This window comes from Rhopilema esculentum, chromosome 10 (genome assembly GCF_057945365.1).
Source record: "Rhopilema esculentum isolate cy_ngs chromosome 10, ASM5794536v1, whole genome shotgun sequence".
Classification (NCBI taxonomy): Eukaryota; Metazoa; Cnidaria; class Scyphozoa; order Rhizostomeae; family Rhizostomatidae; genus Rhopilema; species Rhopilema esculentum.
The window spans coordinates 9,306,583-9,590,756 of record NC_142824.1 but is presented as its reverse complement, the minus strand read 5'-3'; the positions used below and the strand labels follow the sequence as shown (position 1 = coordinate 9,590,756).

Sequence of the window (284,174 nt, the reverse complement as noted above, 5' to 3'; positions counted from 1 at the left end):
GATGCCTATACCCCCATCTTTTTCATCAGGGACAGACTTACCGGGTATGTGGGGATACGACATTCAAACCTCCCAGATAACTCGAAAACTCGCTATTTCGAACTATTCAATTTGGTCCCTTGGATTTTCGATTTATCCGGAGTTTACTGTACTATTTTTAACATGACAATGCAAAAAAGGAGATAACTATTGCGTTAACAACTTTGTATAGCTGATAAGCGTAAGGAAAGAAGGGTTATCGAGTCATGTATCCAGGCAGCGCGTATCACGTTACAAGAAATTCGGCTTAATTACCCAGCAAAAGAGAAGGTTTTTTTGAAACAGTAACAGATTAAAGGCAAAAGTAATAATGATAACAATTGAGGAGAGTTTGTTTGCCAATAGCAAGTTTGATGCATTTGTTAGTTCTGAAATAAGACAGCACTACTGCACTATCAAGTAGAATTTCTTAATAATTGGCATTTCATTGCCTTTGGTTTTCTGAATACAGCCATAAAAATAAAAAATATCAAAATAGATTTCAAAACCCTCTTGCTTTCTAATATGAGCATGTTCGCAAAACTGCTTTGCACTGTAAGATTTAGGCATTAACTTTTAATAATTTATATATTTGAATTATGAAACGCATTTTTTATCGATAGTTATATATGCATTTTACTTAGCATCTGTCTCTAAAAATATCTATAATTGAACACAAGCTACGAATTTCTAGAAAAGTTTTGAAAGAATATAGTTGCCAGGAGAGATCAAGACTAGACGAAGAATGGTTGACAACTTTCCATTCTCAGGAGACAAAGGGCCTCTTTTTCGCATTCGGATCTCGAGCTGGGTTCCACTGGCAGCGCTTGTGGCAAAGGGTGTATTGTATTATTTATCGGCAGCAAGGATGTTGCGGAGATCTGTGCAAAAGCTTTTGCTGCCTGGTAGAAGCATTTCCAAAATGCTGAACAACTGTCGACCAATCGCAACTTCTGCTACTATGCTTCAAAAACATCCTGAAGGTAACATGTTGCGCGATTAATCGATGTAATGACGCTTCTTGTTAGACACGTGATGATGTTATGATTTTTTCGATTCTCTCTCTTACCCCGACTAAATAATGGAATATCATACAACAAGGTAGCAAAGTATTCAAGCCTTGATGTCGATAGGGCTAGCAAATTTTAAAAGAAGACTAAAACTTAATCTTAATTAAATAAACAATATTAGTTATCTAAATTGGTAACTTATTTTGATCCAAATCGAACCCAACACCTTTAAAATTCAAGCTGCTTCCAGAGCTATGCTGTCATTCCAGCAAATGTTTGGCTATTTGATGCTTGTCACTGCAAGGTTTAATATCTACGTGCTGGAGACCATTGCTCTAATTCATTGTTTCTTCTGCTCTTGTTGTTTATTTTTAATGTTTTATCGCTTATGAATGTTGCTGAGTCTGAAATAATTTTCGATATTTGGAGGCTCTGGGGCAAAATTGAAAGGGGAAGTTCCTCTGCCAGCAAAGTAAATTTCAAAACAGGTCTTCCAGTCATTTTCTTGCAATCCTTCGAAACGTTTTACTATTTTCAAGGAATTCATTATTTTATGAGGCTCCCTAGACCACAAAGCACTCGGTCCATTTCCACCCCCTGCCCCCCTTGTTGGTCCTGTCTGGTTTTTTTTTCAGAGCTGTTTTTATTTGTTTGAAATCATTTATAAAGAATCACATGATTATGTTAGAACTGTGTAACAGTAAAATCAATTAAATATCACATCCCTAAACTGATTCTTCTCACACAAAGTGCTATCCAAAAAAGACTGTTACATTGATGAGCTGTCCCATAAAAGGGGCAATACATTAACAATGCTGTGATGTAGGGAGAGAGGGTGGACAGAATTAAAGACTTTTAAGACAGATGCCCCATAAAATACAAATTTCTCTACAGTACTCTAAGCCTCTCTTGAATGAGTGCCCTACTTGAAAGCACCCATCCTATCAGGAACAGTATTAAATATTCGCTTAAACTCAAGGATTTACAATTTATGTAGTATAGATTTAGGGATATATGTGTCAGGATAGCTTAATTTATTTGTAGTAGTTTAACTAAAGAATAGATATTTTGTTAAAACAGTTCACAAAGTGCCTAGAAGAGAATAGGGCAAAAGTGCCACTATTTTTAGAAGGGCCAAGTCACAATGGGAGCTAACAGAAAAAACTTTTAAGAATCTTTTTTATTTATAATTTGATTTGTTAAGATCAAGAAATAGGTTAATTTAAGCCTACATGAGGATCATCCAAGTATCCTAGCCATAATTCAAGACCCTGAACAAACTTTTTCTCTCAATGAAGTTAGGGCTAGAGATTTATGGCTCCAATGATATTGCCTTGTGGTAGTAAATCAACAACCATGACTCTTATTTAACTAAAACTCTCTCTAGTAATCAGCTAATGTCTCTTTGGCAAGTGAGGAATTAGCTTTAACTAATTCCATCAATGATAGCATTTGAAATTTAATATTCCTCGAGAATGGAAAATTAGGGCTTATTGTAACCAGCAAGACTAAACCAAACAAAATAAAACAAAACATAGCAAAACAAAATGGAATGATATATAGCAAAATACCCAAAATACACAGTTAAAAACAATAAGTCCAACATACTTAAAACCTATCGAAGGTGTCCATATCCAATGATCCTGTACTACCAAATTTCAACATTATTTCTGGAGCGCTGTACTGGTCAATCTGGAGCACTGTACAGGTCAATATGGAGCACTGTACCAATGTTACTGGTGAAAAATAAAAAGTACTCTTGTGCTCTTGTGACCCTTTTAAGGAACACCGAAAAAGAAGATTTAGTGGCCTTAGACCTTTGGCAACAGAACAAATAAGAAAATACCAAAGTCTGGTGAAGCTCTGGGATAAATTGTGCACCAGTTGCGGCAAAAAGGTTAATCAGCAACTGCAAGAGACATCAGTATTTGAGATACAAGAAGCGGGTTGCAACAATGGAAGTGCAAACTAAGCACTTATCATATGGTAAAGGTGTAATGGCAACTACTGAACCAAAATGGTTACCAATCAATAGTATCACTTGTTAAACAAATTTTTAGAGATGATACAGTCAGTAGAGTAATGCCAAGAAAAAGGGTAGCATTGGCTTTATCAAAAAAGGGTAGTAATTATTATAATCTTCAAGAAAGATTAGTTTAAGGAAATGTTGCACCTAAAAGAGTTTTTGTACTTGCGGGAGCAAGTGGCATTCATTCTCCATGTGTGTGAATTGCTCATAACAATGGAAAATTGCAAGATTCACTAATGGGGAAAATTGTAGCTCATGACAATCCCCTTACCCTCTTATTCATTATAGCAATGTATTTGCCAAAAATAATGTGCAGCCCACCCTTGCCACAATGATGTTTTCCGCAAAGTGGGTGAGCTGCTCTGGTATAGGGCTTCTTATATAAATACTCATTTAGTATTACAATGACAACATGAGCATTGATAAGATACTGTTTAAGCAGTGGCTCTCAACAGACAGGTCAACTCAGAAACAATCACACTTAAAGAGGATTTCTTTGATAAGTTAAAGGTAAACAGGACCATCTTGAATAGCATGACTTTATCGCAAGCATCAATCAGATATTTGGAAAACAGAATGGAGGCTCTTCAAGAAGGACAATTTATTGTGATTGGTGAATCTGAAAATTATCAATTTGTCGTTCAAGATGATGCTCAGTTCTTTTACTGGAATAATTCAATGGATACACTATACCCTATTGTGTATTATTATAAAAAGGAGGAGAAACTTCAGCAAAGCAATTTTGTCACAATATCTGGTTGCACCACACATGGCACAACTGCAGTCCATTTATTTTGGAGGCACTTAATAAAGCACTTAAAAAGATGATTTTTACCCAATCTCGAAAATCTTCTACTTCTCTGATGTTCTTGCAGGGAGGTATAAAAACCTTAAAAATTTGCCTTTGCCTGCATGAAAAAGTTTTAGAGTCTCTGCAGAATTGCATTTTTTTCCACTTGTCATGACAAGGGTCAATCTGATGGAATTGGAGGAGCAATTAAACATGAAGCATCTCATTCAAGCCTTCAACCCCCTACTGATAATCAAATCCCAACAAATTTGCAGCTGTTCAAATTTGTTAATGAGAATCTGAATAGAGTTAATGTAAAATTATTAACAAATGTTGATTGGAAGGTGGAGAATAAACTTTTGCAGGAGAGGTATGAAAAGGACAAGAACAATAGGAGGAACTCTAAAGTAAACAGCTTTATGCATGTTTCAACATCTTTGATACCCGTATCTACATATGACCTTTGTGATGAATCACAAGAAGTATGTGTTGGGAAGTCAGGTCAGAAAACCCTAGATTTTCTAGATTTGCTCACATTTTCTATATTTTATTTCATGATTGAAAAGGAAAAACCGAAACGAAATCCCTTATTTATCTACAGTATACTTGATACAATTAAGCCAATTTAGAGAGTCGTTCATCAAATATTAAGCGTTTTCTCTCTAATGAGCACCCTCTCTCAAATAAGCACCCCATTTCAACAAGGGTCCCCTTTTTGAGCAGAAATTTGAATGACTATGGTATTGCCAATTTAGACATTCAAGATGCCACAACAGTATTTATGCAAATTGATTAGGGTTCTGAAATTGGAAGAATTTGAATTGTGAAGGCTTTGCCTATAAAAAGGGTGATTTCTAAGCTGGGTTATTTTATTGATGGATTTTTATTTTTTTTCAATTAATGCCCCTTTCTAATGAGCACTCCCCTCAAATGTGTACCTCCTCTCTGAGGCCAAGAATTAAATGAGCGCCCTCAGTGCTAATTAGACTGACTATAGTAAACCTTTTCAACTCTTTAAAAGTAAGCTTTTTAAAATTGCAAATATGATTATTGGAACCTGATTCTTATGAAAATGTTTACCAAAATTTTTACCTGGTTGCTACTTAACTTAGATAATATCTTGTTTTCAGCTCCACAGAAGAAGTTGTTTACACCTGGCCCACTTGGTGTGAGCTATGAAACAAAGGCAGCTATGCTTCAAGATCTTGGATCAAGAGATGTCCAGTTCATGAATACTGTGAAGTTTATCAGAAGTAGACTTCTAGAACTTGCTTGTGTAAGCCCAGATACATTTGCTACAATACCAGTACAAGGAAGTGGAACATATGCAGTGGAAGCTGTTCTTAGCACAGTTGTTCCTAGAAAGAATGGTAAAGTGCTAATTCTTGTTAATGGTGCATATGGCAGAAGAATGATCCAGATAGTAGACTATATGCAGTGTGACAAGGTGTGTTGTAATTTCTGCTATGGTTAAGGGCAATGAATATCAAGCTAGCAGTTTCCATGCTTCTCTTGAAAGAGATCAATCAAGCATTTCATGGGTTGTGATTAAAGGTCCATGTGTCATAAATTTATATGATATTTTTTTTCATTTTTAGCCATATTTGTTTGTTTATGACCACATTTTTGTATTACTTGAGTAATGAGGTAATTTTAAACTTTCTTATGTTTTGTTTATTTTCCTATTTGAATTTGTCCATACTCTCTATCAAGAATTTTTCTGGCAGTTTTTCATAACTTTCTTTGCTTTTAGATTATACTTGAAGGGGCTGAACATAACAAGGCAGATGTAAATGAGGTTCGTAAAATTCTTCAGGAGAATCCAGACATAACAACTGTTAGCATGGTTCATTGCGAAACAAGTTCTGGTGTCATCCATCCAGTTGAAGAAGTGGGCAAGGCCATTTCTGAAATAAATCCTAATGCCACCTTTTTTGTTGATGCCATGAGTAGTTTTGGCGGCATTCCATTAGATCTCAATGAAGCCAAAATTGATTTCATGGTGAGTTCTGCAAATAAATGCATTGAGGGCGTTCCTGGCTTTTCATATGCAATTGGAAACATTGAAAAATTGATGAAGTGTAAAGGATTCGCCCGAAGCCTAAGTCTCGATCTTGTTGAGCAGTATGACAGTTTAGAAAAAACCGGTCAGTTTAGATTCACACCACCTACCCATGCAATGCTTGCATTCAAGAAAGCTCTTCAAGAGTTGGAAGAGGAGGGTCAAATTCCTGGTCGCTCTGCAAGGTAAGCTGTTTGTCAATATCTAACATTGTCGATATCGAGATCTCTATGGCCATTTTCATAAAAATAGCGAAGGACAATCAGTCAATTTTTGCGAAAGTTTTTAAGTATATAGCAAAAGTAGAATAGATATGCGACTTTTTATGTATTAATTGTCTTTGGAGTGACTGGAGAGCAAAAATTGAGATCTGTGATTACTGGGATCTGTGATTACTATTTTTTCAACATAAACCTTTTTTTACGTCCAATTGCTTTTTAAAAGAAAGGAAACAACTCCCCAAAAATCTTTAAAATCATATCTTTTAGCATAAATAGATATCAGGGAAAAGTTTTTAAATCAAATATGAAATTTTGTTACCGTTCGCTCATCTTTACATCTTGATATCCAGCTATGTTATTCTCAACTAATGGAAAATTTGCTCAATAGATGTTAACTTAAAAACTTCTAAAGTTACATTCGATTTGATAAATTTACATCGGATCATAAATCCGTTATCTTTTACTTCTTTCACTTCTTTCTGAAAATATAGGGCTAAAATGTTTTTTTATGAAATCGCCACAATATTTTCCTTAAGCAGAAGTAAGTTATACAGGAGTATGTTGGCTGTATTGACGCCAAATTGCAATATTTTGAGAAATATTACGTTATACATTTCGGCTAGATAAAAGCTAGTGGATAAAGTGAAATTTTATAGTGCCGTTAAACATTTATACTTTTTGAAAGGATAGATATGATTTCATCTTTCTTTCTCCTGAAGCTGTGGTTTTAAAATCGATATCAAGTTGTTTCTTCATAAGACTGATTCGTTTTTGGATATCTTTACGTTTGATATGAAGCCAGTAGATACTGTTTGCTATTCATTATTATCCATTTTTTGACAAAGCTCGATTCACAGCATGTTTTGTTTTATTTATTTGTCCAGTTTGTGATTCAATGAGCTACTACTTAACTTTTCATATACTTGCATTGGTTTGCTCTCTTAAATTTCTGTTTTAAAAGCGATTCCAATTTTCGAACGTCGCCATAGCTTTCTATCATGTTTTATCATATCATGATTATATGAAAATTCTTTTTTAGATATCAGAAAAATCGCGAAGTTCTTCGCCACGGTATGAGAGAAATGGGGTTCAAAGAGTTTCTTGATGATAGCCACAAAGGGTATATCATAACGTCTTATTTCTTCCCAGAAGATAAGAGCTTTGATTTTAAACAGTTCTATCAGAAACTAAGTGACAAAGGACAAGTAATATACCCAGGAAAAGTCACCAAAGCAGACTGTTTTAGAATTGGCAACATTGGGCATCTGTTTCCATCTGATATGGAGTATTTGCTGACTTGCATAAAGGAGGTATGCGCGGAAATGAATGTAAAGTTGCCAATTCAGTCATAACTTATCGGCTGTTTTTTGTTTAATAAAGTGAATGCAAGTATATGAAAGAGAATATTTTCATAATAGTAAGAACATGACAGACATATAAAATATAATACGTCTTTGGATTATAATATTTTTGCATCAAGTATCAAGACTGGTATGTCTTGAAATATTATCTAAAAAATTGATGTTGGGGATTACTTGTAGAGAGATGTCATTGTCTAATTATTGGACTGTATTTTTTAGCCCATGTTTTAACCTATTGACAAGTTCTCCTTATCTCTATACCTGTTTTAGATATATTGATTATATGTAGATGAGAATAATCAGATACACATTTAGTACCACAAAGTTTGAAAATTTCTAGATAATCGAAACCATATCATCCCGGTATGATTTTCTCCGCTTTTCTGTGCTATTTTAAGTTATATGAGAATTTGGAGAATTTGCTTAGAATCAAGTTTGGTATACTGTTGTGTTGTATTAAGTTAATTTGGATGACAAGGTAGCATTGTATTTTAATAAAAAAATTTTTCAAAATTTTAAAAAACTTATCTGTATTCAGCAATCTCTAGTACGAGAAGGCGGAAATAATTCAAGGCGACTGATTCATTGTGAGTTGTATCGACAGTGATACTCAACCTTCTACTGACTTATTATAGCAATTGCCTTTCACAAAGTTCAGCAACCTGATTTTTATTGGTCAAGAAAAAAGTGTCAAAGCTTCCAGTAAAGATGACCTTTTAAAAAACACAATGCCGCCAATCAAACCAATATGTTTTAGTGTTGTTGGAAGTAGGCCTAGGTTATGGTCGATGTTTACAAAATGCTAGATCGATGCGACTGAAAGTATTCAACTGCGAAAAACTGTTGATTTTACCTGAATTATATGAGATTTTTCGATTTTGGTGGACAAGAGAGCTTCCATTTTTTGGTGGATGACTCAATTCAGAAAAAAATTCATTTTTAAGGGTATCAGGCAATCTTTAAGAAATTGTCTCGCGCAAGGTAGCTTTGAATGGCATCAAGTGATGCACAATTATCTTGAATGGATGCCAAGTGGATATCTGTATACCATTTTGCAAATTAAATGTATCTTATCTGCATTGAGGACCAATTTACAAAGATTGTGCTCTGTGAGAAAGCTTTGAGGAATTCAACCAACAAGCTGCTAGTTTTCTCAGAAATATTGAATTCCGCTGCTGACCTGGTTTCCTTTACATCCTCTTCCAAACTTTTTACATTCATTTCTCCATCGAGTCATTAAACCCTTAATATTTGATGAACGACTCTCTAAATTGGCTTAATTGTGTCAAGTATACTGTTAATAAGAGAATTTGTTTCGGTTTTTTCTTTCCAAGCATGAAATAACATATAGAAAAATAAATATAAATGCATTGAAAATAACCCGGTGATCCTGTAAACATTGGAGAAAAACCTTTGGAAATCCGTGCTTCAAAATACGTAAAACATATCAGACCATTAAGACAATTTAGCGTAATCATACGGATTTTGAGCATCATTATAATCTTGTTTAACATTTCTAAGTTTAAAATAAAGAGCTGCCTTAGGGCTGTTACGTCTGTATATGATTACGGCATATAACGTCATTAAGATCAAACGGAAAATTAAAACAAGTTAATTTAGATTAGTTGAAGTCTGTGATCTAGTATTTCAATGTTTTCATACAAGAATTATTTTTTTGACAGTTGTTAATTGTAAGCTCGATAAGATTAGAGGAAGTGCTAGCCCCACCCTTGTTAACGCTAAAAATAGTAGCCAATTTATACTTTTGCTATTGCTTTTTGCAACATTTTCCGCAAAGGGTTCCCTTGGAGACACCAAGTTACCCGATTGACAAAGGGAATTTGGAAGGCGATTGCAAATTTTTTAAGCATGTAGTTCTCAGCCAGTGTAAAAGCAAGCAATCGGAAACGTGTGAGAGTTTTTTCTGAAAAATTATGAAGTAGCTTCTCGAATTATAGTGTACAGAATCCACAGAATCGCACTGGTGTATAGTTATTCTTGAGCAAGGGCTTGATGTCTTTTTGTCCATGACGTACATTGACTCACCAAGAAGGCGACGTAGCACACACCTTTTCGTCAGTGTGCTTTGGTTCACAGTTTCTTTGAAAAAATGTTATGGTTAATGTGTTCTGTTCTTGACTGATAGCTTTGTGTTAGCTTGATATGTTCCAAATAAACGCGTCATTCGCTGTTTTGAATTTCTTTCTTGTTTTAAAGCCTGCCCCTCGACGTATGATTCTTGCTCGAGTTTGCCCACCAAAGCCGATATCCACAGCTACGTGGCTGCTATTTGCTCAATAATGTTTAAAACAAAAATTCGGTGAATAAAATGCAGTAACCCCCCAGGAAGATGTGCGGCAGCGCTTGACCACGACAGATGTTCTGACAATTCTTTGATTCGTTTGGCCAGGTTACAAAACATCGTCCAACAATGATGGATAATGTTATACCAAGATAACATAAGAGAAATATGCTAGTTCTCTTTTTTTATCTCGGTTTTACGGATGTTTTATTCGTCTGGCGAGGCCATTTACAAATATTCAGTGAACAAATGTTGCTTTAAATTTGCACCATCTCGCATATTGGTCACAACATGTGTTTCAAAATTCTCTCAAAATAATCTCACGATTATGAGAATAGAGGCGATTTTTATTACAAGTGAGACAGAGCTAGTCATTCTATGAGATCTCCTTTTTTGTAATGACTTTTCTAGGTTTTAGACATTGTATTAGTTTTAATTGACATGAACAATACTAACCATAAACGGTTAGAGATGATTCAATAAAGCGATAATAAAGCGACGTAAATAGTTGTATTCATAAACAAAACGTTTAGTTAGGAACGCATTTCACGATTCATTCTATTGCTTCAATAAGCCGCAAATTTATCTTTTCAAGGCTCTCTTTAAGGTTATATTTTCTCAAAGTGACGTCACGGACCACAAATCCTTTATTAGTCCCTGTGCATAAGAGCGCGGTACGCTAGGATCCAAGGAAGCACGAGGTGTAGTCACATTGACATGGCAGAAAAGATTGACTTTCATACTGTTTCCATTCTGTTTACACGACCACGCTCACCTATTCACTATGCAGCATACTTCTTTTGTTTCAATTCCTCTGCGTAGTCAAGTATTTGTTTGGAAAACTAAAATTCTTGCGATTTCGTAAGCCTACTTGGGAGAAAAAGCTTTCGGGAAAAAATAGGTAGTGATAGGATCCATGTAAAGAGCCTACAAAATCTGATGATAGAAATATTTAAACGTCTGTCATATGAAAATCCATCCTTCATGTGTAAAATATTTTCGAGCGTAAGGAACTAATTTATAATCTAATATCAGGTTCACTATTAAAACTGCCAAAAGCCAAAACCACAACCTACGGCACCAGTTCGTTTGCTTTCAGGGGCAGCATCCTCTGGAACAGCCTGCCTGATACTATAAAAGACTCACCATCTGTTGATAAATGCAAAATATTGATAAAGAAATGGAAGGGTGATAACTGTAAATGTAAAAATTGACGGTAGAACGACTTCAATGGAAACCCTCTTCGAAGTTTTATTTATGTAAATTTTTAATTTTAGCATTAGTATCATTATGTAAATTGTTCTTTTGTGGATAGTTGGTTTAAATTAGCTGTTGTATTTAGCTATTGCGAATACCAACTTTAAATAAAGTAATAATAATAATAATAATGATTGTTACTTTGATGTAGACTTTGTGTGATGGCATAAAAAGAAAAACTGTAAACAGAAGGAGGAAGCTGAAGTTGAATTGCAGCTTGAATCGATTAAGGCATCTGCATGCCTTTTCTAGGGAAGCGATAGGAAAGATGTAAAGTCCAATGAGGATAAGATGAAATTACTTTTGTCGAGGGTTAGCCGAAAGATAAAGATGTAGAATACGTTGATGAGGACTTTTCTTGATATTTAGAACGAGATTCCAGTGTGAAGGCGTATCGGCTTCGCCCGTTTACTCGGGGTGGAATGTCGTACAAGACGTATCGGATCACATTTCATACCACTTTTTCGAGAGAAAATTTGGGATGTGAATCTGTCCGAATCCAGGAAATTTTAGCAGGATTCTACCTGTATTATCCAATTCCATACAAACGTAATCCAAAGTTCAGTTTTATGGCATCATGTCAATCCTTTTCATCTGCTTTGCGTGTAAAACTTTTCAAGAGAAAATTTGAGATGTGAATCTATGCGAATCCAGGAAATTTTAGCAGGATTCTACGTGCATTATCCAATTCCATACAAACGTACTCCAAAGTTCAGTTTTTGGCATCATGTCAATTCTTTTCATCTGCTTTACGTGCAAAAATTTTAAAAGAAAATTTGGGATGTAAATCTGTCCGAATCCAGGAAATTTTAGCAGGATTCTACCTGTATTATCCAATTCCATACAAACGTAATCCAAAGTTCAGTTTTATGGCATCATGTCAATCCTTTTCATCTGCTTTGCGTGTAAAACTTTTCAAGAGAAAATTTGAGATGTGAATCTATGCGAATCCAGGAAATTTTAGCAGGATTCTACCTGTATTATCCAATTCCATACAAACGTACTCCAAAGTTCAGTTTTATGGCATCATGTCAATCCTTTTCATCTGCTTTACGTGCAAAAATTTTTAAGAGAAAATTTGAAATGTGAATCTATGCGAATCCAGGAAATTTTAGCAGGATTCTACGTGCATTATCCAATTCCATACAAACGTACTCCAAAGTTCAGTTTTATGGCATCATGTCAATCCTTTTCATCTGCTTTACGTGCAAAATTTTTAAGAGGAAATTTGGGATGTGAATCTGTGCGAATCCAGGAAATTTTAGCAGGATTCTACCTGCATTATTCAATTCCATGCAAACGTACTCCAAAGTTCAGCTTTTGGTATCATGTCAATCCTTTCATCTGCTTTACGTGCAAATTTTTGAAGAGAAAATTTGGGATGTGAATCTATGTGAATCCAGGAAATTTTAGCAGGATTCTACCTGTATTATCCAATTCCATACAAACGTATAACACAAGACGTTTAAAACGCATCGCGTGCCTCAAATTTGTCGTGCAGAGACAGAACTGGTGTCATTTGAATGCTTCTGCCAGGTATCTTGTTGATGATTTTATTTAATTAAATGACAAGCGTGGTTTTGCAATGTTGAAGACTAAACTTGCTCATTTAAATCGTTGCTGGAGTTTTTTCTCAGGAAAATAAAAGATCGTCAGATGCCATAAATTGCAGCCATGATGGCGATGTATTTATTTCCAGCAAGTGGTAGTATTTGCGATCACTAAAGGACAAGCAACATCAAGTAAATTAGATTAACTATTTTGTTTTTTTGTTGGAAATCCAGCATTCAGAAAACACGATTACTTTCTTTCGAAGTTTTTGATTGAATACGTATTTTTCAATCAAAAATAGAGAAACAGCTGCAACTATGCTTGTAAAAGTTATCGGAAGCATCATAAGCACATATTTTTGTATGAATACTCTTGAGAAGATTATTATTTGACATGAAAATACATGCTTCGGAAAATTTTGAAACTATTTGACAGGATTGAGTTATTTACGTAATGTGAATGTTAGATATTAAGTATTCTTTCTTCAAGAAAGTATCATAGGCACGTTTCAAGAAACTATTTTTGCCAGTAAATCAAAAATTAAAAGCTTTACAGCATCTTTACACAAACTCGCTTTTGATAAAATTATAGCTTTTAATGAAAATAGAATATCATAAAAATTTTGCACAGCCAGAGGCGGACTATTTTTGTCAATGAATCACAAATTTACAGCTTTACAGCATCTTTACACAAACTCGCTTTGAATAAAAATATCGCTGTTAATAAAATTAGAATATCATAAAAATTTTGCACAGCCAGAGGCGGACTATTTTTGTCAATGAATCACAAATTTACAGCTTTACAGCATCTTTACATATTATATTCTTAAAAATTGGATATTTATGAGCCTGAATATTCTCATTCAAAAGCGAGTGTATGTAAAGATGCTGTAAAGCTGTAAATTCGTGATTTATTGACAAAAATAGTCCGCCTCTGGCTGTGCAAAATTTTTAGGATATTCTTTTTTCATTAAAAGCGATACTTTTATTAAAAGCGAGTGTGTGTAAAGATGCTGTAAAGCTGTAAATTTTTTGATTTATTGACAAAAATAGTTTGCCTCTGGCTGTGCAAAATTTTTATGATATTCTATTTTCATTAAAAGCGATATTTTTATTAAAAGCGAGTGTATGTAAAGATGCTGTAAAGCTGTAAATTTGTGATTTATTGACAAAAATAGTCCACCTCTGGCTGTGCAAAATTTTTATAATATTATATTTTTATTAAAAGCGATATTTTTAATAAAAGCGAGTGTATGTAAAGATGCTGTAAAGCTGTAAATTTGTGATTTATTGACAAAAATAGTCCACCTCTGGCTGTGCAAAATTTTTATAATATTATATTTTTATTAAAAGCGATATTTTTAATAAAAGCGAGTGTATGTAAAGATGCTGTAAAGCTGTAAATTTGTGATTTATTGACAAAAATAGTCCACCTCTGGCTGTGCAACATTTTTATGATATTCTATTTTCATTAAAAGCGATATTTTTAATAAAAGCGAGTGTATGTAAAGATGCTGTAAATTTGTGATTTATTGACAAAAATAGTCCACCTCTGGCTGTGCAACATTTTCATAATATTCTATTTTTATTAAAAGCGATATTTTTATTAAAAGTGAGTGTGTGTAAAGATGCTGTAAAGCTGTAAATTTGTGATTTATTGACAAAAATAGTCCGCCTCTGTCTGTGCAAAATTTTCATAATATTTTATCTTTATTAAAAGCGATATTTTTATTAAAAGCGAGTGTGTGTAAAGATGCTGTAAAGCTGTAAATTTGTGATTTATTGACAAAAATAATTTCTTGAAACGTGCTTATGATACTTTCTTGAAGAAAGAATACCTAATACCTAACATTCACATTACGTAAATAACTCTATTCTGTCAAATCGCTGGGGTTGCTATATTCAGAAAAGCGGCCCGTACTATTCGAGCTACAAACCTAGAAGTTATGTTACTAACCATACCTCAAAACAATTCATTGGAATTAATTATTATCAGCACAAACAACTCATTCTGCTAGAAACTTGAATTGAACGAGTGAAAGCTCAGTTCAGGTTTAAAGCAATTTTGGGCGCATAGGCTAAGCGACATTGTGGATAGCCATACTATAGCAATGCAACAGTCAATCAGTGTTATGAGTTTGTCATATGAGATCAGTTTGTTTTGCAGTCCTACCTACATTCTAAAGACTCGTAACTGATTTAACAATACTTCAACAAAACAAAATGAAAAGTTCTTGCTCTAAATAAAATCCATTAAACGATCAGTTTTCTTAGAAGCGCCGGCGAAGAGCACGAGTACTGATTTATTATGTGTTCATAGTCTAACGGGAAGTTGTTTTCTTCACTTGAAAGAATCATCAGTGATTCAAGGTGTGGCTGACCAATGGTTGCTCTAAGTCTACTCTTTATAAGCTTTAATTTGCTGAACATTCGTTTACATAAAACTTGCGTGCAGCTCAGCGTCATAACAACTTTATAAGCAACGTAGAGAGCAGGATACGACGAGACATGCATGTTATACACATGCAAAGTCTTGAATGCACAGGCGATGCAGACTTTACAAGGGTCATTTCTTTTAAGGCATGGGACAACTGTGTCTGTGCTAACAAGAGCTGTGGTGCCAGGTGGAACTTCTGTAATGAATCTTCCTCTTTTAACTGAACCAAGATCTCCATGAATTCCTCAAAACTTTCCTCTTTGGGGATGCTTTTTGCCATTTTGATCATTGCCATTGAGCTTATTTTTTTGTAAACTTGAGGGAAAGACTGCAATTCTTCCCGCAGCTGCTCTAAGCTTATTTCAGACATCTTTGCAATCTTGGTTAACAGCGTCGCGTCGTTCTCAGTTGCTCATGCACTTTCGAGAATCGCCGTGGTTCAAGGAAAGCCAAATCTTTGTAAAGATCTGCGTTTTTTGAAAATCAGCGATCAATCTTGGCAACTGCTAGGTCCAGCGTGGTCTTGTAAGGATCAATTTCATAGCGGTTTGTTGCTGTGCCCATTGATTCAACTTCATCTGGACCTTCATCGATGGTTAGCCTCTTTCTCTTTCTTACTCTTGGTTCCTTGAGCTCTAATGCAATACCAAATCCTTCTTCAATAAGACTTTTTGCAAATTCCTTGGCGCTTTTATGCGTTTCACAGAAAGTCAAACGCCTCTTTGTTATAGCCTCCCTTGACGGACAATATTTTTTGCGCAAAATAGTCAATTTGGCTTTTTTCTTTCCAATTAGCGGACAGTTCAAAAAAGGTAAGAACCAGCGAACAAAAAAAATGGGACGAATGAATATTTGTTCAAATATTTATTTCAAACACTTTGACACTTGATAATCTAGTTGGCTTTCTACAGCTTTAAGCTTCTTTACAGCCCAGTTTACTAAGTTTTCTTGTCCATGAAAGTGGTAAATTACTGGAATCTCCAGACCATAGCAACCTTCACGATTCAACCTCTTTCCAATGTTGTAATGTGTTATGTTCAATTTGGTTAATTTTTTTAGTGTCTAAGATAAACCCATTAGCAACTGATTACCCAGATCACACCATCTTCTTCTGACAGAAGGGTTTGAGCTTCCGACAGGGAGGGCTAAAATGACTAAAATATGCAGTTTTCGTATGTTATTTTGTCAAATTTGCTCTGACAATAACCTAAAATTTCCTCCGATTAGGGGCTCTATGCTTCCGACGGAGGGGCTGTAACCCCTCCCCCCATCCCTCCCCTGGCGCCAGCACTGATTACACATTTTAAATACAAAATTCGGGTCTGTTTTCAAATTTGGGACTTACATTGCAAAACCTTCCAAAAGGCGGACACTTCTAATTAGCGGACAACTTGCTCTTGCCCCGATGGTGTCCGCTAATTGGAGAGAATACTCTACATAATTGACAAATAACTCAATTGTTTTGCGGCATTCATAAACGCATCCACGTTTTATTCTCCTCAACAGCAAAAAGGATGTTTCTGAAGTTAATGAGGTAGATAAATTGATTGTTATATGAAAAAATGGCACGACTTTTCCGATTAGCAAACGTTTTTCTAGAGAGATTAACTAAAACGTTTTGACCGCATCTATAGATACATTTAGAAAAAGAATTAACATGGTTCTAAAAATTTCATATCTTAGCAGAAAGCCAAGACCCCCGTCCATCCATCGCTGCGATCCCTGACCCAAAATCTTATATGAACGCACTGCTATGAGCTAGATCCATAGGAATATCGAATACAACGATATCTGGCAAGTCAATCATAAAGTAAAGTAGTCACTGTGAAAATGAACCGAAGACAGATACACGAAGACTCACTGCAAATGTCTGATTTGAGCAACTTTGAATACGAATTCTAGGCTATACTTTGAATACTATGTTACAGGTAGAAAACATTCAGAGAAACACATTCAGAGAAACACGTTTAGTAATGGATTGAAAAGAAACGCAAGTTTAAAATTTTTTGAATCCGTAGTACTTCTCAAAAGTTAAATAATGTATCTATGTTATGTTAATTACTCCTCTTTCCAGCTATTTCTCCTTGTAATTGACTATGGTTATTATGCACAAATTCAGATAAACAAAAAAATTGGTGTTTAATGAGCGGAGCTGAATAAACAACAAACGTTCCTAGTTCCGAAGGGGAGAGGGGGAAATACCAAAACAGGGTAAAATTAGAAGAGGTGCTCCAAGGATATTTGGCAGGCACTGGCACTTTAGTTTCAAAGAAAATATCTTTGTTCTATAAGCTCCATCCTCGTTTTAGAGGCCCGATCCATGATGCATATCAATTACAAATGGGCCCTAAATTTTTTTATTTATAATAATCGGTGTTTGTCTAGACTAGTAGAGCTCTGGGAGCTGATAATGTAAGCAATATTGAAATGTTTTCTTTCTAAGGATTTCATTTTCATTTCTGTGACTTGTTTTCTCTTGAACATATATATTTTTGAAATTAATATTAGAGTTATTTTCTCGTATTTATTTACGGAGGGCCCGGTTATTATGAAGTTGAGCGTGACCGGGTTGCGATCGCAACCTAGCATCCCTGCCAGTCCGCCGCTGCCTCCTACTCTTTTCGAATTCAAATCAAAAGGAGAAAGGGGCAGATCTACGGATGATACTGCCTCTAAAACAAAGACGAAAACATCGAGTTATGCGGTTGCATAATAGCTCAAACATTTAAAGGCAGTCGCGATTAATTTCAATTAAACTGTCAATTAAGATATTGAAACAAACAAGCAAACAAACAAACAATTAAACAATTTAATTTTGTGGCTGGATTATATCGTAGGCATATAAAAAGGTGCGTGTGAGGCAGGGTATTAATTCAGGTGCCGTTTTGTATAGAAGCACTTGTTCTTTAAGAAAATCTTTGGTATATTTCAAGCCAGCTTTATCACTTTAATCTGCTGATTATAACAGGCATTTTGAAAGTGTGCTACCTTTATGAAATTGGCTAATATCATTCTTCGGGCGTATATTAGCTGAAATCAAAGCATGAATCAACCGAATATTTTATTTTCAGTAAGGAAACCGCCTCATTTGAAAAGCAGATCTGCCCTCATCCCTACTGTATCCTTTGTTTGTTACTAAAAGGTTTGCTAGCAAACTTTGCATTAATCGATTTTCCTGCTGCCTAAATCGGTAAAGGGAAAGATCGACCAAACATCGACAATTGGTAAAGTATTTTCAAGGCTAGTCTTGATTGGTGGGAGTAACAACGAATAATGGAAAAAGGCACCAAGTAAAAGTTCGTAAATAGTGGTAATTCGTTAAACCGAGGTTTCGTTATACACGAAGTAATCAAGGAGGAACAGGCGTTTAGTTTGTAATAGCAAAACGACCCTTACAAGCGGGGATCATTATAACGGGCATCCACCGCATTGCATTGAGGGTGCAATTTTGCGCTACAACATTTTACACAGGTGCAAATCAGTATAGTACGTTTATAGTTGGCTACCTCATGTTTCTTGCTTCAATATTCAGGAACATTGGATCCTCAAACAGATTGAAAATGACATGTATGTGAAATTCAAGTTTCATCTCATAGTTGCTAGTGGCAGTAAAATGATTGCGAGGGGTATTTCACTGTTTTATGAGATATTAGAGATTTCTAAGATGACAGAAAACAAATGCGAGATAGGGATGTGTTGCAAAACTGAAAGGTTTAATCTATGAGCATGCATATTATAAGGTACACCGCTCCAGCATGAAGAGCATTTAAGCAATCAATGACACAGTTAATCTTCTAACTCAGTGTATGGTGGTCACAAATGTGCTTTCATCGTTCTTTCTGTTTCTCCATTTATATCAGATCAAAATGAGCATATCCAAGCATTCAAGTCTAAAGAAGAGTTGAGAGTTTTCTGCAATTTGACAATCTTCAATACATACCAAAGCTTAAGGGCCTTCTATCCTTACTTACAACTCGGATTGTAGGACTTGCAATCGTCTAACAATTGCCTGTTGTCCCGTAGCTGTCACATTTGTCGAAAATTTAGGGTTTCTTTAGTTCTATTTTATATTCCTGTAAGCTATACTTTATCTTATTATTAACGTGTACTTTGGTTGTGGTTGACATTAATTAGCATTAGCTAAATAATAAATGAAACCGTCCCTAAATAAAGAAGTCGTTTATGTTATTTATTGTATTCGTCGAATATCTAAAGGCTGATACATGTATGTATGGAAACCGTTCATAATCCTTGTTTTCTTTATTATAATGCGATCGTATCACACCTTTTATAAGAGATAGAATCGATTTTATTAAAGGTAATTTTGAGCATAATAAAGCTTTCTCTATAATCATTTACTGCTAAAGGGTTCGCAAAGAGGTTCGCATAGCAACCAGAAAGAAAATGTTCGGCTCGTGTTTTTACCTTACTCAAATTATTAAGCATTAATTGAAAAAACTATGTTTATACTTTTTATTTTTTAAAGGAACATCAGGCCTGAAATGAAGGGAGAGGCCGAGTCAGGCTATGCTTACTTTTATAGCTTATATTGCAATTTTTATGGAGCAAATCTCTACTCCAAGCTGTTCTCGACAACATATGACTTCTCCATATGAAGAGGCGCCGTGTAGTTGTTTTCATTGATGATCGAGCTTGTAGATGAAGCAAAACTCATTTCCAGTGAGGGATTACTTGGCAATGGAATATTATACAGAGAGAGAGGGGCGTTTCAACAATACTGTCCGAAAACTAAGTTTTGAAGATACTCTTTCTTTCAAACGTTGTTCAACGGGACGAAGATTTACGTTGAATTGTTACTTTTTAGAACATATTAACCCTAGATCCTCCCGAAATAAACTTCAGCTATTGAGGAAAAAGATATTTATTGTGGCGTGTAGAGATTAGTTTCTCTTAGATACAAACAGAGCCTGGCCATTTAAATTAGAAGAAAGTATCTTTTTTCAATTGAAAAGCTTTCAATTACCGATGTTTTAGTTTATTCAGAAACTATGAATGTCTAGACACTACTTTGACGTCATGAAACTGTAAAAATGGAATTTTTAGCTACCTGTTACACGCTGTAAACAATACGCATTGTCGTGTGAATGTCGCTTTCGGACGAGCCCGAAGGAGCACATAACCTAACACCTGTTGGCACGGGCTCTCCTTTTTCATACTACTGTCACCCCATCACCAGTAGGGTTTTAAACGGTGTGATGTGGTGACAAGAGAGACAATGTGGGTACCCGTGTTTAAACTACATATATTCAACATCTCACTGTAAGGGAAATCACTGCGTTTGAAGCTCAAACAAATAAACTTCATCTTGGTAAACATATGTCAAACATATCTCCAAACAAATTTCTCTGTAATGGAGAGCTCGATTTCACAAATGAGATTTTTCACTAATGCTTGCGTTTCTGAATCATTAGAGCGGGACTCGAGTGCACAATTTTTTGGCGAAGATACAAATGGTACATCAACGAAAGGAGATTGGGCAAAAAAGGGTCATAGCAAATCTTGCCCGTATCCGTCCTACATCGAAATGATTGCAACTGTATTGCTTTCGGAGAGGCCAGCAAGCAAAACTTTGCAAGAGATATACAAACATTTAGAAAAAAGATATCCGTTCTTGGAACAAAGAGGAAGATCTTGGAAAAATAGCGTGCGACATACACTTTCTCTAAACGAATGCTTCATCAAGGTACCGAGACAAGACAGCGGGAAGTGCTGTGACTGGACGGTCAACCAAAGCTACCTTAATCGCTTTTCTGTAGGCGACTTCAGAAGACAGAAGCGGCGTCCAAGAACGCTTGCACTTTCACATACAAATAGCTGTTGCAGATACCGTTATCCTCAATTCATCAATGACTGTCATCAGTGGAACAGCAACATCCAATTGCCTAACAATATGATGCCCGACATGCAGCAGATGGGGCTTTCGCAGCAGTATATGTTCAGTGATATTCAATTAGCGAGAAATCAAGCGGAGAGACTTTTGAATTCAGATCATGAACCATACAGTATCAGCTGTGGTGGACAACAGTCAGCAGAACAATCCTTTTACAGACTGAGACATTATCCAGCTTCGAATAACATTGAAACTAATACGGACAAAACTGATTTCTCGATTGTAGATGACTGGCTGTTTAAAGGTTCTGTAGACTTTTCAAAATTGTTGACGGATATAATGTTTTAGAATCATAATCTCATTTGTTATATAAAGTCATGAATTTCTAAAAAACGAAAAATGGAATTTTTCTCATTTCGATCATAATTATTCTTTTGTTTCTCGTCTTTCTACGGGCAACCAAGGGCGTCTTTGCGAAAGCATTTTGACCACACGTGGTGATGTCTTCATTTATCACCCGACAATTTATGAAAAGTATCAGGATACATATTGCAAAAGGAGTAGATTACATAAAGAAAGAATATAACATTTATGGCAATGCTAAAAAGTCAAAACACAGCTTCCAGAAATGGAAAATTTCTAAATACAATGCAAAAGCCGTTACAAAAATTGAAAAGTTTGTTGTATGATTTCAGAATAAATACCCGTGGTACTATACTGGTGTCATTCCTGGCAATACATTGTTTATTTTACAGTAAATGCTAAGAAACGGAGATTTGGCAAAGAATAAATAGTCGCCTAGAAAGTTTGTTTTTCAAAGATATAAATAATTAGGGTTTCCAAAAAACAGAGGACTAGGGTTTTGATTGGATCTCGTATTCTATTATTCGTATTGTATTCACGAATACCAAGATAACTCGCGCGGTTAAGATACCAAGATAACCTTGCTTTCAAAAGTAGTTTTTTGGAAGTTATTCTTATGGAGCACTGTCCTTGTCATTCCTCTCTATTGGACCACTCCTCGTGATTCCTATGACCTGGATAACAGAGAGCTGGCGACTCTCCTCAGTTCTCCCTCAAGGGACGTTTGTTCATGTCGGTGACTCCAACCCCAGATCTTTGGATCTGTATACTGCAGCTCTATCCACCGAGTCAGACAAACATATTAAGTTTGAAAAGGGCTTGGTTAAAAAGAGGAGACTGAAGATTAGATTAAGCCTAAAATGTCTGATTAAAAAGCTACTTGCGAAGGAAAAAACGAAAAAACGAAAGTGTGACGAAGCATTTGAACATATATAGCAATGTCAAGAATTCGCTATGAGATTGCCTTAAAAAGAAAACTAAAACAAACAGATCCAGCAAACTTCTGAAAGTAAAAAATTTGTTGATATATTCTTATACTGAGAAAAATATGTCACCTGTGTTACGTTGATTAAGTAGCAGTCCCTCCGAAATCGATAACATGGTGAATTGTTATTATGATTTTAAATCAGTTTTTTTCATGACAGTGCCACTCAAAACGCGTAAACAATTTCATTGTGCCAGAAATTAGCCCATTTTTGAAATGGCAATAGCAGATTGAACCTGAAAGTACCAGTTCTGGTCTGGAAGAATTTGTAGAATACGTTTGTACTGTGGACTGTTTTTTCTAGAATCATTGGAATAAATGGCCACAGACTTATATATGGAACAAAGAATCACAACTCGGAACGTTTAGCAACCATCATAACTTTTTGATATTATATATTGAAAGGTATCATAGACAAGTGACTGATATTGCTGATGTAAGTTCGTTCGCGCAGATAAGAATGATTAGAACTGTACATGTGAGAAAAAGTAGAGAGAGGTTGCAAGTTCTTCCAAAGAAAATGATTGTTATAGAATAAAATCTATTGGCGTACGCTCTAATTCACACGTTATCATAACCAGAGATTGAAAGTCAAATTCCTACCAAATTTGCATTAGAGGCTCTAGGTCCGTCAAACTATTGCCCCTATTGGTGAAATGGGCGATCTTGACACTAGAAAAAATGTATCTAGTATCGTTAGTTAAAACTTTGAGTTAATTTATACTTTGTTTTTAGACCTTTCTTTGTTATTCTCATTTTGTAAATCAGTATATAAACAGTGATGAAATTATTTACAATTATAGCCTCTTTATCAATTCCTACCTAATGAGCTTTTTGTATCTGTTAACAAAGAAACTTTCTAACACAGCTCCTTCTAACCGATCTTGACTTAAAACATAGTGGAAATTTATTTAAAGATAATTGTTTATGCTAGAGCAGACCAGCTGCCAAAACAACATATGGATATACGCTTCCCAAGGCAATCGCTTTGTTTTAGTCGTAATGATGTCAAGGTGGGCTTTGGGACATTTAAACCTTTTATGGACAGTTGGAAAAATTCAGTTTGAAACAAAGCAGCCTGTATGAAAAGAGATTTCAGAGCGCAAACCAGGAAACGTTGTCATGTGTCATTCATTATGTTTCACGAATGTTCGATCCGCGGATCGTTTCAGATTGGAATGCACGTTGACATTTATCTCCATGGGGTCTTTGCCTCATGACGCAATTGCTCTATCGTTAAAAAAGTTCTAATCGATTTTGATCGAAAGAAAGAAAATGATTTCAACTTTTTTGTCGATCCGTTTCGATCCGTCGCGGATCAGTCATGTGACCAATTTTGCATCCAAAGCGCTTACGCAACTTGCGTAAGCGTTTTGTATGCAAAAATGATCCGCGGATCGGATCAGATTTTGTGCTGCGTGGAGTGGGTTTTCGGCTTAAAGTGCAGTGTTCCTTAAAACTACTCGTACCTCAAATCTCGTTATTTACATGTTAGCCTGCATGTCTGCAATAGCAATTTCCTTTAACTAAATTAAATAAACCCAACTATTCCCTCTTTCGTAGCCATGGTTTAATCGTAGGATATGAAATAGGCAGTTGCCCAATTCGACATAGTTTGCTTCGTCAATTTTTTCATCTTGATTGAGCAAAAAAGTTGCACCCTGCTAATTTTGACATGACTCGGTAAATTTAATACAAAAATCGGAGAGTCGTTTGCGTAGGTTTAATAGGCCGCTCCAGTAAGAAAATTCATAGCACTTACCTCTCCACTAAAAAAGCCTAATATTTGACAATACGCCGCGACTTTGGGAATTTTGCAAAAATATAGCAGGAATATTTGCAACCCTCCTTAGGGAAATTCGTCCGATATGAAGGTACGAGCTTTGAATGACAGGATACGCAAATCCTTCATGTAAGAATGGCTTGACAGAGCAAAAAGGGTGGGCCAATCATCTCTGAAGTATCAAAAGGCCATTACTGGTTCTCAGTGGGAAAGGAAAAAGATGAGCTACTTTGCTTATTGAGGTGCAATCGATTTATTTATTGTCTTATAATATCGCGTTGTTGCGAAAGGTTTGAGGATTGATTAAATATTTTTTCATCTCAATTCTTTCACTATTTCAAGAAGGTAGTTACTTCTCATTGGCTGAAATGCAGCTTTATAGATGATTCTGTTTTCAAGTTTTAATTAATTGCGATATCTTTCAGTTAAAATTTAATTAGTGCTCGTGGTAAATTAAATTACTTCATGAGTGGAATCACACTTACTGATTGGTCAATTTTTTATCAAAAGCTGGCTAAAGCCCTTTTATTATCTGTCGAATGCCTTTAAAGTCCATTCTCATAAGCACTAGCCTCATAACCACTAGATAAATAACACAAGCCTGCATATAGAAAGGTTATGCTTTCGCTTTAGACCATTACCACAATTCATTTATAAACAATATACAGTCATCCAAATCTCCCGTCAAAAAAGAGAGTATATTTCTCTTTGTATATTAGAGTATATTAACCATGGCAAGAAGAAAAGCCTGCAGAGAGGAACGAAAAACATCGAGACAGGAATGAAACTGCTTTAATTCGACTGCCTATTGCATCATTTCATTCTGCGGGGTTTGAAAAACATTGCAATTCATTCAGGGCTCGTGACTAAAGGGTATTGTAAAAATTTCACGTTTTCTGCAAAAGCAAATCAAAGTAGCAGTCTCACATGTACAATTTTTCATGAATCTCTTGATTCCTCGAATAAAAAATGATTTACTTCCACGACGTTCTCAACGTGGGAAAGTGTATACAGAGAATACTAACTCTCACATCATATTCCTTTTACCACTTTAATAGAGACATTTGTTTACAAGAATCTTGAATGTTTAGCCAGCATAGATATCGTTTCGTCAAAACTGCTGCAAAAGCTGTTCCGATGCTGTCTTTCTATTGCCCGATCCGCTATCCTATTTTCTACTAAAATAGTTAAAAAAATGTCTGTTTCGATTTATCTTTTGGATTACTATATATTACATCAGGGATTTTGTCTCTTCGTTATATTTCTTATCGAAGGATATGTGTCGACGATGCTTTCATTTAAGAGCTTCTTTTACATTTGGTGTCAGGTGTGGGATATAAACGATGCTGTATTTCCCCTACTGAACGCTCGCCCTTTGATAAACGCTGCCCACCATTAAATGTCACACTTTCAGCCAGCGATCTGTAATAAACGCTGCCCTCTGATAATTGCAACTTGAAAAGCTGCGTTCATTAGAAAACACACCAAAAAAGAAATAACGAACAGTTTATCTGCTTACTTTTGGAAAGGTATGAAAGTTTTCATGTCACAGACGAGAAGGCTGACGGAGACAGTATGACATTGGCATTCCTAGACACTTCCATAACGTAAACACAACTTTTGTGAACTTTAAAACATTTTTCACATGATCTTTATTACGTGTTTTTGGGGAAAAAACAATTTGTTGAAGTCTGTTTTATCTTTTTTATGGCACTTTTCTTGTCGTTCTTTAATTGTCACACTTAATTTTGTATCAGATGCCGTCCTCAGACAAACGCTACCCTCTATTAAACACCGAAATAAAAAAGTTGGATTTTGTAATAAACATTCTTTAGAGGAAATACGGTATACGACATACAGTATTCGAAGTTAATGGAAAAAGACTTAAACCTAACACTTTTAGACTCGGACAAGCATTCACTTTTTTTCATTGCTAAAGGCGACGTCTTTAAGTCATGGGGCGACCTTTATGTCATGATACCATCATTCCATTAATATGACGGACAGAACATATCATCGGCAAGTCGTTTTTTTTATATTATCTGAATAAAGAATGCAGGTCGATTCCTTTTTCAAGATGGGGAGGCATGTAATAGTGCTAGTTACAAACATTGTTTGTTTTCTTGTTTATAACTGTAGCAATTTCTTAATTTTTGCAGAGTTTACTTCCTTTTGTTATCTAATTGCACATTTAGATTAATTAGGGGATCTCCCTAGGGTTTTTCTTGTATCTTCGTTCGGTTTATGTAATTATTCTTGGGAGTAATGTTCTTTTTGTATACACAATTATTTGTAAGTACGTAGCTATGTAGCATATCAATTAGTTCTTCCATATGTTAAATTTTGGGCGTGTTACTTTTAAAATCAGGTCAGTTATGGATAAGTACAATGAGGTTAACATATAGCGTTATATATGTTTTAGGCTCTCAATGATTTATTGATGTTGTGAGATGCTTGTGCAATATAATGTCAACATGGAGTATAGTTTAATGAATGTATTGGATATAGGGATATATGAGTTTGATTAGATTATGATTTTGTACGGTTGCGCTGTGAGAGGACATTTCGAAGTTACAGGACAACCGTAAAGATCCTGGATCAGTTTGATTAGCCGTTTAATCGGAAGTTTCATATTGAAACATTATGGATTTTGTCCCTTTGCTACATTTCTTATTGAAGGACATGTCTCGACGGTGTATGTATATCCATTTAAGCAACTCAATATTGCATTACGCTCCTCCTTTCACCGAGCCCCCGACTTCCCAACACGGTCTCACGTCTCTGCCCAATGACAAAGGAAAATATTGCTGGTTAATTTTGCCACCCAGTAAGATAATCAAAGACTTATAGTATGTTTGATAAAATTTTCTTTGTCACAACATAAGATAAATATTTATTTAAAGAAAAGCTAATGCTTTTTTTAGACGAGGCTACAACGATATCAAATTGGTTTTTTACAACCACGCGTACCTTCATTATCCTGCAACCTATCCCTTTTGTTCTCTAACTTATTCCCTTCATTCTCTCGCCTATCGATTTCGTCAACCAGCATGCACCAGTGCACGACTTTCCATCCCACTTCTTGCATCGCCATACAAAACACCGATTAAAAAGTACAAAGTTTGTTTTCTTTACTAATAGACCAGATTTCTGAGCAGATAAGCGAGTTACTGATCAATAGGTCTCACTTATGTATTTGATTCGTATAACTATAATTTTATCTTTCTCTCCGCCTATTTGATTCCATTTTGAATACCTCTACACGTGTTGCAATCTCATGACGTCAAAATAAATTTAATAGAGCTTCTATTTCGACATTCTAGCAGTATCGAAATGCTTTTATGGTATCCCCATTTCTGGTAATGGTAGGTTTTTGTGTTAATAACCTGAACTACCTACGTGGGTACACAGAAACTTTTTTATACACATGTTCCACAATGAACATCAATGGCTTGCAAAACGAGCTGCTTTTTAAATGAATTGATTGTCCTTTCCCAAGAAAATGAGAATGACGATAACAGCAAAATATTTTGTACTTAGCTGTAATCAATATATAACTAGCTGCAATCATTGTAATCAATTACGAAATGGCTCTTGATTTATTACAACAATGCAACATAACGACTGTAGTCAGGGGCGTAGCTAGTGGGGGTCTAAGGAGGTCTGGCACCCCCCAATTTTTCATGAGTTTGTCGGTAATTTTTAGGTGGTGCAAAAATTCACTGGTTTGTCGTTAAAATCGTCTATTGGTTGGTGAAATAGCACCAAAATTTATCTTTATCTATGTCTTGGTAAATTTTACTACTCATGGCCCTCCACTCCCCTAATCTGGAATGTCAAGCAACGCCACTGACTATAGTATGCCCGAAGGGACAACTAAAAGCTCCTTTATCTTGGTGAAAAGCCAATTGTTTATATCTAGAAATCCCTAAATATTTTTATTCATGGAATTCCCGTACACTAATTACAAGGTTGAACTGCCCCTCGGTATACCCTACCTTTATCGATTTGAATTCCAAGCTAAAATATGTTCGTTGAAACTTTATTATTTACATGTTAAATGATTAAATGATAATAATCATTAAGTCAAAGATCGAATGTCTCAAAAGCAAATGCAAAATACATTGGTTTAATTAAACTTGAAAAACACTGGTTTATTTAAACTTGAAAAAAACTAAAAAAAATTGTGTTTGTTTGGTTGTGGTAATGTGGCACGATTGATCTTTCCGTTCTATATAGGTTTGACTGCACCAACTATAAAAATGGAAATAATTCTGCAAACAAAATAAATCTACATATGTAATTGAGGTTTACGCGTTGGTGTTCAGAACAACTGGGAATATCACGCTTAATTAGCTCATAAGGCAACTAGCCGGAATTCAAATCATTTAGCAACTAAAATTCTTAATAGTTGCAGCAAAGAGAATTTTTCTACTTTTTTTGGTTCTCATGACGTAATTTTGTAGGCTCTTCCCCGTCAGCTTCAAAGCTTCTCCATTTCACTTCTTAATATGCAACTCTGTCAAATCACATTCCCAACCACCATCATAGTAATTTAATATTATTACGTCATAACCTCGTATTAGAAAGTTGCTTGTATATTTTCAATTGAGATATATAATTCAAATTGTATCACATTGCTTTTAGTGGTGATCAGATATCTGTAGACATAGAAAAGGCCACGAGCAGATGCAGTAAAGCATTAAGTGGATATGACCATAGAATTTCTCTTTGCCTTTTTCCCTTGACATTTCGGAAATATTCTCTACATACTATAAATAAGATGGCAGAACAATTTTTGAAACAACGTTTGTAGGATTTAAAATCAATCTTGCTTTTTAACGAGCTTGTTCGGCCCGCAAAATGTCTTTCCAGTATTACGGCATGTCGCACATAAACATTTAGCAGAACTAAAGTAAATCGACAAAGAAGGATACAATTTATATAAAGAGTAAGAAAGGAAGAGTACTCCTGGGAAGCAAATACTTGAAAAATAGCTGTTTATTTGACGAAAATTGAAAAACTCAGCTGGCGTTTTGCTAGCAAATCTCTCTCGCGGTTTAAAGACTTGTTTTGGGCGTTCAAGATGCACTTATTGTTGTGTGCTTTGACTTTTGCTTTGCTCCAGCCGTTGTTGCTGTCTTTCCATGGACCTGATTAGGAGCGTCCTCGATGCACTCGCAGCAGTACGCCCCAAATACTGGAGATGTTACCATTAACACCTTATGCTTTCAAAGTTTTCATTGAGTTTTATGTTTTGGGCTATTTCTTTAAATGCAGGTATTGCCATACTCTGGAGCATTATAATCTGGATTCATCATTCTAGATATGTAATGTGAGCGTAGGCACCTCCTTCTTCCACCATATTGCAATTTACAGATCTTATTCAAATTTTACTCCATATCCCATTGCAGCAAATACGAAAATCATGAGCAACAACACACCAGAGTTAAAATGTTAAAGTTGGCCTCGCTCTTCCCAGTTGCTTTTCAGCCTTCATTCAATGGTACTGACTGTCTCGCCAAATGACACGTGTTTATAAATCCTTCAGAAGAAGTTTGCTGTTATTGTTTTTTTAAGAGCAATATGGCTTAAAATCATTTCAAAAGACTTTTTCGCATTTCTCTTCCAATCTTTAAGGAGCTTTTTTGTGTGCACTTAGATTACATGCTTTTTGGCAACCCTTTGTTTTTAGCTGCATTCTGCATCAACGAATGCAACCTTTCCATTCGTTGAAAAGACCACTTTGAACTGAAGTGTTTTGATACATAATGCAGAATGCAGAATCCTAATTCACATGATAACGTAACTACTGAAAGCTGTTAAACCATGAGGGCTGGTAAGATCATTAAAAAATTTTCTTTACAAAAGCCAAACAAAGTATCTTGAAGTCATGGTCGATTTGGTTCTGTCAAAGGCATGATACTTTGTTCAGCTTTTAATCGAAACAGGCTAAACATTTTTCATATAATCCAGTAACCAAATGTAAATAAGTAGTGAATCTGCGTTGAACGAAACTTAAGATAAGGAAGGCTTGTCAATATATAAAGAGACTAAAAATGTTATTGAGGGGATATTCAATTCTATTGGCAACTTATTTCATCAAAAGATTTTGAAATAAGCATGACGGTACAGAAGAAACTATTTTTAAAACGTTTATCAAGGACAAGGCTCTTCAGTTTGTTTTTGCGCTTATCAATAGCTTCTTGCTCAGTATTTTCCTGCTTTTAGTACTTTATTAAAATCCTCTCTACAGAAAAATGGCAAAATCATTCAATATTCAGAACTTTTCTGCATTTAAAGCCGTCCGTTATCGTCATATCTTATGCAATATTCTCATTTTTCAATGGCAGGAGGATACATCGTCAGAACCTTCTAATTTGATGATCGACGACGCTACTGGAAACTACGCCAAGGCTACACTGCAGTTACCCTTTATTTCGGTCAAGTTCGAAATGATTTTTTTTAATATTTCAATACACAACGACAAGAAGCTCGATGCCAATTTTTGATGCGGATTTTACGTGGATAGACAACTTCAATGTAATATGATTGAAAAATTTGCTTTGTTGAAAATAAAGGAATTAATTTTGGCATAAAAACTTTGTTCATTACATATTCATGGCTACTTATGGTTTCATCCAGTCAATGAAATCATTTAGCAAGCCCCCCACACGCAAAAAAGCAATGACGTGTAAAATTTTACAATACATGGTTTTAGTCCATGATGGATAACATACTCAATTAAAACCAAGACAAAAGAAGCATTTTCACAATTTTCTTGATGTTAACAGTGACTTGAAAACTGTTACATCTTCAAATATAAACTAGAATAATTTGATAATTTTTAAAAACAAAAAATTCACACCCTTCTTAGGCCCCCGTCCAAAAATTTCTCAAATTATTGAAGATTTTAAATTATCAACTTATCAAGAGTCAACATTGTACTTCACTTCCTTAATTTCAATATTCATTTCTTCTTCAGATTTCCTTAATTTTGAATTTATCAATTTTGAAATTTAAAGTGCATTGGGCATTGAACATTTGATATATAATTTTCTGCAGAAATTTGTTGCTGAGGGTTTTCGCAGTAGTGATCTGTCAGATTCGTCAACATCATTAGCATAAAAGCACCACTCCCCATTAGATACTTAAGTAACACGCTTGCCGAGGAACTGCCATCACAAATTGCTTTTATCTAAAACATCTGCCAATAATTTGTGAAATATTATATCACATTGTTTCTGAAAGTAAGTCTCACTAGAGGCATAGCGGATCTGCTTGGTTTCTTCTTTGTCTTTCAAGGTATTTTCATTTTTACCTTTTGTACTTAGGCTTCATCCGCCAGATTAGGTTAAATTGGATAAGGTTACAGGCACGATGTTGTTCCGATTTGAGATGTTAGCTCTCTCTACCCCCTTTGTATTAACTAGTGTTTTCCAAAGCAACTTGAAAGCTATTCAAGATACATTGTTTGCAATAATTTTGATCAAATATGAGAAACTCCTCTTCAAGTTTTAGAATAAAATTGTTTATAAAGTATAAGTATAGTGCGAGAAAGCAGGCATGGAAAGTTTCTTTGTCCGACTAAAACTGCTGTTCCCAATATCCAACACCGGTAAATTATCCTAATGGCATTTGAAGCTCTTGGGATGAGTTTGGATGAAACAGGCAACATGAATTTACACAATTTTCATCTATTCGGGGTTGCGCCTAGGCCAGTATTTTTGACAAAGAAAGGGGATTTGCACAACCTAAAGTAAGCATTGCATTGGCGTGACAATATTGACCACTTAAATGCTACGTCAAGCCACAACTAATAAATCCCTGGAAGCCTTTTCCCTGATATTTATAAAGATAACATCCTTTGGTGCTTGTTCTGTGAACTGGATAGGGTGTAAAAGTGATACATATTGTAAAACCCGATCAAGTGTACACCGATCGACTTTCTTTTCCAGTCAGTTTTACTTAAAATGCGAATTTTCAGAACTTTTTCTGAGCACCTAATCAAGTTGCATATCTTCCTCTTAAAAGAAAGTGGAACTTCGACTTGAATAAATCAACACACGTATTTTTCAAAATAATCCTGTTTATAAAACCTCTGCAGTTAAGGTTCTAAACGATTAGGAAACTTTACTGATATATTGCTGCTACCCTATGAAAAATTTTTGTAAAGGTTTTGGGATTTTTCTTCCGTGTATGATCACAAAAACTATAATGGGGGTCTCCAAGGGGGTCTTGTTCCCGTGTTCCCTTTGAAAAAACAACAAATGTTCCCGTGTTCCTGTTCTTGACAAAAAGTCACTTATAAAAAGCTACATCATTCAACAATTCAAAAATGATCTTGCTTTTGGCTCTAAGACCGAGCCCGCCCCTAGTTTGCCCATTCTAGCAGGCACCGTGGAGCAGGGGGCCTTGGGAGGCTTTAGCCCCACACCTTTTGCGAAAAATGCCAAATATCAAGTAATAAACTACCATTAAAGCCTCTTTTTATACGCTTTTAGCCCCCCTTTCTTTATAGACGACACGCTTTTTACAACGCTCCGCAGTGCCTGCCTAGCCGACATCTACAGCTACGTGGTTGTGAAGGGATTTTGAGATTTTTCAGTAGATTTCGAGATTATTTAAAATCTGCTATTTCATTGTTAAAAGCAAGGTCTTAAAGATTTTGGGCTTTTAAATGAAAATTCTGCGCTTAAGGAAGTTGATTATGATAAATATGATTTTAAGATGACAGTCAGTCTGACCAGAACGAGAATGGGGCGCACTAGACCAGACTCTCTATTCTATTTTATATAAAATGAGTCTGGTACCCAGGGTAGATGTACACCAAACAAAACGAATTTCTAGCAAAGATGAAACTGGTACTTCAAAGTGGTTACCGTCATAATTCGAATTTGATGTTGGTGTTGAAATTGTGATGCTGACATCAAAAATCTATTTTAAGAGTTTCTTAATTTGCACCACATAATCGGAAAGAACGGCATAAAATACTTCTCAACATGCAAAGTTATTTAGATTATTTAGACAGATCGGGCGAGATATGGTCAATGAAAGATTTCAAGTTTGCTAACGGATTACTGCTATTTTGTCCTGGTTCATAAAGTTATGAACCAAGACCAAATGATATGTAATGATGCTCTTTTCGGAGTTATCGTCAAAATCGAAAATTTTTCAAACAGATTTTGTGACGTCATCATTTTAGCACTCTTTTCTTGGTTTCGAAATGTCCGAAAAAAGGATCTAAAACCCGAAACACAAAATCAAAGGAACAAACTTTTTTGCCTAAAATGGTTCGATTTCGAGTTTGAAGAACCGAAAACACATGCTTAGAATATTCCGTGTTTTCCCGCAAATTTGCATCCTCGATTCTAAAACTAGTCGGATCGAGGCTGGCTATTTTTGGGCATATGCGCAGGAGCATGCTGTGGACGCAGTTCTTATGATAAAAGATTTCGATTCACAAAATGCAAAGATTAGTATGCCTACTTCATGTGAACTAACTTTGAGTTAACTAGCCACTTTGTGTTGCAGACCTGCGAAATGGTAGTGAAGCCCGTGAAGTGCCAGCCTCCATTACAGTTACCTACGGTAAAACCCTCTAATTGATATCAATTTTCTCTTAATTTCAAGAGAATGGCAAGGGAATGTATAATCAAGCATTTTAAGAGAACAATTTAATGAATAATTGAAAAACAAAGTTTTTGTAGTTTTGGCGTTGGCACCATTTGGCAGTAGTGATTTTAATTGGGAGATCATTTTAACAGTTCATCACCGTTCTTGTTCTAACAGCTGCAAGTGTGAATGGTCTCTACGTAATTAATTCAAAAATTTTCTAAAGCTGTTGGTCAAATATGCTACATAATCGTCCCTAGTAGGTATTCTGAGCAACATCTTACGTATTTAAGGACTGTCATAAAGACAACAATCAAAAACCAACAAAAAAGCAGAATAATTAGATTTGCGATGCAGCTGCTTCTGTAGCAGATTTTCGTGAAATGCCAAAGCACATGTCACAGACACCGATTTCACTAGAAAGTTTCATTGTTCCACGAAGTTGTAAAACCCACTTCGTTGAGAACTGCATTTTTTTTCTGCTAATGAGCCCATAATGTCATAATAACCTTAATGTCATAATATGTCATTAAAAACACAGGTGGCTTATTGTTGTTGTTGCTACTAGTCGAATTGATTCCTTCACATTTAATCCACTACGCATTTTATGGATGTTTTTTAACTGCATCAGTACTCAATATACAATGTATGAACAAATCGATTTGCCGTATGTGTTGTTCTGTCTATCTGTGTAAAAAAGCTTGCAGAAAAGAGTGCCGGAGATACCAGTGCGGTTTTGTGAAATGCCGGCAAAATTTCACCTCTATAGAGCTAGCTAAAACGCACCTCGAGATAACTGGCAACAAAAGGTTGGCACTTAAGAGTGAAGAGCGTTACAGAGAGAAACAGCAAATGAGGAAGATGAAGTAGCAGTGAGCGACAAAGCTCCTCTTGTGGATATTGCCACCTTTTTGAAGCAGCCATTCACAGAAACTGACTACTTAAACGAAGAGTAAAACACGGCTTTTGCTGCCTATATCTAATGCTTTATTTGAATTTATATTAAAACAAAAAACGTATTAGAATATCAAAAATTTTTCATCAAGTCAGTTTCTGATGGGAACAAAGAACGGCTTTTTACATTCTGGTTACCTATACATGGTTGGATAACTTTCAGTATGATATCGGTGGATGTCCGAAGAAGGGGGAGGGGGCTCTAAGTCTATGGGCTTGGTTCACCGGGCTAGCCCGTTTTACCGGGCTAGAATCAGCTCGCTATCATTTGAAAGTCCTACCCAGCATCTTTGCAGTTCGTTGGTCACGTGATATTCTAAGAATCCGAAATGGCGGGTAAATAAATCAAAATGACGGAGAGGAAGATAATATCTATTGCTTTTGCAGCTACAACAGCTTTGACTTAGTTGCTTTCCTTGTCTCAATCCCTCCAAAGCTTGCTGATTTTCTGGAAATTGGCAGAGTCTCCCATATTTCCTTCAGTTCATCAAAGTGATGAAAGACAATTCTGCCACTGCCAGATCTTGTACCAGCAATCATTGCTTTAGAAAAGCTTTGCCTCATTTCTTTCATTTTTTCAATTATTCGATTTCTACCCTTCGTAATAAGTGCGTTCTCAACCTTAATCTTTGCTTTAGTACGACCAATGTCTTCCTCTGATTCCTTGTCAATGTTCAAAATTGTATTTTCGACGGGGCCAAATAACGTTACGTCTTCTGGCTCGTATATTGTGGCCATATCCTTTCGTACATGTGAGTATAATAAACTTTTATCCCCATCGAAATCCAAACCACGATTGTTCATAATGGTCTTGAACGATTTTAAAGATTTGGTAAGATTGTCAATCATGTCATCTGTCCACCTAAAACCTCTCTTCTCCGCCATTTTGAACAACTGAGTCAAGTGGAGTTTTATTGGACAAGCGCATTGACACTGGATTTACCCCGGCAAACCGGGCTGGAGCTATCACATGGCGAAATCGTAGCCCGCTTTGCCGGGATCTCGGCTGAAGAAAGCAAGATCCCGGTTTACCGGGCTAGCCGCTTGTCATATGACAGCATGCTACTTTTTAACAGCATTTGACTGCAAAGGTGAGATCTCGGTAAAGCGGGCTAGCCCGGTTAACCGAGCCCATATGATTAGGCTTTAAATACGGAAAATGCCGGACAAAAGGGGGAGGGGGGGTCAAAATATTAATCTTTTCGCTGGACGTCCTTTGTGAATGGCCCCGAAGTGCATTGCTTCTCCAGTCTTTGTCCTGGAAGCTTACTGTCAGATCCAGCATACCTTTTTGCAGAGGTTGAAGCGTACATCTCGTCAGTAGATCTTCAGCCTGCTTTGAATAGCCTTGCAAATGCAGCAAAGGAATGCTTTAAAAGGCGCAGTACATTTCCCATGACTTATAGAGCTTACAAATTAGCTTATACTGCTCTTATATTAGTGGCAAAGAATTAAAGGACATTTAGTCGTTTGAAAATTGTCAAGATTTTTCTCCGTTCGAAATCGACCAATGAAAGACTAAATGACCTCATGATTCTTTCTTGCGAGAAAGACATATTGCACAACGTAAGTTTAGATAAGATAGTGGAGCAATGGGCAAGTCGTAGACGGAAAAAGTTAGGATTTGATTTTTGGACTACGTATGTTTTGATGCATTAATTTAACCAACAGTCTTTATGCTCGATCTTCCAAATTTACGAAATCTAGAAACTTTATCATACAGCTGAATAAATATTTTCGAGGCAATTCATAAGGTTTTGTTGGTAAAAAACTGTTAAAGTTTAGGTCCTCATACAAAATTAGAATTGACCTTTGTCAGTCGGAAATTTTGAGCCCTTCACTCCCCCCCCCCCCCCCAAATAATATCTGCCAATTTACCTTATGGCTACCTGAGATTTTGAAGGCTCTTCAGTCCTAAACTTATGTTAACTTGAAGTTAGGAGAACGGCCTTTAAGTTGCAAGTCGTCAATTTACTGCTAAATCTTAGGTTTGCGTGTGATCTCATACCTCTACACTTCTGTTCTGTACTTGCGTAGGGTTGCTTCCTGCTTCAAGTTGCAGTTTCTTTTCCAGCGCAAAAACACTTTCAAAAATATTTCTTTGGAAGAATATGTTATACTTGAGCCTTCTAAAAAATTTGTTGCATTTCCAATGCTGGAGTGATCTCTTTAACAGCTACGATTCGACATCGAATGCATTTGCACTGGCGAGTATGAGACAAACCATTTTAAGTTCCGCAACAGGTGCAAAACATTTTTGCTGCTAATCTGTCTCTTAAAATCTCTATACAATTATGTGTTCTTTCTTTCAACTTTTAAATTTCATTTACTTGCATGGTGGCATTTACTTTCATTAATTTTGCCTCTAGTTGTTAACCAACCCATGCACCTGCCTTGAAAGTAAAATGCACGATCTGAACAGTACATTAGAAAACCCATGCATGATTTCGATTCTCGCTGAAAAAGTCATGCATTAGAATCAGTTTCAATAGGAATCACATTGCATCGTTGTGGTCACTTTTAATGACTTAGTTGACCATGCTTTCGGTTTAGCAATGCTCATTCAGAAGGTCTTGCCACTTATGGGTATCAAAATTCCAGCGACTATAAATGTCATGACAATATAGTGATCCTGTTCTCATTTTCATTTGCAAAAAGACAACATTCACCATATTGTGAGTGTCATTCTCTAGTCTTGATAAAATCTTTCCAGGCACAATAAGTGTGCACATTTTAATAAACAAGGGACTGCTCTTTAACGAACTTCGTAAGCACGTATGGCTCTTATAATTGCGCTACATATAAGCCGTGCTCCTAAAATTTGTTTTAACCAAAGAAGGCTGTGTGTAATATTCAGACAGAAGAGTTCTATGAAAACTCTTATGTGAAAGACAAAAATGAAAATCAGCGCGAAACTTAGAGACATTATGAAAGTCAAGCAAGTTGTACCTCAAGGCTCTATCCTAGGGCCTCTCCTGTATATCATATTTATTAACGATATACTTTTAAAGCTCAACTATTAATGAAACGTACCACTGTTGCCCCCCTCCCCGGTTCAATGTCCTGGCACGATTTTCTGCCTCAATCAATGAAAGGGATATGTAATGCATCGTTTTTTGCCTTTTAAATAAGTAAAGAGATACTCCAGAACAAAATTCGACAATTTTTAATTTTTTTGCATCGATTGTCGTTATTTCGAAGACTACCAATGGATCATCTGTTATTCCGCCATTAAGAAATACCCGCTTTCTTTGTTAATCCTTGTTGTTAAATTACAAAATGAACAACAAGGATTAATGAAACGATGTACCATTTTCAAATACTTAATTTTATCAATAAGTTAATCCAGGAGGACTTTTGCAGGATGACTGGGACGATCGACCGTCTACAATTATTTCCCCGTCTAGGCGGCATCCTTGACCCTACGTCCCAGGTTTTATTCTCACTGCAAGAATTCATTTTAGATTATTTCATGAAGAACTTTAAGATGACGGATTGCAATCAGAGCGGAGTATCTTTCATATCGGATAGAGGTTTGAGTTGCACTACGCCACACCCATCCGATACACAACGTTACTCCGCTCTGGAGGTGATACGAAAATCATTCCTGAGTCACTCCGTAGCGGAGCGTTTAATCGCAGGAATCCGATATGCTCTGCTTCGAAATAAATAATTTCGTTATTGTTTTCTGCTTGAAGCAATGCGATTGTTATTGAACAATGGCGATTTCTGATATTTTGATGCTGGTGGATAATGCCAAACGAAAATCGTTCCAACCTTCTTTGTTTGGATTTCTTCCCTCCCCAAATCTCATTGAGGACGAAACACATACTTAAACACACCAGATGGTAACGCAATCTCGCTATCCGTCCAAGGAACCACATCACTGATCTCTTTTAACGAATTTACGAATCTACCAAACCACATAGCTTCGAAAAATCATTAAATAATTTAATTTGCTGAATTTTACGCACGAGTTTACAAAAGCACGCTGGATTGTGTACCAGAAATTCAGAGGAATGAAGCCGTACAGTAGAAACCCGCATGAAAGAACCTGTTTTTATCAGAACCTTGAGGCTGAAATTTAATCTTTTAAACCCCATAATTAAGAACCCCCTAGAGGCTGAAATTTGGAAAGGTTCATATATATACATGTGTAAGAAAAAAGGGTTTTTAGAAAGGTATTTTTACACCCCATTCACACTGGCAAATTAAACCAGCTTAGAGTAAATCAGGTTATGGTTTGTTCCAAATTCATTTGATCGAAATTTAACATAAAAACAAAGCTGGTTCAAGTGTGTTAGTTGGAATTCTTGCGGTGAAAAACACTTCGGTGTCAATGTGTGCCAGGCCTGTACATATATAAGAATCTTGCAAAGAGCCTTTTAAACTGGAATTTAGAATAGCAGCCTGTTAATTAAGAACCTATTCAGGCTGCCAGAAAAAAACTTAGGTTCTTTTATGCGCGTTTCTACTCTATGAGCAAGCGGGGCGTCGTAGTGTAACTGGAAACTGTTTTTTGGTCTTGTTTTAAAGGTGCATTCGAGCGACTCTGTTTAAGAACCCTTATGTCGCCATGCAAAAAGCTTCAGATATCTTCCAAAAGGAGCTCTTAACTTGTTTTCAAAGGTGGAAGCTGTTATTTAGTGTATTGGAGTTACATTTAAAACTTTTCAATCGAAAACAATGCAAATGTCAGTCTCACACGGCAGCGTAAGTTTAGGAGCAGACATCAATTGTAAACGGAATCTTTGCATGGAATTTTTGTAAACGGGATTAAAATATTAAAAGAGGCGTACGTAATATTTCAAATTAAGTATCAATTTTAAAGTACTTTTAAGGATTACTAGATGGTTAAGCCTCTTCACCCGCTTCACGTTGATCTTCGTGCCATAAGCAAACAGCTCGCCGTTCTTTGTTGTAATTGGTCCATTCAATGTAGCGGGTATTTTCAAATTTCAAACACCACGAGAGATCAAAGCGGAATAGCAATGGAAACATTTCACCGTCTGGTTTTTTTCATTTTAATGAATCAAAAAGTGTTTAAATGGTCATAAAAAAGGCTTTTAGAATAAATAACACGATAGGGCTATAGAATACAATTTCTTCACTGATCTCTAGTTGTGATGCCAAAAGGGAAAACAATGGAGCAAGGTGCATCGGCTCCCCCTGGTCCTTAGTTACCTCATGGAGCAGGCCAATTCAGTGTTTATTTCTGCAAAAAACCCGTCGCATTTCATTGCAAAAAAGACTGAGAAAAGGCAAGCGACCTATCCAATTAGAATATGTTATTATTGTTTTAAAATTCCATCAACATAACTTGAGTGAACAGTGTTGAAATTTTCTGAACAATATTTTTCTCATCTCTTCCTAAATAGAGGCTTCATCATAAGCAATTGGTCTAGGGTCTGGAAAATCTTCCACGTGGCCCTATTAATAGGACGAGGTAAAATTCTTAAAGCGTTGACATTGTACAATGATTGTTATCATTTTCTTGAAATGAAGGATTTTACCTTATGACTCATAGCTTTTACCTTTATGAAAAAAACATACGTGGGTAGGAATTGCACTACAGCTGCTGTCACTTAGTTTCGGTCACTGTGTGCAAGTATAATTCCTCTTTTAATAACTTTGATTGTCCAAATATCTCACATGCTCTATCAACTACACAATTAACCACGCTATGTACCAATTTACAACATCTGTTTTTTTCGGCTATTTCATTAGGCTGTGAAGTGCATCACCTGATGTAGTTGGAGAAGGACAAACAGCATGGCAGTACGCGTGTCCTTATGGATACAAGGTGCTAAACATCTTCCAATAGTTGGCAGGGACCGCTCACCAATCTAAAAGTGAGGGGCCTGAAATATGGGGCTCGGGGATATACCACCGAAGAAACTTTGGAGGCCACGCCTTTCAGAAGGCCAAAAAATGCCCTTTCAGAAGTTGCTTCTTTTCATTCTTATTTATAAACAGTTCGACACGTTATATTCAAAGTTACGTTAGAATAAATTTCCAACACATTTTCTAACCTATTATTTTAAAAAAGTGGAGGGGGGCTATAGCCCCTATTAGCCCAATAACTACACGGTGCCTGATCGTTGACTTTATTGTTTCAAACTTTCTTATATTAACAAAAAATCACCCTGATCTGAGAAATTCATGCGCAATTATATATAGTATCTTAATGCTTGTAGATGCATTCTTTTTAGAATTTTACTAAAAACAATTAAACCCTGCTAAAAATTTTCCAAAGCTTCACCAAATAATGGGATTTTAGCATTTATTGAATAATTTTCATATCACCTCAATAACGCTACAATAAGAAACCTCTCTATCAAACATTTCAACTGTCTAACCTGTTTCTAAAGGGATAACAATGATCGGTGCAAAAGATGAAAGAGATTAAAAAAAATGGCAAGTATAATTAAAAGGATATTATGTTCAATTCTAACATTAGAAGCAAAATATGCAGTACACGGTAGGTAGCTATGTTGGAGATAAGGCTGGAGACTAAATTGGTCATTTTGATTAATGATTTGCAAGAATTGTCGAAGATGCCAAGTGAGCACATAAGGAGCCGTTAGTTTCAGTAAATTGTTGATGAAGAGGTTGAAAGAAGTGGTCCAAGTGTTGCGCCCTGTGACACTCTTTGATCAAATGACACAGATAAGATGAAATACCAACTAAAAAATTTGTTTTCTTTCTGTGAGGTGGCTTCTCTTTTAGAGTGTTGATAAATTTTGCCCTGGATTTATGTAACTAAAACGTCACACTTGATTGAGACTTTAATATCCTGCTGGGTACAAAGGATAGCTTATTGTACTTAAAAGATCATGCAAGATTGGATCAAATAACAAAGTGTTTGTGCCCAATGAGTGACCAATTGTAAAAGTAACTTCCTAACAAACGACGCAGCCATAAAATCAAATAAAAAGTATAGAAACATTTCTCGGGCAACACAGCAGTTGCAAGACAACAACACCCATTAAAATGCGAATGCATAAAACAGTTTTGAATGGTAGCGCCATTTTATATCTTATATCTTATATCTTATATCTTATATCTTATATCTTATATCTTATATCTTATATCTTATATCTTATATCTTATATCTTACATCTTATATCTTATATCTTATATCTTATATCTTATGTTTTCTATATCTTATATCTTATATCTTATATCTTATATCTTATATATATTCGCTAATATATATATAAATATATATATATATATATATATATATATATATATATATATAAATACACTAAATTTCGTCGGAATATTGTCGGAATTTGTCCTGGTTTCGCCCCTTACTAGTGGCGTAGCTACGATTTGGCGGTGAAGGGGCGAAACCCGGACAAATTTCGACAATATTCCGACGAAATTTAGTGATGTTGACAAATTTTCTGACAAACACCTTTGAAGTTTGGTGGTTGCCCCCATTTATACGTCGCATCGAAGGGTCGTTGTTTGTTCATGCTCGCATTTGTATACTACTCTGCTATTACGCATTTTAGAAACCGATATGATAAAATAAGAGCAAAGCTTGAGGGTTGTAATTAAGCTGACAAATCAGCCCGGGTATCAAAGCTAAATAATTAACCATAGAAAATACTCAGCCATAGAGGACTTTATCTTGTTAACTGTCCAAATATAACACTTCTTAAGGGCATATATATGTGGAAGCATGTGAAAAAAATATAGCTAAAATATGAAAAATATGAAAAAAAATAAGAAAAAAGTACAGCGTTTTACAGAATTACTGTCCAAAAATCTTCCTGCATTTTTCTTGCAAAAAGGTTTTTCAAGATCTCTAATTGTTAATTCTGCAACAACTTCTGTTGATCGATATGACAGCAAAGTCTAAAATCCTTTTTTCAGTCATTGAACTTCGAAAGTATGATTTCAATCGCTTTAAACAACTAAAGCCCTCTCATTGTGTGCAGATGACACAGGCAAAGTGAGAGTTTTAGCAGTGTAGCAATACTCTCAAACTGATCCAGAAGACAGTTCTTGATAAGGAAAGGGAGGAGATCTTCGTGGTTCCTCGAAACAGCTTCACCATCACTTAACTCCCACGCATAGAGGAGAGCGTGTATGTTTTTGAATTCTTTCAAAACAATTTCATTCGAGCCAAAGTCCTTTCGATAGAATTCTGAAAGAACGTTCAGTTGCTCCAAACGTGATTTGCTGGAGGTCTCTCTGTGTTGTCAATTAGAGTAGCTCGAGATAAACACTTAAGAGCATTGATTACACCAACAGTCGTATCACTTAACCTTGCCTTGATATCATTAATTATGATATCCAGAACAGAGTAATAGACCTCAACCTTGAATCTTTGAATTTGGTCAACAATTGGATCATTCATCAGTTGCCATTGCATCATGAAAAGTTTCCTTCTTGAAATTCTTCGCTGTTCACAAGTTGCAGGGATTCCAAGAGATTCACACCGCTCTTTTGCTTTGGCTATTATCGTGTCGAAGTGACCATCGTCGCAACGCATTGCCGTAAACTGACTGATGCATGCTGGAATAAGGTGACAGAACACGCCAATATTAAGAAGAGGGTCTTGAACCCTGTCGGTAGCAGCTTTTGTGATGACTAACACATCAAACCAAAATAGCAACATCACGAAGAACTCAAACTTTACCAGTTGATCCAGTAATCCTTGAGCATCTGCAAGACCATGTGCATCAAGCTGATTGTTTTCTATCGAGGTTGTCTCTTGTATGCTGAACTGCATTGGCACGAGCTGCCCAACGTGTGTCGGAAAGTGCTTTGGGGGTTTCGTGGATTTTCCCTGCATTATCTTGTGCTTTGTGCAACTGGGCTATTCGCCTAGGACTTGCAACAAAAAAACTACACGAGGATTCTAAAATTCCAAAGAAAGACTTCACTTGCACGCTGTTTGTTGCTGCCTTTACAAGAACAAGGTTCAGGCGATGCGCCATAGAATGGACGTAAAGTGCTGTCGGATTGATTTCTCGCGCCAATGTCTGCAATCCACCACGAATACCAGACATTGTTGAACAGCCATCCATTGCTTGTCCTCGTATCAAATCAGAATCAAGGCCATACTTTTTTAAGAGTTCTATCAACTGGTCACGAAAATCCACTGCCTTAGACCCTTTCATCTCATCAAAGCAGAGAAAACGCGTCAGTGGTTTTTCCATTTTTCATGTACCTTATGGCAAAAGCAAGTTGATCTATGTGAGATATGTCAGGGGTAGTATCTAAAATTATGCAGAAGAACTTTTTTTCCTGAATTTCTTATATAATTTGACATTGAATTACTGTAGGTATTGAGCTGATAATTTCATTCTGAATTTGAAGAGAAGTTTATTTTCTCCTCCCCCCTCCCCCCCCGACTTCTTGCTTGAAAGATGAGCAGCCAGAACCGGATCATATTTTGCTACCAGCAATTCCAGGTAGTTACCACTATTCTCAAACGAAGACATTTGTGCTTGGCTTTCAAACCGATGACCTCTGAATGAGATCTCTTGTAATGCCAAAAACAAAGTTAAGGAGAAGATTCAATCAAGGATCAATAATTTCTTCTCCCTATCTGTTTCTAGTTGCCTCTGAAATTCTGCATCAATTGTTTGGCCATGCAGAACTCGCTGCTAAAAAGACTTCCATTGTGCAATACTAATACAGTGAAGCCTTGTATATTCTTGTGCCCTGATCTTCTCGATTCCTTTCTTGAAATTTTCAAGCCCTATCTGGCTCCAATTTTTCTCTAAATATTTTTCTGATATGCAAGGGAAAAGCCAACAGCAGAAACAAAACATTTTTTGCTCTTTTGAAGAATATGTCAACCATTTGCGTTAACTGTTATTTCTTTTATGCCACGATTGTTGAAAGCATCTACCATCGACATTCTTCGAGAAGAAGATGCTGGTTGGTTGGCATGGTCCATGTCGCACAATTTCGACACGTTTTTCGGCTGTTATTCTTGTACCTCGGAAGTTAGCCGGATCCGTTGGAGACTCACCAAATGTATTTTGCCACAAAGTCACCTGAGATTCAGAGTGGAGTGTAGAGGCTACAGCATAGTCACCCATTCGAGCATCAGTATCTGGTTGATGTTGCATGTCACTATGAGTCGAACAGGTTTCATCTGATTTTCCAATCAAGGATTCCTGGACACTTTGTGGTCACAATGTCGATGATGCTCTTTCTCTAGGAAATGTTTCCGGAGTGGCTTGGTTTTCTTTTTTCGCGAGAGAAAATTCTTTTTTCTTTTTTCGCGGAGCCCCAACAATCTTGTATGGAATGTTTCGGTGGGCAGAAATTATTTCACAATGGTATTTTTCATTGTATTTTCTTCGGTAGTCACTATTGAAAGACATACGACAAAGGAAGCATTCGACTTTTTGCCGTTTAACTTTACTTTGACCGACCATTTCCCTTTGCAATTCAAATTCAGCTGTAAAGTTGTTCTGTTGAGTTAAATGAGATGAAACCTAAACCAACGTTTGTATCAGCAAAAAGTATCCAGATTGAGTGGTTTTATGAAATGAATGGATATGCGTGTGAAGCTCTATTAAAAACAGTCCAAAAAATTGAATTTATTTGCTTCTAAGGTTCAAACTTGAAAAATATATTTGTTGACGAAATTTTTCACATGGTAAATTTTCCGACAAATTTTCCGACAAGCAGCTAGAAAAGTTTGGTGGGGGGGCAGCTGCCCCCTGTCTTTTGTCTTATGTCTTATGTCTTATGTCTTATGTCTTATGCCTTATGTCTTATGTCTTATGTCTTATGTCTTATGTCTTATGTCTTATGTCTTATGTCTTATGTCTTATGTTTATTTCTTATACTTTATATCATCGAGCTTATGCTTTATGCTGGATGGAATATTCGACATTTTTGCCTGGATCTTTTAAAGCGCGGTGATGAAAAAAATGCAATCATCAATCATCAGTAACCAGTCTTACACATAAATTTTTGCAAATATTTCTGCCTAACTAAAATGAGATTTTTTCAATTTTTAAACTAGTTTTTTTCGTTAAAATCCAAATGGTAATTCTCTCTGATTTGATCAAGCTATGGCATCCTCTTTAAATTAATTCTGTGCAATGAGAATGGTACTTAAATTGGCCATTCTTATAGCGCTTCAACAGTGGTGTAGTGCTATCAAAATAACAAGGGGGGCTCTTGCACAAAGTGTTGCGAAAAACCGTAGCAGAAGAGGAAATTTGACAATTCTCGGCATAACAAGAGGGGCTCAGCCCTCCTAGCACTGCACCCCTGCGATTTAGTATTCCATCGGGGTTTCCTACCCTATCCGAAAAATGCACACGTTGTTTATACATATATCTACAACATTCGATGCTACACTACGGAGGAGCAGATCAGTATCTCTTTCGGTCTCATTAGTCTCCTTTCCAGTGTCACTTGGCAACCGAACTCTCTTGGCGCGTTTTGCTAAACGACACTAAAATGGCTTTTTGCAGTTTTTAGAAGTGGAAGGGATATCAAAGAGCATAGGATGGATGGCAAAGACATTAACGAGCCCGCATTTTATTGAAAGCATAATCTCACTGGTAAAATGAATGATGCAGATTTAGAAAAATTGCTAGTAAAACCTGGAACTTTGGAACCAAAGTTTAATGGTGACATAACCGAATACTCTTTAACGTTGCCGAGCAAGTCCGTATCCTTAAGCATCAATCCAGTTACGAGAGATTCAGACGCTTCTTGGACTATAATTGTAAGTTTCTTGTAACCTAGTGAATTTTGTCAATCAGATGAGTTGAAATAGATGTAAAAAAAACGCTGTCTTGTCGTATGGAAAGGAGGAAAGTGCCAGCAGTATGGATTCCATTGCAGCCAGGGGCGGACACTGGATCAAATATTGTGGGGGCAAGCCTATTGTTTTAATAAGATGACGTCACATTTCCCATTGTTCTAGAACAAAATACCATTGTCCTTTAAAGTATTGGGGGGGGGGGGGGCGGTGGCCCCCCCTCGCCCCCAAATGTCCGCCACTGATTGCAGCTGCACTCCAGAAAAATTTTTGTAACATTACGAGAGCACTCTTGCACACTCGAATATGGATGTTGTTTGGGCGTGGTTTTGGGTGTGGCTCAAAATAAAAGATTTTTCAAATATGGCAAAATGTCTTTAATTCTAAATTTTTTCACAACTTGGATTGGAAAAAGTGTTTGATCCTTTTGAGATCTGGGCTGCCAAAAAGTTTCAGACCTGTTTTCACTGTCCTGTTTAAAAAGAAAAATGTGACAGTACAAAATTTGTCAGCTTTCATAGCAGGGTCAAAACTGTGTCGGATGGCAGAGCAAAGTTGCCAGGGTTCCACAGTGCTAGTGTAGACGGAAGGGCAAACCACCACAGTTTTGTCATTGTTCCAAAATTTGCACGAAACAGTTTAAATGGGGTCACTGTGGCTGTTAGGAAAACTACAAAAGTCCCTTGCGAGCGAAGCGAGCAGAAAATTTCTCTGACTTTTTTAAGCTACACCTCAAAATATTTTTTTGCAGTCATTCTCTTTTAATTGTTTAAAATTTTCTGTTACTTGGTCAGCCTGAGTTCCAGACCCAAAACTAAAAGTATTGGTTCAAATGTGCACATTTATCACAAATGCACTCTTGCACTCCCTGCTAAAGCTTGTGCACTCCCGAGATCTCGTTGAAAACTGCCATGAAATCCAGACCGGGGAAGTTGCACACGTTGTAACAATCACATCAAATTTTGACCCAAATATGCAAAATTATAAAATTATTTTAGAGCTATGTTTCTCTGTGAATCTTGAATTTTTGACCTAATATTTCAGTTGCAACAAATGCTGCATTTCTCCCTGACTGACTACAGTTCTTCTGTTTACATACTGAATTGAACCCCCACAAGATTCCGACAGAGTTCCCAGCTTCCTAATTCATCTTTTATCCAAAGGTATCCAAGGAATTCAAAATCGAGGAAGTCAGTCGCCACTCAAAGTGACAGTTTGGAATGCTATCTATGCACCAATATTGAAACTGGTGGCAATTGTTTTCTGAAAACATGTGTAAACCGGCCCCACTTTTCCTGACACATGATGTTCTTATTTTTTGGATGATTGTAGCTCGGTTGTTCTTAATGTTATTCTTATTACAAATTTGATTTTTCTACATCTGCAAACTATGAATACTTTCTAAGTCCACTGAATAACAGTTTTATATGACATTTTTGGTAGCACGGTTCATTAGCTGATAATCTGCTCTATTTTGTTGACACGAGAGAAAACGTGTCAATCCAAAATCTTACTGATGGTTCATATTTAATAAATAGAAAGCTTCAGATTATGGCCTAGGGTCTTCCTTGTCAATGTTTTAAATTTTTTAGATGCATTTTCTGGCCATCTTTAGAATGTCATATCCCAAATTTTTCTCACTTCCAACCATGGTGCAGCTTTAACTAAGCTGTTGAGCAATATAAACATGGTTCCAATGTCCAAATCTCAGCTGCCGCTCAACACAGTCAATGTACCTGGCTGCTTAACCAATGATCAGAAATAAACACCTACTCTCCTCATGTTCAAGTTGCAAGATTAAACGACAAGAGCAACTTTAGATATTTCATATAGCCCCCCTTGTTAAATGTTTACCACTACATCCCTGGCTATAAATCCTTGCAGGTGAACAGAAATTTGAATCATGATAAAATATTTTATTGAGAGATAGAACTTATTTATTTGTACAATCTATTTATAAAGGGTCATGGAAACGTTAGATCAATTCCTCTGCATGGTGGTGATGAGTTTGACTTGGACATTGAAGTAACTGCAGAAGATGGCAGCACAAAAAAGTACAAGGTTCATGTGACTGTCCTGTCGGCATCTCTTGCTTCATTAGCTGACATAAAGTTATCCCATGGCTCACTGTCCCCAATTTTTAAAGATGAAATTACAGATTATACCGTGAATCTTCCTTGGCATCTCTCTTCAGTTACCATCTTGCCTGAGGCTAAAGATAAAGATGTTATTGGTGCAAATGAAAATTTGGACGTCTTTCTGAATTATGGAGAAACATTATATCAACTTGAGGTCATGTCACCTGATAAAAGTTTTGTCAAAATTTTCAGAATAAAGTTTGTTAAAGACAAAATCATCAGAATGATAGCAGCCAGCAATCCTTCTGAGTCAATGTATTGTCCAATCTGCCTAGGGTTTCTTCACTGCCCAGTGTCAATAAAGCTAAACCAAGCTACTGATCCGAGCAGATATACATATTGTAGAAAGTGTCTTGATACAGTTACTCGCACAAGAAAAATTGACCCAGTTACTGAAGCCCCATTGCCAATTGATTTTATATGCGAGGAATATGGCACAGAAAAAGAGCTGGCTTGTGCGAAAGTTTTCTGCTGCTATAAGATTCTTGGATGTAATGAAGAGATAGACTTATGCCATCTTGGAAACCATATGAAGGGATGCCCTATGCAGCCAGTGGTAGCACCAATAAATGATGAAGTAGTTTCTGAGAGAGACCTTGAAAAGATAGAAAAAGTAAGTTAGAATTCTTGAAGGATTAAATCATTAGTAAAAATCTTTAATAATTTTCTTATGTTATAACTCATTGCGATACTTTGATTACTCAGATTTGAAAACTCTTCTATTGAAATATGTTTTATTACCAAACATGACATCTTCTGGGTGTAAGCTTTGCAGGTTTGGTCTGTGAATTTTGCAAAATTTGAAACTTATTATTTTCACAAAATTGATTTTTTTATAAAAAATACTTACCTCTTAGCAAACAGTTCTGGATTTATTGGCATCGTTTGAAATCAATTTTGGTCACTGTTTCTGATAATATGAAAGATAAAATGTTCCATTATGATCTTATTTTTGTTAGTTTATATGTCTTTATAGCAATCCTTTCTTTCTATCAACAGCTAAGTGTTTGCAAAATGTGCAGTCATTCTTTGCAGAAGAATGATGTAAGCACACATTTAAAATGGTACTGCCCTGCCAAGCATCCAAATACCAAAGTAAATCATGTGGTGGAGTTAAGAGATTGGGAAAAAAAGTTGCAGGAAAGAGGGTCAAGCCACTCCTCAGATCAGGCAAATGTACTTGCACAGAGTAATAGCAGTAAGTAATTTTATATATTTATACCAATGAAATGACAATTGCAATTTACCAGTGCCCGATAGACCGAGTTGTATTTTCTGCTCTTGGCCGAAATCATACTCAAATCCTGAAACAGGCCAAAAAACGTACTGGTCCCTGGTAAAAAATATACTGAACAAGGCCAAAATACCAGTTATTCCCCCTCTTTTGGAAAACGACGTTTTTGTACTTGATTCTGAGTCGAAAGCACAAATGTTCAATGACTATTTTGTACTCCGATGTACTACAATAGATACTGGAAGCAAAGTACCAGGTCAGTTTTTATCCAAAGCACCTTCATTGACCGATTTCTGCGTCTCAGAGGAGAAAATACTCAATATTATACGTTCCTTAAACCTAAATAAGGCACATGGATGGGATGACATATCTGTTCGTATGATTATAATTTGTGACGACAGCCTAGTCTTTTCTCTAAAGTTAATATTCGAAGCATGCTTGAAAGAAGGCGTTTTCCCCGAAGTATGGAAGAGAGCCAATGTCGTTCCAGTTCACAAAAAGAACAACAAGAACATCCAGCAAAACTATGGTCCCTTTTCCCTCCTTCCTATTCTTGGCAAAGTATTAGAAAAGTTAATGTTTGATTCTTTGTACGAGCACTTTTAAATTAAAACCAATCTGGGTTTCGCCCTGGAGACTCTACTATCAAGTGCATAGAAAGGTACTTCGAGAGATAAAATTTACGAAGAGCTTGGCTGGGAATCTTTAAATGACAGAAGGTGGAGTAGGCGTCTCCTTATTTTCTTTAAGTTTATTAATAACCTTGCTCTGGAATATACATGACATCCTATTCCACAAACACTTTTGTCAACTTACGCACTTAGAAATCATGCTGTCGTTTGGCGAATAAATGCAAGAACAGAGCGCTTTCAGTCAAGCTTCTACCCAAATTGTTTACAAAAATGGAACAGCTTTGCCTCTGAGATCAGAGAATCGCCTACAGTCAGCTTATTCAAAAATAGAATATCTTCTCTTATCTGCCTTGGCCAGAAGCCTCTTTATGGAATTTTATGATCCAAAAGGTGTTGCCATTCTCACTCAGCTACGCGTAGGCCTCAGTAAACTAAATTCACACAAATTCAGTCTTTTGGCGGTACAGAACTTTAAAATAGCTTTGAAAAAGCAAACATTTTACAACATATTGGCTAAAAGCTTTTTTGTCTGACACTCCTTAGAGCATTTGACGTTTTATGCTCTGAGGAGTGACGTTTATTCCCTTATTTCCCCGAAAAAATTTAAAGTATTGTATAATATTGTTGGCTATTAGCCATAATTACCCTTTGGGCTTTTTTCCTCCAGCATAAATTCATTGTAAACATGTAGAGTTTCTAAACATGTTGATCCTAAAAGATTCAGATAATTGTGTCTTTGTGCATATGCAACAAGGAGCAGACAGATAGATTTTCCATTCTAGTTTTTGCATATGCATGCAATTTTTGAAAAGACTGTGAGAATATGATATGATAGTGTTTATTGAATATTATGGAACAGAACAAGAAAAAAATTCATTTTGTCCATGCAAATTGTTTTCTTTTAGGCGACCTGTCTCAGCTCCAAGTCGCTGCTGAAAACTATGCATGTATGATTAAGATGAAACCACGGAATCCCACAAACCATTTTAAACTTGCAGCTGTTCTTGAAGAGATGTATTATGCAGAAGACATCTGGGGATGTAAATCTCAGGTAGGGTTCCAAAAGCAGTTCTGAATTGCTCAGACGATCGCATCTAATGCACAATCGTTATCTTCACGCCTTCTGTTTGCCAGAAATTTATGGCTTAAGGATTTATGTGCGCGTCATTTAAGTTTATACAAGCAAGGCTGTTTATGTTCTTACAAGTGCTTCTTCTTCATGTTTCTATAAGTATATCTGTTTCAGTAGCGATGGCACGGGAGGGGGGACTGGCGTCACGTCCCCCTCCCCCCAGTTCTCGGCAGGATCGATTTTGTATTTCGTCTAAATTCGAAGAGAAAAGGTCAGGGGAAGGGTAATATTTTGGCAATGTATTTTTTGTGATGTAATCCTATGATTCTGAAACTGTTGGCTATGTGCTTTCCTTATTGGCAAAATTAGCGTTCCTAGCGGTAAACGGGCCTTTTCTGACAGTAGAAAAGGCGTGGCGTGGCCTAAGATTTTTGTTTTAAATATGTTTGAAATAGGTTAAGCATGTTTGAAATCGTTTTCTTTTCTCAAAGATTATGACTTCCCCATGAAAAGAAATTAAAGACGTAAAACGTTAAACCAAGTGTAACTAAGCATAGTTAACTATTTACAAATGCAAGGTAAGCTTGCAAAAATTAGATTGCATCAAGGTAGAATATAAAAACCATCTGTAGCACGAATGAAATTGAGGCTTGCCTCAAATAGCTTCTTACTAATGTCAATAGGCAACTTTTCGTCGCCATATTTAAATAAATTTGTGTAAAATGTTTTTTGAAAAAGCTTGAGGTAATAATTTTGCGTTTACACTAGTTAGAAGATCAGATTTAAGCCGGTCTTGAGAATGAAAAGCAGCAGGAAATGCTCCGTGTCCGCTATCCAAGTGTTTACGATACGCAAAGGATTGACTGTATGTTTTTAACATTTAGAGTCATGCTTAGGGAAATGTTTTTGAGCAAGATGTCATCCTAAAGTTGTTTCCGCTTCAACGAGTTATTTTTAATAAGCATGCTTTCTATGGTAAGAGGTAATTCGAAAAAAACTTATGCATTTGGCTTTTGCTGGGTACATTATCATCTTATTTCATTATAACTAACAATTTTGCTTCACAAATTCGATTTAATATCGAATATTCTGAAGAAAGTTATCTAGCTTGTAATATTGTAAACTTGTACTAGCTCCACGTGATTCCCCAACAACGGTTTTTGTATTGCTAAATTTCACACCAGAATTGATTTTGAATTCCTGATTGCCCCACCTCAGTATGTATTTGCATACAGTCGTATTTGCTTTCTCGTCGGTCGTTTTATGCATTTCACAAAGCATTCTTTCACCACATCGGTAAACAAGAGCAAAGTTCTTGCTTGCCAGTGTCTGTGCATGCGGGTAACTTACATCAGATTCTGGATATCGTTCACAAATTTATTCCCTTCTTTTTAAATTCGAAAGTCTTTACTTCTCTACAGGATGTGTTAGAAGAAGAAGAAGATAAAACCTTTGATAATTTGATGGATATAGCTAGCGATTCATCCAAAGAAGAAGAGATCAGAGCGATTTGCAAATCAAGAGGTGTGCATGAAAATTCTCTTTTGCCAGCAGTCCTCAAAGCGCTTGATGAGGAGTACCATTTTTTGCTGGATCAAAGCCAGTCAAGCAAAGCAGACTACGTCCAGAAACTGTACGAGTGGAAATCAGCGCAAGCAAAAGGCAACACTAATCTCGGAAAAACTACAGCTGGGAATTCTTTCTTGACCAAGGCCTTGCTCAAGTTTTTAGATGCAGTTGCTTGTGATCCAAACAGTTCTCGTTATCATATGCATGTTGGGCGGCTTTTGTTGATGCAAGGCAAGTACGAAGATGCTATTAAAAGATTAGAAGCTGCTTTTGGCCTAAAACCTACAAGCATCGAAGCAAGGTATATTTATAATTTTATAGATCTTATCTAACGCATACCATGCTAGATCTTAGAGAATCGTTATTACATTATCAAAGAATGGGAGACAGAAATTATCATTTACCCGTGATTGCCCTTATTTTTTACCAATGGCTTAATCGATTTGCCTAAGGCTGATTTATTTGCGTTTTTGAGCATCGTTTCAGTTTGACATTTGAAGAAACGCCTTCAGTTTTTGTTGCCATTAACCAGACTCACTTTTAATTAAAAATTATGTCCTTGAAGTCAAGCAGGGTTCGACTTTAACGAATCAAGCGTCGATTTCGCTAGAGTCCTTAATTTTTTCCTTGTATGATATTATTTAATTTGTAACCCTACAAGTTGTGGACTTTGTAGACATTTTGCCTACATATATTGGTGGCATATTTGTTTATAGCAACACGAGGTGTGTGTAGCGTCAAGCAAAACTAATGCCTGGCAAAACGACTGCACGTTTTGCTAAATATTTCACTCAACTTTTGTTCAGTTAAATGTTTAATTGTAGAGGGTCATTCTGCCACATTGCTTAGCCTCATTTTTGTTCTTTTGGCGTTGTTTAGGATGCGAACGGGTACGGATCCATTTTCGATCCGTTCTAGTATAAACACTTACAAAAATGGGTACAGATTCAACTCTGTCCGCGTTTAAACTGCCATATATTTGTTCTGTACCCATTTGCAGTGCCGTCGGAACAAAATTTATATGGGGGGAGGGGAATGGCTGCCCATTGTATTCCTTCTCATACACTGTTATAAAGAATATATACTATAGTTTTGATAATTTTTAGGGAGGCTGCAAACCCCTCCCCAGCACGCCCGGCTACGACGTCCCCGATTTAGATTCGTACCAGCCGGTTGGGCTAGACCTCAACTTGAACAGATGCAGCAGGCCCAGTGTGAACGGGAATCCCATCTGTCCTCATTTTGGGTTCGTAACAGTGTAAAAGGGTGTCTCAAAACAAATGCATTTTTTGTTAAATCGTTACTTTATATTGGCTTGACTACAGGTTTTATCTTGGATTGGCTTATGTCAAGCAATATGGAAGGCAGCATAGTCAACACTTGAACCCATTGAAGTATCTGCAAGCTGGGGTAGATTATGCAATTTACAAGCTGTGTGAAGATCCAGATGCACATTTTCCTCAATGCAGTGCTGAGATTTTTGTACGTCATAGCAATGTGCTCATTCTAGAGGGAATGCTTCAACTTGCTCATCTTTTTAGAGACGACGATTGTAATTCCAACGAAGGTGTACAAAAAGTCATTGGTATGTTATTACAATTCATGCTGTTACCGACCTTAATGAGGAACCGAAGCTGTAAGCAGAGTTGATACAGTTTCCTCGCCTCTTTTCTCTTTTTTATGTTGCAAATACCTTCTCCTTATACTTTGCTCTGTTCCGCTTCCGCAATGTTCGCAAAAGTCGACAATGTTACAACATTTTCTCTTCTACTTCTACGTTGTTTTTCTTCTGATTTTCTACAGCCACAATTCATTAGTATGGATACGTACTTGTTTTAGGAAAATGCTCAATGTTTTATGTATATTTTCTCGAGCCCTGTCATCTAGAAACTTTATTCATAATTCGATTCGAGCTCAGCTTTGAACTCGTATTAACAGAAAATAAGTTAAAAGCTGCTAGATTGAAAAAGCGCAAAAAAGAGAGAGGCGTTATCATAATCATCAACAGCATAAAAGATAATTTCATTTTGCTACTTTGCGAATAATTTTACTCTTGATTAATGTAATTATTCCCCTCATCGATTATTTTTATCATTTAATAAAATTTTATGCCAGTCTATGGAAGTAAAAACACGAGTAGCATTTCTTAAACATTACTAGAGATGGTGAATTACGATATTGCAATAATTTTGATAGAATGATTGCGATAGATTGTCACACTTTTTGTATGTCATCTTTTTTTCCAAAACTTTGACTTTTTCAACAGAAATGTACAAACAAACAAGTTCCATTTGCCTTCAGCTGATGAACGGTATTACCCATAGAAACAAAACGTACAAGGATTTTCAGTGGATTGCTTTAAGAGCACAATTTTCTCTCGGTCAATTCACGATGGCTGAATTAAAGAACAAATTGGCTGTGGCATCAGAGGAGAGGAAAAGGATGTACAAATATTGGGAAAGAGTGTCAGCTTTGTCTAGGGCTTTCGAGCACTCCACTTCTGACAACAAGGTTCTAAATATACAAAGAAAGGTAATGTCAAATGTGAGAGAAAATTGACTAGACTTAAGATCGGTACTATCTTGCTTCAATGTATGTTGCTAGCTGACAAGCACATTTTTACTTGTTTTATTTTGATAAACTGCATAATTCACAATTTTCTTTAGAATTCAATATTAAGACACTTGATGGAGACAAAAGTATTTCAGTATATAAAATTATAAATTTGCCTTTATGGCAAGTCACTTCTTCTTATGCTATCAATTCATATTGGGATTAATTCGAAAAAGATTAAACATGGCTGCTTATTTTAGTTGTGCTCTTCAATCTTATTTATGGTACCCTCTGCATTGTCTTACTATGGATTAATGTAATTTATTTATCTTCTCAGTTCAAACTTTTGGATACTGTTTACTAATAATTTGTTACTAATCTTTTTTCATATGCCACCGTCAGATTTCTGAAGAGGCCGTTGTCCTGAACCCTTCCTGTTCTCGATCTTTGTACCGCCTTGGGGATGCGCAGCTTGCACTTTATGACAATGATGCACTTAAAAACGCTGATTACCTTCCGCAAGCCGAATTCAGTTACCGAGCAAGCATGCAGTCTGAGGGTAAAAGTGTGCTTGGCAAAGAAATCTCTTGGATGATTAAGGACTCTATTTGGTGGAAAGAAAGGCAAGAAAAGGAAAGGCAAAATCAGGCTTTATCTCCCGCAAAGACTGCTGCTACATCACAGTCGAAAGCTGCACCGTCTCCTTTGAAAACACTTGCAAAATCGTCACCAGCTGCAAAAGGTGTTTTGTTGTTTCTCTTTCCTATCTTTTTTATCTATGTTTCATTCTATTGGAAGAGAGAACGCACCCAGCAAAGTTTTTATGTTTTTGGTGGTTTATCTCGATATCTTAATTCTGTGCGCCATGCGGCAATGTGGTGACAAGTCATAGAAACTTGGCACCAGGTTTGCTAGAGATTTTATCTTAACTAAGCCTTTTTTATGTATAGCTTATATAGTTTTCAAGTGTTTAGCTGGCAATACAGATAGTGCCAATACAATGAAACTGGATTGATGCCGTGTAGTCGAACTTTTGATATTAATAGTAATAAGGGAAATATTTATACAGAGTAAACCTTTTCATTACTATAAGAAATGTAAGGCACTGTTTAAAATCAAATTAAAAATTAGAGAAAATGTAAGAAAAGTAAAAACATATATATACAGAGTTAAAAGTCCAAAATTCCTTCAATATTTATATTTATAATTTGTTTTACAAAGTATCACTTAATTGCTATGGCTCAAGTCTAACTTTCCTCGCGCAACTCCCAATTAACATTACTTTGTCTAGCTCGAAGCCACAAAAGCTAGCAAAAATTGAAAACAATTAAACTTATCGTGATGCTAAATTTCTTACAAGGTATCTCAAAATCAGGCCAAACGACCACTGCAAAGTCTCCAACGCCCTTGAAAAACAAGGGAACTGTAGCAAAAGGAAAGACAGTTACGCCAAGCAAAGGAAAGGCACCAACGACAACAAATAAAGGTCAGAAGGTATCATCGGCGAAATCTGGTGTTCCTCCTTCGACTAAAAAATCAGGTATTTTCTATTCCCTTGTCACATGCTGGAATTGCCCTGTAAAAGGCAGGATCCAGCTTGTAAACGTAGCTTTAAAAAGATGTCAAGAAAACACCGGTTTGTCATTAGAAAGATTTTGAAACGAAACTTTTTTAATTTGCTATGTCTAAGACAGTATCAACGTAAAGTTATGAAAATTCTTTAGCTTTTATTTCAACTCAAAAATTAAATTAATGTTTGTCTGTTCGCGAGTTGAAGCAGTCCAAACGTGGTCTTTTCTATCGTTACCTTGTTTCTTAGAATTTATAAAAGAAAAATCATCTCAAGATAATTGCTGGTCGTCTGACCTTATGATGAAGTCACTAACCGCAACAGTAACGCCTCCCAGTGTAATTCTTTAGCACACACGTGGCTTTTGTGAAGCAATCTTCCAAACAGCCACGTTATCTGGACCCTTATTGTTCTTCAAAAAACGTCTTATTAGAACCCAGCTTTTCCACCTAACCACGCTGTACAAAAATTTGATTTTGTAAAAAAGTCACATTGTTGAAGCTGATTAGCACATTTGCTTCTCTTTGCTTTGAAAAAAGTCGTTATCGTATATTTTATTTTTAAAAAAATGAGCATGGCACAAAGGAGATAGGTTAGCCCTTGAAAGCTCTGCCAATATCGATAAATTCACACATCATATTCTTGGCCCATACAGTCCTTCGATATACACATTAGGATATTTCTATACTTTCAATTAGTTTCTGAGCGTCCTATTCAAGTGAATTATGCACATTGTAGAAAACATTATCCAACAATTTAATCAGGTTTGAATGTTGCCATGTGAACTGCACCAATGTGAATAACTGCACCAATGTGAATAACTGCACCAATGTTACGTGCTATGACCTGGTCTTCAGGATCTACTGTTTGGTTGTTCGAGTTTTTCCTATCTGATGAACGAGCTATACTTTGCCATGTAAAGTGTGATTGCATACTTTCAACCCTTGCTTAATTTCTAAAACTGATTAGCCTTACCGTCTGTTCCCTTCTCGGGCTTGTCAATCGGACCCAAATAAATTAAAAAATTAGGTGTTCGAATCAAAATCATGTGAACATTGCATTTTTTGATCGTTCCTGACAACATCTAAGGCAGCAGGTGGTGCAGTTGCATTCACATTTTCGAAATCTTTGCGGGAGTTTAAAACTTTTCAAATTCCTTAAGAGACACCATGTAGAAATTCTAAACAGCAACGAAAAGAGACCAAGGTAAAGAGACAAATAAAGGTTTCCAAAAAGCTAAAAAGAGGAAATATGACGAAGGTTATCTAGGCCTTGGCTTTACTGTGGTAATGGTGGGAGACGAGAAGAGAGTGTGTTTACTATGTATGAAAATGTTGGCAGCATATAGCATGAAGCCAAACAAATTAAGACGTGACCTACAGACATTGCATCCTGACTATTCTGACAAGTCACTTAACTTTTTTCAGCGAAAACGTGCGGAGTACGACCAACAATCATCCCGCTTCGTGAACGCTATATCAGCTAATCAGCGAGCAGTGGCGGCTCGTGGGGTAAATTTTTGGTGGGGCTGATGACGTAATATTCGAAATCTGAGCCATAGACACGGAACGCCAAGAATAATAAAAAGCCTTTCCATTTTTTACTACCTCTAATCAACAAGGCTGTCATCATTTTGAAAGTTTCGATTGAAAAATAAACAAGTGCCACTATTAATCATGTATAATTTTTCAATAAGCAAAGTAATAAACTATGTGAAATGTTGGTGTGCTCAACTTTATTTATTCAAGTCCGCTGGACCGTTTCTCTCTTCACAAAAAGGGGAGTTCGTGGGGGATGTCCATAAATACATAGACAACTTGAATATATCCTTTGCATTGCATATCATGGCAATTTAAAAAATTTAAAAAACAAGAAGTTCAAACTGTTAGTTGATTAATTTTCATATGACGTGAAGCTAAAATTGTTCCAGTTGAAAGCCTGCATTGGAAATATGCTTTATGCTATTAGAAGGCCTACGGCCTAGCCTTCCCATTATGAGCTTATTTGAAGATTGGCAAAATTAATTTTGATAAAGATCTAACTTGTATGCTTTATTTCAAAGTTTTAAGGCTGATAATTGGAGTCATTGAATACACGCCACTCTGCTGCTTCAACATCACAACAACAAAAATTCATCTAAAAATTTCAACTAGCCCCAAAGGAATGCAGATTTGAGCAGAATTGGCCAATCAGAAGGCAGTCATCAATTGAATAGTAGAGTCATGAGAGGCACTTGATTGGTGCATTCTCTGCTAGTTTGGGGCTAGCCCCAAAAGCTCGGGAGATGGTTTCTGATACGCGTGTTTGTTCAGTTTTCGAAAGAACCGCGGGCGGTGGGACCTAAACAAACTAGAGAATGGACAAACAGTGAAACTCGAAGCAACGAAATTAATGAACAGTGCTAAATTAATAATGGACGTTGATTTTCTTTACGTTTATAAATCTAGAACTTATTTTTGGAAATCTTTGGTGGGGCTGAGCCCCACTAACCCCAATACACGAGCCGCCACTGTAAGCGAGCACTTTTAGCATCATTTAAAGTATCGTACCAAATTGTGCAGTGAAAAATACCACACAACTTATGCGGAATTGATACTGCCGGTGTACTATGCTTTTCTGTATGGGCATGCGTTTCGGCATGGGCTGAGACGCAAGTGCTGCAAAAATAAAAGCCATCCCACTGTCCAATGACACTGTCGCAAGACGCATTGGTGACATTGCGAGAGATCTCCAGGAACAGTTGGTAGAAAAACTCAAAGACAAACGATCTGCTTTACAATTTGATGAAGCAACTGACAGCAACAAAGACTCTTTATTTATTGCTTCCGTGCGTTTTGACATGGCAGACTCCCTGTGTGAGGATTTGCTTTTCTGCAAATATGTCAAAAAAGAGCCACAGTTGAGGAGCTATTTAAAGTTTTGGACTGGTTCTTAACTGAGAATGAGCTAAAGTGGGAGAACTGCATTGGTGCTTGCAGGGATGGTGCACAAACTATTTCAGGGAAGTTATGGCTTACATTATAGGTGTAGTCAATTTTATAAAGACCAGACCACTAAAATCCAGAATCTTTTCTGCTATCTGTGAGGAGATGGGAGCTGAACACCAGGCTGTGCTCTTTCACAGTAAGGCAAGGTGGCTGTCACGAGGAAAGGTCTTGTCCCGTGTTTTTGAGCTCAGAGAGGAGATTAGAGTGTTTTTGGAGCAGAAACAAAATTTAATGAGCTTCCTGGCAAGACTGGTGTACCTGAGTGACATGTTTGGAAAGCTGAATGAACTAAATTTACAGCTCCAAGGGAAAAACAAACACATACCTCATCAAGTAACAGACAAGATAAGCTCTTTCATTCGAAAGCTTGCAATGTGGGACAGGTAACTTGATGAAGGAAGAAGTGATGCATTTGCAAATTTGCATGAATTTATTGACACCACTGACTATGACGCCACCTCAGTGTTTCCAGTTATTAAGCAGCATATTGCATCATTGATGGGGTTTTTGAAAAGTACTTTCCTGAAAACAGTTCCCAGTATGATTGGGTGAGAGATCCTTTCAATGCACCAGCTCCGGCTTGCTTCACCTCTGCAGAGGAGGAACAGTTCATTGACATGACATCTGTCTAAACTTTGAGACTGAGCTTCACATCACGGATACTAAGTGAATTTTGACTGAGTGAAGAGAGGCAGTATCCGCTGTTAGGACAGAAGGCTAAGAGCATTCTTCTTCCCTTTGCAACTTCATACCTTTGTGAGATAGGCTTCTATGCTGTTGCTGCACTGAAAACCAAGTACAGGTCCCAGCTGAACATTGAGCAGGAGCTGAGAGTTACACTATCATGCTTCAAACCCCGCTTTGAAAAGCTGTGTTCAGCAAAACATGCTCATTGTAGCTATTTATAATTACTTCATTAGTGTGATTTAGAAAAAATCAGTGCAATATTGTACACCATTTTCTTAAGGTTAAAATTTTTAATGCATTATATTGACGCTCCTGTGTTATTGTTCCAGATTCAGCATAAAAATAAATTTAATGTTTGTTTAACGTTGTGTTATACTTCGATTTCCATCTGTTTATAGCAAACACCCATAACGCTACAAACGATTAAAAAACTATTGAACAATATAACAAGGATTCTGTCCCACATCAGATCTCAGGTCGGGGTTTCGATAACTTGGATGATGTTGCAAGCACAACTTAAACGCAGGGAAAGGTGGAATACCCGAAATGTGATGTTAAAAAGAATTTACAAGGAAAAATAACATTGACTTTAAAGGACTTGATGGTTACAAAGGTTGCAAAAGATATTAATCAAACCGACCAGTTTCGTGGATAAAACGTAAAGTCAATTCGAGTATATTTATAGTCAAGTCATTGGAAAGGTCTTGATTATCACAATATCACAAAAGATGGGTCTAAGCAACGTTAGAAAGATCGGTGATTTGTACAAATGGACGTAATAATTCGGCAACTCTAGCGAGAAGATCTTGTCGCTAAACATCAAATGAAGGGCAGAGCAACAAAAAGTGCTCCGTATCCTCAATCCCATCACTTGTTGAGCACATTGGGTTTATAGTATCCCTATAATTATGCTTGAATTGGTGAAAATTCTATTGGCTGAGACCAACCCTGAGTTGAGTGGGATAGGATAATCCTTTTGGATCATGAATTCTAAACACAGATTTTGCAGGGGGACGGATTATCGACAAGAGCTTCTTCTTGAAAACAGCAACAGAAAGTGCATGTCTCAATTCAGGCTCAAGCTCATTCCATTCGGATAAACAATTGGGATAGAAGCTAGACTTGAATTTGTCTGTCCTTGCCTTTATGATAAATAAATAACATCACCATAGGAATCAATCAACTTTATCAGGGCATCTTGTGTACTGTTTTTCTCGCGAAAACCACACGATAAGTCTGATAGAAATTGGCTAATGTGAGGTAATATTTGTTTTTAGAGAAGTCTTTCATAAATTTTCGAGACAGAAGAAAGAACACTGATTGGTCTTTAATTGACGTCAGTCGTGGATTCGCCACTTTTGAAAATAGGCCAGACTTCTGGAAACTTTAAAATATCTGGAAAGACGTTCATGTCTATTGCGTTGTTTATATGATATGCTATTTCCTTATAGCAAATATTTGAAGCTTATTTTAATTTATCAGTAGGTACAGCTCAACTAGTCTTTTTAGATGCATTCATCTTTAGAATTTCACTGAAAACCGTAGAAGGGTCTACGTGTGAAAATACAAACTTTTCTCGCACATTAACCCTACCTTTAATCCTTAATATACTAGAATGGTTTGAGTATGCTTGTATACAGTTGCGGACAGGGTCATCTGTAGTTTGCATAGATTTTTTTGCTATCTTAGCAATCTTTAGCATGTCGGTTATATTTGCAAAGTAGCGATTGAAATGCTCACTAATCGCCTGATCGTCTCGAATTATTTCGTCGTTCTTAATCAACATCAATAGCTTTCTGAATTTCCTCAAGAAAATAGGTTTCCTTTGATACCAAGATTTTTGCCAAAATTAATTGTAAATTCAAATTAATATGGGTGAAATAGGAAAGCTGAGGAAAAACTAGCCTCACAAAGCATAAAGCTGCACTAAAGTCCTTTCAACCGCCGCGAAAAGAAGAAAATTGAGAAAGTGCTTAATCTTTCTTTCTTGAAAGATGTGGAGCCTTCTCGATGAAGAATATCGCATATCGCAAATTCCTCGTGGAGGACTGAAATTTTTCTGAATAAAATTTTCAAGATATCAGACTGAAAGGAAGATATTTCCATCGACTCATGGTTACTGTTTCTATGAACTAAGATTTGGAAATTAAAATAAGCCTTTGGTACCGCAAAATTTGAAAAAAGCACGGAAAGAGACTTGTTTGTTACCATGTGGGTCAATTCCAATTTTTGGGGGGAATTGGGACTTCATCTAAAATGTTGTGCCGAATGGCAGTTTCATCGTCGTTGATGACAAGAAGGTCACAAAAACTGTATCTTCCAGGGGTGCTTCCAGAATCCAATCAACGAATAAATTCTCATTCCATTTGGTATGTGAGGGTCATTCTGCTGCATTATAGAAGTTTATGCTTGTCTCCAAATTCTAGCCACCAGGGCCGCCGGTGGACACAAGGGGTGTGACAACACTCTTGAAGAAAACTCTGTTTCCATCTAAGGGTAAAAAAGACATATTAAGGATAGCTCACCCGTTTTGTCTGCAATGGGACCTTGAAACCCCCCTCAGTGCCGTCGAAACGAATTTCATATTGGAGGGGGGGGGGGTGGCTGCCCATTGTATTGCTTCCCTCTCAGTACACTGTGATGAAGGAAATATTGTACAGTTGGACAATTATTGGGCCCAGCCCCTTGAGCACAATAGCTAGCAACGGCCCTGCTAGCCACCTGGTTGGATTGCTTGATGTGTTTTGAAAGGCTTCTCTGGCATGGCGAATGGAGGAAGGAGTGATAAATCTGTGACCCCCTCATCCTTTGCAAAAATTTTCCAGAAGATTCTCAGCAAGCGTCATCTATAGAGTTGTGTTGTCTTTCACTAAACAAGTGACAGGCAACTTCATCAGTGTTGCAATAACATTCTCTTGGACATCAGCTGACAAACCAAATTCTGCAAATGTAGACAAGAACTCTCGTGTACTCTTTGCTAGTGCCATAATCTATTTCATGTGATTTCTCTAGGGAAGAAAGATCACATGAAACTGATGCTAAGATCTTTTGATTTTCACCAGTGCCACTTTCTATCTGGTTTGAATATTTCAGATAATTTTATGTGTTGTGAGAAGAGTTGCTAAACTACTGAAGCAATTGCTAATTGCACTATAAGTAGGCGGTAACCGGGAAATTGTTTGGCTCGTTACTTTTTTTCATTATACTTTCAAATTAGCAATAGCATATGAAATTTACATTTTTCAATAACACAACTACTGAGAAACAAGAGAGGCACTAATTTATCTGATGTCACATAAACCTTGCTATCCCCGGCCTCATGTCCATCCAGTCACCATCGACACCAGTTTAACCTTTTGCAGCTGCGCACCACATTTTTGAATTGGCTTAGTCCATTGCATAGAAATATGGTCCATTGCTTCCTAAGTGGCCTAGTCAGTTGTTTTCAAAGTAACCTAGATAGCTACTTCCAGAGTGCCCTAGTCAGTTGTCTCTCGATTTTAACTGCATTTGAAGTATTTTCATCTCCTCTTATCTGAATATGGACCAATATTCTGGATTTTTATCCAGTTTTAATCGGATGACACTGGTATTAAACTTTGCTCCTTAGAAATTTATATCAAAATTAACTATAACTTTTGCACTACACCGTTGAGAAAAGTCTTTGCCCTTCCTTTATCACTTAGCAGAACCCTTCTTAAAAAATCAAGAATCTAGGGTATCTCTGTGTTTGGGTACTTAGCAATAGCAACACTCTTTATCCTGTCCAGCCTTTCATTCTCAAACGACTTGTCATTTTTATTCAAGACGTTCTTTTTGTTTGTAGGTCAAAATTTAGAAAAAAAACATTCCAGTACTTGTGCTGGAGCCAAGAAGGTCCCTGTGAAGACAATATCACCAGAGAAAGCAGCAACTGATGTACAGCAAACGCAAACTGACCCTTCTAAAATAGAAAACTCGAAAGAAAATGAGAACAAGAAGGATACAGAAGGTCAGTCGAGTAACGATGTTACGTTAGTGAATGTAGCAAGTTATCACCCTCGCCTTGGCCTAGCAAGGGTTTTGTCGCGCATGGATAAAGATTTCCATTGGGGAGAAATAAAAAAATTATATACTGATGTCATAGAAATGGCACCCAACGTGCATGATGCTTATATCGAGCTAGCTGAGATGCTATTGGAAACTGAACCAAAACAAGCAATTTCAGTCTATTGCAAGTACCCATTTCCAAAGGAGCTAGGTTTTGACGATGCTTTCCTGCACGGTGAAATTATCAGGCTTATTGTGAAAACTGAAGACTGGGACAATCCTCATCTTGAAAAGAGCATGATCCAGTATGGCAAAGTAATGGGCTTTTCGTCGCTAGATAAGACTGTCTCAGTTCTTGAGAACAAGTTCAAATTTGAAACACTCAAAAGGGTTTACTCAAAAATCATCGATAAAGATATCAACGATGAAGAGGTGCAAACATTTTTCAAGATTAAGTGTTGGATCTAACTGGTAAGATATTACCTTGTTGTTTGTAAAATAGAATTTTGGAGTAATTTGTTCTGTATTTTTCTTCAAATTTAAGAAGTAAAAAGAATAACAAGCAATATGTTTACTGTGTGTAGAGATTTATTTTTCGAACAAATGCAAGATATAGACATCTAGCCATTTTACTTGGAGCATATGCTAATCGGCATGTCAGTCTCGCAATTCACAAGGCAAGAATAATTCGAAATAGCTGCCATACCTTTTAGCTAAAATTTCTGTCCAAACTTACGCCAAGGAAAATTTGATATTCTGTCTATATACCCGCTTAGGTCTTCAGTTGTTGAAAATAGAATTCTGTCTGGGCCATATGTTATTTGAGTCAGATTCTTTCTAGACTTTCAATGACTGCAAACTCGCTTCTTACATGGAATTTGGCTTTCTTTCGGAGTCCCTTTTTTGGTTTGCTAGATTGCCTAACTAATATGAATTCATTGTTGTTGTTTTATTGTCAATTCTCCTTTTGTCTTAAAAAGCAAAATTTTAATTATTATCTTTAGACTGTAGACATACTACACTTTCTTGAAATAAAAATGGTTCAGTCGCTAGGTTCGCGGACTATAGTTCAAAGGGTTTGTGATTCAATTCCCTGACTTTCACTTAGAGTAAGGAGAGTTGCCATCTTTTTTGTAATTCCAGGCGTAGGTTCGCGTAATATAAATGTTTTTATTATCAAATCATTAAAATCCTAAAGTGGGGGATCCTAAAAAAGTAGGGAGGGTAAAATCGCATTAAAAGAGGCTTTATTGGTAGTTTATTACTTAATATTTGACATTTTTGCAAGAAGTGGATGGGGGGGGGCTAAAGCCCCCTGCTCCGCGGTGCCTGTTGTTGGTACCGAAAATTGGCAAATTTCTACTTTTGCTATAGTCTCCCACAACCTTTCGCACAAGAGTCCCCCTTTTCACTTCGATAGTACTACACCACTGTAGTGGAGGTCTTCGACAACTAGCACTTTTAGATTTATCTACTATCAAGCTCTGTTCACAATATGACGAATCTATACTGATAGGAGAAGAACTGGTTTTTGCTTGATTTATTAAAAACTTTTTTTTGAAGTAAAACATCAGTAATTGAATAAAGTGGGTAGGGTTCCACCCAGTGGCGCTGCCTCACCCTCATTTTCGGCACCCTCATTTTTGGCACAATCTATACCGGCTATTACTTATTCCATTCTGCACTGCTTATCGACAAGTTTCGCTTTAACGTGATCCACAAAACTAGATTTAGTACAAACCTTTTCAAATAAGTATGAATTTGATCTAAATGCTTTACAAGACTTTTCATCAAGGTTATTGCAAAGAAACCTATCAATCAACTTTCGGATAGTGGTTTCAAAATTACATTTTTTTCTTACTCCAGCCCATCTTTTTAAACATAAATTTATTTTCTAACAGGCGTTTCTTCCATAAGTATAAGTTGCTTATAAATTAACAGAAAGCTATTCCAAATATTTCGCTAAGTATTTCCTTCGAAATTATTTTTATAATTAATAATTTGCAATGCTTAAGCTTTCAATTAACATCTTGATAATGAAAATAAAATAAAATTGAAGCTACAATAACAAACATATATCAATACGAATTTAATGTACATATAAATTGATTATAATTGTCAATTTTATAATAAAAATTGAAATTTTTCAGTAATCAAGAATTGATTTTTAATGTTCAAAAATTTTTCAACAATTATTTACATAATTAGCATGCCATAGCAACTTCTTCTGGTTTTTTTGCCAGGAAAGCATCACCCTATTCCTGTTTAGGTCAAGGAGACATAAATTGATACCATATTTGTCTCCTACTTGAAATTTTCAGGTGGATCCTTTCCATGGTATGGGTCCTTTCCATATTACAATTTTCGTATTTAGATTTTCAAAATGTCAGTTTTTTTGTATCAGTTCAATGACGATTGGAAGATATAGATTTTGTTAGTGGGATTTAAGTTCTTGTGGGGTTTAGTACTTTCCTATCATGATCTATTAATGAGCATAAATTAGCAGAAAAACTACACCAAGACCTTATTTTTGTTTTCGTCTTCAACTCTAGGTCTGGCAATTACATATGAAATTCTTTTTAAAGCTACTATAAAAGTAACAATCTTTATAAATTTATCATCAAATCAACACAAAGTAATAACCCGGTCTACAAAAATAGAAAAAATTGCCCACGTCCACAAATGAACATGATTTTCAAATTAAAATATAGACTCGTCGACTATCTATTTCAATATTTAATATTTTAATTTTAACTATCCAGCTCTAGGCAATCTACCCTCTTGTGCTTATACGATAGGATAGCATGATTCGAAACTTTCTCTTGACTATCCATACCAGAGTGTCATAGCATTAGGTTAGCTGATCTATGTTAGATCTACATTCTCATCGCTGTGATCTGGAACCATGCCACTGTCTGCTTCTGAGGAATCCTTGCCACTGTTATCCATCTGTTTGAGCTCTTGTCTTCTCACTCTTTCCCTTTCTCTGTATCGATCTAGCTTCTTAACACACTTAAGCATCTCCCCTTCTAATCTTCTAACTTGTAACGCGTTCCTCTCCTTCATGTTTCCAACTTTACTCGCCAGTTGCTCCACTCTTTGCTGCTCTCTGCTTAGCTCTTGTGTCAGCTGGATCACGTGGTCTCTCAGTCTTGTGTTTTCTATCTTTTGGCTGTAGTTTTGGCCCTGGTAGTGCTGAACCTCTGACTTCGCTTCTTCATACCTACGCTCCATATCTCTCGCATGTCTTTTCGTCGCTACGTTTTCATCCAAACTGATTGCCAACTCTGATTCTAGCTCTTGTATTCTGTTTCTAGAATTGTTTAAACTTCTTCGTAGCTCTTCATGCTTCTCGCTCAATTTGTCGATATCTCTTGTTCTCAAAAACAGTGAGTCTTCGAACCCTCTAGATTCGTCTCCTGTCACATCCAATTCGAAATTTGTTTCCAAATTAACTGCTCCATTTTTCTTCATTTTCGCCAGCTCGTGATCAAGCACACCACATTCACTCACCAGCATCTCAATTTGGCTCTTTGTTGTTTTCAACTCCTCTTCTACCTTTTCGTTCTTCAAAAGAAGCTCCTTATAACTTTTCTCTATCTTTAGCTTTTCATTCATAAGCTCTTTAATTTTACCTCCGCGAGGAACAATATTGTCGTTGTTTTTGTTTACAACAACTGGTTTTTTTGCACTCTCATTTCGTAAGGATTTTGCTCTTCGCAAGACGCTGGCCTTGGTCTCACCACCTCGACTCTTTTGTTGCAGCTTCTTTTTCATTGTCTTGTTTGTCACATTTCTTGGGTCGACAATAACTACGCTTTCTTTCTTTTTTGCATCTCCATTTCCTTCTTCCTCCTTCTTTTCAGGATCAATCAACTTTGAAAGCTTGACCTTGACTTCATTGATTATGCCTTCGATCCTGATATTATTCTCTATTGCTACAAAGAGCTCTGTTTCGAAGGTTCCTTCATCATCTCCAACTTCGAAACCTTTAGCTTTTCGTGATTCTTCGCTATCCCCTTCTGATAAAGATTTCTCCAATTTCACATACATTGCTTTCAATTCTGTCAGCCGCCCATCTCTGTCTGTTATTAACTCTTTTATCCTAAGATCATCTTCTTTGCATTTACCTTCCAGCTCCTCGATCTTTTTGCTTGAATCTTCCATGTCTGCCTTTGAAGCTGCAAGCTCAGTTTTCAACTCGGCAATCTGCTGTCGTAAGGATTCATTTTCTCCGTCTTTCATCGATATCTGACGCTGTAACCCATGATTTTGTATCTGTATTTGCTTATTCTCTAGTGTAAATCTCTTTGCTTCTTTCTCTGCTCGTTTTTGCTCGTTCTTCATCTCATTGGTACTGCATTCAAGCGCTACTTTATCCGACCTTATCTTGCTTAGCTTGTGTTCAAAGTCCTCAATCTCCCTTGTTGTTTTAAGTTTTTCCACTTGCATTAATCGCAGCTTCTCGTTCACATCTTTGTTTTCTCTCATAATTACATTAAGAGTGCGCATCAGCTTTGAATTCTTCTCTTCGAGCAGATCGCATTTCTCTTCCAGCTTGGTGACATTACTGTCTATTAGTCTTCTGTGTTTCATTTTCTGCTCGTGTGTTATATCCATTTCGTCAGTTCCGCCATCAATGCTATCGAATTCCGATAAATCTGATGCGAGACTAACATTCAGGCATCCTTTGGTCGGCCACATGTTTGGTTCCATGAGACTGCTTCCTCTGCTGTTCATCCTTAAGCTCGAGATTTGATGAAAATGTGACTCTTTTGGCATGAGTTTCGTCATCTTCCCTTTTCCCGCGCAATATAGTTGGTTTTGTATGTTTAGAGGCATGAAATGGCCTCGTTTTGGTGTCGAGGCTTTTGCATATACGTCCTCACCAACACCATAACTGTTGAAGTTATCATAACTTTTGTCAAAGTCATCCAGGGTAGAATCATTATCAATGCTTGTGATGCTCTCGAATGTATCATTCATTATTTGCTGCATTTCACTGTCTTCCTGTTTGTCAACAATTTCATCTATTTTCAAGCCAGATGCATCGGTGCTTGCTTTGGGCAACGAAAGCAGAGCTAAAGCTAGTCTCAGCGCCATGTGTACGCTTATCAGCCAGGCAATGAATTCAATGTCAAACCCAGCAGCTTCATAATTAACAACCTCGGCAATTTCTAAAAGAATGAAACAAATCATTCAGTTAGAAGCTATACTGAAACTTGATTTTTGTTCCAAGTATTACAATTTATCAGAAGAACGTATTATTTTAGGTTTTCTTGTTTTATTCTGTGAGTTTCTTGGATGTTTCATGGAAAAAGTTAACGGTTGTTTGTTTTCCTTACCATTTTACAGTAACATTATCTTGCAAAAACTTGTATCCGTTTCCTTTAGATTTAGCATTGGGTTTGTTTTTATCAGGAGTTATAAATATATTTCCTTATTTTGATGAATAAAAAGTTAGAAATTATAAGAAATACTGGGAGCAATCTAACAGTGTATTGGGAAGTATGAAGTTGAGAGAAAATAAACCTTTATTGCGTGAGTTTTATGTGTGAATATAGGCATTACATTGTGCTCGCTCGATGGTTTTAAGTATCCAAGTGGTGACAAGTGACGAACTTTCAGGAAGATTATAAAATCGTTTGAAGTAATTATTTCTCACTTAATGATTCGTTACTTACCGCCATCCCTGTTGTTGTCCAAAAATTCTAAGAGTTTCTTCATTTTTCTGTGCAAAGTTTCACCTTAAAAATTAAACGTATAAATATTAAATATCAAAGACTAACACATCTCTTTTTATCATGCTTTCAAAATAATAAAAGCCATGCTTTCAATTTTGGGAGCTAGGAGATCTAAACACCTCGAAATGCAGCTAAATTACCAGATTACTTTATTGTGAACGTAGTTTAGCTCAAATGGTTGAAAAATATTTGGTGGTAAAAAGTCAACTGTTTTCAGGTTTTATTCGAAAAGAAAGTAAAAAGGCCATTTTGTATTTCTATATAGTGTTTCAACAAGTTGGAGCCTGATATGTAGCATAAATTTCTTTACTGTTGCTGCATTGAGAAAGTTCGTTTGCTGAGCATTGAGTTTGCATCAGTGTTTGTTGTTAAGCCAAAGAGCAGATACAGAATATATACTCAGACTATCTGGAACCTTCAAAAGAGGAGTTGGGGGATCTTTCGTTTTGCCTAAACGGAGGATCTTTCATTTTGCTTCAATTTCTCCAGCAATAAATCTCCTAAATCTCCTCACCTTCGTCAAATATCACAAGGCCTTGAAATTTCTGGAGGCAGTAGTTCATATCCTCCTCCATCGCTTGACAGCGCTCTTCCAACTGCTTGCAGACGTATTCTGTATATTTCATAGTGTCATTTGCTTGGAAAGATGTGTCACTATCAACGATAATCGATTCCTGAAGCAAATCGAGATCATCCATCGTATCCTTAAGGATATGCTTCAGATCAGCTTCTGCCCAATGGTCCTCAGTTAGGGAATAATTCTCATGCTGCATTGATACAGCATCCATCAGTTCATGCAGAAGTTTTGATATCTTCTCGTAAAGAAGATCTGTGTTCTCGCCTGCAGATACATTTCTTGTGCTGTTGGCAAGGGTAGCCATTATCTCGGAAATGATAAGAATTTCCAATTGAGGGAATTTTGAAGTGCTGATGATAGCATCGTTATTGGATAGTTGCTGTGAATTTTGAAGTTCAGCGAGAGCAATCTCTGTCTAGAATGAGCAGAATTTTCAAGCTGAAAATCTGATTTCAAGGAATTTAATACTATGCATTTACAATTAAGCATTTCTTAGATTGCAATCCATTGATTGGTTGGATTAATTGGAACTTCTTGGATTGATAAGTAAGATGATTAATTTGTAAACGAGGCAAGAACAAGTGGTGTATTGAAACTTTAAAAGAGGTTAATCTTACCTGAGTTTGCACAGAAATTGGAGCTTCTGTTTCTGTTTTGTTGAGTAAAACTGCATGGGAAAATCCAGACTGGTCTAACTGTTCTTCTGTGAAATGAAGATTATTTCAAATGTTTTATTTTCTGAAATATCTATGGCACGTGCCCTGACAATTGTTTGAAAACACCAAAGCATAAAAAGGTTAGCCATCTCCCTTCATTTTGCAAAATATCAAAGGAGGGTAGTAAAAGCCTATTCGGTGTATCTTTGATTATGTAGTTTCATTACTTTCATGAGCAATTCGTAGATACTGGCTATTGGTTATTATTTACAAGGTATTTCTAATAATGTGCTTTATAAGCAACGTAAGAAAAAGGTGCAGATTTTCTATAAGATTTAGGAACATGTGAACACAGGCTGAGGTGCTGCTAAAAGCAGAAAGCGGTTTGACGACTTACCAAGGCATTCAATTCTTCTGGCAAGCCTCTTTGCAAGAATTTTGTAATCAACCTAAAACAAAATCCCCGAGCATAAGATCGTGAAAAAGGCGACTTGCGTAAGAGAAGAATCATTTTGTATTGAATTGGATTCAATGTTGCACTTTGTTGCATATTTTGTAAACCTTTCATTACTTTATGATCCTTAGAATTGTATCAGAATTTCCTGTTTCTATTTCAAATTAAATCGACTTCGTGCCACTTTGTGAATCGTTTGAAGAAACAGACATCGCTTTAAACAATAAGTTTCTTGCTAACTTTATGTTCTAGCCAGATAAAAATGCACAGATGCGGGTTTTAAATCGTTTATGAGAGTGTCATTGTGCTATATGTTTTTGCCAAAATAGTTGCCATTGATTCAAAACTATAAAGAACAATAATTGTAAACATCATTGAATAGTTATATAATGACCAGCTGCTGATAAGTCACTAATTAACATTAAAAGAAAAAGGAGCCTAAGCCAATACTCTGTCTGTTCAGGATCGAAGCTTCAAAACTTATTGATAGTGTTTTGTTTTTACACTACCTCAAGTTTACATTTCTCACCTCAACGTTCAATATAAGCCTTTCTTTGTTTGTGATTTTCCTTGCCCTTGTGCCAAAATTCAAACTGCACCTTGTTTCGTATGCTTCACTAGCAGTTGGAGCGACGCAAACCTTTTGTGTGATAGAAAACAGAAGTTGTAAATCTTGCTGATATAATCATCGTTTTCAAAAATATTAGATTTACCCTGTTCTAGGCGAAATCACTTATAAGCAGGTGAAGCGAAATGAATGAAGTAAAATGAAGTATGAAGTAAAATCGATTTGACATCGTCAACTCTGACATTACAGTGTTTCAACAATAATTTTGGAAAGATTTTGTCTTCAAAAATTGTAACTTTACAGCAAGAACAGAAAGAATAGAGTTCTTGAGTGTGACATCATGACATATCTTTTTCAGACTTTTGGAATTTTGACTGCATAACCATACAAAAACACCATTAATTACTTTTTGTGATAAAAAATCAGTTAAATGGGTCACAAATTTGGTGAGATATGGCCAATAGAAGATTTGAAGTTTGATAACGTATTACTTTTATTTTGGCTCTGTTCATAGAGTTGTGAACAGACAGAGGTTTGATTGGGGAAAGTAAATGCTCATTGGGCCATATCTTATCCAATTCGTAACACAATAGCTAAATTAGCACATTTATAGGCTTGCTTAATGATGCTCTTTCAGGTTATGGGATCCAAACTTAAAAGTTTGATTTTTTTACGTCATTACTTTAAAAAACTATTGTGAATCTTACAACAGCATCTGAGAATACACTCTACCATTCTCACAAGAGGATAGTTTTTAAATCTCTAGAGCTGAGGTTATTTATTACTCACAATGAAACTTGTCCTGCATTGAGGCCCAAGGCACTCTTGCAATAACCTTGTTAAAGTAGAATTGCGGAACGGTATATGCCTCCTTGTGCCCTCGGATAAGGCATATATAACATTTCTAGAAGAAGACAAAATACAATCGTTGAAAAGTTTTAGCTACAAAAAGAGTGTTTTTAGCCTAGCATGCACTTGTTTTCTCGGTATCTGAGATAATTAAAATACATAACAGACAAATTTAAATTAGCTCGATTAGTTTCAAACGACTAAAAACAGATTCAAATTCTCATATGGTATTATGCTGCACAATGCAACAAGATAATCTCCTAGATTCGTTTGCATATGAAAAAAGTTAACTGTATGAAGAAGACTGTGTTGCTACTCTTCCTTCGGTGAAGAGGCTAGAGATGTGCCAAACTCGAGAATAGGTGCATCTCTATGGGTCCAAAACAAGAAAAAGGAATTCACGTAGGCCATGAAAGAATTCATGCTTCTGTTCAGTAAATAAGTCTTAACTTACCCAAGTTCAAGAAGAGAGGAGTTTATGTGCTTTGCTTCTGATAAACGGACACCTTCAGCCATTGTCTTGCCAAGTCTTTCACTACCAGCAAGGTCGCATCTAAAATGAGATTTTTATTAATTTTTTACACTGCTTCTACTTAAAATTAAGAGTTCGTACAAAGCTGTTACAAAGATTTTTCTATGCATTGTCTTGTGTTTGCTAGACATTCGCAGTTTCTAAGTAAACATCTAAATAGGATGTGTTTCATTATGCAAATGTCATTCTGTTACTTTTGACTTGTTATTAACCTATTAGAAAATTAAGGCAAACAACAATATTTTACATAGATAAAACTTCTATCCTACTCTTCTACTCTCTTCTTATCCGCTGCTTTTCCTATTCTCTGAACCTGATGAAGGCGAAACGTCGCATTACTATTCAACTTTCATGTACAAAGTCGTACTTTTACCATATTATTTTGTTTTCATTTTACATACATGTCAATTTTCCCTCGCAGTATCATGTCTTCCTCTAACATCATTGCTGTCATATCACCATCCTGTGGTGAAAGTACAAAATTTTTCAGATTACTTAGTTTTATGTGACTCATTTGAAACGTTAACTTGTTTGCGCGAATTAGGTGCTATCAAGAAGACGAAATTATTTATCTATTTTCAATAGAGTGGAATTTTATTGCTAAATCTTGGTTTCAGCAATACATTTTTTAATTGCAAACTTCATTAGATAATAATATAACGCTGGTAAAGGAACGGAAAAACCTTGAAGAAGAGAAGCAAAAATGACAAAAGCAAGCTTAATAAAGTACAACAACTTTTTATGAAGAAACTAACATTAAAAAGGCTAAAACTATGTCTTATGCCTTGGTACGAAGTCATTATCTAGATTTGACAGCGATAAAAGGTGAACTTACAGCAGTTGAAAGACCTATAATAAAGGAAGAAGAAGGAAATGCAGGATAAGCTGTCTGCCGGATTCTGTGAAGTTAATATTCAGGAACAAGGGAATCGAATTTCAAAATAAATTCAATGTAAACCTAATATTTCGTCCCGGCACACAGTGTTATCATTAACTGGCAAATACCTCATAGTCACATGATGCATTCATATCTGACTGGCTTGACTGCGTGGATTCATCATCCTTTGCAGGACCTTCACATAGAAAAAAATAATACATTTAGACTCGCTAATACGATACAGACCCAACTTTTTGTTACTCTAGCAAATTTTTTGTTCCTTCATAATAGTCAATGTTAAGACCAAATTTTTCAATACTTCAAACTCTCGATTAAAAGAACAGGATTATCTTTTTTTCGAAAGTTCAAGGTAATGGATGTTGGTTGTTCTTCTAAGCAAAAATTAACTTGCAAGCCTAAACATTATTTTTGTTTAAATTAGAAATAATTAGCCTACATGTTTCAAGCTACAAGCTACTGTTTCGCAAGTTACAAATCTATGTATCAATTCAATGAGTTATACTGTTTCCCTGTTGGATTCCTTAACCACTCGTCTACATAAAATGAAACACGTTGTCTAATTCCTGGTGTGTTTTTCCAGCAGTTAACCTGACATATACATAGTGAAATATAGTCTTTGCAAGGTCGGTTTTATATATCTCTCTTAAACGTGTGATCAGATGTCGAGTCTAATGTGTAGTCAATGAGCAGTATCACTAATTTCGTTAAATATTAAACATTGTCTTCGACAAAAAACATTCGTTCAACATACTAGATGATCTTGTCTTGCATCCTTTAGGATCAAGCCGCCTCTCAATGCTCAGTTGAAAAATGGCGTGCGATCTAGAATTATGAATTAAAAATATTTTATCACATATCAGTATATATTTATGATACTTGAAAAGTTACAGAACAGCTTATGGTGTTCCATGAAGAAAAATTTGACTGAATTCTTCAGTTGTATAAAGTTTAAGTGATAAATCATGTGTTGATTACTCAAATATTGTTTATCTGACAGCTATGTCAGGTAAAAAAAGTATTTAAAAAGTTTAGCCGTACCCTTAACCTTAAACTGTTGTCAAAATCTTTCATTCGCCTTAATTTTATTTCAAGATTAGATCCTTAGAATTCCGTATTGGGGACAAATCGCGAAGATGAAAATTTTTACCAACAATTACTGCAGTTAAAAAATTAGGCCAAGACAGCTACATCTGACTTGAGACTATGTGTTTGCTACCATTACTAATCTAAAGAAGATTACCTGCTAGACTGACGAACCATTTTCGTCTCAGCGATTATAAGTTCCTTTCTTCCTTGGTTTAGTAAGTCTAAAGCATTTTCAGCGCTGTTGACTGAGTGATGGCTCAAATTGGCCACGTAAATTCCTGTGAAGAATTTAGACATTGAAAGCATAATATTGATTTTAAAAAGTTTACAGATGGTTTTCTTTATTGTGCATTATCTAGTAGGGGTAGAATATCTTTCTCTTTTAAACTTAGCAAATATGTATTTTGAAATGCATTCCAATTCTTGCAGTATTTCCTGCAGTTAAACTTCAAGTTTTCTTAGCTGCTAATTAATCAAAGAGAGCTAATTACGAAATTTTTGAAGGGCATTTTAAAAAAATTAAACTTTGCTTATTCTAAAAGTTGCAACATTCAAAAAGGAAAGAAAAATATCGTTTAACGAAAAAATATATTCATGCTAAATCATCAGGGGTTTGCTATCAAAGTTCCTACTTTTGAATGAAGTAGAGTTGAGATAAGCTTTGTCAAAATCCCGTTGAAATTTACAGAGCAAACTTAACTTTTTTCCTAAGTTAAAGTCAATGCAGAGCTTTAAAACGAATCTGCTGCATGAGATGCTACTTGCAGCCTCGATTGCGGTCCAACATGGCGGGAAAACATATCACGTCAGCAAGCACAAACAGAGTGGAAGCGACCAAGGATTGATTTGATTCTCATTTTGGATTTCTCATTTGCCTTTAAAATCATAAAAACCTAACCCAAAACAAAGACATAACGAAAATTTGACAATTTATACAGTACTTTTGAATTTGCCAGGTACACTTTCCAAGATGGGTAAGTTTTGAAATCAATTCAATTTGCAATATTTGTTTCAATTTTGCCTTTCTGTTGGAAAATATTTAACTGCCCTTGAACTTGTATACATTGCTTTTACTTTAAGGAACTTATGATTTGTATATTAGACAATAAGTTACCTCATTATTTGTGCATATTCAATTATGTGGCTTTTAACAATTAAATTACAAAAATTTCAAATATTTAAAGCGAAACGCTTTTCAGTACTGAAAAGTACTGCAGTAGGTACCCAATTGGACAAACTTTTAAAACGACTAAAGATTTATATAAACGACTTATTTGGCATTGTCATTTTAACCTTGTCGTAAATTTAGTCGAGGAAAGAATTGTTTTGTTCACAACTAGCATTGCACGAGGTTTAGGAGACTCAAAACTTTGCTGAGGAGGGTATGATAAGGTTAAAAGGAAATAAGGAAATATAATTTTTTTACCTTTCTTTGGATGTTCACGAACAAACAGCTCATCCTTGCATTCTGGATTCAACAGGTCGTAAACTTTGTCCTGATAAACTTGCACAAATGAGCAATTGATCTAGAGAGTGATGAAGACTCTATTTACAGCCCTAGGTAAGGCAAAATCATTATTTTTCTTAGCCTTCATAAAAGCACTTTTTATTCATTGTTTTACAAATACCTCTGTTGTGATCCAATGCTTTGGTGACAATGGCCAGTGACTTTGGAAGCATTTCAGAGTTTGAGGAGCACAGGGTGGAAGGGGCACCATATCACAAAAAGTGGACACTATTTCAAAGATGCTACTTCTTAGAAAAGGGCATTTTTCAAAAGTTTAAGGGGCACATGTGTCCCTTACAGTGACAATAACTTGGAAAAGATGTTGATTTTGAAAAATACTTGTTGTTAACATAATTGCATATCAATTTTTTTGGTAATTGGCAATAATTTTCCAGCAAAATCGAGTTATATGTTTCTTTTGACTTAAAATATGCCTCTGTCATGTTTATTTAAGCAAAAAATATCAAATGAATACAATCAAGAGTATTCTTCTACAGTGAAGATTCTTCTATAGTGAAGATTCTTTGTGAAAGCATTTCAAGGACATATTTTCCTTCAAACTCTTCCAAATTCTATTCAATAAATCTGTTTGAGAAATACTGCACAATAATTCAGTGCAACAGCTTACTTTATACATATGTGCCACATCTTGATTGATTCGCTCGAAAAGATTATCTATTGTATAATTTGTCACACTTCCTTCAGCCAACACTGTGTGGGTTTTACCTGAATGGAAAAAAGTGAATTTTTTCACATTTTAGTTGTTGAGCATTTTGCAGACTATTGTGTAAAAACAGACATCAGGGCCATAATACCAACTAAAACATGAAACATAAAAAGCAAAAAAACAATTGCAAATAGGCCTAGAAGTGAAAAAGATAATGTTGACATTCTTTCTTTGCTCTTCCAAAAGTTACTATTTTAATTTTGCTACATCAATATTTTCAAAGAACAGTGCTATACAATGATATCAGGATAGTATTTTACAATGATAGACCACATACCTGTCCCAGTTTGTCCGTATGTTAGGAGAGCACAGTTGATTCCATTGAGCAACTTGCTAATGAGAGGCTTGGCAGTTATGCTATAGACCTATAAAAAAGCCGCATATGCCAATGTGAGATCCACTGACAATGTTGCTAGGACCAGATGTGTGATGTGTTCTGAATATATCAAAATACTGAGTAGATACACAATGATTCAAAAATGATGTTCATAACGAAGGATCAATCTACAAGTAGTTATTGTGCAATGTTTTGTTTTCAAATTTTTTGCTGCATCAATAAATATTCCCTTTAATTGATGTGAAAAATTAGAAAATATTTGAAATTATGTGGGAATTATTGGTAGATATTTGATATATTGATATGCTCCAAAGAAGTCGGGAAAGTGCTTTTTGCAAAATGTTGTCATCTTGCAACTTCATCAATAAAAAACGAAAGAATAAGAATTGTCAATAAGAATTGTTTTCTTTCTAAAAGACGACTTACTCTTTTGTTATCATCATCTTCACCAAACACTCCATCAAAAAAGTAGCTCGTTTCAAGTGAATGTCTTTCGTCGAGAACTTTTATCTGAGCAAAAAACAGTGGAAACATCGTTAGCAAATAATTCTAGATAAACTTTTGTTTGTATCATAAAGGTTTGTTACTTGTGGGTATAAATGTTGTGTAAATATTTTGTCATTTACTCTTTCATTCAAATTGCTATTCCAAATAATTTAACTGAACAATGAAATCATATTTAAACGCTGCTTCTCGAATATTTTTAAAAGGGTACATCACCAAGGTGTGAACCAACGACGATTTTTGTACAAAAATAAAAAAATTGGCAATAGCTGGTCTTTTTTATCGGGACAAAAATTTCGGCATAAAGCTAGTGTTACACGGTCCAATATTCCTGACAGCTATTCTCGCAATGGTAGCTGAAGGGGGATGTAAAGATTTTTTCAAACTGTTTTACACGCAGCAACAATCTCTGCAATCGCAACGATTGAGGTTGGGTAACTGTCTCGGAGACTGGATATTGTTGGTAAACAAAGGCGCCTAACACTTGCCCAACATAAAGTTGCAACACAAGTTAAAAATGTTACACGGTGCAATGACCATAAAATACCTGCAATCGTTTCCTGAATTGAATCCTTTGCACACATAAATGGCGTGTTACGCCGTGTAACTGTCTCGGAGACTGGATATTGTTGGTAAACAAAGGCGCCTAACACTTGCCCAACATAAAGTTGCAACACAAGTTAAAAATGTTACACGGTGCAATGACCATAAAATACCTGCAATCGTTTCCTGAATTGAATCCTTTGCACACATAAATGGCGTGTTACGCCGTGTAACTGTCTCGGAGACTGGATATTGTTGGTAAACAAAGGCGCCTAACACTTGCCCAACATAAAGTTGCAACACAAGTTAAAAATGTTACACGGTGCAATGACCATAAAATACCTGCAATCGTTTCCTGAATTGAATCCTTTGCACACATAAATGGCGTGTTACGCCGTGTAACTGTCTCGGAGACTGGATATTGTTGGTAAACAAAGGCGCCTAACACTTGCCCAACATAAAGTTGCAACACAAGTTAAAAATGTTACACGGTGCAATAACCATAAAATACCTGCAGTCGTTTCCTGAATTGAATCCTTTGCACACATAAATGGCGTGTTACGCCGTGTAACTGTCTCGGAGACTGGATATTGTTGGTAAACAAAGGCGCCTAACACTTGCCCAACATAAAGTTGCAACACAAGTTAAAAATGTTACACGGTGCAATGACCATAAAATACCTGCAATCGTTTCCTGAATTGAATCCTTTGCACACATAAATGGCGTGTTACGCCGTGTAACTGTCTCGGAGACTGGATATTGTTGGTAAACAAAGGCGCCTAACACTTGCCCAACATAAAGTTGCAACACAAGTTAAAAATGTTACACGGTGCAATGACCATAAAATACCTGCAATCGTTTCCTGAATTGAATCCTTTGCACACATAAATGGCGTGTTACGCCGTGTAACTGTCTCGGAGACTGGATATTGTTGGTAAACAAAGGCGCCTAACACTTGCCCAACATAAAGTTGCAACACAAGTTAAAAATGTTACACGGTGCAATGACCATAAAATACCTGCAATCGTTTCCTGAATTGAATCCTTTGCACACATAAATGGCGTGTTACGCCGTGTAACTGTCTCGGAGACTGGATATTGTTGGTAAACAAAGGCGCCTAACACTTGCCCAACATAAAGTTGCAACACAAGTTAAAAATGTTACACGGTGCAATGACCATAAAATACCTGCAATCGTTTCCTGAATTGAATTCTTTGCACACATAAATGGCGTGTTACGCCGTGTAACTGTCTCGGAGACTGGATATTGTTGGTAAACAAAGGCGCCTAACACTTGCCCAACATAAAGTTGCAACACAAGTTAAAAATGTTACACGGTGCAATGACCATAAAATACCTGCAATCGTTTCCTGAATTGAATCCTTTGCACACATAAATGGCGTGTTACGCCGTGTAACTGTCTCGGAGACTGGAGATTGTTGGTAAACAAAGGCGCCTAACACTTGCCCAACATAAAGTTGCAACACAAGTTAAAAATGTTACACGGTGCAATGACCATAAAATACCTGCAATCGTTTCCTGAATTAAATCCTTTGCACACATAAATGGCGTGTTACGCCGTGTAATCGGCCAACAACTTGTGTCACAACGCTATTGCGAGACAAATTGCAAAAATGCATTGTGATCGCATCATGAAATATTATTATAAATGTAAAATGGGTGCATACCCTTGACTCCTCTTTGTAAATTTCCAATGCACTTGCTTCGTTTCTCTCTTTTTCTTCTTCATTGAATGGGCGAACACGTATGTATACTTTAATGGGCCTTTTTTCTGAGAAAAGTAAGTTCATTTTACCGCCAAGTTAACCTAAAGACATTTCTTGACATGCTTCACAGATCAATTTATGCGTTTCAAAAACATCTCATAACTCCAAGTTACACATTTAAAGAAATATAAAGTTATGGGTGGCGTTGTGATTTTTTCATCTTTTTTCTAAGTCAGCCCTTCATCAGACAGAAAATCAATCGCCTTACTCTATACTATGAAATATTATGAAATACTAAGAATAAACTAGGTAGTGAGAAACGTCAATAGAAATTTTTTAAAATCAATTGCTGACATGATGTCATTTCTAGTGCTCATGTTAAAAAAGAAACATTGGAAGATTTGCTTGCAAACTCGCCATTGCAAAAATCACTTCTCTGGTGGTTCACGATGAACTCGTTTTGTTGCAAAATTATCCTCATTTTTTGTCCAGTAGCGTAAGCGATAACATTGAAGTTTAGTCACATGAAAGTGTTTGTCTGTATGTTTATAAAGTCATCTACATACAGGCATGTATTCTGATCTCTAGTGTGACATAAAAAAGAAAACAAGTTATTTACAATGAAACCTAACATAAATGAATACAAAAGCTTTCCAGCCAGGAAGGCACAAAATTTTCAGATTACATACCTTTCATTTTATTCTGCTTGATTTCCTGGGTTGTATTGGGCTGAGACTGCATAAAATCAGTTCATTCACATATCAAAAATTAGAAGAAATACACGCAAAAAAGAAGGTTATAAAATAACTCTTTCTTTTTTATAATCTTGAAGACAAGGTATTTTTGCTTATTTAAGGTTCAAATAAACAACTGGCTGTTAAGGTGCAATCCGTTACATAGATTTCGTCAAATTATTCATTCTAGCAGCCTTTTCAAACTGAAGATCAGAACAAGTTTTAGAGCATTAATATTCACGAATGCCAAAGCAGGGAAAATACCTGATCTAGGAGAACGTGTTCGTAGAATCCACAATGCCAGTTAGAGTAAGTTGCAGGGTCCATTCAATTGTCTTACAATCATACTGCGACTTCTGCTTAGGTCCTGACATGGTACATGGCTGCGAAGAATCAATTTCAATTAGTAGTAACCCGGAGAGTAGAAAGCTGAAATTGTTTACAGGTACCATTGTTACATTACATATGTTACGGGTCAATAAAATGATATTCATCCAGGGAGGGGGGGAGGAGTTTTGAAGCAGTCGATTAGAGTTCTGTATACCGAATTGGAATGATAAACGCCTATATACACGAATCCTGTGAAAATAATTATTTAAACCGTTATCCCGATCAATATTTAGCAATGTATCAAATAGGCAGTATTCTGAAACGGCAAGAGCATCACGTAAAAAAGCGAATTTATTAATTATATTCTTTCCGTTCATTCTTATCCTGCAATCAATCTTCTATTCAAATTATTTTAATTCTGTACAAAATGTTTTCCTTCAAAGACTACTTCTTAGAAACATTTCTGTTAATGAAAAACTATATCATACTAAATTTTTGAACATCTTTTAAATTATACACAAAAAGTGTCATTTTGATTAAATATTGCTTAAGTATACAGGCATCTAAAATTTATTAACTGCTTTAGCCGCCGTTCATGCATTAACGCACTAACTGGTTGATATAAACAATTTTTGCAAACAAGTAAACAGCGGCTTTTGAAACTTTTGAGCTCAGAGTTATTTATTATTAGCATCTTATTTGGAATTAAACTGCTAAAATTGTTTTCTGAAAGTATTTTCGGTCTTTTTTATTCCCAGTTGTTCCAATTTGTAAGATTTTTCCAGACCAGTATTTCTGTTGCACACATAACCCCCGTGACAGTACAGCGACTAAACCTGCGCAAGAACGTTTTCATTTAGTTATCATCGTAACCCTTATTTGAATAATGTGATCAAATGCATTAAATCGTGACCTTCTTGATAATGAAGAGGCGGTAGAGACAATTTAGATCTAGCCATGCATATGTAAAGAATATCGCATTATGTAAGTGACATTTTTGGATACTCCAAGGCGAGGAAATTGAAATGATTTAAGATATAGGGATGAGGGATGTTTTTACGGTTCCAAAGTTTTTTCAAATTTGAAGAAAATGTTTAGTATGTCTGCATACTGTATTTTTAATTGTGTATTTTTGCACTGCTTTTATGCAATATTGGAGGTGCAACTGCAGATACTTTTGCATATTTAAGGTTATTGATATAAATTTGCAACAACATTTCACTTTTTCAAAGACAACATATTACGAAGACTAAAGAAGACACGACTTAAGCATTTCGGTTCTCCGAATTTTTTAAATTCAATTGCTATTCCCATTTTCCCATTTTCAATAGCATAGTAAATCTTTAAGAGCATTGTCACTGGAAAGCACATGCTCACTGACTATGACCTGCTTTGCATGAATTTGGATGTGGGTGGCTGCACCCTCTGTCTTGAAGTATTGTGTCGTTCTGGGTATGCAGCTGAAACTGTAAAATCTTATTTGGCCCAAAATATTTAAGGTTCATGTCTTATTTGTTCACGCGAATGCTTAGTTTGCTTGTACATGGAGGATGTACAATACTGATGTATGGTACATCCTACAACACTTTAAAATACTGATCATGTTCTATCTATTTTCAAGCTGTTACAATCCAGTGACATACATGTCTGCTTGCATTATCCTTGTTTTCCAACATAGATTCGATTGTTAAAAATAAATTAGCTTCATGTTTCTATCTGCATCTGGAGGGAAATTTGTGCTCTCCTTTTTTTCAATAAACGCCAAGGATTTACTTTCGTTTACTTGCTATGCAAAGGGTTTACTTTGAAACTTCATCCCGTATGATATCAAACAAGGTTCAAAATATTTGAACTGGGTTGAAATAGGAAGACTGAACATATTTACAAAACCCATATCAATATGTCCAAACCATATCAATGGAATGTTTAAAGATTGTTAGATATTTCATTGCTTTGGGAATTTTCTATCACGAATAGCCCTGATAAGATAGCAAACAAAGCGAAAAATTCAAGGAAAACCCAACAGAAAGTAGGCCGTGACAAAGCTGCTGTTTTCGGAATTTATCTTGTGAACAGAAGAATCTTGTATTTCATAAAGGACATGTGTCTAAGTCACGAGTTTTTGGCGATATTGTCGATAATTTCTGCTATATAGAGAGAAAACAGGAATTGGCAACGTTGTTCAGTCTAGTGCTAGGTATGTCTTAGCCAGTTATGCAAACTTTTAGGCTAAGTCGTGGACATTTCTGGATTATGGAGCATTGCTGCATATCTGGGCCTGCGGGATTTTTAATCTTCTTTTTTAGGTGTCACATAGAACCACACAATGTAGCTCTTGGAATGGTCGCATTAAAATTAGAAAACTACAATGACTGCTAATACATCGATTGCAAGATCAAAGGCAAAATTCTAAACAGAAAGGTTTGCCAAGTCGTACTTGTCGGGGCCATTAATACCTTTAACTTAGGCAAATTCGCTTCCACACATGACCAGAAAGTCGAACATACATATGGATAGGGCCTACATATTGCTTCGACTAAACCAAATTTGATTCAGTAAGGGTAGTACAGAAAGAGGTATAACAATATGTTGCACATTCGCTGCGATATGCTTAAGTCATGCAGTACCTCTGGTTTTGGATAATGCATTTCTTTTAGCCAACGTGAAGGAAAAACTCTATTTCGAATCTAGGTATTATGCCTCAGAATGTTTTTGCTGACCTTGTTTTGTTAACAGAAAAGAAGCAGACGCTGTGTGTGCCAACAAATTTGTAATAGCGTTACCTTTTTCAATGTATTTCCCTATGTATTCCTCCTTCGTAAACGGAAATAATGAAACTGGCTCTACAAAAAGCGCAAGAATATTCTTCCTTGAGCAAAATACAAATAATAGCGTGACGTGCAGGCCGGGCTGATCTTTGATCTTCATTGACGGTACGCTACCTGAACTAGAGTAAAGGTCGAGTCTTGTTTTAAACTTTATATATCTGCGACGCTTTTTGCTTAACTGTGAACACAAGAAAATACGTTTCCTGGCACAAACCAGTTTATAAAATGACGCTTTTTGCAGCATATGGATCGTGTAAACCAGTCAATGTTTACGGATATTAAATAAACCATAAAATTGTGATTTTTAAGTAAACTTCTACTTGGAAAACAAACAGACATACCTCGCAAAAGTCATTATTCCACAACTCTTTAAAAAACTTAGATGAAATTGCCAGTTTCTCCAGTCAGGGTTCAATTCGAAACTTTTGCCAAATCAGATCAAAAGTGAAAACAGGTTGTGCGAGACTCAGTGCGCACAGACAATGTTCTTGCCAAACTCACGTGTAAAACCTTTGATCGCTTAAAAACAAGGCAACCTGGTATAAAGTTGATCCGCTCACTGACACTTTTGTAGCATTATGTTCTTTGTTCTATTCGCAGACACAAAAATACATTTGCAAATCAATGCTAAAACGATACAAACAACTCCCAAACAATCGGTGGCTGCCATCGCATTGAGGTAATGCTTATGAATAACACCATTGCGAATGTAACAAACATTGTCAAATGAAGGGTCTATAGGTCTATTGAATGGCCTGGCGCGTACCTTAAACAAACGACCCCAATTAAAGTTTATCTACCATGCAAATCTTATGAAAGGCTTAAACAAGCTCAATATATCTACCAATAGATTCAGACTGTTTTAGAATAGTAGTTTGAGATCTCGAACTTGAGATCGAGACAAAATGACTTGCAAAAAACTTATTCAAACAATCATGGTTTTAAATGTGTTTTCTATGAAAACTTACTCCACTTAAAAGCTTGCTTGTAGATTATCTGCTCTGTTCACGTGGCCTAAAGGACATGGCAAATACAAATACAGTAACCGAAAAAGCATATGTTGAATAAACCATAACTTGAGTTGTTTTTGCCTTTACATTAACTTTGCCTTAAGTTGTTTTTGCTAGTCCAGCATCAAAGAAATAAATCAAAACACAAAAGGAATTCAAGACTGAAGAAAACTGCAACTTAGCAAATGTAACTTTTAGATTCAACAGCAAAACTAAATTATTCCATAATCATGCGTGGTCGATGCGACGTTTAAAAAATTCAAATACAGGCATGTAATGGTGATATAGATGGATGATGATAAATACCTTTTAAATCTTCCCCTTCATTTTCATTTTAAACTTGGGTTGTATTAGGCTGGGGTTGCATTAAAGAGAAGACATTGATCAATGCTAAGCGGAAATATATCACACTTCAGCTATATTTGTTGGGTTTGTTGGCTACGTAGGCTCCTAGCTGACCTGCCGATAAAATACCTAGGTTTCGAAACGGTGAAATGGCAATGAAGTCAACATAAATAAGAATATAATAATGAATTTTATACCACCATGTTATAATAAATCAATGTGAAATATGAAATCTTGAGAACCTTAAAGAAAATTAGTTACATTAAATATGATTATGTGAATGAGGTGCGTTTAAAATTTTGAAAATAAATCATACAGAAAATATCTACAAAGAAATATCTCAGCATACAAATTTGCAAATCAAACACTTTTTTATTAAAATACTTGAGGCTAAAACAAGAAGCTACAACTATGCGCCTTAAAATACGTCTAAATGAAAATAGTATTGATTTCTGTTGTTCATTATTTTCGCACATCAGATGAGCCATTACCAATTATCTGAAAGGACTTCTGCACCAGCATCCCAGGCATCTGACTACCACTAACATGCATTCCAGTGTCCCTGATGTTTGTTGGATCCCAAGGGGGAGTCAGAACTTTCCCTGGTGGATGGAAGTAGTTGCCAACCCCTGGCAGCGGTTGTGGTAAACTCACATTGGCAAAATTATGATGCAGAGAAGAGTGGCTGCTAGCAATTGAAAACTCGCTTTGCGTGTCCATGACATTAGGAAATGCTTCTCTTCTGGCCACGCGAGCTTGTCTTTGGATATCCGGGTGCGTCAGTCGCTGAGAAGCTAGAAAGCTTCCAGCTGCAAGCTGTTGACTGTCGAAAGGCAAATGAAGACCTTTCGGCGATTCTGGCTGCATCCTGAAAAATCAAAATAGAAGATCAAATTAGGTTAAAGAATCAATTAACTATTTGTTTTAAGAAACAATAAGCTGCAAATGCTACGCTCTAGTATTAACCATTGTTTCTACTGGCATCTATATTCCTCCTTCAATAATTTAAAATTTGTTCCTTAGCGTAGTCCAACTGATGTAATGTATCGCTGGATTGAAGACAGAAGAAGTGGAAAAATAACTAAAGATCTTCAAACCATGATACTAGGTAAGCGAAGTTATCACACCAAGGCCTAAATTACGCAAATTATTTTATACTCAATTAACTCTATACAATAAACACAGTCACATTTAAATCACAAGATAACTTCAACAAAACAGTCTCTCAAACGTACCTAGCAAAAGTGCTTCTCCCCGAAAATCTAAACCGAGGGCTTCCTAAATCAGTTTGTGCGAATTCCATTCCCCTGACTTGACCTGTGAAATCGCCATTAAAGTTGAGTGATTGTGTATGAGCGTGGCTTCCCGCCGAAGACTTTTGAATTCCAATATCTAAAAGGTTCGAGTCTGTCAAGAAATCATGCACTCTCTGAATTTCCTTAGTGGAAATGGTACTTGTTGATGATGCCTGTGGCTCAGTGAACATCGGATTACTATGTTTTGCATCAACAGGCGCTTGCAGTTTACTAGGAAGGAAATTTTTGACCAAATCCAACTGGTATACTGGTGAACATGAAACTGACTGGGGATCAGTCAATTTCATAAAATTACTGACTGCTGGCATACTGTTTGATGTTAAAGTTGCCTTTGAGGCTCTGAAATCCGGAAGTTTGATCAGTTCATTTTGGGGCGTTGTAACTGGTGTAGTTGGAGGAGACATTGCTTTTGAAGTCGCCTGGTTCGTTGCCTTGATCTGTTTCATGATGGGTCTGGGGGTACTTTCTGAAGACTCTACAACTGATGTAGATGCGGAAGAAATGGCTTTTTGTGTGGCAGTGAGGCACTGGATTAGTGACGTCACCGAAAATGAAGAGGGTTGACTAGACTTTGCTACTTCAGTTGCTTTTTGCTTGAGCATGGCTGCCATGGCGATTGGAACATTAGTGACTAGGACTTCCTTATTGTTGGTGATGAACGAAGGCGGGAGCACGACAGAGCAAGTCGTAGAGGCATTGCTTGTAGACATGGAGCTGGACTCGAGTCCTTTAATTACAACTCTCTCTTCCTGCCCTTCATGATTTGATGGTTTCCGGTGTGACTTTAATGCGTTCATAGTATGCCAACGGAAAACATGCTTTTTTAGGTTACCCCTTTGAGTAAACGCCATTCCACAATGCGTACATTCAAACGGCTTGACTCCGGTATGTGTGCGGCAATGCATTGATAAGTCACCCGGAGAGGAAAACGACTTGCAGCACAAGCTACAGGAGTATCTCTTTTCCCTTTTGATTTCCTTTGGGCGCTTTTCACCACCATGAACATACCTGGAATTTAAATGATCGTTAATAGTTGAAAAATGCAGAGAGAACGAGATGAGTATTAGCTAGTGGACCTGATTTAGGGGAATAAGCAATTAAAATGTACGAACTACCTAGAATTACCAGGCCTTCATGTCAAACAGTAAACGGACACGCTGGTCACAATTTGCAAAGAAAGAATTTCAAGTTAGGGTAGTTGAAATCTGATGAATTATAACACTGCATTTTCCATAGCATAGTTTTAGGAGGCGAATTGAAATGTCGTTCGCAGGTACAAAACATTGTTTTTTCAGTCCTATAAAAATTTTCTACGATTTTCAACATAATTCATTCTCTTGAAACTCCCTCTTCAATCAAAAAAGGAAAATGTTCTGTAAAATGGGGATTTGGGAAGAATGGGATGGAAACTCCGCAAATTTGTTGTCAGCATATCAAACGCTATGCATCTTCAGTCCAGTCCAATGAGCAAAGTGTCCTTATTTCCTTAATTCGAACAAACCAAATTTATGACCTTGAACTACCACGGCACGTCGAAACATAACTCGATAGCGTACAAAACTGGAGTATACTGTAATCCCTTGCCATCATTTCACTTGAATACAAAGTATTTTAGTACCTACGAGCATACAAAGTCTTAATATTGCTACTTGCTTTTCGTGCTTTGTTAGATTGCCCGGCTGTGTGAAGCTCTTGCCGCATATTGAGCACGTGAACGGCCTTTCCCCAGAGTGAACACGGCTATGAGCCTTCAGATCACTTGGACCTAAGAAGAATTTGTCACATTCATTGCATTTCCACGTACGGGAGCGCTTATAAATTTTTGGCTTAGCATCTTCACCTCTGTCTTCCATCTCCTTTTTCAAGCCAGGGCAACGAAGGCACCTATTGATAAAGAGGTTCAACTGAAAAGAAACAATCTCGCGATGGCAACAAAAAGGCTCTTCTTTTAAACTTCTAATAATAGGTCTAACGCAACAAATAGCCTCTTTCTAGATAGACTGACTTTAAAAATTGAAAATAGCAGGTACAAAGGATATAGTCAATACGACATCCTAAGACAAATTGGATATACAGGAAGCCATTTGCGAACAAGACCGTTGTCCAATGACTCTAGGCGTAGAAATGGGGGGGGGGCGTTAGGGGCGCATCCTACCCTACCCCCACGTTTTTCCAGGAAAGGTTTTTGCTCCATTCATGTGAATAGTGTCTCTTATCCCCAAAATACAAAATGACTCCCTCTGTTTTGCCAAGCCCTTACGTAACCTACCATGAAAGGACGATATTAAGTATACAGATGGTTTTACCTGATTAACAAATAGCCCAATAAAAAGGTGGCTAATCATATTATCAAACATGGACTCGGTTGTCTTTGCTATCCATGCTGATGGGCGAGGAGGTGTCCTCCCATCCCAAATAACTGCTCACAGAAAGTAGAGAAAACCACTTGTGGGGTAACTTATACCTTAAATGTTTTCGGAGTCCTGATCTTTGGACAAATGTTGAAGAGCATTTTGAACATTTGATCCTCTCGCCAGTATGGATCCTGCATTATAAGGCAGAAATTAGATGGCATTTGAAACATTGAAAGATTAATGATTCGCTTAAATTGCTGTATATTGTTGAGTAAAGTTCTTCCTAAACTGAAATAAAAGATGATTAAAAATTCTTACATATCATTAATTGCTAACCAATAGCCGATCAAACGTTCTAAATACTTTCTTCTCCAAATTCAAGAAAATGACTCAGCTATACCTAAAGTATGAGAATTTTTCAGAATGGTTGAAAAAATATTTTTGAATAAACGATGTCTAGTCATTCGCAAGTACAATAATTTTCAGTATAAACTCAACTTACCTGCCATGTTCTCGCAAGCTGGCTGCGTTACTAAATACCTTTTCACACAACGTGCATTTAAATCTTTCATCGGAGCTGTCTGCTTTGCTCTCTGATATCTTCACACCCCGGTGTATCCTACGTACGTGCTTTCCCAGATTTCCTAGAAGATTGAAAACTTCATCTAGAGATGCTCAAATCAAAAGGCATCCTTAATCTGTAGCTTTTAGAACCACATATGACCTTTTCATCTCTCACAATCCTTTTTTGCATTTAAGTAGAATAGAAACGAAAGCATCTTGAAACATAGATTGGCGGTAATGAAAATGAAACGTGGTTGTTAAGTTGCAATTACCTGAGCTTGAAAAATAGCTATTGCACTCCTTGCATTGATGCGGATGTACACCAGTGTGTTCAAATATGTGCTTATTAAGGTCGGACTGCAAGCTGAACTTTTTTCCACATCCATCTTCTTTGCAAAGGTATTTTCGTTGATCTTCAGGTAAATCTACATCCATTTGATGTAGCTCTCTTTGGTGACGCAGAAGAAGGCCTTGTAGAGCGAAATACGGAGAACGAGATCAGATAGTTTCCAACAAAAATAACAGATAAAGCCACAGTTTTCAATTGATAGCATGGGCAATAAAATCATACTTTTTCATTTTGTACACGTTATTAATTAGATTCTGAAAATCCTGCAATATGAATCCCCATTAACCGTGTTTTAAGATACACTTTTGCACAAAGAAAAATTAAAGTTGCATTTCTTATTGATAGGACATTTTCAGCGCCTTTTAAATTAAAAAAGATGCATTTGAATACACAGCAGAAAGGTGCTCAGACATGTTGCATTTAGCAATTTACTTTGGACAGGCCCATGTAATTTCAATCATTGCAAATTAATATTTAGATAGGAGGTATTTAAGACGATTATTCCAAAGTAAAAGTAAAAGCAATAGATTCTGAATATTATTTAAAAATAATAAAATTATGATAAAATCTCTTATATTGCGTCATACATCCACAGGGCTCATAGGTGCATCAAAATTGAAAACACTAAGTCTAATTTAAAAATATGTTAAAAAAGTCGAAAGTTCACAAGGTTATAATTCATTAAAAACAATTTATTCAAAAAATTCTGTTTAGATCAATGTTTTCTCAAACAAGATTTAATAAAAGAATCTTGTTCGATGAAATATTTCTGTGGCGACAGTAAAGGTACTTTGCTTTTTAGATTAGTGTTTGCCCCCTTTTATTTCGAACGAATATTCTGTTCACCCCAAAACAGAGGGCAACAGAAGTCAGACCAATGAAAAATAATGAGTAAAATGCTTAGAAAGTGATGACGCCATGCAAATAAATCTTTAGTATCTTTGAACTTGGACTATTCCACCTGGAGTTTTGCTTGCTCTAAAGAATTAATAACAAAATCATTATAGGGAAAGTGAACAAAGTCACTGTGCTAAATCTAGACCAATATTGAATTGAAAATATTGGTGATATCTTGTTATCATATGTAGAACTATTGAAAACTCCTTATTGCGTAGTAGATTTTTATGGCGTCATCATTTCCCAACTCTTTTTATGATTAAATATGTATACCTTGTATGTTGAAAGTATCTTTACACATGTTGCATTTGAAAGGCCTTAGGCCCTGGTGAATCGTGATCACATGCATTTCCAACACTGATTTGTTGGAGTACCATCTTTGGCACTGGTCACACTGATGCTTACCCAGCTGTTTGCCGTCACCATGCTTTACCATTTTGTGTCGGCGTAAGTGAGTCCTCTGCACAAATGCCCAGTCACACTTGTCACATTTGAATGGACGTTCTCCAGTATGCAGGCGCATGTGTGCCTATTAACATCATACAAGTTTCATCAATTAATTAAGTCAGCAGAATCTAGATATTCGTAACTTTGATTAAGACAATAAAATCAACATAACCTATCACGAGATCCATCCAAAATGAAGAATTTGAAACGTATCTTTGTATGGGCATTAATGCTGCTAAGTTTCTGATAACCTTCAAATAATTAGCAAAATGATTCCAAATCTGGATAAAATAATGCTGAACATGACAGTTCATCTCATTGCTCGTCAAATATTAAAGTGTTTGAAATAAAGCAAAAAGATTTTAATATTCATTTTGAATGTCGGTAGACTTGGCAAACTATTGTGAAATACAGTGTGTAGCTAAAACCCTTAACCCCTATATAATAAAAAAGAAAAACGCACACCACTCGAAAACCAGAAAAGATTGATGACTACAAACAGAACAAAAAGGAGAAGTAAAAATGGTTGATCAAAACAGTTTTGCTATTGAGAAGAAAACACGATAGAGTGGGACCTGAAGTGAAGTTTGCCGAATAATAAAAAACAGACTCACTTTGAGGGCTTGGTTTCCATTCAGCATTTTGCCACATGTATCACATTTCTTTCTCGTCACAATCACGCCTTTTTTCTTTGGATGGTAACCAGGCTTGTGTTTCTGCAGATGCTTTCTCAAATTGCTGCCACAAGAGAACGTTTTCTGACATATTTTGCATTTATAAGCATTATCGTGTGATTTGATGTGGCCCGGCAAATAGCTCTTTGAAAATATTTTATTGCAAATATGACAAGCAGCATGCAAGTCATCTTTTCCTGCGTGCTCCTCGCGAACATGTTTTTTCAAATCAGCTAAATTTAAAAACACCGACTCGCATTGTTGACACCTTAAAAAAAATTGTTGAACAAATGCTAAGTGAAACTGCATAAAGACAGTCCTATCTTTTTATCGACATAATTTTACTGTGTCAAACACGTTACTGCCTTAATAGTAAAATCAGAAGTTCATTTTTCCTGAAAGCACATAGCTACTGCACCTTAGCATCACAGCCCCCAATTCACATACCCATAAGATACAAATATATGATTGAGATTTATTAAATCTTGACAATTTGAGAATGCCTTACAAAAATAATTCACCTGCGTTCTGTGTGAAATTTAGTTCTGTGCCTTTTGAGGTACTTTTGCTGCTTGAACGAAATGTTACACTCTGCGCATTTTAGATCACTTTCTTCCACACAATTACTGTTTCCAGTGTGATTTGCAACGTCTTTAGAATCCATGCGCTCTGTATTTTCAGTACTAGACTTGGCTGTGCAATCGTCAAATAACTCTAAAAAAAGATTAGTTATATACATTTCAAATTGCACATCCAAATAATATTTAGCGATAAACATTTGTCAAAAGTGTTTCAGGATGTAGTTTACCAAACAGAACACAAAAACATATCGATCTGCTTTTTCCAAGGCCAAAGAAATCACCTAATCTAAAGCCAAAGATTTAGAATTATATGGGAGTATAAATAGCCGTCCAATTCCTTGCTCCAATTGGCGGGAAAAATTAGAAAAATCTTTCTTTGGCACAATGCAAAGCTTTTTAACAGGGGCACATTAATAAAGAAAGCTTATGTAAGTAAGCTTACCATCATGATCTTGACACAAATTATTGTTTGTTTCATCTTGTGGGCTAGATTTGTCTTCGAACGAAGTAAACTTTGCTGTTCTTTTTCTTTTCGCAGGAGTGGGGCTTTCCAAACTGATGTTGGAATCGACTGGCTGTTTAGCATCATATGAAGGTGATGTGCTTGAACAGTGTTCAATCTGCTCTGAGTTACTGTTGTCGCTGTTTTTCTCTTGAATTGCCAAGCGCTTTGAGATCCTCCTAGGTGTTCTCTTCCTACTTCTTTCTCGCTTTTGAGTTTCCACTTGGACTGATTCACTTAGGTCCAAGGCTTCATCACCGCCCGTTTTTTTCAAAACTATAACCGATGGGCGTTTTTTGCGAGAAGAAACTGCCCATTTTCGGATTGAACCTGAATAAAAACTGAATTATTAGAATCAGTGACATTCGTACTAGCAAATACTTAACCCTTGAAATGAACTTCTATTTTGGTCTTAATATCCTAATCTAATGTTTTTCTAATGAAGAACGCTTGCAAACGGGTTTGTTAAACAAATAAGTCAGATCTCTGCTGTACTTATTGGTACTAAATATAAAATAAACCAAGTAGACTGATTTAACTTAGTATGCTATCATTGATAACCTTTCTACTAATGCCCAAAACAAGAGTGAATAATCTACGGAAAAGTTTCAAAATTTTTGCACATGACATTCAGCCATTATCTCGGATTAGATAAGAGTCAACATTTGTTATTATCCCTGTATATCAGACATTGTTCATAGATCTTCTCACCTTGTTGAACGAAGTGTGCAACATCAGTATGCTGCATTTTAAAGATACTACCCTTTCACAATTTATTTATTAAAAGACACTACTGAAACGATCCTATAATAGCTATTTAGCTTGATGGTAGTATGCAGAGAGGTTTTAAAAAGACTTAAAAACAAGCAACTTTCACCTGGTTGATGATCTTCACACAATGCCAGCAATTCTTCCCCGATGGCAATGTCCTCAGTAGCTTTGTAGTGCACACCATCATTATTGCCATAGACAACAATGTTATTAGATTTACTACCAAATGGAGGTTGGATCATCTTCAGCCAATCACATTTTTTCTTTTCATTTTTATTGGCATGAAAGTATTTGAATCCAAGTGTACTAGAATCTTTCACCTTAAAAATAAACACTGTATTGATGACAAGAAAATTTTGAGCATTTTAGAGCCAAAGAAACAATGCAAAAAGCTGAAAACAATTTTGGAATTCACGATCCAATAATTGCTTTATCTTTCCCAAGAAGAAGTCTAGATGTTAGTATGATTGTCAACCTATTAAAAACCATAACAAAGTGACAGTTGTTTTCAAATATATTCTAGGCCTGGCCATAAGAATTTGAATGGGAAATATGTCTATTGGACTCTTTGGGAGAGACAGTTGAATGATAAAAATTGCCAGATAAATAGTAGACAAAAATTATTCCAGCTGATGAGATTTCCAATGCAGAGAATTTCTATGATATGTTTATTTGCAGATGGTTAGTGTATGGTTCATATTCAGGACTTTAGGTGACCGTGGAAGCAGCTACAGCAAAATGCCCACCTTGTATTTCATGGGACATCCAGTCCCAATATAAGGTTTGTCAATCAAGATTAAGTTCTCATGTGAAGGTCAATGAAGATGCAGACTTTTTGAAAAATGTTTTTGAACAGACAAATCCATGATGTTGAAACTGTTCATTCGATTTGCTTGGTACTCTACAACAGTGGCAGAAATTTCCAAGGATGTGGGTGGGCAAGTGCTCTCCCCAGGGTTTTCCTAGATTGTCAGTTAAGGCATGCTTTTGTCTGTAAATTGTCATTTGTTAGCAAAAATTCACTTGTTTTTGTCGGCATTGCCCCCCCTCTCCCACACCTGAAAAATGAATTTCCTCCACTACATGCAACATAACTTACAGTGTTGAATTCATTGAAAAATTTTAATCTGCTACTGATGACACAAGGTTGCCTGTAGATAATTAAACATGTACCCCTGTATTGTATTCTGGTCTAAACAATATGATAACAACACAAATTTATTTTAAGTGGCTTTAGAGTCAATTTCATAAGTCATTTTGCTTTGATGTAAGTCAAAGCAAAAGCAAAATATATGGTTTTTGCCTTTTAATTGTTTACAGTCAACTTGACTGGGGGAGAAGCTATAATGTACAGAAATGGCCTTAGCAGCAATTCAGAACTTGGTCTTGATTGACAAACAATGGGATGTTACCATTGATTAAAGTTTAAAATACCTGTTTAAAAAGTTGCAAGCATTTTATACATGGCAAATGCCAGTTAAAATGAATCACTTTGAAAAGTTTTGAAAAAATGTACCTTGCAGATAAAGGTATGCATTGTTGAGGGTGACGCCTTTTGCTCACTGATAACTCCTGCAAAGGGCCCAAACACCTTGCCTTTAGGTATATCCATTTGCGCGATGAGACCAGCACTTCTGAATTCTGGAGGAATGTCACCTGCATCATCTAACAAACAGGAAATAACATTAAATCAGGTTATTTGAAAAAAAATAAGTTTATTCAGGGATACAGTAAAGATAATTAAATTTTATCAAGCTTTTGGCTCCATTATGATTCCTACACATTTAATAGTTGTGCATCAATAGAAAGGACAGTATAAACATTGGAAATCTGAGCAACAATAGAATTCATAAATATGGTTAACTATGATTACATAACAAGTCCTGAAAGGTAACATTCCAAGGCTTTTCAAATGCTATTCATAACACAAACATCAGTGTGATGTTGTTGTCAATGGAGACAAAATTTGGAACTTTATGGAACTGCACTGGGTAGCAGGAAATATACAAGAGTCAACTTTACATCTTTTTCCTAAAACTGCAATGACTAGTTCACATGTAGTACTCTGAATCAGCCTTAAAGCTCTAGTTCCATTTGATAAATTATCTGAAAATGAATATTCTTTTGATAGAAAAAAGCAAAATATTCTAAACTTAATGTTACGCTTCGTGTTGCAATGGCAGGATTGATCAGCTACAAATAGGAATAGTTAGCCAGGCCTACTCCTTTAAGTACAGCTAGCAATTCCATTTGGAACAGTTTAGGCAGGTCCTGTTGAAACATGACGCCTAACCGTACGTATTGTGGCATTACTGGTTGGCTTATTTTGACCCATAGCTTGGTATTTACATTCTTAAGCTAACAATTTTCAATCATTATCCCTATGTTTTCTACTCTGAAGACTTAAAAAAACATGAAAGTTAATTGTTTAATGTTTACTTTATTCAAAGGCATTTTATAAATTACACTACTATAACTACAAAAAAAGGAATATTATAAAATTTGAGGATGAAGCCATCCCCAAGATTTTGCTTTCACGGATGCAGCCTGTGCTGTTTTGACAAATATTTTATCTAAACCTAAAAACTTATTCATGGGATTCAACGATGAAGTGTTAATGGCCATGCCCTGGTCTAAATTTCATGGCAGTTCGACAAGATCTCGAGAGTGCACAAACTCTTACCAGGGAGTGCAAGAGTACACTAGTGACAAGTTTGAAAATTTGAGTGTGCACCAAATTTACAAGTGATTCTTGGGGTTTTCCATGGCTTTCTTTGGCATTTATCCAGTTTTTATTAATTTTTCATCACAGAGAAATTAAATGGTTGAAAGTTGAGATTAAACTTTCCTACAATTACCAAGGCCAAAAACATGATAATTCTAATTGATGATTCCAGGCCTGGTAACTCAGGGGGACTAATAGCACAACATTTTAAAGGATTGCAAAAAAATTACTGCAAGAATTATTCTAAAATATATTTTAAGCTAAGTAGTGATCACAAAAATGTTCTGCTCCCTTTGCTCATTTGTGCCACATCTTTCAGTTTTGCCTTAGGGCTTGGAAACTTCTTGGCAGCCCTGATCTCAAGAGAATTACTCAATTAAAAATGACATTTTTTCAATCTCTTTTACAAACAAATTTAGAAAATCATTTTGCAGTCTTTCAAAAACCTGTGAATTGAAGCCATGCCTTAAGCCACATCCAAGTCATGCTCAACAATCAGGTGTGCAAGGAAAGGGTGCATTCAGATTTCACAAAAATTTCTAGGGAGTCCAACTGCCATGGAATCCATGCTGGGCCATTCCACCTCATCATCACCTTTTTGGACAACATTAGGGCTTTTTTGAAAAGAAAACGACCAAGGACTGTGGAAGCAGGGAGATGCTAAGGGGGCTTACACACACCCCCCCCCCCAATATAATAAATATCTGTCATATACTCTGCAGTCCTTGCTTGAAACCAGGGATGAAGTCGAGGGGGACTCTATGAAAATTCCAAGTTGTTCTTGTATGTTCTTGCAATTAGAAGATGGTGAGGGTTGATGTCTCTTCCGATCATTGGTGGAGTAGCCAGGTACATTGATTGTTTGAGCGGCAGCTGAGATCAGAATATTGATACCATGGCAAGGGCTGGGGGAAACTTCACTGCAAGTGAGGGAGCACAATGTTTATATTGCTCAATGACTCAGTTAAAGCCGCCTATTTTTTCTTTAGAAAATTTTTTGAGATATGACATTCTAAGAATGGCCAGAAATACATATAAAATATCTGTAGCATCGATAAGGAAGAATGTTATCTTTAAGATTAATGACTCATTGATTGAATTTTGAATTGACACATTTTCTCTTGTGTTAAGAAAACAGGAATTTTCTATCAAAATATGTCAAATTTTGTGTATATTTTCATGCATATAAAGCTTGCAATGCGCTTAAATCTGTCAGTTGTTCTTGTTTCCTTTTCTTGTTTTTAAACATTAATGCTATTAATGCTTTTAAAAAAGCATTAATAGCTGACGTGGTAAAGTAACAATACTTCACAGCTTTTTTGCGTTACATGATTTCTGACTATATCCAAGCACAAACGCTCAGCCCCCACCCAACTTTTTTCGAAAATTTTTAAAAAGGGGGGCTGCGCCCCCTGAGCCCCACCACTACATCCCTGCTTGTACCCCCCCCCCACCCCCGGAGCTTGTGTTATTCTTAGCTTTTAATAAAGAAACTTTTATAAATATAGATGTGCCTGTTGATTTATTTGGAGAAAACCCTCAAGGGCACTCACTGTGGCGATGGAAAATGACTTTTTATGTTTGAATTTTTCACGGCTGTTACGCCTATTGTTCTCGGGGAAATGAGGACAGCCAATATTTTGCCATTTAACAGACCGCAACACGCAACTTTCGAAAATTGAATGATTTTCAAAATTAAGTATAAAATCGTAGATTTATTGCAGAAAATTGCAAATAATTTTAAAACAAAGACCATCCTCTGTTTATTTTATTTCGTTTATTTGTTGTTTGCTAAATTTTATCAGGTTTTAGGGGAAGATTTTAAAGAATCACCACTTTCGTAAATTTCCGACACGATCGCGATTTTAGGCCAAAGTGCTCCTCAATGTTTTCTCGGGCGCTTCCAAACGATAGACGATAAATACCTCATTTCTTTTGCATGAATAAGATTAAGAATGAGGCTAAAAACCTGGTGGGGTGCCCTGGTCAGCACTTGGTGGAAACCAGTTAGAAATCAACTTTCTGTGCGCCCGCGTGAAATTTGAATGTTAACGGTTTTTCTGTCTGAGAGGGCACCCCAAAAATTTTATCCTCCTACGAATGAAGAGTCATCTTAGTATGTTTTTCTAGCAAAATAAGCCTGTCTGTGGAAGCGCGAGCTGATTTTCGACGACCCGGTCGGCCTAAAACTTAATGTTTTCCTATCGATTCTCAAAGCTGCGAGGCCGCCTCGCAGTGTATATCTCTTCGGCTTCTCCGTCAGGAGCGATGAAAATATCAACTTGAAGGTAAAAAAATTAAAAAAAAAATACTTAAGTGCTATTTTCATTTATTTTCTACCTCTTCAGAGACTTCAATACAAAAATATTTCCAATTAGCCTTGTTTGGTTGGCTTTGGCAGTGGTACCGTAGACAAATTCTGTTAAAGAATTTCGCGGGAAGCCCATTCAGGGAAACCAAATTTTTTTGTAAAAAACCCTAAAAGGCAATTAGAATTCTATTTCAACTTTCTAGTAAAGAATTTAATGCTAAGTTCAAAACAAAAAACAGCTTCTCTATAGCTTTTTCAAATTTTGAGATATCTTCGATTTTCTCCGATGCGGTCAGAAAACGGGCCTATGCTGTCCTGACTTCCGCGGCGTAACAGCTGTGTTTTGAAATGTTCAATTTAAACAATAGCCATGGGTGTATTAAGAAGGAAAATGGCGAAACTACCTGAATCTGAGTGGTTCTTGCTTTCGCTAGAATTTGGGCTGGCTTGGTCGGCATATAGGAATTCATTGTCACTATTCGCTTCCAAATAATCGACCTTCTTCTTCCGTCGACTAGGCCTGTCGACACCTGGCCTCATCTTCGGCAATGCAAGTGCGAATGGACTTCAGGATAGCACTCACGGAGTTTTTGGAGCAAGACCAAACCACATTCCTGATGCCGTAGACACAATTAACTAAGTCAACAGAGCACAAGCATAATTTTCGCCACCTTGACGGCGATTGCGTGCAAAAAACTTAACAAAAACACTGAAATTCTACGTTGCAATCACTGGCTCCTGTTCCAGTATTCGCCGACCGCCGCACTTTTCATTCCCAGTCCCTTTAGCGGAATGGAATGTGGACTTTGACCAACTGAACCTATAGACCAGGCTACAGTGGCGGTAGGTGCCACCTCAGGGCGGAGAAATTCAAATGGATATTTTCAGGTAGCTATTGGTCTGGTTACTTGGAAAAGTGATGGTGAACGGGGAATTGTTGGGGTTTAAGGGGTAAATATGGGGGTTAAAGTTCGTCATATTAGCATACTACCTCTGCGAAGGAGCCACTGTTTTGTTTACGACTTCAGAGCATGGCAAGTGCTTGTTTTCATAAAAAAGTCATCTAGAGGGAGTCTTTTAGAGCCTCTTCTTTAAATCCCGACATATTGCTACAATTAGAGTAGTCACGTGACCAATCTTTACCCCTTACCATTTTTGGAAAGTGAGCCTTTTCTAACAGAATACCTGAAATTGTTTTTGTTTAATACTCTTAAATGTTACAATAATGTACAAATCAGCAAGATTATTCTACAACCGAGCTGTTGTTGATGGATACCCTGAATAACTTTGAGTTTATGACTGGTTTTAACTATGTGTAGAATAATGGTTGCGAAGACATGATAATTTATTAGGTCCGTTTGATTTCATGCGCATTTGGTTATTTCGTGATGACTCCACATCTCCTTCAGATGCTGGGCAACTTTTTTCGCAATTCATCGCTTTGAAAATATTTGTACAAATAGTAACACAAATATGTAACGCAATGAACTCAAGAAATCACGGAAATACGTAGCAGAACAAAAAGACCTGTTTGCATCATTACCAAGAAAGAATTGTTTTGCTTTAAGCGTCATTTTCAGTATGTAAGTTGTTATTTTCGCTCTGAAAATTGGATACTCTGTGTACCTTTAAAGTATTGAGGAAGTCCTGTTTTATTTATATTTTTAAACATACAAGGCCTAAGCTGTATTGTTCATTACCCGAGCAAAGTTTGTCTGTACAGTATTATTAAAGATTTGTCTGACATCAATAAAGATAAAATTTATGCTGCAAAGGCTACTCGTTTACGACTTGGTGGCAAAAATCTCCACGAAGAACAATGCAGCTCCATTCCTGACGAGGTTGATCCAAATAAGCACGGAGTTCACTTAGAACCTTGTTATAAAAATTTACAAAGATCCTGTCCCATGAGAAATTCCTCGCAGAAACTAGCACTGAAGCTATTCAGCGTCCACAAAGACTAAAGACTGCAGCTACTCAGAGACCAGATGTTTATCCCCAGCTGCGTAATTTTTGCCAAAAGTACCGGGTAAAGAGGCAACAGAAACATCATGTACCAATAACGATCACGACGAAGCAGGTCGAACTAACGTAAAAAGAAGCTGCTGAAGCCAATATCGATCAGAACATTTGTTATGAAATTAAAGAGGTTTATCTCATAGCTAATGAATTTTAATACCATGAATTCTGCTACAAAGAGTTTACAAGGAAAAAGAAACGCTTTAACTCGGCATCCATCGAAAAAAGTTGTTGTACGCTCTCCATCCTCAGACATCGACATCTTGGTAATTTTATTAAGTATTATAACACAGTAAAGAGCAAAGTCAAGTATATCTCGATTTTGGAGTTGGTTTGAATAGAAAAGGACTATTTTTGTCTGATATTGAGATGGAAGATGGTTTGAAGAAGTGCCTGATAGGCTTTCATGCATTCACGGGGAATGACTATGTGTCATCTTTTTTCCGCAAAGGGAAATCAGAATGTTGGGAGGTGGTCCAGAAGAACAACAGATTTGTTAACACATTTCCGCTACTTGGGCAGGTATGGGAACTTGATGAGCAAATATTTGTTAACCTTGAAGAAGATGTTTGCCATTTATATGGATACCGGCAAACAAATTTCAATGATGTGAGGAAAAAATTATTTGACAAGAAGTATGTAAGGCAAGGCAAAGCCATAAACATTTCACTCTTGCCTCCATGTCATTCATCACTGAGGCTACACATATTGCGATCAAACATCATTGCAAAGATTAGGAAGTCATCGGGTGAAAGGTCCATAAATTTGACAATAAATCAAGGTCCATAAATCTTTCTACTTTTGGCTGGAAAGGGAATCTGACTATAGACTGGCAACGACAAGCATTTCCAGACGAACTGACTGACTTGTTCCTGGATCTTGAAGAAACGGTGACCTTCGGAGATGATAAAGAAAGTGAAAATGAAACCTTAAATGGATAAACAATGACAAATGCAGGTATCTTTGCCTTAACTTGCATCTTTTAACATTTAAGAGTATCAAACAAAAGAATACGTGGTACAAAAAAAGAACAAAGGTATTCTGTTAAAAAAGCTCACCTTCCAAATATGGTAAGGGGTAAAAATTGGTCACGTGACTACTCTTATTGTAGCAATATGTCGGAATTTAAGGAAGAGGCTCTAAAAGACTCCCTCTAGTTCATTTTTTTATGATAACAAGCACCTGCCATGCTCTGAAGTCGTAAACAAAACAGTGGCTCCTCCGCAGAGGTAATATGCTTATATGACGAACTTTAACCCCCGTATTTACCCCTTAAACCCCAACAATCTCCCGTTCACCATCACTTTTCCAAGTAACCAGACCCATAGCTACCTGTTAATATCCATTTGAATTTCTCCGCCCTGAGGTGGTACCTACCGCCACTGTAGCCCGGTCTACTAGGGATTCTCGCAGCAAACTCTAGGAATCTTGAGAAAAAATTGCAATAAAGCAAAATTTTTAGTTAAATTCATTGTTAGCATATGATAAAAAACCAGCAAATAGATCGTAAATGCAGGTTTGTCACTAATAAATGAAAGATACATACACGAAGAGCGAAAAAGTATATGAAACTTGCCCAGAAAAGTATGCTCAAAAAGATGGAAGCTCGTTGTTGTTGTTTCATGTTTTGTTACAGACGTTTGGGAGGACAATCTCCAAGGTTTGGAATGATTTGGGACAATTTGCGAATTCACCGGAACAGAACTGCTGGAGGGGTTTAAAAGGTTTGCATTTTATGTTATATCGTTAGAAAAACTAGAAAAGCAAAAAAGGAATGCACCCATTTTTTATAAGGTACAGCACAGGAGCGGGCACTTTCAAACGTTATCAAAAGTCAGTTTGCAACTCAAGGAATTTTTTCTGAGAATATTCGATTACATGATCCCAGTCCTGCCGGTTCGTATGAAACTATGGAAGGGTTGGGATGGAGGGCGGATTGACTTGACAGGTAAATGCTCGGGGGGGGGGGAGGGCGTACTTTAACATGTTTGAAGGTACAGGAACGTGCCATTATTTAGGGGTACCTTTTTTCTGAAAAATGAATAACTATCGGTATCAGTTTTTGAAATATGCGTGGAACTATGGGTACCATTTGAAGAAATGTGGAGAATTATGGGTGCCATTTTGGGAAAATATTGCAAAATTATTAGAAGAAAAATTTAGCATAAACAAAATCAATGTCGGAAAAGTTGGAAATAAAATCAAAGTTGGAAATAAAAGTATGTAATATGTGTAATATTGAGATTTGGGGGCAAAGAACATGCAAAATTTGCTTGATGATTTTTTCAAGTGCTTAAAAATTCCATTTGCTTTGCGGAATTATGGGTATAGTTCTCATCATGTTTGCCGAACTATGGGTCACATTTTTCAAACATTTGCGGAATTATGGGTTCATATTTTTAACCAAAATGGCACATCCCCGTCCAAAATTAGGCTTATTTTGGCACATCCCCGAGGGTAAATGGTAGAAAGATCGATCTAATTGATACATTTTGATAAGTTACCTAACTATGCGCACTAAAGGAGCTGGTACCAGGACCAATGCTTGACCTTATTTAATTTTCTAGATTTAACCCAATATTACTACAAATTTTTTGAAGTTTGCAAGAAATCCTAAAAATAATTATGAAATATGCAGTGAACGCCACCAGAAGAAACCATTTCTTACTTAAGCGTATAATCCCCACTCACTTTCTTTTCAAATTTACCCCTCTCTTGAGGTATGAGATGATAAAAGAATAAGTTTCATAGGAGCATCAAAGAGTTGAATTTTTTTACATTGAATTGGTCTCACGATTTCATTTCAAATCATAGAAGCTGCATATATTTACCTTACCTTTATTCTAATTTTTGTGAACCTTGTTCCTTTCGGAATGGAGCCAGTCACTGGCAATAAAGGAATACATGCTTTGAATGAGTATTGGAATAAGGGAGCATGTGTCATGATAAAGTTCATTAAGCTGTTAATCAAGCCAGAAGAAGCTGTTCATTATTCAAACTCGTACATAGTTGTGATGCCAATGAAAATCCATCAGTAGATCTTTGCTCTTGGCTAAAATGAAGGCTATTCGAGAATTGCTGGAAAAATTCAAACGGAGATTTAACAAAAAAGTATGGTACAATATAGCACAAAATCACATGGTAATTTATCTTTGACTTTATTTTGATGCAAAGGTATTCAAATCTTCAAGCGGACAATAAACAAACACTAATCTTTTGATACAACTATTTTACGCCCTGCACAGATCGGTTATTCTGTAGCCACCTAACAAATGAGTTTCAATCCCTGGTTTACATTAAATATGTTTATTGCGATTATCATTTGCATTAACCAGCGGGTAACAACTTCGGTGTAGGGAACTTTTTTCCTTGCTTCAAAAACGTTCTCCACCTCGAGTAGTTAGGGAGTCTATTTTCAAGTCCTCGTACTTCTTTTTGGTTCTGTGCATGCGTCACTAGGAGGGTGAAACTGCTAAAGCGAGGCTCGTGTGTATTGGCGCGTGTTCTCGAAGTTTGCGCTAAAATGGCCGCAATAACAAGAAAAAGGTCTGCATTTAGTGTGTTTAAAGGAGCAAACCAGGGTAAAGAAAATAGGTTGGAATGTTTTAGCACTCCAAACCTGATAGCTGGCATTGCGGAGTATGAGGAACATAGGATGGCCGTCAAATCACAGAAGCGCGCAAGGAGAGGGTCTTTGCCAAACTCGATGGAAGAGCAGCAACCATCCAATGAAAAGGTTTATTTCTAATCTTTTGTTCATCAGAACAGCTTAATTCAGGGGCTTGGACTATGCTACTAAGTTTTGTGGCTCTTCTTCTTTCAAAATAAGATCGGGATCGAAGATCCTTCGTTTCTAGACACCCGTCAAGAAATGTTATTTGGTAGACTAGGCGAATTCAGGTCGCACAGGTCGCATGCCAGTCTGCAGAGTAAGGCACTTTTCGACGAGATCTCCGGTGTGCACGAGCAAAAAGCCTGGTGTGACGGTGTGCGCCACCAAAAATGTCTGGTGTGCTGGTGTGCACCGACTATTTTTCCCTGTTGTGGTTAAAATTTGTGAATTTGCATTTCACCGTAAAAATGCGTGTGAAGTATACTGTTGAAGATAGCGCAAGTTTTTATTTGTATATTTGTCAAGTAAGATTCATGATATCTCAAATTGTTCATACACAACTGTGTTTGTTTTTATCAGCTGACATTTTCTATGGGACCACACCAAGCCACACTCATCTTAGTTGCCACACCCAAAAATACGGGTGTGCAACAGGTTTTGCATAAAAATATCTCCAGTGTGCACATGCCATACTTTTCGTCTTCAGACATTAAAATTAGGCAGTCATTTTTACCACGATCTTTTATTTTCCTCCCTATAGTTATATATTTAACTCTCTTTACACAATAAACACAGGACTGAACTTGGTCGATATCACACACAATGCTACGATTTAAGATTACGGTAAATGTTTTCTGGATGAAAACATCAATTTTTTGATTTTTTCACATTCAAGTAGACGAACTTTCAAGGCACACAATAATACAAAATTTGAAACCAACAGAAATTTTTAAAATAGAAAAAATTCCCATATAAACGAAGGTTTCCATAATTTTTTCATCAGAACTTTTAGTTGAGGCCTGAAAGTCTCTTCACCTGTTAAGCTGATTATCGTTGCTTTGTGGTTGTGGTCTCAAATGTCTCTTTTACAATATCGCTTGGCACATCCATGTATCCACTCTCCAATGTACGACCACCGTGTTTATTTAAACAGGCTTATTGATCCTAAAGCTTCAAGTGACTTGACCTGGATTACACTGTGGTTTCTCCAGGCTTACTATTTGTTTACATAAAGGTACAAAGAAGCTATTTTGTACCCAAGGAACTAATCGGATGGCTCAAAACTTTGCACACTGCCAGGACAGATGTCGGAGAAAAATCTGAGACTTTTGTAGCTAAGGATCGGTGCTTTCTGCTGATATGATTCAGATTTTGTTATCTCAAACGCAAGGGCACAAAAAAGCTTTTGAAGGTGGTACACTCATTTGATCAATAAATTTGCCTGGAAGTATCATTTTACAATATTTGCCAATGATTTTGATATAGTTGGAATCACCACATTCTTGTGCATCGAATGATGTTTAATCTGATTCCGTTGATAGTTTTGCTTTTAGGGAGAAAAAACCAAATATCGTGTCAAAAACGTTTCCCATAACCTTAATCCAATAAAGAAGAAATTCAAAGACCATCCTAGACTGTGAACAGTTTGATTTTTAAGCATGTCGCCTTTTGCTGCACAAATATGCAGGGCTCTTTGTTATGCAAATATTTTACCAAATCTTACCAATCAAGGTTCAAATCTTCACATATTTGTGCTGCAATAAAAGTCTGTAAGCATTATGTTAGATTACTGTGCCGCACAACTGGTGGCAATGGAAAAAAGTGGATGAGGTTGGAAGTTGTGAAGGAGAAGAATCCCAATTTTTCTTTCTCTATACAGAAGAGGTGCACAGGGAGTGTACACTTTTTGTTTCAACTGTGTGTTGGATTTTGGAAGATTTGGAAAACATTTTGTAAGGCAAAAATATTTGACTGAGCAATTTGAACATTTCAGAGCTGGCTAAACTTTAAGATATTCCCCAGTCCCATCGCTACCCTCAGAACTACTACAAGGCCTATGAACCTTGTTGGTGTCGCAACTCCCGCTCCTAAAGAGTATGGCGTTTCATCTATGAAAATGTATCAGTCCCCCTTAGCGGACAATGCACATTTAAAAAATAAATGCTTACATTAAAACAATACACAAAAATCATATTTTAGACCAAAATCGAGATGACTTTCTTGAGCAAGGTGAATTTATATATATTTTCTTATTTATAGTGGTTGAAAAAATCAACATGGTATACTTAAGGGTTTTTGCCTTCAAAATTAGACCTAGTTGGTTTAGTTCCAGGGGGCGGGGCCCCCATCATGGCTCTGCCCTTGACAATGAGGGAGGCCCCCTAGACCGCTTGCTGGGTAGTGTTTATGTGCGACCGTTAACTTTTAGTCTGTATCCCCTCCTTACTAGAACTGGATGTTTCTTTTTATAATAGGTAATGAATTGTCGTTGTGGTAGAACTTTCTTGTCTGCACATATTAAAAATATGTTATATATATATGAGACTAATTTTCATGAAAGTCTACCATTAAAGGAATTTAATGCACAAGTTTTTTTGTTTTAGGAAGCCTTGGTAAAAACACCACCAACAAATCAGAGTAAAAAAGCCAAAAGATCTCAAACCTGTAAAAGTGAGCCAAGACTACAGTCTCTGAGAAAATCTCTAAGGAGAAAGAGGAGAGATCAACCAAAACTAAATGAAAATATTCAAAATGCTTCAAATGATGCAGAACAAGAGAAGACAGAGATCATCCCTCCTAAAGATTTCAAGAAACCTGTTGCGAGAGTCAACTCAAGTTCTTCTTCTAGTAGCCTGGCAACTAGCAGAATCTCTCTTTGTCATGTCCAGGTGACTTCAGAAGATAATCTTGAAGCAGAGAATCAAGAAATATTGCACGAGTCTTTTACACCAGATGAGGCTATGACATGGCTTATAAAGCCAATTGACAAAAGCAAGTTTTTCAGGTATGTTTATACCTGGTTTTCCTCTTGTTGAAAATTCAAATATGAATTATTAAGAAGAACCCACTGAAGTGGCCTTCAAAGCATGGCGTATGTTGGGTACCATTTCAGCATATCCTTTGATTCACTGTTGCACCTAAAAAAACCATGGCGCACGACAATATGCACTTTCTGACTGTGACTATAGCAATATTATAAGACTGTTTTCATCAAGGAAATAAAATCCAAACTGTTAAAGCTGTTCTTTGTTAACAAATGTAATGTTGAATGTTCATAGTTTTGAAAAAAATTGTTTTTTGTTATACAGTATGATGTGTGTTTTGTGCTCAAAGTCAAAATTAAGCAAGTTTGACAAAATCTATAAGTATTGTTGTCAATCCTCGTATTGTTTACAGCACTAGGAGAGCCCTTCCATCCATTCAAAAGGATTGCGTTCCTACCAACCAAAAAAGCTACGTCAGTTTGCGTTTTTCTGATTGGCCTATTTCAATCCACAACTGGGTATAAATTTTTGACATTTTATGTTCTGAGGAGTGTCAGACGAAGAAGCTTTTAGTATGTTGTGAAATGTTTGCTTTTTCAAAGCCATTTTCAAATTCTGTACCGCAAAAAAATTGTTCAAATCTACAAGTAACAAAAGTCTCAAACTCTAGTGAGTGAGCAAAAATCTAAAAGTATGAAGCAGTGGAGTAACAACTCTCAAACTTTTCTTATGGACTGAGTAAGTGTCAGCCTACTTATAAGGAAAAATAAAGATTTTTGCTCACTCACTGCATTATACTTTATTGCTGTGAAGTTGGTTTGGTTTGTGCATTTTTCTCCCTGAGTGTATTTTAGGGCCTTTGCATGTGGTGAACAAGAAGACCAAAAGATACAAGTTTTTCATTTTCTATAAGTACAGCAAGCTATCTTTATAGGAAACTATCTTTTTACCTATGAAATATTGTTTCCTAACACCTGTAGCCCTGTAAAGACTCGAAAAAGTAATCACAGAACTGTTTTTCCCAATTTTCCTCATTTCTAGGAGAAGGATGAGAAAGTGAAATTTACATTTAAAATTCATTTTTATGTTGCCCACCTACAACTTTACCAGACTGAGAGGATCCATAGGTCTATGAAGAATAAAAAACCAATAGCAGTGCCTTGAAAATGCATGTACAGGGGGATCAGTTTGTGAACAAGTTTTCAATTCTTTTCATGGTTCATGTTTGTGAGAATACTTGCTTTTAAGGAAGTTTCCTTGAATTATGAGTTTTTACTGCAAAAAAACAAATTAAAAAGTGTTTTTTCAAGTTAGAAAATTCTCCATAATTATTTTATTTTATCCTAACTGGCCACAACCTTTATTGAGGTAAATGAATTACTATGAGTATACAAAGTTTATTTTCATGCATATTCATTTAGAGATGTGTGGGAAAAGAAGCCATTGTTGCTTAAAAGAAGGCAGCCAACATACAATGATGGATGGTTCAGTACAAAGGAGTTTGATCACATTTTAAGAGAGGTATATTTGATATGGTATCATATTTCATAATGTTATTCTTTATTTATTTTGAATCAAAATAACCATTTAGCAAACTGTTGCCTCAAGAAACTTGATGGATGAAAGTGGCCTTAGTAAAACAAAATAAGAAGCAACTGATAGTCAATTTATTTGTAATTAACTAAAGAGGCCATCAAAGTGTATGAAAGTTCTTTTTATATGTGACAAACGTGAAAACTAGAGGCAAATGTGTACAAAAATTTCTACTCAACAGATGCTTCAAAACCTCATAAACAAAGACTTTATTCTCTAAAGAAGTTTCACATGCTATTATTTGCATTTCTAAACCCAATAATGGCAGAATCAAAGTCAGATTGTGACTGTATACATACTTTAAAGTGGTTGTATTTATGAGCTACCATATTTATTCGATTATAAGCCACCCTTATTTGTTAGCGGTCATCGATTATAAGCAACAGCAAATTGTGTTAATAAAAAAACGTAAGCCGCCCTTGATTATAAGCCACACCCACAAAGCCATACAGAGATACTTGTTTTGAAATGACAGGCACAAAATGTAATGAAACCTGATTGTGGACATAAACAAAAAATAACCATTAGAAGTACACTTAACAACAATATGGTCCAACATAGGGAGAACATAGGATAATCAATAGCGTTCAGAAGAATCTCACCCTCATCTTCAAAGTATTAGGAAAGCTTGGCAGGATCTGGATGAAATGATGTAACCTTTGTTTATAAGTGGCCATTTATTATAAACTGCATCAAAATGTGCAAAAAATGATTATAAGCTGCGACTTATATTAGAATAAATAAGTTATTTCGGTATTTTGTATTTTGTTCATTATATATCAGTTTGCAAAGAAGCAAATAAATGGTTGAAAAATGAAAATTATTTTTGAAAGCAGCTAATTTATGTAAAGAAGATAGAAATTTGTTGAATCTTGTAAAGAGGATGCAAATGCCATAGATACAATAGTAACAGTCAAGGATGAAGGAAAAAATTGCTAACCAAATATGTTGGCTAGGAAAACACTTTTCCCACTCCAGGTCCTGACATTCGCAAGAAGACATGTAACTAATTTCTCCATTCTTTTTTCGATTTTTAAGACAGACAAAGAATTTGTAAGACAGATAATTATCTGGTTTTTCTTTTTTTTATTTGGCTAGTGAATTTTATCTTTGGTATTGTATCCTTGATAATTAATAACCTTTCACACATTCAATACATGATATTTCTAAGATAACATTATGTTGCCAAAACTAAAAGCAGAAAACAAGAATAGCGACAGTTCTGATCAGTAGACAATCGCAATTAAGTGGTGTGATTGTAAATCCATGCAAATCCAAGAAATTTCAGGTTCACTTTTCATCATTCTAGGTTTGCTGTTTTGCAGATTTTCGTATTATTTTTTCACCAAATTTCTTTATTCACAGAAAGAAGTAAAATATGGTGTAAATCTTGATATAACAAAGTACACAAATGGAAGAAGAGAAACTTTGAACCCTGAAGGAAGAGCTCATCCACCAACTGTATGGGATTTTTATGAGGTGATTTATTTTATTTATCTGATTGATATGCTGTCTACAGTGGCGGACACTTGGGGGCGAGGGCACAATGGTCTTTTGTTCTAAAACAATGAGAAATGTGACGTCATTTTATTAAAGCAATAGGCTTGCCCCCCCCCCCCAATATTTGATCAAGTGTCCGCCCCTGGCTGTCTAGTCTGTCAGCAATTAAAGCTATTACGTAGTTGATATTTATATGATATTGATCTTTTATGATTTTACGGAGAAGGCTTAACACAGCCTATTCTTTGACAAGTGTGAAGAAATCTATGGTTGAAATGGAGTCCTAACATGCACCAAATTACTTTAACCAAGCATATTAACTTATGATCAATGCTGCTCACACCATAGTACAAGAAATAATTTCTGTGAAAGTAGATTCCAGTCCCTATATTAATCTCAGTCTAAACAATGGTTTGTCTAAAAAGCTCAGCTACCAAAAAAAATTTTGATGGTGAGTGGTTGAGATTTCTGTGAGATGGTGAATGTGCACAAAGAATTTCTTTCCAATGGAAAGAGACTATACCCGACAGTCCCTTGGCAGCTCATATTTAGCTGCTTACAGGCAAGTTGAAATAATATTAAATGCTGATTTGACTTTACTCTTGTCACCAGATTTTTACATTTACTTTAACACTTCAAAACTTGTCTGTGAAACTTTCTGCTAATATTTTCATCCAGAAAAATTTCTGGGAACTACATTCCCAGGTTCCGATACTTTTTCCACCTCTGTAGGTGCCAGTGATTGTTTAACATCTTATTAACATTTTTAGATATTTGCAAGTCTATAATGTCATTGTTATCAATTAAAGTCTATTATTTGCTATGTCTAGTGGTATTCAAACCATAGTCATTTTTTTAAATATGCAGAAAGGGTGTTCAATACGAATGTTGAATCCGCAAGCATTTTCAAAGTCAGTTTGGAGGTTGACTTCGATATTGCAAAGCTATTTTGGTGCATTTGTTGGAGCCAACATGTAAGTGCTGACCTTATAATTTAACAAAGTATTGCTCTTTTGTGCTTCTCGTATTTCTATAAAAAATTACTTTCCTAGACTTAGGAGGAGAGGGATCATCTTTTGAAACTTCAATTATCGATGCGTCCAATGTTTGCTGGTTGCTGTGTTTTTTAATCGCTTGTATTTTAACGAGTTGATTTTTATAACCCAAGAAAATTTATTTTCATTTAACACCTGATTGTCATTGGAAACATTTCCGCTATTTTGTGCCAAAATTCAAGTCTCTATTATGTTATTTTAAACGTAGGGTTGAATCTAGTCTTATTTTCGAATTTTTTTCAAGGTATTTGACGCCACCAGGTAGCCAGGGCTTTGCGCCACATTTTGATGACATTGAAGCTTTTGTTATTCAGCTGGAAGGTAAAAAACAATGGCGACTTTATTCACCAAGGTCAGTTTTATAAAGCAATCTTTAGATGGATTCTTGTCTTATGTCAACAATTCAATTAAATCAATCCAAACTAATTTTTCCTGCAAGCTTAATCATTTTTGTAAATAAGCAGCTTTATCATATCACAGTACCTAAGATAGGAATGATAGTGAAGATAGCTATTTTAAAGGCTGTTTTCCTAGTTTTTATAAATATTATAAATATATTTAAGGAATTGAGTTCTGACTTAATGATCCCTTCCAGGATGCAATAAACTGTCTCGTATAGTAAACGTGACATCTGGCCTCCTTAATCATGCTTAACATATTGCCGTGGCTTCTCGCTATAATTACAAACTTTTTGGCCCCCTTCAAAGTTCATTGTATTAGTGCATTTTTTCTTCCCTTAGAAATGTTGCTGAGGTGCTGCCTCGTTATTCCAGTGGTATGAACTTTAGAATTTCAGCAATTTATTGATTAACATATTTTTACTGCATTTATGAAGAGATAAAAATAGCGGATTGCTGTCGCCTCCTCGTTACAGTTGAGCTGTAGCCTCCCGGGAGGAGACTCAGTGAAATCTGGAGAATTCAAAGTGCCAGTAGCTTGAACTTTTGTTAACTGGAACTGCTTCTGCATACCTTGAGCCGTCCTCAAAACCTGATTTATACACAAAACATTCTTTTAGATTGGTCTTGTTCACTGTAGAGAAAGTTTTTTGGAACCTGTTATATTAATCTGCTTCTTTTCTTACAGAAAATTTGTCAGAGGAATCTGTAGGAGAACCAATATTGGATAAAACTCTTGAGCCAGGAGATTGCCTGTATTTTCCACGTGGTTATATCCATCAAGCAACAACTCTCGAAGACACACATTCACTGCATATAACACTATCAGTCTACCAGCAGAACACGTGGGGTGATTTCCTAGAGAAAGTGAGTTTCGATACAAAATAGTTTGTCGCAAAACAGGATCTAATTTAAGAGAATTTGATAAACAAACTAGGCATTCTAGGCTAGGAATTCAATCACATGGCTCTAGTACTTAAATAGGATCGCTCATCAGGTCCTGACACTTGCAAATGCTAATGGTTATGAATACAAATACCTGCATCAATTGATAGTAGATTTTGCCATGATCAGAACTGTAAAAGACAGTAACGGTGATGTCAGCATCACTTTGTCGCCAAGTCAAACCTTCAGTAATGAGGTCCCGTTTCAGTACGAGTTGTTACACATGGCTAATCAATTACATTGATATTGAGTACAAACTACATATTTATATTAAATTGTGCAAGGATGACTCAGTGGTCAGGGTTGCAGAATATAGATCCAAAGTTACCTGGTTCAAGTCACTGACATGACTGAACATTCACTTTAAGTGAGGGGTATAGCCAGCTCTCTGCAATTCCAGGCATGGGAATCATGAGGTATGAATGCATTAAGAAGAAGGACCAGGAGACTGCATGACAAGCAGAGCTTCTCGGTGGTCTTAAACCTACCTTTGGATGCTAGGTAGTAACCAAAACAATTATGTTAAATAAGAGTGCCAAACGATAAGTAGTTTTCTAGAGATTGTTTGGGAAAATTATTCAAGCTCTAGAAATTATGGCAAAGAGGTGAAGGTCTTTAGAGCGTGATCCGGTGTGACCAACAGGGAAACACTTTAGAAACAGCTTTGTATGGGAATGAAAGAAACACAATGGTTCAAACGAATAATCATTTAGCTGCTAGAGCTATAAGGAAAAACTCCAGATGATCTGAAGAATTCTCTAGTATTAGCTTTATATTATTGCTTACTGTTGAAGATGTAAGCCGATCTTCTGTTTTGTAGCTTCTGCCCCGAGCCCTTCAAGTTGCCATGGAGGAGGATACCGAGTTTCGCAAGGGCTTACCGATTGGTTATTTGGACCATGTTGGTGTGTGTAATTCTGAAAAGGTGAGATTATATGAAGAACTTTGCTGCAATCATTTATAAAGCCGGTGTACCATCATCGCCAACCATCATTCCTGTCTTTGAATTCAGCATGACCATCGCCAATCATCATTCTCGTCCTTAAAACCAACATGACCATCGCCAGTCATCATTCTCGTCTTTGAAATCATGATCATCAATCATCGTCTTCATCGCTGGCAATCACCATTATTGTTGACATAATCAGAATCATAATTTGCTTTTCTTTGTAGATATCGTTTGAGCGCAGTGAATTTCTCAAAAGAGTCCAGCAGTTGGTGATGAAGCTCTCAACATTTGCGCCGATTGACGTAACCGCAGATGAGGTACTGTCCTCCTTCAATTGGATATGGTTTAAGACATCTTGTTTCCTATAATCAATTTTTAATTTGCACGATAGGAGTGATACCCCTTCATGTTGTGGAAAGCAAAGTACAATGAATAACAGGGTCGCTTTGTTTTTTGACACCAATTTCATGCGTTGTCCCATCTCAAACCCCTAAGTACAGTTGTTTGAATAGAAAGCGAGGTAGAGCAAATTTGACCCTCACTGATTTGAATTTTCGATTGATTTTTCACCCATTCTTGTTTACGGAGCATGAAATTATAAATACCTTTGTTACTTAGGATAGGTCAATGTGTCGTTTGCAAACGGGGAACTGGGCTCTCTAATTCGTTGGTCTCCGGTTGATTAAATTTTTAAAGTAGCATCCTCCGTATCAACTGTTTTCTTTTTATAAAACTTCTGCAGATGGCTGTTGATTCGCTTCAAGATAAACTACCTCCTGTTCTTACCAAAGGTATTCATTTTTTTAAATTGTTTGTGTCTTAACCTTGTTTAGCTGCTGAAGGTATAAACGTATTAGCATTGAAAGCTAATTTTTTTACTTTCGGTGTTGGCTATTCAACCTCATTTCATTTTGTTTTCCTCCTTGTCTTTCTAGCTCCTAATTTTTTAATTAAGTTCCAAATTCATGTATTTTATATCATCTATTGAGTCTTATTATCAAAGCACTAACATTTATTAAGATTGCTCTTGAATTTAGGGTCTGTTGTACTCCACAGAGTCAGACGAAAATTTCTACCTTCGTATACCTTCATGATATGTCACTGTTTTAGCCATATGTGTCACCAACCCCGTCATAAAAAGTCGATTTATTTTCTCAATATCTTTTAAGCAGCTTTCACTTTCAGTGAAAAAATTTTATCTATTCTCAACATTTGAAAGGGGGGGGGGGGGGGGAGAAAAGTATTTTTCAAAAAAGACGCTCTCAGCTTTGCTCGATTGTTCCAAAAATTCTGATAAGGATTATAGATAGTGTATTCGCCAGATATTAGCGTTAATGGTACTTCTATATTTTTGAGGATGTAAAGCGTGTTTTAATGTGATTTTAAAGATGCAAACTGCTACCTGGGTACGGCATTTCCGATCTTTTCATTAGTACATCTTTTGCATGAAACATTACTATTTCACTATATGGTACTTTAGATGAGTTAATGTGCAGCATCCATGGCAGTGGTGCATTCTGGGATAACAACCATGTTCGTGGAGTGTCACTCCTCCACCCAGACAGCGAATTTCGTTTAATACGACCAGACATTGCTAGGTAAGTAAGTCTCAAAATTCATTGCCTATTCAATGCTTAAACTACTGCGATGGCCCCTGGCTACCAATTTCACCATCGCCTTCTCCCCCTTTGTTTTTGTTTGATTTTCGAAATTTCAGCATTGTCCAATCAAATCCTATCAGATAGTTTCAAGGTTAACTCTGTTACCAATTTTTTTCTTTGGGAGAGAAGGAGTGCAATGCCGGCTCCTTTTATTAGTAAATGTTAATTCGCCAAGAGAGCACTTAAGCTACAAAAGAGTATAAAGCACTTTAGCCGGAAATGTAGGTGCAATTGAAGAGGTTGAATAATTGATCCTCACCCCCAGTTCATTTCACTTCATACTCAACTTTGTTTCAAAAACAACACAGGAAATTTGTATCACAGGCTAGTTGGCGACGAAGATGGAGGAATAATTCATCACTCGATGGAAAACTCAAGGAGTTATCATGAATTCCCAGCCCAAACAATCAAAATATCAAAACAGGTATTTTTTCCTTGCATTCTTCTATTCTACCCACACTGCTAGGCACACGTAAGGTAGACTCGATTTGCACATATAACTTAGAAATTGACAAGTTCGCCATAATAATAGTAATGATAATTAAAATGTTGATATTGGGTAGCTGTGTACAATTAAAGACTAGTAGGCATCTGTTAAAACTCTTCAAATATTGAAGACCTACAAAGTTCTATATCATCAAATTGTGACAAAATTTCAAACATACATATAAATTAAAATTTGATAAGATTTTCTATTGAAATCTTATCTCTTGCTCAGAATGTATTTTTTAATTATTCGATGTGAAAAGTTACACACAAATCACATAAACTTTACTTAACTAAACTACTTTACAAGGACGGCCAGGAGGAGAAGTGTATCACGACTGCCTCTATGGCACTAGACATACACGTAGAACGATTTTATGAATAAATAAATACAAGGGAAATAAAGAGGACATTTAAAGGTTTTTGTTCTTGAATTATTCGAACCGTTTAAAGGCCTAGATATACTCCAGTGTTGCCGTAAGAATTTTTGCATTTAAATCGAATGATAGCTGCCAGGGTGGCTTTGAACAACTCTTTATTTGAAAGATTTATCAAACCGTGAGGAAACAATATTGCATTTTAACTGTCAAGAAGATCACGTCTATTTGCATCATAAGTATGGTAAAGCAGAAAACAGTGCTGTGTCCTCAACACCATTATTCGTTGGGCATAAGAGGTTCAAAGTATCCCGGGAATTATGATTGGGTTTACTAAAATTTAGCTTACTGAATCGTGCCCATAGCTGTGTTAGGATAGATACGATAGGGATAGACTAACTTTGGAAGTGGGCGGATAATTGAGAGTAATTTTTTAAAATATTTACAGAGCTTGGTAGTCTAATCTCGGGGTCGAGCCTTTCCCATTCCCATAAGCAGTTTGGTTGGAAACCTAATTTGGATCCTAGCGTTCTTGCACCTATTTGCCCAACTGTAGCGCGCCTGCGATCTGAAGTCAGATTGTTGACTATTTTATAGAAAAGGATGAGGTGTCTGCTCCGTCGTCGTCAATGATTTCCATCCAAGCTCAGAATGTTGCCGTTTTGAAGAAAATACGTCCAATAAGCATTCCCCAGGGAAATCTTACGTAGGCAGAGAATCTTGATCCTGGTTTCTGGCAGTGTCATTTTATCTGATAATAGTTATATGAGAAACTGCAGTGTAAATTTGAACATTTCTTTCCAAAAAGTTTCAAAATTAATATCAGTATCTTTATAAGATGGCTATTCGTAGTGGTTGAAGTAACAAGTGTATTTTGCATCCGTTCATTGATAAGCAGTGTTGATTAAATGATTATCTTGAAGTATATTTTGATTTGTTTTTATTCAAGCTAAGATAATATCCTTAATACCTTTAATAATTTCCGAAAATCCAATATTGAAACTGTATGATAAATGTAGACACAGACGAAGCTTTTCTGATTCTTTGTTATTTGAAAGATCAATTGTCTTTGTATTTGTGAACTTTTAAAATCACTTTTTCTCAGGAACTTGATGCCGCCGAGTACGTCATCAACAGCTATCCGACTTATATTAAAGTCGAGGATGTACCTTTGAGAAAGTCCAAGGAAAAGGTAATCCTGTCGCCAGTTGCATTTAATTTAAAATTTGTTGTTGATCTTAAATGCTGTTAGATATCGAGAGTAAGAATGTTCTCTAATCTCGTGAAAGGGTTCTCGAAACCAAAGATTTATGATTTCAAATGTTTATAATTTCAAAAATAGAATGATAGACGTTTGTTCTTGGTCATAGATGACATAAGCCTCTTGTTTACTTCCGCCGCACACTTAATACGTCACAAAAAACAAAAATCGCAGCTACTTGCGGTCAAAATTGCCGATGTGCGCCTGCCTTAAATGGGAGTAAATGTGCCCCCAACCAAGTTAGCAATTTCCCAGTAGGGTTTTCAATGTACATTCAAAAATAAGATAGTGCTTTCGAAGATAAGTAAATTTTTCCAGTTTGCATTTGAAATAACCTATAGTTAAGAATTTAATTCATCTTAAACGTTGACTTTGAAAGACCATATCAAAGTAGGCAGCTTACAAGCCTGTGATTATAGTTCTTTCAGCATTCTATCAAAAATAATAAAATTTGTTGCAACCTAGTGTGATATTTTCTTATAATTCGCAATTTGATTTTAGCTCCAGTTTGTCAAGCGACTTTATGACAGTGGAATTCTGAGAACAAAGACACCTTTGGTACAGGATTCAGTTGTCTGAATCTATTTATGTTCGACATTTCAACTAGCGGTTTTTTGAACGCATTTGGCCATGATAGAGGGCAAAAATAAAGTATTATAGACGGGAAAAGATCGCAAATATTGCTTTTTTCTGCAGATATTTTGTATTGTTCTCCAAATGCATATTGGGGTATGCAAATGTAAAAAAGGGATATGTTTTCAGGAGAGAAATAGAATTTTGTGAAAAATTCAGAGGCAGGCATAAATTAAAACATACAAGCTAGAGAAATGAGCTCTTTCCGCTTTTAGCTTCCCGGGTACCTTTCAACAAGCTGCAACTTTTTCTACATACAGAAAGTATAGTGATCAGATAATAAAGATGATATAAGAAATAATTAAATTCATTAAGATGTCAGCCAGTTTTATTCCTTTTGTAAATTGGTCTGTTTTGTATTTGATATGGTAACAATTGAAATCCTAAATTATTGCTGACTTCATCCATTTGAAGATTTGATTTAACAAGTATTTCTTAAGCTCTTACGGGTGTCTTATTTTTTGTGTTATTCTCCCAGTTTCTCTGTTTGTGAGATTGAGAACCTTTAGGACATTGGGACTGGTTCAATATACAGTTCGTTTATGTGTATCAAAAGGATACTGGATAATTTGTCATTTTTTCAAAGAAAAACTGGCAGGTATTGCCAGAAAAAACTTAAGGCAATATTCATAAGTTTCCTGTAACCATTATTCTAAAATGTTAAAACTGTTCAAGGATTTAAGAATGGGTTGTGTAAAGCTGTCATATTATGTAAATTTTGATTGCAGGAATGTTCGATAGTACTTATGTGGTTGTGATTGTACACGGTAGATTGACTATAAGCGACGACGACTTTATGTATAAATTCTAGGGAGTCGTTCCACGCCATTTTCACGCCATATCTGTAGGAAGAAAAACAGGAAAATTTCACATATTGGATAGAACAGAACCAACTCTTTCCATTATTTTTCTTACCTCTTTGGCAATTTTTTGCGTTCTCAATGAGCCGACATTCTCTTCCCAGAGCCGTAGAAAGAATCGAATTTTCACACTGTTTCGTTGTTTCAAACAAATAAAACTACCTGAAACCACAATTCAAAACCGTGAAAACAGAATAGCATTTTGCACAGTTTGCTTTGATTTTCCCGCCATGGTGCCTCGTTTTCATTTTCCAGCAGCCATATTGCATAACGCCTCAGAAAAGGATATTATCTTGCAGTGATCTTCACAGTGAAGGATATCAAATTGGTAAGTCGTCCAAATATATTTCTTTTCTTGTCTTTTTTAATCTTGAGTTAATTTGAAATATGCTACCGCGATATCAGCGTACACCATCCAGTCCGTGACACGTGAGTTGATACGCTGGATTATTGTTAATAATAATAATAATACACATCTGAACACCAGAATGGCTACTTTCCTATATGCAATGGAAGATATGGGCATGCGATTTGGTAGAAAGCCAAAAATTGTTGAAAAGTATTTATTCTCGATTTATGCTAGTTTTCGATAATCTTGGTTCTTGCCTATAGTGCTAGAGGGGCTGAGCCCCCCTTGTTAATGCGCCAAAACATAAAAATTTTCTACTTTGCTATTGTTTTAGCAATATTATGTGCAAGGTGCCACCTTTTTATCTTGATAGCCCTACACCATTGGCTCTTGCCTCAGATACTATCCCTACATGAGATGTATGTGCCCTTTATCCATAAAGTTAAAACTGGCACTGCAACTGTAAAAAAAGAAAAAGGCTTTTTAGTCAATTGGTCTTTTAATAAGAAAGCAACACAAACAGGCAATGCCCAAGGTCAGCACAGCATGGGGCGAATCAAGATCCTGCAAACTTAGTCTTTTCCTTTGCCCTTCAAATGTTGAAGTAAATGACTTGAATCACAACTAGTAATTACAATAATGTCAATTTTAAAATAATTTGAAAAAATGCAGAACTTTTATCACCAGCTTATTTCTAAAAAACAGTGGGAGAGTTCAAATGGTTTGTTAGAATGGTTTGTTTGGAGATTTGCAAGGGACCTGAGAATTTTTTCAAATTAGTAAAAGTTTGAAATACATGAGTAATATTTAGGCAGAGTTGACTGTAATACTTAATCTATTTTTGTTACTCTAATTATTTAGTTATAATACTGTCTATATTTTATGCCTTTAAAAAAATTTGAGGTTGACAGATCTTACAAAAACAACAGTAAATAAAAGCCTGAAAGGAGGGTGTTTTGAACGACCCTAGAAATCTGCCTCTGCATTTATCAGAAATTTTTTTTTAAATTATAAAATTTGTATCTTCTGTGTGGATTTTTAACAGCATATGTTACACATAAAATATATTTCATAATAGGAAGAAGACTTTCTGAGTGGATTTAAGATGACTTTTCAATCTTCTGAATCAGAAAATGAAATGAATTGGATGAGTCTAACCTTCAGTGAACTTGGCTTCTATGATACATATGGAAACAGAGAGTCTGAAAAATTGAACAAAAAGTCACTTCAATGCCTATATTCAGATTCAGATGTTACCAAAACCACTATTCCATCAATATGTCAAGGCTCCCCCCTTCTGAAAGCGAGCTCAATTACTTATTCTAGGCCTAAAAAAAGTGACAATAGTGTGGTTGCAATGAAGACCTTTCAGTCTGGCTCGTGGTCTAAACAGCATAACAGATCTTCTGACAATGGTAGAATGATTAGATTCTTGTCATCTCCAGCAGCAAAGGTAAAGACAGGTATTGACAAACTGTATTCATTGACTTCTAGGCCCTCCTGGCACAGTGTTACCAAAAACCAATCAGCCGGCGATGATTGCAACCTTTTTCAAAAGGGCCTGTCCAACCAGATTGCCAATCAAAATAGAGTCTTGATTGATTCCTCGTCAAAAAAGAAGAAAAAGCAAAGCAATATGAAAAGTTCTCAATCTAGATTTTGCTCAAACTGCATTATTGGCTTTATTGTCATCTGCTTTTGCCCAATTTTTATTGGAATCATATGCTCTCTTTTGTTTGACTTAAATGAAGGAGAGAACAAAATTGATTTTCAGAGTATGTCCCAGGAAATTGAAAATAGCCTTCAGTACCAATTGATTGGACAACATTTGGTAATTGATGCTATTAAAGGCGATTTCAAATTGTCACTAGTTAATAGCAGTGTCAAAAGTGCCATTTTACTGCTAGTAGGACCATCAGGCAGTGGCAAAAGCTTTACAAGAAAGATCTTGGAAGGTGCTTTTCATGAGCATGGCTTCAAAATTGTGCAAAGATTTAATGATCCATCTCCTGTGAATCTAGGCTTGTGTGAGTCTTCTCCATTCCTTGAAGAAAACAACAACATATTATTTGTCTTTGAGGATGCAGACAGGGAACTCTTAGAAGTTATGGATGTTGCATATAGAGTTACAGCCTCTACACTTGTTTCTAAATGTAATAAAGTAATCATCATCATTGTTACCTCAGTATACGGAGATGAAACAAAAAGATTCATGTCTGAGAGATGTTTATTTGGAGAGCAAAGGCTTAGAATTGATTCTGGAAACTTACTTAGCCATTTGTCTTTGACTGTAAATGAGTTAGCCCTAACTGACAACCAAGAGAAAAACAGCAAAATCATACCTTTATTATATTTGCCATTAGATAAGGAGCATCTCAGAATATGTATACAAAGACAGCTTTCAAAGCGCAACATTGTAGAAGAGGAATGGGAACATATAACTAGAAAAGTTCTAGCCCAAATGGATTTCTATCCTGACTGTGAAATGATGTTTTCCGAATCTGGATGTAAATTGGTGTCTTCAAGAATTGATTATGTCCTTGGAAATGATAACTGACATTGCACCTCTGCAAGTAGGTTTTTGCTCATATTTTATGTTGAGATATGTTCATTAACTTTGAATTGCATTAATTATTTGTTCAGGATTTGCAGGCTTTCTACAGAATTTTGAAAACCTGGGAAATAAAAACATATTTTTTAGAAAAGTTCTTTGGAAACCTAAAAAAGTTTGGGGAAACCCGAAAAGTCAGAAACGTTGTCCGAGTTAGCAAAAGTAAGGAAAATTTGTCAAGAGTTTGTTTCACAACCTAATTTGGGCACTTGGGAAATCTGTTTCTTACTGCCTAGCTATAATGTATTTGATAAGCTTGCTACTGCACTTTTTGTAGGCATTTCTTTTGCTTTTATTGATTGCGTATGGATGCAAAAAAAGTCCCTGTCCCCAGTTGTCTGCTTTTTTGAGACCTTCGTTGGCCAATGAACTATCTACAATTTGTACCTCAAGCCAAAGAATGACTGGGAAAAGTCATGTTATTATTCAAAATCAGATATTCTGCATGAACCCTGTTTTTTGTTTTATTAAGTATGCTGCCAATAGCCATGCTGCATTCGTATAAGAAGACAGTGTTTGCCTTTATTTACTTACAGTGCTAAGAGGGCTCGCCCTTTCACTAACTAAGACAGGTGCCCCAATGCTAGGTTGACTCGGAAGTTTGTGGCCACCAACTTTTTGGCCACAGAAAGATTCCTTTTCGTCACAAAGACAATGTTTACCAAACTCTTCAAAACTAGAAATTATCTGCAGTGCCTGGATGTCATATTGGAAGTTTGATTATTCAAGATATGCAAAATGAAATAAAATTAAAAACTTTAGGATGATCAAAAACTTTTGGATATTTACATTCTGGAAAATATTTTTGATAATGCGTGTTGCTTTTCTATGCAATATGATATAATAAAATAAACATATGAGGCAAATAAAGTTCAGTCAAAATGCATTTCTTTCTGGTCTGTTTTCCACAAAGAGTTTCTTGTTGTTCCCAATGCGGTTTAGGTAGTATTGCGCAAAGTTAAACCGAATCAGCGCTTAAATCCCTTTTTTAAACCTCCCCTGCTACGGATAGAACTCCGCTCATTGTGATGCAAGAATACTATCATACTTTATCTCAGTCGCACGCTAAATGATTTTGCATCGATGGCAGTTACGAATTGAAATAAAATATTTAGCAAGAGAATAAGCGAATTTTTTCGCACACTTTTCGATATTCGCTAGTCCTACTTTTTATATTGCCTATTGATTCTGTCTACGTAGGACGCACAACCCAAAGATTGGGGGCAGGATAAAACAACATGTTCCTTCCAACATAATAAACAAAACTGCCCCGCAAAGAGAACAGCCTCCTTGATCTTTTAGGTATAGAAACACTGTTAAAACAAGTGATTCTGCCATCGGCCAACATCTTTTAGACAACCCAGATTGTGCAAAACTCTATATAATGACGACATGTTTTGGCAGAGCCGGGTCGTCTTTCCATCTAGCAGTTTTGGGATCGATCTACATACAAACGAAAAAGCCGCCATTGTGTAGACAGAAGGAGTTCGTTTTCTCTCTTAGACTCCAGTGGGTATTTTTCTATAGGCACAAAGCACTGATTGGTCAACTATACCAGTCTTGTGCTTGCGTTTTTCTTATTGGCCTATGTCGATCCACAACTGGGTATATATTTTTCATCGTGTTCTGTCGGACCCTTATTCTAACGTTTTATGCTCTGAGGAGTGTCAGACGAAAAACCTTTTAGCCAATATGTTCAGTGGTGCCTCCAGCCTTGGAAAAATGGCGGGGAGAAGGTGTGTCAGGGACCACGCCCTTTTGTACCACGCTCTTTCCCCCTGATTGAAACATTTTCTTCCGAAGGATTCAACTCTTGTCTCCCAAGAAATCTAGATAACGTACATATCCCCCCCCCCCAAAGTTTTCTCATCAAGTTTAAAAGAATCTCAAGGGTCGACTTTCTGACAAAGTGGGGGGGGGCTTCCCCCCATGTGTTAGTTTTCTGTGTTGCTCTAAATTTTTCAATTTTTTGGGATTTTCTTTTCTTTCAGATCCAGTTAGTTTGAATTGTCCATCTAGATGAATACATTTGTTATTGACCTAGTATATTTCAATATAGCAGTTCTTCAGTTTCTGTTGACCTCCACCAACATCTTAAGTCCTAACCTCTGTCATGATTAATAAAAAAGAATTCATTATTAGCATTAATCCAAAGGTTCACTTATGACCAAAGAATATGAGCAGAAAATCAACTTTTGGAATAATTTAATTTAATGTTATATAGTTCATGTAACAAATATTTTGTTATCAGTCATGTGTCACAATTTACATCAGAAGTTAATAGTTTCAGAAGATAATTTAACTAGGTCAGTTTTTGTGTACATCCTTGCAATAAATAAGTTTCATATATGAAAAGCTCTAATTACAAAAAATCAATCCATTAAATGATAAAGTAAAGAAGATAAACTATACTTCTTGTGCTTTGTTATCTTAACAATGCAATATTGCTACTTGATTATCTAAGTTACTTCACAGAAAACATGTTAACATCTACTGCCAGCACAGTATAAAAAATTATGCAACCTCCCAAAATGAAGTAAATTACTCAGAATTGATGTACCAAGAAATACTCACACACTGCTAAAATTTCACCCCCAAAAAGTATTCTCCTAAGGGCCACGGGATTTCACATGACTACATTTATGTATGAATGACATATGCCCCTCATCAGAAATAAAGATAATGTGATTATTATTAGCAGTTCTTATTTGCACTTCATAACAAGAAAATGAGATCTTTTCACTTGGAAATTTCCCACGAAAATCACAAGAAGTGTCAGCATGAAACTCATCCCAGCAAAAGCAGTCTCAAAAGTGCAGCAATTGCCATAACGGTAGATAAAATGCCAATTTGCATGCCAGAGGCAGAGTCAGAAGGCCAGTTATCAGGTGCCATGTCAATGGTTGGGTCATACTTGACAGATGAACTGAATTTTGGAAACCGGAAAATAAACAGTTGCTTGCTGTTCTTCTCTTCCACTTTTGGGAAACCAGATGACATTTTTTGCCAAGTTCCATCTACATCGACCTTTTGGAAAAAGAAAAAATTTAATTAACAGAACTTTCTATTATGAAACATTTCATTCAGGAAAAAAAGCAGGGGCACCTCTTCTATGACACCACCTCCTCCCAACAAGCCAAATTATGCAGACCCCCATGTAAGTAACACCACCTATAAGAAGTATAAATAGCTTGAATTTATACCAAATGTAGCCATCCTTTGTACACAATAAAGAACTAATGCTTTGGTAGTTGAACAAAATTCATCATCAGCAATAAAGTTCTGTAGGCTCAATTTAAATTCAGTGATAATTGACTGAATCAGTGGCGGTTTGGTCATAATGAAACCAAGCTGTAAACAAAGTTGGATAATTTTATCAATTGTTGTTGAATGTTCTTGTTATAATTAATTAAGCACAGGGAAATTGTTAGAAGTTGAAATTTATTTGTGTTGATGTCATGGGTTACCAGAAGGATGTAGTGTTGAAAGCAGGGAGGTCAACTTTTATGATATGCAGTCAACAAAAACAGTTAACCATTTGGATATTTGTTGAGAAAAAAATAGAATATTTCAGGAAAGATATTTTAAGTAGAAAATATGCAATGGTATAATTAAAATCTACAAAGACCCTTACAATAGCAAATATTTGTCAAAAAATTTTGGAAGCCTGCTACTCACCTCTCCACTAAGTGTGCAATCTGCGTCACCCAAATCAAGTGTTTCAACTTTAGAACCTTTTCCTTTAGCTTTGGTTTTCTTTAATGCTTTGCTGCGACCTTTAATTTCAATTCCAAATTCTATTTGGTTTCCAACTTCAGAAGAACTGCCTTTTGAGCAAGTGTCACCTCCAGCTCCTCCACAGAATGTCCAGCTCTCTATCTTTATGTTGAACTTGATTGTTCCTTTCTTTACATCAAGTGACTCATCATTTGAAGTTTTGACAGTGCCGCTGTTTTTGAAAATGAAGATGTCAACAGTGAGTTTTGCTCCAGGACCAGAAATCGTTGCTTCAAATTGGGTATGCTTGACAGAGATGTTTTGGTATTCTGTTTTCAAACCAGAAGTTTTGAAGGTAAATGATTCTCTTGCAAAGGTATTGATTGAGTGCTTCTTTTTGCCAGTTGCACCTACTTCATTTCCACTAGTGTCCAACTCTTTGATGTAGTCAAAGTTTACAGTGACCGAACTTTTTGCTGCAATTAAAAAAGAAACAAAATGCTTGAGTCTTTGCCAAAGAAAACTGTTGCAATATTAAAATGTAGTTTATTTCGATAATATAAAGGCTTTGAATAGAAGTGCCATATCTCCTCCAATTAGAGATGCTCTCATATAAATGTCTTTCTATTGAATGCTGCACTTTCAGCCAACAATTTGTAATAAATTCTGCCCTCTGATAAACGCTGTTAAACATGACAACTTGGAAAAACCAAGCAAGAAGTAACAAATAGTTTATACACTTACTTTTCGAAAGCTATGAAAGTTTTTATGTCATTGGGACTAGGACTCTAACAGAAACAGTGACATTGACATTCCTTGAACACATTTTTTTGTAGTCTTTAAAACATTTTTCACACAATCTTTATTATGTGTTTTTGGAAAAAGAAAATATTGTTTAAAGTCTGTTTCTATCTTTTTTATCACATTTTTCTTGTAATTTTTTATCTGCCCCTCACTTTTCATTTTGTATTTAACGCTGCCCTTTTATACCCTCTGTTAAACGCTGCATCCAAAAGTTGGTTTTTTAATTAAAGCTGCAGTGTTTTTTAGAGGAAATACGGTATGATGTTCAAAATACCCTCTTTTGCTCCTCAATTATCAGCTTCTCAGATTCATTAAACATCATTAACTCTGTTTTGGCTTATTGATGCAACTAGACTTTTCCTTGTAACATATTTGTGCAGCCTTTTCTTTTTCCACTCTTCAAGGTCAAGTCATTAATAACCCAACTTTTGAAATACATTAGCCATATATGAAGTCAAATTGATTATATCAACCCTTAAATTTCTGCCATTGGGCTTCCCCTTTCATTCCAGTGAATTGAAATAGCCATCAATGTTAAAAAAGTACCAATGATAAATAATTTAATTGTAACTTACTTCCTTTAAACTGCATTTTGCCAGATTGTCCAAGAATGTTGACCTTAATATCCCCTTCAGTCATGTTTTTATCTGTTGTGAAGATAATATAAAGGTTCTGAGCGAGTCTAGGCAAGTTTATCTATCATGACATGAATTGTATATATATTTAGCTTTATTTCTTAATACAGGTTGCAGATATGCCAAAAATGATAGAAAAGATTGATATTTGAGAAAACAGTTTTGGACATTCATTTTTGTGAAAGCCAATGACCTGGTCAACCCTAGTTGAGAGGACCCCATAGTCACTCAACATACATTCAAAGTTTTTGCAACAAAGTTTTTGCTCCTTTTTTTGTCAATATTTTGACATGTGAAAATCACTCCTTATCAAGATAGATCCATTAGAAAATGTCGAAGATATTCAAGAAAAACCTCCCTCTGCCCCATTTTGAGAGCCTCTATCGAGATATGTTTCTCTCAACAATTTCGAAAGACATACGCCAGCATGAAAATTAAACATAAAACCGAATATGATTATTATGATGATACCTTGAATGACAACACTTCCATTGCCTCCAGAAGAAGAGTCTGATGACAGTGAAACTGTTGGATCATATGTGACAGATGAGCTGAATTTTGGGAATCGGAATTTGAACAAAGTTTTTGCTCCTTGGGTGTCAACTTTTGGGTACGAGGAAACCATTTCTTGCCAAGTGCCATCAACATTAACCTAGAACAAGAATCACATCATTTAGGCCCATTTAATGAATTCCAGCTAATGTTTCACACATTTTGGCACAGAGACTCATGCTTAAATATGCTGCACCCCTGCATTCAGCTCCCTGTTATTCAAAGAAATCATTGGCTGCACAGTTCTTTCTTTACCCTGAAACAAGGCTGTCTATTTGTCCTTCCGCATATGCTAATTGGCCAAAGTAGCAGCATGGCCAGGAACTTTTTTAGCAAACTGTAATTCAAATAGCTATTTAGCAAAAAAAATTTGGATGGACAATAATAGAAAATTTATCAAAGATAAAGTAACTAATGGAAATTGCAAAAAATTATGATTTTTCTTATTTTCAAGCCATATCAGACAGTGACACACAAGGGCCTGAAAAGTCCTTAAAAACAGCTAAAAAAGTGTCACTTTTTGGCAGGCTTGAGGCCAGTGACTATTATTTGGGATCCAATGACAAGAAAGGATTATGGTCAAATATTTAACTTTTTCAATCAAAAGTCCAGATGAAAATAATAAAAAATTTACAGGTACTGCAAGGTTTGAGTTAATGAGTTAAAATTCCTCTAAAACAAAAACAAGAAAATGTGATCAACTAAAATTTAGTTACAAACAAATAAAGCCTAGTATACAATATTTTCATCCCATTGTCCATCCCCAAAGTCGACTCTATTAAATTTGCAAGGCTTGTATCAAATGTACTATCAATACCCTTTCAATATGCCTAGAATTGGAAAAAATGGCTAGAAAACTTTTCTTTAAATCAGATATTTTAAGAGTCTCTCCAGAAATGGCCCCTTTTTCCTAGAATCCCTATCGAGCATCAGATAGTAAATTTTATGAAGAAAAAACAACATTCTTGGCAGGTATTAAATATATAACTGGTTCAGAGCCAAAGAATCAATTCTACTCACTGCACCACTAAGAGTACAATCAGCACCACCCAGATCTAGGGTTTCAACTTTTCGACCCTTTCCTTTTGCTTTAGATTTCTTTGTTGGCTTGCTTCGACCCTTGATTTCAATACCAAACTCAACTTGGGTACCAGCTTCAGAAGAACCTCCTTTCGAGCAAGAGTCTCCTCCAGAACCACCACAGAAGGTCCAACTTTCTAGCTTTATGTTAAATTTAATGTCGCCTTTCTTCACTTCAAGTGATTCATTATTCGAAGTGGAAAGATTTCCACTTCCTTTAAAGATGAAGATATCAACAATGAGTTTTGCTCCAGGACCAGAAATTGTGGCTTCGAATTGGGTATGCTTGACAGAGATGTTTTGGTATTCTGTTTTCATACCAGCTGTTTTAAAAGAAAATGATTCTCTTGCAAAAGTATTAATTGAATGCTTCTTTTTGCCACTTGCACCAACTTCATTCCCATCCTTATCAAGTTCTTTGATGTAGTCAAAGTTTACAGTGACGGAACTTTTCTCTGCAATTATAAAAGAAAAACAGTGCTTGAGTCCATACCAACGAAAACTGTTGCAATATTAAAATGAAAAGTTTGTTTTATATATCTGATACATAATTTACTGGTAGATCCTAAATTGACTCTCAGGGTGTATGCCGGTAGGTAGCAGCAGAAATTTCTGTGACATAAAAACTCTATCTTTTTCTTAAAATAAATAACTTATGTTGCTGCATGTACCTTGATTTTTGATGTATTCAAATGTTCATAAACTCGAAGCATCAGTACTAAGATGTAGACTTACTTCCTTTAAATGTCATCTTGCCAGATTGTCCAAGAATTTTGACTTCAATGTCCCCCTCAGTCATGTTTTTGTCTGTAGTGCAGAAGAGAAAAGAGTTTATGAAATGGCTTACATGCAGAAGATAACCAGTGTTTCAGAACAAAAGACCAATGAAGGTTTCTTAACATTTCTTCCCTCTGGTCGAAACATTGTCATAAAGCTTCTCAGCCTGTTGTACATTGCAACCAAGAGGAATTTGGATTTCCATTTGTAATAATTCAAAAGTATTCAATTTATTTGTTAATTGAAGAAAAACATACCAGGAACAATAACAGTTCCATTGTCTCCTGAAGAAGATCCCTCAGACAATTCAACAGTTGGATCATATTTGACAGATGAATTGAATTTTGGAAAACGGAATTGGAACAAGGTTTTTCCTCCTTTGGTTTCAACTTTTGGGTATGAGGAAACCATTTCTTCCCAGAAGCCATCAACATTAACCTGGAACAAGAATTTCATCAGTTAGGCCCTTAGAATGACCCCCTTTAAACTAAAACCAGTACATCTTTATTCAACTGGGGCATTCAACTCAAACCACTGCATCTAGAAAAGTTTCATTCAGTTCCATCGAGTGGGAAAGGCAAAAGCGTCTTGAGGTCTACTGGGACTGATTGATGAAAGGAATTTCGTTTTAATCATGGAATTAATTAAACATAAAGTATGGCTAATCATAGTTTTCGATTTGACCTATTGCAAGAAAAAGACAGCAAGATATTATGTATATATTTAATGGTTTCGAAACTTTTCAGCACACAATTCTATCCTGGGTCTCCAAAACCTCTTGGCAGTCCTGGTTGCCATGCATAGTTTCATGTCTAGATGCACAAATATTTAGGCATTTTTCCCAGTGACCTATTATTCTCATATAACAAACGTAACAAACAATGCTATGAAAAGGAGTCTAGGTAGGCTAATAACATACAATATACACTGAGCATTCTAAAAACTCTTTCCAAAATAGAATAAAAAAATTGACACTCATAAAGTTAAGAACCAATGTACCAAACCAGGCCTCTCCGTTTAAGGTGCGCGATCACGCGTGCGCGCCTTGGCACGCTCCTATCGTTTCCGAGACGCGCAATAAATCACGCGCCTGGTTTATAAGAACCCTTTAAATCGCGCTCCTTGTGTTTTAGTTTTGAACAATTATTATACCAAGAGCCTTGCGGATTCGAAATCGATTGATATCTAAATAAACGGTTGCTTCTTTTAATCCCTTTTTCGAGGAAATTGTTATTGCCAAGTTAAATCAAACACCTCTTGAATATATTTCCGGTCAATAACCAATAAACTGTCATTGTGATTCCTGATTGTTATAAGTTTTTTAAGTGGCCATTAATTCAAAGGACCAAGCCATAGAGCTATCTGCTTTCGCAAGTATCGCAAGGACGAAGTTAGCGGATCAAAGACCGAAGATAGGAATGGGAAGACAATGGTGGTTTCGATTTGGTGTAAAGTTTGCTCAAAACACAAAAGCGTTATTTTATCAAATCCTCTTTATAAAGGAAGTGCCAGGAAAGCAATTGAATCATACGTCAATGGAACGAATTTCGATTCTTCCACTTTTTCTGACTCCGATTCTTCATCGGAATTTGAGCTGGACATTATCGAACTGCAACAATAATGTGTTTTTTTTGCTTTTAGTGCTCTATTAAGTAGTTTGTTTCGATATTTCTAGATACAAAGTATTTACATGCGAAAACATGCCGTTTTTGTCTACTTTAACGTAAATATATTTTTTTGGTAGAACGCGCGCCTTAGCAAGGCAAGGCGCGCGTTTGAGCACGCGCCCGCTAAAATGCTCACGAAGAGGCCTGCCAAACCCTTTTTTGATTTGAAATGCTTTGACAGGATTTCTCCAGGAGGGCTTTCAGGATCTATATTTTAGGCTTATAAGTCAAGTTTCTAGCATAAAATACACATAAAAAGTAGACCTTGATTTATACCATATGATGATATGTTTTGATTGCTTTGTGACCATAAGTGTAGCTTATAGGAAATTTATGCAGAAAAATATTCCTTTTGATAGGAGAGAGTGAACTGTGGTTTAGATGTAAAACCTTTTCTCTCACAAGTGTCGTAATTTATTGCCAGTCAGATCTTGAAATGAATAGATTAATTTCTTAATTAGGATCAGCAAGAGCCTGTATTATCAATATTTATTCAAATTTCTTACCAAAGGGGAAAGATCAACTAATATGCTGGACAGCTTATCAGTGGCGTACCCTGAGCTGCAGCAGTAGGGGGGTCTGGGGCACAGCCCCCAGAAAATTTATTTGGACCGTGCCCTTCAAACACTCACAAATGCAAGGAAACACCTTTTTTTGCAAAGTTTTCCCCCATCATTTGATTCATGTTAGCTATGGTAAATAGCAAAGCATTTTACAATTGTTATTGACACAAGCATAAAGTATACTACCCCCCCCCCCCCTCCCCCAACTTAAAGACCAAGAAATATGGTAATACAACAGCAAAATATTCAACAACACTTCTCACTTACCTCACCACTAAGAGTACAATCTGCATCACCCAAATCTAGTGTTTCAACTTTACGACCCTTTCCTTTTGCTTTAGATTTCTTTGATGGTTTGTTTCTACCCTTGATCTCAATACCAAACTCAACTTGTGTACCAATTTCAGAAGAACCCCCTTTCTTGCAGTTATCACCTTCAGGTCCTCCACAGAATGACCAATTTCCCAACATAATGTTGAACTTGATTGTGCCTGGTTTTACTTCCAGGGTTTCATTTTCAGAAGTAGAAACATTGCCACTTTCTTTAAAGATGAAGATATCAACAGTGAGTTTTGCTCCAGGACCAGAAATTGTTGCTTCAAATTGGGTATGCTTGACAGAGATGTTTTGGTATTCTGTCCTCAAACCAAAAGTTTTGAAGGTAAATGATTCTCTTGCAAAGGTATTGATTGAGTGCTTCTTTTTACCCGTTGCACCAACTTCATTGCCATCCTTATCCAATTCTTTGATGTAGTCAAAGTTGACAGTTACTGTTGCATTTCCTAACAATGATAAATATAAAAAAGTTAATGAAAATTTTGAATGTTTTTGTGCTTATAATAAAAACTTTGTTAGAAAGTCAGGTGTATGACATATCAGAACCAAACTGTGTTACTTCCTTTATAAGAAAATGCTAGGAAAACCAAGTGTATCTAGACCTTACTCGAAAGCATGTGATTTGGCTGGAATTTATAGAACTAGTTCTATTTTATTCTATCTTGTCACAACTTGATCACCTAATCTCAGCTGGTATGGGATTTGAGGGGTGAAAATTGACACCATGGATGGAAATTAGGTCTTTGCACACTTGGGCAAGCACATTGAATTGTTCCATTTGCCTGTCTGAGCGGCTGTTTTTCATTTCTAAGGTATCCCATTTTAGGGATAAGTTTTCCAAATCACATTATATTGGTTGTGAGTTGATCCCTTTCTAATACTCCATAATTACTTCTACCGTTGCTCCTTACATATGAATATTGCTGCAAAACAGCAAAGAATATCATAAAATTTGTGTGTAGAGAATTTATTTTGTCGGTTACAGGCAGAGGTTTAGTGCAAGGGGGCTTATAGGGACTGAAATGGTTCCCCCCTTTGGTTACAGGATGATTGACATTTGTGTTTATTATGGTCTCTTACCTTTGGAAAAGGAGATCTTCCCAGATTGTCCTCGTATTTTCACTTGTACGTCTCCTTCTGTAATATTTTGGTCAGTCGCATATGTGCTGCCAATAAGGAGGAGCACTGACAACATTGACAAAGCGGTGTTCATGACTGTTTGATATCTGAAAGGAAAAAAGTTCCGAATTGTTTACAGGGACCGCACACTAGTCTAAATGTGGGAGTCCTGAAAAGGGCGTGACCGAAATTTTTTAGGCCACGCCCTCTATAACGCCGGAAAACGCCCCTTTTAGAAAATACTGGCTTATTTCTACTAGGGTTTTATAAACAATCTGATTCAGGGAAGATATCAATGGTTATAAAAAAAGATAAAATTAGATTGTTTATACTTGTGAGCTGTCTCGCAATGTCTTGAGTAATCTTACACTTTGAAACATGTTTTTGCTTGATATTTCTCTGTTTAGACACTTGGGTATGATCGCTTTCCCAGCTATGTCTGTATTTTGAACAGCAAATCGCTCTATTTCTGTCCTTTCTTATTATGTTTGTTTGTCGATCCTTAAAAAACCTACACGCTGTGTTTCTAAGGACCGATTGAAGAATGATTTTAGTCTAGAAATCAAAAGTTGTAATGATATCCACGCTCAGTAAGTTATTCCAAGAGGAAATAGAAGAACTAGTTCTCTCCATTGCTGTTCGATTTTATTCACAGTACAGCGGAAATTTGGAGACACATAGATATACGTAACTACTTTTGTTACTTATTAATCTACAATGCACAACAATTGAAACAAAGGAACTGGTCTTGAGAGGCGGAGGGCTTACACAATTCAACTTTCAAAACAATGGGTACAAAACAGTAGAGAAAATGTATCATCGCAAATTGCCTATTATAGTAGGTTATGTGAACCCGGCAAAATACATTTAAACCGTCACTTTTGTTGATAACGAGAAGGAATGTTGCACTCAGGCTGCTGGAACTTTTATTGCAGCTCAGCTGGGGATAGAGGGGTGAAAATCGGCAGTCCTTTGAGGAAATTCGGAAATAGAAATACAATGTTATTTTCAAAAGAGCTCCGCCCACTAGCATCCTCGTCATATATCGTTATGGTTATCGTCGCTGATGCTTCAACTGCCTGATTGATGGCAGTCAAGTCGGTGGATGCGCCAACCGGGTGAGGGTGCGTAAAAACCATCCTTAAATACTGGGTGCACCAGCACCATCAACATTTCCAGTATATTATTTAACATATCTAGTTTTTAGGTGCACCATGTCTGCATCTTGGGTGCGCCGTTGCCATGCTCTGCATACTGGCCGTGGGTCGGTGTCGCTCAGATCCGGTCTAATTTTTGAAATACCTTACGCGTTTATAGCAAGCGTTTCTTTGTTCAGGTTCAAAACAAGGCCCCCGGATGTAATCCGTACCGCAGAAAAGGCCGGATACGCGCTAAAGCGAAACAAAATTCGCAAAACAACAGGTTGCACTTTAAAGGTGAAAAAGTAAGATTTTCTTTCAGAATAGGAAAGGCATGCAGTCACCTCGGTCTATTTCAAACTTGTGTAATTGAACTTTTATCAATTTGAACAAAATCCTTAGGTCCCTTGAAAATCTCCCAACAAACCCCTACATAAAAGTTCCCTAGTTCGAACTTTCTGCGAATTTTAAGGAATATGTACTAGTAAGAAGCTGGTGATATTATATATTTATTTTGGCTGTTATTTAAGTCATTTCCGTCAGCATCTGTTTTGCAGCAGAGGTTTTTTTTCAACTTATTGCGATTATACGGATAAACGTTATAAAACGAAGATTCAGGTTATTAACTGTGGCAAAATCCAGTCCAGACTTGTTTGAACAACTGGTATTAATCGAACTGAGCTGACCTGACCGCATCTTATCGTGTCACTGCATGGTGTTGCGTTTGCCGAAGGTTGTCTTTATTAAGTATTACGAGAAATAAAACTATAGCATAGCATAGTGTTTCACTTACTGTTGCGACTTGAGCCAGCGCCTCTTCTCACTAGAATTATGTCAACGAGCTTCCGTTCGCCAATGCACCTTTTGCTTTGTTGTGATAAAATCCTCACTTTTAAAGAAACACTTCGCGATGTTTATTGGTCTACTGAAACAATAGTATTTGTCTATCAAAAACAGGGAGTACGTCATACCAATCAGCATTTCAATAGTTGTTATAGCAACAGGTCGGTTAAATGTAAATTTATAATCGCTCTGGAACGTATGATTCATGCATGATGTTCATGTTTATAGAATTCTTTAAGCAGGAAGTGGATATGTATTCACGAAGCCTGTTCATCAAACCATGATCAATCACATCACAGAAAAGAAAATCCCTTTGCCTTGAAAGGCAATGAAAACATATAATATATTCCCTCGACGTATATAGGTGCAAAGCAAGCACCTGGGGGCTAAGGGTGTTGTTTTCTGCTTTCTATGTCCTTTATAACAGAGCTTATGATTAGGAACCTTCTAATATTATATTATATTGTATTGTATCGTTTTGTATTGTATTGTATCGTTTTGTATTGTATTGTATTGTATTGTATTGTATTGTATTGTATTGTATTGTATATTATTTAATGTTAGTTTTTACAATAATGAATATACATTAATTAAGACTAACATGAGCTTCCTTTGGACAACAATGGAATTTTTGTATCTTAAATACGTTGTTTCAAATAAGAAAAGGAGGCAAAAATAAAGCTGAGCTCAAGTAAATTGTCTTTTTTTTATCAATGAAGAAAATATAAGTTACCTCAAAAACAAACGATTCAAAACATTGACTTCGCATTTGTGTTGTCGAAATCAAAACTCAAAATTGTCGAAATTTAAGGTAAACAGTTTATATCTTCATTTAAGGAAGGCCGATGCCCGACAAAGCGCTGCAAAACGGTTTCTTTCGATAACCCTTCAAGTGATCTCATGACTTCTTTACGATACACGTAATATGGATACATCGCTCGATAGCCCTTGAGTTTTTTTTTATAACAGCCAGCAAATTGAAATTTTTTAGAAAATTTAAGACTGGGTTGTTTATAATTTATTCTGAAATTATTTGGATATATGCAGTGCAATTTTCCTAGCTAGTGTGCTTTAGGGGGTGCTCAGGCCTCATTTTCCAACAGAGTCGCTAAGACAACCGTTTTTGAGATGAAATTAAGGATGTTTCACAACAATGTTCAAAATTACATTTTACGGTAGCTCAGTCTCAGCTTCTTCTTAATTTGATCTTGGCTTCCAATTTGGAGGCTCCGTTCAGGGGTGTCGCCAAAGGGGGAGCGCGGAGGGGGGTGCGGCACCCGACACTTTGTCCGTCGGCACTTTGTCCATCTTTTATGATTTTTGCACGGCAAAAAAGCGGTTTTTGTACTCACCCTGTAACCTTTTCGCAACAATTGTAACATATTAACATTTCTGTAATAGCTGAATTTTCAAAGAATGGCACTAAGGTATGAATTTTGAAATAGAAACGCATAAAAACAGCATGCAAGAGTATTTATATTTTGATCACAGCCTTGAATAGCGAGACACGCCCTTTTTGTCGGCAAAAAGCACCTCTTTACCCCTCCAAAAAAATGTTTGGCCTGGCTCAGTTTCTTATAAAATTGTCCTTATTGCGAATAAGTGTATATCAAAATAAGTATCCATATACGTATTTTTTATATCACATCTGTTTGTAAAGAAACTTGCATGATGGAGGCGAAATAAAGATAGAACAACGGACCCCATGCCCATCCGCAGAAATGAAAATAATCCAGGTTCCCTGGCATTTAATTCACACTGTGGCACTATATCAATCATGCCCTCGCTGACATCTCACAAGACATTTGCTCTCAGCAAGCTCATATCACTCGCCAAAACATTACACAGAAAATTTAAACATCTATATTTTTGCATTCAAAATATACACTTCTTAAAAGGAAAAATTTTGAAAGAATATTGCTGATCAAAACTATTCAAAGATGAAGTATAGATTTAAAAAATGTGCCTGGCTTAAATTTCATTGATAGTTAGCCTTTTCAAGGAAAAAAGACAACCCCGACTTTCACGTAAAAATTGTGGGAACATTTACAAAACGTAATTAACGGATTTTCGAGGAAATATCAATGAATAACATAATCATTGGCCTTGAGTCAGCAGCAGAGAAGATGGTGGCTAACTGTGGGTGAAATCAGCTGCAGTGTTAAAAAGTCAACTAAGGTTCAGTTTGAACCAGGTTTTAGCTCCAACCCGTCCCCTGAAAAAACAATTGATCGTTTACAGTACGAAATTCCAAATGCCTGACCCGGGTTAACAGACACGTAAAACCGGTTTGACAAAGAATTCTGGGTCTGGATTTTTGTCGCATCTAAAACCGGATATTCGGGTTTTGTTTATCATTTAAACGACACCGGCAGTTTTATCGATAACTTTTATTCGAATGCTTTTAGATATTTTGACAGCCCGATAAAAACATTTCAGGTGGCGATTGTAATGAAAATATAATCATAAATTATTTAATAAGTATGCTAGCTCGAGCCGGAATCTATCACCCTTAACTGAGTATCCAGCAGTTCCTGTGGATGCACTAGGTGCATCGAGGCTAATTATGATTGTAGTTGCGAATTCTTATGACTTTTGTGATTTGTAATTGCTATTAGTTACTGGTATTTTAAATTTCTAACGAGAACTGTGTCTTTCAATCTTGTACAAAAGCAAAACCACGCCTTTGGGGTAGCCTAGGAGCTGTAGCCTAGGAGCTGTAGCCTAGAAGATATGGTATAGAATTATTGGTATCAATGCAACCATTAATAAAGACGTGCAGGGACATGTCAAGGCCTGTAATATCGGTAGCTTTGCTTCTGCTACAAGTTCTTTTGATCTTAGACATGCTTGGATTTTGTGATTTTTTCGAGCGTCTTACATTGCATGCTAATAACCACACAATTCTGAAATTTTGTCAACGAAAGCTCCAAAAACCAGCTTCTTCTTATTTATTACAGGCATAGTCTGTGTATTCCTTGCTTTCATTTACTCCTTTTTTCACTTGGAAATGCGGACCAGATTTCTTTGATTATCCTCCTAAAAGCTGCATATTCTAAGAATTTTGAACAGCACAAAAGCAACCTGTGGGGAATAATCCAATATAACTTTTCTTTTTGCTTTATGGACCCAATAAAACTTAATATTTCTGTATAAAGATATTTTATCTAAGATATTTGCTGTGCTTGCCTAAATTTTAGCCAAGTTTAGAATTTGTCTGTTTAAAACAGACCATTTTGATCTATAGGATCAGGAATCGTTTAAAAGTGGTGGGAGCACACTTAATCAAAAACGGTACCTTTCTGCAAATAGGCTCTTTTTCGCTTTGCCTGAAAGATTGGGAAAATTTGTCACTTCTTCACCGCTAGGGTTTTTACGTATTTGGTTTAATATCTTTTTCTATCACTCTGTCTTAGATTCATTTAAGAATACAAGGAAGAAGTCGCTAAAAAAGAGATACTTGACATCATACCTTGACGTCACAGGGCAGTAACTGGAATCATACCATTTAATGAAGGTGAGGGATTTGAGTTTTTGCTAGGTTGTTAACACTGTGGTTTTGCTTTGTGGCAGATGCACCTCTGACAATTTTATAAACCCTTCTTATAAAAACTTTGGCAAGAAAAATATCCCAGAAAAACAATATTTGTTACATCCTGTCCTCTTAAACAGCTGTACCACCTCAAAATCCTTGTCATGCCACTCCTATCCTGGTTGGTTATCCTCTGACAGGTTGAGCAAATGCCTCAACCATCCTCTGGAGGAAATGTTACTTCTGTTTCCTTTCTCAAAATTTTGCTTGCATGTTTTGGATAAAATCTTCTTAAACATGGAATTTCTATGGTTTGGTTTTTACAATTCGTAAGGAAAGAAGAAAAGTTCAAGCTCAACGCTAATTTCCTCTCACTGTCATACTTTGCATTAGTCTTTTTAGAAAATATTGCATCGCTGGATAACCTTTCCCCGTTAAGCCCAATCTCCAGTGAGAAAAAGTCTTGCGAAATTTCGCTGCGAAATACTTCACACGACAAATTCCTTTGAATGCTTTTGTTGACCTCACGACATTGGAATGTAAAGTTTGGAAGCGTGACAAAAGAATACGGAATATGATTGGCTGTTGAAGGATTTCGCAAGCGAAAAGCGAAAAAGTTAAACTCATTTTAACTTTTTTTCGCAGAGAAATTCTTCGCGAGAAATCCCAGCAAAAGATCACTGCGCATGCCTAAGACGTATTTCGCGCGAACTTTTTCGCATTTCGCAGTTTTTTTTCTCACTGGAGATTGGGCTTTACACAGCCGTGGAGGGGCAATATTTTCTGGACTTTGAACGAACAGAAAGCGTCTTGTTGCTATGAAAATCATATGATACCCAGGGTAACTGTTGACTTGACTACCGGGTTTATATCTACAACATCAGCCCCTTCCTCCTCTATCTTATCAATTTGCGTGGTTAATTTTTCCGGCTGAATAAACTGTTTTGTTTCGATTCAATTTCGTAACCGGACGAGTGGGCAGCAGCCTTTGCCAACGATTGATGAACCGTTGGCTGTGGTTAAGATATATTATAGACTTCAATTAGTTCACGAGTACCGGGTAAATATTTTTGAGGTCACGTAATCAAGCAGTACAGAATGGTGTGCAATGCTCTCGCATGTTGTCGTTATTTTAACTTCACAGAAGGCCCAGCGAATAAGAGGCTGTTTTTCTACTATATTTTTTCAATTTCTAGGCTAAAAGTTTCTTAAAAGTTTTTTAAATCTCCAAGGTTTGGTTAGATGCTTTCTTACAAATAGGTACTATCATGATTCGCCATACAAATTGCATTTTAACTCATTCTTATTTGTATTTAATTTGAGAGTGAGTGTTCTTATATACTTAAAGCTTTATAGTATTCCGTCGCCCATAAATAAACTTTATTTTAACACCTTAAAATTAACATCTTTAACATCTTGAATGCCCTATCAAGAACAGCCTAAAATGTTAGTTATAAAACAGGGCCTTTCAGGAATTACCTTAGCGTAAAGGTTTTTAAAAGTCGCTTCTTATTTGCAGGGCCTGACTGTATTGCAATATTAAAGGCTAGAGTTAGGCAATGACGTCATTATGTATAATTTTGAATTTTAAGTGATGACGTCATAAGATATAATAATGTACTATAACATACGAGCAAAAATTTAAGAGTATTTCAATCACCACTTGAATTGAAGAAGTTTCTAAAAGGATTACTTGCTTTGTAGTTAGTTTAGTTCATAAGTTTAGATGACATTGTTTTATCCGTCGTAAGATGATAATAATATAAATAAAACACGATAATGATATATGAAACATGGTTTGAAATCCAAAATTCGATTATAAAGTTAATCAGAAGAGCTGCGCAACATAGCACAGATAACGTCGAATGCATTTCGAAGTTAAACGGACTTTAAAAGCAAAAACATTTGATGCAGCAAAGCATTACCAACAATGGATTTCCCTTAAATTTGTAACTGAAATATCCTCTGGCTCAAAGGCCCCCGGAGTGATCATTCAATAACTGGGGACACTTGCGTACTTACATACTCTCGACCGTTGATGCTATTTTATAGATAGGTCTGGTTTTTCAGTGAAAATGTTTGAATCTGACGATACCCTTGCCATAATGACGTCATTGAAATTCGCAAGAATTTATGGTGTACAGATTCTATAAATGATACTGTTGCTGACTGTATGGTATTTGGTATTTTGTATAATTTATTAGTTTGTTTACTTAAACAGGTTTTCATAGGAATGTTAGGGATTTTCTTTGTCAATTAGTCAGCCTTTTAGGGCAGGATTGACTCAATTTGACGTCATCGTTGTGTGCTGCTCAGTAAAGCCTCTCCGTAAAGTTCGAATAAAGCCACACAACAGAAACTCACACAACTGACCCTTGCTATCAGTATTATCAAGATAAAATCTTGATAAATATCATTTCATCTTGGTATTATTAGACAAGGCTGAATAGATGTGTTTTAATTAGGCTCCTTCTATAGTTTTAATTTTTAGCTACGTTCCTGTTCTTAGAAAAGCCATTATGTTTCATAATTTATTTGACAAATATTTTATAGACAAAGTAAAAAACGGGTCTACATCAGCTGCCTAAGCTGCCTTAAGATAACCTGTATAATATAAATTATGTATGTATGTCAGTATGTATGCTTTCACAAGTTGGGATCTAAAAAGGATTGGGTCGGGATCCGTTCCGAGAGGGGCACCAAATTTCTATATTTAGAATGAGTAATTGTTCCCAGACGTACAGATTTGTGTTTGGAAAAAGAAACGAGTTTCACACAGAGACATTATTGCCGAGAGTTGAACTCCCGCGCAGAAACATGATTGTTAACGAAGTACATTGGTCCTGGGAACTGGGCACTAGATACTGTTTTGCTTTGCCTCATCAATGTTAGAAATGTTAAATGAGAAAATAACTCAATGACATTGACCTACCGTTCAAATTAAACTCCTAAACTTAGAGAACCTGTATCACATCACAAACTGGCTTTGCTGTATTGCTTCTTTACATATGCAACTAGTCGCGGTTCTGATGTAAATGCATGCAAAGTTTATAGGTAAAGGAAAAGTACCTGTTTGTTTTTTAAAAAGAACCTGTTTTTCATAAAAAGTTCATGATTTTAAGTCTACGTATGGTATTATATGAGCTCTAGATTCTAGAATAGCCAAGTTAACCAGATTAATTTCGATTTTAAAAACTGTGTTTTTGGATGGAGAAGTGGCAATAATCAAATCTGTTTTCTCTTTTTAACCAAATATTATTCATTTCTGAACGAGGCCTTGACAACAGGTATAAAAGAGATTGCAAACTGTAAAGGGAGTAGTTCACCTTTACTGTTTTCGTTGCCAAACAATTCTAATGCACTTAGCAACGTTAATATACCTGTTGTATGTTGCTAGCTGCGGTCTTATTAAACGATTTGCAAACTGGATTTATTTCCAGTAGTTTATAAAGAAAAAATTATACCAATCGAGTTTTACGATGTCACCATGTTAGATTTTTTTGTGAAATTACAACGGAAATGTTAGAGGGAAGTGTGAATGCGGAGGAAAAGTTTGACCGTAGCATATCTATGGACCGTAGCCACTGGTCTCCAGTGACCGTAGCAGGACCGAACTTTATCTGTTGCCAAAGAGATGTTTTGTTTCTATTATTCGTTTATTCAATTATTCTATTATTTCTTTATTCGTTTTGTTTCTATTGTTGTCCAACTGTTGGGCTCTCCAAAAATTCCACTTTTTCTACGGCACTGCGTCTGTCTCCTTATCCTGGAAACGACAAAGTAAAAGAATCAGAAGATGTTTTCTTCTCTCTTTTTAGTCCATCAGCATTCAAGGCTTCTGGGATAAACTCGATTAGGGAATGAAATAAACCCTATCGATCTAGATGTACAACAAAATGCCAATGTTCCTGGCAAGCTGATCTGCTTTTTCTTTTTTAAACTTTGGTATTTTTTATTAAGAAAATTGTAGAAAGGTATTCATCACATCCTTTCCTGTTCTGAGGCTCACCAAAATCAAGGTACTCTTAAAAAAGTTTATATGCCTTACAAATGTACCCACTTTTGAGCCTTATATTTGTATATATATAGTAGAAGCCCGATGACAAGAAATAAAACTGAAGAAAAAGCGGGTAGACACAAAAGCAATATCAATTTTAATTAATATTGACTATGCAAGCAAGATTGACACTTAAAGCGATAAATGGATAGGTGAAGCAACAATTACGAAAAGATAATTAGTCCAGCTGAATGGTTCGTAATACATATTTTTTACTACAGGTTCTGAATGCGAGGAAAAGGGAAGGGGGGATTGTGTGATTTTTGTGTTTTTAGTTTTGGCTATTCTTGATTGGTTGCTCGACCACCGTAGTCACAAAATCTAGCGGGATATCCAAAGTAATGGGGTGGACAGGAGCAGCTTCTATTCTTGATAATAAGGTCCAAGTAGATGGGGAAGTGCTTTTTAATTTGTTGAATTTCGACAAATGCAATGCGCAAATGATGGTTGCAACGCTGGTGTGCTTTCTAAAATTCTCCTCCTGTTTCCTTGTATGATTGGATAAGTGCATCTGTTCCAACAATCAGTTGGGGATCATTGTTTCACCCCTGTTCAATATGAAAACGTAAACAGCTGTTGTCAGTAAAAACCAAAGAAAACGGTGCTTTTCAAAAAATTCGGTATGGCCTATCAAATGACCAAGTCAACTTGAACAAATGATTTTAAACAGAACAAATAATCTGTGTCATAAAAATGAAGTTAGCACATTAAACAAACTACAGAAATGAAGCAGTAAGCAAATGTTCACAGTCTTATTAGAAGGAATTTACGAAAGAATCTTAATAAGTGCCAAGATGGATGCAAGCACTGTTAAGATGCCAACTTTCAATGCTGAACTTCCACCAGCCGCGGAAAGCTCCACTGTTGGGTCATAGATGACTTTGCTGCTGAACTTCGGAAAGCGGAACATGAACAGTGTCTTGGCACCTTTAGTTTCAACTTTTGGGTAGGAAGCGACCATTTCTTTCCAAGTACCATCAACTTCGACCTATAGAAAATTATAGTTATTTCTTAAACGCAATGTAAGTCATCTATCCTAAAAGTCAGCAAGGGTGTCGAGAAGGAAAATAGATAGCTAGGGTAAGTAGATGAGGAAAAGAAAGAAAAGATAGAGAAAGAAGAGGGGAGAAAAGAAAACATGATGGGAAAGGAGAGAAAAAGTTTCAACTCAGTGTGTCAGCATGAGTGCGACTGAGACTTTGATCCATCTTGCCCTCTTTCAGTATAACTGAGACTTTGGCAAGTCACGTATATCTTTCAAGTTTTCCCTGAGCTCGGGGCTTGCTCTCAACGGCTCTTGAAAGTCAAAACAGTGTTGAGCAAGAGGCCGCCAGAGATGTGATATTCCCTTCAAAAGCATTATAAGTATGTCGCTTTAACATAATTTTCCTTCTAATCGAAAAAGGTATCTTATTTGCAAAGTAGATTTAGACGATGTACACTGTTTGAAGGCAAACAGGTACCAATGTGGCTTGAGCTACCGTGAAATCTCTATTAAGTCCCCCCTTAAAAGAAAATTTCTTTTAAGAAAATTTCGAAGCTGCTAGCAAAAAGTTTGAGAACATTTGTATATATTTTCATAACAAAAAATGCATTAATGGAATTTTAATAACATCTTCTACATTGAATTACTAATAAGCCCCCTTTCTAACAAGCCCTACTCTCTTTTAAGCCCCACTCCCCCTCCACCTCTAGGACTAAAAAAATAAATAATCCCTCCGGATTGACAGATAGCTCAATCCACTTAATTATCTATCGACAGACAAGTGAAGAGTCGAGAAAGTTAAGGGTTTGAAAAAGTGGGGGAGAGGGGCTAAAACCGAAACCAAAGAAACTTGACTGGTGATTCATTGGATAGTTTTTTTGCATTTTCGGCAAAAAGAAGGGGGGCTAAAACCCCATAGCCCCCCCTGCTTCGCGGAACGTGATATTGTTAACTTGTTCAACAAGTTGTCAAAGTTATACTCACTGCACCACTCAGAGTACAATCACCATCTCCAAGGTCAAATGTCTCAACTTTGCGGCCCTTTCCTTTTCCTTTTCCTTTCTTTAATGGCTTCTTTTTTCCTTTAATCTCAATACCCAATTCTATTTGGTTACCAATTTCTTGAGCACCGCCTTTTGAGCAAGAGTCTCCTCCACTTCCTCCACAGAATGTCCAGCTCTCTAACTTGATGTTAAACTTGGCAGTACCCTTCTTAACTTCCAACGTCTCATTTTTGGAAGTTTTAATATTTCCACTTCCTTTAAAGATGAAGATATCAACAATGAGTTTTGCTCCAGGACCAGAAATTGTTGCTTCAAACTGGGTATGCTTGACAGAAATGTTTTGGTATTCTGTTTTCAAACCAGCTGTTTTGAAGGTGAATGATTCTTTGGCAAAACTGTTGATTGAATGCTTCTTACTGCCACTTGTACCAACTTCATTGCCATCCTTATCCAATTCTTTGATGTAGTCGAAATTGACGGTCAGAGAATTACCCTCTAAAAGAAAAAAATCGACCTCAAACTTCATTATAACTACAATAAATGAAATAACAAGCAGCAATCGTAGTTTCTGTTGCCTTTTTATTTTTTTATTTGGATAAAGGGGGAGGGTCAGTGGCGAAGCCAGGTTTGGTGGGACGGCCAGGCTCAGATACAATATGCCACGCCCTTTTTGACCACGCCTAATAATAAAACGCCTACTTCTAATTTGTGAAAATTTATTCATGGTGGAACAATTTTTACGGATCATTCATGGTGGAACAAGGGAATTGGTACAACTTAGTTCATTTTGTGAGCTACCAGCCAGCAGTAAGCGATGGTCAAAGAACTCTGTAGAAAATTTCATTTTCATATGGTAATGTCAAAAGTCAACCAAAAGTAAGTAGAATTTACAGAATGACTGGCTTCTGATTATTGGTTAGTACAGCAATTTCATCATTTAGCTTAAAAGGAATTTTGAATTTTTTTAGAATAAAAGCAAGAAATTCACACAGAAGTAATTTTCTTATTTTCATTACTCTTCCCCCCTGGCTCTCAACAAGATGCCTTTTGTTTGTGATGATTCCTTAGACAACGGAGGGCGGTTCATCTTTTTGTAAGAATAATCAGTAGGCAAATCTTTTAAATACACCACGTATAACTGAAAATGAACCGGGAAAGAATCCTTGCTTAAAGCAATTGTAAGAAATCCTTGCTTATAACTGCTTATTATTCTCATTTCTGCTAAATTGTATCTACCTTATTACAAAAAAATTAGCACACGGACAAATTAACGTGGCGGAAATTTGCGCAGGTACTAATTAACATGAACCGTGAAGTGACTTTCTAAAATGTGATTTAATTGATGCGAATCAAGAACCTTCTAATTTCTTTTTATTGGCCTATCAAATAAACACAACTTTATTTCTTACTAAGAGAAAAACATCAACAAATGCATTCTATCAATTAAAGTAAAAAAGCTCCCTCGTATAATTAACTCTGATAAAATTTCATTTTATCAGCATTTTCTACCTATTCAGTTTTGATTGCAGCATTTCATTCAAAAAGGAGTTTACACATGTGTTATCAATGGGCAAACAAAGAGAAATTTGCAATATTAACCGAGCTACATAAGTAAGAAAAGCTTTATTGAGGGACAAAGCAAATAAATTTTATCTGAGGAATGGGTTCAGTTCACATTTTATTTGGTATTCCAGCAAATTTTTTATCGTTCCTTCCACTACCGCCTACCATCCCGTGGAAGAACGGTTGTCACGATGTCCAGGAAGGCCCAACTAGTAAACGTACCAGCACTGCCCTGAGCAATGTATTGAAAGATAAATCTGAAAGCATGCAGCCTTACTTCTTGAAAACGTGATCTTTCCAGATTGTCCTCTTATGTTAACCTTGAGATCACCATCCTCCAGATTCTTGTCTGCATCACAGCAGAGAACAAATATGGCAGCAATTGCTACAATTGTGCGAAGCATCATTCCAGATACACCTGGAAGAAAAAACTGTGTTTCAGACATCAACACCTTAAGTTGGATCCGAAAAAACCGCAATTCAGGAATATTCATTAGAGTAGGTAGTTCTGGAAAGTCCATTCAGGTGTTGTCAGGTTCACCTGGGAGTCATAAAACTAGAATAACCGAGGCATGAAAATAAAAATGATGAACAATGAAAATTGTTAAAAACACAGACTGCAGATTTTGCCATCCACGCAATCACAAACACCAAAAACAACCTTGGACTTCTAGCCAATAGTAAGGACAGCAGATGGTGGACAGCAGAAATGCACATTTTAATACAGTACCGAAATGTGAACAATAAGCTGAATGTGTTACAAATTGGCTGAAATATGGCTATGTAAGCACAGGCTCTTTCCACATCAAACCTCTCTAACTTGTCTTTAAACATTCTAACTTGGTTCATAACTTCATAAACCAGGCCAGAATAACAGTATTCCGTTAGCAAACTTGAAGTCTTTCATTGGTCATATCTCGCCCAATTTTGAACATACCTTACTGATTTTGCTTGTTAAGAGGTATTTTATGCTAAAATTAGAAATTCTAAAATTAGATTTTTTGATGACGTCACACTTCGGTACTCGATAAGAACTTGCAAAAAAGGCGGCATTTCATATACAGTATAATCCGGTTATAACGTACTTTGAAAGACCAGTGTAGTAGGTACGTTATAACCGAAGTACGTTGTAACGAGGGTAACTAAAAATTGACTAAAACCAAGCACACCTTTTGCCGGGACCAAGCACACCAGTACGCTATATCCGAAAGTACGTAATACCGAGTACGTTATAACGGGATTCTACTGTATACTTCTAGCTGTATTTCCACCAAAAAGATAATTCTTTTCCTTACTGTTAGCCCACACGCAGCAAACTAGCTACTACACACACCAAATGAACAATATTTGATTACTTCTCTAGACTTTTGGAGAAAACCCCGAGGTGTAGGCGGCTAGCATCCTATTGATGTTTCTTATTATTGTGTTGCTATGGGGAAATCTTATTATGTATGGGGATTGCAACACAATCAATTCTTTGTACTTTAGTTTTAGCTTTGAAATTGAATGTTGATATAAATTGAACGTTAGAGTTACAATTGACTTCTTCTTCGTTGTCGTATCGTACGAAAACACAGCTTCGGAGAAATACGAAAACGATGGAAACAAACCATGGTGTTGGGCGAAATATTGAATCATTTGACCACCTTGTTGGGTCACCTAAAATCGTAAATTTCGATGTTGGACGAAATTTGACTAAGGTCAAAAATGTTGGGTGCCGACGTCCAACAATTCTATTGTCTTGGATCGTTTGACAACCTCACCTCACCCAACACTGTTGGCTCTGCGCACGCGCAGTTGGCTAAAGAGTGCCAAAAATCAATCATCACATCGTTGTTGTTTTGTTGGGCTGGTTTCGTTCGTTTCAACAATCGCGTTTGCTTGCAATCAGTTACACTTTAATTATGGAAAATATAACGAAATATAACAAATTCTGTGCGAAAGAAGGGGCATCAAGAAGAAACAGTAGCACAGAGGAGCTACAAGAAAGCGCAGGGGGATAAATTTAGGCCACGGCCTTGATAGGGGATGCAACGCTTGTCCTGAAAGACCGCGATGACAGTGGAAATATCTGAAAGAAAATAAAAAGGGAAGGCAGAGATTGCTTTCGTTTTTTCGGATCGAAATGTCGCGAAACTGTGCAGCCTTCAGCGCGAACTACTACCCAGTCCTTTTTCGATCTGCGCGTGAAAATGTTGGGTGAAATGTTGGATCGTTTGATCAGGGCTTAAAGCTTATTATCATTGTTTCTCCCATTTATGTATTAGTTTGAAATATATTTTTCCTTTAATTAGCAATTTGTTGCTTACCTGCTGCAGTTAACAAAATTTCAAACAAAAGACCAAAGGGACCCCTTCACCAAAGATATTCCCCAAGTTGTCTTTTCGAGTACATTTGAGGACAATCAAAAAAGAAAGAGAACCCTCGTCTTTACATGTGCGAAGCAAGTTCTCGAGTGTGGATCGATGAGGTGAATAGAGTACACCTCATTGGTGTGGACTGAGTACCTCCGTTTTAGGGCCATGGCACATGCGTATTATATATCTAGATTCAAAAAGGCATAGAACCCATCGAGAAAGGATAAACATTCGTAAGTGAGCCATCGGAGATGCACATTGACGTTCAGAGTTTGTTAATTGCAGAAATATCTAGCTTACTGAAAAACCTGCCTGGATTATCTGTTGATTTATGAATTTCATTATATTAAGGCCTACATATTCAGGTAGATTAGACACTAGAGCCAGATCAAGGCAACCTAATCGACTAAAAGCAGCAGTAAACGTATCTTCAACTCAATTATTGGAATTATTAAGGCGAAAATCTTCAAAATTTGATCTTCTCCTTTAACTACAAATATGCTCCGAGACAAGGAAACCCTTAAATGAAAAATCAACAGAAATACGTTCCTTAATTATATCCGTAAAACTCCTCAGAAATAGATGAAACTTGTTTAAGTGGCTACAATTACTGTTCTCGGCACGTCTGCATGTTTGGCTGTGTTGCCTGGCTTCCTCGACGTTGATTGGCTCAAACAAATCATTAAGCTTTTTGTCCCAAACAATACAGATGCAGAATTTAGGATGGGCGCCCTAGCAACCCTAGCAACTTATAATATAACCACATGTTGTGACTAAATTTTGATAAACTTTGTAATTTTCAGCTAATCCACACAAGGCACAAAGTCCTACCGCACGACCTCATGATAACGGAAAGCAGTGCCTCTCCATTTCGAAAATGGAAAAAGTTTATTTGGACTTTCCCAAGGTTTTTTGATAAAGATAATTCCTTTTAAGTTAGATATTGGCACGCGCGAGTCCTATTTATTGTAGCATTATTCGGTCATTTCATAATGATTCCCTGCGATAGTGGCTGCATATAAACGAAAATAACACCAATGCCTAACTTCTAAAAGAAAAAACTCCATGTAGGAAGCCAGAGTAATTCATAAAGGATGTTTGCAAAGATTAGGTCAAGATACACAGGTTAAGCTTTTTCTTCCTACATCGTCGCATAGAGTGCTTCTAATCTAAACCCATGAAAGCATACTGATACAAATATTCCCTTTGCCTGTTTAGCTAAAAAAGCCGCCCTTTTAAATGCTAAGTGTCAAATAAATACTACTGCTTGTTTCCATTAGGCCCGAGCTGAGGCGTCAACCGCCGTAGTATGCATTTGCAAACAACAATTTTACTTGTTTCCGAATGTGATCCTTAATAACTTATTAGAAACTTGATAACAGAGATCGAAGCAAAAAAGTTGCATGGCCTAGAATAAAGAACAACAAAAAGGCAAACCTTTACCTTGCTTGGTTTTGTGCGTGAACCGTCGTGAAGAATCAGCAACTGAGATATCAGAACAAAATCTAACAATACCTACTACAAGCAATTGCAATAATCACACCTAACACAACAATGAATGTGTTGGGTCATTTGCATTTGAGAAAATTCATTGTTTTTCTGTATTATTTATTCATTGGTATTCAAAATGATGCAGCGTCCTTCAAGGAAAATTTAAGGGTTTGCTCAGACTCCGTTTCCGTTTACACAATGTCTTCCAATTACAAAGTTGCAAAACTGATTTGAAGAAGTGTTAAGGAAATCACATACCTCTACTTGGTTTTGGCTGTTCTGTGTGGGGAGAAAATACATCGAACCATCCACAATTAAATGGCAGCTTGCATTTCAAAGAATGCATGAATGGTTTCCAAGACAATTTTCAAAACCTTTCAGAATAAGCACAATTCAATCTTTTGAATTATGCGTAATAATAAAAGAGAGCTAGACACCAAATAGGACGGGGGTCTGGCCACATTCTACTGTCCACTCATCCACATATAAAATGTAAACTGTTAAAATGTAAATGTAAGTGATCTGTCTTTACACTAAACAACGAAAGATTAACAATTGTAATAAGTTTGGAGTATGGATTTTCAACCCTTGTCTGCAGTGCCATGGCCAAATGGGGTGCAAGCGTGCTTTGGGTTTGTCGGTTAATACATAATTTCTAGATTATATTATCCATAGTTGGTTCCCCTATAGTTTTGCCCTATATAAATTATATAAGTTCCCCTATATTTTTCATCTTCATATTGGCTAAAAAAGGAACATGTAGGTAGAACTGCAAAAAATTTCATGTTGTTTGGCCTGTTCGGCTGCTAAAAACGCTAATTTGGCTGTAGTAGCAAATTCCAGTAAAATCTTTAGAAATATCTTACGATTCAAAAACGACACGAAGTTTTCAGTACCGACTTATTTCAATAAGACAATTTCAAATCCTATCAAATCCATTTTGGACAAAGTTTTGTAGATAACGAAATGCAAAAACCACGATGTCAACTGGGAGTCGCAAATTGCACCACTGTTTTGAACAATGGTGTCGCTTGACCTTCTAGACAAGGGGGTGGAGGGCAGGAAAATTTACCGACGATGACATTGATGAAGAGAATTCAGGTGCAATTTCACCCACCGATAGGCAATTTTGCCGACAAAATAATAATTTTTTAGACCTGCTCAAGATTTACTGACAAACACATGAAGAAATGGGAGGTGTCACACCCTCTATATCCCCTTCAAGCCAAGCCCCTTCAAGCCAAGCCCCTTCAAGCTAAGCCCCTTCAAGCTAGCTTTTGTCCACGAGGGGACTGCACCGATCCCATTTGCCGACAAAGTAGGTGAGCAAACCTTTATTTGCCGATATTTCTGAAAAGTTATCGACAAGACACCCCTAGATGCCAGAACCTTCCTGGAAGCTGTCTGGACAGGTTGTATAATTGCCAACGGTCAGACCTTAAGAATTTTCTTTAGCTTCCCCCTGCTTTTCCACCTCAGAATTCGAATAAAATCTATGGCTCCTTGCGAGAAGATGAAAATCATTTTATTGAACAACGGCTATTAAACTAGGAACCCAAGGTCTAACCAATTACATTGCAACTGCATTGTGTTACCGGCAAAGTACTCCGAATTTTTTTTTCCAAACAGCGTTTAATGCAACTTTTGAAGGTTTTTCCGTTTCCTAAAGGCGTCTATAAAAACATACTTGAACAAACCCTAGAATTTATACACCAAACTAAAATGTTTAATCAAAGAAAATTTATAAAACTTGTTTAGATTTGTGCGATTGTATATTCATATTTAGCAAATTTTTAGTTGTATTGTCTCGGAGTACAGAAAAGTTTTCAACCTTCCTTCCTTCCTCTATCATACTATAAAACCTTTCTTATTTTAAGGGGTTCAAAATGGGCGTGGTCAGAAAAATGGGGCACTCAACTAATCTTGATTCCCTCTCTTTGCAAATATTTTTTTCAAAACATTTTAAAAATTTGAAGCTTATTTTCGATTATAGATAGTTTTTGACTAAGGTGTAAAATAACATGCTAATGTCATAAATAACAACAGCATGTCACAATTTGAATATGTAAATTATCAGGGCCGGCGAAATCGTGGGGGGGGGCGTGGGGGCCATGGCCCCTCCACTTTTTTGTGGAACATGGCAAAAAAATTAGGAAAATGTAGAAAAAACTGTAGTCTACCAATCAATAAGTTATTTTGTTTTATATTTCTTTAAACATCGTACCATTTAAATATCTAGAAGACTAGAACAGTGAAATTTGATCGAAGAAACGTTGCATTGTAAAAGCAGAATTTTATAAAAACTTATCGCTAAGACCATTGTAGGCCTTGGAAATGCGTGCTTGGTTTAGGATATTGAGCTGGATGCAGAATAACTTAGTGCCTAAGTGTTGTTCTTTAAATTGTTTGAACCCAGCTCACAAGGTCTATGGTGCATTGAAACTGGTAGGAAGAGACTTTTTAAGAACAAGAGAAAAGAAAAATCGGCAGAATTGTTTTCTGAAAATATCGTCAAGAAAGCTTCAAAGTCTGTTTTTATCGATGATCCTGACCTGTCAAGAAACGCTGATTATAAAGCCAAGTCTAAAGGAGCCTTTATTAAAACCAATTTATTTTCAGAAAAAATTTACAAACAGATTTTATAAAATAATACCCACAACTTTACGGAATTTGTTAATCCTTTTATTTTTGGTTGATGTAGTTCGTCTGTTGATACTCTTTTGTTCTTGTTTTATAGCTTAACTTGGATTAATATATTTCTCTTCTCTATCTAATTTTGGCTAGGGAAAGGGGGGGGGGGGGTGGTTGACTAAGCCTAACTTTGGAATGGGACGTTCAATTTTGGTTAAACAAATTTGGACCCATAGTTCCGTATATGCCTGAAAATTATGACCCAAAGTCAAAGAACATTTTTCAAGAAAGAAGCAAATAATCAAACAAATTTTGTATGTCCTTTGCCCCAAAATCTGAACATTACACATGTTTCATACTTTTAATTCTAATTGGACCTTTGCTTGGTTAATGCTAAATTTCCCTTCTGAAAATTTTACAATATTTTCCCAAAACGGTACCCATTTTTCCGCACATATTTCAAAAACTGATTCCGATAATTCTGCACTTTTCAGGTACCCCTGAGTATTGACACGTCCTCGTACCTTTTCAAGTACCCCCCTAAGTTTTAAAACGTATTAAGCTCCCCCCCCTCCCCCCTGAGAATTTTGGCTCCTTGTTTAATGTAAAACAATTTTGCTTCTTCTCGCTCCGCTAAAATGATCATTCTAAAATTTTGGAAAGCTTTTCCTATTTCATATCAATGTTAGAATAGATAAAAAAACATATTAGACAGGAAATTTTGCATAACATTCTAGCTAACTGGGTAACCGAAGTTTTTAAAGTTTAAATCATAAGAGTAAAGGCCACATTGTAAAGGTTTAAACTCAATATAAAACAAAACAATTCTTTCTCTATCAGACTTTTATGTCTCGCGATTGAAATCTTTGAGGCCAAAAAACCCAAAATTCAATTGTGTTCCTACGAAGTTTTGATCTTATAAAGCTATCATTTAAATCAACCCTCAAGCTTTACACAAGCTTCTAATGAAATGTGCTTCTATCCAATCATTGTTCATACTTGTCAGGGTACTTTCGTGTCCTGCCGTATGATTCTGCGTATAAAACTACATGTATATAACTGTAATTTGCCCAAAAGAAAATCATACTTTAATCATTCATTAATTCTTTGTTTCAAAACTAGACAGGGAATTTTGTAGAAAAAACTAGCAAGCTACATAACCTCAAATTTTATTTCGCATATCATTTAAATCGACCATGGAGATTTTAAATCCAAGATTCGCCAAAAAAATTTACACCGGAAGTTGCTTGTTTTTCATGACGTCATCAAAAATTGATACAAATTCTTTAAAAATCAGCCAAAGACTTGACCTCAACTTTTATTGCATTTGTCAGCTAAATTAACTTTAAAATCCAAGATCCAAGTTCCAGAAGATGAATGTTTACCAAAAGACACATAAATATTGGGGGGGTGGTGTCGCACCCCCATACCCCCGCTAAATCCGTCCCTGCTTTTGTGAATTATCCGACGAGAACGCTGATGTAACGGGTTTTAGTTCGCCCGGCGGGAGACGATAACCCAGAAGAGCCCGCAATAACTTCCGCCACTGCACTGCGCTCATCTACTACACAAACTTCGAATTTGGTCTCATTGGGATTAGCAGATCCAGACTATTTGCGACCTGATGATGGAACATTCCGCAGATTTTAGAAAATCTCCGGTTTTTCTTGCCTTTTGGTTGATTGGATGAATAGAAATGGTAGGTTGGATGAGTACACTTTTGTTGGATGACATCAGTAGGTTCGTGATTGATGCACGAAGTATTTCGAGGTGTATCTATGTTGTTGTTGTCAGGCAGGCTTCCATCATCAAATTCATTATAGAAAATCTTGGAAAACTTGAAGAGAAGAATGACTGCGGTGGAAGGTTCATTATCAAGCCCACGAAAGGCAAAGAGTGATGAAAACGAAACAGGAAACAGGTATGAATACCGGTACTTTTTAGCTTTTCAAATCAGGTGTTTTGTTTTGTAATTTAAATGGCGCGGGTCGGGTGCTGGCCACATACACAGTATTTGCTAAAGTTGCATTCAAATTTCGAGCGCATATTCTCATCTAAGTGGCATACACGAAAGAAAAATTATGTCAGTTAAAACTACGAGAAGCAAAATTCATAACTTTCTGTTTTTCCGAGATCTCGATGAAAATTCCAAGCTTAACAACATATAGGCCTAAGCACCATTATATGATAATAAGTTTTTCTGAAGCGAAATATCCAGATAAAAAATATGCATTTATCTAGATAAAAATAAAGATTTAGCCAGATAAAGAGTCTATTGTCTACAACAGTCTGGTCCACCGTGTCTTACCTTGAATATATGCCAGTAACAGTGCCAGTACAATTTTTGTACGTGATCAACATACCAAAAGAAATATTGATAAACAAGAAATAAGACAGAGGTCTGATGTATAAGATAGCTATTTCATTAGTTAAGAATTTTGGTGGCATAAAATTTGATAATGCCTTTGAAAAAGCAAACATTTTACAGCATAGGCTTTGCAAAGTAGGGATTGATATAATTTCAATTTAAAGTTTTTTGGGATTTAAACTGTTGGAACATCAACATTAGAGAAACAAAATTTAGAATTTTGACCTTAAAGTCCCAAAGATTTTTGCAGGCTGTAAATTACAACATGCTTTTTAACCTCATCTCCATTTGACAAAATTTTCTTCGCTTGAGTAAAATAGTTTAATTATTCTCAGAGGACCATTTTGTTGAAAAAGCAAGCTTATTTCAAAGGGTGAAAAATCTTGCTCCTGGTAGTCCATGCATGTACATGTTAATGTGTAATTCACAGCTAATTCTGTAGATTAGCTTTACAGAGATGGTGTGTATAGACAAGGTCTGAGGTAGGAGAGGTAGAAGTCTCTTTCCTCAACTGATTGCTTGCTAATTGAGCAGTAGGTCTCAGCTATTTGTATGGTTATACTGAACTTCTGTGAGACATCTCAACAATCCACCATCTTGCTGCCAATAGTTTTACCATAACCTTGTCAAGAGAAGCTGGTGAGGTGCACTCTTTAGCTTAAGAGATCCCCGGGTCAATGTTAGATGTCACAACCAGGACATTGTAAATGGTGAGGTAATTGAAATAGTTGATAAGTTTACTATATATTTGTGCAACATTTACACATGACTGGAATTATAGCAAAGAGATCAGAAAAAGATTGAAAATCAGAAAATGTCATTAAGACTGTTCCACCATGCTACAATTCTACAAAGAAATTTAGAATACTATCGGTCTTCGTCAAAAGAAAATCACCATGCATGTGGTAAACCACACGCATTATTTGTTTCATGCTTGTGATTCACATTCTTAAATATCGGCTATTTCAGACACCGTTTAGACAGTCCTGTTCAAAAACGGAACCACAACAGTACAAAATTTGTTCTCTTTCATAGCAGGGTCAAAACCGGATGGCAGAGCAAAACTGGCTACTTTCCAAAGTGCTAATGTATATGAAAGGGCGAACTTTGACCGTTTCACGGTTCTAAACTTGCACGCAGGACTGCCAAAAGAATTTGGAGGCCCTGGGACAAAAGCAGAGAATCAGGCCCCTGCAATTTTGTTGGAAAACTTCTGATCCGATCAGAAATTTACATGGTTGTCTATTTTAATCCAAATGTTACATTTTGAGAGAAAATAATTTAAAGATGAATATGGTGATCTCTTCTGTTGTTCTGAATCAAATTGGTAATCTCTTTCAATAAGGTACAGAACTAAAAAAAGCCAAAAGACAAGAAGAACCTTCGAGTAGTATGATTTATGAGATGTGACTTACGTGAAGTTATGTACAAAGTTTTGAAAACGTAAGAATTTTTCTATCTACACCACTGGATTGATATTAACCTTGATTGTTGGAAAATCTTCTTTTTGCGGGTCTATTTGTTGCCTGCCTGTTGCATCATTAACAAAAAAGCCTGTCTTCCTTTCTTTATTCCGGGAAAATTTGAAAAATGCAGAGCGATTAGCCACAATAGGGAACAAAATAGGCAATATTTAAAGAATTAGCAGATGAAAAACAAAGCTTCCAATATTTGTTGAAGAAAACATTTTATTCAGGTCAAAAATGACAGTCAAATATGCAACTCATGCCTGCAATCAATCGCTCACATTTTTCATGCCATGCCTAGAGAGAGAATAACAAAAAAATGGTTCTGCAGGAAGTAGGCAAATCTACTCAAATGAATGCCATAAACAGATGGAAACTGTCTTTCATTAAAAGTTAGCAATAGACCCAGAAAAATTCAAGGCATGGTAAGAGGGACACATAGAAGAAAGAGACTGCGTTTGAAGCTGGAAAATGACATCTAGGAAACTATGGGAATATCAATGTTTGGATTGCTCTGGAGAGCAGGGGACTGGGACTGTTTGCAGTTGGCCAAAAAGGTGCCACAGCTAGTCAGCCTTGAACTATATAATATAAAATAATTATTTGCAAGAACAATACAATTTTGAATATATTGTGCGAAATGTGATAACTTTAAAGGATGTGTTGAATTATGGTGAATTTGTGTGTTTGTCATATGCATTTTTGAAACTGTTCACAGAATTCTTAACATTGTTGAGTAGGTCATTCCACGAAATTTGCACATAGTTCAGTTCTGAAAGGGTGCCTAATGGACCTTCTGTTGGTATTTCACCTTCTGCTATGATTTGAGTTGTTCTTCTTTTTGCATGAGTGTGGGCACTAGTAGAGCGAGAAGAATTTGTTTCTATCAACATTACCTTGACCATTATTTTGCAGATTATAATGTCTCCAGCACTTGCATTCTTCAGCTTATAACAGGGTTATGTATTTTATTAATGTGCAACCAAGTTCGTAATTTTGCATGGTTATGTATTAGAATATACAGGATCCGCACCATACCCAAGGGAAAACTAAATATATTTTGAAATTTTGCTCAGTATTTTTTCTATATTAGTATTTTTCTGTATTTTTTATGATTTTTTATTGGTGTCCATGTACATTTTGCATGTTGTTTTATCAATCATCCTTGTTAATTTTACAGTTACTCTGAAGGCAGTTCTGTTTGGTTAAATGCTCATTACAACCCAGTTGCATCAATCTACACATTCACATCATGTACAGGTATATTCTTTTTTAAAGTTAGTTTTCATGTGACAAGTCTGTTATAAAACTTGAAAGTATTTTAAGATTTAGCATATCTTTAGGGCCGAAACATAAAAAGGGGTGATGGTATGTTATACAATTTTCATCTCATTTGCATCAATTCGATTCTTTGAGCACTTGAAACTTTTAAGAAATGATATGATCACTTCTCGTTCATTAGTAGAATTTTCATTAACGAAAAAACTATAATAGTCACCTTAACATCATGATTAGGGTAATTTTAATTAAGAACTTTTTCATTTTCTTTCTTTTGTTTAGATTTTCTGGTAAGTTCAGTAGTTCCTGTGTTTTTCTTACTGCTAAAATTGAAACATGTCATTGAAAGGGAGTCTGATGTATCTATATCTGTATCTCTATAATAAACTTTTTCCAATCATTAAAAGTTTTTAAACAAAAATATTTACAGTTAGTTTATAATGTATGATTGCATACTTTGTCTAGACAGAAGAATGTTTTAAAATTTCAGTGACATTTGTTTTCCCATTTTTCCCTTTGTTGCTCATTACAATTTGTTTGGTTTTCTTTAGTCTCGTGTTTTTTGAGCTTATCTCATATAGTTTGAGGGTATGGAAATTTTTTAATCAACTGTTTGATTAAAGTAAAATTAATTTAATATTGTTATGTTTGCTCAATCAGTAAAATTCATGTATTTATTTATCACCTTTATCATTTTTACTATGGAACTGAGAACCAATTGAATATTAACAATTTTCTGGACGAAAATAATTCACCACATATAACTGATTTCTTGTGTTCTCTTGCAGCCTTAGCTGATCTGAATGCTGATGGAGAACACAAGGTACAAATTTATCAATACATTTCACCAGTAAACAATTCTTCCACATAGATGCACACTACCTACAGGATAGTTTTTAATAAACTAAACATCAATATTTATTCTGTTAATTTTATTGCCAAAATGTTATGATTTTCTATTTGCTTTGCTAAAGCAAAACAGTTTTGCAGCCTTTTTTTCTATATGGCAATGGATCTATACATCTAGCTAGCTGACATTGTTATTTTTCTGTTGTAATGTTCTCTCATTCATGGTTAAATGAACTGTAACCATAGAATCTCTATAATGCCCTTGGCATATGCTGCTTTATCTGGGCATATACTGCTGAAATATGATTTCAAGCATTGGCTTTATGCTACTACTTGTGATTGCTTTAGTGAGGGGACTACCTGTGAAGACTAAGTAAGGGTAAAGAATCGTGAAAAATTAAAATAACCAGGTTTTGGTATTCAATTAAATTGGTTCCTAATGTTTGGTGGTGTATTACATTTTTTGGCAGAGTATGTGTAATTTGCCAGGTATAGCTTTAAAGATTGATGTTTCTTTATATAAAAAGTTCTTGAAAAGGATCTTGTTTTACAGTATGGCCTGAAAATCACACAAAACAACATGGTTATTGACAAAAGCTTCACATCTAGCCAGCTATAACTTTCAACTGCTCTTCCTACATGCTCAATTTGCCTGCAATAAATTGGCGTCCTCCTATGATTTATATTCAAAATAATTTTCGAAAAGAAAGGTCTCATTTTGAACGGCAGTTTGGGAAACTTGTGCTTTCTGTTTTGTCTTTAGCGGTTTTCTCCATGTAGAGCAAGACTAAAGGGAGAACTTTTTTAATAAACTACCTATTATTCTTTGTTGTTATTGATTCAAAATATTTCCAAAAATTATATTGAAACTGATATGTTGCTTAAAACTATTTCAATGCTAAATTATATTTTGTTCATTTTAGCTAATTGTAGCAGATTTGGGTACTGGTGCTTCTAATATGAAGCTGAAAGTTTTTAAGGGTAAGTTTGGGAAATCACTTTGTCAAACAGAATCAATATGATTTCCTGTTTGCAAATATTAATAAAAATGTTTACTTTTGATTGAATGACTACCCAGAAATGGCAAATTTCAATGTTATATTTGTTTACAGTTGTATTAAAAGGATGTTGCCTGAATACAAGGTAGCAAGAAAATAAATCTTGAAAGCCAAAGCTTTCTACTAAATACATTCAATAACAGTATTTTTAGTGGGTCAGACATGCTTTTATGTCATCAAATTTTTTTATACAAATAGGGATAATGCTCTTCAATAATATTCAAATAAGTTCTTCTAGAATTGTATTTTATCTCATGTCAAATTAGATGGATCAAAACTTACAAACAGATGTTTTATAGAGGTAACTTGAAGATATGAAAATGTGTAGAATTTTCAAATAACAAAATTAGTGAGTGTGAAGCTATTCACATTTATGGTCCGAAATGTTCACAGTTTAGTAGAAAGAATTATTGATAAAATGCATTTATTTTGACACTAAGTTGAGTATGAATTGGACTGTCTGGCTTTCATTGATTTTTGAAATCTTCTTTAAAGAAAAACGTTTTCTTATATTCACTACAGACGAATAATGTTTATATGCATCTAAGCTTAAATCATTTTTGTTACCAAAAAAATATAATTTTGGTTTCTTTTCGTCGTTTGCAGGTACTTCCCTGGTCACAGAGAGTACTATTATTGATCTTCCAACATCTGTCTGTACTTTCCACATGGATATGAACGAGCCAAAAACACCAGGTAATTCACACTTTGCCACTAAACTGCCAATAAATTTCTCTTATTTAGCTGTTCTTTTTTTCAATGTGTTTGGAAAAGCGTTTGAAATTGTCTCACGTAGGGAAGTAAGATTGTTTTTCTATCCTTAAGTTTCTCATCCTGTTGTCAAAAATGCCATTATTAGTTTTCTAAGGTTAAATCAACGTAAGTTGTTACCTTACCATCATGTAATCATGATAAAATATCATAGAGAACAGAGCTTTAAAACATTTGTTTAAGAGCTTCAAGACATCTGCAGTTTATTTGAAAATTTTGTTACTCAATATCCAATTATTAATTTGTTTTTTATTGGTTTTCTAACTCTTTTCTTGCTTTACAGCCGTAGCTGTTGCATCAGGACCTTACATTTATGTGTACAAGAACCTTAGACCGTATTTCAAATTTACTTTGCCACCACTTGATGTAAGCATCACCAATTCTTTTGTTGATAGTAAACCATTGTATAACTAAGTTAAAATGTTTCCAGATTATTATGATCAATGTGCGAAGTGAAATAATCTACTACATCACCATCAGTAGGAAGTAATGACGCATCTTGCAAAGTTTATCTGTTGCAGACAGTGAAGGTTGAATGTAACTAGACCTTGAAAAGCTTTCTTGTTTTCAAATGTATCTTTAATCTGTCACCAGTAACCTGCTGGCTAGTTGAAGCCTGGGCCAATCCAGTAGAGATTTCCTGTTGTCACCCATTATGAAAGCACCAGCTAGGGACGATTTTAAAATTAATGCCTTCAAGGAACAGGGAATATGGAAATCGCAAAATGAAAGACCAACCAGATTTCTGATAGTTCCCAATAAAAGAACAAACCCGAAAAAGATATCAGGTTCACTCAGTTAAAACGAACGCAAACGATATTTTTCTACCAGCACCAAACAGGAAACTAACCTGAAAATGAATTCGCAGTTGGGACCAGTGAGATGTATGATAGATAAACTGAAAATATAGGATAATATTTTCATCTGCATCATAAGCGAAACAAGCTAAAACAATAATCTTTTGTCAATATTCAGCTATCAAACAACCTGAAATCAACCCAAAAATGAATTTGCAGTTTAGAGTCAGTCAGAATAAAAATGGTACGTTTACTAAGGTTGTTGATGTTTTTAACATAGATTGTAAATGGCTAACGGGTTATTTTTGGTTGCATTTCAGGTAAATCCTATCGAATACGATTTATGGAATCAAGCAAAAGAGGTATTCTTGCCGACCTATTATGTGACAACCTTATCTTTTTATTAATTCTTTCTTTTTTATTCTAAGTTCCAGAGGTACTACTCATCAAGCAATCATTTTAGCTTCATGATAGCAAATATTTGAGAAGCGAGACTCATTTTATTATTGAATGATTGAAAAAATAAAAAAATAAATCATTAAACATTCTTTTCAAAGTTTGAAAGGGACCTTCCATCGGCTTGCAACTCAAGGAAAAATATTACCCTTCGAAGTATTTACCTTTGATCAAAGCAAACGTTTTAGCAACAACAATATGTATTCAAGGATACTTCGAAAATTTCTAACATCTTTCAAAATATTTTTTAAATTTCCATACATTTAATTTTTGTAGATTTTCTTTGTGCATTTGAATAAAATTTGTAAAGTAGTTCGATCTATACAATTTATCCCAGTCCTATGTATTGTATATTGTATTAATTTTCCGTATCAGTGTATTTATTTTCTGTAATATTTTTCATTGTAGTTTAGTTACTTGTTAGTATAGTTAATGATATATAAATTGTGTGTAGTGAACTTAAAATATATGAAACTGAAACTGTAAAAGTAAAGTGTCTTGTTTTAGAATAAAATGGATATAGCTACACTACGGGAAATGCTCCTGTCTATAAGGTTAGACTTTGTGTTGCAATATTTTTTACATATTTTTAGATATGAATTCTTCAATCAATGTAATTTCATATGTGCTTTCATTCTACGTTTTATTCAGCGGAATGACCTGTGTTGTATCGATTTTTCATTTTTATTGTTCGCCCAATTAAATTTGTCCAGGTAGCCTCGTAAAACGTCAACACAGTATCGAAATTTGTTTCTGTTATTAACATTGGAAAATGATACTTGAGTGATTGTAAAAATATTATTTTTTCTAAAGAGTTCAATTTGACATAATGTTTTGATTAAGACTTTGGCAAAGCAGAATCTACGAAGGTATGCAAGTGGATTTAGTCCTCTAGCCTAAATTTTTATGATCCAAGATTCTTCTTCAGCATTGCATGTTTTTAATGGAAGATGCTAGCTGGTGAAAAACGATGGATGAAACAGATAGTCAAAATACTTGTCGTGGATATCTCTATACCTCTTGAATTTTTAATTTAGTATATTAAATTCAAAATCAATTCAACTTTGCAAAGCTGGTCAAACTGTATTGTGGCGATTTACTGGTGGCTTTATCTATTTTCTCAGTTTGCAATTTGGTTTATTTTAGGGATGCAAATGGATCTTCTTCTTTAACAGTGAGGTCTTTAAGGTACCAGTGCAATTTGTTTGATTTATTTATTTGTTTTGTTTATTAAGTTTGAAGCAACATGTGCGTTGATACAGTGGAACCTCCATTAACGGACACCTCTATACAACGGACAACCCTCAACAGCAGACAGATATATTTATCCCAAATATTCAAAACGCCTTAAAGGAACCTCTGTACAATGGACACCTCGTCGGACAATTACAATGGTTCAAACGGTGTCCGATAAATGGAGGCTCCACTGCAGAACTATAAAACTTCTATTTAGAACACTTTTGTTCCATAAACCAAAGCAAACTACCGATGGAATAAATTTGGTGCTTAATATTTTTTCTACTTATACGTTGTTCAATACCTAAACATAACCAATAATAATCAACACGAGTAAATGCTAAATCTTTATTTTTTTTAAAGTTATTCTTTCCTTACAACCGTATTTTTTCTTGCTTTGCATTTTCTCAAGATTTTATCATCTCCATTTTAAGCTGCCCACTTCAGAGCACTTGGTGGTTCACATAATAGCATAGCATAGCAAGTAGTGACATGTACAATTAATTGTGCAAAATTCTGACTCCAAAAGAATCCAAAATTGGTTTTATTCTCGTTAAAAGCACGTGTGCTAGTATCCAGGATAATCGAATGTACAACTATTTGTGGAGATAGCTACTTGCCTTAGTTTTTCAATTATGAGCCGCGGCTTATAATTATTCTTTGTCTCGTTTTGCTGTGACTTAAAATCGAGGTCGGCTTATAAAAGAGGGTGGCTTACACTTCTTTATTCAGATAATGCTAAGCTTTCCTGCTTCCTGCTTTCCTGCTACCTGAGGGTGAAAATGTAGAAGATGAGGAAGAAATACTTTTAGACGCTATTGATGATCTCAGACTGGACTTTCGTTGTTGTTTGAAGTACGTAGTTTCTATTTTTTGTTAAAGTACACAACCAGGTTTCTATTAGTTTTTGTTCCCGTCATTACAAGCCAAGTAGTTCTGCATTGTTTTAATGGGTGCGGCTCATCATCAAAGGAGGCTAAAATTTTTATGAAACCGATAAGCTGCCACTTATATACGAGGGCGGCTTATTTACGCATAAATTCGGTACACGAATTTTGTTATAATGGTTGCACAGTCAGCAAAAATCTAAGAATATATGTCATGTGCATGGCAATAACTAATTTAAGTTTTCTGTGTCGACTAGATTTTTACAGCTCAATGAAGAAGATGCTGCGGAATTCGCTGAAGTTCATCAGTTTGGCAATTTACGGAGACAGGTAAGAAAATTTGGTCGGCAACTTGATTCCATCGCTGTGCATAGTTTTTCATTTTTCTTTGGGGTCATCCAATCTCTTCCTTTTCTATCTGCTCAGCTTTTAAGTTAATTTCAGAAACTGTACTTCTGCACTAAATTTGAAATCTAATTTGAATAATCTCCTAGCGATAGTTTTAGATGAAACCTCTAATGACGTCATTTTAATTTTCATCGAACAGGTAAAAAAAATTTTAGTACAAAATTATGTGTAGCTTTTGTTGGTTGATAATTACAACGCATGCGTTTAACCTATGGATTTCATCTGCACCCGTTCCTTTGGAAACGCCTTTTCGCGATTTGGTTCAGGTCTCGTGTAAACAGGGTCTTTAAATATACCTAATAATTGTTGTTTTTATATTACAATAGACTGTCATAACCTGTATGACAACCATCAAAAAAAGCGTTCCCGATGAGGATAGCATTAGTTGCTTGGTGATTGGCACCGAAAGCAAGGAGGTTTATGTTCTGGATCCCGAGGCATTTACTGTTCTTGCAAAGGTATGTTTTCTGACTCAGTTTAATTATGTCATTCTTCTCCAGGTCTTGAATGTGCTTTGTAATCATTACCGAAAACACTTCTTCGATGACGTAGGTTCAATTACAAGCAGCGTCCTTAGTAACCCGCAGCGTATATTCACTCTCCCTCCAAAGAGTCTACATCGCATGCTACGTTTAAAAACACTATTTCCCGACGCTTTTCGCTGGTTAAATTTCCAATTGGTTGGACCACGCAATATACCCTTTGTTACGTATCCAATCGGCAACGTAATGCTAATTTCCCAATGTTTTCATAAATGCAATCATAAACGCGTTATAAAGCCTATGATTAGCCTTGAACGGTTGACTGACGGGACATAGTGCGTTTAAAGATGACAGAGGACTTTATAATTGTCTGTATGTCGCTAGAGCTTTCAAATTCTATCAAACTGAACCATAGTTCAAACATTATCAAAGTTTTGATTATTTATCAGGATTTTGAAAATCAGGAAAATCAGCAAGTATTGTAAATGGCTCAATGCAAATGCATTGTAATAAAACTTAGATTACTCTACTTCTCTATATCACTCTTACTTTATTACTGAGTAATATCGATATTAATATTGATTAGTAATACTCAATATCAATATCAATATCAATATCAGTATCAGTATCAGTATCAATATCAATTACTTGACAGTAATTCTTCTTTCTCTCCATGTTGTGATCAGATGAGCCTTCCCAGCATTCCATCGTTCATGTCTGTTTCTGGCCTGTACGACGTCGAGTTTCGCATTGTTGTGGCCTGTCGTGACGCAAAAATTTACAATCTGAAAAGGTAATTCCTGATAATCTACGTAATGCCTACAATGAAATGTGGAATATCAATATAGCATACACTGGTGGAGCCAATACCGTTTTCGGTTGTCGAAGTATCCGTTGCTTGTAATTCTATTTCCAAAAGAATTTCACCTAGGGAAATGAATTTGAAAAAGACTGTTTTTGTTGCTTGAAGTTGCTGGTTATTTTTCAGATTTAAGATTTCATAGTAAAGCTAACTTGTTAAAATTACTTTTTAGAACACTTATTATCTTCCTTATATTTCATCCATCTAAGCAGGTTATGTTTTTTCTCGTTTATATACATTTTCATTTTCCTTGTAACTTAGGCCGGTAAAAGTTATCTGGTTTAGTTGTTAGCCATCAAGTCATTACGTAAACATGGCATGATACAGCTGGGACACGGCATATAGAAGCTCAAAAATATCGAAACTGGTTGCCCTGAACAATCAATATATCAATGCCCTTATATATTATATGTGATATGTATTCTAAAATGTCTCTTCAATTTGCAGTGGCTCGCGTAGTGGCAAAGTTATTATTGAGCTGAATTCTCAAGTTGTTGGACTGGAGAGGATCGCCAAGACCATAATTGTTGGCTGCATGGATCAGACCCTCGCCTGTTATAGTACAAAGGTATTCAGATTGGAATGTATTTCAGCTTATAGTTAGCATTATTGCTTATTTTCAATCTTCCATGTTTTGATATACGTTTTCACGCTCAAAATATGTTTTAATGTTGCTTTTTCATATGCATTGTATTAACCTCAAGGTATGAGTTTTTTCATATGCATTGTAGCGAAATCAACGCTTATGACAAGAGCTCTGAAAGCATTTTGTTTAGAGATACAAAAGGTGAACCAATAAAGGTTGATTTTAAGATTTCCAATAATCCAATCTCACAGCAAAAAGACTCAAAGTACCTTGGAGTTAATGCAATGCCGTCTAGGGTTTTTCGTGCAATAGAAATGAGTAACTATGGAAAGAATTTCCTGTTATCATTTGAACTTAAACAGTTCATTTTATAGATTGAGGAGCCTAGGTTGCTTTTTGGCCCTTTGAATGTGTAATAATTTTTTATCTATCAAGAAATTCAAGGCGAATTGGAGCCAAAAGTTGGGATCTAGCGGTGTATTTGTCATTGTTCGCTTTTTCTCTGGGAAATGGGACAACTTTTAAGCGTTAAACTTGATGAATAATTGGAATTTTACAAACAAATGGCTTCATCCTGCTAAATGCAGCAGAAAGTATCTTTTAAGACAATCAAAATAACAAAAATTGGCGAGAGAGGCGATTCATGGAAATATTTCATCAGGCATGGTTTACAAGGCTATGAATAGTCATATATATCGAGTATTTTCGCAAAAGTTTTCTTGGTAGCCAAAAGAACTTCATGAAACTCACACCTATAAGTAAGGCCACCAAAACTTAGTACTAAGCATGTTCAAAACTGTGTAATCTGGTTCTCTTTCTTAACAAATTGATAGCCACACACAGCCTTACAAAATCTTTAAAGAAAATTGTCACTTTGCCCTATACCTTTATTGTTATACTTTTCTTATTACCTTATTGAATAATTGTTACTTTGTTGAAGGGAAAGAAACTTTGGACTGCTTACCTTCCCCATCCAATCACCACAATGTCACAACTGAATCACAAAGCGCGGGGGTTAAAAGCAGGTGAAATTTTTTGTTCAAATCTAACGTTAAATTTGCTCGAGAGTGCAGCAAATTTTCATAGTTCCTGATTTTATTCATTTGAGGATTTATCTGAACGAATGCTTTGCGATATTGTCATAAACGCCATTGTGTTACCACGTAAACACTTATGTTTTCATTTTGTTTTTTATGTGACTTTTTAAGACCTCGTCTTCATAGGATTCTTTAAGCATTCCAAAAATGCCGTGCTCTTTGCACGGCTCTTTTCTTGGGCAAGATAAAAGAGAAGTGATCGGACCCAAAAGTTCAAATCTTTTCTGTTTACGAATTTATCTGTCAGGTTCAAATATTGTTAGAAAAGAAAGAGCAAATTAAAAATTTAGAATGGCGTAACTTAGGAAAAGGCCTTTTAAATCTGTCAGCAGGGAACAACAGTGAATAAAAGTTTGTGCGAGGATATGAGAACTCATTCAGTTTTGTTGTGAAGCTGCAATTTAATGTCATAGACTTTTCAATAGGATGTTTTTCGCAGTTTCTTTTGTACGCAGTCAGATGCTGTGAGTGATAAGAAACTGTTTACTTTTTCACATGTTTTTACAAAAATCGTATAACAGCAACACAATTTGCGAAACGGCACAACAGGAACATGGAAAATAAAGCAGCTCTGTTTTTATTGTTAGACAACAAACTCATACTTCTGCAAAGATGAAACCGTAGGATAGGATATACACGGTTCTTTGAACTTCATAATCAAGTGTTGTTTGATTGGCAGACACTTTTTTGAAGTGATGAAACAATGCGGCCAATGCTGTCGGTCGATCCCCATTATCTACCAAAGCTGTTTTTCTTATGGCATTCCATCTTAAAACTTTATTTTAACAATTATTCAAAGTTTGAAATATAGAAAATGCTTTATAAGTCAATTGAAAAGATGTAGGTATTTGTTTAAATATTTCTGTTTTCTGTATACTCTCTGATATTGTTTTTTCTCTTTCGAAAGTCATGGTTGCTCTTCAGAATGGCGAAGTTAGAATTTACAAAGATAAATATCTGGTTAACATGTTTACGGCCGAGGTTCGTAATTTTTTTCTGATTACAGAAAGTGGGCAGCCCACCAAGCTTCTCCTTTAAATAAGGCAAGCGTCTTAACGAAGACCTGTCCCCATTAAGGAAATCGCATACAAAGAATTTAGCGTACAAGGAGAACTGTTTGCTTCTGAGCTAATGATATCGATTTAGTCTTTTAATTAGCAAACTAAACAGGCCTTCTAATCCCGCAGGTCTACCTCTTTACGTATATCATTTTATGGTTTGCAGCTTCAGGCTTTTGTCATCAGCTTTCCCTTTCTGTTTATGCTAGTTCTTTTATTTCAATCTATTCGCAAAAATTCACGTCATTTCTAACTGTTCACCCTACTTAGTTTTTACAATGTATCGTGTTCAGGTTTATAGGTTTCAATTTTGGTCCTAGGATGTCATCGTTGGAATCCAGTTTGGTCGATTCGGGAGAGAAGATAACGCTCTAGTAATGACAACTAAAGGTATGCAGTGTCCCGTAATCCTTTTCGAAAAAAGCTATCGTAATAAACAATGTCGATCATAGGTTTAGCCATGCACTTGAATACTCAGAAATGTGTTCTTTCCCTGAGTGCTCAGTCCTTTATAATTCATATTATTTTATTGGTTTTTTATTTATTTATGTATCTATTTATTTATTCAGTTGTCTCATTTTTTTCTTTTATTCTATTTTATTTTTGATTGTGCCATTTTATTTTCCATGAATGCTCAGTCCTTTTTATTTATTTGATTTTATTTGATTTTTTTATTTATTTATCTATTTGTTTAATTTGATTCCCGTTCATTCTATTTTATTCATTTTAATTTCGCCATTTTTTCCCTGAATGTTCAGCTTCTTATTTTTTATATCATTTTGTTTGATTCTTTGTTTATTTGTTTATTTATATCCCTTCCATTTTATTTTGTTTATTTGGTTGTGCCATTTTTCAGAAAAAATCATCATAATACTTGCAATAAGAATTCATGAAGCCCACCTTGCTGAGAAAAGTAGAAAAATAGAACGACCCTTCCGTCCCTCTGCTATAGCATACTGTGCGCTGGTAAAAGGATACTTTTTTAATAGACTTCCAAATTGATGACGTCACAAAGTCTTTTTTAGAATCATTCAATTTGGACTAAATAACCTAAATGAGCATTAGGAAATACAGCTAAACATGCCAAATCAGTTGATATTGCAAATTTCCTGTGATATATTTACTGGAACACACATTTTTTCCATCAAATCACTGTAATTTGGTCCTGCTTCATAACTTTAGTCTGAACAGCAGTAATCTGTTGGCGAACTTCGAACTTTCAATCTCCATATCTCACACAATTTGAACATATTTGACTGATTTTGTACCTCAAGAAGGGTTTATTGCTCTTTCAGATTACGTGGTTAAAATTAAAAAAATTCTTAAAGTAGATTTTGATGACGTCATGCACTGAAGTAAAAGGTGTTTGGCTTGAGTTATTTGTTTTTAAAAATCTTTCCGAAAAATTGCTTGTACAATAAACAAATACGCATTCTGGTATATCATGTTTTCAATTGTTTGTTCGTTTCAGGTGGTGGGTTGCTGATTAAAATCTTAAAGCGAACTGCAAACTTTGAAGGAAAAGACCTCAGCGCAGGTTTGATTGTCAGTTTACCTTATAAAAATGTCAATTATCGTTTATACTGCCATAACTTAAACACAGCTTTGAAGTAGATGCAATGGAAATTGTAAACATTTCATAAGTTCTTCTTTCCCTCTTTAAATGCTGCTCTCCATATCCAGTGTTTTGAGCATGTGGTGTCGCACGCGTTCCCTGATTAATCTCCATTTGATTTCAACGCGCAGTTTGTTCCTTAGCTTTTAGAAAATAGAAATGCATCGATTGGCCTGCATGGCCTCCACAAGCTGCCCTTCTTCTTCTGAGGCAGCCATCTTGGTGACTTTAGTCAGCATCACTTGGTGAACTTCTGGTTGATTTTGAGAGCATGTATATTAAAGTCATGTCCAAAACCTGCAAAACCTGTCTCTTCGTGAGAATGTTGACTGAACAGTTCTGGTAAATTTTGATGGAAGGGTTTGACTCCCTGTCGTAGAACAAGGAATTTGCAGTTTGAGTGTGCAGTCGTCTGGCAGCCATGTTGAAAATTTGATCGCACTTGAGGTCAATTTCTTGCTCTTTAATTTGTTTTTCGATAGCGATCGTAAGCGCTCGCAATTGGAGTTGAACTCGTTCCTACTCCTGGAACACCCGGCGATTGGTCGAATAGATTGATCGCAGAAGTTTTATTGGCTGTGTATACTTTCATCTGGTCGCAGCGCCCGCGCGCTCAAAACACTGGATATGGAGAACACCCTAAGAATGTTTCTGTAAACCATTATCCTGCCACCATAATCATCATCCTGCTACCCATCGCATACCCATCAGCCCAACTCAAATTATACTAATAAGCTCTCTTCTCTTAACCGATCCCTACATCAGTTATGCGGCATGCAGTGTGACGAATAAAATTGTCTGATACGCCGTGGAAAATTCTCCAATTTCACCCAATTCTGAGTGAATAAACTCACACTGAATGAGCACAAATATTTCTTTTGTTTATTTGATCCGTATTCAAGACACTTCGATGAAAAAAACTTAATATTGTGAATACTGGTCACAGAGTTTCATCTTTAAACATTTTATGTTCGTGGTGTGCATCATAATTTTTTAAATGAAAAATGTCGTCTCATGATCAAAAAAGGTTGACAAACAAAACCCTAAAGCATCCTCGGAAACATGAGAGCTTCCTTTGTTCGACCTTCTGAGGGGACTCTTTAATACCAACTGCATTTAAACATTACCTTGATTTATTCGCAAGTTAAAACGACATTTAACTATAGGCAGAAGGAAGCGAAACTTTGTATGACTTGTATTCTTGTTGATGTGATTTTGATTGCAACAAAGTGGAGTGGCTTCTTTTACAAAAAAAGAGGAGTTCTCCAAATGGGAATCTCAATTAGAACCAAATTTGAAAGGTTTGTCACATCAAGTCAGAGTTTTACAGAAAGAAACCGTTTCAAGGAATTACACAAAAACAGGAAAATTTGTACGTATGACATTCACAGCTAGACTTCGCTCGTTGAAGTCATTTTTCTTCGCGGCATCCAAAGTTCAATTTGATTGCTTGAAATTTAAATGTTAAAGATCAAACTTCCGACCGTAAAGCAAATGCTCTTTGCCTAGTAAATGAATGTTTAATGTGCAAGAAGATCTTACGTTAAGGATCGCAGCTGGAGAAGCTTCTTCCGGTGATAAAATGACTTGAAAAGTACCTTTTTTAATCATAATCTTTCTAATTCTACCGAATGCCGTATTTTAGCAACCTTGAAGTAGCGGCACCTCGTGAGAAGCCGTCTGTTTTTTAGACTGTTTCCTGGTATTTGCTTCTCTCGGGTTTATCAGTTCGATGCTTTTCTATGATTCAAATCATCTTCAATTTTCCGGTTCCATGATTCAAATCATCTTCCTGCCGGCTTGTAAATCTTAATATGAGCATAGCACTTTGTTCGCCGTTCATGTTGTTCATTTTGTTCGCCGAAACTGAGATAATCATACCTTATCGTCCCCTTCTTCTGTCTCGTCCTCTTTTCTACTCCAAATCAAACTGGCATATTTTTCTTTTATTTCATATTTTATAGGTCTACTTTTTCACTCTATTTGAAATAAAATTTGAAAACAGACAAACATGACCTTTTTTGACCTCTTTAAGTTAATGTTGTATGTACTAAAACATCTTTTTTTGTAAGGTACTTCAACGGCTCATTCCCAGAAGCTGAATGTACCCAAGAAAACAAAGCTATTCGTGGATCAGGCCCTTCGTGAACGAGGGAGTGCCCCAGGTATCATTTTAATGAGGATTTTCGATGACTTTTTTCAAAATAACCTCTTTTTATGCATGCACTGGATATTTAAAAATGGTAGATGTTGAGTAATCTTTCGATTATTTTACATGTTAGTTTTAATTTTTTTGTACAGTTCTATTGCTTGTTCTGATTTCACATAAATTAGCGAATTATGAAAACTTCAGGGCATATGATAAATAACTTGTTTTAACTCTCAGTTCCTATGTGTAGATAAAAATAAAGTAGAACTGTAAAATAATATTTCGTCATTATCTGTGAAAAACAACCTAAGTAAAATCAATCCTCAATTTAAATATCGCATCGTATTCTTTTTTTCAAAAGATTCTTCTTCCCCTAGCCATTCACAGAGTATTCCAACAAGACCTTTATCGATTAAAGCTGAAAACTGCGCGCTCATATGTACATGCCATTTCGACGAGAATGAACCCACTGTCTACATCTTTGCAAGACCCAGTAAAGCTGTCAGCTCAGGTATATGATAGAAATTATGTCTCTGCCGTGTAAGCTTAAATCGTTCTTTATATTGCTATATGAGGATTGCATTCTTATTCGAGTATTTACTCAGAATTTTTCGGATGAAAATGCAATCATTGAGCCATCTTCTTTAGATTTGATTTGAAGTGGGAAAATAAGAGGTACTCCTGGCTAGTGGGGTACAATGCTGGATTTGCAAAGTGCTAAAAAATCTCGTTGCTCGTGTGAAGGATTGCCAATTCGTGTCCATTTGCCGGTCATCCAAGAAAGTATCAGCGGTTATAAGGGGTAGCATGTAGGAACTATTGATAAATTGCTGAATGACTGTATTTGTGAAGATGGGCGAGGCTGGGCTTTGGTGTTCATTGTTCAAATATCATGTACCTCATTGAGGATGTTCGGGTTGTGTCAAAATGGTAAAAATCACATTTATTCAGGAAAAAAACCCTGAAAGTGTCGGTCTTTCCTCTTATTAGTCACGTGATCAACGCACTTGACTATTGAAAATGTTCCTCTAAGTCAACGTGTTTTTCTTATACTTGGCAAATACATTGAAGAGCGTTTTGTCAGGAAATTTGATTTATTGAAGGTAAACGGTCGTTGACTTCGAGCAGACTCTGTTCCAGTAACTTTCGATTGAATATTATTTTAAATAATCTGAGAGCTGGGATCCAAAATTCAATTGCCATGATTTTAAATATTGTGATACTGTAATTTTAAGTACTTTCAAATACGAAAAGCTTTGCTCACTAAGAATTCATATTTTCAAGTAATGGGCGTCAAATATTTGTACAGTTGATGGTATGATTTTTTGTAGCTAAATTTTCAGACAGGCGATAAATTGCGAGTAAAACCGCATAAATCATTTTAATTTTCACCATTTCAGTTCTTATGTTTTGGATAAATACCTTGTGAATGTCCAGAGAGATTAATCCTTCATGTGTTGCTTTCACGTATTTTTTTTCTATAAATAAACTCGATAAATTTTGTTGTTTATATTAAATACCCCATTAGGATGAATTGGCTACCGTAAATTTAAATCAATGTATCTGCGTGACGTCATTCATTTGTTACTGTACGAACAAAGTTGTTTTTTTTAGGTTCAAGGATTAGGGCCAGCTTTCAAACTGACCATTAATATTGAAAACACATCAACTGATACTCCGTCTACAGATCTGCTTATCACATTTCATTTCGACAGTACGCTTTATGCTGTGGCCAAACCCATGATCCAGGTGAGCATTGACATCTGCTCGTTCTTGTCTTGAACCATAACTCGGATTGGCACTTTGAACTTTGACCTTGAGGATTCAGAAAATTTCACCTTCCACTGTATCATATGCAACTGTAAGTACATTGTAAAATGTAAAGTTAGTAGAGACTTTGTTGTCACAAATCAGCAGCCGCTAACCTTTCACCCTAACCTTTAACCTTTGCCTTGTTATTTTCATTATAATTATTATTATTATTATTATTATCTATTTATTTAAAGTAGGCGTATAAAAATAGCCACAAAATAAAAGCTAATTCAAGCCTACTACAAAGTAAAATTGTTTAAAAATTAAAAAAATTAAGTATAAATACATATTTACATATTTTAAAATGTTTTTACAGCATTTTTGGCATTTACAATAAGATACATTTATCCGTTCAAGAACCCAACCTGAGCCACAAAAGGTCTACACAGTCTACAGTTGCATTCCTCTCTTTTCCAAGATTTTATTCTCCTTTTAAAGCTGGAGAGGGTATCTGATTGTTTCATGTCATTGGGAAGTGCCTGCCACAATCTACTCCCTAGAAACGATAACGGGCTACGCTCGGAACGTCGTTATTTTGAAATCGCTTATTTTCCTCGTAAAGTTTATATTGTCAAACTATATTGTATGATATGCAGGCTAGTGTTCAACCTTTCACCTCGTATAGGATTCCCGGAACCAAACAAATGCACCCCTTTCCTCTCACGTTACCTTCGATCTGACCTGAATAAAAAATTCTGCTTACCTTAGACTTTTAAACCCGGAGCAGTATCAGACGAAAATTACTTTGGTAAACTATGTTTACTTGCTGTCTTCAAATGTTTGGTTTGTTGTAAACCGGCCACAGTGTAAAGACGTTCACTTCTATCTTATAGATACCAATCTTAATTCCTGGACTGAGCTACTCACTTGAAACTCTTGTTGACTGCATCAGCGACAAGGGAATATCTGACAAAATTCGGGTAAGGACCCTGTTTACTTTGATTTATAAGTCTAAAAATTGAAATTCGCCTTATACGATGATTTTTTGCTCAGAAAATGTTATTGGACCCTGTACTGTCTATTTTCTCATTTCCCCTCGGGTAGTCATGCCCGGAATATTGCAGTGGTATCTTCAATATCTCCATTAAGCTCAGATCAGTTCTTAACTCCCTTTTTTAAAGTCAATGAATTTTTACCACGTGCTTACTTGGGAATACTTTGTGACATGTGTAGTATATTTTGAAGCGAAACCAGGTGTATTTAGGAAATGATCTCATGGGTGCCAATCATCTACTACACATTATTGATACGAATTTTTTGCTGAATGTTCGATTTTCCAAACACTATAACACATCATCTTTTCATCCGGGCTATTTTGGCCCGTGACACAATTTGAGCTTTTGCAACCTATGTATTCGTAGACTATGGATTTTCGAAGGCAGATTGTAAAATTTTCTTTAAGATCTCAGGCTTCGATATCAAGGCGATGAAGCTTTTCCAGAACTTGGATGTTTTTTAAAGTCTTGTCCACTCGCCTGAGGACATAGACTTTCTAAAATTTTCTCCCCTATTGATATCCTCGCCACGTTTTTGATTTGTGAAGGTCTTGCTGTTTTTACTTGCCCTGACAACATCTGCCTCGTTTGATGGGTAAAATAAAACTGGAAGCTTTTTGTCGGAGAAATATTTTGAGAGTAAAATTTGTCTATTTCAACTAGCAGGTGTTACAGAGATGGTATCTTGCTATTTACCGAAATTGTTGGTGTGAATAAAAGGAAATTGATATGGTGATAAAATTCGTCGGCAATTCAGTTGCAAAGAATTACCATTCTTTTAATTTTGATTACATCCCAAAACTGACTGAGCATTTAATGAGTAATTTTAATAAAATATCGCAGCAGTTTCCATTTAGTGATTGGTTTCTAGTCTAATCTATAGTCTATTGCGACGGTTTTTCTCCTTGTCAGACCCCAAAATTTTTCTCGATTCTCCAAAATCTGTTTTGATTTTTAGGTGTTCCTTCTTCGAAGAGGAAACTCAATACCAATCATCACTGCAGTGATAAGCATGCCGGTTAGTGAGGCTGTTGTGGTAGTGTGACATTGCTATTTTGCATATTTCAAAGGTATTTCACCCAGTTAATGCTCATAAAATGGCTTGTAAAGCACTTTGAATAGTATTACCAACACTGTATTTTGTCCGACATTCTCATCCATGCTTTGATCAATTCAAAAGATAGCTTGTAAATATAATGTTGATTATTACTGAAACACAGTTTGGTGATAATTTTTGGCAGTATAAAAGAGATCTGTAAACAAGAAAATGAACGTTTTAAGATTGTAATTATTAATGAGGAATGATATTACTTCTTTAAATTCCTTGAATAAAACTGCACCCAGTGTATAAAGCTGATCAAATAACTTAATATGAAACTAGGAGATGCAGTTTTGTTATTAGTGTCCTTTGCGTTGTTTTTTGGTTGTTCTGTTAAGAAATGGAAAGAAAGCTAGAGTTGTCTTTGAATGGATATATCGGACTTGAATAAGAGCATAATTTCGGTAACGAATTGACCAGTAAACTAACTTACTCCCACCACACATGGCAGGCCTTCATCCAAGGAAGACCCAGATTTTTATCTTTTGCCTCTGCAAGACAGAAATCTGCCGTGTGTGGTTGTCAGAAACAAAGACTGTTGTCTTTCTAAGAGAGTCTATGAAAAACAAAGAGAAAAGTCTGCTGTGTGCAGATCCCAAAGACAAAAATATTTGGAAGAAAAATTGGCTAGCAATTTGAGTGGCCAGAGACAGATGATGTTCCTTAACTTTTCTGTCAAGCAACTTCATTCCTGTTCTTCACAGACAAAAAAGTGTCGTGTGCAGATTCCGCGAAGACAAAATTTAACGTCGTCCAAAGACAATAATTTGCCATGTACGGTGGGCTTAACATATCAACTCGTAGTGTGTACTGCAATAGTGTGAGTTTGTATATAGTAGAAGAAAGTTATCTGAAGGCAAAAATGACTGAACAAAGAAGTTGCCAAGTAGATTTAAATTTAGAACTAAGTGAATGGAACTTAAATAAAGATTATTATGGGGATGCAAGTTTTGTGAAATTCTTTCAGAAAGTTAGATTAGGCGTAAACTAGCGCTCAGATTATTCATCAGTTAGAGAAAAGGAGAAATTACCTGAAGTCTAATCCTATGATCAGTAACTATTTTAGGAGTCATTGGCCACTAGCACAATCGGCCAACAGTCGCTTCCACATTTTGTTTTGTGCTTTTAGTTAACTAGCATTTGGTCTGTACGTTACGTTACTAGGTTAGTTCCCTAGATTTAAGATCTTTGAAAAGTCTGGAAATTATGCCCTCTGATTTGATTTTTGAAACTAAAGTGCTCTTGTAGTAAAACTGTATTGATCATTGTTCCAATTCAATAATGCCAACCATTGTATCACTGTCAATTTTCATCACTTACTGTCTTCATCTCCACAGAAACCTTTATCCAATAGCATATCTGTTGCGTCTCTTTTATGTGTAAGGCCCATAAACGACAGATTGGTCATAGATATCAACTCTTACTTGCTCTTTGTTTTCTGCTTTTTGAATACAAGAAGAGCCTTTGTGATATCAATGATGAAAAGGATTGGGTCTGCATGCGTTCCAGCATCAACTATGGTTCCAGTAAGTTGGAACTCAATCTTTGACCTTTGTATTTCGAGGTTTTTGATTGGTAGCCTGGACCCAAACCAAGCTAGGATGTTTTTAGAGAGTGACTTTGAATCTTGAAGTGCTAGCATTCAATATAAGGCTTGGTTGAACAGGGTTTCAACAAAAATAGGCTCTTCAAGCACCTATATTAAGTGAAAATTTAACAGCGAAAGGGCTTTGTTGGATGATCAGATGCTTTTCCTACTAAACCATTTGTCTTGACACCATATTCCAGCAATCAGTTTGCTGTTGATATTGGAGGAAACGGTAGGCAACAATTTTGTAACAAAATTGCTTCTGGTGTTGGGATGTTGGGAAAGAAATACTACCTTAACCAACTTGCTGTTGATAACGAAAATATGATAGGGTTAAAAAAGAATACCCAATCCAATTGTTAGTAAACGGTCAACATGATTCAGAAATAAACAGATTAATACCACTGATGACTTATTAAGGAGAAGAACCAAATCAAGGAGCAAAGCAAAAAAAAGAAACAGTGCATGCACAGACGAATTGTTTTCCCGTTGGGTATTCGTAATTGAACACAGGAAATTAGGTGAGGAAATATTGTTGGCATTGGAAAAAGGGAATAAAGAATTATAACCAGAGAAAATATTGTTGATATTGGAACAAAGGAGAGAATAGGATAGTTAGAATACACCTCTCTCACCTGTGCATCGACTAAAGAAGAATTCATTGTATTGAGGCTAAGGTCTTGAGATTTTAGTGGATTGCATACTCATTAGTTAAAGTCCATTCTACCTACAGAGGGTGTTCAGAAAGTTGAGAAAAATGGAGTCAGGCAAAGACTTGAATTCAAATTTTTTAAGAACATTACATCACAGTGGGAAATCGAAAAATATCGGAATAAGGAGTAAAATATATTTTGAAAAAAGGCACAGGTATTTGTAAAAATGAAGTAATGAAAGCTTTTTTATTATTTCGAATATTTGAAAAATAAATTTTAGCTTGATATTTGCATACTAGCTATCTTGTCTTCTTTTTCAAGAAATTGGCTCAAAATAATATTTTATTATAAAGTTATATCAGAAAAACAAAGCCCCCTTAAACCCAGCCCATCCTCCTTAATTTGTTGCTTTTAGAAGCTTTCCTATACATAAAATGATATTCATCTTTCGACTTTTCATCAAGAACACGATAATATTTCCAGTATCCGCTTAAAGACCTTTGTTTTTCCATTATTTTGGCATTCGTGAACTGTCACCCAAAAATATTTTTCAGAAAAGTAGCCGACTACATTTGGGTTTATTAGGGTGGCAGCCTTGTATGTGAAGATTGGCTGCACTAAAATTATAAGTGAATATAGCTGTGGGTATGCTCATTTTTAAGGAGGACGGATGGCTGGAAAAATCATTTAAAATTTAAATTGACAATTCATTGCATTTTGAATGAGTACTGAGCATTGAATAATCGAATCCTGATGCACCTGCGTGGATTGCCTTTGTCGGGTGTAGTAAAAACCTGATGTTCTAGCAGCTGCTCGTAATGCTGCCAATAAACATGCAGCGAAATTTAACGGTCAATGTGAAGATCCGCATGCTTCAAGCGAATTAAGCATTGCAATCTTGTTTGTGAGTCTAGATTTAACTTGATAAGACTGTTCGTCTAGCATTGTTGCGAAGATAAGATATGCAACAAACGTGGCTCTTTCGGCCTGCATCTTAGTGTTTTCTTACAAATCGCATTATAGGTATGCAATTGTAGAGTAACAACGTAGGTGGCAGTTCAAATTTGTTCGCTTAACTTCCACTGATTCCTGCGTTTGTCATCACACCTGCTGCTTCACCGAGGTTTTTCCTCATATCAAGGATTTTTCTGTTTCTTCTTCCTGCTCATGTGACTGTTTTCGACCAATATTTTATAGTAATTTAAGTCCTTGAGAGGCACTCGATTACCTTGTCGTGCTGCACGAGGGAATGTTATCATATCGAGGAATAAGTAACATCTTGTGTTTAGATTATTATCATTTTGCTTGCTAAGATATGTTTGTTGCTATATGAACGTATTGTCTAGTTGATTGCGTGTGTTTGATAGATGCGGTTTCGATCGTTTTTTCCTTGCCCGTTGCTCCATCTCTAACATAACTTGGTGACAGGGCTAGAATAAAGAGAATATACCAGTTTCAAGCGATAAATTTGAATACATTGCAGTACATTTTGTTGCAAATCTAGCACAAGTGATTCTGAGTACACAAGGGATTCTGAATGCATCTCCCTACCCCTAAAACTTGGTTCATAGTTCTGAACTTATTAGCTTACGCTAAATTCTGCACAAGGGTAAGCTTTGAAGCATAGCCTTTTCATCTTGCATATCCAAAAAGCGTAAACACGTACGTTTTCCGCATGCCTTTGCGGGAAGCTTGACACAATATGCCAAAAGCTTTTTCAGTTCATAGTTTCCAGACATGCCGTTGAGGAATGTTCCTCTTGCACTTCTACTTTTACGAAGAAAAAAATAAAAGGAACAGCAAAACATGCTGGTATATTTTACCTACAAATGCTTTGCGAACCGTTTGCGGGGATTGTGCCGTTATTGTCAACGATTTGCGTTTGATGTCAATGATTCCGGTATAAATAGCCATTTTTCATGCTCCTGTCTAGGACTTTAATATTTGTCCCGATTTCTTACCCGGGGTTCCAAACCGACGGTCCTCTAGCAAGGAATCATACACGTGGGGGTATTTGTGTATCTCTTCACAAAGTTTTCCTTGAAAGTCGGCCATTGCCAACAGTGGCGTACCAAAGGAGGAATGGGGGGGTCCGGACCCCCCATTTTTCTAAAATATGGTCCTCGAGATTTGTCCAAAAACAATTTAAAACTCTTTGGGGGGGTTGTAGTATACTGTACTGTATGCTTATGTCAATAACAATTGTAAAAAAAGGTTTGCTATTTACCGTAGCTAACATGAATCAAATAATGGGGGGAAATTTTGCAAAAAGGGCGTTCCCCCGCATTTGGAGTGTTTGAAGGGCGTGGTTCAAAAAAATTCTGAAAGCTGTGCCCCAGACCCCCCCTCCACTACTGCAGCCCTGGGTACGCCACTGAATGCTAAGAAATTTTCCGTACGGAAGGCAAAAAAAGTTGAAGATTTCTCAACTCGATAAGTTCAAGCAAAGATACTGGAAAGTATCTTTGGTTCAAGGCATACGGGTTTGCGGAAAACAGAATAATCTTCCGTACGCAAGATCTATGCCTCTGATATGGGGCGAAATTTAGCGTACGCTAGCTCTTTGGCAAGCCGACACCAGACAAGATGGCGCTTCCCGCATTTTTCCCAAGCTTGGATACTGAGAAGAAGGGTTCGATGGAACCTCAGATGGCAAAAATCATCACATGGCAAAGATTCTGAATTCAAGACAAGATTAATGTTTCTATATAAGCGTAACAGTATCGTACAGTTGATGTGACACCATAAATATTAGAGGTCACACCAAGGAAAATTTTGCTTTTGTCAAAATATTGTTGCTGTAGATTATTCTTGAAAAAACCCTTTTCTTGCAAGCCCCCCCCCCCCCCCCCCTGCTCCGCGGTGCGTGTAAAACGAAATAATCGGAGGCTAGTATATGGTTATATTCTCTCTTCTATGGGAAAATTTCAACTTCTGCCCAGATTGACAGAGGGCAATGGTTTTGATATTTACTAGGGCTCCTGATAGTCTAGCTCTCGGAGCCCCTTTTCAGTGGACCTAGAAATGTAGTTTCCAGTACCTGATTACTTCAGTTAAGATAGTTGCAGAATTTATTATCAGGTATTGCAGTGGAGTTATTTGAGAAGGCACTGGCTCAAAGATTAATGAACGTTTTCTTTTTATGACGACTTTGAATGACATAATCCCTTGCACCAGTAGGAGAGGAGGGTTTATTTATCCATAAATGTACTTTGCTGTTGCTGTTGTATTACCATGTGCTTGTTGCTCAGTTAACTTATTCATTCTTTTTCAGTTAATTCGTTTTCTTTCAGTTCATTCATTCTCTGTGTCTTTTATGCGGTTCAAGCTCAGTTGAATTAAAATGGTTCGCCTCTCTTATTTCCGAATTTCTTACTGATCATATTAGCTCGCTTGACTTGCGGAAAACGTCTCTTAAAGGAAGCAAACTGCTAAATTTTTGCGTTAATCATGAAATAAATTCATCTGATTATGCACTAAATGCATTCACTTCATTGAGCCCTATGCTCAGATGGTTTCCAAACACGAAGATTTTTGCGTCACCACTGCGCTCTAGACGCAATACCAATGCGCCTTAGACACAAAACCACTGCGTTTTAGACATGAAACCGTAATGTTTGCTCTTCATGCTACTGTGAATGTCCGACAAGACACAAATATACCTATTCATTTGCAATAATACGGTTATGCTAATTGTTTTAATTTACGAGCTGAGTCATTTTTGAATCGGTTGTAAGCAATTGGTGACCCCATTTCTCTTTCTAGGTCAGAAATTCAAAATGAAGTTTAGGGTGGAATTCAATCTCCACGCTTTAGTAAATTTGATGGTCAGGATATTAGGAATCGCATATTGAGGGTAGTAATACTGATTTGAAGGTCAGATGTGTGACGTTTTATGAATAGTTGAGCTACAACCAAATGATTTGAGTGTTATTGTTTTTTGCATACATGTGCAGAATTGCTCTACGCAATGCATAAAATTGATTAATGAAATCGATGAAATGTTTAAACGTAAGAAAGACATCAAATTTGGCCTCACAATTACCACAATTATCCCATATATTATGACAGCCAGATTTTAATTTATCAATTTCATCTCCTAGAGTTCGTCAACATACAATTTACATAACAGAAATCAACAAATTCCCAAAGCTGCTACATTTAACAAAACGAGCTACAATAAATAAAACTGTTGTTCTAGAAGAGAGGTTAGGTAAACATTAATGACGAAAAATTCTACTATGGGGAATTTTTCAATAGGTAGGCCTATCGAGAAGAGAGTCGCCCATAATCAGTAAAATGCAACGGTCACGAGTTCTCTGGAAAACAATAAGTATCATTTGCAAGACATGATTTAAGGAGAGTCCGTAAGTAGGTGAGCTTGTACGAAGGAAAAAATCTCTGTTACAAGCACAATCGTCAATATGGCTTTAAGATGAGTAATTGCAGTTCTTGTAATTCTCGTGCCGCACATGAAAGTAGGCATTTTGACATTCAACCGATGACATTTGCACAGATCAATGTCCAGATACCTTTTTGCCTCTAAAGAACGCCGTGGCGTTTATTTCAAAGTCCAATTTTTTGAAGCGGTGTTTAATAAATGGTGGAATTTACCTGGGGCGGCGTGTAATATAAAATGAAAAGTGTGCCAATTGAAAAATGACAATATGCGATAAAAAAGATAAAAACAGACTTTAAACAAGGTTTTCCTTTCCAAAAAACGTGTAATAGAAATTGTGTGAAAAATATCTTTAAGTTCCCAAAAGTTGTGTTCAGGGACAATGTCACTGTCTCCGTCAGAGTTCTCGTCACATGAAAACTTCGTGTGATTTCTAATGAACGCCCCTTTTCAGGATGCGGCGTTTGAAAGAGGGCGGCGTTTATTACACATAGTTGGTTGAAAGTGCGGTGTTTATTGGAGGGGAGCGTTTATCAGAGGGCGACGTTCATTAGAGGAAATACGGTAAAATAAAATCAGAGGAAATACGGTTAAAAAATACGGTAGAGCCTGATCATCTTTTCATCTAGCAGTTTTGGAATCTATCTACATAAGCATGAAAAACCGCTATTGTGTAGACAGAAGGAGTTCATTTTCACCTTAGGACTCCATTGGTACTATTTTCAATAGGCAAGCGACACTGATTGGGCAACCTCAAATACGGTAAACAAGGAATTGCTTTGCATGACTTTTCCCGGTCCGATTTCTTGATTTTCTTGGATGTAATCCCGGTGACACCAGCCATCGCTTAGAGATCCTGTTAGTTAGAGAATGGTGGACCGTAAATAAGCCTATTTATTTATTCATTGAGCAATGAAAGGAAAAAGGACGTCCGATTTGTATTGCAGCTGCAGATCATGTAAAAAACAAGTAGCATTTTCATGTTTATACGAGAAATACTTTTAGATGCCAGAAACGAGTTTGCATTTGGGTCTACATTAAAAGAAATGTACTTTCCTTTCTACTTTTGGTGCATGGTTGTGACTGATTTGCTTAAAAGCTTTTTGAAACCAACACGAAATAAATAGGCAGAGTAGAAACAAGTTGTGCAGAAGATTAACTAATACAGTAAACATCCACATATAAGAACCTACAACTTTGCATGAGGCTGTGTTAGGCTCTTAAATTGATTCTTATTGATCAAACTCTGAAGTTTTCTTGATGATACTTTTTAAGAACAAATCTGCCCTTACTTTATTTCTCATATTCTCAAAAAAGTTCTTTCCAGCTGTTTCTTTTCCTTCAACAGCTGATTTCTCTCTTTTTGTAATGTTTCTGAGAAAGTTTTCGTTAACAAATAGACCTTGTGTGTCACGTTTAGGCAATGGAAAATGGAAAAATTTAGGCAATGACCGATTTTTTCGATCTAATTCCCATCTTCAATTTTATGTTTGTCTTCTATGGTAAAGACACAGCAACCAAGGTAAAGCTAAGGGCACATTTAAGAGAATACTAGGCAAAGTTGCTTACAGAATCATCTACTACATTTATTTCCACTTTTGCCTAAGATTTTTCTTTAGCTCTGCAGAAAAATAGGGGGCCATGGCCTCCCCGCACCGCCCCCCGGCACTATGTGCTAGGAGCCCTGATACTATTTGCTAGGAGTAAAGGTCTTGAAATTCCAGTGGATTGTATACTAAGTAGTGAAAATCCCTTCTTCTACCTACAGGAGGTGTTGAGCAAAAAGGAGTCCATCAAATACCTGTTTTTAAGCAAATAAGAACATTACATCACTTTAGCTTGGAAATTAAAAAGTATTGGAATACTGAACAGAGTATTGAACACAACATTTAGTATTGGTATTTTAAAGCATCTACAATATCAGTACAAGGTTCGTTGACAATGACTAAGCAACAAGAGTTGTAATGTAATTTGTTCTTCTCTACAAATGAGAACATATTTTAGATTTCACTATGGATGGGTTCTTCTTTAACGGGTGTCTAATTTCATGATTTCAGCCTATAGGTTCTTAATCCACTATGTTTTAATATGCAGGTGTTTAGTGTAGGGAACTGTCTCTCTGTTCGCCATAAGCACAGCCCGAGATGGTGACTTGAAGACAGCTCATGGCGAATAAATTGCCAAATTCATGTTTTCCCATGTTTTCCAAGAGTCTGAACGGCAACAGCGCTACTCGGAAAACCCTGGACTCTTATTCGTTCAATAATGAAAAACTTTGAAAACTTACTTTGGCCATCATATGCCTAGATTCTCAGCGAATTATCGACATTGCTGACTCGCAATTATTTTCCTCACTCAGTAGGCATTACTCCTGTTTCTGTTTCATTCCTTAATTATTTTTTACTCAGAATTTCCTAGTATTTCCATAGCTGTACTTGTTTGCACTCATTTTCTTATGTAGTCACACTGGCTTCACTCAGAGGCGGACTGGCAGCAAATTTCTCGTGTTGCTATATTCAGAAAAGGGGCCCGTACTATTCGAGCTACAAACCTAAAAGTTATGTTACTAGCCATACCTCAAAACATTTCATTAGAATTAATTATTATCACCACAAAAAGCAATTTTGGGCGCATGCGCTAAGCGGCGATGTGAGGGCAATAGCAATGCAACAGTCGATCAGTACTATGAGTTTGTAATATGACACAACACTTGAGATCAGTTTGTTTTGCAGTCCTACCTACATTCTAAAGAAAATGAAAATTTCTTGCTATAAATAAAATCCATTATATGATCATGTGTTTATAGTCTAAGGGGAAGTTTTTCTCTTCACTTGAAAGAATCATCAGTGATTCAAGGTGTGGCTGACCAATGGTTGCTCTAATCTATTCTTTATAAGTTTTAATTTACAGAACATTCGTTCATATGAAACTTGCGTGCAGCTTAGCATCATAACAACTTTATAGCAACGTAAAGAGCAGGATACGACGAGACATGCATGTTATACACATGCAAAGTCCAAGAACATTTGGCAGGCACTGTAGTTTCAATTACAAATGGGCCCTAAATTTTTTTATTTATAATAATCGGTGTTTGTCTAGACTAGTAGAGCTCTGGGAGCTGATAATGTAAGCAATATTGAAATTTTTTCTTTCTAAGGATTTTATCTTTATTTCTGTGATTTGTATATATAGATATTTTTGAAATTAACAGAGTTATTTTCTCGAATTTTTTTTACGGAGGACCCGGTTATTATGAAGTTGAGAGGGCCCAGGTCTAGCAGCCCTGTCAGTCCGCCACTGGCTTCACTTTTGAATTTTTAGGTGTATTAGAAGGAACGAAAACTACTTTGGAAGAGTGCTGCACCTGCTTCTAGCATTTTTAGGAAACTTGGCTGCTCGAAGCACTTTAGTAACACGCAAAATGGCAAAATTTCGGTTTTTTACCTCATCTCAGAGCTGTTCGCGGTGCCCACACAGTCTTTATAAAGAGTTCAGTTGCCTTACAGAACTGTGTTCCGTCGATGTTGTTCTTGCGTAAATTTTTTATGCCGGAACCAATTCACTACAAAAAAGCCAATGCTTCACATAAAAAAGATTTCATGCCTCCTTCTTGCATACAAAAGGCAACGCGCTGTTTTTTACGTTAAAAATTGTGAAATAGTCTTCATTATATTCATGAAGAGCCCGGGTTTCGCAGTTAATTGAATATGCTAATGCATGCATGCATCATTTCGCAAATTTATTCGGTTTGCAGTTTGCTCTTTGTACTGTGTGTGCCCAGAAAGTTTATTTCCTGTTCTGTGGTATTTCTCAGTCTCGGTTTCATTAAAAGAATCAAGTTTAACAAGATTAGCACTCACATTTGTGAATTTTCTTGAAGAGCATTTTCTTTTCATTACTCTATGGCAATATACTCATTTTTTTAGAAAAAACAAAGGTCGATGTTGAGTACTCCTCCAGTTTCTTAATGTTCTGGAAATTTCGATACTCTTTGTTTCTTAACAGTTTCTTAATTATGATGTCATGCAATGTCATGAAACTGCAGGGGCGGATCCAGGCCGCCGCAAGCGCCTTACGTAAGGCAGTCAGAATTTTCAAAAAGGTGCTAGAAAATTCCAGCTGAAGCCGGCTAAACCCAAGATGTCTTAGACATTTTTGCCCTGACACAGCAGCGTCACCCCCCCTCCCCCTCCCCTTATCTCGCGTAAATCTCGAATTGGTAACGTGGTCCCATATTTGGCTACACGTTGGTTTCTTATTGTGCGGCTTTTCGAACAATTGTACTGCATTGCGAGCTGTCAAAGTTTTATTGTTCTGCAGCTAGAGCGTATTGTGAGGCAGCAAAAATCCACCCCCAAACAGTGGTCAACGTTTCTGAGTTTTCAAATGTTCGCGAAGCTCAAGACATTTCTGTCAGGAGATGGAAGTTTTTTTTCTGTGACTTGTGTTTTATGCTAACCAGAGCTAGTTATGTTCATGAATTTTCATGAAATTTCGATATTCTGGGTTTTTTCAAAATTTAACTTTTCTTGATTTTTTACTTCGGGTATTGAAGTTTCTTATTTTTTCCGATTGTCAATTTCTCGTTTTATTATAGCGAGCTTTTAATAAAAAAAATCAATCTAATTGATAAAAAATATTTTTGTTTTAGTAAACAGTACTGAAACAGTCAGCAACGTTGGAAGATCTGTGCGGGGGGGGGAGGGGGCTATTTTGCAAAACGATAGCAAAATAAAAAGTTGTAAATTTCGTCTGGGTAAAGGGGGAAAGAACCCCCATACCAAGACTCTCGCATCATTGATAACAGTATTTCATTATTGTAAATTTTTCCAAGGGAATTAGGGGGCAATTAGGGATCGTTTGAGTAAACTCCTTTTGAAATGCACACGTTCGTCGGTTGAAATGGTGGCAATGGCAACCTTGTGTAAATGATTACCATATTTATCAGTGTAATTTTGGGCGGTTTCCCTGGATGCTTTTTAAAAATGGCAAGGTAAAATTTTCCGGGGGCTCGGCCCCCTGGTCCCCTGAAACCCTTCTTCATGCGGCAGTCAGGATTAGTTCTGGATCCGCCCCTGCGTTTCTTATAGCCAATTCTTATAAAAAATGAGTGTATTGCGTTAGGTAACTTATGGGTTAGGTACAATATCCGATAAATGTAATGAATTGTGAAACCCTCTACCGTAAGTGATTACATCGACAGAAAATTATAAAGCATTCAAATCTAGAATAAAACAGGCCGATCTTACTTGCTCGTGTAGACTATGCACACCATATATTTCCAATATTGGATACTTGCAAGAATCACATTTATTGTTAGTAATATTGTTATTGTTACAAGCTAGTGTTAATTCAGTGTTAGCAGTACTCCTTGCGTAAAATAACATTGACAAAGGGTTCAAATGCCATTTTTTACGAATTTTTCGGAGACGCAAACTTCTACCCCTGTCTCAAAAAACAGCTCAAGGTCTTAGACATGGAATATGCTCTAACAATCTAACAAACATGCTAATCTTTGTTTTCTCAACAGATCCCGTTAAAATAAGCACTAAAATTGAAAATTTCGGTTTATACCTTTTTGAAAAACCCTTTGTTGTCACGTGATCGGTGACGTCATTTCTGGTATAATTTCAGCGTTTAAATGGTCATAACTCTATGGTTATTTGTTAAATGACATTAAATCGTACATAAAATGAAAGGTCTTGAAGAGTTCTTTTGATCGATATACACATATTCACTATTTGCTTAAGTCAGCATTTTGTAATCACGTGACCATTAAAGTTTCCAGTGTTTAAATGGTCCCAACTTGGTCGCTATTCGATATATGACGATGAAACTTGCATGGAATGCAATATCTCAAAGAGGTCTTCTGATTGGTATAAACATATCCAGAATTTGGTGATGTCAGCATTTTTGTTATCACGTGATTTAGCAATGAATTTCCCACCATTCACGGTCAATGGTTCCTATGATGATTTAATTAAATAAAATTTAATCAGAGTTAATTTCATGAGGGGAGCTTGTCCTTTAATTGATTCGCCTTTAATTTATACTTGTTTCCGATTGGTCATGATCTCTTGTGACGTGCTTCTTCAAGTTATTACTGTTATCCTTTTACAAAAATAGTGCGCAATGCTGTGGAGACTTTGTTCTATGGTTTTTGGTTTAGAATACCAGGGTAGGGTCTGTGGTTTCATGGTGTTTCTGTTTTCTTGGTTGATGTAGGGGTATTTATGGGCTCAACAAAGCGTAGGTCTAACTTTGCTTGGTATATACCAGAATGCTGTTTGCTTTTTTCAAAAACAACCAAAAACTTACCCACAAAGTTTTTTTGCTTCGTTTTACGAAAATTTGCTTTTTCGGCAGAACCCTAATTATCTTAGTTTCTTTTCCCAGCATCATGAAAACTTCTCATACCTTTGGACGTGTTCTATGCCATTTACATTTCAATGCTTTTAGGTAGGACTGGTGCATCGGCTTACAGTAGACAAAAGGTAATTTTGTCGTCCATTCCCTCCCTAATATCATTTATATTTTTGGTTTTTGTGTAACTACCTTAGTAACATCTTCCTATTTGGGTTGGTAGGTTGAGCAATTTGCACCGATTAATCTACTTGCTCGCGATGATCTGAGAACGTAGCATCACGATTGACTTCTTGATGTCTATGGCATGTTGTTCTGAGGAAGCATTGTAACCTCTGCCCCGAGATAGAAAATTTATCTTCATCAGATATGAAGTCACTTTCCCATTAACTGTTGCTTTCTGCTTCCATAACATGTTCCTCTGCAGTCTGTACTTTCTTCATACTCCATATAATCTTCGGTCTCAGAGACGTATGAAGCATCTGGAAGGTAGGGACACAGGAGCTTTAAAGGGCACTTTAATCAAGCTCTTTTTTTCTAAGGAACATCCCCAAAAAATGCAAAAATTTTTTTACAAAAGTGAAATAAATTATAGAACTCAGCAAATATAGATTATTAAGAGCGTAAAAGTTATTTTCTAATATTTACAAGAAATGTTGTTTTCTTATGTTTCGCTATCTTCAGTTATCTCAGCTATACCTAGTTTTTCTGTTCTGTATTTTGTATATTAAGAATAAGTAAATTTTTACATTTCTTCTCGATCACTATTCTGCTGGAGATTCACTCGTAGGGGCTGATAGATAAAACTTGGCATGCATCTGGAAGTAGCATCTATACAACCCGTGTCGAATTAAACGCCCAGCAAAATTATTTCTTGCTAGGATTGTCAACTTTGGAATAATCCCTTAAGGGTTCCATCAGCCTGCCTTGAGGCAATCAGGACCAGTTCCTGAACAGGATTAATTCCATTCATTACTTTATGGGGCCCGTTCGACTTTATAACACTAAGGCAATTTGGTATCTAGACAACGATATTCAACAATGTAGAATTTTTAAAAGCCTTTTCAACCATTTTTTGATTGTCAGGTTTGATGAGGATGTTCCCTTTTCACTTCGATGCACATACACGTGCGCCCGGCCCCTTCGATGCAAATCCATTGCAGACAGAGACGGGCAACGGCAACTTCAATTTTTCCTCGTTCTCGTTTTCTTCCTGAAAATTTACAAATCCACCCCCCTTATTTGCACAACTCTCTCATACCACTTGTTTTTGTTAGCTAGTTTGCCCGTATTGATATTTTGTCAGTTCTTCTCTCTTCTCTAGGGATGGCAATGTCGTTCCAAGAGTATAGTGCAACGTTCCAAGAGTCCCTGTTGTAGCGTTCGTCAAGTGAAGCTGTAGCGAAACAGAGGCTCATGGAGTAAGTCTAGGAGGTCCCTGCAGGATAAAACAGAATGTGAGAAAGAATAACCTGTTTCATATTACACGAAAATCTAGGGCACATTTTTTTCATTCAGCTGGTAAAGGGCACGTTTTTGAAGTTTTGAGAGTACTTCAAATCTCATCGGCTCCTACGTCTTTTTTTGGTCTCTGAATGCTTATTAAATACATAATCAAAGGAACAGATCTCGCCTAGCAAAGGCTATGTTGCAACGCCAAGTTCATTGCGAGTGGCATTGCACCATTTTTATTCATTTTGTATGGCTTCAAAAAAAGAATCTCGTTTACCTTTGTTGGAAATCTGTTATGCATATTGAGAGAAAAAATAACCTTGATAAGGAAAACAAGAAGATTTTTTGGAATATTTGTGATTTTCGATTCATGAATGTTTTAGGAGAGCAGTATCTCAAAAACAAGTGTTCCGAGGTCACGTGATAACAAAAATGCTGGCATCAGCATAAACTGAATATACCAATCAAAAGAGCTCTTTGAGATATTGCATTTCATGCAAGTTTCATCGTCATATATCGAATAACGACCAAATCATGACCATTTAAGCCCGGGAAATTTTAAAGGTCACGTGATTGCAAAAACTCTGACTTATACGAATAGTGAATATGTAATCTTTTCGAGACCTTTCTTTTGATGGTAAGTTTTAATTTCATTGACAAACAACCATCGAGTTATAACCATTTAAACACTGAAATTATACCAAAAATGACGTCACCGATCATGTGACAATGAAAGATTTGCTAAAAAGGTACAAATCAAATTTTTCAAGTTTAGAGCTTAGTTTAATGGGATCTGATGAGAGATGATCCCATTAACACAGGTAAAAGGATGATCCCATTCAAAACCGCCTAATTTTCCTTTATTAGGTTGTATAACTCAGATAGAGTTATCAGTGATCACCCGGGAACTTTTGTCAATGACGTTTTTGTTAGTCAAATCAATCTCTCATAGACACCACCAAGGGCCGTGGAGCATTTAACAGACTGAGAGGGCTAAAATTTTTTTGGGGGGGGGGGGCTAAACAAAATAAAAACCAAAAGCAGGGCGCTTTTAGGTATGACTGGGGGGAGCTGGATCCCCCGCAGCCACTCGCATCCGCAGTCCCACCAATGAGGATTGTGTGCTGGTATGTGTAACGGAAAACGTTTTGTCTTTAAGAAAAAGTGCATCGAATACACGGAGTTTCGAAAAGTGAAAGTAACTGCTGTAAGTTGTTTGTTTGAATGTTTGAGTTTTGTCTGCTGAAATGAAACGAGGTTTCTAAAAACAATGCTCAATGGTGACAGAAAGCTAAGAGAAAAGACACTTTGTCGCAGAGGCTTCCATAAACTCCAAGCTACTTGCCCTGGTAATTGGGCAAGTGAAGTGCCGAATTCAAACCTTGTGAAAGTTTCCATTAATATGCCAAACCAATAAAGGGGCGGTAAAATCCGATGTTCTAAAATGGACGGCTAGACGTATCGACGGGAATGCTAGTGATAATCTACAATCAGCTAACCAGCAAAATGTGAAAGCTACAGCAACAATGTCAAATGAAGCGTCGAGATCGAAGTGACCCTTGGTGCGAAAGATTCCTTCCTCACGAAGGAACAATTTCAGCTCTCGAACAATGGTATGGCTGGTGCATGTTCATAGGCTTGAACTAGAAGTCGATGACATATAGGCTTGAACTAGAAGTCGATAACAAATATGCAAGCATTTGTAGACAGTGTCTTTGTTGATCAAGAATCCATACTAGCACCACTATTCAGAGCTCAACATTCGGGGGTGGTCCAACTGATCATATGCTCGAGCCAAAGTGACAGACGCAGTTAGCTGGCGCGAAAATACGAGAGTAGATTAATTATGAGATCAGGAGATATCAAAAGAGAAAAAGCGTCGTGAAGTTACTACTGATTTTGAAGTTTCTTCAAATGTCCAACAATCGAAGAATATATAGAAAGGGGTGATTTTTTCGAAGAAAAGTGATATAAAAAGACTACCTATTCCTTTGGAATTTCCAGACCGGCGGTCTCTTCAATAGTACCATAATCAAATAAGTTATGGGAAAGAAAGAATATTCGAAAAAACAGGATATAAAAAGGTTTCTTATGACTTTCTAATTCTTACTAAGTCTTTAATTTTTATCACAAATGAAGACGATATAGAAAGAGAGCAGATATTGGAAGAGAAGGGATATAGAAAGGTTACTGATGACTTTGGAGCTTCCAGATCAGCAGTCCTTTTTAATTGTATCGCCAATGAAGAATATATAGAAAGAGGACAGATATTGGAAGAGAAGGGATATAGAAAGGTTTCTTAGGACTTTGTAGCTTCCAGATCAGCAGTCTTTTTAATTGTATCGCCAATGACGAATATATAGAAAGAGGACAGATATTGGAAGAGAAGGGATATAGAAAGGTTTCTTAGGACTTTGTAGCTTCCAGATCAGCAGTCTTTTTAATTGTATCGCCAATGACGAATATATAGAAAGAGGGGAGATATTGGAAGAGAAGGGATATAGAAAGGTTACTTAGGACTTTGGAGTTTCCAGATCAGCAGTCTTTTTAATTGTATCGCCAATGAAGAATATATAGAAAGAGGGCAGATATTGGAAGAGAAGGGATATAGAAAGGTTACTGATGACTTTGGAGTTTCCAGATCAGCAGTCTTTTTGATTGTATCACCAATGAAAAATATATAGAAAGAGGACAGATATTAGAAGAGAAGGGATATAAAAAGGTTACTTAGGACTTTGGAGCTTCCAGATCAGCAGTCCTTTTTAATTGTATCGCCAATGTAGAATATATAGAAAGAGGACAGATATTGGAAGAGAAGGGATATAAAAAGGTTACTTAGGACTTTGGAGCTTCCAGATCAGCAGTCTTTTTAATTGTATCGCTAATGACGAATATATAGAAAGAGGACAGATATTGGAAGAGAAGGGATATAAAAAGGTTACTTAGGACTTTGGAGCTTCCAGATCAGCAGTCTTTTTTATTGTATCGCCAATGAAGAATATATAGAAAGAGGGCAGATATTAGAAGAGAAGGGATATAGAAAGGTTATGGATGACTTTCGAGCTTCCAGATCAGCAGTCTTTTTCATTGTATTGCCAATGAAGAATATATAGAAAGAGGGCAGATATTGGAAGAGAAGGGATATAGTAAGGTTACTGATGACTTTGGAGTTTCCAGATCAGCAGTCTTTTTTATTGTATTGCCAATGAAGAATATATAGAAAGAGGGCAGATATTGGAAGAGAAGGGATATAAAAAGGTTACTGATGACTTTGGAGTTTCCAGATCAGCAGTCTTTTTCATTGTATTGCCAATTAATAATATATAGAAAGAGGGCAGATATTGGAAGAGAAGGGATATAGAAAGGTTACTTATGACTTTCTTATCGTGGAAATGTTACTAATTACTAAATGGAGGCTTAACAAGGATCGTGGTTTAGATCATTTCTGCCAAAGACTGTAAACTAAATTGGATCTAGGCCTTAGGTCTGTTGTGTTTCTTTGCTCGTAAATTAAAAAGACTAGACGTCGAAAAGTTATAAACGGAGGACTAGGTACAGCATTTGTATATACTTATGAAGGGAAATTTATAACTTAGGAAGGATTTTAGATGCATGAATGATGTCTTGATTAGCTGATCTAATCAATCGATGCCTTCCAAGCATTAGCAAAAGTTATATAATTTTCGGCATCAGAGAATCAGATGAATAAGATCTTTATTACCTGTTCCAATATGTCGGTCTTCTATAAGCCAGTGATTCTATTTCCTGGTTCACTGCGAAAATGCTTAGGCAGTATTTTGCCTCGAGGTTATGAATAATTAAAGCCCCTGCTTTTATAAAGATGCTGGTTCTGCGACAGCTAAGTCGTTTCTCTAACTTCCACTAAAATGTCAGCAATAACTGTCGTCTTACTTAGCATAACTGATGTATTTGCTGTTTTAATAAATGCAGCTGTAATTTACACTTTTGCAAAAATTAAAAGCCAACTGACGTTCAAGGATATTCTGATGGTAGGGATGGCAGTTAGCGATATACTCCAGTGTCTTCTTGGCTATCCCCTTGAAATATACTCTTCACAACATGGCCAATGGAAATTCAACGTCACCTCTTGCAAGGTAAGATTTTTTTACATGCATATATTAGAAATTACTCTTTTGGTGTAAAGAACAGGACGGTTCTAAGTTGCTACTATGTGTTTCATGTTTAGTTAATGCGATCGACAGGCAAATGTTAAAGCTACTCTGTCTATGAGTGTTATTACATTTACTAACTGTTGAAACTACTATCTATATGGGTAAACATGCAGGTTTTCATTTTCTGAAGTCTCATTTGATCTTGTTACCGTATGATTGTTGATGCAAAAGAAATTTTGTCATGGGGTAAAAACATGAAGATAGTTTCAAGGATTAGCCATTGGAAGAATAGAAATGAAATCAAGGAAAAACTTTTTTGGTCAAAGAATAGAAATTGTACGTGTTTGTATTGAAAACCTCAGAATCTATGATTCCTTGAAGCAGTTTCATAAAATCAGCCATGTGTCTGAAAAGCGTGTATAATCTAATTGCGTCTAACGGTGAAAGGCCTACAAACTTTATATAGTTTATTGGAAACAGCATGGTCTCAGTATATGATGATAGAATGGATTCCTAATAAAGAAAACTGTAAGCTCTAAAATGTCTTCCCAGGTGTAAACATCGTTGAACAAAAGACTGGGATGTTACAAGCATTCAGCCTTTTGGTAAAAACGTCAGACCGCCACTTAGTAAGAAGGTTTATGTGGTGTGATTCATCGCAGATGCAGTGTTGGCGACAATCGTCTAAAATAGAGACTTTAAAAAACAAAAGAGCCTTGCTTCTGAAAAGAACCCAGTTCTGGGCTTTTCAAAGTTTAATAATTTCGTAAATCAGAATTTTGGAATCTGAATGAAAAGTTACATGGAAAAGAAGGGCCCTAATGCCGAACCGTGCGGTACTCCTCTTGAAAGTGCACTTGTCTTCGGTATACAAGCGCTTTCTTCTTGAATATTTTTTCTCGCATAGCATATGAACTTCATTTGTACCACTGTTTTTCCTTTATAACTTTCAATAAGTAACGTAATGTTTTGAAGGAAATGAATTCAAATGAACAGTTCTTGTATACTGACGACCCTGATTGCGATTCAGAGTTTAAATTCATTTGTTAGCCTCGCTGCGGTTTAGATTTTGCATCACTGTTGCTTTGCAGTTGCTTGCCCTCCTAGTCGACAGAAAAATATTTTTATTTCTCTAAGATCGAATTTTGATTAGGGTAGCTCATTGGGCCTCTGAATTTTGATTAGCTTTTAACTTTCCGTAAGGCTAGTGAGCCTGCATTATTGTTCCATTGACTCAATTGATGACAGATAACTGTTTTCAGTTTGCAGTCGTCTAGTGATCGAGAACGTATTTTTCATCTTGCAGGGGAGTTATTTATGGTTTTTTAAATAAGATTGACTTCAATTGACTCTTTCGCACTGGAATAAAATATTGAAATGAATGTAAAAAAAGTATGCTATGATCTTTGAAAAAACTGAAAACCAAAGCCTGAAATATTTAAGCTCAGTCATGCATTTTCTTATATAATCCAATAAAAAGTTACAATACATGTTACTGTCTACACTACTAATAAGAACTACTTTGCAATACTACTGGGACGAAACCCCCCGGGAGACAAAAGGCTGTGTCTACCACAAGGGCATTAACACATATATACACATAAATATAAAAATAGGAAGTAAAAATATGTTTTAGGTAAAAAAATGGTTAAGTTGTGTACATTTTAAATTGAAACGACCTTATTCAAACCGACTAGCATTGCGGATGAATTGTAGAGTCAAGTTGAAAAAGTCTCTATTGACGCCATAAGGGAAATTTTAATTGCCATATAGTAAAAGCTGAGTTAGAGCCTTATTTGACAGGTTTGTAGGTCCAAGAGGTCGTAATATGTCAAAGACTCCAGCAAGAAGATCTTGTCGTTGAGCATCAAAAAAAGGGCAAAGCAACATAAAATGTTCCGCATCCTCAATGCCATCATTCGAAGGGCGCATTGGGTTTAAAGTATTCCTAAAATTGTTTTTGAATCTGTGAAAGTTTAATTTCCCTAGATCAACTCTAAGATGAGTAAGAAGGGGTAAACCTATTAGGTCATGAATTCTGAAGAGAGACTTTGCAATGGGGTGAATAATTGACAAAAACGTTTCCTTGAAAATGGCGACGGATGGTGCAAGTCTAAGCTCTGGTTCACTATTGTTCCATTCAGATAAACAGTGAGAATAGAAACTGGATTTGAATTTTCCTGTTCTTGCCATTATTTGCCCTACGACGTCCTGACTGCAAAGAGAGTAATGTGACTGATGAAGCTGAGAGATTAGATCCATCATCTAAATGGAGGTGAAATCATTTACAATCTTGCAAAACAAAGTAAATCTGCTCCACCTATGGGAACTTAATGATTCCCAGCCGAGCTCTGCATACAATTTTTGTCGCGAAGTTCCACCCCCCCCCCCCCCCCCATGTACCAGTTATAGCTAGAGCAGCAGAATACTGAACCAACCACGTAGCTGTAGATGTCGGCTATGGTGGGCAAACTCGAGCAAGAGCCATACCTGAGGGGGGCAGGATTTAAAACAAGAGAGCAGATATTAACAAACATATATGTTTGGACTAAATATCATTTTGAAAAAGGGTTCATTGCACAGCCTCCCCCCCCGTGCCGTGCCTCCCTGCAGCTACGTGGCTGATACTGAACAGACTCTATCCTTTCCATAAGACTTGGTAAAAAGTATTCTGACTGAGTTGGCACATTTTAGCCGGGATATGGTGTATAACATCCACATAGAGATGGCTGATTTGATGTGAGCAGCAAAAAGAAAGCTTTGAATCCAGGATAACCCTAAGATGTTTATGTTCATTGACTTTCTTCACTGGAATATTATTAAACAGTATCTTTGGATGATCAATTCCAATTCTTTTCCTTGAAAATATTAACTCAACTGCTTGTTTTTGTTGGTCAGGATTAAATGACATGAAAGTCATGCATGACAAAGTAGAAAGTAAAGCGACAACCTCCTAATGACACTGATCACAGATAACGATGGTGAACACCAAAGATGATCGAAATAATGAAGAAACGAAACGGTTTCTTTTTGTGAGATGCCTGTAATTATCTATAATACGACATACCATTGATGAAGAAGATTACTAATGTGTGTCGCAGTTGCATATGATTGTGCTAATTCTCAACAGGAATTTCTTTCCCGAATTTCCAGCTTTAGATATTGCAGACTTTAATCAAAACTTTTGTTTTCAGTTAGGTTAGGTCACTCATACTTTTTCAACCTGCAAGCAAAATTGGCTAACATGCTGTGCTAGAAAGACCAGTGTACTTGACAACTTGCATATTGATAAATGTAATGAATTATGCAAAACAAAGTGCAAGAAGCATATAAAATCAAAGGAACGTCTTAAACAGAGAGCATTAAATACAGCACAATGTATTCCATTATACTAGTAGTTGCTTTGAGTTTGACAGATTTTGTTTCTTGTCTGCTGAATGCGATTGTATTATACGCATTTTGTCGATTAAGATCACGTTTAATTGCAAAGGATATGTATATCATCGGTATGGCAATCAGTGACGTTCTTCAGTGTGCACTTGGCTACCCTCTCGAAATATTCTCGTCTCAGCAAGGGTCATGGACGTTAAGTCACTCCTATTGTAAGGTAGGGTATCATGCAAGGCATATACTATTATCAGCTATTTTTAGATAATATAAACCATCTTTAACAGCTACATTTACTTCATTAGTTTTGTGAATATTACTATTGGGTCAAATGCGTAATTCAATCTTTTTTATGTATATTTCTAACAAGTTGCTTAAAATGCCGAGTCGAATAAAAATGAAATTACGTAAACCAACTGCGACTTTAAGTCTTCATCTCATTTTGCTTTTATACTTTCCTATATTTGATACTTAAATGCTCATGGCAGACCTTTGAAGAGATAAAGCAGATCCAGGCTTCACGGTAACCATAACTATGAAAATAACTTGTTCGTCCTCTTTATAAATGTTGGTTTTGCCGTGTCCCTTATCCCCTCAACAAAACCTTTTAAACGGCTTCCTAGAAATCAGTTCTGAATACTGTATATTTATTCGATAATAATTGTTTTTGGCACTTTTTGCTGTCGTTTATAATCAAAGGCAGCTTATGGACGAGGGGGCTACATTTTTTAGTCAGCTCTTGCCAAACTTTCCAGCCTACATTAAGCTGAGGGTTATAATGCAATGAGAAAGAGATACTCCTGGACGATGTTGGTGATTACGTGCTGGACGATAATATTGCTAGCTGAAGCTTTGATATCTATTTTTACATTTAAGTAGTTTTTGAGCAATTTTTTCAAAATTTGGATCCTTCGTTTTAAATCGCAAAACTGTATGGCGTTGTACCGTAAAATCCTCGAATTGAACCTCTATCCTCTATCGAATAATTTTCCACCCTGGAAGTGAACATTTGTACTACATCATTGCTCATTGCGATATGAATCATTGTCTATTTCTTTCAGGCTTCAGGATTCTTCATAACATTCCTCGGCTTAGTGTCTATCAACTACCTGGCTGTCGTTGCATTTGACCTCTACATCTCCATCTGCAAGCCCTATTTTTCAACAGTGTATCACGGAAGCCAGAAATTCGTCGTAGCGTCTAACGTTTTTCCTTGGCTGTTCTCGTTTTTCTGGGCAGTTGTTCCATTTCTTGGCTGGTCAAGCTACGCTCTAGAGGACGACAATCTTCGATGCTCAATCAACTGGAATGGCAAATCTGCCAGCGACAAAAGCTACGTGGCAGCCCTGTACGTGTTCTGCTACATCTTGCCCGTTGGAATGATGCTCTTTGCTTTTAGTGCCGTGAAGAGGGAGCTACGCCAAATGCAGAAACGTGCAGTCGAAATGGCCCGAATGCAGATGGAGGCAATGATGGAGACCGTGCGAGCGGAGAAACGCCACACCAAACTAGCAATTGTCATGTCAACTGCTTTTGTCGTGTCTTGGACGCCATACACCGTCATCTCCTTTTGGTCATCCTACTTCAAGCACGTTGCAACTGTGCCGAAGTACCTGGGCACAATTTCAGCCGTGTTTGCAAAGTTGTCAACTTTGTGCAATCCCATCATTTACTCGTTCCTGCATGCAAAATTCAGACGCAACCTTGATTTACCTTTTATCGGCAAAGTCTTCAAGCAAAACACCGTCAATCCAGGATGGGAATCGAGCGTCAGACCAACGTCATCTACAGGCAATAAAACTTTAGTTGATTAGCAAAACATGTTTGCAGTTGATTAAACTTCAACGAACTATCACTGATTTTACTTTTTCACGTAATGATTGTAGCGGATTCTTTAGTGCACTTATAGCGATCATTCTCTATTGTTATGTTATCGTTTGAATTTGACTCACTTTAGATCATTTCAGTGAAAAACGTTTCCAAAGAAGTATCAACGACTTAACTTAACAAATAGTACTGTTTTGGTTTCAATGCATATTTCCATGAAAATAATGCTAGCTTAATCAATATGACAGCTCTAATCATAAGATTTATTTATTTGTGTCATCAGATTGAGAAGAATAAAAGCTTGTAAACTGAGAGAACTGGGGAGGAGGAGCTGATAATGAGAACTTGATGAGGTTAAACTTTTTCTTACAAAACTCAAACGAGCTTTATCTGCAGGAAAAGGTTAGAAAAGACTTATATCTTATATCTTACCGGAGGAATATCTCAATTTTGTCATTGCATAGCGGGGCTTGTATGTGGAGATTCCCCTGTTTTACAAGATTATGGACCCAACAAACCAGCCTTAACGAGACTTCAACAAATACCCACTTTTTTCTACCGATTATCTACATTCAGCTACCCCGCCAAGACTTTGTAGCGAACAGGGGATTAGCGATTCAATGTAACTAGATCAAATATTCCTGCCATTCCTGCCAGCAAGCCTTTAATAGGGTTCAAACTGCCTCAGATGTCCCTTGCTACTTTGGGTAGGATTGAACAGACAACATTAACATATGGAAACGCGTCTGCTCTTTGTTGACATCAAGCAATGGCTGGTTCTTACACATTCATGATCGACACTCATTACAAGTGAAAAGATAAATCTGTAAATACCTCCAAGTCTTATTTCTCCTTCCCATTTTTGTTGCATTTTTGCCGAATTCGTTAGATTTTTGCTAGATTAATAGAACAATAGTGTTTATTCGATTCTCGGTGAAATCATAACATCTTGCTTTCCAGCACCGCAGAAGAAATGTTAACCATGCAAATTTCATTGAAGATTATTGCATAATAAGCAAGGCGGGATTAGTATGACAAGATGCGCAGGAATCAGTCAAAATTGGGGACCACCTTGAGAAATGGGTGCATAGGATCGGTTAGATGTATCGAAGGGCATGCCCAGGGATGGTGCCAGAAAAGAAATGCTGGGGGGCTGTAATGTCAGGGTGCCGACAGTGAATGAACCACCCACTAAAATGTAAAATAACACCATCTGCTGTGGTAAATCTAGTTCAAAAAATGAAAAATAAATTGAAAAAAAAATCAAACAATGAAAAAAATAAAAAAAATCACGAAGTGTAAGTTATGAAAGTGCCGACATTGCTTAAATTTTTCAAAAATTGAAGTACCGACGGGGGGTTCAATGAATTTTTGGGGGGGCTCCTGCCCCCAAGCACCCCCGGTGGTGCCATCCCTGGGCATGCCCCCTTTCAAAAAGTAAAACTCAAGGTTATTTCGTTGATTATGGTAACCATTAGGGTTTTAGAAAACATAAAGTTAGATTGGCCACTCGATTCAAATATATTAATTAACTTATGTAATTAACTTGGTTAGTGTATGACTTTCATTCTTGTAATTGCTTCGCTAATTGCGAATGATTGAGTAAAATTCGCAAGCTATACCTACAATTTATGTCTGCATGAATTGTCTATTGCAGAGTGAGGAAAAATTGTAATTCAAACTACCAACATGATTAAATGTTAGTCTGAGACGCTGAAATCTAGTTGATTTATTAAATATGCATATCGATATGTAAATGAACTGAAGTTATCATCAATTATAAACAGGGAGAACTATACAAGTCTTTCTGGAAAGTGTGTTACACTTGAAGGTACCCATTCCTTTTTCGTGAGACTTTCCTGATATTCTAGAAGAGCTGCAGTTGAAGAATTTTGACGATTTCTTTCCAATTTGTCAAACTTCTGTTTTCAATTATGTCATCATCACACCATCAAATGAGAATATGCGATCACATCATCTTTAATCCATTATCTACATCACCAAAAAGATCCTCTCGCAGCCAATCATCATCCCAGGCCTCACAAAATTTATAATACCAGCTCTCATGTTTTGAAGACTCATCAAATAGATTCCAAGTGCTAAATCTGTACTCATGACGGAGGTAAAACTTAGAGAAAACTCATTGGATTATTGGTAACATAGCGCATTCAACATAAACAAATGTTAACATAACAATATCTGCCATCTTAATAATCGAACTAACTAAAAACGTGGTGCGCGGTCAGAGAACTAGGCACCACTGAAAGGATAATGTTTCATAATGGTAAATGTTCATGTTCATACATAGGTAAAATATAAGTCGATACTGTTGTTGTGTCTCGGGTTGTGCTTGGCCTACAGACATCGACCAGTTACAAAAACTTCAAAATCGTGCTGCTAGGATCATAACAAATAGCAGCTTTGATACCCTAAGCAGACCACTTGTTGCAGAGTTGGGCAGGAAGAACATTGAAGAGCTCAGCTCATTGGCAATAAAACTAAAACAATGGCCTTCAAGTCGCTCCTCAATACTTGTGTAACCTCTTCACCAAAAACTCAGCATGCTCCTCCCGTAGCCTCCAGGACACTGAGACTGATTTAAAGGCATTTGACACAAGAAAAAGTGGCTTACAGCCACTCGACCACGACGGTTGACCAATCAAATTGCGCACAGAGAAAAATACGTGAACAGTTTCCGCCTTTCTGCAAATCGGTGAAAGCCAAGAGCAGTGCGCAGTGGTTTCACGTGAGCGGTTTTCAATACATTTCTTTTGCGCGTGCTCTGATCAGTTTGGCCTAAGTTATTTTTGAACTCGCTGTAACTTATGCATGTCAAATGCCTTTAAGATTGCCAAAAAAAGATCAGCAAATGGACAAAAATTCTTTTCTTTCCGGGGAGCTAAACTATGGAATAGCCTTCCTGCTATGTCCAAGACGGCAAGAAATACAGGAAGAAGAGATTCTGGGTCAGAAAATATTTTGCTTGTGCAAGAAATGAGACTGTTGGACAGCGATTTTTTCTTCAGGTAAGCAGAGAGATAATATGATCATTTATTTGAGCTTAAAGAAAGCATAGAAAATAGAATCAAAAGATTGACTGATTTATTGGATGACATGGGGAAGAGGATGCACGTGCCCTCACAGGATATTTCGGGATATTTTCCAAATAGAAATTCATTACAAAAAAACAAGAAACTTTCACCCTGCACCCCTCAGGAAAAGATTGCTTTAGAAGAGGTCAGTATTGCAACAACAAAAATAAAAAATAGGGAGGCAAATTCAAGTCTGATTTTCCTGGGAAAGTTTTTGTTTAGTGAATTATATAATGATCATGGCACATGGCATAACTGATGATTCACCATAAAAAATGAGGCAAACTTAGACTAGGAATTATAACACCACCCTTTCTGGGCCTTTCTGTTTCCTGTACTATCGAAAGCAGTTTTCCGCGAAACAGTTACCCTAGCTTTAGTGAAAATGACCTCACTTTAGACATAACATTACTGATCTATTGTTCTCTTTGAATTTTGAATTTTGCGATGATCGGGGATGATCGCCGATGGTTCCCGATGACCCGGTTTTCATATGTCATAAACCATCGCAGATTGTCATAGACCATCGAGAAGCTGCGTCGGGGATCATCGCCGACGAATAACGATATATGAAAACCAGCCTTAAATAGGCCTTCTCTATAGGGGGTCATTTGGTTTCGGCGTGATCGCTGCTGCTTCATGTGATATTTGCATCCGTTGTTGAAAACTTGCTATTGATAGAAATTTTTTTGTCAATCAGTACGAGGTGAGTTCATGTGACCAGTTCCAGGTCAACCAATAGCATCCCAGTCATGAAAATCATGACTCAGCGATTTTTGCACATTTTTGCTGTTTATATTATATACCCAAGCCATTTTATCATGACTCAATGTTATTATTTTGGTTTTTATTATTTAGTATTTTAATTATATATTGTAATTAGTTTTAATGGAGGGTCCCTTGAAAAACAACTTCTCTTGAAGGGCAACCCTTCTAAACAAATCAAAGATGAAATAAATAAAATAAATATGAACATGTTGATCTGTTTATGTTCTACCCTTTTCTCCATATTTAAAACATACGTTGCGACAGTAGTTGAGCTTGCTTTTCGTCTGCTACAGTGCAGGTGTAAGATGTGATTTAGTTATGACTTTCAGAATTTTGCAGATATGAAGGTAAGCAATTTGCAATTTGCGGATATAAATAATTCAACTCGCTACAATATCCTATAAAGTCCAGGATAACAATTTCTAAAAGCTTATTCTTTTTTGTGTGGTAACAGATCCTCGACCAACTTACTGAACAAAATACAAAGAATTCTTGGAATTGTTAGCGATACATTGATCTTTCATGAAAAGCTGGTGACTTGTGGATACGGGCAGTAAACAAGAGAAAGCGGAAAATATTATTTGAATTTGCAGCCTGATTGACGCGCAGGTGTTGCCGTTGCAGAAACACGAATATGAAGAATTCAAGTATGACGATACAAAATATCACAAAGCAAAGATAAATAAAAAACTTAAAAAGGTCTTTCATAGTTTTCATAAGAACATAAAAATATCGGTGACGAGTGGGATGTAGTTGAAGGCTGCCATAGATTTGCCACGCGACGAATTCCACACGAAATTAAAGCGAACAGCTAATGCGTATTTCAAGATGTAGTTCAATTTGATTTGGCTGGATAGTGGATCTTGATTATTACATCTGTATTAAAGCATTTTGCACTTTATTAATTGAAAACACTGTTTGCATGCCTTTTAAGCTGGAAAATGCTATAACTTGGAAGACATTCGTAGTTTATTAAATGTCTTATCAAGTTAGGCCACTAGATAAAGTTGTGTACAGCAGAAGTTACATGATTAAAGATTCATGACCCTCTCTGGAGCGCGAGCAGGTCAGTTGAAATTTGCACATGCTTCTTTAAAGGACAGCATACACAGCCTGATTGCAAATGTTTCAAGGAATGGCGCATTATGACCCGTTAGGGTTACTTGATCAGCCATTTTACAATTCCTTGCAGTGTATTGATGGTAAGTTACTCATCTTATTAACTCCATACTAACATATGTAATAAACATATGCCAGCCAGCACAAATGAATAATTCATAATGACTCCCTTTACGAAGGTAGCGTTTAAGCGGTCAGTTATCATTCACTCTTCTACAGACTCCCGATCATTATTCTAAGCTGCAAATTATTGAGCTACTCCTTTCACTTTGGAAGTTTTCAAACATTATTTCTAGTAAAATCATTAAGGTTATTCTCGACAAGGTCAATATGAAATCACCAAACAGCAAAATTTTTGTAGCCTCTTTTTCCTGCGCAGCATTTGAATAGGCCTACATGTTCCAGCTATCAATATGTCTAAGGCTTTTAAAATTAACGAATTTGTTTGGTTTCATACTTAATTATCTGGATTAGCATTACCTGGCATAATGCACAAGAAATGGACGACGGAGAATTTACTTAATGTCTCGTTTATTTCCAAACGTCTCAAAAATGAGATTTTGCCTTTTTTGTGGAAATTATTGAATTTTAAGTGAAATTTATCTCAAGGGTAATATTCTTTTACCCAGTATAAAGATTAATTTTTGTTTTAGGAGCAGATATATATTATGAATAGGAAGAGCGTTACTGAAAAATTCGAAGTTTCTATCACAGAAGGAGGCATAAGAACTGTTTGCTCATTTGGTTTCACGGCCCTTGTTGTAAATCCGATGTTGAGCAGGAGAACTGGAAACGACCTTAGCACAAGCTGGCTTGGCCAGACTAAGATTTTAAGAGACAGTTCGATCGTGAGCAGATTCGAAAATATGTCGACTTCGATTCTGCCATCATTTGCTCCTCTGCAAGGTAGAAATCAATACCGAAAGACGGCAGAACTTTTGCAGACGCTTTCATCCATCACAGAACCGGAAAGTCTTTTCAACATTAGTTTTAAAACAATGCCGGTAACTTTAAGCATCTCAACATCGAGTGAAAACCTGTACGCCTTTGCAAAAAGTGCAGCGCATGTCACCATCAGACCCAATTTAAGTTCAGTAAAAACCAAGGATGCGAATGAAATTACAAAAATGGCATTAAATCCAGGTAATGTAATGAATTGTGTATTTCTGTGGTGTGATCAAAATGATCTAAAGAATCAATGCACTTCCAAAGTGCAGGATCATTTCGTTTGTAGGCTATATCATGTTACCCAAAAAATTATAAACTAGACAGGACTTTTTTCAATTTTTTGAACAAGATGCAAGCTGAAACTTGCCTTCATATCGTTGTATTTTACGCTATTCTTAATTTCAGATAAAACTGCCAGACATTTAAAAGTTATAGGACTTGCCAATTTGCCTTTGAAATTCAAAATTCAAATCTAAGCAAATGAAACTTTCTTTTCAGATCGAGGGTGGATGATAACAGTTCTAATTCCAGTTATTATAGTGCTTTTCATTGGTACACTTATTGTTCTTGTTTGCCTCTGGAAAAAACAGAATCGACGAAAACGGTTTGTTTACGGTCACTGTATTGATCTGTTGATTGGTTGGAGTGATTAATTAGTTGATTGACTGATTAGCCGTTTGATTGTGATATTAATGGTTAAGATCATGATCGTAATGAGATTGTTCTAACTTTACAGATAGACCGAGTCTTTCCTGAAACATTAAAACCGTAGACTGACTCAAAATTGCTACCTTGAATCTTGTCCTTGACAGTCCTACTTCTATGGGCCTCTAATTTCAGTACTACTGTATTTTGACTAGGATAGCATAGTTATATGAAATAAAATCTTTACTATCTTAGGGCAAGGAAATGGAACAGTAATGCTGAAAATAGCCTATCGTGGTTTGAAGCATTCGAACTGCCACATGCAGTTGGAAATTCAAATGTCATGAACGATTTCAATGAGCCAGCCGATTTCTCCATTCCCATGGGACCACTGTGTATAAACAATTTTGCATTTGAGAGCTATGACGCAACTACGGAGGACAGTATGATGGAACGCTACAGCATGAAGAACAAGCATCGAAAGGATTTCCACAACCCGAGACGTCGCTCTGACGTGCACCCTACTGAACAAGTGTTCTCGAGAACTGTCGATACGGACAAGCAAAAGTCAAATCAGGCATTGAAAAATACACATTTCATTACAGGTGCAGATTTTGACAATTCTAATAGCCATTTCAAATTGACTACAAGCTTTAAATAAGATTCTACCAAAAAAGCAAACAAATTTGTATAAACGCGACTTCTAATTTGGTTCGAGTCATATATTATGGAGGTGTAGGACATTTACCTAAAAACATAGCTAAGAAGCTAATACTCCTCTGTAGAGAAGAATCGTTTTAAAAGGAGACTAAAGACCAGACGTAGTTGCCTGTCAAATTAACATTGAAGAAGATATTCGTACGCATTTTGGCAGACACCAGTGGTAAACCTTGTCTATAATTAACTTCCTTCTTCAAAGTTGTTGAAATCATTTTTGATTGTAGAATGCATTTTTTAAATGAAACATCAATCTGTATTTGGCACGCAAAAAGTGAAAATATGTTTTCTTTCCCAATCGTTATCAATTGGCAAGTTCATGTTGGTCAAGGAATACCTTGTGAAAGTTTGGCCAGATTTTTATTTTGGAGTTTCGGAGGAACTTACGGTCGTATGCCTTTGTATTGATAAAAACTGTTCAAGTGAACGACGAATAAACATGAAATTTGTCAGTTCCGAGACATGGACAAATTTAACGGCAACTTTTTTAAGAGTTAGATGCAATCATGTATGACTTCTTAAAAGCAGTATTCAGAGTTTGTTTTTGATTGCGACACACCCATGCGAAGTTGTGGGAAACAGCTTAAAAATCGTCCGATCTACGTGGAGGTTGGCGAATATTGTCAGACCAAAGAACAATTTTCAAAGGTAATTGGCAGATTTTGGCAGAAACTTGTAATTATTTGGCAAAATTATCCAATAACTATTTATTTAGTATGGGCTGATATTCCCAAAGGTTAACGTCACAAAGCAAAAGAGTTCACAATTATTCAGCAGTTTTTAGAAGAATCATAATTGTCCTTTAAGAAAATTGCAAACATTTTCTTCAGACGCGAATTTCAGATTATAATGTTCTATTGATAGAAATGATCTTAGAAATTTTGCATTCTTGTCATTGATTGCAATTCTACATGAAAAATGGAAATGATATGTTGCTGGTAATGTTTTGAATGTCAAGAGAATGAAATGATAATTTTTTATATTTTTCGAGTTAGCTTGATACACTGTTGTAACAACATGTGAAAGACTAGCAAGAATCAAACACACTTTTACAAGATGAGTATAAAACTCACTGTACTAAATCTTTCTTGATTCTTCTATGAATGGAACTCTCAAAGTTTTTCAAAATTTCCAATGAAAAAAATATGCTGCAGAAAACCATCTGATTCATTTAAGTTTCAATCCTTTGCAGACAAAAGACATGTCACACACAATTATCACTAATTCATATACATCTTTATGCAAAATTTAATAAACTGCTAAAATGGAAATATTGTAACAAATGATTAACTTGCTCAATATGGTTCAATAAAATGACATGACCTGCCATTTCTAATTTGGATTTTGTGATTTTGTGAACTTGGTTTATTAATAACACATTAGAAATTAGGTGCGAATAACAGCACCTCATAGTCAACACTGATCTTCTGTTTATTCTCTCAAACAAGTATTGCAAAATCTGGAATCTCCAAGTTACCAGACAAGACTTTTTGAAGAAGCTAAGAATGAAAAAATTGTTTAGCAGTGCTATTTGAAACTTCTTAATATAATATTTGAGTCTTGAAGTTCAGAACATGTAAACAAAGTAAAAATGTAATGTTGAAATCTAAGTACCCAAATATTTTGCAGAAAGATATGAAACACAACTTTTGGTAAATACGTTACTATTAGAATGTACAAAAGGAAGCAAGAAGATTTTTAATCTGTCATTTCTTTGGTTTCTTATCAACATTGAGAAACCCTGACTGATTAGAAAAGTATCTTGCATTTGCTTCCTGTGCTCGTTTCTCTGCTGCATGTGGGTTGACAATTTCTAGACCATCAACAGCACTAAAAGCTACACTGGATGCAGTGCCTGCTACTTGGCTTTTGGCTGATATCTGATTTCGTACTGACATCTGTCCTCTTACAGTTGACTTGCCACCATATGACTGTCCCATTGCAGCTAGATTTCTCTGAAGGTATAAAATACAGTTTTTTTATTAATTCAGCTTCATTTGTGAATTCAAGTTCCTTGAATTTTAAGTATCTTCTGGTGATTTAGCATCCTTACGATAAAGATAATGGAAATAAAAATGTTATAATTAGTTAATATTAAAATTAAAAAGATTAAAAAGAGTAAACCTAATATCTATCAAAATAATAAAATCTATCCAAAGCAGGATTACCCCCTTAGTGAGTTCATTTGCCAGTGTTGCCCAATCGAATAAGCTCAAATTGGTGAAATATAACCTTCTAAATTCTTGCAGCACTTGATGTATATTTTACAGTTATAAAATAAATTTGACTAACCTGCAACCTCTTGGAAATTGATACTTGGGTCTTTTTGTCCATTGCAGGATTTCTAACTTTTCCACTTCCATCTTTTCCTAATGCACCAATGCCATAGCCAATATCAGTTTGATAAACATCTTCACCTAGTTCACCAAACTTCATCCTATTTGCTTGCCTCCTCATTTCAGTCACTGCAAATTTTTCCTTCATTTTCCTGACTCTTCTTCCTCCCCTTTTTTGTCTAACAGGGTCATCAGGTCTTGGAAGAGCCTTTGCCTCTTTAACTGGGGGCGGCTCCATCATTTTGTCCAACTTTTTCTCTATTTCCTCTAAAAACTTTTGGCCTAGGCTACCATCTAAGCTATCATGAAAACTGTCTATCCTTGCAGCTAAGCAGCATTTTGCTGCAACCAACCTACTTGCTTTTCTTCTTAAATGAGGGGGTACACCCTGTTGATGAGAGATAGGAAATTTATAAGATCCTGATGGCTCATTTGTCAATAAATGGCTATTTTTAAGCTTCAAAGATGAACATTTTGCATAAGAACATAATTCTTCATAACAAGTCACTCCCTCTCACATTACTTTAGTTCCTAAATTATTCATATGCTAATTTTAGCATTAAAATACCCTAGAAATTTCTTAAATTGTTTTAAAAATTAGATGCCCAATAACAATATATAATCTAGAATTGCTACCTTAAAGCTCATAAAAATGGAAAATTTTCTTTAAAGACCTGAGTGCTTAACAAAAAGGCTAACTCTACTTATAATGGTCAGCTTTTTCTTTTTGAACACTGGAAATATCAAATTCACTTCCACTATAAACTATAAAAGACCTTCTAACTCTACATCATGTTTCCATTTCCTGAAAAATTCATGTGTCACAAAGTTTCTTTAGATAGGGGATTAGTTGACTGGCAATCAAATTTGTTTTCAATAAATAGGTAAAAACAGTAACAAGGTATATATTCTAAATGTTTTTACATCTTCATACATAACATCAATAATGACCAATAGTGAATAGTTCTTGCAAAAATGCAACAACTTTGATATTTTCAATGATGTTTCTTCTAAAAACGATGAGAACTTTGATAATCAATTCAAATGAAAAAGTTGTAATGTAATTATCAACGTAGTTTATATATAGAAAATTACTAAAAAGTTGGGGTATCTAATATTAAATATTCATATAGTTATACATAAAATATAAAGCAATGACAATATTACCTGTACAAGATCACTAAAGTAAATGAAACCAGTATGAGGGAGGATGCTTGTGGAAGAGAATCCACTTAGTGTCCTCTTTTGAGATCCAAGAAGGAGAATATTGCAGGCTGGCATTTTGGACAACACAGTAAGCCCTCCTGCAATTCCCATTATTTTAGCAGCAGTGGGGGCACCAATAATAGTCGATAAATTTGGTGCAATGAATGACATTCTTGATTCAACATATTGGAAAATTTTTATCTTTGCATCAGTAAGGTCTATTGCCATTAGACAGGCCTCGTCCAAACGGTTGACTTCAGTCTGATCAAGTATCTCTCCCTGAGTTGTAGATGCAGTTACACTGACAACCATTCTAGTCGCAGCCGGCAAGAATTCCAAACCTTCAATTTTGCTTGCCTCTAAGTCATTTCCAAGGGCATGGACTGTGTTTAAATAGTCCAAAGCCCCTGGCACAAGTGACTCAAGCTCTGGAAATCGCTTAGAATAATGATCTCTACAATACTTGTGTATAATCATTAGTTCATTGTCTATTTCCACTGTCAAGTTATTTGCTTCAACAATCAACAAATATTCTGGGTCCATTTCAACAGGCCCCAAAACGGACTCTCTAGATCTAGGATTTTGCAAAAATTCTTCCATTTTCCCTAATACATTTTTTAATCGATCACTGTCCCTTAACTTTGCTACTGTTGTCACAGACCCAGTTGTGACCATTTTGTCATCTGGCTCGTCAGTTTCCATCCCATGTTCAGGTTCCAGGTCATTTCCCTCCCCAATTCTCCTATCATCGTCGTCGCCATCTATCTCTTCAAGGTCGGCAAGCAGCTCATCTGCCAAAGACATTTTGTTATACACTTGCTGCGGAAATTTTAAGAGCTTTCAAACTCTGCAAACGTTGTCAGTACGCTACGCTTTAGGCCAAACAAGTGGTTGTGTTGTGCTATTTCGGCAGCAAGCATCCCATCCTCGATTTGAAGGAGAGGCAACGAAGCCATTTTGTAGTCCTAAAGAAAGGGGAAACGCGAAGGAAACGTTTATAAAGACACTTCAGAATATCTGCATACATCGTAAAATTGGAAGAAAAAAATGTCGTGAGTATAATTGCTTTAGCTTAAATGGTTATTTATTATATAGAAAATGTATTTATATTATTTAAGACTGATTCTGAGCTTCAATATTTTGGAGGTAAGCAGCCGCTCATTTCTCTGTATTGGTCTCTATATAATGACAAAACACGTACATCGCTTTCTTTGGACTCTATCTATTGAGGTTCAAAGCATTTAAATGTCAAAGTTCTAGAGCAAGTAGGAATAAAAAATTAAATATAGCAGATGAGAGCAACACAGATGAGATTGTTCCTTGCATTTTGGTTTTTTTTATTTTTAACTGGATGGAAATTTGGAGGCAAAGTTATCGTCCAATTTTAATGCACTATATTCACAGCAATCGTTGTTTATGAAATAATCTTGGTTTAGAAAGGTAATTCTTTAGCATATCTTGTCGTAAGTTCTCTGCTGAATAATATTATGTTTGTTTTTTGTTGTGATAATTGTAGATGCAGTTTTTGATGGTGCAGTTACATATTCAGTTACAGTTTCTTTTATTTTGTTTAAATTGGCATTTGTTACTTGACAATGTGCCCTAACATCTGAGAAATTAATGAGTTTAGATTTTTCAGAGAAAATTTGCATCATTTGAAAATGTTTTCAGATCAATGAATGGCAACATCATTTAGAGCCGTGATTATAATGTGGTCAAATCTTTGTAAATTGTATACCAAAAATTGATTATAAAAAATTAAAATTGAAACTGAACAGGCCAGAAATAAGCAAATATTTCACAGTCTATTGATTAAGTCCCACACTTCACTTTTTTTTGAAGATCAAGCCTCATAATTTAAGAATAGATGATAACTGTTTCAGCTTGAAGTCAGTTTTTTTCAAAAACACACTTCTAAAACCAAAGTGAAGCTATAAACATAGAAATAGGTCATTCCATGCCAAGTGGACTAGGGGTCCCACATGCACCACCTCAGATTTGCATGAAAATTTGTGTCAATGTTCATATGTAAGATAGGAGCATCCTGAAAATTTCAGCTTGATATCTTATACCATCCCAAAGATATGGTTCTTCAAAGTCTCCAGCTTTAGCTCTGATAAGGATTTCTGGGAGATGAAACAAACTTTTTGCAAACTTTAGGTTCATAGAATTGAAAGCAGAGCGATTCACCCCTGTACATGGGCTCAGACACTGGTTGGAAAGTGGGGGGGGAGGGGGGCAAGGCCAAATTGAACACCCATAACAAAAGATTTTGAAAAAGCTCTTATTGTTTTGCAAAAAAGCGGAGAAAGCCATGCCACCCCCCCCCCCCCCCCCCAGCCACCTTTTTGTCAGAGGCCATGCTGCATGAGTAGATGCCTCCCATGTTACCTGAGCACTCTTTAGGTTTTCCCACTTTTGATTTTTAAGTATTTATAACTAAGTTGACTTAAATTGAGGTTTTAATCTGTAGGCTGATGAATAAACCAAAGTCAGAAATGACTCCAGAGGAGTTAGCTAAAAGGGAAGAAGAAGAATTTAATACTGGTCCATTGTCAGTGCTTATGCAGTCAGTAAAGAATAACACACAGGTTCTGATAAATTGTCGAAACAACAGAAAACTTCTTGGAAGAGTGAAGGCTTTTGACAGACACTGTAACATGGTTTTGGAGAATGTCAAAGAACTGTGGACTGAAGTTCCAAAGTCAAGTAGAACAAAGAAGGCCAAGCCAATCAACAAAGATAGATACATCGCTAAAATGTTCTTGCGAGGAGACTCAGTCATTCTTGTTCTGAGAAACCCTTTGGCCTCTGCAAAATAAAGAACAACTGTTGATTGAAAGAAGATATACTTTAAAAAGGCCAAATCAATTTGCAGTTAGTTAACGATTTGAAACTTCTAGGTGCCAAGCAAGAAGTAACATCAGTGCAAATTAACCTTACCTTTTGTAAATATATTGTGTTTTATAATAACACATGTTGCGCTTCTATGCCTGACAAGTCAATGAACCATTAGCTCTTATAAAGTTAGATGGCTCTAATTATGTCTCAGTTTATGATTTTGATTACTTTTGTTTGTTTTGATGAAGTTTGTTTTGAAAATATCTGATTGCAGAATATTTTCATTTTTGCAAGCCCCCATTGTGGCATTTTCAGTGTGAGTGCCGGTTGAGTCTGATGGAAGAACCACTCTTAATTTACCTCAACACTATTATTATTACAGGAAGTAATTTTCAGATTAAAAACATGCAAATAGTTTAGCTTAAGAAAAAATAACATAAGTTTTCTTTGTGGGTGTCTATAACACTGGATTAATATCTGGCAATTTTTCTTGTTTGAATATATAGGGTCTTTAGTTCCAATTTTGTTGATCCGAATTGATGAAGTTTTGTAATGATATCAATATTGCATAATGGCTAGCTTTGGATATTTTTAGGAACCTAAGAGTGGGTCAATTTTGGTGTGCATTTATGAAAACTTTGTAAAATTTGACATGCGCTGATGTAATTTGATAAATTAGTTACAATGATAATAATTCTACCTAAGAACATCAAAACAGTTCTTGCAAATGACTGGGTATATATATTTCTTAGCGTAGAGTTTTCGATCTATGTTCTGACGTTTTAAACTCTGAAGAGTGTCAGACGAAAAGCTTTAGTTTACTAAATGTTTGCTTTTTTCAAAGCTATTTACAAGTTCTTGCAAATGTTTCACAAGTAAGATAAAAACAATTATTTTTTGGAAAAGTATATTTAAACAAAACTTATTTTGAACTTAAGATTACTATAGAGACTTACAAGACCTCTCTAACATAGTTAGTAGAGAAGACCATACTTAATTAAGCCCTGCCTATAGCAAAGCTTTTAACTTGTTTGCAATGATTTGCCAAAGGGTTTTTACCCTTAAAAACCTGCAAGGCTATTGTGACCCTTCCGACTTGTGACTTATGTATTTCTTTATTTGTCTCAGTGACTTCTTGATTGAAATTAGCATAAATTGAATCAGTGAAGCCATGGCCTGCCAATTTTTTTGGCCAAAGGCAAAAACACATTTTCCTCTCAGAAATTATTTCAGTATCTTGGAATCGTCTTGAAAATTGTACAATAAAAGCTTTGATGTGCAGAATATTGACTGACATTATCAAATTTCTTAACCAAAACTAAAAAGCACTTTTTTGCCAGCCAATACTTGCATAAAGAGAACACCGCGATCCAAGAAAAAGTCTAGCAGATGTTTCTTTGTATTTTTGAAGTAAGACAGCGTAAAGACTTTGCAAAAGACCAAATATTTGTGAAAATATATTGCATAAAACTTGTTGATTTTCTTTTTCACAGCCTACGTTTGTTATCGAAAAGTAAGGCTTTGCAAAATTTCTTTTTATATTTAAGATTTAATATTAACCTAAATATTCAATAAATGATTTCCCCCTGAGTTTTTAGCGCTTCACATATTTTTCACTCCTGTTTAAAGATTTTAACAACCTATCTTTCCGAATGTAAGGTGACTCATAGTCTGAAAAAATTTTCTTCAGTTAGTTTTTCTTTTAAATTTTATTTTGCAACACATCATGTACATTCACGTAAATGTAGAAAAAATTCTACCAATGTATCAGCTGCTTTTTACAAATTTCTTAGTTCGTGCTTACAGAATTAGATAGCATTAATTTCTGATCAGAAAGTAACCCTGTAGGCTTTGCAAAGTTTCAATGTTTCTGTTATAATTTTTTTCCTGAAAGGTTGCTTATGTTACTGTTAATATTAAACAATAATTTTCACCAAAGTTTTAAGTGCTTTTCAAACTTCCTATATTTCGGTAAAAAATAAGCCTTGAGGCTTCTTTTTTTTAAAGAGTCAGAAATTCTTTATTTTTTATAAAAAAGTAAGGCTATAGGCTTTGGAAAATTTCAATTTTTCTGGTAAGTTGTTTTTGTAAAATATCATTTATTTTAGCCTAAACATTAAAGAAATAGTTTCCACAAACGTATTTAGTGCTTTTGAGATAACATTTTGTTTCTTTTTAATGAATCAGGCATCCTTAAATTTTTGATAAAAAGTAAGGCTATAGGCTTTGGACAATTTCAATTTTTCTGGTGAAATTTTTTTTGTAAAAGATCGTTTATTTTAGCTTAAACATTAAAGAAATAGTTTCCACAAAACATATTTAGTGCTTTTGAGATAACATTTTGTTTCTTTTTAATGAATCAGGCATCCTTGAATTTTTGATAAAAAAGTAAGGCTATAGGCTTTGGAAAATTTCAATTTTTCTGATGAAATTTTTTTGTAAAATATCGTTTATTTTAGCTTAAACATTAAAGAAATAGTTTCTACAAACGTATTTAGCACTTTTGAGATAACATTTTGTTCCTTTTTAATGAATCAGGCATCCTTAAATTTTTGATAAAAAAGTAAGGCTATAAGCTTTGGAAAATTTCAATTTTTCTGGTAAATTGTTTTTGTAAAATATCATTGATTTTAGCGTAAATATTAAAGAAATAGTTTCCACAAACGTATTTAGCACTTTTGAGATAACATTTTGTTCCTTTTTAATTAATCAGGCATCCTTAAATTTTTGATAAAATAGTAAGGCTATAGGCTTTGGAAAATTTCAATTTTTCTGATGAAATTTTTTTGTAAAATATCGTTTATTTTAGCTTAAACATTAAAGAAATAGTTTCTACAAACGTATTTAGCACTTTTGAGATAACATTTTGTTCCTTTTTAATAAATCAGGCATCCTTAAATTTTTGACAAAAAAGTAAGGCTATAGGCTTTGGAAAATTTCAATTTTTCTGATGAAATTTTTTATATAAAGTATCGTTTATTTCAGCTTAAACATTAAAGAAATAGTTTCCACAAACGTATTTAGCACTTTTGAGATAACATTTTGTTCCTTTTTAATAAATCAGGCATCCTTAAATTTTTGCTAAAAAAGTAAGGCTATAGGCTTTGAAAAATTTCAATTTTTCTGATGAAATTTTTTATATAAAGTATCGTTTATTTCAGCTTAAACATTAAAGAAATAGTTTCCAAAAACGAATTTAGCACTTTTGAGATAACATTTTGTTCCTTTTTAATAAATCAGGCATCCTTAAATTTTTGATAAGAAAGTAAGGCTATAGACTTTGGAAAATTTCAATTTTTCTGATGAAATTTTTTTGTAAAATATCGTTTATTTTAGCTTAAACATTAAAGAAATAGTTTCCACAAACGTATTTAGTGCTTTTGAGATAACATTTTGTTTCTTTTTAATGAATCAGGCATCCTTAAATTTTTGATAAAATAGTAAGGCTATAGGCTTTGGAAAATTTTAATTTTTCTGATGAAATTTTGTTTGTAAAATATCGTTTATTTTAGCTTAAACATTAAAGAAATAGTTTCCACAAACGTATTTAGCACTTTTGAGATAACATTTTGTTCCTTTTTAATAAATCAGGCATCCTTAAATTTTTGATAAAAAAGTAAGGCTATAGGCTTTGAAAAATTTCAATTTTTCTGATGAATTTTTTTTGTAAAATATCGTTTATTTTAGCTTAAACATTAAAGAAATAGTTTCCAAAAACGAATTTAGCACTTTTGAGATAACTTTTTGTTCCTTTTTAATAAATCAGGCATCCTTAAATTTTTGATAAAAAAGTAAGGCTATAGACTTTGGAAAATTTCAATTTTTCTGGTAAATTGTTTTTGTAAAATATCGTTTATTTTAGCTTAAACATTAAAGAAATAGTTTCCAAAAACGAATTTAGCACTTTTGAGATAACTTTTTGTTCCTTTTTAATAAATCAGGCATCCTTAAATTTTTGATAAAAAAGTAAGGCTATAGACTTTGGAAAATTTCAATTTTTCTGGTAAATTGTTTTTGTAAAATATCGTTTATTTTAGCTTAAACATTAAAGAAATAGTTTCCAAAAACGAATTTAGCACTTTTGAGATAACTTTTTGTTCCTTTTTAATAAATCAGGCATCCTTAAATTTTTGATAAAAAAGTAAGGCTATAGACTTTGGAAAATTTCAATTTTTCTGATGAATTTTTTTTGTAAAATATCGTTTATTTTAGCTTAAACATTAAAGAAATAGTTTCCAAAAACGAATTTAGCACTTTTGAGATAACTTTTTGTTCCTTTTTAATAAATCAGGCATCCTTAAATTTTTGATAAAAAAGTAAGGCTATAGACTTTGGAAAATTTCAATTTTTCTGGTAAATTGTTTTTGTAAAATATCGTTTATTTTAGCTTAAACATTAAAGAAATAGTTTCCAAAAACGAATTTAGCACTTTTGAGATAACTTTTTGTTCCTTTTTAATAAATCAGGCATCCTTAAATTTTTGATAAAAAAGTAAGGCTATAGACTTTGGAAAATTTCAATTTTTCTGATGAATTTTTTTTGTAAAATATCGTTTATTTTAGCTTAAACATTAAAGAAATAGTTTCCAAAAACGAATTTAGCACTTTTGAGATAACTTTTTGTTCCTTTTTAATAAATCAGGCATCCTTAAATTTTTGATAAAAAAGTAAGGCTATAGACTTTGGAAAATTTCAATTTTTCTGGTAAATTGTTTTTGTAAAATATCGTTTATTTTAGCTTAAACATTAAAGAAATAGTTTCCAAAAACGAATTTAGCACTTTTGAGATAACTTTTTGTTCCTTTTTAATAAATCAGGCATCCTTAAATTTTTGATAAAAAAGTAAGGCTATAGGCTTTGAAAAATTTCAATTTTTCTGATGAATTTTTTTTGTAAAATATCGTTTATTTTAGCTTAAACATTAAAGAAATAGTTTCCAAAAACGAATTTAGCACTTTTGAGATAACATTTTGTTTCTTTTTAATGAATCAGGCATCCTTAAATTTTTGATAAGAAAGTAAGGCTATAGACTTTGGAAAATTTCAATTTTTCTGGTAAATTGTTTTTGTAAAATATCATTGATTTTAGCGTAAATATTAAAGAAATAGTTTCCACCAACATATTTAGTGCTTTTGAGATAAATTTTTGTTCCTTTTTAATTAATCAGGCATTCTTAAATTTTTGACAAAAAAGTAAGGCTATAGGCTTTGGAAAATTTCAATTTTTCTGGTAAATTGTTTTTGTAAATTATCGTTTATTTTAGCATAAATAATAAAGAAATAGTTTCCACCAACGTATTTAGTGCTTTTGAGATAAATTTTTGTTCCTTTTTAATTAATCAGGCATCCTTAAATTTTTGATAAAAAAGTAAGGCTATAGCCTTTGGAAAATTTCAATTTTTCTGATGAAATTTTGTGTGTAAAATATCGTTTATTTTAGCTTAAAAATTAAAGAAATAGTTTCTACAAACGTATTTAGCACTTTTGAGATAACATTTTGTTCCTTTTTAATAAATCAGGCATCCTTAAATTTTTGATAAAAAAGTAAGGCTATAGGCTTTGGAAAATTTCAATTTTTCTGATGAAATTTTGTGTGTAAAATATCGTTTATTTTAGCTTAAACATTAAAGAAATAGTTTCCACCAACGTATTTAGTGCTTTTGAGATAAATTTTTGTTCCTTTTCAATTAATCAGGCATCCTTAAATTATTGATAAAAAAGGAAGCCTAACGACTTTGCAAAATTTCATTATTTGGTTAAATTTATTTCGTAAATCGATTTTTATTCTAACGTAACTTTCAAGGAAAGAATATCCACAAATTGAATTAGTACTTTATGTACATATCTCTATTTAAGCATCAGGCATCCTGAATTATTGATAAAAAAGTAAGCCATAAGGTTGGCATAAATTCAGTATTTCTAGTATAATTTATTTTCTCAAAAAGGCGTTTATTATAACGTAAATATTAAACAAACAATTTTCACCATCGTATTTAGTGCTTCTCATAGATTTCCTTGTTCTTTTTTAAAGAATCAGACACCCTTTATTTTTGACAATAAAGTAAGCCTATAGGCTTTGCTAAATTTTAATTTTTCTAGTAAAAATTTGTCTAGAACTGCAGCTTTTAACATCAGTTTTATCTTAGCATTTAAATTCTAACTTTCAGCCAGATTCTCTACTTCAAATTGTTGATGTGCTCAATTTTATTGGAGTATGACATGTTACATAATTATTTACATAGATAGAATACATTTAAATTTTATTTAAATGCATGGTCTCCTGTAAATCAGTTTTTCTCTAACTGAGGGGTTACCATGCCTAAAAAATTGAAAATGAAATGAAATGAAATACGTCATACTCTAATATACTCGTACATAAAATGTGGTATACTAAATAGGAAGAATACGTATAAAAAATTTGCAACCAATTGAGCATGTGAATCTGTACAAGCACCCACCATGTAATTGAAATACCAGCCACATGAATGTGCTGAAATTTTTATTTGAAAATGTTCAATATATTTACAGCTAAAATCAAAATCCCACCCTATTTGTACATACAAATTTGAAACTATATATGATTCCATTGAAGAGAAATATTAGATATACTTTTGGATAATGTCATAGCTGCTCCAGCCAGTACGATCATTTAACTTTTGTTCAATTGCTGTAGAATATACTTTGTTCGTTTGGTATCTTAACTGTTGACATGAACCAGTTACTGCTCGAAAAACATATTCTGCAATGTCCTCTGGTGTCTGTCCCATTGTGATGATTCTTGCATTGCTTTTATCGATAAACAGGTTCATTGTCTCCTTGGTTTGCTGGTCAATATTTGTAAGTTGACACAATTGTGATGAATTTTCAGTAACACTTTCAATGAAATTCGTTTTCACTGGGCCAGGCTCTATAATGCTTACCCTGAAAAAGAATTGATTTGCCTTAGCTCTCAAATTAAGGCCTACATGCACCTGCATTGGCAGATCAAGTTGCGCAACAAAGGAGCAACTGAAATAGCAGCATTAAAGGCAATCAACTGATACAAAAGTGTCTGTCAATCAACATTGATCAATCAATAAGCATGTGTGTGGAATCACACTCAGCAATTGGTAAATTCTTGCTTGACAGTTTCTGTCAGTATCTGTTGATTGCCTTTAATTAAAACATAAGATAAATCAACATAAGTCTTTTTCAACACTCACTCTGAAACAAACGACAGGTGTAGGGATGGCCCAGTGGCTATGATCTGTGGTTTCACTTAATTGACATGAAAAAACAAAACATTCACTAAGAGTGTAAAGAGGTATCAGCTCTTTAAAATCCAAAGCAAAGGAATCATGAATTCTTGTCACAAGGAGAGGAAGGACCAGGACACTGCTCGATAAACACAGCTTCTCCATATCCTAAAAACTACCTTTTGAAGTAGCGTATACAGAAATCTTGCCTGATCATTTCCCACTAGCTAATACCCTACTGTTAGAAAAACTAGGGATTTCAATGGGCTTTTATTGGAAAAAGTGTGCTTTACTACTTTATGGGATAGTACAAACTATGGTCAAGGTAAGTCAAAACTTTTCACTTATTTCCTTTCATTTCCAAGAAACACAGACAATTTCTATACTGTCTTTCTATAATGCATAGCAAAAGCAACAATATGTGGCTGTACACCCTAATGAGCAAATGGGGGTAGCAAAAAGAGGGTTTGGGGGTAAAGCCTCTAGGAAGTTATTTTGGGGCCTTGCCCTTTACTTTGTCTACAAATGTGACCAAACTCATAAAGTTGCATTTATGTTAGCATATCATTGATGGCTAAAATAACCATGGGCAGAAAGGCTACTGGCCAGACATGTGCAAAAACTAGTCAAAATTTACTTGTCAACTTTATAAAGTTTGACTGACACCAGTCGGCTGCTAGAGACATTGCTCTTCCAGATAAACAATTATAATCACAGTTCAATTTATAAGAAATTACCATGTTACACTCATCACTTTCAGTTGAACTAAACTAAACACTTTGGTGATTCAAAAAAATATATATCTGGTGTGCACTTGAACAATAAATCAGAGGTTTTGCACCAACTTGTGCACCTAAATAAGCTTTTGTTCACGTTGTCAAGCTAGCATCTGGGGTCTTGACAAAATATTTTATGGCATAATAAACTTTGTATCTTGATCAAAATTCAGATAGTATGAATGTAAAAGACTGCATGGCTATTACAAGCACAATTATAATGATGCCTGTTAGGAACTGGGCTCCCGAACCCCTAATCTAGAATAAGCATTAAGAGATAGATTAGGGTGGATGTCTGGTTCTAATGTTTTCAGTGTATCTGACTTGGTAGGTATACAAAGTTTTATGCATGTAGACCGTAGAATGTCTACTATTGGCCACAAAACAAAAGTAGCAACTAACACTTTGCCCATAACCCACAAAGCTACAAATCTTGAATGTTTACAGATAAAGATAACAAGAAATTTCTGGAGGAAATGCATGTTGCATGAAATTTATTCATGTCAATGGCAACTGCCAATACATCTGATTTAACATTTCAGTTGGTCTCAAACAACTTAATAAATAATAAACTTAACTTGTAAAGCAGCAACATATTACATTTTCCCAGCAACTGGTACTTTGAACAATGATATGCTTTCTTTGTAACCATCTTCAAACAGTTAAAAAACATGATATTTTGATCCTGTCTTAAGGCTATATTGTGTAACTCAAATTTTCATGATTCTCTTGCTAATATACTATTTCATTTTTACAACTGCATAAATCCCTAAATAATCACATTGTAGATATTCTACTTACCTCAAGTTTTTATCTTTGTATTCTGAAACAAGTGCCTCTGTAAATCCTTCAAGCGCAAACTTAGAGGCAGAATATACACTGTTAAATGGTATACCAATCAACCCAGCAACACAAGATATCATCACTATATGACCAAAAGTGTCTTTTTTCCAAGTTTCAATAACTTTCTTTGTAAGGTTTATTGGACCATAAACATTAGTGGCAAGAACAGCTTTGATTTTCTCAACTGGTATGGTTTCTATTGCACCAAACAGGCCAATTCCTGCATTGTTTACTAGAAAAATAAATGTTCAATATTCTAATTAACATGGAGACAAAATTTTATATAAATTTCTACAAGGTAATGAATTGCATTTTGCCAAGTCTAGATTATTTTAATGTCTGCTGATTCAAGTAGGCTTTGGGTGTGGAATACAGAAAAAGATTCTGATTTAATAGATACCAACAATGGTCACAAAAAGGCACCATTTACTAAATAAAGATATATTGGCAGAACATCTTTGCTTTGATTATAATTTTGAGCCTATTCCTGTTAAATATTGCCTTTTTTACACAGAAGATAACCATTAAAGAATTTCTATTAAGAGTTGTAAAACCAAAAAAGGAAATACAAAAAGTAAACTGTAAACATATTTACACAAAGGTGCAAACGCATTGCATATTTCTACAAAAATAAACACTGAATTCATTGCTTTGACTGAAATAAATTTTAAGGTTTCTTCAATCAAAAATTTGGCAAAATAATGTTTTGCATATCAAAGTTATTTTGCATATCATGTCATGGTAAAATCATGGCATGGCTTAGTTAAAAGCGTGGCCCTTCCGCCAATTCATAAAGTTATTTTCGATCTTACACACAAAATGAGACCAAATTATTTGGTAATTCACCTAGTACGTCGATTCTTCCTCTTGCGCCAATTATCTCATCTACAACTTCGTTGATTAGCGCAACTGAAGTCACATCCAACTCCTTTATAAACAGTGTTTTCCCTAACAAGTCCTTGGCCTCAGTTTCCAGCTCTTCAGCATTTCTCTTATTCCTAACAGTTGCATAAACAGAGAATCGTTGATTTTCATCCTTAGCCAGCAAAATAGCTGTTGCTAAGCCGATGCCAGAGGAGCAGCCAGTGATCAAAACAACTTTCGCGCTGGTAGCCATTTTGTCCTAACCACAGGGAGCCAACAAGGCAAAGATATACGTTCACTTCACTGTTTCACTGCTCGCTAGCCTCACTGGCTGGCCTGGGCATTGTGTTGTGGGCATTAAATCCATCCCCATTTTGCCACCATTTCTAAGTTTGCCACCGTTATCTTTAATACCAAAACCTTGATATCAAACTTCAACAAACAGTTGAACAGTTTTTAAACAAATACCTTTCAAAAAAGGTGGCGAGCTAGTGAGTAAAGTGGCGCGAATGACATGTTTTGTCACGAGTAAAGTATGTCATTCGTGCCACAAAGAGTAAAGTATGTCACACTTTACTCGTGGTAAAGCGACACGAATGACATATTGTTCTCAACATATTCTTAGCTTGTTCAAGCAGCAAAGTGGGAATCTAGAAAATGTGGGGGGGGAGGCTAAAACCGAATAAAAACAGGCTTGATTGATGGCTCATATCCTAATATTTCGCATTTTGGCAAAAAGTGCAAATGCCCCCTTCGCCTCGGTGCCTGGAAGGGGGCTTATTTGTAACTACTTGTCGAGTTTGCCACCCACTTTTGGATTCACGAAAAGTCATAGATCCTGTAAAATGAAACAAATTGAAACACAGCACAAACTTCACATTTGAGCCAGGAAAGAAGCTGGTAATGAACAAACTTATTAGTACCAACAGGAAAAATAATTGTCTCCTGAAAATATGGCAATGCAGCTTAAAAACAAAAAACCGGCTTAATATGACAATTTTTCATTCAATAATAATTTAAAGTAAATAATTCAAAGTAAATTAAGGTACCTGACTGGTTGAGGGTATCTACCTACACCACGAACTGAGATGAATGGAATTGATAATGATGTTGTTGAAAGGGTAAAATGGTAACTAGGGGCCTAACTGGCATCAGTCATTCATGCTATTCTTTAATAACGATTCAATTGCAATACAAAACTGACTCAATTTTACTCTATGAATATGAAAATTACATTAGAGATTTTTATGAAATGTTGGACAAAAGTAGGGCTGCAGCCATGTTAAAGTTTTCTTCTTGGAGAGATATCATGTATAACGGTCACTAATCAATTATAGTCAAACGTAACGTAGTTTATATGGATCTTTATAGCATAGCATTATCATAATCAAACAGAATTTTCTTAATCAATGCTTTGATGAAGATTGTATGAAAAAGTAGAAAGGTGAAATTTGATTTTGTGTCAAAGGGAAGTTTAGATTTCAAATTACTTCGTCACAATATTGTAGGTATAATTCATATATTGGATGACTAGCACAATATCAAGGACACACAATTTGTGACTCACCTTCAACTGAGTTTTTATTGTGAAGGTACTTAAAATGAATACATTGTACATTGGTGTCATAAGAAACTTGAATTGAATCGAGCAGCTCACGACAAAATCGTGAAATTTAATATGAATGGATTAGCTGTTTAAGAAAAACTACTTTCATCAGAAACAACGAACAATGAATTCCATGAGATGTCATTATTGCCAAAAAAGGTTTTTGGAAAAATGAAGCGAGGGTTCATTGCAGCTTTTTAACAGCTCTTTGTACTCTCATATTTCCATTTTGCTTTCGAAGCAACAGGGATGGCTTGTGCTCAATAATTCTGGATTGTTCAGATTGTCCATAGAGATAGGTATGTCAGTCTTCTAATTCTACGCCAAAATTGCTTTCGCTTTTTACGTATGCAGGATTATGAAACATGGTCGTACCTTCCCCAAACACGATTTGCTCGGTGCTGGCATTTGAATAAGAAACAGCTGAAAAGTAACAGAAATCCACTTGTCAGGTTCATGTATTTAAAGGTTTAGATACTCAAACCCATTCAAATGAGCGTATTAAATCATTTTGGAATTTCATTGCCATGAAACTTTACTAGAAAAGCTTCAATCTAAGATTTTCATAAAATCTTGGATAGAATATATCAAAGAAACGGCAGTAAGTAAAGTTTCTTTTATCATTATTCGCCCCAAACCAGAAGCAAATGCTAATCTCACTTGTTGATAACATTGACAGGATAATATTAACACTCCTTTCGTTGTTTTGAGCCTGTTTTGACCAATGAAATATGTTTTAAACCTTATATCCTTCAAATTTTTGTTGATTTGGCTCTCTTGGTCAAATGAAATGAACACTATTGACCGAGTAGTCTTTACTTTCATTCTGGCATTCTTTCAATATCAAAAGAACAAAAAACAATGAATTTGGAATTTCGACTAACCCTCAGAGGTTTTTTTAGACAGCTGATTTCTCATCGTCTTCTTTCGCCTTTTGACGCGCATCAAATGAACAGTTGCGATTATTGTAATGATGGTTAACAATCCAAAAATAATTCCTAGAGAAAGAGCCAACTTCTTCTTTTCTAAAAAGAATAAAGATAAGCGTAAAATGCCAGTAAAAATAACTATTATTTGGAACATGATCATTCTCGTTAAAAATAAATGACCACAAAACTTGTTAAGTTGATATAATTTGTGCATGCCAGGGGCTAAACTTTATTGGGATCAGGCAAACAAGCAATAGGTAAGGACGATTGTCCATCTGGAATCATTAAAAAAGTGCATCCAAGATTTTCCCGAGACCGTGTAAACCATATGAGATGAAAAATGCTATGTCTTATAATAACAAGGCTTAACCTGTTCACCTTTTGACGAAAAGAAATTCAAGGATAACTGACAGAATCTTTGAGGGTGAAATGCTTCTAGTAGACACATCCATTGTTATTATCTTCGATTACTTTGATTTACGCACTGATTTTTCTTGCTCAAAATATTTTCCGAATTTTGTTCAAAAACATAAATCCTTAAGATGTACACTGTCATTTAATTTTTGCATAGACGTAAGCATCATAGGGAGCAGTTTGACACGATCTAGATATACTGGTCTTGGCTTCCCTTTATGGTATCAATATTGAAAGTGAAATATCTAATACGCTTTTTGATATCAAATTGCAGCACTTGAAACAACATAATAGCTATATAACGCGTTATAAAAGCACCCTTCCAATACGCACCACTGTCATTGTCTGTACTTTTCACGTCTGCAAAAGAATGAAACGAGGCGTTATGTAGGTTAAGAAGATTTTTTGGTGAGAAATTGCAGTGTAATGATGCAGCCTCAGCAGCCAATTCAGACGTTGATCTCGTTTATTTGATAACTTTTTCGAAAAAGAACTCAAAGTCAAAGAGTATGTAAAAAAAGAAGTCAAATAGTATGTAAAATTTTGAAGACAAGAAAGACAGATAGCTTAAGCATTTTTAAGCATTTTAAGCATTTTTTAATTTGATATTGTAATTTGACATCTTTTAATTTTCTTTTTAACTTTAATTTTAGCAGGACCTTGACTAATAGCAGCTTCTGAGCAAGATGACTAAGTTCATTATCCTGCATAAATGTAGATTATTATCATTAGTATTATTATTATTCTAATTATTGAATTTTATTAAGAATTCAAATTTGAATAAAGTGTTAGTTTTACTCACTTGACTTTTGCTTTTGCTTTTCAATGTCAACCGTGCATTTAGAACCTAAAAAGAAAAAATAACCAATAACGAATTAATGACATACTGCACTATAAAAGAAGCAGAGCAATTTATTACTAACAACAAGTCATTTAATGATAAAAATTCAACAAATCACATGAAAAAGAGATTAACAATGATTATCAAATGTTTGCTGAAAAAGTAACACAAATTGCATTTAAAATTATATACTAGATTTTAAGCATATTTCTTCGCCTTCCTTCTTTGGTGATTGATGACAAGTTGCTAGAGTTCATTTTACCAAATAAACAAGAAAGTTTCTTTTTCGCAAAAATCTACTTGCAATGCCGAAATTATCTTTGAACGTGCAAAGCTCAGATTTCAGTTTTCATATATCTACGTATTTACGTGAAACGTGCATTTAATTGGCAGATCTGATTTTGTTGATGGCACATGCCTCTTAGAAAAAATTTCATTAGCAAGTTTCAAATGTGACTTCATTAAGATATTTGGGAACAAGAATCTTTAATAGGGAAAAATTCACAATCGGTAGTAAATGGTAGTAATTTCTTAGATAGCCATTTCATGTCTCGGAAATTTAATTTACTTAAACGTTGGGTAATATAGTTGAAAAAGCACGTTGGTACAAAAATGAGAAAGTCGGGACAGAAAAGATCATTGATATATTTGTAAATAGGTTATAACCAAAGACCCTTCAAACAAGTTGCATAGTTTGTGCTTTTACCCTTCAGATATATTGCACAATTTAGGTGCATGCAACTATTTGAAAGTGGCTTGTCTATTCTAATTTTTAACCCAGTACAAAAAATTATTTTATATAGAAATTTTGCTTCAACATAGCTTAGCAAAGAAACACAAACTAAAGGAAGAAAATATTCTGATTGGAATAGGAATCAGAAGAAGAACAAACCTTCAAAGCCTGGATAGCACTGACAGGTTTCAAGACCATCTTTAAGCAAGCAGACACCATGCTCACAGCCACAAGGTCTGGAAACATTTACCTCTGGAATAACAGAATATTTTAGTTTCTCGCTGAAATGGGTCTGATTCCTATTTAGTAAAATAACTTTCCAAACCAACACAAAACCATTCCACAACGCTCAACACCCAACACAGAATTCCGGTCTCGCTGAAAAATCCTTGAAGAATTGTTATAAGAACTATGCAAATAATCTAGGAGCCCCTGTAGCAGAGAGGACCCTCGTAAGAAGTGGAAGTGTCATGAAATGAGGCATGCAGTGAAATTTACGAAATGCTAAACTGTCGTATAGGTATTCCAACTTCAAGTTATACCTCATTCAACTAATTCTTTTTATATAAAACTTCATTATCCTATTGATTGAAAGGAAGTTTGTCTTATCCACCGACAAAGAAACCATGATTTCTAAAAAAAGTCAATTTATAACTATAACAGCCATAATGTAGAATGCACGACCCTCCGAAATGTTACGTCGTTTCTGGACCCACACCTTGTCTTAGCAACCCTCTAAAAACCAGGATTAAAAAACAGGCTGTTAGAGGGATGACAGAGCATAACGGAAGACCCTACATAGACATATACATTTTTTCAACAAAAACACTGAATTAATTATATGATACTGTGACAGATGCTATCAGCAATACTTGCAATGCAGGAATACACAAGAAAAGAACTATTTGGCTAGAATATGTTGACTGATTTTGATTGATTCTGCAAAGTACGAAAATCGTTACTCCGTTGCCGTAAATTGTTCTCTCTATCAGTGCCTAATCTTAGCCTGTTTTCCCACTAATAGTGGTCTTTGAATTTTAAACAGTGGTCTGGGAAAAGCAAAATTAGTGGGAAAATAAAAAATTTACAATGGCTCTTTCTAGACGTAAGAATCAAAGTTTAATAAATCACAGCTATGTGCCATTTTCCCATGGATTCTTCTCTTCTTTCTACTTCTAGGCAATTAATACTTAAAGCTAGCCATATAAAACTTGATTTGTTGATAAGAGTCAGTTTTGGATTGTAATTTCCCAAAAAAAATTAGTTTTTAAACTTGATATTTGTTCAGCGCTTTGTTTCCTTGCAAATTTGGCACCTTTTGGGTCAGGTTATTTCTTTAAGAGTAGCTTAGGTGTTGTGTCATTTTAAGCCAATCTAGAGGGCATAGCCACAAAAAAATTCCCTTAGATTAAGCATAGCTCGCTATGTAGGATGTCTCCTCACAGGAGGTTGCGACTACCGAAGTATCACCCTTAAAATTAGTTGTTATGTTAATTTTTACACTGTTGCATCAAGTAAGTGGCAAAACATCTTTCAATATAAGTAATCAGACTAAAATCCTGGTAACTGTCCTAAGACTGAACTGCCCAATACATACGTTTTTTGCAATGAACGCCGGTCCATCCAGGCAAACAGATACAGTCATAGCCATTGGTTTTGTCTGCACATCGATATGATCGCTCTGAATCACAATTGTTTGGCGAACAATCATCAATATCTATGCAAAAATAAAGGCTTTTAAAAGTTTTTTACTTATGTTTTTTATCTAAGGCAAAGATCGTTGTTGCTAGATAGCCGGGTAATCAAACCTGAACGGAGAAAAAGCTTTTACAATGGTGGTTCAAAATGAGGCCTCGTTGCAGCTTGACCGAGAATACAACTGATAATGACATTGATGAAAGCATGACGTAATCTATCTATTATAACTGGTCTGTCCTCACTATGTCTTTCATTAGCTACATGGACTCCGTACCATCAAAATAACCACTTGCCTAGACTTCTTCTACTGGGTAAAGTGTGCAAACAAAAGATACCTTGCCTTTGCCAATTAATGAAATATTTGCAAAAGAGTTTTAATTTCCATCTAGACTGACACACACATTTATCACGTATTTCCATTACAATTTTTTATGTCATATTATGAAGCATATGCAATTTGTTACATTTGTGCATTAAAGCGTAAAAATAATAACCTTACTTGTCTGACATGTGACACCAGTAAATCCCACTGGACAAGTGCAAGTATAACTTCCGATAGTGTTGATACATCTTTTACCTGTTCCGCAAAATACTGTCGTACACTCATCTATATCTGAAATTTGAAAGTTTGGTCTTACAGATCTCATAGTTTCTAATTTCAAGTATAATTGAATTTCAAGTATATATAGAGCGCGAGAAAAGGTATCAACACGCTTTGAATTACAGTAGATCACCGTAAATAAAAGCTTTTTCAAGAGACAGACTGGATCCCTTTTAAAGGTGTATTTACGAAATGCAGGATCAAAGGGTCTTACACTGAGTTTTTACCTAAAAATCTTTTTTGCGACGAATTTGATCAGCGATTCTTTCAAATAAGAGTGTCTGACTTTCAAATAAGAGAGAGGCAATTTCCTTCAGGTGTAAACAAAGCGTAATTTTTCAGGCAGAGTTAGGTTCTTTAATACAAGGTGTCATATCAAAGAGGGACAGCTTATAGGTTTTTAAAATTTCCAGTTAAACGTATTCAATAAACAACCATATTTAAAATAGCTGTTGAGTCTGTCCATCATATTTTGATACCAGGTCCAATCTAAATAATATTAAAACAATCTGAGCAATATTTTTTTATGATAAGTGACGCAACCTTGACAATATTTCCCTTGAAAACCAGTGGTGGAAGGACAAACACAGGAGTATGAACCAACCAGGTCTAAACAGGTTGCTCCATTTAGGCTGAAAAAGAAAAGCTTACACAATTCGATGCAAAATGTGGAAGTGTTGGTTATCCACGAAAATAAATTAGTATACTGACTTTACATTTGTGATTATGTTTCCTTTTTTGACAGTTAATTTCAAAAAATCAATAGAAAGGAAGTTGAAACTGAGCATTGTTGAGCTACAAAAGCAAAGTTTACGAAATTGCAATGAATTATTATGATTATGATTGTAATTGTAATTATTCATAACGAGCCGATCATGTGATCGCAAGCTCACTTGTGGAAGGAATCATTTTACAGTTAAACTTGCTAGCGTGTGTCTTGACAGCAGTTTCTTCTCATCTTCCTCCAGACACTAAAATATCATACAAAGGCTCAAAGATATCAATTAAAATACCGTACCATTTATGATAAGCACAGTCATTTATATCTAGAAGAAAAAATTGAAATGTCAAATGCAGGAAGATCACCATTCCAACTATTTCAACTCACTTTACAAGTGATTCAAGATCACCTAACTTCCTTTCAAGGCAAGAAAGAAACAAAGTTATGACAAACATTTTCTTGAATAATCAGCTTAATTTCAGAGCAAGCAGTAAGAGATTATCTTTGGCAACTAGACATAAAAAAAACCAAAGGCCAAAAAAGGTAACGTCTTTTTATCTATGATTTGCTTTTGCTAGTGGTGATAAAGAAGTAATAAATGAAAATCCAAAAGATTAAGAGACATACTTATATCACACTGCTTGCCGGTGAATCCCGGTTGACAAATACATCTAAATCCACCTCTTAAGGGCAAACAGGTAGAACCATTTCGACACGGGCTACTCTGGCACTCGTTAATCTCTGAAAGAAACAATTGACTTGAACAGAAATGGCTAAAGGTAAGTAAATTGTTAAAATCGATACTCATAAAACTCAATGATGCATTATGGCATCAAACAGGTACAAAGAGTGGCTTTGCCCATTCACTATAAACTAATCACACCTCTTAAGGAAGGACCGAGATACACAAGTTTTATTAGCATACGTAAAATACTTTCATATTGCAGAAATTGCTATTGTTACATTAAATTTATCGGTGCTCGATCCTTGGTCTTCGATGGTGCAATAATAAGAATTGAAATAGACAATTGAATGTAGACAACTAAATGAAGAGAAGTTATACTCTGCTGTTTTTGCCACTTCGTAAGCAATTTTCTGAACGTAGCAACTTATTAAAATTTCGAAAGTAAAATACCAGTATTATCCTTCGATTAACTACAAGTCTAATTATTACAAATCGTGGATGAGAGAAGAACAAAATTTCCACCATATGGATACCAGTGAATAAGAGTTAATCAAGCAATGAAAAAAGGCTTTTAGACTTTTATGCTGCCAAACTTTCAGATGAATTTCCAAATATATTATCGCAAACAAAACGTTGGACGCGTTCGTGACGGACCGGTATTAATAGACACGCAATGTACAGCACTGCCTGCTAATTGGCATGAATTTAGGATGAAGAGTTGTTAAAAACCATCTTCAAAGCATTCAACAGTTGTCAAGTCATAACTGGGGAAATAAAGCTACAAAAGCCTATGACCTATCAAAAGATGGCTTAACTTTACCTTTTTCACATCTGGTTCCTTCAAATCCTTTACTGCAATTGCAAGTAAAGTTATTTCCAAGATCCCTGCAAATACCACCGTTGAGGCATGTTGAAGGGTTTTCGCACCATGAGGAATCTGTGGAGAGAATTTCACTGGTATTCATTATGGAATTACATTAAAGATGAAATAAATTTTTTTTTGATCGTCATAATGAATTGTTTGCGTGTGCCAGAAAAGTGGGTGTTGAAGACCGTCAAATTTTACGTTTTTCATTCGTATGATTTCACGAGCTGTTGCAGCCAAAAACCCGGCTCTGAAGCAACCCCCTATATAAAAAAATATTTCAAAAAGTATCATATGCATAAATTACATATATGCAAGCACTACTCTTGAAGTATGATATATATGAGTAAAACAGGGCGGGGGTTACATTTTGTTATCATAATTTGATTCTTTTCTTCTTAAACCCATTGATAAATAACGATGGAATCACGAATCTTATGTAATATGCAAAACGTACTTGAGCAGCAATAGATTCCTTTTTTGCCAATTGGACAAACGCACGTGTATGAGTTTAAGCCATCCTGGCAAGTTGATCCATGGCAGCAAAGGTTGCCAATACAGTCGTCTATATCTAAATCAGCAAAACTACATCATCAGCAAAAGTTTTGACTTCGGCAGTAAAAAAATTATCGAACTGAAAACCTTTTTCCAGAACCTAATTTAAATGCATTTGAAAAGTATTGTCTTGAAAATTTCCTGATCTTTGTAGTCTGGTACTTATTTACTTGGCTCACTATACATCATCTTTATAAAAGATGCAACTATTCTTTATTCTTAATTTTCCATAAAGTTGTATAAACTTTAACTATAACAGTTGCGCTTTTAATTCGCAAGTTTACAATTCGATTTTAGAATATTCAATAATTCCATAATTGAATAACAGCAATTCATATCCCTTGCGTTTTGTTCGTCAGTTGCAATTTTTTATTGCAAAAGAAAGGAAGGTATGTTCTTTGGGATGAAATTTGAATTTGTTAAAAAGATAGCTAAAATCTAACAATTGGAGAGAGGGGGGGGGGAGGGGGGGGTTCACCAAAGAAAAAAGGCTACTTCACATGCTCGAGGAGAAATATAAAACAACGAATTTGCCAAAAAAATCCAATTAAAAGTTCAAATAAAAATGCTAAATTCGTAAAATTTTACCACATTTTGCCAATAACTATTTTATAACTCAATGTTTTCTTAGATATAGCCACAATGCAAAAATAATTTAACCCTTTTTTCTGCATCACATAGAGAAACACTTACATACTTTGAGATCTTAATAGTTATTGACGGTAGGCCGAGCCCTGAAAAGCTGTCATTATGAATTTTAGGCTCATTTGTATTCATACTTTTCCAAAAAATCCAAAATTATGTCAAACTCCAAAAAATGTGGCATGAAGAAAGTTAATACATCAACCCTGGGCAATGTTACGCATTGGTACCTATTAACTCGACATATGAAGTTTTATGATTAAAGTACATTCTACTCAATACAATTTTTTGTACAGATATATCCCCCATGTTTGATCAAAACAGCTTTACGATGAAAGCCTTAGCTCTACGAATAATGCCATATGTCAGAAATAACTTTGAGTAAAGTGTTCAAAGATTTCTAAGAATGAGTATGACACATCAAAACGTGCTTACTTGCTGAGCAATCTTTGCCTGTGAATCCACTTCTACAAGTGCACCTAAAATCCGCATCGATTGTCTGGAAACACTCTCCTCCATTTTTGCAGGGCATAGATCCACACTCATTGATGTCAACTTCACAAGCCTTCCCAGTCCATCCCTTATTGCAGCTGCAGTTATACGAGGCAATGCCATCAATGCATTCACCGTTTCTGCCACAATAGCCGAATTCAGTTACAACTCCAACACCCTCAATTGCATTTTCAAAATTTCCAGGATCGCAGTCATCGATATCTGAAAAAAATAACATATAGTCAAATTATTGACAAACATTTTTATGATATGACATTAAAGATCACTCTGGTTAACTGTATCAAACAGTGAAAGGATACAGGTTGTCTATGAACTTTCAAACTGTTCTTTATATTCAAATCTGTATTAGCAAAAAACTGCATGCCGTTAGTGACCAGACAGATACCGTCAGCCATGCAGATTTTGAACCAGAGTTTGTGGACTTCTATATTAACACACTTTTTTCATTTTCTTTCATTTACTGTCAGCCTAAATACTGTAACAGATGTGTAAACTTTGTTTTCATACGGAAGATCAAAACGATTAGAAAGGTTTTTGAATTGACGCTCTTGCTTTACACTTTAGAAAGAGAGAAAACAGCCTTTTTTAACAACATTCAAAATTAAGTCTAATTCAGGAATAAAAATTCACCTATTTCACAGTGCTTTCCTTTGAATCCCTTTTTACAATCACATTTGTAATCAGCGATTTGGTCTAGACATTGTACGGTACCAGTAAAGTTGCAAGGATTTGAAGCACATTCGTTAATATTTACTTCACATGTCTTCGAAGTAAAGCCTTCTCTACAAACACATCTAAAACCATCAAGCCCACTAATGCAAGTAACAGAGTTTTTGCATGGATCACTGGCACAAAATTCGATTCTTTTTTGGCAATTCCTTCCCTCGTAGCCTTGACTGCAGTTGCACGAGTAGTTGGCAACTTTGTCAATGCACATACCACCATTGAAACAGGGAGCCGAGCTGCATTCGTTGATATCTGTTTGGCAATTAACACCGGTGTACCCAGGAAGGCATTGGCATCTATAACTGTTTATTCCATCAATACAAGAGCCACTATTCAAGCATGGAGTTGCTGGAAAGAATTTAGTTAAAAAAAGAAATTATTTAACTTAAGACATAAGAAACCTTATGCTTGTTAATCTATTTGTGAATTTATTTGATCCGTCGTGGTACAAAAAGATTGGTTACTTGCTGGTTTGAATGAGACTACTGAACAAAAATAAATTGAATATACAGTTGTTTATGCAGATATTGTCTCCTGCGATTGGCTTTATTGAAATGCAAAATATTTTACGATTACGAAAACTAAATTTCTCATTAACTATTACTTACCAAAACTAACAAAAACTGGTAGCAAAGTGTTCACAAATACCTCCTAAAAATTCTTGCTAATTTCAAATTCAAAGTACGTATATTTTTTTAAAAATGCAAATCAAAATTCAAAATGTTAAAAATTCTTCCAAACTTAACCATTATCTGTCTGCGAAAATCATATGCAAGCACTTTTTATTCCTTTCTGAAATAGAGTCATAAAGATTTTTCAGTAGATAGCTAATGTACCAAGACAGAAAAAACGGGACAAAATATCTTACACAAACATTCGTTGATGTTCACTTCACAGTGTAGAGAGGTGAAGCCAGGAAGACACGTGCAAGTGTAACGATTAATTTGGTCTGTGCAGCTTCCATTATTGCAAGGGTTTGACAAACACTCGTTTATATCGATTTGGCAATCTTTCCCAGTGTATCCAGGTTTGCAAGAGCACTTCAATAAAAGAGAATCTCAATGTTAATGCACTCGTAGCTGAAGCTCGATCATTTCTCTAAGTGAAAATATTCTTTGAAATTATTTTTCTTCGTGTTAACAGATAGCGTTAACACAAAGGGTGACAGAGAATTGTATTTCTTTAGAATTTTGAAATTATCAATTAAGAGTGAAACAATTTTAGAATAACTTTTGAAGAGTGCATTTTGATACACATTTGGCTAAATATTATTTCAATACAAATTAATAGTTAAAATGCTATTCTTAAAGGCTGGCAAATCTTCTGCCATCATTTCATTTCAAAACAATTAAGATTGTTTTCAAAAAGTCAGTTTGCCTACTTTGTAGTCCAAATGCAGATCCGTACAGTTTGCACCATTTTTGCAAGGATCGGGCAAGCATTCGTTGGTACCGTTGTGACAAGTCTTACCAAGAAATCCTTTTGTGCAGTTGCAAGAAAATCCATTGATGCCATCAATGCATGTGCCTAGAAAAGACCCACTTGAAATAATACGAGATACAAGGCAGTCCAGCCAGAAACATATTGCTTAACTTTGTTCACAAGAAATGGTTTTAAAACCGTTATAGTGGACCCCAGTTTTACTGTTTTAATTAACAGTTTAGTAAAACATGGAATTTGTAAGGCAGGACTTTTGAGAAGATGCTGCATTTTCAGTTACGAATAGGGGTAAAAGCTATTTAGAGTATAATAAACGGGCCTGTTATCCAAAAGTTACATTTTACTTTCAAGTTATTCAGCCAAGAATGTCTTAAGTTGTATAAAGATGGATACATACCACCATTTAAACATGAGCTAGGCAAGCAGTCATTGATATTTGTCTCGCAATGTCGCCCTGTGAATCCGTCACGACACTGACATGTATACATATTCAAGCCATCAACGCACTGGGCTGCGTTCTGGCAAGGCGAGCTGTTGCATTCGTCGATGTTAACCTCGCATTTTTTACCCGTCCAGCCACCATAACAGTTGCATCTGTAATCATTTACTAGATCCTGCATTCGAGAATAGAAACTTAAAGCTGCTTTTCTTTAAAAATTAAAGCAATTATATGGTTAATGTCAAGCTGATTTATAGCCAGAGCAATGGCCTATATGTATGACTCCTGTGTCCTATATTTACTTTTCATGTTCTTTGAAAAAGAAAAAATCAGACTAACTTTTGTAACAAGACGAAGTGGCTCTATAATAAATGTTAAGATGAAATGAGAAAGATCGTCCGTAAGATTAATACCGAAAGAGATAAATTGAAATGGACAAGGATAGTTAATCTTAGCCGTTAACCAGGCTGTTAAGGATATTATTTGAAGTCGACGTACATCACAACCACTTACCGTACAGTTATGGCTATTGGAACAAGGATTAGGTTGACAATCATCTATATCTGAGAAAGCAACCGGACAAAAGGGTTTAACGTCTACAAAAGGTTTAACTCATATATACTGGGAATCAAGTTGCTCTAAACGCAAACGATGATGCTATTTTTAATAATGCTAATATTGTTAGGAAATGCAAAGTATATCAGACTAGCATAATTGCAAATGGGAAAACGTAGTTGTTAGGTGGTATTCAAAGACAGAAAAACTTGAGATAAACGTCTCAGTCGAGAACAGCAATATCTTCTTGACACATATTAAGATACATGATCATAACCCTACTCAAGTGTAAGAGCAGTCGTTCCTCTCATGTGCATAATACAACTGCGCCGTTCTTTGAAACATGAAAGATACTGCCTGTTTGTTTGCTATTTGTGATGGCTATTCTGATATAAAATCATTGCTATACTGATGTGCTAAAAATTCACTAACCTTTTCCGTGTTGCTGAAAACTTCAAGTCTTTCAAAACAACAACAGAAAGGTATTAACGATGAATCACGTGTCTTATGTAATATGCAAAACGTACTTGAGCAGCATTTACTGGTTTATCGAAATGTTGGAGATTCGATTTATGTAATTTTATTTAGGCCGAATTTTTTAATAGAGATTGCTTTGAACAAAGAAAGAATACAGACAATGGACAGTAAAAAAATTGTCTACATTAGCTGCAATTACAGTTTGGGAAAAAGGGGTTAGTTATAAGATATTTTATATCCAACTTACTTATTTGACAGGACTTCCCTGTAAAACCAGCTGGACAAGAACAGTAGAAATCCGTTCTCTTGTTGATGCATTGAGCACCATTGCGACACGGGTCTGGCTGGCACATATTGACCTCTGAAAAGTTGTTCAAATTTATTTTCATCATAGATATAAGCCATTTGAAAGAGAACCCTATTTCGAAGAGTGTTTACTAATAGAAACAGCCAGCTCAAAAGAGAATCCTTTAGTTCTTAATTATATGTTCCATCTTTCAGATAGGATTAGTAAAGATCAAAAAGTGTCTTTGGTTAATATTTGTTATAGGCATTTGATCAGGATGCGTGGCGAGCAGCACGAAAAATGACCATGGATAACCTTTAAAGATTAAAGTTCACCTAACTGTCCTTCTAGCATGTAAGTTAATTATTTGCATGTATTTAAGTATCTTGCTGATCAAGTTGTCACTATCTGGTGACACTGTCTCTGGGCAACTGGAAAATGTTTGAAAAGAAATTTAAACGTTCGATGGTTTCTGTCCATAATGATTAAAACTTTAAACACAAAATGGAAACTGGCAAAATCAAAGTATTTTCGCTATGTTGTTTGTCAATATTAACTTGCAAAATTCTCAAACTGAACTTTACTATTGATTTAGCACCTACTATCGATTTAGCTCCAATCCAAAAAACGTCTCAAATCGATTAGCCCCTAGGGGCATAATTTGAAGAATCAAGGTCGAACGGAATATGTTTACCTGTTTCACATGTGCGACCAGTGAACCCTGGGATGCAAGTGCAGTTGAAAGAATACAAAGACAAAATATTGTTGCATGTACCGCCATTCACACAAGGTCCACTTCTACAGGAATTGAGGTCTAAATAACATGGAAAGTGATTAAGTAAACCAGTGCATCAAACGTTGTCAATTGAAAGTAACAAAAGAGTAACATCTATCAGCACGGGACAGCAATTCAATTTGATCTCAAATCTAAACACATAAAAGTACGAAATTGAAACTAATCACCCATGCCATTGCCCAAACTCTACACTAATTTTAGATCCTTAGCGTTACTGGGTTTTGCAAAATTTTAGCTGTTTTAACCAGAATACCTTTATCACAAAGTTCTCCTGCCCATTTGGTGTTGCAGACACAGTCATCTCCACTAACACATTTTCCATTTGCTGAAAATAATTCTGGCAACAATTAGTGTCAAAAACGAAATATTCTAAAGTACTTGTTTACGCTTGTAACAGTAACAGTTTAAGCTTGAACAAAACAAGAACAGAAATGTTAGCCTAAAACAGAGGTGGGCAACCTACGGCCCGCGGGCCAGAATCCGGTCCGGGAAGAGAATTTTTGTTGCCCGCGAGAAGAAAAAAATCCTATTATAAATTTTTTGGTTGGCAACGATGATTCTCAGAAGGGTGGCAAATATTGAATGAAAAATATCGATTCAGGATTAGATTATCTAATATCTTCATCAAACCTTGGAACATTTGTTCACTATCCGTTGTCACGAATTCATCTTGCTTAAAGACAGGACAGCAGAATCTTTAAGGGACTGGGAGAGGTTAACAAATGCAATAGGAACGAAACTTACTGGGCGTATTCAAGGCAGTTCAACATGGATCACGGATGTCTCTATTTTATCATGCCTCAGTTACTCGTATGCTGGGGGAGGGGGGGGGCTTTTTATAAGAAAAATTGGTATTTACGTATATTCAAGTGAATGGTATGAGCTAAAAGGCTAATGCTTAACGTTGATTAGTGGACAATTCTGTATTTCCTTCCCAGAATGATTTCTCAATTCCCTCAATAACATCCTTTTTAATTTGGGTTGGTTATTCTAGTTTTCGATTAAAAGACTTCGTTGCAAACTATTTATGTTAAAGAAAGGTTTGTAATTTCAGTGTTATTGAACTTAGTTGAAAGTTTTTAATTATCATTATCATCATTCTATTACAACTATCGTATTTGTTTATCTTATTACCTTTGGCCCGCTTAAAGAAAAGATTTTAAGGATCTGGCCCAGTCTCCAAAAAGGTTGCCCACCCCTGAGTCTAAGAGATCCTTTCATATTTTTATCAGCTCATTTTAATTAAAAATTAAAATAAAAACTTAAAGGCTCATTCTAGTTCTTAAGTTCAATAATTCCAGCCAATTCCATCGTTATTTCAACACATATTCTTTGAAAGAGATAATTCCTGAATGTATTCTTGTGTTCAAATTGAAACGATAAAAGCTGTAGCGTAAGTATAAAGAAGGTATTGAAAAAATACATTGTTTAAATATAATTTTTCTCAGGTATTGCTCTTGTGCATATTACCATTGTGGATTTTAAAGAAACAGACATTATAATGAAAGGTTCAAAAGTGATTTTAACATACCACAGCCAGTCTTTGAAATACATTGATCACAATTCGCACCACCCCAGCCCTGGTAACAGCTGCAACGATAAACGAAGTAACACTTATGTAAGTAAACATTTTGAAATGAAGAGATCTTAAGTGGTGCCACCTTAAGATATTTCTATTATGGCGTCATACCTATAAATAGAGCTCTTTAACGACAAGGAATATTTTAAGGAAAGACAGTATCCAGTCTTGATTTGCCAATGGTGCTAACGCCCTTTGCACCCAACAAAATTTTCAGGTCTTAAGTTTAACAGTTTTAACTGTCATTAACCCTGTTTTCTTGCAAAAAAACATCCACCTTCAATGTCCGACCTTGCTAACGGCCATCCTGGCAACAGTAAAAATAAACATAATTTAAGACCGCTAACAAACTTACTCAATGGATAGCTCATTCATGCACGAAGTCAATGGCTCATATTTAATATTATGAGAACCAATACCAATAGACCACAAATACAAAACTACAATCTACCAAATGGCAAAGTTTCAGACGATCTATTAAGCATAAAACGCAGAGTGGCAACTTCGAACCGTTTTGTTCAATGCATCAAAGCGTAAAATTGCAGTAACATCATATCTGCTTTTTTCCGTGTAACTGTAACATGTATTTGGCTTCGAAGGAAAGGAATGCAGATAATTTTCAGGATCAAATGAGTTTAGTTTTTTCTGACATACATACTCGCATTTCCAAGGCTCGGAGCAATTTGCATGTGACAGGTCACATCCTAGCTGGCAGATGGCTAAAAGGAAAGTAAGCGGTTACGTAAAAGGAAATGTTCATATTTCTAATAGAAATCAAAGCCGCATCTTTAAATATGAACATTTTTTGATATTCTTGACATCTTGCACATGCCTAACTCAAAAGATCTATCAGTTTATTTGCCTTATTTCATTCTTTATGTTTGGATGTCAGCCTTTCAACCCTTGTTCTCTATCTAGTCTCATTGTGCCTTTTTCTGTGCAACTAAAAAGAAACGACTCAAATTTTTTTAGTTTCTAAGTCACATTTTGGAGAACGAGCTGAAAAAAGTTTAAATCATAGATGGCATCAAAAATGAAAAAATGACGTCAAAATGAAAACTGTTACTTTAAGAGCTAACAAAAAAAGCATCCCACCTTCGTGGCACATAGATCCTTTCCAACCAGACTTGCAAGTCTTTGTCCCTGTTTTTTTGTCACAGGTATAATGCCCGATGGACGGATCCTCTTTGCAGTACACATCGCAGCTCCATCCATAGAAATGTGGTGCGCACCAGGCACTAACAAGAGAGAATCTTGAAAAGGTCATGTGCTCCCTAAGAATATTTCTTAAAACTTTTTGGATTACAATTACTGAGAGTTGCAAGTTAAAACTTTATAAACAAAAGATAAATGAAGACATAATTTTTTCTTATCGTTGAAATCTGGTGCTCTTAAGTCTACCGAATGCAGATAAAATCCGCCGTAACAATTGTGTAGATGAAACAAACTCCACTATGTATGGCGACAAAGAGGGTCTTGCACAAACTGTTTAATTGCTCCAAAGGGTCAGGAAAAGGCTGCAGATGCAAGCATTTTGCATGATTAGAGGACGGGACAAGATCAGAATAAGTTAAACGTAGAATCAAATCAAAGCAAGAATAGAAATCCCAGGTAGACATCAGCTCGGAGCAGGATGCAAGATCAAAGATAGACGAGAGCAAGGCAGATAACCAGAGGATGAAAGATGGTCAGAGCTCTGCAGAAGAAGCCCGCCTTCCTTCGCCCTTCCCTGATCGTTTCTACGTCCCTGGATCAGAGCAAAACAATAGATAGGAGCAAGACAGAAGAAAAAGCATAAATAAAATGTGAGAGAAAAACGTAGGATGCTCAGAGGAAACAAGGTCAGAGCAAGATAAAAATCAAAGCAAAACAAAGACCAGAGCAGAGGAAAGATCAGAACAAGACGACTTAAACAATCGAAAGCTCTAGGATATATATTAAGGCCTAAAATTGTGACTAACTTCTTATTTGCGACTTGTTTTTTTCTCAGAAATCGATCAAAAGGCCAGAAACTCATTACCTTAGGTTTTCTTGGCTTTTAGGCTGAGTGGGAAAATGCAGTTTAAAGAGCCAATTTTCTAGACAAACAGCCAAGATCACAACATACAGCAGAATAATCGAAAAGAAGTTATCACAATAGAGGAACTAGAGTACTATCTCTATAATACGTTTAGGTAATATCCCCTTCTACAGAACATTGAACGGTAGCTAAAGATCCTTGAGGCTATAAGAAGTTACCTGAACGTTGCTAATATGTAAGACACTTGGGTTTGAAGGAATCCATCCTTGATGTGAAAATAAGTTAACTGTTCCTTGCTTGGTGCAATATACAGTGATATGGGCGATATGAACTTTGATATTAGATACGAGCGGCTACCACCTGGAGACCCAATAGGAGCACCAGAGTCATCGTCCCAGGTTTTGATGTCAACTACCAAAGCACCCTAGAAGAAAAATTTGAAAAAGATTAGGAAAGGCAGATCAACAGCAATGTTAAAATAGCAAGCAGTTGAGACTCTTTTGGAACCAAAGATAGCAGCACTGAGAATAGCTTGATTGGGTTGTTCTGCTTAGAAGGTTACAAACAGATTAAGACGGTTTGACATTGAGAATGGCGAAAATGAATGCAAAAAATACTTATTCTCACCGGCCATTTGCCTTTGAACTGGAAAATTAGCGGATTTGTTACATTAATACCAATGGAAGATCCACCAGCCGGGAACGCAAAATCATCTCCCCCCAAAACAAATGTATGCCCGATGTAATCGCAGGCTTTTGATTCAAAAGATGACGTGTAGGTTTTCAAACATATTTTGAACCAATTATCGCATTCGCTTAACATCTTTGCATTGCCAATGCCATCGCAATATGTACCATTTGTGAATGTATGGTGTCCATTGTAGTAACGTTTTAGCAGAACAGAGACCACACCATCACTGACAATTACCTGTGTGCCAAAAAGAGTTTTCAAAGCATGTGTCAGTTCAAGTTTAATCTACATATACTTATTACATAAACATTTGGAGGGGGTGGCGAGATGAGGAGAGGGTATAGACACTGATCAGTGGGTATAGATGGCAAAGGAGAAGAAGTTGAAAAAGAAGGCTGACAAAGTAAGGCCAAGGAAGAAATGAACTGTGGTCGAGTCAGAAGATATAAAGGGATAGAAAATAAAAAAGAAGACGTGTTAAAACGAAAAAAAGAAAGAGAAGGCATATCAAGCAAACAGACCCTCGCTATAAAAAACTGTATCTTAAATTTTTTTTTTAAATGTAAAATATTTTGGTGAATTTTTGGTATACACAGACCATTGGTTGATTCCTATTTGGCATTTCCATTCTCTCTTCGCAAAGCAAATTCTGTCCTTCACTGTTTATCTCCATCTTCAACTATTACTTTGCTTATCATTTTGAAACTTCGAATATACCAACCAAGGACACTTATCGGGGATGCAGGGATACGAAACATCCCCCCTCCCACAAATTTTTCTGTCATGCAGTGAATTTTGCTTTGATATGGTAAAAAGAGTTTTTGGTAGTCAGTAGTAATCAAACGGCGCCAAGATTCTGCTTCATTTACCTTTTTTCTTCGTTATCTTCAATTTAAAAATTCAATTATAAAAATAAGTGTTTCCAGCACTTTTCAGGCATCTAAAAGTTGCGGCACTTAAAATCGATCACTGTCTAACGCCCTTCCCCAATCCTTGCCACTAAAATCCACAAAACATGAATAAATATTGAATAAAGCTTTCTTGTGCGAAAAGGAAAGGAAGGGGAGGGGCATTGCAAGCCCCTGATAAACTTTATGTTGGTTTGTTTTAAGGACACCCCATACAATTGATCTCTTTGTTCTAGTCCAGTAATCAAAGAAATGCTGCCGAAAGGAGTTTTGACGTAAAAAATAGTTTTAGAGAATCTATAAACACGATTGGTAAATAGATGAATTTATTTTACTAATCTGCCTTTAAGCAATACTTTTAAATCGTTAATAAAGCACTCGAAGTAAAAGGATAAGTTTTCTATAAGAGGGAAAAGTTTTTTGTTTACAAATAGGCCCCAGTCTAAAAATTATGAACAAAGCTGCTTATCTAAATCACAAAACGAGAGCCTACAACATAGCTTTGTTTTTCTCAATTTTTGACAAAACACTGCATCTTTAATCTCGTACAAAATTATCCTGAACATAAAAAGATCAGTTAGTTATCATACCTTCAAGTTGCAAAACAAACTGAGCAGAAAGCACAAGCAAGTTTGAAGATGCATTGTATTACACTGTTCCTGTCATTTACTATTGATAAAAGTAGGTATTTAGCTGCATTCTGTGGCGGAAGCTCAAGGGTCTTGCACTCCACCGAAGGTTTTATACTTGAAATCGCACTTCTGCTTTCGTACTTTCGTCTCTGAAGCCTCTACACAAATCAAAATAGTTGGAATTCGAAAATCAGTGACAATGTTCTCTTTTCTTTTCCAACAAAAGAGTAAGAAACGGATCATTGGTTGACAAAGAAAGATATGCAAAGCGTTGAAAGACTTTTTTCATCACTTCGTTCCCAAAGACAAACAATCTTGGGCACGCTTCTGTCATTGAAAAGGTTTTGCTTTCGGACACCATTTTCTTTTGGCAGAAATAAAAAAACTTACTCCTATCACCGGCCCATGCGCACTCCTATTTGAATTATCCCGGGGGCGGCACAAGCCTGTAATGGACAAGTTCTTGTCAAGAAATATCAACTACTTTGGGATGCGGGTTTTTTGATGAAAATGACCGGAACGGCGGGTTTCAGCTAAAAATTGCGCGTAACGGGTACCCCTGATGACCCCCACATTCTAATGTTATCAACATATCACAATGGAAGTTTTTGAAACCACCTGTCTAGATTTATATTCGTTGCTATCAAGAATTTTTGGCCTAAATTTTGAAGCTTGAACTGAAGGTTATTATTAATTATCAATAGAAAAGTGAAAACCCAAAACTCAACCACACCCCCAATTCTCGTCGATTATTGACGAAATAAAAAATAACATGCTTGAATCAAGTAGGGTCTTCGAGCCTCGGTAGTATCGAGCGAGACCTGAGGGCGAACAAAAAGTAGATTGTTATACCAGGAGGGTCTCATCATAGGGCTGCAATGCCATTCCCCCACTCTGTTCCTTAGTGAAAGAATGAGCCCAAATTTTACAGAGATAAACCCGAGGATTACAAATACATACACTGAACCAAAATCTACAAGTTAAACATAGGCAGACAAGAGGGTAATTCCTTAAAATCGTTGCCCATCCCCAAGTTTGACGTTACTGTAACCCGTCTCCTACCCTGGGTTCCAGAGCGTCAAGTATAGCAAGTGGGGCGTCGAGGAAATAGGGGGTTCCGTGTAGCAAGTGGCCCCTATTTCCTAACACCCTAGTTCCTCGACACTGACGCTCTGGAACCCAGGGTACCCGTCTCCAGGATACAGCGAGTCTCGTCGATGGCAGGATACAGCAGAGATTACAACTTCTGATCTTTCAAACTGTTCATTATAATGAGGTATACGCTGAGGCCTTTCACAAGCACCTACAGCATGACATGTACTACATTACGGACTATCTCTGTAACTACTTTTCGAAAGAGGTATATATAATAGAACTTACGTAATATGCGTAATGCTGCATATGCAAATACTCCTAAAGGAACTATATGATGTTCTAAATGCGAAGGGCTCAAAGGAACATAAATCATATAATGGGAAGCTGACTTTATTACACTACCTACATCTACTTCTACAAAACACTGCCTACCTTTCAAAAAGAAAACATGAGAAGATTCTTGCAGGATTAAAAGCAAGAGTAGAAATTCGTTCAATACTTTAAAAAATATATGAAAACTTATAATCTGTTTTTTTATTAGGGTAAATCAGCTATTCATTATATCGTATGAAGTGCACATATTTTTCAAACTGTGCAGAAGGGCTCAACCTAATGCATATTTTCCATCTTTGATGTAACAGCTAATATAAAGTATCATTTAAACAGCTTGTTTAATAGTTTTTTGGAAAGTTACATAAAATGAACTACACCAATAGCAAACCTGACACACTGCTTTACTAAACTGTGCTCAGTCTATCTCTAAAACATTCGAAACTTTTGACTTGCTTTTAATTTATCGTTTAGAGGTTCCATTCCCATATTTAATTGTCGAAGGTTTATGATAACGGTTTTGCACACACCTTGCAGCTCCTCACTGTACCTTTTCACTTTGATCAATTTCTTCTTCAGTAAAGGGATCCCCAAAACTTGCTCTAAATAGCATTTTGTTTGCTAGTGATTGTTGGGAGGGGTGTAGAAGAGTGGGGTTTTCGAAGGGGGCTAGGCCGCCTCCTCTTGTTTCTGGGTAATTCTAAAATATCATCGCTATTTTCTGCCAGGATCAAATCTTTGATTGAACTGATATTACTTTTTGAAATTTGCACTCATGTGTGACCTCAATATTCCTCTTTATAACTGAAAGCTATGCTGACAAAACTTTACTACTTTAAATAATTTATTTTCAAGATTTTTCTACTCAAGTAACAGGTAGACATTGGAAGATGATGTAACTCTAGAAAAAATGGAAAGATAAAGAAATTGATATTGAGGAGCCCTGCAAACCAAAGCAACTGAAACGTTCATTTTGTATACAATAAAGCTATATGGCCCTTCTCTACATTTTGTGCCTCTACACTAATGATTGCTGGTTACTTACTTGCAAGTTTCGTCTCGGGAACCTTTTTAGCCTCGCTGGTGATAGTGCCAATGATTCCATCTCCTGCGAGTTATCCCTTAACCAGGAGTTTGATAAACGATAGTTATGGTTAAACCGAGAGAAAACTTTCTATGCTCATATTTCGGTTATTTCAGGAATTTTGAACTGCTTGATTTGCATACCATTTTTATTCTAATGAACAAAAATGAACTTTGCGCTGGAAACAATCTTGGGGACATCTTTGGGTAAATTGAAAGGCCTACTCGAGAATAAACATATAAAACACACAATATGTCGACCGATAAGACCATATGGTGAATTTCCAGAATTAAAATTATACACAATCCTATATTTTACACATCAATTACTGATGACGAATACCGTGAACTTGAATTTTTACAATCGCATTGAAAAATTAACAAATAATTCAATTAAGATAAAAAAATTAAACAGATTCGTGAAAAACTGTTGAAAATAATCGGTACTTCGTTGCAGTACCAGACTGAACGCTTTTCCCATATCAAAAACCTATAAAAAGTTTAAACGTAAGTAGGCTTAAAAACAAATAAAGCAGAATTATTATAAAAATGCTTCATAGTACCAGGACCAGAGTAATTTCACAAAGGTCCTTTTGAAACAAGAGCAAGGAAGGTGGAACAAATCAATTGATATAAGCAAAAATGATTAATCATACAGGCCAATAAGATTAATCAACACGTGCGACAGTTTAAGGTCCCAGTCAAACCGAATTCAGTAGCGAATTCATTGGAACTCGAATTCCTGACGAAATCCGATGCAAAATTACGGCTGTTATTACGTCATCGAATTCAGTTTTGGCTTTGTTCAGCACTAAGAAGCTGCGTTCCGCACTAAGTAGCATAAACTTTTGTATTTTTATCTGGTGATATTTATGCACAATTCGCCTACAGGTAACAGATTATCTGCATTGAAGTTCTGGTAGTTTTAGACTTTAGACCTTATACTTCAAAATTTTCGATCAACACTCTTGCTCCATTCTACTGGTTTTGAAACCAATTTAACTTTGTTTCTGATAGCTCATCGCAACTCTGTTACCATATCTAACGTGACTTTCAATAACTGTCTCTATTAGTGGTTGTCAGCTTTTCTTACCAAAGCCAGTGGGCGAAATCTTGCACTCAAAAGAAGGTTGCAGAGCAGCAGCAGATAGGATTCTTGCGTCCACACGAGACTAAAAGCATACCATATTTTAGCACAGTAATATCGCTCCGCAAGACAAGATACGGAGTGTATCGGTTGCGAGAGTGTATCCGGTGTAAGGTGGGCAGGGCCTAAGTAGAGCAATTACGCAGCATCCCTAAAAGTGAGCCGGTATGAAAATCGAAATGAATCCGGTGTAAGGTGACCAGGGCCTAAGTAGAGCAATTACGCAGCATCTCTAAAAGTGAGCCGGTATGAAAAGCAAAATGAACCCGGTATAGGGTTAACATGGCCTAGATGGTAGCAAATATGAATTACTACAGCTTATCTTAAACTATTAGTCTTAATTAGCCATTTGAATTGTGTGTGGTGCTTACGTTGCAATTGCTTATTTCTCAAAAGCTCATAAAATAGCTGACAGTGCCAAATACCAAAACTCAAAATCCTAAAAGCCGAAATTAATAACACATAATTATTGTCCTGCTAAATAAATAAACTTTTGTCAAGATTCGTCAAATGAAATGTCGTCAAAATAAAACGAAATTAAGTATTATCGAAATAAAAAAACAAAAAAGCCTAAACTTAATTGTTATCGTCATCCAAACCGAGATTGGCCCTTCCCAAGCTGTACGTTGGATTCTTATACATCATGTCGCCTCCTTTAAAATCCACCTGCTCCCCGTCCATGTTCGAGTACCCGACAGCTGAAATTAAAAAATCATTTTAGCTTTCCTTTCTACTCTGACTGTGAAACTCTGAAATTTTGAACAGTTTTTGACAAGGGAAAAACATGAGAGCTTCAGCGTTCATCAAACCTTTCAAATGATCATTTATACTTGAGTCAAATAACTCTTTTTCTCGCCAGTTTCTGAACAGTAACCTAAATTTTCTCAATCAATGACCGCCAATAATCCTTGCTATGGCCATTTACATCATATGAGGCAAGCTCTCAATAAACTGAAAACTCGTAAAGATAAAATTCCCGCATGATATTTTTTTGTAAGGATTAAACTGCTACATAACACGCACAGCTGTAATGAATCTTCACCAAATATCTATGCTACTGTTTCTTATATAATTCACGAAGTGAAACCAGCTCTCTGCAACTCTCCAAAATATGACATAATTTATTAACAATGAAGAACAAATTAATAATGAGATGGACTTACTCTTCTCTGGTAACCGTGTTTTCCTCTGCCTGCATTTCATTACAATCAGCACAGCTGCTACTCCAACAATTGCACCGATAACGCCCCCAACAACTCCAAGTGTGATATTTAGCTTCTTTTTATCTATGAAGCAAAAATGAGATATAAAAACAGACGAACAAGGTAACTGGAAGTAAGAAATACACGTCAGCTTTTAAAATATTAGCTAAGATTAGAAATTGTTCGGTTGTACAAAAACGCTTACTCAACCAGGCTCAAGGTTGATCAAAATAACGTCGACTACAACTCAATATAGAACAGAATATGTTTCGATTTTGCATCTTCTCTGTTCGCTCAATGTTGATACCCCGTCTATTGACATTCTTAAACCTTGGAGGGAGGAGTGACATATCCTGTCTAGACCAAAAAATGTTTCTTACTAGTTCTGTCCACATAAAGAGATTTTACATCTATTCAAAATAATTGGGAAAAATCAACTCAATCAACTTATTGGAAAATAATATATCCTGACGCATTATATTGATGCGAACAATTCTTCTAACATAAATTCCAGGTAAGTAAAGTCAACGAAAGTAGTCACCTTCATCTTTTTCTTGCTTCTGTGCGTTCAATTTCTCTGCATGAAAATGAACAAAAAAGTATATAAATTGAAGAAAATTACCATGCAAACACACGAGGCAGCTTATCAAACCTAAAAATTTAAAAAAGTTTAGCTGAGCTATGAAGACTGAATAGAAAAACTCACTTTCCTCTGCTTCTTTCTTTATATCTATTTCGCATTTTGACCCTTGAGAAAAAATAATGAATTTTAAAAACGTTGAAAGTAGCGGCTAAAAGAATCAAGGCACAGCAAAGGATGCCAGAATCTACTTCAAATTGAAAGTTTGGTAATATACCGTATACTCTCTAATGAGTGCCGGGGCGCTCATTTAATTTTTGGCTTCAGTGAGGGGGCGCTCATTAGAGGGGCGCTCATTAAAACAAAAATTGAGTTTTCGAATACAACGAGAGTTGATTTAAAAAAAATTAATATTCAATATGCATCAGACCTGTTATAGGCATAATATTTACACAATGTCACTGGAGTTTCATATGAAACAGCCTTGGCTTTATTGAATATCTTTTAACTGACAACTATTGTGATGATATGCTGGTCTTCATCTGTTTTTATGATATTTGGGGGGGGGGGTGCTCATTGAAGAAGTGGCGCTCATAGGAGAATGGGAGTTCTACGAAGAGGGGGCGCTCATTAGAGAGAATATGGAACTTATTTTGCAATTATGGTGACATCATAAGAGATCTTTTCCCAAAAAGAAAACGAAAAAAACGAACGTTCATCTCACCTCTAAATCCTTGCTTACAAACACATGTTTCAAACCCATTACGCAACAAACAAACACCATTTTTGCATCCACAAGGATCTTCACCAGATTTTCCTGCAAATATGGGTAAAAAAAAGTACAAATTAAAAGATCGATGAATAAATAGAAGGGAAAAGTATATTTTTGATAGATGCTCTTTTTCCGATCGCGATGTGATATGATGCATCTATCACTTATTCATGATAAGAGGATACGTAAAAACAGAAAGGAAAAGACCAGCCGTAGTACATTTCTAAAAAGGTTTGTTGATTAGAGATCCACAAGAGGCTGTCTAGCAGTGAATTTAACTTCTTATATAAAAAAGCTAAGAACAAAGTTATGCTGACAAATGAGAGTCAAAGTTATGCTGACAAATGAGAGTCATCCTTTGTTCCGCAAATGCTACCAATAATCTTTGAACAAGAGCCAGCATGGGTCACAATAAGCACAAAATTGGAATTTTCTTAGATATTCCTATCAAATCAAATCGTCTTACTTGTCGTGCAATTCCTTCCTTCCCATCCTTTCAAGCATGTGCACTCAAAGTCATTTACCAAGTCAATACAACTTGTCGATCGTTCAGCATCACAGGGATTCGGATTACAATTATCCAGATTTGTCTCGCACTTTGCACCAGTGTACCCTGTTCTGCATACGCATCGGTAACTTCCGGGTGTGTTGATACACCTCTGATTTGGCTCTTTGCAATTCCCCTCTCCACACTCATCAATATCTAGAACAAGAGGTTAAAACTTGACATTAATTTTGAAAGTGAAAAGTGAGAACAACTTATAGAAATAAGAACGACAAATAAGAAGCTTTTTGCTTCAAAACAGAAACTCGTGGTCATTGCCCTTTTCCCTGTCCAGCCTTGAGAAAACAAGCATAAATCTTACATTCCTTAATTCAGAATTTTAAACGACAGATTCTAAATAAAATGCGACGTGATTATCTATTTCCTTTTCTTAATGTGAATTCATATGATTGGTTTCGTTCGTGAATGATACACAATATGGAATCCATAGAAACTTTGAGCCCCAGCCCCCTATATAAAAAAGCGGTGCTTATACGCATCCGTTTGATACTAATCAAGTAAGCTTAAGAGTCTATTGCAGTTAGACATATACATCCCAGGAAATCTAGTAGAGCTAACTGTGGCTATATTATCATGAATTCCAAATTGAGGAAGTTTTTATCTCAATGCATCGATACAATATTGCAAATTTAAGAGAAGACAGCTACCCTTTGCCCGGGATAAAACAACAGAAGTCTTCATTTAATTTAATATTACATGCCCCGTTTATTTTACCTAAACGTTATTCTAAGGCTTGATGCAACGCAAGAAAAAGGACGGAGGCGTGAAAGTTTGGTGGAAATTTCATATGTCCCCGAAATCCAGAAAAATGGAAATAAATGACTTAAGACTGGTAGTAGTCATCTAGGAAGAGGAAAACTGCTGTGAAGACACCGGGGAATTCAAAAGAGGTATATTTTTTACCAATCATTGGGAGATTCTCTGAAGTCAGACTGTTGTCACCTTTGAGCAAACAAAACCATTTTAGAATTAATTAGCTTCTTAAAAAACGCACCATTAACAGAACTATGGTCATAAAACGCAACAGTGGTGGGCTGGTGGGCACAAGATAGAGTGCCTCAAAGAAGTACATTGACAGACATACCTTCACAAAATGGGCCGGTATATCTACCACCAGGTGGGCATGTACACGTAAACTTGCCAATTCCATCTACACAGGTTGCCCCGTTTTTACATGTATTGTTGAAGCAGTCATCTATGTTGACGTCACAGTTCTTTCCAGTTTTTCCAAAGTCACACAGGCATCTGTAGCCACCAAGAATGGATATACACGTGGAGGAGTTACTGCAAGGACTGCTGAGACACAAGTCGAGCTCTAAAACGAGATCACCATTAAACTCATCAGTCAATTAAAAGTTCAAAAATTTACAGAAAGTTCAACTTTAACATTGGAACATTTGAATGGCTGAGAAATTTAAATTCTTAATCAATCAGACTTTAAGGATATGACAAAAAACGTGCCTTTTCAAGAAAATGACAGATTCAGGCCTATTTCAGCCAATCAAAGATTTGGACCTTTGATGCTTTTACTTAGGCCGCGTTTGAATCAGGCATCAATGTAACATCAATTCATGTGACGTAAACTGTACATACCAGTCTCGCATCGTTTGCCAGTGTATCCTACTGAGCAGTTACAACGGAAATCTGTGCCAAGATCGATGCAACGTCCCTTCTGATTTACACAAGTATTATTGTTTGCGCACCAAGATGTAGCTAGACATGCAATAGAAAATTATGTGACATTTTTTGCCAAGTTAGAAAAAACTACATAACAAAATTTGTAGTTCCGATAAGTCTACAACGAAACATCTGGAAATAAGGTAAAAAATATAACTAAAAAACGCCAGTTGAAGGGCGAATAAAAAAGATCATTGTACACATAAGGAGAGATTTGAGAAAAGAATGTGAATAAAAAAATACGATTCGAGTAAAATACAGAAAGAGCTTTTGAAAGGGCTGTTCCAAAATAAAAAAGTGTGAACCTCAAAATCTATCGTCGTATCTATCGGAGAGCTTCTTGCTTGAAAATTGCATCAGACAAAGCCATGATATACTTACTTGAACAACAGTCGATTCCCTTTTTTCCCGGAGCACACTGACAACTATAGCTGTTAATTCCATCGATGCATTTCGACCCATTGCAGCAACGATGATTAACACAGTCATCGATGTCTAGGATAACAAAGATATCAGCATTATGATCAGTTAATCTCCCTACTAGCGGAAGCCCGCAGAAAGCCTGCGGAAAATCTGCGGAAAGCCCGCAGAAAGCCTGCGGAAAATCTGCGGTAAGCCCGCAGAAAGCCTGCGGAAAGCAAAGCATTTGGCAGGAGCATTGCATATGAAAATGTAGCAACGGCAGGTAGGGAGGCCAAAAGTCACCTGGATCATACTGCCATAGTGTAATTAGACAACAAACCTCGATTTACTTGGAAACATCACAATGAAATCTGATGAATAATATTGCAATAAATTTCATTGCTTATATTAGCAAAACTATCTAAGCAAGAAGAATTTCTATTCGTTCTTACTTATGGAGCAGTTTTTGCCAGTGAATCCCTTTGGGCATTCACAAACATAGTCCGCATTGTACGTCTGAAAGCACTTCCCTCCATTTTGGCAAGGGTCTGGTAAACACTCGTTAATATCTACGACGAAATAGCAAAGCATTACCAATGATTATAAATGTCTAAAGAGATAAAAAGCCGTGTAACATATTCAAGCTGAAAATAAAACAACAGTTTTGTATTAGAACGAAAAAAAATTGGTCCTTAAAACGACTTCGAAGAAACTTTTGACAAAATGGACGCCAAGCCCTAAGAGAAACTTTCGCTTCCCATTTTTTGATCCCAGAAGAAACATTGTAAATGCAACAAAAGAAAACTCACCTTTTTCACACTTCTTGCCCGTCCAGCCTTTGTCACAACTGCAGTTATATGAATTAATGCCGTCAATACATTTGCCGTGTTTCCCACAATAGCCAAATTCGGTGACTGCACCCTCTCCTTCGATCACATTGTCAATGTTACCAGGGTCACAATCATCAACGTCTAACAAAGAACAACGGTTAAAAGCTCAATAAAAAACTTAATTGAGAAAGAAGCTCTTAAGCAACGATTCCCCTGCAACGTTCTGTATATTTTTCATTTCAATCCATTTTCCTTCAACCGCACTTCAATAAAAACGCTACCGTATCCACTTGATAAAAATGATAATTACTAATGGCCAGTTATCCAAAGAGAAAATGGAGCCAAATAAACCTATTTTGCAAGCCCGCATCGGTAAAGCTACATTCCCCGTCACGTAATTGTCCATTCTAGAAATCCTGGCAGAAAATCTATTCTACCATATCAAGAAACAAAAGAACGACCTAAAAGAGACATATATGTATTGAGGCATGCTTCCCGGACCCGACAAAAACAACCATTCTACTTTCAAATATCAAAAGTTCTTTAAATTAAAAGTAGTAGCTACGGAAGTCGTAAGAGCTTAAAAAACCTAGTACAGTTGCAGTAGCGTGGTTGACAACCACGTGGGCGATCGCTAATAGAAAAAAACACTTAAATGACAACATGCAAGTCATACCTTGCTTTGACTGTTTTCTTGAGAATGATTTAAAAACATTTAGCCTTTAGAATGATTGCTGCTCTGAATTTTGAGGCAGGCAAGAAACTAGAGAAAGCTATAACGCCTGACAAATTTATTGGTACACAAAATCAAATTTTCGATTTCTTATACTGACTCCCACCTCCCCCTCCTCCGAACAATTTTATTTTCTAGAGTTAAGAGGTTCGGTGTAGTCCAGCGGATTTTTTCAGATAGCTATGGTATTTCCCTCTACAACAAACATTGTTATGAAGAAGAGGGGCTAGGGTGTTGTTTTTACCGGTAACTGTTAATACTTTCAGAACAACACATTTTCAGAGCAACAGGGCGTTCAAGAACTTTTGGGAGGAGTTGCAAATTCAAAGTTTCAACGTAATAAACCTACCAACTTCGCAAAACTTTCCAGTGTAACCTTTCAAGCAATCGCATTTGTAGCTGTTTATTCCATCAACACACATCTTAGTACCAGTGGCATTGCAAGGGTTTGGCGAACAGTCGTTGATATTCACATCACATGTTCTTCCTGTGAATCCCACTGCACAAACGCATTTGAAACCAGCGAGTTCATTCACACATCTGCCTGAATTATTGCAAGGCGAAGACAAACAATAGTTGATTCGTTCTTGGCAGTTCCGCCCTTGGTATCCCATGCTACAGTTACATGTATAGTTTGCAATACCATCGATACAGTTTCCTTTAATGCATGGGTTGGAGCTGCATTCATTAATGTTTGTCTCACAGTGGGCACCAGTGTAGCCAGGAGGACACTGGCAAGAAAAACTATTGATGCCATCGATACAGGTGCCACCATTCTGGCAAGGACTTGCTACAAATAATGACAAAAATCTCAGGCTCAAAACAGTAACTAAGGGAGACTGATAACCGTGAAGGTGACGTTCATGCCACAAGTACCACGTCATAGAAACTGTGCCTTGAAGTACTAGCGAAATTATGTACGAGAAGCATTTGAAGTTCAAAAAGACAAAAATTTAGAATTTATAAAGTGCTTTTTGCCATGCACGTAACATAAAAGAAATATTAAAAATGGGCCCCTTTTCAACAGCAAGGATAAAAGAGAAGTGGAGGCAAAACACCAGAGATAATATTCTTACAGTAAGCTAGAGGGCACAGATAATCGAACCTACAGGACTGTCTAGCATAGCGAGTGTATTGTAAATCCTAAAGGAGACGTCATGCTAACCACTATTTCTATCCTCAACATGGTTGATAAATGCGATAAGAAAATCATTCGGTATTTAAACAGAAATGTTAAAGGCTGGCGAAGAACTTACGAGCGCATTCGTTGATGTTCGTTTGGCAGTTGCTGCCAGTGAATCCTGGGTAGCATGTGCACGTGTACGCATTGACTTTGTCTGTGCATGTTCCATTGTTGCATATTCCCGCCAGGCATTCGTTTATATCAGTTTGGCAACTCTTGCCGGTGTATCCAGCTATGCACGTGCACTAAGGGTGAGGAATGAGTAACATAAGCTGGAAAAATCAATCACCAGCAGCAAAGGGATTCACTTCGTAATTTTTAGAATAAAAACATGCCTTTGTAATCTAACTATCACAAAAATCTAAATAACTACGTAATATTTTATCCCCGTTCAATATCTGTTAATATTTTTCAAGCTTTCGCATTTGAATGACAGTGCAAATTAGCAGACTGAAACCATATTGATTCATTCTTTTGGTGAATTCACAATTAGAAAAAGTGGCTTAGACAGCTCGTTAAAAGTTGAATGCATGGAAGGACATGATATGATGGATAGCATATGCCGTATACTTACATTGTAATCAAGGTGAATATCTGCACAGGAGCCGCCATTTTGGCAAGGGTTTGGGTCACATTCGTTGGTTCCATTATGACATGTTTTCCCATGGAATCCGGACGGGCACTGGCAAGTAAATGTATTCACGCCATCTGTGCATGTTCCTAAGTGAAATACAATAATAGGTATTGGCTGCAGGGTCTTAGGGCTTCTTTAATAATCCTTAAAAATTCTTATAAATTTCAACCGAAAAACTTTACTTGAATTGCAGGAACGCACATATCCAAAAAGGAACCCTTATGAAGCAAAATTACACTGATATAAGTCAACGCTTTCCAAATTAGATATCATTACAAACTTCCTTGTAACTTCTCTTATCTTTGAATGGCCATATTTCGGCTCTGCTTCAACCGTCTGTCTGTCAGTATTCAAGAGAGATGAAAGATCTTCATCCTCCTGTTCCATCGTGAGTAAAAACTATAAGCTCGAAAGTAAAAACATAAAGATACGACGGTTCAAATACGATGTAGACCTACCTCCATTTTTACAGGGGTTTGGACTGCAATCGTCGACATCAACTTGGCAGCTACTTCCAGTGAACCCAGCTCTGCATTGACATGTGTAGGAATTTATTCCATCGAGGCATTGACCTCCATTTTGGCAGGGGTTGCTGCTACATTCATTTATATTAACACTGCAGTCTTTACCAGTATATCCAGCCAGACAACGGCATTTGAAGTCGTTTACTTGATCCTAGCAGTTGAAGGTTTTAAGTGAAAGTGGGCAGTGTACTTTAAACTTATTATTATGAGTTAACATAAATGGTTTTATCTTGTGAGGAAGTAACAGTATCCCCTTAAACTTATCATATTCAAAATAACATTTAAATACTATCATAGAGTGTTCAATTCCCTATTTTTCAAATACAGCCTCTTGAAGCTGAATATTTACTTAGCCGATAACATAAATCAATGTGAGGCCTACCACAAATGGGGGTACCCTACAAATAATTGGACAGTGTTCACAATGAAGAAAGGTATGCGAAACAAAGATTCACGTTGAAATGTCTTACCTTTTCTTTCAATAATTCTGGTTTTAATAAATACTTTCTATAACAATCTGAAATTCATAACGATATTACCACAAAATATTTGTTATCTAGCCTTATCCCCATACGAGCTTATATTACCTCACAAGTTCCACCGTTTTTACAGGGGTTAGATGCACATTCGTTGATATCTATAAAAGAAAAGACACTTTAGTTGTAAATTCTTTTCATTGCTGGATGACGAACGATGACGATGAAAATCACATAGCAGGTAGAAAATTAAATGTCTTTGATCTGAACATAATTTATGGCTGGCATTCTGAGCATAATAAACGAAGGTATTGCTAAATCATCGAGCTTTCTCTATGTCTAAAATAAAACTGTAGATGGAGCTTTTTTTTCATCGTGCCAGAATTTCATGCAATGTACTTCTATGTAACTAAGAATGCTCTTGAGAAGCGCTTTTGGAAGTAAATGACAAAGACAAATGATGCTTTGAATTTTTAAAAGATAACAATCGCATAAAATCTTTCACAGTTGACCAGATATCTATGGTGCTTGATACGTATTCTTAGCCATAAAATGTGTTTTAGCCTGCCCTGGATTCTTAAAAGCTTTTAAAAGATATGGCTCTCAGAAAACCTGGGCATAAAGTTACTTTCACTCTGGTTTCTTTTAGATTAACCGGTATCTGATACCCAAAAAGCTTTTGAAAACATTCCCACGTTTACATCCCAACTTCAAAGCGTGGCCTTGTACATGTTGAGCATATTCACATCTGATTTTTGCAATTATGAACCATATTATGTAGACAGAATCACATTGTAAATTGCAACAAAAAAGAGTAGCCACATCATTCCATACAAGTAATCAAGTTGAAATAGAGTGTAAATTTGTATGTTACAGCTTTGAAATTCTTGGCACAAAAGATTTATTCGAATGTACAGAATGCTCCAGCAACAAAATCAATATGTACCTTTATGAAGCATAAGGATAGAATAGGTTAGGAGGTAGGTTATTATCATACCTGTTTGACAGTTTTTGCCATTATATCCAGGAAGACAAGAGCAGTAGTAATCGGTTCTTCTGTTTACGCAGGTAGCACCATTTAGGCAGGGGTCAGGGGCACACATGTTGATTTCTACGAGAAAGGTGGGATACTCATGCGAATCATCTAATGGCAATAACGGATAATCGTGAGCAAACACTGTGATTGTACTGTAATGCCTCGAACAAACGCCCCCTTCAAATGATAGCCTTCCTCGAATAAGCGCCCACCCTAGAGGTAAAGTTATTGAATAAGCGCCCATCCTTCAACCTTCAGAAACGGGCGCTTATTCGAATTTTCAACGAAAACATAATTTTCACAATTTTCAATGAATTGGAAGGCAACTCAACAAGAAAGATCAATGAACAACACAATTTGCACCCAAATGTACTTTTTAAAAAAGCGCCCCCTCGAATAAGGGCTTCCCTCGTATAAGCGCCCACCCTGGAGCCGCAAAAATTGAATAAGCGAGGCATTACGGTATACACTGTGAATGCACTACAAGGTTCAGAATAATTCATAGGAAATCTTTTTACGCCAATGAGCAACGTTTATCTCAAAATTCGAGGTACAAAATTCTTTGTCCAGTGAGCTTTTATGAAAGGAGCTATGAAAGTCCTAGCTTTTAGAAAGTAAAACGTTCAGCTTGATTATTTAAAACCTTTAAACTTCTAACCCCCGTCAATATTATGCGCATCAAAAAGTTCTGGATAAGAGAGGTTAATACTGTGAAAACAGAGGGTGAATTCCCTGGTTGACAGCCCATCATAACTGCATAGCAAAACCTATTGCTTGAGACAGTTACTTCCAATAGAATGATTTAATAGAAGTAAACGATTTTTGAAGTTACACAGTCAAAATTGGTAGAGTATGAATGATAACTTGGTACAATAAATCATAGATCGAGCAAATCTGATGTTTGTGTGTCTGCTATGGTTATGAAAGACTACGACTCCAGAGAATACTTTGAAATTCTGAATCTAATCATATCAAGCGGTAATCCTTCAAACAGAACTCCATAGTAAAAGCATCCGACATTGCAAAGCTGAAAATTACATGCTGGTCCAATGACTGTATAATCAAAACTCTTCAAATTCACTTGTTAACCGACAAAAAAACGATGGCTAAATTGAGATTTTTCTACCGCTTTGAGAAAAATGTTTTCCGGCAACATTTGAGAATACATAAATCCATGATACCATTGAAAAAGAACTTTCAAAAGCAAGGACCGGGGAGCATATTACAGATGGAGGGGGCAAAAAGGTTTTTTTTCGGGGGGGGGGGGGCTAAACATTCTAAAAACCAAGAGTAGGGCGTTCTAAGTACATATTGGAAATCATTGGGGGGGGCTAAAGCCCCCGTAGCCCCCGCTTCTGCGGTCCCTAATTGATAATAATCATTTTACCAGTTTCACACAAGGTTCCAGTGTAACCAGGAACACAAGCACAGCTGAAAGCATCTGTTCCTGTGTTGGAGCACGTCCCACCATTTCTACAAGGGCCGCTTCGGCAGCTGTTCAGGTCCTTGTCGCAGTTCTCACCAGTCCATCCGCTGTTGCAGACACAATCAAGACCAGAAACACAATACCCGTTTACTAGAAAACAAATACGCAAAAAGCGAACATAAGAAACAGTTTTATTGACTTTTCATAACAAAGAAATTGTGTGATTGAAGAGAACAAAAATTATTTTCAGACTTGATTGCGTCATCAATGAATTAATCAATTTATCAACTCTCTTATCAACTACTTTCAATATATTTTACGATAAAATTAAAGGCTCTTGCGCAACCGGAACGCTTTGCGACTATTATCGGCCTAATATCGTACTGCATGAAAATACAAAACACAACTGCCACTAAGCAATTTTTCAAGACAACTGCCACTAAGCATGCCGGTTGCGCATAAGCCTTTAATAAAACAGGAATCTTATGAGATCTCAAGATACACGGTCTATTCTCTTTGATATGTGGGCATTAGTCAGCGCCCACGCCAAAAACTGCGCAGAGACTTGTGAAAATTTTCTTCTAGGTTAATTCAGCCCACGCAGTTATATTCTTATTGACGTCAGCCAATCTTCAAGTTTGACAATTAATTCTATATATCATATATAATTTCCTGTTTTTCATAGATGCCAAGAAGTTAAAAGAGAAGTTTTCTGTAAAAGAGGTTTTCAGTCCTTATTTCCAGTAAAGACCCGTGAAAAGGTTGAAAAGATACTGCGCAACTCACCGCAACCGGTCTTTTTAATGCATTTATTACAGAATACTCCAGTCCAGCCGCTGACACAACTAGAACAAAAAAACAGCACCTTCAGCCTCACCAAGACAAACGACATAACCCAGACATAAGGTGACACTGAGTATTCAAAATATTCAATGACACCAAAAGACTGATAAGAAATTGCTCAATAGGGTTGCCAACACAGAATTCGCCCAACCAAATAGGCACTCACTTGTTAAGAGGGAAGGAGCTGAAACCCCCAAAATCTCTCTGAATTTTAACAAGAGGGGCTGAGGCCTCTGAGCTCCATTGAGCCCCCTGCGCGTAGCTACGGTAACGGTAACACTGGCCGTAGCTACTCAAAAACTATAACAATCCTTTTGCTCAAAAAAGTTCTCTTTTTAAGTTATTGCCCTTGAGCAATGGCACCCGTGCCCCCCCCCCCCCCTTAACCATTCTAATCTTGGTACGGTACTGAGGAGTAAATTGGATTTAAGTCTGTTTGCTCTTTCTCGCATAATCAATTGATCAGAGGCTTTTGTCCTGTTCAATCAAAACTTTTATTTTTATTAAATTCAGTGATTATATTCAACAATTTACTGCATTGTGGGAGTAATTTTTCTTGTAACCAACACTGAGTTGGAGACTGATTTATCCTAAAAAAAGTAAATTTGACTTGCTCTGTGGCACAACATCAGAGAGACTAGATCTTTTCGTTTGCTCTATGTTGTTGACTTTTTCATAGAGGAAAATGTATTATTAAAATTAGATACTTTTCTCTTGAATAAGCAAACACTTGGGTGACAACAAAATACATTGCTACTAATGAACAACAGGCGTTTAAGTTGTTGCAGATGACAAGCAATACTCACTTGCACTGATTTGGTAAATTGCATGACCCATGGGACAGATCACAACCAGACAGGCAGATGGCTAAATAAAAAATGCAGACGATAAAGTCAGTTGCCTTAGAAACACTAACATTCAGTAATAAAATGTTTCAATAAAATCATCCAATTAAAAGGTTTCAAGAAAAAGAAAAAGTCCCTGACACAACTCGGGGTGTATTGACAAACAACCCAAAGACCTAAATTCGGCTTCCAATACTACAAATCTTTGAATGAGCGCCGACCATCTAATAAGCGCCACCCTTCGACTGAGCACCCCCTTCAAATCAGCGTCCCCTTAAGCTGTTAAAAGCTTCCCCTCCCATATATGAGCGCCCCTATCTCAAATATGAATCCGGATGGTAAAGAGAATGGTGAAGAGAATGGTGAAGAGAATGGTGAAGAGAATGGTAAAGAGAATGGTAAAGAGAATGGTGAAGAGAATGGTGAAGAGAATGGTGAAGAGAATGGTGAAGAGAATGGTGACGAGGATGGTAAAGAGAATGGTAAAGAGAATGGTGAAGAGAATGGTGAAGAGAATGGTGAAGAGAATGGTGAAGAGAATGGTAAAGAGAATGGTAAAGAGAATGGTGAAGAGAATGGTGAAGAGAATGGTGAAGAGAATGGTGAAGAGAATGGTGACGAGGATGGCTAGGAGGATGGCGAGACGAACGGTTATGGTGGTGATGATGATGAAGAAGTGAACATATTAACCTTAAGTAGAGAACTAACGATTCACATTTAAATAGAGCAGAGATCAAACTAATTTTTCAAACAAAAATTTGCTACATGCAGTCTGGAAAAATAATTAAAAATTTATCAGCGCCCCCTTTGAATGACCACCCCGCTTTAATGACAGCCCCCTCCTCTAAAGAGTCGAAAATGTCTCATTCGAGACATTATGGTATGCAGGTCCCTGAACACAGAATTTTTATGTGCGGCTATGATAACGTTTTCAAGAATTACTTGACCTTTAAAGTAAAGTAAAAGTCATCAAAAGAGGTGTGAAGCAATTTAGTACTGATAATCCAATCAGTGCCCTGGTACATGAGAACCACTAGAATCAATCCTATTTGGGATAAGGGGTGCAATAAGACGTTTGACTTTTATAATAAAGGAAATATATTTGACTTACGCAAATGACAGTTGCTCCCTTTCCACCCCGTATTGCACTGTTTACTGCCAGAAGCTGGGTCACATGTATAATGTCCAGATGAATCGTCCTTTGCAACACAGTATGTAAAACAATCTGGGCCGTAGTAATTCGTAGCGCACCAAGCCCTGCAAAGGAAATTATCTATTGATGCAAGGTACAAACTGAATTATGGACTAAGAGTTAAAAATCTTGTTCCAAGATCGTAGAAAAACAAAATGTGGGAGTCTTCTTTGCATAAAGTGTCTGTTTTAGGAAGAGATTCATTTTATTCCATGCTACCCCCCAACCTCAATTCTTTGAAATGCTTCTGAGTTCCCTTTCTAGGGTAAATATGGTACTAAGTTAGTGGTCCACTACATATGTCTTGGGCGTTGTGGTACAGAAATGAATATTCGAGTTGTGGCTGGGTTAACAGCTCAAACATTAATCGTATCATCCTCTTTTCATCTCTAAGAAAACGATAAAAGTGTCCACTACCTAGCAAGAAAACCAAGGCTTGAACGTCGCCCGGTTGCGTAGAAGCGCTTTGAAACTGCGTTGTTTTCGTCCCGCCCCGCACTTATATACACATTCATGCGATAAACGTCGATCTTTTCATCCGCGCTACCAATACCAAGAAAATTATTATGATCATCATCCCAAACATTAGCCAACAAACCAAATGCACCCTGAAAAGAAAAAGGTAATGTTAGCCAACCGGCTATTCTTCACGAATAATGGATGGTAGCCCTAGCTACGTCATTTCATGACGTACGAACATGAGACGAGTTCCTTCATCACTGCTCCTTTATTTGCTTCACATTTCAAAACAAATTTGACAGTTGAATCACCTCAGCTTAGATTTGATTCATGTTGTAACTTTTTTTATGACTTCTGATTGCATGCATTATAATTAAGCCGATTTTAATTAGCCTAAGGTATAACAAATTCAGACAAATAGCGTACATCAAATTTAATATTTGCGGAAGGTTAGATCCTGCACGCAGGCTAATTTTTGCACCAATCGAATGAATTGAGTGAGTTGAATGAATAGAGAACTATTTCCTATGACCACGTCTACAACAAACGCTTATACGCAGGTAAAGGGGGTACAGTTTGGAAATTTGACCATCAAAATACATACAAACTCAACTAGTTTGTACTTACACTCTCCCTCCCCAATCGCTAAAGAATTAATAGCAGATTTTTTGGTAAATATTTATAAATATGAGCAATTAAATCATTAAAAACTTTGCTCTTTTATTCTGTTTTGTTGTTTTTGCATATAGCATGATTATCGAACCAGTGTCGTAAAAAGGATTTTTTCAAAGGGATGCGAAATTGATGGGCTTTTTATCTGACACTGCATTTCGATAAAAATAAGATTTTCTTAAACCCTCTTTCAAGCGACGCTTTTAACTTCCTGACAAACAGAGATCAATAGACACCCTTTAAACAAATGGGAGAGTATATACTGAAGATCCAAGACATCAGAGGTCAGAGAACGCCTAAGCCTTCCTCCTAACAAAATCTCGTCCCATCTGCTTCCCACGGACATTTCCTTGTACCTTCTCAATAAAATTTTCATATAAATGCAAATTAAGTTAGATTATCTATTGTCTGGTCTTTGCATTTTGTCAAGAAAAAAGAAACGTTAAACGGTAAAATTTCTCTCACATAATATACTTTTGTCAAGTTATGCATAGGCCATCCTCGAAGCTATTACTTTGTTTCAAAACCTTCCTCTGCCTAACAGCCGTGGAGCCGTAGTGTTTTCTGGACTTTGCACGACATTCAACCTAGATTCAGCCCAGGCACTCGAACTGGACTTTCTTAACCCGGGATACTCAGGTCGGACTCATTTACACATCGAAAAAGAAATCTGGGATAGTTTGAGCCCAGATAAAAAAATGTTGTTTGAAGACAACTTTGACATTTCTTTTTATAAACATAAACATATGGATAATAATTAAATGGGACGAAAGACAGAGGTAATATTGCACTTTCTTAACTCCTTTCATCCAGGCAGTGTATGACTTATGCATCCACGCGCCCTCTGATTATTCCACTGCAAACTGAACTAAAGTTGCACATTACCTGCCAACGGTCGACAGCCGTCCACCTTATTGGATTGTAGAAATTGGAGCCAAGCTTGTGACCGTATCCAGGAAAAGTGAAATCGTCATCACCGAGAACATATGTGACTTTGAACACTTGACACTTGCTCCAATCTTTGACGGGAAATGTAGTAATACAGAATTGAAACCAGTTCTCGCATTCATTGAAACACCACCAACTACCTAGGTTGTCACAGCATACACCATCATAATCCTTATGGCCACCATTGTAGTAGTCAATGGGCTGCAATGTTACCACAACTGCACTGAAAACAGCCTAGGCGAAACAGAGAGAACTGAAATTAAATTGGTCGTTTTATCAAGTCTCGTAAAAATATAAAGATATGATCTATAACAAGGGCGCTGAAAATGTGTTAGAAAAATTATTATATACTCATCATTCGCCTAATCTCTTACTCTTTAAAAACCAATTACAGAACGAAATCTCACTCTCGTTTAAAGAAGGTGTATCGGGCATCACTGATCAGCATTTCAAACATTGGCCAAAGACAGGGGGTTAGGATGGAATGGGGAAAACGGGCCAATCCTAGGATAAAGGCGGCATTTATATGAAAGGTGCCCCATGAAAGAATACGTTAGCAAAACCTGTACCCCTAGACACAGTATTTTTTTGGCACAATCAATATTTACAACTTTGTCATATTTCAAATACCATTTACTGGCAATAACTGCTGTAAACGTTGTAGTTTGTATTTTCTTAATTCATTTCGAACTTAGCACTGCAAAAGTCGAGCTGTTAATACATTTCTAAAATACTATTCATTACGCTTCCTATCCGGTTGGCATATGTTATGTTTCAAAGCAATAATCACTTCCTGGAAATCCTTTTCTTGGTTTTGTGAATGAAATGTACCAATGAACGACCTTAACCCTAACACTAAAATGAGAAAGTAAACTATATCCTTTTACAAAAAATTCTGCTTAGAGGAAAAGCTAGGTTGAATTTACAAAAAATTTGATAAAAGACTGCATTAGAGGAAAAACTAGGTCGTGCACAAAGGGATCCATACATTACATTGTAATTGGACAAATACATATCGCGACGTCGATATTTATCTATTAAAGCGCAAAGCGAGAAAAAAACTGCAACATAATGCATAAACAAACACAGGCTCAGTCCAAGCTACCTTGAATCTTTTGATGTTTACATTGATCTCTGTTTAAACTGAAGAGGCCCTTCACATGATGGAATGAGACAAGACACACTCAAGGTTTCACATATCGCCGTCTTCGCTAAGGTTGATTAAACTAACAAAAAGGTTAATGCCGGATATCAAGCTTCATTCATTGTCTAATCTCAGGATTTCTCCCACTTCTTTCATTTTCAACGAAGCTTGCCACAGAAGGAGAATAAAATGACCTTCAACTTACAGACAAGGGGCCACAGGCAAATACAGAATTTACAGGACTATAAGAGTTTGGACAACGCCATCCATATTTTGATAATTAAATTTAGCCAGTAAAGTCCAATGTTGATCTGAAAAATATATATCCTAAGGCTTCCATTGTATGTATAGCCAAAACTATATTATTGGTCAAGCATCCATACAAAGATTTGATATTCCAAAGAAACATGCCAGGTTTTTGTAATGTTAACTACGCAAGGACAACAACATGGTGTACCCCAATAAAAGGCATGTGTCTAAAACTTAAGTTAAACACAGAGATTTTTCTACATTGAATCAAGCATAGTTTTTTCTACTCTATTGTTGTATTTTTTGAAGGGTGAATAAAATCATTTACTTTTATTTCAAAGTACTGTCAGTAAAATATTTCTGAACACACATTATTAGATACTGTGTTCCAGAATATTGTTGTGTTGTGCTCTAAATGACAGCAAAGGTTTACATAAAAGCATGAAAAAACTGGTAAAATTGTGACATCAAAGTTTTGCTTGGCCAGCAAATTACCTGTAGGATATCATTCTAGTTGTTGTTTCTTGTAAACATATAGATGCATTTCACTAAAAATGTTGCAATTCTTATTGTTTAATTAAGCAAATTAAAAAGGTGAAACTATGTCCACAAATAAAAAGCACTTAAAACAAATATTATAAATACTTTGCCAAAAAGGGTTTTTTATTCTAATAAAATTTGAAATAAATGTTAAAAATTTGATAAAAATTCTGATTGCACACTTAGGTCCACTCTTCAATCTTCAATCGTTAACTCCTAAAGGCTATACAACCAATCTGGAGTAAAATCAGTCTGACAATATTTAGCAAAACATGATAATTCTTTGCTCCTTACCAAAAGTACAACAGATTTAAAAACCAACTTTGAAGGAAAACCCAGCTCCTTCAAACACCCATATTTATAAATGCATTCAAAAAATACCTGGATACCTTATGCAACATGTTGACTTTGCATTAAATCATCTGACAATACACATTTCAATGATGAGTTTTCTGGTGAAGGAAATTTTTGAAAATATTCCCCAAGAGGTAACTAGTGCTGGACCTATCATTTCATTGTACAGGGGTAAAGCAGCTAGGGGTGCCAGAAGGAGGTGAAGTGCCCAGGAAAAGATGGCTAGCAATGCTAAGATTCTCCCACCAGGGGCTGCACCTCTAGTTATAAAGTGGGGGCACAGACAAGAAGATGTTTGGTTATAACCCCTTAATATTGTTTTCTGTGAAGTCATCTGGCCATATAGTCCAAGGCATGTACAGCAGTGACAGTGCCAGCAACTGTAGAGTGGAAGGTTAATGGGCATGACTCATGATATCCTGCCCTTTTGTCTCATTTTGGCACATTACAGAATGTGTATTTTCCTTGGCAAATCTGAAATATGAGCCAACCCTACCTACTGCATTTTTATAAATTTTTGAAAGAACTGTGTGTACCACCATTTGACAAAATGATGGAGGGGTAACTACCCCTTATCCTTCAACTTATGTACAGTTTGATATGAAAATCAGTTACCCTTAGGCAAATGTAGGAAGGCCTCATCTTTTTTACTAGCTTCCTATTTCTCTTTATAAATTGCATATTAGGTACCAGGCTTTAAGGCTAAGGATAGTTTGGTTATGAAACGGAGAAAAAATAATTAAATTGTGTACACTCATTTACAGACTGAAAAAACAGTAAAAGACGACCATGAATAAATTGGTCAATATTTTTGTTGGGCGGGGCGGGAGGTGGGGATGGTATCCATTGGCAAGGCACCTGCATGTAGATAAACTATTCATTTTAATTCAGCGAGCACCTTTTAAACATGCAAGTTATTCACTAATGGGGTAACCAACCTAGAGGCTACCAAAAATATCCGGTTTCAGGTGCTGCCACAAAAATGGTGATAGAACCGCACCACCTATCCAATGTGGCCTACGTACAGCCTACGTTGTGGCAGAAGACAGGAAAATATATCCGATGTAGCCTTACCGCCAAGTAGTTTATTCCACATGATCTGCGGGAATTTTTTTGGTGACATTCTTAAAATTTTGTCATCTTGTTTGTGGAACGGAGACAGATGTCCGAAAACAAGCTCAACAACTGAGCGGGCGAAATTGTAAAAACAAATGGGGTCATATCACATGAGCGCTACCTCGTTGGCGAACACCTCCCCCAAATTCTTCGAGATCAAGATTAAGAGAACGAATAGACCTACTCACCCTGACAATAAAACAGCAAAGAAAAACAAGTCTCGTTGCCTTGCATTGATACATGGCAGAATCGTCAGTGTTTACAAGATCTCGGACTCTGAAGAATCCTCAAGTCAATCCGACGACCGACCTTCGATAAAACGTGCGATCGCAAAGGAACTACCTCCTCGGTCACTTCAGTATTACACAATTATGTAAAAATCTGTCAACAGCTCTAATATTTGGAAAATGTTTCAAGTATTCGACGGCTAAATAATCCTCCAAAATAAGTAGGACAGGTTCGTTCCCAATCGAAAAATACTTGTGTTATTACCGTCTTTGTTACCGATTTCAATAAGATTTAAATGAGAGAGAAAAAAATGTCTATCACGTGGAATGTTCCTTTCATGACAAAGGGTGACGTCAGCCGCCTATTAGTATTACCTCATCGCACTGAAGTGTAAGATCAAATTACTGATTCAAAGTATGATTTCTTTCACATTCATTCTAGTTGAGTGACGCTATGAAATAGCATGAATGGAAGCTAACAAGAAATATTTTCCTTAAAGCAACTTTAGCGGACGGCAACTACACAAAATTATCTCCTGTATTAATTTGATAAGCGTACCCTCTAAATAAGCCCTCTCTCAAATAAGCAACTCTCTTACACTTTCAAGAAGTAAGTAACCTAATTCAATAACTTTTTATCCATTTATTGGGTAAAAAACTTTGTCGCTTTCTTAAATTTAAATTATGCATGCCAAATAAGCCTCCCTAAAGTAGATCAAGTTTTGAGTTACCCTCGCTACTCTAAAGGGATACTGGCATAAACATTGCTTCCAGGGTCTTTATACCTACCAATTACACACCCCTTTATTAGGACCAGATAATTTTGGATTAGGCTCGATGTTCTTATTTTCTGGATATTTTGGGGATCGGGTGATTTCAATGTTATTCCTTTTCAAGCATAAGTTTTTTATATTTACTTAGTAAATTTTTTGTAAGCTCACTAAATAGCAATTTTGCGTGAAAATATTTTTGTACCAGGTTAATAATCTGACGAAACCTCTTTTGTTTTGTAAAAATTTGTGAAAAAATTTCCAAAGAAACGTTTTTCCTTTGTTATCTTCCATCTGTTCCTGGGCATGCTCAATCGGTCCAATTTTTTTGGCAAAACGTGTCTCGCTGTTTTTATGAATAAGTGTAAAAATGCCAAAACAAGAACCAATAAATTTCCTTTTAGTCTCCTCAGTTGTTTTGTTTTTGCATTTATTATTTTTTGTCTTAGGAATTTTTGCTCACAACTAGCACAGGATCCTTCCCAGGGGCTGATTTATAAATTTTTCCAAGGGGTGCTCAAATAGAAGGCTTCGTAACCAAGAACGTTGGGGGAACGTTGCCATAAACAAACTCTGTACCCCGGCTCATAGACTATGCCCTACTCATAGGCCATTAAAAAATGAACTTAAAAGCCTGAATGTCTGGATTTAAAAGTTTATGTGCAAGTAATTTATTAATTCTTCTTGCTACCCGAGACTCAAAATTGATACTCAAATTGACTCAAATTGATACTTTAGCTTATGGGGTTAATCTAACGCAATTTGCAGCTTTTCCCCCTAATAAAGGCCTTTTTATGAAATTTTCACAATTCTTTCACAATTCACTGTAGCATTCGCTATAAACACAATTTGTAGAAAACAAGACCTTGAAAAATAGTGGAACAAATTATACTCTCAAACAAACAAAGGAGACCCAAAACTTTCACAATGGGTGATTTCTGCTACTTCTGTAACGCCTGAAATTCTATGTAGTTTTATGATTTAGAAATCTGAATAGTAGATACGTTTTAAGTAGGAACACGAAACCAAAATGGATATCAGGCAATCTGTACGCTGAATATAAATCATACCTCATGATCGATGAATAAAGTTTGAGACTCGGAGTTGCAAATTAGAACCGTTCTGTTTTATAAACCATGGAGTGTACAAGCTCTGCCTTTACCTTAGATCTACGAATTTAAATCGTCAAAAGAACCACGAAAAGCAACCACGTAGCTGTAGCTTTCGGCTAGGGTCGGCAAACTCGAGCAAGAACCATACCTTATGGGGTCCCCCGTGCACCTCTGCAGCTACGTGGCTGAAGGTATTGCAAATTTGCGCTTTAACTAGTCATTTGTTGTACTTTCAATGGCTACAGGAAGAACCCGTATATAAGAAACCATTTCTTTAAACTGAGGCCTCAGAAATTTTCTTATTAACAGAGACTTCATCATCAGGGTCTAATCTTTTTATCAATAGGCACTGTCAAGTCAAATCAAGTCAGCATAATCTAAGTATAATTATTCATTAAGCAATAAAAGAAAATATAAAACAGAACTGTTTATATTTGCGGATAAGAAGCAATTTAATTCAGGCCTAAAAAGTTTTCTTATAAAATGAGCCCCTTTTGAAGAAAATGAGGCCTCTTTCTCGTACCATGTGAGATGGGCCAGGAGTTGTGACTGGGGGCAGGCAGAGATTCGAATATTACAACTTCAGGAGATGTGCATAGTACACGGTATAAAAGATAATAAATAGTATTAATAATAATAAACACAATTGAAATGGAATAGGCCTTCCATCACTAGGAAGATATGTTTGCAAAATTTGAGGGGTCCTCGAGCACCCCTCTGGTCCGCGGATTAGGAAAGCTTTTCCTCACTATCAGAATAGAAGATTTTCCAGATAGTTATGGGAGTTTTTCGTCTTCTGTTTCTATTTCTATTCCTGTTATTGGGGCTCAACTCAATTGAGTAGGCCAAAGTCGGTGAGAAAATCTCACGAAAGAAGCAACACAGCCTAGTGCCCGAATCATACGTATGTATTGGAACCTTACACGAAATATATCGTAATGTTTTCATCTTTATTAGCTAATTGAATAAGTTCGAGTATGCTACATTTAAATTAACTTTTTGTAAGTTAATATCTGATGATTATAGTGCATTTGTATTAATTGTTGATTATTGATTAAATGAATAATGGATCAAACTAAAATACCGGAAACATGGACTGCATAAGACAGTTTCACCTTGGGCCGTGTTTGTTTGCTTTCGAGAGATCGCAAAGTTTCATTTGTTTCCAGGGGCGCCTGCACAAGATTAGAGCAGGAGGGGCAGTGTTGCCACCGAGGGCAAATAGTAGATTTTAACCGCTACCATTATCGATTATTTTTTAGGGTTGGGGGGGGGGGGGGGGGGGAGGATGCAACAGTAAAGTATTGGCACAGATCTGTATAAACATTGCTCTGACCCATGCAGTTTGGATTTTTGTATTGAAAGGCTTTAAACATTGGAATAATTTTGACAAAATTCTCCATGCAGGTGGGTATAAACTGACCTTGTCATTATTCGAAATTTTTGGTTCTACAAAAATTCATGGCAGCAAGACTTTGATTGTCTGTTTGTTCTCAATACTTCATGGTTGCAGAATCATTGAGAATGTAAAAGGAAAATTAATAATCACAAGAATCAAATGTAAATCAAATAATTGTTTACTTTGGTGTGTTTTTTATATTAAGGCGATCAAATAAACTAAGATAAATAAGCATATCATCCTTGCTCTGATGATGGGCAAAATAGTCAGCATCTTGTAAATGTAAGACATCGTTGGTTTTTGAAATTTATTGTCGTCCGTTACCAAAGACCCACAGCAAAAAAGGATATTTTCCATTTTTTTTTATTTCTAATGGGAACACTTACACAATGAGAATGGCTAAACTACACGATTTTATAAGCTTTTCTTAGAAGTGAAGCTTCTCTGCGACTGGTTCATCAGCTGGGTCGTAATGCTGCTCCAGAAACGGATGGGCTAGGGCCTCCTTGACTGTGATCTTCTGGAATAGGTTGAAGCAGAGTAGCTTGAAAGGCACTACTTGCCCCCTCTGCCCCTTCTGGAAGAGGGCAGCAGGGACAGGTGCCCCTGTTTGTTTCCAAAGAAAATTGTCAACATTCGAATACAGCTTTTAATTCTCTTGAGAAAATCTTACTCTTAACTTTTAATAATAAGAGGTTCTTGAACTTCGAGGAGCCTGATAAGGACGACCATATTTTTTATTCCACAATGAAGGTAAGCCTATACCTATGCCTTTAACTTGAATGCAGAGTTCACTACCATTAGGTTTAAGTGTACAGAAGTTTATTTAAGATAAAAAAGTGACCAGTATATAAGCAATCATGTAACATATTAACATGGATATGTGCCGCCCATACAGCTGGGTAAAATTGAGGTTTTTTCGGGACTATCGGGGAAAAATGGATAGTTTGTTAGAATTTGTCCATGGATTGACTATTATGTAACCCCTTTCGTACTGCTAAGAACAATTTAGTGAGCCACAAATAATAACACAAAAGACGGTAGCGAGGAAGATTGTGACTTTGCAGTTATAGTTTCTATTCAAACTTGAAAATAATTTTTATGTTTTTATACTGTGTATGACATATAACCTGTGTATTTTTATGCGACTCAATTCTTATGGCAACTAACTCGACTATTTATGTGAAATTAAGCAACCGAATCATTGAATAATGCGTAATTCATTGCACAGGAATTATAAAAGGCAAGGCTGCGGCGGAAAATCTATCCCTTTCTATTACCTCTGCGGAGGAATCTATAATTTGTGACTGATTTGGGATCGATTTTCAGATAATTTAGGAATAAGGACTTGACAGCACTTAGCAACCCTGCCCGGTAAGAATATTTTTATGCAAGTACGTTCCGTTTCCTCCAATGGAATTTCTCATAAAATTTTTGGCCAAACTATGAACAATTATGATATCGAAAAATATTTTTGATCAGTTTTAATTTGCATGGTCAATCTGTCTGACATTTAGTTGTTAATGATATTACTGTGGCATGTTCCTGGAAATCAATCTATTTCTCCCAGTCTAGTCTACCTGAATGTGTTGTCCCCTCAAAATTCCATTTAGAAAACGAGAAGCTTTTTGCCACCCGAATACTTGGTCGCAAAATTTTTAAATTTTTCATGACTGCTTCAATTTGTTGGCATATGGGATCTGAACACTTCCTTTCAGCACAATAGCTATCGAAGGCACTGATTATACCTTAATAATTTTGGAATGTAGCCTCGAAGATTTGAAAAAAATTGGAACTTTCAGCCCGAGCTTAAAAATACTGGTTCTTATAAAAAGAAAACTGCTGTGATTAACTCGAGAAAATGCTGTCTGAAAAGGAATTCGAATCAACACCCGTAATGGACTCTGTTACATTTTTTCAATAATTTCGATCTGATCATAATACTCTTATCTTCTTCTGACCAAATGATAGAGGACAAAAACAGCAAAACTAAATCTTCTAAGGTATAGAGACAAAAACGATAAGCAATTTCCCATACAATACGTAGTCTTCGACAATTATAAATTGAGAATATTGGTAAATTACACGCTTTCTTTCTTATATTTTTGGACAAAGGAAAATATTGACACTCACATTGCTAATTAAAAGAGTCTACATTGCTAATTAAACGAGTGTTTCTTATGTCGAAGATAACTCATGTACATATGAAAACATCCAATGTTCTAAATGAAGGCCACGATGACCATCAAAGAATGATTTGAAAGCGGCCAGTTGAGCATTGACTGGTGAATGTTTCTTGCAAGTAAAGGTTCAGCAATGGTCGCTTTTCATTCCTTCTCGTGACTTGTCGCAAACAATAATGATATCCCAACTGTGCTTTAAGACGTACAACCAACCAACTTCGAAACAGCTGAAGAAAATCAAGAAAAAAATACTTACATTGGATGTAAAGAAAGATTTATTAACATTCAAACCATTGGACTTATACCGATTGCTAAAAAACAGGTCAAATCCAGAACAAAGAACCTAAGCTCAATTTGGCCTAAATAAAAAAACCATTCTAATACGCATTAAAAAAATTCATCGAGTCACTCAAAAATCAATACAATTTCCATCATATAGAGAACATAATGAATTCTATACCAAGAAATATTTTTGTCCTCCCCTACCCTGCCTAATAATTCTTTGAAGGTACTTGAAAAAAATTCATTCTATCAGCATGAAGAGAAATCGAACACTTTCACAAATAAATCACCAAAATCACTGCAGTTTTCAGAAGCAGAATGATAACCAAAATGAAAAATTTTCAAAGATAAATGCAAAACAATCATACATTCTTTCAAGTGCTGTTCACAGGCACTAGTTCTATAGATATCTGATTTTGTGAACTTCCCGACTACTTTTGCCGTTTCATTGAGAGGTTTCTTGATTGCCGAACGAAAGAACCTAGGCAAAGATTTAGAGAGTGTAAGAGCACCCAACCCACCCCAAACCTATGCACATGATCACAAAAACACAAGTCAAGAACTTTGAATGAAACTTCAGAGCAAAAAATTCTACCGAGTTCAGAAAAGCAGTTTCAAAAGTTGTAAATTTTCACTAGAAAAATTTCAAAAAAATTTTCAAACGTGATTCAAACTCACCAAAATTATAGTAACAACAATTTACAATACTGCAAAGTTCCATTGCAAAACAGGCTATCATTTCTTAGCACGGAAACAGTTGGTACCCCAAGAGATGACCACCAGTAGGGACATATGAAGGTAATTTGGCTCCATCAAATGGCAGGAATGGGCGTTAATGTGATAATAGTGGCAACCACTCTCGCAAATATTTTCAAGGTCAGCCTGGTATGACTAGAGCAACTCGCAATTTCTTCCTTGACCAAAGGCCATTTTCGACCAAGCTTACAATTTCCGATTGATTCAAATATACCACCCAAAAGAACAACTTTTGCAACTTGAACAAACTAAGGGGCCTTCATCTTTCACATCATGCAGGAGAATTGATAGCAAAGAGGGCACTGTCGTGTCAAAGACCTTGATGAATCCTTGGTACCTGCTTTCTCTCACAAAGGAATCTGCTTTCCAACATATCCTCTTCGCAATACATAGGATACCAACATGATCTACTTCTACTTTAAACGGTTATGTACCTTGTCTGGTGAGGGCTCTCAATTCTTCTGACCTAGCAACTTCTCTCTCCAATAAAGTCAGGCTTGCAAGTGTGAACTTACACGCTGAAAGAACAATTATTTTTGTCCTACCCTACCCTGCCTAATTATTCTATGAAGGTACTTGAAAAAAATTCATTCTATCAGCATGAAGAGAAATCGAACACTTTCACAAATAAATCACCAAAATCACTGCAGTTTTCAGAAGCAGAATGATAACCAAAATGAAAAATTTTCAAAGATAAATGCAAAACAATCATACATTCTTTCAAGTGCTGTTCACAGGCACTAGTTCTATAGATATCTGATTTTGTGAACTTCCCGACTACTTTTGCCGTTTCATTGAGAGGTTTCTTGATTGCCGAACGAAAGAACCTAGGCAAAGATTTAGAGAGTGTAAGAGCAGCCAACCCACCCCAAACCTATGCACATGATCACAAAAACACAAGTCAAGAACTTTGAATGAAACTTCAGAGCAAAAAATTCTACCGAGTTCAGAAAAGCAGTTTCAAAAGTTGTAAATTTTCACTAGAAAAATTTCAAAAAAAATTTCAAACGTGATTCAAACTCACCAAAATTATAGTAACAACAATTTACAATACTGCAAAGTTCCATTGCAAAACAGGCTATCATTTCTTAGCACGGAAACAGTTGGTACCCCAAGAGATGACCACCAGTAGGGACATATGAAGGTAATTTGGCTCCATCAAATGGCAGGAATGGGCGTCAATGTGATAATAGTGGCAACCACTCTCGCAAATATTTTCAAGGTCAGCCTGGTATGACTAGAGCAACTCGCAATTTCTTCCTTGACCAAAGGCCATTTTCGACCAAGCTTACAATTTCCGATTGATTCAAATATACCACCCAAATGAACAACTTTTGCAACTTGAACAAACTAAGGGGCCTTCATCTTTCACATCATGCAGGAGAATTGATAGCAAAGAGGGCACTGTCGTGTCAAAGACCTTGATGAATCCTTGGTACCTGCTTTCTCTCACAAAACAATCTGCTTTCCAACATATCCTCTTCGCAATACATAGGATACCAACATGATCTACTTCTACTTTAAACGGTTATGTACCTTGTCTGGTGAGGGCTCTCAATTCTTCTGACCTAGCAACTTCTCTCTCCAATAAAGTCAGGCTTGCAAGTGTGAACTTACACGCTGAAAGAACAATTATTTTTGTCCTACCCTACCCTGCCTAATTATTCTATGAAGGTACTTGAAAAAAATTCATTCTATCAGCATGAAGAGAAATCGAACACTTTCACAAATAAATCACCAAAATCACTGCAGTTTTCAGAAGCAGAATGATAATCAAAATGAAAAATTTTCAAAAAAGATAAATGCAAAACAATCATACATTCTTTCAAGTGCTGTTCACAGGCACTAGTTCTATAGATATCTGATTTTGTGAACTTCCCGACTACTTTTGCCGTTTCATTGAGAGGTTTCTTGATTGCCGAACGAAAGAACCTAGGCAAAGTTTTAGAGAGTGTAAGAGCACCCAACCCACCCCAAACCTATGCACATGATCACAAAAACACAAGTCAAGAACTTTGAATGAAACTTCAGAGCAAAAAATTCTACCGAGTTCAGAAAAGCAGTTTTAAAAGTTGTAAATTTTCACTAGAAAAATTTCAAAAAAATTTTCAAACGTGATTCAAACTCACCAAAATTATAGTAACAACAATTTACAATACTGCAAAGTTACTTGCAAAACAGGCTATCATTTCTTAGCACGGAAACAGTTGGTACCCCAAGAGATGACCACCAGTAGGGACATATGAAGGTAATTTGGCTCCATCAAATGGCAGGAATGGGCGTCAATGTGATAATAGTGGCAACCACTCTCGCAAATATTTTCAAGGTCAGCCTGGTATGACTAGAGCAACTCGCAATTTCTTCCTTGACCAAAGGCCATTTTCGACCAAGCTTACAATTTCCGATTGATTCAAATATACCACCCAAAAGAACAACTTTTGCAACTTGAACAAACTAAGGGGCCTTCATCTTTCACATCATGCAGGAGAATTGATAGCAAAGAGGGCACTGTCGTGTCAAAGACCTTGATGGATCCTTGGTACCTGCTTTCTCTCACAAAACAATCTGCTTTCCAACATATCCTCTTCGCAATACATAGGATACCAACATGATCTACTTCTACTTTAAACGGTTATGTACCTTGTCTGGTGAGGGCTCTCAATTCTTCTGACCTAGCAACTTCTCTCTCCAATAAAGTCAGGCTTGCAAGTGTGAACTTACACGCTGAAAGAACAATTATTTTTGTCCTACCCTACCCTGCCTAATTATTCTATGAAGGTACTTGAAAAAAATTCATTCTATCAGCATGAAGAGAAATCGAACACTTTCACAAATAAATCACCAAAATCACTGCAGTTTTCAGAAGCAGAATGATAACCAAAATGAAAAATTTTCAAAGATAAATGCAAAACAATCATACATTCTTTCAAGTGCTGTTCACAGGCACTAGTTCTATAGATATCTGATTTTGTGAACTTCCCGACTACTTTTGCCGTTTCATTGAGAGGTTTCTTGATTGCCGAACGAAAGAACCTAGGCAAAGATTTAGAGAGTGTAAGAGCACCCAACCCACCCCAAACCTATGCACATGATCACAAAAACACAAGTCAAGAACTTTGAATGAAACTTCAGAGCAAAAAATTCTACCGAGTTCAGAAAAGCAGTTTTAAAAGTTGTAAATTTTCACTAGAAAAATTTCAAAAAAATTTTCAAACGTGATTCAAACTCACCAAAATTATAGTAACAACAATTTACAATACTGCAAAGTTCCATTGCAAAACAGGCTATCATTTCTTAGCACGGAAACAGTTGGTACCCCAAGAGATGACCACCAGTAGGGACATATGAAGGTAATTTGGCTCCATCAAATGGCAGGAATGGGCGTCAATGTGATAATAGTGGCAACCACTCTCGCAAATATTTTCAAGGTCAGCCTGGTTTGACTAGAGCAACTCGCACTTTCTTCCTTGACCAAAGGCCATTTGCGACCAAGCTTACAATTTCCGATTGATTCAAATATACCACCCAAAAGAACAACTTTTGCAACTTGAACAAACTAAGGGGCCTTCATCTTTCACATCATGCAGGAGAATTGATAGCAAAGAGGGCACTGTCGTGTCAAAGACCTTGATGATTCCTTGGTACCTGCTTTCTCTCACAAAACAATCTGCTTTCCAACATATCCTCTTCGCAATACATAGGATACCAACATGATCTACTTCTACTTTAAACGGTTATGTACCTTGTCTGGTGAGGGCTCTCAATTCTTCTGACCTAGCAACTTCTCTCTCCAATAAAGTCAGGCTTGCAAGTGTGAACTTACACGCTGAAAGAACAATTATTTTTGTCCTACCCTACCCTGCCTAATTATTCTATGAAGGTACTTGAAAAAAATTCATTCTATCAGCATGAAGAGAAATCGAACACTTTCACAAATAAATCACCAAAATCACTGCAGTTTTCAGAAGCAGAATGATAATCAAAATGAAAAATTTTCAAAAAAGATAAATGCAAAACAATCATACATTCTTTCAAGTGCTGTTCACAGGCACTAGTTCTATAGATATCTGATTTTGTGAACTTCCCGACTACTTTTGCCGTTTCATTGAGAGGTTTCTTGATTGCCGAACGAAAGAACCTAGGCAAAGATTTAGAGAGTGTAAGAGCACCCAACCCACCCCAAACCTATGCACATGATCACAAAAACACAAGTCAAGAACTTTGAATGAAACTTCAGAGCAAAAAATTCTACCGAGTTCAGAAAAGCAGTTTTAAAAGTTGTAAATTTTCACTAGAAAAATTTCAAAAAAATTTTCAAACGTGATTCAAACTCACCAAAATTATAGTAACAACAATTTACAATACTGCAAAGTTCCATTGCAAAACAGGCTATCATTTCTTAGCACGGAAACAGTTGGTACCCCAAGAGATGACCACCAGTAGGGACATATGAAGGTAATTTGGCTCCATCAAATGGCAGGAATGGGCGTCAATGTGATAATAGTGGCAACCACTCTCGCAAATATTTTCAAGGTCAGCCTGGTATGACTAGAGCAACTCGCAATTTCTTCCTTGACCAAAGGCCATTTTCGACCAAGCTTACAATTTCCGATTGATTCAAATATACCACCCAAAAGAACAACTTTTGCAACTTGAACAAACTAAGGGGCCTTCATCTTTCACATCATGCAGGAGAATTGATAGCAAAGAGGGCACTGTCGTGTCAAAGACCTTGATGGATCCTTGGTACCTGCTTTCTCTCACAAAACAATCTGCTTTCCAACATATCCTCTTCGCAATACATAGGATACCAACATGATCTACTTCTACTTTAAACGGTTATGTACCTTGTCTGGTGAGGGCTCTCAATTCTTCTGACCTAGCAACTTCTCTCTCCAATAAAGTCAGGCTTGCAAGTGTGAACTTACACGCTGAAAGAACAATTATTTTTGTCCTACACTACCCTGCCTAATTATTCTATGAAGGTACTTGAAAAAAATTCATTCTATCAGCATGAAGAGAAATCGAACACTTTCACAAATAAATCACCAAAATCACTGCAGTTTTCAGAAGCAGAATGATAATCAAAATGAAAAATTTTCAAAAAAGATAAATGCAAAACAATCATACATTCTTTCAAGTGCTGTTCACAGGCACTAGTTCTATAGATATCTGATTTTGTGAACTTCCCGACTACTTTTGCCGTTTCATTGAGAGGTTTCTTGATTGCCGAACGAAAGAGCCTAGGCAAAGATTTAGAGAGTGTAAGAGCACCCAACCCACCCCAAACCTATGCACATGATCACAAAAACACAAGTCAAGAACTTTGAATGAAACTTCAGAGCAAAAAATTCTACCGAGTTCAGAAAAGCAGTTTTAAAAGTTGTAAATTTTCACTAGAAAAATTTCAAAAAAATTTTCAAACGTGATTCAAACTCACCAAAATTATAGTAACAACAATTTACAATACTGCAAAGTTCCATTGCAAAACAGGCTATCATTTCTTAGCACGGAAACAGTTGGTACCCCAAGAGATGACCACCAGTAGGGACATATGAAGGTAATTTGGCTCCATCAAATGGCAGGAATGGGCGTCAATGTGATAATAGTGGCAACCACTCTCGCAAATATTTTCAAGGTCAGCCTGGTATGACTAGAGCAACTCGCAATTTCTTCCTTGACCAAAGGCCATTTTCGACCAAGCTTACAATTTCCGATTGATTCAAATATACCACCCAAAAGAACAACTTTTGCAACTTGAACAAACTAAGGGGCCTTCATCTTTCACATCATGCAGGAGAATTGATAGCAAAGAGGGCACTGTCGTGTCAAAGACCTTGATGGATCCTTGGTACCTGCTTTCTCTCACAAAACAATCTGCTTTCCAACATATCCTCTTCGCAATACATAGGATACCAACATGATCTACTTCTACTTTAAACGGTTATGTACCTTGTCTGGTGAGGGCTCTCAATTCTTCTGACCTAGCAACTTCTCTCTCCAATAAAGTCAGGCTTGCAAGTGTGAACTTACACGCTGAAAGAACAATTATTTTTGTCCTACACTACCCTGCCTAATTATTCTATGAAGGTACTTGAAAAAAATTCATTCTATCAGCATGAAGAGAAATCGAACACTTTCACAAATAAATCACCAAAATCACTGCAGTTTTCAGAAGCAGAATGATAATCAAAATGAAAAATTTTCAAAAAAGATAAATGCAAAACAATCATACATTCTTTCAAGTGCTGTTCACAGGCACTAGTTCTATAGATATCTGATTTTGTGAACTTCCCGACTACTTTTGCCGTTTCATTGAGAGGTTTCTTGATTGCCGAACGAAAGAGCCTAGGCAAAGATTTAGAGAGTGTAAGAGCACCCAACCCACCCCAAACCTATGCACATGATCACAAAAACACAAGTCAAGAACTTTGAATGAAACTTCAGAGCAAAAAATTCTACCGAGTTCAGAAAAGCAGTTTTAAAAGTTGTAAATTTTCACTAGAAAAATTTCAAAAAAATTTTCAAACGTGATTCAAACTCACCAAAATTATAGTAACAACAATTTACAATACTGCAAAGTTCCATTGCAAAACAGGCTATCATTTCTTAGCACGGAAACAGTTGGTACCCCAAGAGATGACCACCAGTAGGGACATATGAAGGTAATTTGGCTCCATCAAATGGCAGGAATGGGCGTCAATGTGATAATAGTGGCAACCACTCTCGCAAATATTTTCAAGGTCAGCCTGGTATGACTAGAGCAACTCGCAATTTCTTCCTTGACCAAAGGCCATTTTCGACCAAGCTTACAATTTCCGATTGATTCAAATATACCACCCAAAAGAACAACTTTTGCAACTTGAACAAACTAAGGGGCCTTCATCTTTCACATCATGCAGGAGAATTGATAGCAAAGAGGGCACTGTCGTGTCAAAGACCTTGATGAATCCTTGGTACCTGCTTTCTCTCACAAAACAATCTGCTTTCCAACATATCCTCTTCGCAATACATAGGATACCAACATGATCTACTTCTACTTTAAACGGTTATGTACCTTGTCTGGTGAGGGCTCTCAATTCTTCTGACCTAGCAACTTCTCTCTCCAA

General features: G+C 36.0%; 16 protein-coding genes across 24 annotated transcripts; 8 read left to right on the top strand and 8 right to left on the bottom strand.

The window, feature by feature from the left end:
* Positions 1-748: 748 nt before the first annotated feature.
* LOC135694759 (uncharacterized) lies at positions 749-8,014 on the top strand. The gene is made up of 4 exons (XM_065213627.2): positions 749-1,001; positions 4,978-5,294; positions 5,601-6,094; positions 7,170-8,014. The coding sequence occupies exons 1-4, from the start codon at positions 764-766 to the stop codon at positions 7,480-7,482; spliced, it is 1,362 nt and encodes a 453-aa protein (XP_065069699.2). The 5' UTR covers positions 749-763; the 3' UTR covers positions 7,483-8,014.
* A 4,616-nt stretch (positions 8,015-12,630) lies between these two features.
* Positions 12,631-34,797, top strand: LOC135687490 (forkhead box protein E1). The gene is made up of 2 exons (XM_089110556.1): positions 12,631-12,792; positions 17,112-34,797. Exon 2 carries the CDS (start codon positions 20,409-20,411, stop codon positions 21,234-21,236), a length of 828 nt encoding a protein of 275 aa, XP_088966682.1. The 5' UTR covers positions 12,631-12,792; positions 17,112-20,408; the 3' UTR covers positions 21,237-34,797.
* An 11,159-nt stretch (positions 34,798-45,956) lies between these two features.
* LOC135691668 (uncharacterized) lies at positions 45,957-89,438 on the top strand. Of its 3 annotated transcripts, XM_089110758.1 has the most exons (13): positions 45,957-46,310; positions 48,309-49,097; positions 49,484-49,682; positions 51,256-51,401; positions 52,844-53,292; positions 54,317-54,576; positions 55,258-55,523; positions 55,947-56,286; positions 56,905-57,084; positions 64,615-77,155; positions 77,663-77,742; positions 86,018-86,096; positions 87,796-89,438. In XM_089110758.1, the coding sequence occupies exons 1-10, from the start codon at positions 46,149-46,151 to the stop codon at positions 65,283-65,285; spliced, it is 3,462 nt and encodes a 1,153-aa protein (XP_088966884.1). In that variant the 5' UTR covers positions 45,957-46,148; the 3' UTR covers positions 65,286-77,155; positions 77,663-77,742; positions 86,018-86,096; positions 87,796-89,438. The 3 variants fall into 3 exon arrangements, with proteins under 3 accessions (XP_088966884.1, XP_088966885.1, XP_065065681.2); XM_089110759.1 differs by lacking the exon at positions 86,018-86,096; XM_065209609.2 differs by having other exon boundaries at positions 77,663-86,096.
* LOC135691638 (uncharacterized) lies at positions 67,683-82,644 on the bottom strand. Its single transcript, XM_089110755.1, has 19 exons — positions 82,524-82,644; positions 82,215-82,260; positions 81,487-81,590; positions 79,179-79,262; positions 78,693-78,780; positions 78,317-78,414; positions 77,608-77,707; positions 76,336-76,459; positions 75,847-75,917; positions 75,203-75,270; positions 74,599-74,660; positions 74,120-74,218; positions 73,606-73,720; positions 72,778-72,888; positions 72,192-72,243; positions 71,756-71,841; positions 71,076-71,553; positions 70,502-70,564; positions 67,683-69,994 (listed from the first exon to the last, which is right to left on the bottom strand). The coding sequence occupies exons 1-19, from the start codon at positions 82,584-82,586 to the stop codon at positions 67,683-67,685; spliced, it is 4,224 nt and encodes a 1,407-aa protein (XP_088966881.1). The 5' UTR covers positions 82,587-82,644.
* On the bottom strand, positions 86,631-101,039 carry LOC135691653 (uncharacterized). 2 transcript variants are annotated; one of them, XM_089110757.1, is made up of 13 exons: positions 100,668-101,039; positions 96,744-96,892; positions 95,334-95,547; positions 94,397-94,786; positions 93,895-94,087; positions 93,314-93,437; positions 92,526-92,781; positions 91,279-91,476; positions 90,945-91,086; positions 90,553-90,633; positions 89,742-89,972; positions 88,008-89,096; positions 86,631-87,640 (listed from the first exon to the last, which is right to left on the bottom strand). In XM_089110757.1, the coding sequence occupies exons 1-13, from the start codon at positions 100,801-100,803 to the stop codon at positions 87,235-87,237; spliced, it is 3,609 nt and encodes a 1,202-aa protein (XP_088966883.1). In that variant the 5' UTR covers positions 100,804-101,039; the 3' UTR covers positions 86,631-87,234. The 2 variants fall into 2 exon arrangements, with proteins under 2 accessions (XP_088966883.1, XP_088966882.1); XM_089110756.1 differs by having other exon boundaries at positions 86,632-87,640; positions 93,314-93,641; positions 100,668-101,038.
* Positions 101,040-105,761: 4,722 nt separating this feature from the next.
* On the top strand, positions 105,762-144,979 carry LOC135691700 (ribosomal oxygenase 1). The gene is made up of 17 exons (XM_065209657.2): positions 105,762-106,018; positions 108,499-108,899; positions 110,301-110,400; positions 111,838-111,951; positions 112,840-112,946; positions 113,272-113,379; positions 113,768-113,802; positions 114,114-114,292; positions 115,191-115,295; positions 115,544-115,636; positions 116,062-116,110; positions 116,800-116,917; positions 117,305-117,404; positions 118,949-119,035; positions 119,606-120,925; positions 122,025-123,519; positions 140,206-144,979. Exons 1-15 carry the CDS (start codon positions 105,806-105,808, stop codon positions 119,681-119,683), a joined length of 1,887 nt encoding a protein of 628 aa, XP_065065729.2. The 5' UTR covers positions 105,762-105,805; the 3' UTR covers positions 119,684-120,925; positions 122,025-123,519; positions 140,206-144,979.
* On the bottom strand, positions 125,751-136,871 carry LOC135691683 (uncharacterized). The gene is made up of 10 exons (XM_065209634.2): positions 136,740-136,871; positions 134,769-134,914; positions 133,620-134,134; positions 131,380-131,560; positions 131,081-131,152; positions 130,286-130,800; positions 129,185-129,365; positions 128,654-128,725; positions 127,236-127,750; positions 125,751-126,584 (listed from the first exon to the last, which is right to left on the bottom strand). Exons 2-10 carry the CDS (start codon positions 134,899-134,901, stop codon positions 126,345-126,347), a joined length of 2,424 nt encoding a protein of 807 aa, XP_065065706.2. The 5' UTR covers positions 134,902-134,914; positions 136,740-136,871; the 3' UTR covers positions 125,751-126,344.
* LOC135691711 (skeletal aspartic acid-rich protein 2) lies at positions 144,453-152,194 on the bottom strand. 3 transcript variants are annotated; one of them, XM_065209668.2, is made up of 5 exons: positions 152,037-152,172; positions 151,731-151,772; positions 148,208-148,348; positions 146,348-146,862; positions 144,453-145,366 (listed from the first exon to the last, which is right to left on the bottom strand). In XM_065209668.2, exons 1-5 carry the CDS (start codon positions 152,122-152,124, stop codon positions 145,145-145,147), a joined length of 1,008 nt encoding a protein of 335 aa, XP_065065740.2. In that variant the 5' UTR covers positions 152,125-152,172; the 3' UTR covers positions 144,453-145,144. The 3 variants fall into 3 exon arrangements, with proteins under 3 accessions (XP_065065740.2, XP_065065747.2, XP_065065757.2); XM_065209675.2 differs by lacking the exon at positions 151,731-151,772 and having other exon boundaries at positions 152,037-152,194; XM_065209685.2 differs by lacking the exons at positions 151,731-151,772; positions 152,037-152,172 and adding an exon at positions 149,100-149,250.
* A 2,877-nt stretch (positions 152,195-155,071) lies between these two features.
* LOC135688879 (BBSome complex member BBS1) lies at positions 155,072-179,084 on the top strand. The gene is made up of 22 exons (XM_065205933.2): positions 155,072-156,330; positions 159,424-159,503; positions 160,310-160,344; positions 161,294-161,351; positions 162,035-162,124; positions 162,483-162,565; positions 163,317-163,358; positions 163,960-164,006; positions 164,599-164,640; positions 165,833-165,905; positions 166,310-166,441; positions 167,152-167,258; positions 167,775-167,895; positions 168,854-168,938; positions 169,918-169,991; positions 170,389-170,458; positions 171,540-171,605; positions 173,756-173,848; positions 174,210-174,343; positions 175,447-175,581; positions 176,478-176,564; positions 177,598-179,084. The coding sequence occupies exons 1-22, from the start codon at positions 156,260-156,262 to the stop codon at positions 177,682-177,684; spliced, it is 1,812 nt and encodes a 603-aa protein (XP_065062005.1). The 5' UTR covers positions 155,072-156,259; the 3' UTR covers positions 177,685-179,084.
* Positions 179,085-193,281: 14,197 nt separating this feature from the next.
* LOC135689347 (pinopsin) lies at positions 193,282-202,629 on the top strand. 3 transcript variants are annotated; one of them, XR_016144128.1, is made up of 3 exons: positions 199,703-199,933; positions 200,775-201,942; positions 202,501-202,629. XR_016144128.1 is itself a non-coding variant. In XM_065206537.2 (2 exons), exons 1-2 carry the CDS (start codon positions 196,081-196,083, stop codon positions 201,525-201,527), a joined length of 981 nt encoding a protein of 326 aa, XP_065062609.2. In that variant the 5' UTR covers positions 193,282-196,080; the 3' UTR covers positions 201,528-202,383. The 3 variants fall into 3 exon arrangements, 2 of the variants coding, with proteins under 2 accessions (XP_065062609.2, XP_065062600.2); XM_065206537.2 differs by lacking the exons at positions 199,703-199,933; positions 202,501-202,629 and adding an exon at positions 193,282-196,308 and having other exon boundaries at positions 200,775-202,383; XM_065206528.2 differs by lacking the exon at positions 202,501-202,629 and having other exon boundaries at positions 200,775-202,383.
* A 1,900-nt stretch (positions 202,630-204,529) lies between these two features.
* Positions 204,530-212,464, top strand: LOC135689331 (uncharacterized). 2 transcript variants are annotated; one of them, XM_065206513.2, is made up of 5 exons: positions 204,530-204,566; positions 205,855-206,602; positions 207,173-207,662; positions 207,966-208,071; positions 208,368-212,464. In XM_065206513.2, the coding sequence occupies exons 2-5, from the start codon at positions 206,600-206,602 to the stop codon at positions 208,771-208,773; spliced, it is 1,005 nt and encodes a 334-aa protein (XP_065062585.2). In that variant the 5' UTR covers positions 204,530-204,566; positions 205,855-206,599; the 3' UTR covers positions 208,774-212,464. The 2 variants fall into 2 exon arrangements, with proteins under 2 accessions (XP_065062585.2, XP_065062589.2); XM_065206517.2 differs by lacking the exon at positions 204,530-204,566 and having other exon boundaries at positions 205,781-206,602; positions 207,156-207,662.
* Positions 210,429-213,259, bottom strand: LOC135689323 (U4/U6 small nuclear ribonucleoprotein Prp31). The gene is made up of 3 exons (XM_065206506.2): positions 212,333-213,259; positions 211,122-211,553; positions 210,429-210,784 (listed from the first exon to the last, which is right to left on the bottom strand). Exons 1-3 carry the CDS (start codon positions 213,173-213,175, stop codon positions 210,536-210,538), a joined length of 1,524 nt encoding a protein of 507 aa, XP_065062578.1. The 5' UTR covers positions 213,176-213,259; the 3' UTR covers positions 210,429-210,535.
* Positions 213,260-213,264: 5 nt separating this feature from the next.
* On the top strand, positions 213,265-215,455 carry LOC135689356 (small nuclear ribonucleoprotein Sm D2). Its single transcript, XM_065206549.2, has 2 exons — positions 213,265-213,423; positions 214,845-215,455. The coding sequence occupies exons 1-2, from the start codon at positions 213,419-213,421 to the stop codon at positions 215,191-215,193; spliced, it is 354 nt and encodes a 117-aa protein (XP_065062621.1). The 5' UTR covers positions 213,265-213,418; the 3' UTR covers positions 215,194-215,455.
* A 5,277-nt stretch (positions 215,456-220,732) lies between these two features.
* Positions 220,733-225,317, bottom strand: LOC135686152 (retinol dehydrogenase 8). Its single transcript, XM_065202342.2, has 3 exons — positions 224,911-225,317; positions 224,023-224,296; positions 220,733-222,131 (listed from the first exon to the last, which is right to left on the bottom strand). Exons 1-3 carry the CDS (start codon positions 225,179-225,181, stop codon positions 221,810-221,812), a joined length of 867 nt encoding a protein of 288 aa, XP_065058414.1. The 5' UTR covers positions 225,182-225,317; the 3' UTR covers positions 220,733-221,809.
* A 693-nt stretch (positions 225,318-226,010) lies between these two features.
* Positions 226,011-246,657, bottom strand: LOC135687511 (uncharacterized). The gene is made up of 27 exons (XM_089110496.1): positions 246,238-246,657; positions 244,677-244,976; positions 244,268-244,473; positions 243,125-243,267; positions 242,688-242,748; positions 241,982-242,040; positions 240,704-240,775; positions 240,349-240,468; positions 239,616-239,729; positions 238,850-238,899; positions 238,295-238,511; positions 237,839-237,984; positions 237,326-237,497; positions 236,362-236,805; positions 235,654-235,932; positions 234,479-234,592; positions 233,977-234,093; positions 233,099-233,212; positions 232,769-232,796; positions 232,294-232,382; positions 231,649-231,762; positions 231,049-231,168; positions 229,611-229,703; positions 228,680-228,724; positions 228,211-228,237; positions 227,419-227,559; positions 226,011-226,957 (listed from the first exon to the last, which is right to left on the bottom strand). Exons 1-27 carry the CDS (start codon positions 246,289-246,291, stop codon positions 226,839-226,841), a joined length of 3,558 nt encoding a protein of 1,185 aa, XP_088966622.1. The 5' UTR covers positions 246,292-246,657; the 3' UTR covers positions 226,011-226,838.
* A 2,386-nt stretch (positions 246,658-249,043) lies between these two features.
* Positions 249,044-270,859, bottom strand: LOC148959284 (uncharacterized). Its single transcript, XM_089110497.1, has 24 exons — positions 270,525-270,859; positions 266,871-267,167; positions 265,272-265,462; positions 264,774-264,919; positions 263,624-263,684; positions 262,761-262,819; positions 261,936-262,124; positions 260,510-260,623; positions 259,624-259,673; positions 258,971-259,187; positions 258,453-258,598; positions 257,952-258,123; positions 257,045-257,485; positions 255,942-256,103; positions 255,585-255,701; positions 255,112-255,225; positions 254,647-254,766; positions 254,138-254,368; positions 252,955-253,191; positions 252,441-252,533; positions 251,843-251,884; positions 251,678-251,713; positions 251,098-251,220; positions 249,044-250,632 (listed from the first exon to the last, which is right to left on the bottom strand). The coding sequence occupies exons 1-24, from the start codon at positions 270,576-270,578 to the stop codon at positions 250,511-250,513; spliced, it is 3,534 nt and encodes a 1,177-aa protein (XP_088966623.1). The 5' UTR covers positions 270,579-270,859; the 3' UTR covers positions 249,044-250,510.
* Positions 270,860-284,174: the final 13,315 nt, after the last annotated feature.

Coding starts and splice junctions, on each gene's coding strand:
- LOC135694759 (XM_065213627.2), top strand. CDS start 764: ATGGTTGACAACTTTCCATTCTCAGGAGACAAAGGGCCTCTTTTTCGC. Junction 1,002..4,977: donor GCTTCAAAAACATCCTGAAG/GTAACATGTTGC, acceptor TCTTGTTTTCAG/CTCCACAGAAGAAGTTGTTT. Junction 6,095..7,169: donor ATTCCTGGTCGCTCTGCAAG/GTAAGCTGTTTG, acceptor ATTCTTTTTTAG/ATATCAGAAAAATCGCGAAG.
- LOC135689331 (XM_065206513.2), top strand. Junction 207,663..207,965: donor AAAAATGGCATTAAATCCAG/GTAATGTAATGA, acceptor CTTTCTTTTCAG/ATCGAGGGTGGATGATAACA. Junction 208,072..208,367: donor AAACAGAATCGACGAAAACG/GTTTGTTTACGG, acceptor TTACTATCTTAG/GGCAAGGAAATGGAACAGTA.
- LOC135691668 (XM_089110759.1), top strand. CDS start 46,149: ATGAATGATGCAGATTTAGAAAAATTGCTAGTAAAACCTGGAACTTTG. Junction 49,098..49,483: donor ACCTTGAAAAGATAGAAAAA/GTAAGTTAGAAT, acceptor TTCTATCAACAG/CTAAGTGTTTGCAAAATGTG. Junction 55,524..55,946: donor TTCTAAATATACAAAGAAAG/GTAATGTCAAAT, acceptor TGCCACCGTCAG/ATTTCTGAAGAGGCCGTTGT.
- LOC148959284 (XM_089110497.1), bottom strand. CDS start 270,578: ATGTATCAATGCAAGGCAACGAGACTTGTTTTTCTTTGCTGTTTTATT. Junction 262,820..263,623: donor AATTTACCAAATCAGTGCAA/GTGAGTATTGCT, acceptor TTTTTGTTCTAG/TTGTGTCAGCGGCTGGACTG. Junction 259,674..260,509: donor TGGCAAAAACTGTCAAACAG/GTATGATAATAA, acceptor TTTCTTTTATAG/ATATCAACGAATGTGCATCT.
- LOC135691683 (XM_065209634.2), bottom strand. CDS start 134,901: ATGAACACCGCTTTGTCAATGTTGTCAGTGCTCCTCCTTATTGGCAGC. Junction 131,561..133,619: donor ATTGTACTCTTAGTGGTGAG/GTAAGTGAGAAG, acceptor TTCTTGTTCCAG/GTTAATGTTGATGGCTTCTG. Junction 130,801..131,080: donor CAAGATGACATTTAAAGGAA/GTAAGTCTACAT, acceptor TTATAATTGCAG/AGAAAAGTTCCGTCACTGTA.
- LOC135691638 (XM_089110755.1), bottom strand. CDS start 82,586: ATGGACCCTGCAACTTACTCTAACTGGCATTGTGGATTCTACGAACAC. Junction 77,708..78,316: donor ATGTGGCACATATGTATAAA/GTAAGCTGTTGC, acceptor ATCACTCTCTAG/ATCAATTGCTCATTTGTGCA. Junction 70,565..71,075: donor CCTTGTGATATTTGACGAAG/GTGAGGAGATTT, acceptor TTAATTTTTAAG/GTGAAACTTTGCACAGAAAA.
- LOC135686152 (XM_065202342.2), bottom strand. CDS start 225,181: ATGGCTACCAGCGCGAAAGTTGTTTTGATCACTGGCTGCTCCTCTGGC. Junction 224,297..224,910: donor AGGAAGAATCGACGTACTAG/GTGAATTACCAA, acceptor TTATTTTTCTAG/TAAACAATGCAGGAATTGGC. Junction 222,132..224,022: donor TACAAAGATAAAAACTTGAG/GTAAGTAGAATA, acceptor ATTCTTTTTCAG/GGTAAGCATTATAGAGCCTG.
- LOC135687490 (XM_089110556.1), top strand. CDS start 20,409: ATGGAGAGCTCGATTTCACAAATGAGATTTTTCACTAATGCTTGCGTT.
- LOC135688879 (XM_065205933.2), top strand. CDS start 156,260: ATGACTGCGGTGGAAGGTTCATTATCAAGCCCACGAAAGGCAAAGAGT. Junction 164,007..164,598: donor GAAATGCTCCTGTCTATAAG/GTTAGACTTTGT, acceptor GGTTTATTTTAG/GGATGCAAATGGATCTTCTT. Junction 174,344..175,446: donor CAGTAAAGCTGTCAGCTCAG/GTATATGATAGA, acceptor TGTTTTTTTTAG/GTTCAAGGATTAGGGCCAGC.
- LOC135689347 (XM_065206528.2), top strand. CDS start 199,703: ATGTATTCCATTATACTAGTAGTTGCTTTGAGTTTGACAGATTTTGTT. Junction 199,934..200,774: donor TAAGTCACTCCTATTGTAAG/GTAGGGTATCAT, acceptor TATTTCTTTCAG/GCTTCAGGATTCTTCATAAC.
- LOC135687511 (XM_089110496.1), bottom strand. CDS start 246,291: ATGCATCTTCAAACTTGCTTGTGCTTTCTGCTCAGTTTGTTTTGCAAC. Junction 244,977..246,237: donor GTTTGTTTTGCAACTTGAAG/GTATGATAACTA, acceptor TTTGGCACACAG/GTAATTGTCAGTGATGGTGT. Junction 243,268..244,267: donor TACATATTAGCAACGTTCAG/GTAACTTCTTAT, acceptor CTCTCTTGTTAG/TGCCTGGTGCGCACCACATT.
- LOC135691711 (XM_065209668.2), bottom strand. CDS start 152,124: ATGCATTCTTTGAAATGCAAGCTGCCATTTAATTGTGGATGGTTCGAT. Junction 151,773..152,036: donor ACAGCCAAAACCAAGTAGAG/GTATGTGATTTC, acceptor CTGATATCTCAG/TTGCTGATTCTTCACGACGG. Junction 146,863..148,207: donor AAAGATCACGTTTTCAAGAA/GTAAGGCTGCAT, acceptor TTTTTCTTTTAG/AGGGTAATTCTCTGACCGTC.
- LOC135691653 (XM_089110756.1), bottom strand. CDS start 100,803: ATGAGGCCAGGTGTCGACAGGCCTAGTCGACGGAAGAAGAAGGTCGAT. Junction 96,893..100,667: donor CAAGAACCACTCAGATTCAG/GTAGTTTCGCCA, acceptor CCTGTTTGTTAG/ATGATGCAGGTGACATTCCT. Junction 95,548..96,743: donor TGCATACCTTTATCTGCAAG/GTACATTTTTTC, acceptor TTTATTTTTAAG/GTGAAAGATTCTAGTACACT.
- LOC135689323 (XM_065206506.2), bottom strand. CDS start 213,175: ATGTCTTTGGCAGATGAGCTGCTTGCCGACCTTGAAGAGATAGATGGC. Junction 211,554..212,332: donor ACTTTAGTGATCTTGTACAG/GTAATATTGTCA, acceptor TCTCATCAACAG/GGTGTACCCCCTCATTTAAG. Junction 210,785..211,121: donor CAATTTCCAAGAGGTTGCAG/GTTAGTCAAATT, acceptor TTATACCTTCAG/AGAAATCTAGCTGCAATGGG.
- LOC135691700 (XM_065209657.2), top strand. CDS start 105,806: ATGGCCGCAATAACAAGAAAAAGGTCTGCATTTAGTGTGTTTAAAGGA. Junction 108,900..110,300: donor GACAAAAGCAAGTTTTTCAG/GTATGTTTATAC, acceptor ATATTCATTTAG/AGATGTGTGGGAAAAGAAGC. Junction 119,036..119,605: donor TGAGAAAGTCCAAGGAAAAG/GTAATCCTGTCG, acceptor ATTTGATTTTAG/CTCCAGTTTGTCAAGCGACT.